This window comes from Somniosus microcephalus, chromosome 14 (assembly GCF_052327205.1).
Source record: "Somniosus microcephalus isolate GS21.2 chromosome 14, FLI_Smic_1.0, whole genome shotgun sequence".
NCBI lineage: Eukaryota > Metazoa > Chordata > Chondrichthyes > Squaliformes > Somniosidae > Somniosus > Somniosus microcephalus.
Genome location: NC_141000.1, coordinates 86,698,748 through 86,961,736, shown reverse-complemented (window position 1 = coordinate 86,961,736; position 262,989 = coordinate 86,698,748). Strand labels below are relative to the sequence as shown.

Here is a 262,989-nt window from a genome sequence, read left to right as displayed (position 1 = left end):
AACAGAGAGTAATTCAAGACTGAAATACAGAAGCCTGCTATGGCTTTATATACAGGGGTGGTCACTGCTGGTACTGCAGTATAGAATCAGTTCTTCTCTTAAAAGTACATACACAACAATTCCTCCCCTTTTAGATAAACAGTACATAACATTCATTTAACTAAATAATAACTAATTACAATTACAATTTTCTCTGTACTATATACATCAACTGAAATAATCATTTATAAGTTCAGTCTTTGAGGAGGCTTCCTGATCCTGACTGGATAACGCCTTTCTCGAGTATCCCATTCTCGTCGCCAGTGTAGTGTCCGAGGATCAATAATACTCAGACTGCAGGAGAACAATAAAACAGGTATTTACTGAACAGAGAGTAATTCAAGACTGAAGTACAGAAGCCTGCTATGGCTTTATATACAGGGGTGGTCACTGCCGGTACTGCAGTATAGAATCAGTTCTTCTCTTAAAGGTACATACACAACACTTCCCACTGATTTAGGTTGGGAAGTTGGCAAGTGGCATGCTAATGAGGCCAATCATTAAAATCTGCCGAGCCTACCTGCTATCACTCCCAGACGAGCATGCCAGTCGCTTTGCTACGTTCCCGCCCGGAAGTTAAAATCGATAAATGCTCTTTCTTTTCAGGTCCCCGCAGGATATGTGTGTGCAAGTGGAGCCCTCTTTTGGGCACAGCTGTAGGCTTGAGATGCCTGCTACTGTGCTCAAATTTTCTCCCCCTTCTGCCGGCACTATGTCCTGCTAGGGCGACAGGCCTGAACCCCGGGGTACCCCGGGCCACATTAACGATCTAGGATAGGAAATACCAGCGTTCCTAGACCTAGACACAAGCACCATATTTTAGATATGCTGCTCATGCCCAGCATTGGGGCAGAGGAGAGGTCAGGAAAATTTACCCCTGTATTTTCAAAGTGTGTCATCGCTGTAGAAACAGCATGCCATATTCCTTCCAATCCTCCTTACCTCAGTAATTGGTAGGATCTAACAGTACCTCTCAAACAATTGAGAAAGACGTTTCAGACCTTAATGCTGCCAAGCATTGAGCTGCCCTTCCATCGACAGGTAAACCACAATAGATGAATTGACAGCAATTCACATGAGGCAAAGAACAGCTGGCAAACCTCCCTCCAGTCCCACACAAGCACTTTAGTTTACACAGCTGGATGCAAGGGAGCACTGTAAAGAAATGAGATAATAGAAATGAATTACGGCACTTCTGTTCTATCCCTAGCCAAGGAAAGTGTGCTGCAGCATGTGCCCGCTCCATTATGGATTTAGCTGTACAGTAGATTTGGGAACACTGGCCCTTTACCACCCCCGGGAAGTCACATACCTCCCTGTTATTACACATAGAATGAGAATAGAATAAGAACCAGGAGGAGCTGGAAAAGGTAAGGAAACACAGAAGAATGTCATTTTCAGGATGTTGAGTAAAAGAAAAGAAAGAACTTGCATTTATATAGCGCCTTTCACAACCTCAGGACATCCTAAAGCACTTTACAGCCAATGAAGTATTTTTGGTGGAGTCGCTGTTGTAATGTAGGAAACACAGCAGCCAATTTGTGCACAGCTAGCTCTCACAAACAGCAATGTGATAATGACCAGATAATCTGTCTTTTAGTGATGTTGGTTGAGGGATAAATATTGGCCAGGACACCGGGGAGAACTCCCCTGCTCTTCTTTGAAATAGTGCCGTGGTATCTTAAACATACACCTGAGAAGGCAGACGGGGCCGGATATTGAGAAGTAAAGATCATCCATCCAGCTTCCCCATGGACATATAAAATAGGGATCATTTACATAATTTTGCACACTTCAGATTCCCAAATATTTAAAACCAGAACTTATTCCTTCTGTCTTCTTAAACTAATTTGAGAAGGCCTGGAGCAATGATATTAATAAAAATACACTCACCGAGTGACCTATTAAATAAATGATAAGCAGAGGTTGTTACATCTTTCATACATGGTCAAAGCAAGTTCCATGTATAACTTTGCTAAATCTGGATAATTATATCTCCAACTACATTTGGAAGGATGAGAGACCCTATATAAGACCAAAAAGACTGAAACTACCCGATGAATCAAGTGGAGATTAACCTAGTAAGCTTTATAACTGCCGAGCAGCCTCTGGCCTATTGTACATCGCTGGTTGAAGATGAGACACTGATTTTCTTTTTGAGCACAACTTTGGCGGGTAGGGGCAGGACTTCCACCCGCCCCATTCTTGCAACCCTGGCTCTGGCCGATTTCACAGGGTCAGGCTTATCAAAATAATTTCAGCGAGCTCCGGGTGGGATTCCTGCTTAGATTGGGGAGGCCACCTTGGGGGTGGAGCTGGTTGCTGCTGGGGTAAATCCACGATCAATTCAACTCCCTTTGGTGCATTTAAAATGTAATTCCCCGCTCTGTACACCATAGCCACTATGTACACCTGGAACGTCAGGCATCCCTAGCGTCCAGTGTTGCTATGGAACAGATGATGGGAAATACGTTATAGGACATATTCCCGTTATTTGCATTTCATTTCAATGTGTCGGTCCATATTTGGGTGGACGCATTGAAGGCCTGCTGTCACTTCCAGTGAGAAATCCCAGAAATAGTGGCGGATGGGGGAAACCAGCAGCACACCTCTCAACCCGGTTTTCCGCCCTTGCCTACTGGACTTACACCAGGACGTCTGTATAATTGCAGAGGAAAATCTGCCCTAAAGTGTGAAGAGGCAGGGAGGCTGCATTATTTCCAACCAGGCATCACCCAGGCTACTTAATCAGCAGCATTCTAAAATCAATATGGATGTCAAAACTATCCCAAGCAATTTCAGCCCTCACTTGAATTGAAGGAAACCTGGTTTATCCATTACTTGAGCAGGATCCAGATTTTATTATGTCAGAAATGAAATAAAAATTGCCAATATTATAAACCTTTAATTAAGCAGAAAATGCTCAAAATACACTGCAGGTCCCTCAGCATCGAAAAGACAAAAAATAGGTTAGCATTTTGGGTGTAGATCCTCCAACGGAACCCTGAGAAAAGGTTTACACCCAGAACATGAATCTGTATTTGCTGTTTTTGTAGGTTGACAGATCATAATCATAATAATCATAATCATAATCAACTTTATTGTCATTGTTAGTGCACAAGTGCAGTACAACGAAATGTAGGCTTGCGGCTCCCGAGAGTGTACATTTAGATTAAGACATTTAAACATTCAACATTCATTTGGCTTGTAATACATTAACATAAACATAACCTTAATAAAGTGCATTGGCAGATGTGCAGGCTTTAGAGTTTATTTGTGGAGTTCAGTAGGATGACAGCCCTGGGAAAGAAGCTGTTCCTAAATCTGGTCGTTCGGGTTCGAATGCATCTGTAGCGTCTCCCAGATGGCAGGAGGGCGAACAGACTGTGGCTGGGGTGGGTAGGGTCTTTGTTGATGGTCCGTGACCTCCGTAAACAGCGTTTCTGGTATATGTGCTCTATGGTCGGTAGCCGGGTGCCGGTAATGCGTTGGGCAGTTTTGACTACCCACTGCAGGGCTTTCCGGTCATAGTAGCTACAGCTGCCATACCATACTGTGATACAGTTCGTCAGGATGCTCTCTATTGTGCAGCGGTAAAAGTTAGAGAGGATCAGGGGTGACAGGTTACATCCCTTCAGCCTCCTTAGGAAATATAGGCGCTGCTGGGCCTTCTTCACCAGAGAGGAGGTATTGAGGGACCAGGAGAGGTCTTCCGTGATGTGGACTCCGAGGAACTTAAAGCTGTCCACCCTTTCCACCACAGCCCCATGGATGTGGATGGGGGTGTGACTTCCGCCTTTAGGCTTCCTGAAGTCCACAATGATTTCTTTGGTTTTCTTGATGTTAAGGGCCAGGTTGTGATCGGCGCACCACTTCACAAGATCATGCGGATCATGGATGAAATGTTCTTCCAATTTAAATTCAGAGCAAAATTTGGATCAACCCTATCGGAGATGATGGCTGGGAGACCCAGAGCTCAGAAACATTCTTAATGTACAGTGATTAGAAAGAAATACCATAAAACCTCACAATGGGGGTAATTCTGACTTTGGGTGACAGTGTAAAATGGGCGATATTGATTCAGAAGCCCGTTATACATTTCTTCCAATGTGAAAATCGGAACAGGTGTATAACGGACAGCTGAATTGATATCTCCCATTTTACACTATCACCCAAAGTCAGATTTACCCCCAATGAGTCTACAGACATTCCCAATAATATTTTCCCTCTGTTCCCTGTGCATGCGGCTCAGAATATGGAAATCAGGATTCCCTTTTGCAGCAAGTACTTTGACTTGTCATTCTTTAAGAAGTTCACACAGTAACTTAAGTACAAGTGTAAATGATCACCGCCCATTGTTTGCTGGAATGATTCCATAATCTCTCCATAGCAACAGCCTAATCACAGTTTATAATATGTTTACTTGTCTGGGCATGCAGGTGTGTTGTGGCAAAATTGAAAGTCCCTGAGTCTCAGCCTAAGAGACAATGGGATGAATTTTAACCCTCAAAAATGGCTGGGTTTGGGTCAGGTGAGATGTGAGAATTTTTAAAATCTCAAACCCGACTCCAACCTGCCCACTTCCAGTTTTAACTGAGGCGGGACAGGGAACAGGCAACAAACCCGCTCCCAGGAAGCGGGTTGATCATTTAAATATTATAATGAGGGTGCGTGCCTCAGATTTTATCTGTCTTCCAGGTTTAACCCTGGCCAGCCGGGCTCCCCGGGCCTCGGGAAACCTGGCAGCTAAAGTGAGGCGAGGACTGTGTGATGAAATATTCCATTCATCACTCATTGGTATTCTCTGCCTGTGACTGTGGTTGGTTTCAGTTTCATTTCCCTTACCTCAGTTCCGTTTCCTCACCATTGTATTGTACTGTGTGTAGGGCTCCGCCCATACCTGGCCCCTATGTAAGCTGGCCCAGCCTGCATCACATCCAGTACGGCAGACCTCTGGATGGAAGATACCTCTCCTCTGTGTGTTACCTTCTAAGTCAATAAAAGCCTTGTTTTGTTTCGCTAACATCGAGTCTCGGATTTATTGAGGCACATCAGACTGCTTTGTGGAAAAGGTAAGTGCCTTTACAGCACTGCTTGTGAGCCAGGAGGAGCAGAAGTGCTTTCCCCCCGGCCCCCCAAAGCTTACCTTCTTTCCTGCCCGCAATCGCATCATGCCCCCGCAGATCGGAGATCGAACCCCCCACCCCAGGATCAGACCCCCACCTCCTGCAATGGGTGACCACACCCCACCCAAGATCCAGATCCCGCCCCCAAACGCTACCACTAACCCAGCTGCAGGCTTCCTTCCTGCTCCTGGCCTGCGGCATCCTCCGGAGCGTTCCCTTCCCGACAGGGAAGAATGAGACAATCAGGCGACTTCCAAGTGGGGAACCTGCAGGCCCAACCAAAATTCCTCCTCCTCTACCACCAGCCCCCTGCCACCCCCCTACCCCCCGCTCACAAAACCCGTCCCAATAATATTGGGTCTAATTGCTCCACAGTGTCTGGAAAATGTGAGGGTGATTTTAACGCTACCCGCCGGGTGCGAAATGGGTGGGCAGGTAGTTATAATCGGCCGGGGGGCTTACCCGCAGACATCCCACATCATTCCCACTGTCTTTTATTTTAGCTTATTCTTCTGAGCAGACGGCAAGGATGCCTGGCTGAAACTGGCAGGGTCCTTCTTTAAATATGCAGATTGGGGTCCGATTATGTCATCAGGCCTGACTGTAATTTTAACTGGTGGTCTAAGCGGACAAGCTGTTGTGGCTTTCCCGCCAGGTTAAGACAGTGGGCAGTGGATTTGGAGCAAGAACAGGTGCAAACAGGTAAGGTTTTGTACTTTTTCTTGCTTTCCTTGTGGGGCCAGGAGGAGCAGGAGTGACCAGCTGACTGGAGGCATGCAGATGAGGCCCAGGAGTTAAGATCATCTCATGCTACCAAGGTCAGGGAGGGTTTGGGTGCATGCCTCACCTCCACCTGCCCGATTCCCACTCCTGGTCAAAATCAGGACTATGATTTATTTTATGACCAAAAAATTGATGAAAAGGGAGAAAATAGAATGAGAGTAAATTAGCAAGAAATATAAAAACAGATTGTAAGAGCTTCCACAAGTATGTAAAAAGGAAGAGAGTAGCAAAAGTAAGTGTTGGTCCCTTAGAGGCTGAGACAGGTGAAATTATAATGGGGAATAAGGAAATGGCAGAGACTTTAAACAAATATTTTGTATCTGTCTTCACAGTAGAAGACACAAAAAGTATACCAAAAATAGTGGGGAACCAAGGGGCTAATAAGAGTGAGGAACATAAAGTAATTAATATCAGTAGAGAAAATGTACTTGAGAAACTAATGGGACTAAAAGCCAACAAATCCCCTGGACCTGATGGCCTACATCCTAGGGTTCTAAAAGAGGTGGCTGAAGAGATAGTGGATGTATTGGTTGTGATCTTTCAAAATTCCCTCGATTCTAGAATGGTCCCAGCAGATTGGAAGGTAGAAAATGTAATCCCACTATTCAAGAAAGGAGGGAGAGAGAACTACTGGCCAGTTAGCCTGACATCAGTCATTGGGAAAATGTTAGAATCCATTATTAAAGAAGTGGTAACAGGGCACTTAGAAAATCATAATATGATTAGGCAGAGTCAACATGGTTTTATGAAAGGGAAATTGTGTTTAACAAATTTATTAGAGTTAATTGAGGATGTAACTAGCACGGTAGATAAAGGGGAACCAGTGGATGTAGTATATTTGGATTTCCAAAAGGCATTCGATAAGGTGCCACATAAAAGCTCGCTACACAAGATAAGGGCTCATGGGATTGGGGGTAACATATTAGCATGGATAGAGGATTGTTTAATGAATAAAAAACAGAGTAGGGATAAACGGGTAATTTTCCGGTTGGCAGGCTGTAACTGGTGGGGTGCCACAAGGAGCAGTGCCTGGGCCTCAGCTACTTACAATCTATATTAATGACTTAGATGAAGGGACAGAGTGCCATGTATCCAATTTTGTTGACGATACCAAGCTAGAAACATAGAAACATAGAAGATAGGAGCAGGAGTAGGCCATTCGGCCCCTCGAGCCTGCTCCACCATTTAATGAGATCATGGCTGATCATCCAAATTCAGTACCCTGTCCCTGCTTTCTCCCCATATCCCTTGATCCCTTTAGCCTTAAGAAATATATATAACTCCTTCTTCTAACTTCTTCACTATCTAACCCTAGGTGGGAAGGTAAGCTGTGAGGAGGACACAAAGTGCCTGCAAAGGGATATAGACAGGTTAAGTGCGTGTAATGTGAGGAAATGTGAGGTTATTCACTTTGGTAGGAAGAAAGAAAATCAGAATATTTTTTAAATGGTGAGAAACTATTAAATGTTGGTGTTCAGAGAGATTTAGGTGTCCTAGTACAGGAAACACAGAAAGTTAGCATGCAGGCACAGCAAGCAATTAGGAAGGCAAATGGCATGTTGGCCTTTATTGCAAGGGGGTTGGAGTACAGGAGTAAGGAAGTCTTACTACAATTGTACAGGGCTTTGGTGAGACCACACCTGGAGTACTGTGCACAGTTTTGGTCTCCTTATCTGAGGAAGGACATACATGCCTTAGAGGCGGTGCGACAAAGGTTCACTAGATTGATCCCTGGGATGAGAGGGTTGTCCTATGAGGAGAGATTGAGTAGATTGGGCCTAGATTCCCAGGAGTTTAGAAGAATGAGAGGTGATCTCATTGAAACATACAAAATTCTTACAGGGTTTGACAGGGTAGATGCGGGGAGGATGTTTCCCCTGGCTGGGGAGTCTGGAACTAGGGGGCATAGTCTCAGGATAAGGAGCTGGCCATTTAAGATTGAGATGAGGAGAAATTTCTTCACTCAGAGGGTGGTGAATCTTTGGAATTCAGTGGATGCTGAGTCGTTAAGTATTTTCAAGGCTGAGGTAGATAGATATTTGGACTCTAGGGGAATCAAGGGATATGGGAATCAGGTGGGAAAGTGGAGTTGAGGTCGAAGATCAGCCACAATCTTATTGAATGATGGAGCAGGCTCAAAGGGCCGTATGGCCTACTCCTGCTCCTATTTCTTATGTTCTTAAAATATGAGGGTTGATAGTCTACTTCTCTTAATTCAACATCCCTTAATTCAAATTATCAGATAATTCAATTGTTTTAGCACTGAATTCCCAGTTTGCTGTTATTTACATTACTTAATTCAAATTATTAGCTAATTCAATTTTTTTAGAGCCAAACACAACTATCAGAATGGACTGTAGTTGCATACACAAAGACAAATGATAACCATGTGAATGCAGATTTCCCCCTCCCTCAATAATTTAGATGTTAATTTGCTGGTCCCCCCAATGTCTCAGATTTAAATCCCTTCATGGCCTTACTATCTCTCTAATCTCCTCCAGCCTTATAACACATGCCTCCCCCCCACCCCCCAAGCTCTCTGTTCCTCTGATGCTGACCCTTTGTGCAGCCCCATTCCCTTCACTCACCATTGATAGTCGTACCTTTAGTCGTCTATATCCCATGCTCTGGAATTCCCTCTGTAAACCTCTCCATCTCCCTCTCCCTATTTAAGACTCTCCTTAAAACCGTGCTTTTGGTCACTCCTCCCAATATCTCCTTCTTTGGCTCAGTGTCCATTTTTTGGTCATGCCTCTGTGAAACGCCTTGGGGTTTCCTTCCTTATAACGCAGCCCTCTAACATTAGGGATTATCCTCTTGGCTCTGCACTCCCTCAGTGCTTGCATGTCTCGCTTGTGTCTTGGTGACCAGAACTGGGCACAGTCCTCAAGGTGTGGTCTGACCAGAGCACTGTACAGTTTGATCATGACTTCCTCTGATTGCATTAGTTGGACATGTTGGGGTAGGTCTTGACTTTGTGTAAAACGTTTGATAGCGAGTCGGTAGCCTGTTTTACCATCTTTCCCGGTTTTTATTTTCATTGACTTCATCCCTCCATGCCCTTGCTCTACTCTTTCTGACCTATTTTAGCCATTTAATGTCACAGCCTGCACCCTCTGTCCTTCTGATTTCCGTTTAGTGCTTATTTATAGCTATGTCCGCTCCACAATCAAAGGCTGATCTTTCAATCACTACCTCCCCTGCTCTCTGGAACTCCCCCCTCCAAAAACACTTTGCTTTGTTGCTTGTCTCTGCCTTCAAAAGTCTCCTAAAAGCTCATCTCTTTGACCATTTCCTTGGTCTCCCCCATCCTCCCAATTTCGCCCTTTGCTGCTCAGTGTCCATCTCGCCCCTCATGAAGCTGTCTGAGACGTTTCTTTTACATGTGGAGTCCTCTACAAGTGCAAGTTGTTGTTGTTCCCTTTGTGACTCCTTCATGAAGAAAAAAGCTCTGCCGTTCTCTATGTGTGCTGTGGTGTGCTGTATTCTGCTTCCATGTCTATTACCTATACTTAATATCAATCACAATTTGCATTTGAAATTGAAATGGAAAATCACAAAGTGATTCCTCAGCCCCTTCTCTTCCCCACGCCCCAATGATGCATTAATTAGACAATGAAGTACATTATGTTAGCCCAACAGCAAATAAATATATGAAAAATTGAGAGCATACATGAGCACAAACCCTTCTTAGCCCTTTCAATTACAAATTGCACCAAGTAAAATGAGATTTTTCTCAAAACCAAACATATATTCATTGCTGCATTACGTCAATCTAGCAAACTCAGAATTATTCCTTTTTTTTACACACTCAGTCTAATGATTTAAAATCTTTGATTACCATGTATGATCATGGCAAAGACATCAATCTGAACGGCTGTGAGTCTGGAAATTCCTGTTGCCGTGCAAATAAGGGGTTAACTGTACATTTATGAGCTATTTTTGAGATTAGGTTTGGTTGTTCCTTGGTCCACAAATTGCAAACCAGGTATATTTTGTATGAGCTCCCACTCAAACAGTAGGATGCCAATGGAGCAGTCAGATCACTTAGCAGTTGAGCACATAGTTAAATTGCTTGAGCAACCATTTAAACTATAAATATATAAATGTAAAAATTTAAATGTAAAATTGGTACCCAATGGAGACTTCTGGCCCACACAGCACCCGATTTAATGCTGCAGTGCTGGAGGTAATAATTAGGAAGCAAAGGAGGAGCATCATTGGTACAGAGAGTCTGGCAGAAGATGGTAATCAGGGCAAATACTGTCTGCATGACTCAGAGATCCTGATCCAAGTAGAAAATAACAGAGCAGATCTGAAGAAAGCGGTCAAGGTTAGACTGTAGAACAGCATTCATGTCATAGTGTTTCCTTATAACCTTTCACCTATGCACTGTTGGTCCACCTAAAGCATTCATACAACCTTATCTTGTGCAGTCCTGTCAGGAGATTATCAGCCCATTAAATGCTTAGCATGCATGACCATAATGCAACACATCAAAAATACAAGCTGCTACTTAGAACTGAAACTGGTATCACACTGAAATCATTTAACATAGCAGCATGATGCATGAGTAATTACTGACACACAGAATGGATAGATGTTTGGTAATGCAAGTGCTATTTAACCTTGTAACATTTCAAGACTACTTCTCTCCGTGCAGGGTTGCACATTGTAAAAGGTAACAGACCCAAGCTAGGGGAGGGCTAAGAAGGTATAAACACTTGATTCTCTTTAAGGAGGTCATCCTCGCCATCATTAGGTATGAAAGCATTGAGGGAGTAGGGGAGAGTTAAACTGGAGGCATTCCTCATGCTTAGAGCTGGTACCATTCGGCTCCTGTCGAGCTTTGTCTCTCTACTCATCCACTGACACACAGGCATGCACTCAACCACAAAAACATCACGTTCAGTATCTTGTAGTGCAAATATTGTTTGCTGGTCTTTGATGGCAGAGGAGGAGCAGTTTGGTTCCTTTCCTCAGCTCCAGTGCCTAACAATTCTAATCTCACAGGGCCTGCATATAAAATGAGATTGCTGTCTGAGCAGGAAATTTCAGAAGTGACAATGGGTGGCAAGGAGCTGGCAGAATGACACCATGCCTGACTTTCATCTCCCGCCCATCCGAATCAGCCAAAATCAGATGGAAAGGGTGAGGAATATCTAATCCTATGAATGTACCAAGATTGATCAGCTGGCTGGGCTGAATGACTTGCCTTATCTGCACTTATTTTTATGATATTTACAGAGGTTCCTAGCTCAGTGTGGACTGATGTAAATTCAAAGCTTTCAGCATCTTTATGCACCAATTTGTTTGCCCCCTTTTTCATTATCTCAAGTTCATTGGAACATAAAAAGCAACAAAGAATAAAATGGCAGTCAGGTCACCCTACTGTCCAGGTTCTCATTGGGATCTGTACAAATCATTGTCATCTTTCTTGACTGCAGGAATTTGTTCCTTTCTTCTTCCAAAGTAACAGTGAAGCCAGCATGTGCAATACTAGCCTTTTGCACATAAGATTCAGTGCTGGAGAATACTTTTCTACTTTAAGAACCCAGTCTATCTCACAAGTTATCAATTCTAAACATGATAAGTTATTCTTTACATTATAGATCTTTTTCATATTGTCGTAAAAGATTCTTCCGTTTATATAGCACCTTATCACATTGTAAAAACATCTCAGGTGCTTCACACAATCAATTATGTTTAGAGTGCCACAACCGTTATATAGATAAATAAACACAGCAGCCATTCTGCAGCAGTGACATCTTACAATCAGTAATAAAATGAAGAGCCAATTAATCTACCAATTCCCTTCACTGTTTTAAAAACATCCATCAGTCTTTTTTGCCGATGAAAACAGATAGCATTTGCTTGGCCTCCCTTCACACTTCAATGGTGTAGAATTATCTCTGGTGGTGTCCCATTTGAATCCTCTGCACTGCCTCCCTGTCTTTTAGTAAGTGCTATGGAGACAATTTAATAACAACATTTCATACATTGCCTTACCAGTGATTTTTGGTGCATTACCTTGCATTCATATTCTATGGATCTGCTTATATACTTTTACATTCATAGGTAATCTTTGCAATAAGTTGGAAAGAGGTGAAAGTGAGCAGCTGCTGCTGTCACTGGTATGGTTCGCTGCTGACAGAGGCCCAGATAATGTACTCCAACTGTATCTCAATCTCCACCAACAAGACTGAATTTGAACATTGATACTGGCATTAGACAGAGAGTAAAACAGGCTAGGCTGTGGTTCTTTGATGACACACCTACTGTAGGTATCAAATGCAAAGCTTGTTGACATTGTCCAGTACGTGCCAGAATGCGAGAGCTCTGGAATTTGCAGCAGTGGCCAGCTTCCTTCTTATCCAAGGCATAATAGGCTGTACTCGTGTAGCTATCAGGGCACCAGAACAGGAGCCAGCAGCTTATGTCAACAGGGAGGGCTTCCATTTCATCAATGTTCAACTGGTGTGTGATCACCACAGAAGATTAATGCACCAGTTTTGCTGGCAGCTGCCATGGCGCCTTCATTCTGCGACACTCAGCCATTCTGCCCATTTTTCTACTCATCCAGAATGTCAGAGGATGGCTGCTAGGGGACAAGGGATAACCCCTCCGTACATGGTTGATGACAACTCTCCGCAGCCACACCACCTCTGAGCAACACCGGTACTGTGAGAGCACTGCAGCTAGAGAGTCCCCAGAGCGGTTGATAGAGCAGCGCTTTCGGTGACCTCCTCGATGCCCTTACTTGAAAAGTCACAAAAAGCCCTTCAGCATTAACAGTCCTTGTTACCCATTCATCACTCCCCCGATTCTGCACTGACGATCATTGAAACCATTCAGTCAATCTCATTGTTAATGACTTTCTAACGATGCAGTCTAAGAAGCTATAATGAGAAGAAACTATAGACCAAATTTGCAATTGTAATAAGGGTTTTGATTTTAATTCCAAACACAATACTGTAGTGAATTATTTTGCCAGTCAAGTGATCCATAGAGCTTGTCTTAAAAGAGGGTTTACTAATTCTACTACTTCTATCATGTGCTCCCCCAGTGGCTTCAGCAGAGCTAGTACAACAGTGCTATTGCTCTTATGGGAACCCTTGTGGTGCTTGTGGGCAGCGACGTCTGGGAGCTTGAGCCTGAAAGAGCCTCCTGCAGACTGCAGCACTTCAGGTGGCACCATGGTTGGTACGAGTTATGGGGAATATCAATGTCCCGAGAGAGGGCATCAAGTGCAACACCTGCTGCATCACTGCCACTCCCATGGAGCTCAGCACTTCCACTGATCTGCAGGAGAGAAGTCTGCAGATGAGTGATGCCTCGAAAGCTCCTATCCATTTGCTCCATCAATCTGTCCACAGTGGATGTCCGCCTCTCCAAGGTGGAGCACAGGTATGAGCCCAGAGTCTGCATGAGCTTCTACTAAAGCTGCAAAGACTGTGAACATTGATTTCTGTTGTGAGGGCCCGGCTGCAGTGTCCCTGGGCATGGCCACACGCTCCAAGATAGACTGCAGAGTGCTGTTGCCATGAGAGATGACACCACAAAGACTGGAAGCGGACTCCTCCTCACTTTCAGCCATAGTAATTAAACTTCTTAGCAAGCCTTCGAATACCTGATATAACTGCTTGTGTGAAGAAAGCAGTTTACTTCTCGTTGATGGGCCCCTGAAGTTCACATCTCTGTCCTCCTCAGCAGAGCTGGTAGAGGACCTCGCCCTCTGGCGAGCTGTCTTCTGGGCTGCCCCTGCCACAAGTACCTGCTGTTGCTCACTAGTGCTCGGTGTTCCATCACGTGCAGACCCATCTAACTCACTGTCCCTTCACATCACCCAATCTCTTTGTTGGTACTTGGGCGTGATGGAGAGCATGATGATGCTTCCTCAGAAGGATTCACCTCCTCTGAGGTGTCTTCTTTGGGGAGCTCTAGCTGCTGAGAAAGACCTAGAGGAAAGGAGCAAAAGTTAGGATGGCACTGCGAGGCTGGACAGTAGCAGATGTCGGGCATCACAATGCAACTTGATGTAGTAAAGCTGTGTGTTTGTACATTTCTCAGAGGTCCATGAAGGAGTGAAAGCAATAGTCAGATACCCAGTTCAAGAAGCTCTCAGCCTCAAAATATCATATTTTGACAGCTCTGGAGGAGCCACTGGATCTCCTGTGCTTGCTGCTCCAGCTTCGCCAGTACCCTGAGGTCCTCCAGTCTTACTCCTCTCCCTTGTGTTGTGCGCTGTCTTGTCCTGTAGAGAGAATGAGAGTTAGTGTCTCCTAGAAAGGAGAATGCCGACATGTGGGGCTTCTGCTTGTTGTGCTGATGGTGAGAGCGAGAAGAAGCTCATAGATTCAGGATGGGGAGGTGTTGATTGGAAAGCACGTGTGTGGAGTATGAAATGAGGAAGGAGCCGTGAAAGAGGTTAGTGACTGTACAAAGGATAGCAAGTGAGAAGAGAATGCTGCTAGCAGATGCTGTGAAGGGAGCAAGGAAGAGGCGAGTGTGTGTTTTGTTGTGAGAATGAGGAGTGGTATAGTGTGGCCTTGTGCTGGGTGGTGAAAGATATGATGGAAGGGAAGCCATTGTTGAGAGTGGTGGGGATGGCGTGAAAACTCCTAAATTAAATTACCATCCAAATGTAGGAACTTTAGAGCCCAAACCTATGAACGACTGAATGCTCGTCCTGAGCTAGAATTCATGAGAGGTGATACACTTGTGTTCTCACACAGTCAAAAAAAAATACCTTCAACATAAGTGGTGGCAGTGCATTGCTTCAGATATCCTTTTACTTATGGGAAATACTGTCATACATCACTTCCATCTACTGTACTAGTGATTTCACACTATAGTCACCCTAATGAAGCCCAGGAGTTAAAGTACCTCAGGCCTGTTTTTGGCTGCAGTGGGTGAGTTTTGAACTGACACTGAAACCCACCCGTTGAAAACTAGTAAGCTTTCCACAACTTGTTTGATAGGACCTAGCAACCAAGTGGGGGATTGACTTATACTGCTATCTGGAGCTAACCGGGAAGAATTCAGTCCACTGTTCACTGAGCCTATCTACATGTCAAAAAAAACAGAACATACAAGGAATTCCATTACAAAAATTCTTTTGAATATTATCTGGAAAACTTAAATTTTATTTTATCAAAGAAGACAAGCTAAGGCTGCCTTTAATTTAATTCCATTCAAGTTATACATTTTTGGGTCATATGACATGAATTAACTATTATTCTTTTTGAAGATTAAATTCTGAGACTATACACTAAATGACTACTGGTTTATTGTGTTTGATGCTGAGTGTCATAACTCTCTCTATTCTTATCCAAATATCCTTTCTAGGCATATTTTCTATCCTAGAAGAAATTATGAAAATGTTTACTTTCCGACAAGGGAGCGTGAAAACTCCTAAATTAAATTACCATCCAAATGTAGGAACTTTAGAGCCCAAACCTATGAATGACTGAATGCTCGTCCTGAGCTAGAATTCATGAGAGGTGATACACTTGTGTTCTCACACAGTCAAAAAAAAATACCTTCAACATAAGTGGTGGCAGTGCATTGCTTCAGATATCCTTTTACTTATGGGAAATACCGTCATACATCACTTCCATCTACTGTACTAGTGATTTCACACTATAGTCACCCTAATCTTTACAGTATTTCATTCGCATCTTTAAATTAATTATGTTGTTTTCTTCATAACTTACTACGGATTCTTTAAATATCCATTTTAATAGTATATATTCATGCAGATCAAACAGACAGCAAATGTTTTTACAGCAATATTGACATGCGTTTCATTATAATCCCACATCTGAGCCTATCACATTAAGTCTGTGATTTATGCATCAGTCAGAAACACTGACTAAAATAACACTGATGCCACCAACTGTACACTGAGCAGCTCCCATATAAGCATTGTTAAGATAAAAGGAAGCAATATGCTTCAGTGTTCATTATGTATTACTGTAATAAAGTTACACTACAATCAAAATAAAGGACAAAACAAAGAAGTATAAAGGTTATTTTTTTGCTGGCTGTAAGTCTTGCTCTGTGACTTGTCTGTCAGGCACCAGTTTATCTCCACATTCCAGACGAGGACCCTGTGTGAGGATCTCTCCGTGTCACTTTGGAACTGGGGAAGTTTTTGGTGACAGCTTATTTGAGGAGACAAGTTTCAGTATCCAGGTACGGTCCACGTTCAAACGTTTTCTGGCACTATTGTATCACCGACGGGTGATGAAAGGACCTGGAATTTGATTTTTTTTTATAAGCAATTGTTATTAAGTTAATACTAAGTTTTTGTTAAAGTTTGAAACGGCCTGAGTCACTGAGTGGTGTCGCCTGTCACTCCCATCAAAGGGCACATTCCATTGGCCTGAGGGAGCCGCTTTCTGCAGCTGTCAAAAGCTCAAAATAACCGCAGGCTCAGTTTAGGCCGGCGCCTCTTCACTGAACAAAATCACAACGTTATACAAAACGGCAATCCTGTTTCGATTTAAAAAGCAGTATTTTATTGTTTCTGCTTTCGGTTCGGTTTTAATCGTTTTGATGTTACGCCGCTAATATGTGAATGTTTTCACCAGTGGAAAATTAAAATCAGGAATATCTCGGCGTAGAGTTACAAAACAATGGTTTTTAAATATTATTTTTCTCTCCGTTTTATTTCATTGAACTTGTCTTAACAAGTAACTGAGAGTCATTAAGTAAAATAACCAGAGGAAACATTACAGGTTGTTGAATTAATGGAGCATTGGGCATAAAGTTAAATATGGGGAAACGTTTAGAGTAACATTATTCATATTTAAAAAGGATCGAAAGTCAATTATATTTTCGAAATGTGTGGCGACCTGGTTGATTTTGCATCTGTTCTGTTTACACTAATTGAAATGTTTCTAGACCAGTGTTACCAGTACTACAGCCACTATCCACATGCGGCTAATTGAGAATTCAGATGCAACTAATTGCCTTTCTGATTAGTAAATTAATAGACACTGGCGCTGGGCAGGTGATCTCAATATTCACATCCGCTCACCTGTACATGTGTGCATTAACCTGTTGGAGGTTAGTAAAATCGCAATGACAAAAAGCAGAATGTGCGAGTTATTTTTGATTGTTTTACAATGGTGGTAGATGCTAAGTAAATATACATGCGAACTGCATTTACCTGTGAGTTTATCGAAGATGTTTTTACTAAAATTAATGCTCGGGGCTAAAACGGTGTCGCCGTGCACACACCTGTGGCTATCAGTGATGGCTATTCAGCTTTCTCCGGGGAGCCCAATCTAAAGCTTTTGGAAATTCACAAAGATTTGCAAAAAAAATTTAAGATAAAAGTTTATACCTTTTAAAAGAAAATACATTTTTGTTGGCAGGAACAATGCACATTAGATAGGTTTTCAGCGGAGTGATAAAATTACATGTATAATACAGCAGAGCTGGAAGGATCTGATTTACATAAGTTGTTTGCTGAGGTTTGTGCTCTCCTTAACCTCAACACTTGGAAGTTTTGAGTATTGGATTTGGGGAGAGGTAGTAAACCTCAGGAAGTATAATAGGATGTAAAATGAAGCTGATCCTATACCATCATCGAGTAATACTAAGTAACTGGCACTTTGAAAATTTTACATAGATTTTTCAAGACAAAATTCAATTTATATTTTTTATGCAACACAATCAGAGTCCCTAAGAGTATGGTAGCCTAGTGATTATGGTATTGGACTAGCAACCTGGGAGGCTATGAGTTCAAATGCCACCGTGACAAATTATGAAAAGAATTCAATACCGCTGGTAATTTGTGGACTAGCATGAGAAAGGGACTATGGATTGTTGTGGAAATCTAATTGAATCAGGTCCTTTCAGGAAGGGAGCCTGCCATTCCTACCTGGTCTGGCCTACATGTGACTCAGTCCCACACTAATGTCCTGAGGGGAATAAGGGATGGGCAATAAATACTGGCTTGCTAGTGTCGTTCAGATACCAAGAACAAATTTTTATAAAATGAAATTTGATTAGAGGTGTTTAAATGAAAGGTTTAGATCAAGTAAATAAAGAGAAACTGTTTCCAATGGCTGAAGGGTCGATAACCAGAGAGCACAGATTTAAGGGGATTGGTAAAAGAACCAGAGGGAACATGAGGAAAAACATTTTTACACAACCAGTGGTTAGGATTTGGAATGCTGACGACACACAGCTCTACCTCACTACCACTTCTCTCAACCTCTCCACAGTCTCTAAATTGTCAGACTGCTTGTCCGACATCCAGTTCTGGATGAGCAGAAATTTTCTCCAATTAAATATTGGGAAGACCGAAGCCATTGTTTTCAGTCCCTGCCACAAACTCCGTTCCCTAGCCACTGACTCCATCCCTCTCCCTAACATCTGTCTGAGGCTGAACCACACTGTTTGCAACCTTGGTGTCAGGTTTGACCCTCAAATGAACTTCTGACTAAGTATACGCAGCATAACAAACACTGCCTATTTCCACCACCGTAACATCGCCCGTCTCCACCATTGCCTCAGCTCATCCACTGCTGAAACCCTCATCCATGCATTTGTTACCTCTAGACTTGACTATTCCAACGCACTCCTGGCTGGCCTCCCACATTCCACCCTACATGAACTTGAGGTCATCCAAAACTCGACTGCCCGTGTCCTAACTCGCACCAAGTCCTGTTTACCCATCCACCCCTGTTCTCACTGACATACATTGACTCTCGATTAAGCAACACCTCAATTTCAAAATTCTCACCCTTGTTTTGAAATCCCTCCATAGCCTCGCCCCTCCCTATCTCTGTAATCTCCTTCAGCCCCACAACCTCCCCCGAGATATCTGCGCTCTTCTAATTCTACCCTCTTGAGGATCCCTGATTATAATTGTTCAACCATTGGTGGCTGTGCCTTCTGTTGCTTAGGCCCTAAGCTCTGGAATTCCCTGCCTAAATCTCTCCGCCTCACTACCTCTCTTTCCTCCTTTAAGACACTCCTTAAAACCAACCTCTTTGACCAAGCTTTTGATCACCTGCCCTAATTTCTCCTTGTGTGGCTCGATGTCATTTTTTGTCCTTTATTACTCCTGTGAAGCACCTTGGGACGTTTTACTCCATTAAAGGCGCTATATAAATACAAGTTGTTGTTGTTGTTGATGGGGTGGTGGATACAGATTCATTAGTAGCCTTCAAAAGGGAATTGGATAAATACTTGAAGGAGAAAAAATTGCAGGGATATGGGGAAAGAGCGAGTGAGTGGGACTAACTGGATTGTACTTTGAAAGAGCTGGCGCAGACTCGATGGGTCGAATGGTCTCTTTCTTTGTGCTGTACTATTCAATGATTCTATGAACCCCAGGTTCCCATCCTAAACAGTGGAACCTAGTTATTTGCAAATATGTTTTTGCGTCATTTACTAAAATGTGTTGATTTGTGAGTTGCCATTGATCGCCTGCAAACAGAATGGGGTTGATTTTCCCGAAGCTGTTGGGAAGAAGGCGGGACTACAACTTTCGGGTTTTACACCTGCCTACTTCGATGTCCGGCCAATCCGCGCGATTTTTACTTGATTGACCTTGTTAAGCCCGCCCAGCGGGCTCAGCAGGCCAATTAAGGGCCACCCGGCAACAGGTGACGTCACAGACTGAAATTTCATCTGTCAAGAGTTCTTGACAGATGAAATATCAGCGTTTCACAGCTGTTTGAAGCTGTGAAACACTGACAGTCTGAGTTCTAAGCTGAGTCCTTCTGCACAGACTCAGTTAGAACTCTCACCGACACTCAAAGCTGAAGGCTGTCACTTTTCACAGATCGCAGCCGTTCAGCTTTAACTGCCGGCTGAGTGATGGGATCCCGACGGCTACAGGAAGAAAGGCTGTTAAGGTAAGTACAGGTAAGTAAAAGTTCTTTACACACTTTAGACACACCAAACACACTTACCTTTGCACTCATGCACCCATCACTCACCCGAGCACCGACATCGCGACCCCTCCAACTCCTTCAACCCGACGGCCCGCCTGCTCTAACCTGGCGTGGTTTGGAGCCGTCGGGAATCCCACACGAAACCCCTCAAAATAGGGATTAGGCTAAAAACTGCCTGTTAACAGGCAGTTAATTGGCACTAATCCCTTCCCGCCTGGTTTCGGTGGGTCCCAGTGCGGGGCGGGTACCCGCCGCCCCTGAAACTTACATGGGGTGGGGTTTTGGGCGGGATGGTGTCGGGACCCCCGAATTCGGGATTTCCCCCCCCCCCCCCCCCCCCACACGGCTGAAACCCTGCCTGACGGCTCCAGGAAAATCGACCCCACTATGTTCCAGTTATCAATTGGTGTTGGAGCCCACACAAGAAGCAATATTGAGACTGGGTAATAATTTGCATATATGATGTCATTGCTAGGAATTTGCTTGTTAAAATTGTTACGTGAGATTCAAATAAATATTAATGACATTTAAGGAAATATGTATTGCTACAATCAGTTATAAAATGCAGAAAATTGTTGATAATTTTGCTTAATATTTGAGGTCCCAAATTTCTTAGGAAGTCCAGTGAAACTTACCAGAATTTCCCAGTCGGCCTTGTAATAGGCAGAACCTCCACTCACTCTTTACAAAGCCACTCATGTCAGGAGGTGGCCCCAGGGTGGATCTGGTGGTGGAGATTCCCTACGCTGGGAGCTCCCACTTATCTAGTTCAACAGGGACTCGGAGTATTGCAGCAGGTTGGCACTGTTGAGTGAGGTGAGGCGTGTTGGCCTCCAAATGGGCACAAGTAGGTCCCACCAAGGGTGGGACTAGACAAGGCGAAGTAATTAAAAATAAAAAAATAAAAAAAATAAAAAATTGTATTGGCCTCTTACATAGGGGCCGAGGTGGGGTATATGGGGAGGTGGCCTGGGAAACGCTTCCACAATAGAAGACAAGCATGGGATTTTCAACCTGCACAGTGCAGGCGGGTGTCGGAGATGCACCCACAGTGGCACAGGTGCCCACTGGCACCATGTAAATTAGGAACCCTCCCACAGAATCTGACCAGGTCAGTATTTTGCGGCCCAGAATGTTCATAGCAAGGACATTCAATCTCAGGCAAAATCATTGGGGTTTTATCCATCTACATTTCCTGCTGACAGGAGATATACTTTACTGTCATGAAATTCTGTAGAGATTTTCCAGTGGCTCGGGCCTCAGTAAAATTTATTACTCTTTCTTTGACATTCTCAGTAAGAACTACGTCCAAATAGGAAATTGCTTTCCTGACATCCATGGATCCAGGATGTTAGTAAAATTTATGAAATGTCAGTAAACCTTAATGCAAGAGACCATCTTCAGATCCTTGCCTTCTTTCTTTTTGGAAACCTAAGCAAATCTGTGACTAGGGCATACAGCAGTACCTGATCAGAGAAGAATCCTTCTGCATAAAGAATCATGCATGAAGACCAGTAGAACTGTATATGAACCAGTGGAGGTGGCCTACATACTCAGTGTAACAATGTGTTGACAAGTATTTTAACTTGAAAGGTGCTGCCACTTTTGTGTTTTGTTGTTGGAATAAATAGTTTTTGTCGAAATGAGCTTCAGAAAAAAATTGCAACTTAAAGCCATTTTGTTTCTGAACTGTTAAAATGAAAGATTTTGCTGAATTGAATTGAAAGCAATTTTTTTTTTATTTATGTGCTCTTCACACTCCAAACTAGCAATCATGACATCATTGAAATCCACATCAGGAGATCTAAAATGCCTTTTTTTAAGGAGTGCTTGCAACATATTTTGGATTTCTATTGCGATCTCAGCGGGCGAGACTAGGCGGGTTTTGAGGAACATCCGTTTCTGAAAAAATAAAGATAAATCAAAAATGAAATAAAAACAGAAAATGCTGGAGATGCACAGCTGGTCAATTAGCATCTGAGAGAGGAGGAAAGGTTAACGCTTCAGGGATGACCTTTCATCAGAGCACAATATTTAAAAAATGCATAGGGGCCATTTTGGGGTATATTTAAATGACAGTTTTACTTAGTAACATTTTTTACAACATGTATTCATTATTTAAACACAAAGATACCTCATGCAGCTTTATTAATACTGTAAGTACATTTTTTTTGATATTATTAATAAATAAATACATACAATGTGTCTTTTGCAGCTTGCCACTCCTAAGTAGCACCCTCTAATGTTCTATTATTTTTACATTGAGGAACCTGGTTAATGGACCAATTTTTAATCTTGAGTAGATGAGTGCAAGCTGTATCAATTAAAGCTATTGTCTAGGCTAAGAACAACTGGGGGCCAAATTATATTGGCCAGTGGCTCAGAATGCAGTGAATGAGAACTCCATGAAGGAACAATAAGGGGTACATATCTGTAGTTAAATTTGGAAGATCAATGTAGAAAAGCAGATTTATGACTGCCATCAAACTAAAATAGGCTAATTGCCTACTTCAGTAGTTGCTCAGGATGATTCAGATGGGCAGGGGAAGTGTAGTCCGGAACACACAATTCAGTGTCTTCGTAAGACATTCCCTGGTATGCTATTTTGACTGAGGGGGTTAAAATGTTTAAAATAATGCAGAAACATTTTTACACTAATATCATAAACAGTCATTTCTAGCCTCTAGGAAAATAGGACCATTGCGGTCCATCCGGCCAGTCCCAAAGTTTGAAAAATACCATACACTACTCTATCTCTCATAATCTTCAATTGTTTACTTTTCCAATATCTATCTAGTTCCCTCTTCAATTTATTGATGCTATCCACAGCCTCCCCAGGCAGTCTGTTTCATATATTTGCCTCCTTCTGTGTGAAAGTTAAATCCAAATTCCCTGTTCACCTTCCTTCCTCTGAGCCCGAGTTAATATCTCCTTGTTGTAGATTTGCGATTGTTAAACATATTGGAGGAGATTTTCAACTGCCGCTCGCCTGTTTTTTGCCTGAAAAATGGGTGACTTTCAGAGGATAATCCAGTGGGCACCTTGGACATCCAAGGTCCTCCTGATTCAATTTTCAGGCAGGCCCTTAAATGGACAACCAGCCGCCCACCCAAAAGAGGCAGAAGGCAGTTTAAATATGCAGATCGGGGTCCTATGGTTGTAGGCAACGTTCCCCCTAAGCGGCTGCACATCGATCGGGAGGTCCCACGCAGGCCGCTCACCAGCTGTTGCCACTGGAAAAGATGCCGCACATGTGTGGCTGCACAGCGGCTGCGCGGCAAATTGAGAGGGACCGTGCACGGGAAAAAAATTTGAAGGGCACATTTGTTGTTGGACTCCTATTGCCATTTTCATCTACAAATGGGCAGCGTGTACACTGTGAACGCTAGACCCAGTTGTACCAGGCATTGAACAGCCTAACCAGTGGTCCTAAAAGGGACTACTGGAGGCTACTCCAAAAATAACCTGGGAAATTTTTGGAGGGGAATTTGTGGGGTCTGAACTACAGTGGCCTGTTGCAACTCTATTCTTGCTTCCCCCGCCAAAGCAATTCCCCTTCCCAACAGTGCAGAAACCGGGCCTTCTGATGGTCTCAGCGGGTGTCGTGGATGCACCGCCGAGTTTATGCCTGTTTTCGGCCGGTCACAAATTACTCTTATTTTATTGGGGCTCAATAAAATCTAAGAACTCCTCATAGCCTCTTTTTTTCCCAATGTAAATTTTTCCATATTTTGTAGCATTTTCCTCATAGCTTAGGTGTTTAATCTGAGAAATCAATGTAGTTGTCCTTTGCTGTGCCCTTTCAAAAGCCAGGATGTGTGTCCATTGTTGTATGTTGACCAGAATTATACTTCAAGTGAGGCCAGGCTGCTGTATTGTACAGGCTCAGTTTTACTCCCTGGGATGTGTGCTCTATCCCTCTGAAGATCTTGTTTCCTTTCTTTATTGCTGCCAATCATTAATGACTTCCGTGAACTATGTACAACTACCCTTAGATCCATCTCCTGTCTTGAGTCTGTGGAACAATTTTGTTTCGCTCATATTCCTCCTGCTTATTCGCAGTCCCTAGTCTTGTCACTTTTTCATTATCTACATTAAATAATATCTGGTGCTTGGGCAGCACATCTGAGACCTAATTTTCTGATTTCAACAAAATTGGGGTTGCCTGCACTGCCAGCAAGAGGGGAGATCTTCCCAAATTTTTGAGGCTACGTGAGGTATGCTTGAGGAAAGTTCTTTTTGTCTCCTGCATTATTTCCCTTGTTGCCATACAGAGATCCCCTTCTTCCACTCCTGCATGTCTTTCTCAGTGTGATTTGATTACTTTTGTATTTTTAGTAATGTGCGTCTGAGCGTATTCCAATTATTCCCTACATTCCTCCATTTCAACAATATGCTAGTGCTTGTGGGGGTAATTTTAACCTAATCTGCCGGTTGGGAAATTGATGGGATGGGCCTGTTTTACGCCGCATCTCATTCTGCATTCCATTGGAAAGTACAATCGTGTGTGGTATAAAACAGACCGGCTGCCAAATTTGCTGATTGTTTTTGATGTGGAACTCGGGTCTGCTGAAGGTCAGATGATATTTTCTCAAGTTCATTTCACGCCGAGCCTTTAACAATCAAAGAAAGTAGATCTCTGGTTCCTCTGCCTGGGCAGCATTTGAGCACAGGCCACAGAGGTGAAAGGATAATTCTCCCAATTTTTATTGGCAATCTCACTCAGACAGTATAAGAATAGAGGAATGGGAAATATAAAGGTCAGACTATTGCAGTGCAGCTGGAATTGAGGAATATTGTCAGAATAATGAAACGGTACAAATTGTTTTTGTTTCATTTAAAGTGTTTACACAGAGTAGCTCAATTTAGGTGAAATATCTAGCTTATGACTCAAGTGAGCATGAAATGATAATATTTATAGATATTTACTTGTTCCCTATTTCTATATCTGGCTTACTATACTTCAAGGCATTGATTCTCTTCGTTTTTATGCAGAACTGGAAGACAGCCATGGCAACATCTCAGAATACCAACAGTGAACAAGTTGTTCCAGGAGAAAATGATCAAGACGATGTCCTATCCGTGCAGGCCCGCTACCTCCGTAGTCCATCTCCTAGCAGGTGTGATGTGTGCAATGATTAATTCCCTGACATAAGCAGATTTAACCATAGATTTGTGTCAGTTGTGGCTCAGTGGGTAGCACTCTCACCTCTGAGTCAAAAGATTGTGGGTTCAAGTCCCACTCCATGATGCTCCAGTGTAGTACTGAGGGAGTGCTGCACTGTCGGAGGTGCCGTCTTTAGGATGTGTCGTCTGCTCTCTCAGGTGGACGTAAAAGATTCCACGGCACTATTTCGAAGAAGAGCAGGGGAGTTCTCCCCGGTATCCTGGCCAATATTTATTCCTCAACCAACATCACTAAAACAGATTATCTGGTCATTATCACATTGCTGTTTATGGGATCTTGCTGTGTGCAAATTGGCTGCCGCGTTTCCTACATTACAGCAGTGACTCCACTTCAAAAAGTACTTCATTGGCTGTAAAGCACTTTGCGACATCCTGAGGTCATGAAATTCTCTATATAAATGCAAGTTTTTTTGTAGATTCATATAAAGCCTTCCTGAGCCTAGACAATGGCTGTTGTTACTGTGTTTAAACTCTGAAAAGATTTGCTCATGGTTATGTCACGAAATGTTGATAAGATAGATAATCCTTTCGGGGTACAATAACCACACTAAAGCACATTAGTTGGAACTTTCAACTTTGCCAGGGGCGTAAAACAGGTGGTACTGGGCGGTGTGTATAATGGATGGCCAAATCGCCACTTCCCTTTAAGGCCCATAACAAGTCTATTCTACCACATTGAAATGGCTAACCTTCTGCCCCATTCCCCTCTATTTCTACCCCAAACCCATCCCAAATAATTACTGCTACTACCCAGTGGTGGTAAGGCAAGCTGCAAGGCATCTCTGAGGTGGACACCACATTGAAGAGGCCGCTTTGTATCCTGCTGCTGAAGGTGAGTGTTTCTTTGCCTGCATAGCGATTTTTATTAGTACTTTTGAGTCAGGAATTTTGCTGCTACTTTTACTCAGCTCTGCACAAACTACTGCTTTGCAGTCTAAACATGGGTTTTTCTGACCACTTTTATTTTGATGTTGTGAAGAGGAGGAGGATGAAGACATGGAAGAGGCTACGTTGGCAGCTCTTGGAGCCAGGCATCACCGAAGGTAGCTCTTCCCTAAATGTAGACACTCCCTCACCAGGCCCTACAGACTAAGAAGGTCTTACGTGGGCATCTCCACAGCAGGAGGAGAGAGCAAAAAAGCAGAGAAAGTAGAACAGGAGAGCAAGCTGCCAGAGCAAGAAGAGCACAATTGAGAGCCCAGAACCTGCAAGAAATAAAGATTGATTCACTAAATAAAATCATTTTATACCTCCTTGATCTCTTCCTCCTCCCCATTTTCCAAGACTTCTACCAAGGTCCTTTATAAGACAGAAATCAACATGTTCCCTGCCAGTATCCAACTCCCAAAAGTTGAACGCAGACAAAAGAATGAACTCACAATTCTGTGATCGAGCTATCTTTACTTAAAACAACAATATTCACCAGAATGTGCCAACAAAATATATTCTCCCTTTCTGCAACTACTTCTTAGCACTGTGAATACCCTTGGGAAAACTCCCCTGCTCTTCTTCGAACAGTGCCATGGGATATTTAATGTATACCTGAGGGCAAATGGGCCTTAGTTTAATGTCTCTTCCAAAAGACAACACCCCCGACAGGGCAGCACTCTTTCAGTACTGCACTGAAGTATCCATCTAGATAATGTACTTAAGTCTCAGAACATACTGAGCCATAAAGTTTGGTAAAAATTGAAGAGTAAGAACTCCTCTAAGGTAAAAATGGAGCTGCTGATGGTAGCAATATCAATAATAAATGCTATGGGATAATCTGCTAAATATTTTAATAAACAATGAGTTGTTGGGGATAAGAGGCAAAGGAACAACATTGAAATGCATAATTGCCGTTTAAACAACTTGTACTTTTTTCTCATTGACAGATTTTCCATTATATCAAATACAGACACAGAGAGCATCTTCATGGAGCCCATCCATCTCTCATCTGCAATTGCTGCAACTAAGATTATTAATGAAGGTGAGATTCTTATGTTCCCAGACCAGAAATATATGAAATTGTAACAGCTTCCCTGGCCCTGATTTTAACTCCAGACGGGTTTTGTGTGGGTGGGTGGTGGGGCGAGTTTAAAATTCACCCACTTCCCCAGACAACAGGCCTAGGGTATTTTAACTTCCGACATCATTGTTACAAGACAAATGTAGAAGTAATTCTTGCAGTAAATTTGATCCTGACAAGTTACGAACTGATGAGCGGATAAGATGCTGCATTTCAGTTGCTTTGTGGTATGAGTATGTCTTCAGATTCCTGATCATTCCAGTGAAGCAAAATGCATCTGTTTCAAAAGTCGTCGTCATATGTGTCTTCATACTGTTCCCTTTGGAGAACTGTATGAAGTGGTGGAAGGATTTCTGGCCGCGATTAACGCTCCTTCCGTGACCGTAGCCATCTTTGTACCAGCCATTAGGGTGGTTAGTCCTATGGCGGGAGGGTTTTACGGGCTCCCACAACCCATACGAGGGGGGGGGGCCACCCACACCCACGGACGCAAGTATCCCGCTGGATGTCAACCCAGAATTTAGAGCCGGAGCTCCGACTCCACTTGCCGGGACTGTCTGGAGCAGGGTTCGAAACCCTACGCCTTCTGGCCCAGCGGCGGGGATGCTACCACTACGCCAAAGGCCCACTCCATTTCAAAAGTAACTTGGTACAATATTTTAACCATTTAAAAGATCTTGGTTGAGAATCTCAGTTTTTCAGGGAGAAACACACATCACAATATACACAGAGAGATGGATATTTTGTTGGTTTGTCACTTTATGTTTGAACACTGATTTTGAAAGAAAGTAAAGGAGAAGTTTTAAAAATTGGTGTTAACTGTACCTAGATGGAGTGGCTGGATTTATTTTTGTTTTTTCTATTTTGCCTGTGTAAGATGGTACTGCAAATAGTGGGTTGCTTCAAATCCGTCGGAGTGTCTAATAAGGCATTTATATCCAATTCTTGGGAAATCTTCGAGCAGTAAATGCATCTTTACTACTGGTCTTTTGGTGGAGGATGTTTCTACATTCTATACCATCCAGGAGATTCACTTCGTATTTTTTACTTTGGATTTCATATCATCCATATTTAGATAAGAACATAAGAAATAGGAGCAGGAATAGGCCACTTGGCCCCTCGAGCCTGCTCCGCCATTCAATAAGATCATGGCTGATCTTGGGCTCAAAGCTACTTCCCTGCCCGCTCCCCATAACCCTTCACTCCCTTATCTTGCAAAAATCTGTCTATCTCCACCTTAATGTATTTAATGACCCAGCCTCCACAGCTCTCTGCAGCAGAGAATTCCACAGATTTACGACCCTCTGAGAGAAGAAATTCCTCCTCATCTCAGTTCTAAAAGGGCGACCCTTTATTCTAAAACTATGCCCCCGAGTTCTAGATTTCCCCATGAGGGGAAACATCCTCTCTGCATCTACCTTGTTGAGCCCCCTCAGTATCTTATATGTTTCAATAAGATCACCTCTCATTCTTCTAAATTCCAATGAGTATAGGCCCAACCTGCTCAATCTTTCTTCATAAGTCAACCCCCTCATCTCTGGAATTAACCTAGTGAATCGTCTCTGAACTGCCTCTAATGAAAGTATATCCTTCCTTAAATAAGGAGACCAAAACTGTACACAGTACTCAAGGTGTGGTCTCACCAATACCCTGTACAGTTGTAGCAGGACTTCCCTGCTTTTATACTCCCATGTTCCCAGGTTGAATCTGAACTTTAAGTGTTTCAAAAGATTCTTTCGTACACATGGTTACTTTTTTGTCTTTTGTAACTGAAGAGTTGAAACCCAAAGTAATAAAAGTTGAGCCAACGTCACCAAAAATGATGGAGTCAGCTGAGCAGCTGCTGGTGGAAGACCTTTATAACCGGGTGAAAGTGAAGATTGACGACACCAGCAGATTCAACACACCCTGTATCATGGACATCCAGCGTGCACTGATGCAAAAGATGGAGGCGCCCATGGAGCTAATGGATGAGGTGTGGCCAAATGTCTTCATAGCTGAAAAGTAAGTTTAGAAAAGTAATGTTGCAGTGAAGATGTGATACTTATATTATTATGGTCTCTAGGTGGGCCCATCACGGCTGCCTTATTAGCTTATTGTTCTTCCAAATCATTGTATCTAATCAATATATTGTATATTTTAAACATGTTTTACCTTGTGCTTATGAACACTTTGGAGAGACCCGAGAGTAGAAGAAGAGGAAATGTGGCAGTCTAGTCTGAGGGCTTGAATCCTTGGTCCCTTATGCTGATGACACAAATGCAAGTGCGGCACATGCGGCCAAAAATCTGGATTTTGATCCCAGTGCTGATTTTTGCGCTGGGTCTGTGCCGGGGTTGGGTGTGTGTGTGGTGGTGGGGGCGGGGCGGGGCGGCACAGGGGGAAGAGGCTTATGCTTCTCCATGGTATTTGAGCATTCCGAGGGCATGTCTGGGATGTCCTGGAAATTGCAATACTTTGCATCATTGGTGTAATGTCATTCAGGTGTGCCAAAAAATAGCTGGAGCAGAGGGCGGACCTGCTGGTGCAGCAGTCACCAAAACCTCTTAAAGGTACTCATTGCCTTTGTGTCCAACTTTGTTGAGTTTGTTGCTTTTTTTGTATCCCATTTGGAGATGTTTATTTGGGAACTTGACTTCTCCACCCCAAAACATCCAGAAACCTTGTCTGGCTTAGACAACTTGACCCACACCATGGGCATTTGTTTTGTGATTCTGCTAGCTGTATTTGAGATGGTGGTTGAGGATGGAATGGACCAGCAGTAGTAGAGGAAGGGGCCACAGATGAGCCTAAACATAACATGTGGACTTGCCACCACGCTTTGAGCAACAACATGCTTGTAATTTAAGATAATGACTGAGCCAAACTCACATCACTTTAAAGATCATTGTTCTGTGGAATCATTCCTGCATCAGGCTCTCCCTGCCAGATGCACCAATCCCCTCTCCCATATTGTGAACCCCCACTATTAATTAACCATCATCACCTGCCCAGCCAGGCAAGTACTGTAGCAAAAAGGGTCGTGCCCACCAAATATCCATTTTCTTGTGTGATGTGGTGTATTTTTTTCTTTCCCTGATGCTTCTTTTGGTGGCATTAGGTATTGAGTGTCTCTTGCTACCTAATGGAGTGCTGCTTCCAAGTGGTACCCTGGTGAGAAGAGAATGAAATGGCTGGCTGAAGGATGTCCTCTTGGAGCTCCTGGGATGGGGGTGGCTGCTTACCTGTTACAGCAGGATCACTAGCAATGTCCAGGGCTAGCTCCTGAAGGCATGTCAGCATCTGGAGAGTTGGGGACCCCCCGCCCAGTTTTCAGCCCCTCTCTTCTGCTGTGCGCCCTCTTGGCCTGCAATGAGAAAATAGCAATGAATGACTGAGGCCGATCAGAGCTACACAATTGGGCATTGTGCTTCCTTGGGCAGGAATATAAAAGTAGACTGCATGCAAAAGTGGGCTTACCCACCATAAATGAAAGGTTCCAAGATAAGAAAGCATTCCATCTGAGTATACAGCTGATTAAGGTGAAAGTGGTATATGTGTGAATATAGGCATGTCATTGCGTACCACTACAAATATGAGCATATGTTGTCCTCTGAACTTCACAGACTGCCTTCACCTGCTCTGCCACCTCTTCGCATGCAGTCCTCACTGCATTTTGTTGAGAAGGGTGCCACTTCATACCCAAAAGTGGCACATCTCCTTGTCTGCACCTCCCTCAACGTGACTTCCAGGATTCTTACATTAAAGGGCGCAGTCCTGCCTGCAACCGAAGAATCTCCTGATTTCATATTTTCCAACAGTTGCTGCGATGCTGTTCTCCAAAACACCCTTTTCAGTTGAGCACAAAGTGCCGGTACATTTCAAGGTGCTGCACTGCCCCTTTTAGGCCTCTGCACAGGAAAACCCATCCTATCCCGACCTGTGCGTCACACAAAGTGTGCTGAGAGTGAACAGCAATATGCTAACGAGGAGACCTTGCAAAATCTGGAGTGTTCTTTCAGAGCACTTGATGCAAAGGTTGCTGTGAAAAGTGCCCCTGCACTGGGAATGTGTCAGAGCACAATTTTATGCCCCAAGTTGTTGTTTTGTCATGCTCATGCCCTCGGAAAATAGGAACCGGTTTTAATTTTGTTTTTCCAGGAATGCAACTGTGAATAAGGGTCGGTTGAAACGACTGGGGATCACTCACATCCTTAATGCTGCCCATGGGACGGGTGTTTACACCACGATAGACTTTTACGCAGGAATGGAAATTCAGTACCTTGGAATCGAAGCTGATGACTTCCCTGACTTTGACCTGTCCAAATACTTTCGTAAGGCTGCAGAGTTTATGGATGAAGCACTTTTGACATACAGAGGTAAGCAGTGATTCAGATTCTCAAACCAGGGCATTGTAAACATGGTACAACCCCTAACGAGATCGTATGAGCCTTGGTCTGCCATAGATGATGTCTTGGGTTCAATAGCCTCCATAAGTGGATCTCGTCCTTGATATTCTGGAGTTGACCTACATGGCCCAATATATACTTATATGATAGCGTCATGCTGGGGATGTAACAATGCATCCCACTTGACATATGAACTAAATATTATGTATTTTGAATGTGCCCTTATGTATGCTTCTCCTATCTTGCAGTAGGCAAATTGTTTTCATGTTAGTCAGATGAGGCCAGAATGAAATATTCAGCCATTTTATATCTAAAACAGTTAGTGAATATACAAAGTAAGAGTTATGACCGGACCCAGTTAATGCAATCTGTGCAATTTGTCTTTACATAATAATACCAAATAATGAACATGCTATGCTTGCCTATATTAGTAAGTCATCTTGTTTGACTGAAACAAAATGGCTTCTAACAACACTCCCTCATCGCAATTGAACTCAAAGGGAATCAAGGGATATGGGAATCAGGCAGGAAAGTGGAATTGAGGTCGATGATCAGCCATAATCTTATTGAATGGCGGAGCAGGCTCGAGAGGCCGTATGGCCTACTCCTGCTCCTATTTCTTATGTTCTTATGTAATATTCTGAGTTTGGGTGAAAGACAACCCTGGCAGCTTTCTGTTTAAAAACCTATGTCCCCTAGTCCTAGACTCCCCAAACAGCAGAAATAGTTTCTCTCTATCTACCCTATCAGTTCCACTTAATATCTTGAAAACTTTGGTCAAATCACCCCTTAACCGTCTAAATTCCAGGGAATACAACCCTAATTTGTGTAAAATCTCCTTGTAATTTAACCCTTGGAGTCCGAGTATCATTCTGGTAAACCTACGCTGCACTCCCTCCAAGGCTAATATATCCTTCCTAAGGTGTGTTGCCCAGAACTGCTCACAGTACAGGTAGACTATCCTTTATCCGAAAACCTTGGGACCAGCCATGTTTCGGTTTTCGGAAAATTTCAGATTTCAGAAGGTATTTTATAAGACTGGGAAATTTGTCGGGGGTGGGGGTCGGCGGGGGGGTCGGTGTCGGCGGGGGGATCGGCGGGGGGTCGGGGTCGGTGGGGGGGGCGGGGGTCGGCGTCGTGCGCACGACTTACGCTGAACGAAAAAACTTTCGGTTTTTAGAGGTTTTCGGTTTTCGGAAGTTCGGATAAAGGATAGTTTACCTGTACTCCAGGTGTGGTCTAACCAGGGTTTTGGTCAGCTGCAGCATAACCTCTACCCCCTTGTATTCTAGTCCTCTAGATATATTCCATTAGTCTTTTTGATTATTTTCTGTACCTGTCCATGACATTTTAATGATCTGTGTACATGGACCCCTAAGTTTCTTTGGACTTCCACTGTTTCTCACTTTTCACCATTTAAAAAGTACTCTGATCTAGCTGTCCAAAGTGGATAACCTCGCATTTTCTTACATTGAAATCCATTTGCCATAGTTTTGCCCGTTCACGTAATCTATAAATATCTCTTTGAAATTTTATGCTTCCATCTATACTGCTTACAATGCTACCTATCCTTATGTCATTTGGCAAACTTGGATACGTGGCTCTCTATCCCATCATCTAAGTCATTAATAAATATGGTGAATAGTTGAAGCCCCAACACAGATCCCTGTGGGATGCCACTAGTCACATCCTGCCAATCAGAGTGCCTTCCCATTACCTCTACTCTCTGTCTCCTGTCACTCAGCCAATTTCCTAACCATGTCAATAATTTGCCTTCAATTCCATGACTTTCGACTTTAGCTAACAGTCTCTTATGAGGGACTTTATCAAATGCCTTCTGGAAGTCTGTATAAATAACATCCATAGACATTTGCCTGTCCACTATTTTAGTCACCTCTTCAAAAAATTCAGTCAGGTTCGTCAGGCATGACCTACCCTCTACAAATTCATGCTGGGTCCTCTAATCAGCTCAAAATTTTCAAGGTGTTCAGTCACTCTATCCTTAATTATAACCGACAACAGATGTTAGGCTAACTGGTCTATAATTCCCTGGTTTCCCCCTCTCACCTTTCTTAACTAGTGGAGTGACATGTGCAATTTTCCAATCTAAAGGAACCGTTCCTGAATCGAGAGAACTTTGGAAGATTATAATTAGGGCATCTGCAATGTTCTCACCTACTTCCTTTAAAAGATTGTGGCAGAGCCTCCACAATTTCCACCCTTAATTCCCTCAGTAACCTAGGATGCATCCCATCCAGACCGGGTGACATTTCTACTTTAAGGAGTGCCAACCTTAAGAGAAAAAATTGCAAGGGTATGGGGAAAGAGTGGGACTAACTGGATTGCTCTTCGAAAGAGCCGGTGCAGACTCAATGGGCCGAATGGCCTCCTTCTGTGCTGTACTATTCTATGATTTAAGGGGATTGGCAAAAGAACTAGAGGCGACATGAGGAAACATATCTTTACACAGTGAGCTGTTGTGATCTGGAATGCACTGACTGAAAGGGTGGTGGAAGCAGATTCAATAGTAGCTTTCAAAAAGGAATTGGATAAATACTTAAAGGGAAAAAAAGTACAGGGGGAAAAGAGTAGGGGAGTGGGATTAATTGGGTATTGCTACCAAAGAGCCGGCACAGGCATTTGGGCCGAATGGCCTCATTCTGTGTTGTATCATTCTATGATTCTAAATTTGCTCCTCTATCTCTTTTCCACTATTTGGTGGCATAATAACCCCTCTATTGTTCCTTAATTCTAATCAAATAGATTCTGTATTTGGCCCCTGAACTACACCATCCATTTCCAGTGCTGGAATAGTTTCTTTGATCAATACTGCCACTCCCCCTCCTTTTTTTCCTTCCCAATCTTTCCTGAATACCTTGTAGCCAGGAATATTAAGTTCCCAATCCTACACTTCTTTGAGTCAGGTCTCTGTTATTGCCACTATATCACAGTCCCATGTTGTGACTTGTGCCTGCAGCTCACCAACCTTATTTGCCACGCTCCATGCATTTATGTGCATGCACTCCAAACCCATCTTAGACTGCTTTGCATTTGCCCCCTGTTTGATCCCTCCTATTTATGAACTATTCTTTACCCTAGTGCTAGTTGCCTCTCCCAGTCCTCTGTGCATCTTGTTTCTCCTCTCTAATGTTTCATCCCGGTGCCCATCCCTTTGCCAAATTAGTTTAAACCCTCCCCCACAGTAAGAGTTAACCTTCCCGCGAGGACATTGGTCCCAGCTCTGTTGAGGTCTAACCCATCCACTTTGAACTGGTCCCTCCTGCCCCAGAACTGGTCCCAATGCACCAGAAATCTGCATCTTTTCTTCAGCCATGCATTAGCCTGTTTTATCCTACTATTCCTATACTCACTAGCATGTGGCACTGGGAGTAATCCAGAGATTACTACCTTTTGAGGTCCTGCTTTTTAACTTCCTCCCTAGCTGCTGAAATTCTGACTGCAGGACCTCAACCCTTTTCTTTCCTATGTCATTGGTTCCCACATGGAAATGTATTTTATCCATGCATATGTAGAAATTCTAACAACAGAAGTAGAATCAAATTGAAAGATACTCACTTTTTTTTCCTTTCCATAGGTAAAGTTATGGTTTGCAGTGTCATGGGAACCAGTCGACCAGCAGCACTTGTGGCTGCCTACCTTATGATCTTCCACCACCTGACCATCATGGAGGCATTAATGACTCTACGCAAAAAACGGCCAATCTATCCAAATGAGGGCTTCTTGAAGCAGCTTAGAGAACTAAATGAAAATCTTTTGGCTGAACGTGGCCAATATGATGATGATGATGATGATGATGAGACTCTAAGCCAATGTTCTGTCATAGAAGCAAACGCCCATTCTATCTCTGTGGCTGAAGAGGAGACACGGAGCATCATGGGAGCTAAGGCACATTCCATCATGGTGGAAGAGGAAGACACAACCAGCTTAATTTCTAGCAGTTTAATGAGCTCTGCGACAAAAACAAGTGTCACTTCCAAAAAACCAACATTAATTGATGAAGATGAAGAGGAAAGGATCTACGAAGAGTGGAGAGCAAAACAAGGTTTGTCACCAATAGAACGAACCAACAAACCAAGAGAGGAGAGACCCAAACTTCCTGAAGATCTTGACGAAGAGAATAATGTTGATTGGCTAATTAGGGAATGGCAAAATAAAAATGAAAAGTTTCAATTGGATCCATGTCGGCAGCCTGAACTCCTGAGCAGCAGTGAAGCAGATGGAGGATCCATTATTGCAAGAAGCAGACAATATGTTGCCAGTGAACAAGATGACACCGAGAGTGTAAATAGTCTTGACAGTGAGCTTCTTCAACAACATTTGGAAGAGTATTTAAACAAGCCACGCAGAGCTCGAAATGACTCCTTATCCACTGAGGCAAGCACTTGGGACATGTGGGATGAACGATTACTTGAGATCAGCAAGAAAGCTGCAAGAGGTGACGACATGAGTAGCATGTCTTCTGTTAGCTGCGTTGAAAAAGGGAGAGACCCAGATGAAGAGAGTTCTATATTCTCCGAAACCAGTTCTATGTTCAACTTCTGCAAGAAGAACAAAGACAACCTGACCCCTCTGGAAAGGTGGCGTATCAAACGGATACAATTTGGATGGAATAAAAAAGATTCCAAAACAGATGATGAGAATAAAACTGAAGAATTTGAGGAGGGGGAGGGAGGAGAAGTAAAATCACTTGCCGATGTCAACCTGACAGCCTATCAGAGCTGGAAGTTGAAACATCAGAAAAAGCTGGGCAATGAAAACAAAAATGAGGTAATTAATTTGACCAAAGGTGAAGATATTGCATCCAAGAGAACTAAACAAAGGCGTGCTGAGGTCTTGGAACGCTCCAAACGAACATTGGAAGAGAGTAAATCCTTATCTGAGTGCGAGATGGAAAGTTCCATGAGCAGAAGCATTCCACTGTCTACTTTCTGGTCCACAATGTCTGACAAAAGTGATGATGCTGCTTCTATGTTAAGTATGCAGAGTAGTGGCTCTTCAATGAACAGACCCAGAACTGCCTCAACTACTTCAGTGCCTATGCCACCTTTGCAAGTAAATCCTGATGCTACTGTTTCACTTTCTAGCATTCAGGATTGGATTGCTTCTGTGGTTAGTGAACAAATTGCAATAAAGCAAAATGCGATCATAGGTACTGCCTCGCTATTGGACAAAAACATCCAGCAAGGGTCCACTGGTAGATACACAGAAGATGACAAAATTTCACTTCTCAGCATGCAAAGTGGAGGTGCCTATGCAGGTTCCCTGCTGGGGCCTAAAGCAGCGTACAGCACAGACACTCAGTCTGCCTTGTCATGCAGCAGTCTGTCTAGCTTCAAGTCTGAAGGCTTGCATTCAAAAGAGAAGATTACAAAAACAAGCAAACCACTATATAGCTTGTTTGCAGATGAAATTAATCTTAAAAAGTTAGACTGCAAGAACAAGGAGATTAAAAGTGAGATGAAAGATAAAATAGATGCATACAAAAAAGAAAAGGTGGCTTCAGATAATAAACGCAGCACATTGTTTAAAAAGAAGAAGAAAGATGAAAGTGAAGACGAAGATTTGGTTGAAACAAATTCCGGATGCTTTTCCTCTTCGAGAACAGATAAATTTGACACAATATCTAATATTTCAGGTAATCTTTTATGCACTGGCACCAGTACACCAGATTCAGCTATCAATGTACATAAATGGCTTAGTGATGTTAAGGGAGTATCTGTTGACAACAAAACCTTAAAATATGACCAGATTATGAAAAAAGAAACAAAGTTCAATAGTGCTTCTTACCTCCATGAACCTGACAGTGGGCCATCATCAAAACCCCAATTGGATGCAACAAAAGGTTCAGCTTCATTATATCTTACAAGAGGTGTTGATTTGAAAACACCATTGACAGGCTCAGGAGAATATACGTCGAGAAGATTTACTTCTTCCTATGGATCAAAAGATTATGACAATAAAACTAAGCTGAAATATTCTACTCCATCACCTGATTTGGAATACTATAGTTTCCGAAGACCACTGGCTGATGAAGCTGGTACTTCCACAGAATCGTACTCTGAAAGGTCCTCCATTGAAATGCAGCCTTCATGTCCAGATGGGGATTTGCAGCCATCTGACCAATCAACAGCTCGTCCTTTCCCCAGGAGATCTCGGTTGCACAGCTCAGAGACAGAACTAAATGCCTACGATCATGATGATACCCTAGAGACACATGCAAAGAGAACATTTAAGCAGAGTTTTGCAACTGTAGAGGAACAGAGCAGTGGAAAAGGTAATGACAGTGACCTTGAGAATCCTACAGCAAAGAAAGGTTTGAAATCTGTATCAAGAAACAGCAGTGGTGAAGATGATGATGAAATTATAGCTGCTTGGAGGAGTCGTCAGGAAATCAGAATCAAGGATAAAAAAAGGCGTCAAAAAGAATAAACACAATAATCACTGGTACAATAGAACAATGAATGAGAAGCTGTGTATGTGAAATTGAATTGTTGTGCACAATAGAAATATAAGAGCCGATTTTAACCTCCCCCACCAGCCTGGCGAGAGTGGTGCGGGCTAGGGCATAAGATGATGCGGGGGGGGGTTCGCGCTGCATACTTAACGTGTTTCCCCCCACCCCCCACATGTTTTACTTACCTGACTTCAGGCACGGCAAGGCCACCTGCCCCAGAGGAACAAGGGCCTAACATAAATGGCAGCGTTGCTTCCCAATGACGTCATCAAGACACACCTGCCATTTTAACCATGGCTCAACTCCCACCCGCCCACACAGTCTCCAGCTCGCCAGCAAAAGTCCTACAATCACACAGCAGAATTCCATTTTAATCATTTCCGAATGGAATCCCAAAATCTGATCTAATGACAATTTACAGAATTGGAATTTTATTAGTAATTACCTTCATTCCACCAACCTCACTAAAAATTCAATTCTTTGATAATTCTAGACATCATTAAAACTGTAATCCGGGCCAATGTTGGCATAAACTCATTTGATACAGTGCATGTGCAAAATGTACGATATGAAAATGTTTAATTAATGACTGAGGTATCCCCTTACGCTGGAGCAAACAGGCCCCTGCGCATCTTTGCATCAACGATAACATTTCCGTGCGCATTTGCTGGCGTCGGTGGGCAAATAGCCTAACTCTGCGCCAGCGATTGCTTTCTTGTGACCCGCGTGGATAGCCTGTCAGTGCAAACGTTGACAGGCCGCAAGTTCCAGATTTCGTACATGCACAAGCACTTGCATAAATACTGAACTTGCAGTGGGTTTCAAAGGAGGTATGGCAGCGTATTCTGAGTACGCCGCCATACCGACTGCAAAATCTGGGCCATGGTTGATACGAGACAACTATGTATTGAAATTAAGTATGTTGCAACGTGAGTTTGACCACTTTTGGGTTACATGCTGTGCATTGGACAAGTTTCAATTTTAGTCGACTTGTAATGTTTGCTAGAAATATATTTTGCAACCCTTTAGTGACAATAAAATCCACGTTAAACCATACTTTTTGTTTAAATGGGTACCTCTTAGTTTATTTTTGCCTCAGAATGTCATTAACACCCCACACATTTATAAAGAAGTCGGCGGCAGTGCACCAGGGATGCAGTTCAAATGGAGCGGTTCCATTTCCTGCTCCGTTCCCGCCAATCTGCACTTTTAACACCGCTGGTTTTGGGGGCAGATGAGGCTCCCGCCAGACTCTGAGGCCCGCTAAGGTTAGTTTTAAAAATAAAACTTTCCTTCGTGGAGCCCGGTAGAGCAGGCATGCCGGGACTCTGGCTCACATTCCCGACTCACACTCCTGCGCAGGATTGCCAACCACCGCAGCTGACTTGCCATCGGGAGTTGAAATCGACCCTTGTGCTTCTCCTTCAAGATGTCAGAAGTGATTTGTTATTTCACACCCCTTAGCTAATCACAATTTGCATTTTATTTATGTCTAACTATGTAGCTGAAGTTAGTGTGTCAAAATCCGAATGCATCGGAGATCAGCTGAGGGTAGCTTGGCACAATAGTATGTCATAATATTTTTGATTTCATCCTGCAATGATTTAGCTTATTTTCAGTCTGGTCAAGGGACATTGTCTTTATGAAAAGGTGGTTGGCATTTTTTTTTGTTGGGGGGGGACAAGAGTTATTCATCATTTTTGTTATAAGACCACATACAGAGATGTAATAATAACAAAAGGAAGACTTGGTTTATCATGTCTTTCAGAAATGTCTCAAAGTGCTTCATATAAAATTAATGATTTTGAAGTGTAATTACTATTGCTCTAAGTGAGTGTCGCAGGCAATGTGTGCCCAGCAAGATCCCACAAGCCACAATGCAATGAATGAACAATCTGTTTTGATTAGTGTTAGTTGAAGAAGGAATGTTGACCGGGATATGCTGAGAGGCTGTTTCCCCTGGCTGTAGAGTCTAGAACTGGTGGTCATAGCCTTAGGATAAGGGCTCAGCCATTTAGGACTGAGATGAGGAGAAATTTCTTCACTGAGAGGGTTGTGAATCTTCGGAATTCTCTACCCCAGAGGGCTGTGGATGCTCAGTTGTTGATTATATTCAAGACTGAGATCAATAGATTTTTGGCCATTAAGTAAATCAAGGGAAATGGGGATAAGGCTGGAAACTGGAGTTGAGGTAGAAGATCAGCCATGATGCTATGGAATGGTGGAGCAGGCTCGAGGGGGCCCATATGGCCTACTCCTGCTCCTATTTCTTATGTTCTTATACAGGTAGAATTCTCTACTCCCTTTCCTCGTTCCTCATTTAATTTCATTATGTGTTTATAAACTAATGGAATCAATTCGTCAAACACTTTTTCGTGAAGATAATGCCCCTTTAAGACAGCATACATGTACATCCATAATGTCTAAATTAGTAAAATGTTTAGTTATAATCATGTCTTGCAAACCAGTGAAACTTTGTAGAGGAAGTACAATATTTTGTGACAATCTGACTTTCATAACAACAACAATTTATATAGCACCTTTAAAGAAAATTAGAAAATATCGCAAGGCACTTCACAGAACCATAATCAGACAGAAATTAATATTACTAGGTATGGTAATAAAATTGTAGATGTAAACTACCTTCCCATTAATTGTTGAAAGTCTGAAGTTGTATGGCCTGCTTATTTGAATATATGTTGCATGCAATGATTTGTGTTTTTCCTCCTTTTTATTTGGCTATTTTATCAGAAAGTCTCTCGATCAGCCAATATCCATCAAAACCAATCAAAAAGATTCTGTTATAAAATAAAGGCAAGTAAAAATGTGTACATTGAGTAAATACATTGTACTGTTTTCTTGTATCTTCATTACGAAGATTGAACCAAATACATATATTTTTTATTTTAAGCAAACAAAAATAGGTATTTTAACCTTTAACGACTACAGGTAAGTCCAGGGAATTGAAAATCTCCCTGGGCCTTAGACAATCAGTTGGTTCAGGGAACTTTAATCTTCCTGGGCCATGTTTTCAGCTGATACTCCATGATGCTAAAACAAACTCTAATGTTATAAGTCAGGAATTGCTTTATTTATGTAATATTTGCTTGTATAACTAAATACATGCAAGATATAGTTTTAAGTAAAACTAAGTACATTTTGAATACTTCTGCTACCTGGTCTTCTTCCCCACTCTCTCTCTTTTCTCCAATTCTCTTGATCCTACTTTTATCATTTTGAGTTGAATTGAATTTTTTTAATTTTCTAATCCATTTCTCTAAAAGGCCAGTCATACTACAAAGTTTGTATTGAGATGAAGCTAAAATAAACTCTCTAGTGTAACTCAGGTGTGAAGTCACCCCCATTGAATTTAGGCAAACTGAGACCACCTTAAAAGGAAGTCTCCCACCTCATCGCCTTTACCCAGACTGCAGTATAATTGCAAAATTTAAAAGTTCCAAGGTGCTTTTAATAGTTTTAAATTGATTTTTTAAATCCTTTTACTATTAGCAGAAAGCTAATTGTCCTCTGCTATCATGAGAACTTAATTACCATCCAAATTCCAGTGAGCAGATCTCCACTTGCTTTGGCCACTCAGTATTGTGGAATTGGCTGTATAACTTTGGTCTGCTGACCCTACATCAATTAAGTGCATATGGGCCACAAACTGATATTTCTGTGCTTAATTGGCCCCATTTATATCTTCAAACAATAGAAAATAAAGCTGGAAAATTAATAAGATCGCTTTTAAAACCTACATCTTGCATTTGTGACACTTGTTCAGCAATCGGAACTAATTGGGGTTTTTTTCTTTAGAAATGAGACTTAGAGGAAACCTGATAGAGGTCTTTAAAATTGTGAATGGATTGGACAAGGTAGATGTGGAGAGAATGTTTCCACTTGTGGAAGAATCCAAAGGTACCATAAATATAAGTTAATTACTAATAAATCCAATAGGGAAATAAAGGAAAAATGTCTACTCAGAGAATGGTTAAAATATGGAACTCACTACCACAGGAAGTGGTTGAGGCAAATAGCTTGGATGCTTTCAAAAGGAAACTAGATGAGCACATGAGAGAAAAGGGAATAGAAAGATGTGCTGAAAGGCTGAGATGAGGTAGAATGGAGTGATTGGCTAATTCAAATGAGATACCCCCTTAATAATTTGCTTAATTGATATTTTTAGGTTATTTTGATAAATTGAAGTTTTGGAATAGTATTGGCAAAGGGCCCTCACCACTGAATTGTGATTTATTGCTTGGTGGTAAGCAACCTACAACTTTACCCTACAGAGAGAGAGAAAGAAAGAATCGCCCCAGGTTGCTCTTAAGAACCTCTTCCAGTCTAATGGTAAAGCAGCACTTGCAGAGGTCCAGGACCAGATCACCTGGTTGGCAGGAAGAGGTGAGTAGGGCTGGAGAAGCAATGGGGTTAAAATAAAGGGCATTTGACAAATAACATTTTGTAAAATCAAGCGTTTATTTTCCTATTAAAAGTTATTTTTTTTATTGTTTGATGATATTCCTCAGAATTACATAGAATATACAACACAGAAATATGACATTTGGCCCAGCTAGTCTGTGCCGGTGTTTATACTCCACACGAGTCTCCTTCCATTCTACCTCATCTCAGCCTTTCAGCACATCTTTCTATTCCCTTTTCTCTCATGTGCTCATCTAGTTTCCTTTTGAAAGCATCCAAGCCATTTGCCTCAACCACTTCCTGTGGTAGTGAGTTCCATATTTTAACCATTCTCTGAGTAAAGACATTTTTCCTTTATTTCCCTATTGGATTTATTAGTAATTAACTTATATTTATGGTACCTTTGGATTCTTCCACAAGTGGAAACATTCTCTCCACATCTACCTTGTCCAATCCATTCACAATTTTAAAGACCTCTATCAGGTCTCCTCTAAGTCTCTTTTCTAAAGAAAAAAACCCAACCTGTTCAATCTTTGCTGATAGCTGTAATCTCTCAGTTCTGGTACCATCCTTGTAAATCTCTTTTACACTTACTCCTGCCACTTATCAGCCCAAGCCTGAATGTCGTCCCGGTCTTGCTGCATGCAGGCATGGACTGCTTCATTATCTAAGGAGTTGCGAATGGCACTGTGCAGTCATCAGCGAATGTCCCCACTTCTGACCTTATGATGGAGGGAAGGTCATTGATGAAGCAGCTGAAGATGGTTGGGCCGAGGACACTGCCCTGAGGAACTCCTGCGGCGATGTCCTGGGGCTGAGATGATTGACCTCCAACCACAGCCATCCTCCTTTGTGCTAGGTATGACTCCAGCTAGTGGAGAGTTTTCCCCCTGATTCCCATTAACTTCAGTTCTACTAGGGCTCCTTGATGCCACACTCAGTCAAATGTTGCCTTGATGTCAAGGACAGTCACTCTCAACTCACCTCTGGAATTCAGCTCTTTTGTTCATGTTTGGACTAAGGCTGTAATGAGGTCTGGAGCAGAGTGGTCTTGGCAGAACCCAAACTGTGCATCAGTGAGCAGGCTATTGGTGAGTAAGTGCCGCTTGATAGCACTGTTTAAACACTTTCACTTTGCTGATGATTGAGAGTAGACTGATGGGGCAGTAATTGGCCAGGTTGGATTTGTCCTGCTTTTTGTGGACAGGACATACCTGGGCAGTTATCCACATTGTCAGATAGTTGCCAGTGTTATACCTGTACTGGAATAGCTTGGCTAGAGGCAGCTAGTTCTGGAGCACAAGTCTTCAACACGACAGCCAGGATGTTGTTGGGGCCCACAGCCTTTGCTGTATCCAGTGTGCTCAGCGGTACCTTGATATCACGTGGAGTGAATCGAATTGGCTGAAGACTGGCTTCTGTGGTGGTGGGGACCTCAGGAGGAGGCCGATGTGGATCATCTACTCGGCACTTCTGGCTGAAGATGGTTGCAAACGCTTCAGCTTTGTCTTTTGCACTCACGTGCTGGGCTCCACCATCATTGAGAATTGGGATATTCATGGAGCCTCCTCCTCCCGTTAGTTGTTTACTGGTGCACCACCATTCATGACTGGATGTGGCAGGACTGCAGAGCTTTGATCTGATCCATTGATTGTGGGATCACTTAGCACTGTCTATAACATGCATGTAGTCCTGTGTTGCAGCTTCCCCAGGTTGGCACCGCATTTTTAGGTACGCCTGGTGCTGCCCCTGGCATGCTCTTCTACACTCCTTATTGAACCAGAGTTGGTCCCCTGGCTTGATGGTAATGGTAGAGTGAGTAATATGCCGGGCCATGAGGTTACAGATTGTGGTGGAATACAATCCTGCTGCTGCTGATGGCCCACAGCGCCTCATGGACGTCTAGTTTCAAGCTGCTAGATCTGTTCTGAATCTATCCCATTTAGTACGGTGGTGGTGCCACACAACACGATGGAGTGTGTCCTCAGTGTGAAGATGGGACTTCATCTCCACAATGACTGTGTGATGGTCACTGCTACCAATGCTGTCATAGACAGATGCATCTGCGACAGGTAGAATGCGGACGTGGTCAAATAGCTTTTTCCCTCGTGTTGGATCTCTCACCACCTGTTGCAGACCCAGACTGGCAGCTATGTCCTTCAGGACTCAGCCAGCTCGGTCAGTAGTGGTGCTACTGAGCCACTGTTGATGATAGACATTGAGATCCCCCACCCGGAGTACATTCTGTGCCCTTGCTACTCTCAGTGCTTCTTCCAAGTGGTGTTCAACATGGAGGAGTACTGATTCATCAGCTGAGGGAGGGCAGTAGGTGGTAATCAGCAGGAGGTTTCCTTGCCCATGCTTGACCTGAAGCCATGAGACTTCATGGGGTCCGTAGTCAATGTTGAGGACTCCCAGGGCCACTCCTGGTGGGTCTGTCCTGCCTCCACGACATACCCAGGGATGGTGATGGAGGAGTTTGGGACATTGGCTGAAAGTCATACTCACAGAATCATATCTATGTCAGGCTGTTGCTTGACTAATCTGTGGGACAGCTCTCCCAATTTTGGTACAAGTCCCCAGATGTTAGTTTGCAGGGTTGACTGGGCTGGATGTGCTGTTGTTGTGTCCGTAGCCGGTTTTATTAATATTGTTTTTCATAGCGGTTTGTTACAACTGAGTGGCTTGCTAGGCCATTTCAGAGGGCAGTTAAGAGTCAACATTGCTGTGGGTCTGGAGTCACATAGGCCAGAACAAGTAAGGATGGCAGATTTCCTTCCCTAAAAGACATTAGTGAACCAGATGGGTTTTTACAACAATCCGATAGTTTCATGGTTACCATTACTGATGCTAGCTTTTTATTCCAGATTTATTTAATTAACTGAATTTAAATTTCCCAGCTGCCGTGGTGGAATTTGAACTCGCGTCTCTGGATCAATTGTCCAGGCCTCTGGATTACTAGTCCAGTAACTTAACCACTATGCTACCATTCCCGTAATGTCCAGGTATGTCCTGTCCATAAGAAGCAAGACAAATCCAATTCGGACAATTACTGCCCCATCAGTCTACTCTCAATCATCAGCAAAGTGATGGAAGGTGTCGTCGATAGTGCCATCAAGCGACGCAACACTCACCAATAACCTGCTCACCAATGCTCAGTTTGGGTTCTGCCAGGACCACTCGGCTCAAGAGCTCATTACAGCCTTGGTCCAAACATGGACAAAAGAGCTGAATTCCAGAGGTGAGATGAGAGTGACTGCTCTTGACATCAAGGCAGCATTTGACTGAGTGTGGCATCAAGGAGCCCTAGTAAAATTGAAGTCAATGGGAACGAGGGGGAAAACTCTTCACTGGCTGGAGTCATACCTAGCACAAAGGAAGTTGGTTGTGATTGTTGGAGGCCATTTAACTCATCCCCAGGACATTGCTGCAGCAGTTCCTCAAGGCAGTGTCCTAGGCCCAACCATCTTCAGCTGCTTCATCAATGACCTTCCCTCTATCATAAGGTCCGAAGTGGGGATGTTCACTGATGACTGCACAGTGTTCAGTTCCATTCACAACTCCTCAGATGATGCTGCATTCGGGCGTGGATTGATTCAAGACCTGGACGACATTCAGGCTTGGCTTGGGCTGATAAGTGCCAAGTAACATTCGCGCCACACAAGTGCCAGGCAATGACTATCTCCACACAAACGAACGTCTAACCACCACCCCTTGACATTCAATGGCATTACCATCGCTGAAACCCCCACCATCAATATCCTGGGGGGTCATCATTGACCAGAAACTTAACTGGACCAGCCACATAAATACTGTGGCAACAAGAGCATGTTAGAAGCTGGGTATTCTGCAGCGAGTGTCTCACCTCCTGACTCCCCAAAGCCTTTCCACCATCTACAAGGCACAAGTCAGGAATGTGACGCAATACTCTCCACTTGCCTGGATGAGTGCAGCTCCAACAACACTCAAGAAACTTGACACCAGCCAAGAAAAAGCAGCCTGCTTGATTGGCACCCCATCCACCACCTTAAACATTCACTCCCTCCACCACCAGCGTACCGTGGCTGCAGTGTGTACCATTTACAAGATACACTGCAACAACTTGCCAAGGCTTCTTCGGCAGCACCTCCCAAACCCTCGACCTCTTTCACCTAGAAGAACAAGGGCAGCAGGCGTATGGGAACACCACCACCTGCAAGTTCCCCTCCAAGTCACACACCATCCTGACTTGGAAGTATATCGCCGTTCCTTCATCGTCATTGGATCAAAATCCTGGAACTCCCTCCCTCACAGCACTGTGGGAGTACCTTCACCACACGGACTGCAGCGTTTCAAGAAGGCGACTCACCACCAACTTCTTAACGGCAACTAGGGATGGGCAATAAATGCTGGCCTTGCCAGCGACGTCCACATCCCATGAACGAATATATAAAAAAAGTTTTCCACATTGTCGGGTAGATGCCAATGTTGTAGCTGTACTGGAACAGCTTGGCTAGCGGCGCGGCTAGTTCTGGAGCACAAGTGTGATAAATCCATGTAGTGAGACAAGGACTCGAAGAGGCGAGGTATTAGGATTAATAAGAGTACTTTATTAAACGACTGCGAAACAACCAGGCAGGCTTGCATCCAGGCATTGCACCTTTGCTGACCTTGGCAGGAAGCAAACCTCTGACCTTAGCAGCAGCATTGGCTACAGCACCATCTGGTGGATAACCTTAATCATAACATCCCAGATTACTATAACAAGTCTTCAGCACGACAGCCAGGATGTTGTCGGGGCCCATAGCCTTTGTTGTATCTAGTGCGCTCAGCCGTTTTTGATATCACATGGAGTGAATCGAATTGGCTGAAGACTGGCTTCTGTGGTGGTGGGGAGCTCAGGAGGAGGACGAGGTGGATCATCTACTCGGCACTTCTGGCTGAAGATGGTTGCAAATGCTTCAGCCTTGTCTTTTGCACTTGCGTGCTGGGCTCCACCATCATTGAGGATGGGGATATTCATGGAGCCTCCTCCTCCTGTTAGTTGTTTAATAGTCCACCACAATTCACGACTAGATGTGGCAGGACTGCAGAGCTTTGATCTGATCCGTTGGTTGTGGGATCACTTAGCTCTGTCTATAGTATGCTGCTTCCGCTGTTTAGCATGTAGTCCTGTTTTGCAGCTTCCCCAGGTTGGCCACTCATTTTTAGATACGCCTGGTGCTGCTCCTGGCATGCTCTTCTGCACTCCTCACTGAACCAGGGTTGGTCCCCTGGCTTGATGGTAATGGTAGAGTGAGGGATATGCCGGGTTACAGATTATGGTGTAATAGAATGCTGCTGCTGCTGATGGTCCACAGCGCCTCATGGATGCCGAGTTTGGAGCTGCTAGATCTGTTCTGAATCTATCCCATTTAGCATGGTGGTAGTGCCACACAACACGATGGAGGGTGTCCTCGGTGTGAAGACGGGACTTTGCTATTTCAGAGGGCAGTTAAGAGTCAACACATTGCTTTGGGTCTGGAGTCACATATAGGCCAGACCAGGTAAAGATGGCAGATTTCCTTCCCTAAAGGACATTAGTGAACCAGATGGGTTTTTACGACAATCTGGTAGTTTCATGGTCACCATTACTGATACTAGCTTTTTATTCCAGATTTATTTAATTAACTGAATTAAAATTCCTCAGCTGCTGTGGTGGGATTATGAACTCACGTCTCCGGATCATTAGCTCAGGCCTCTGGGTTACTAGTCCAGTGACATAACCACTATGCTGTGCTTTGCTGACCTGCGATACTGCTTTTAATGATTTGTTCACCTGGATCCCTAGATCCCTTTGCTCTTTTACCCCATTCAGTTTTTTTTATTTTCTAAGGTGCAGGTGATGTTTCTGGTTTTCCTACCAAAGTGCATCACCTCACATTTATCTATGTTAAATTTCATTTGCCACTTAACTGCTCAAGCGGCAAGTTTTCTAATGTCTTCTTGTGATGTCATATTATGTTGCATTCTTCCTCAGTATTCGCTACCTCCCCCCACCCCCAAGTTTGGTATCATCTGCAAATTTTGATACTGAGTTACTTATTCCAAATCACGAATGTAAATTATGAATAACAGCGGTCCCAGCACTGATCCTTGTGGAGCACCGCTTTCTACCTTCATCCAATCTGAATTAATACCCTTTACCAATATTCTGTTTTCTATATTTTAGTCAATTTGCGATCCATTCAGCTATTTGTCCCTTGACTCCACATGCCCTAACCTTTGTCATGAGCCTACCATGTGGTACCTTATCAAAGGCCTTTTGAAAATCCAAGTTTATGACATCTACTATATTCCCCTTGTCTACTCTTTCCGTTACCTCTTCAAAGAATTCTATCAGGTTAGTTATGACTTAACCTTTTGGGATCCATGCTGACTATTTTCTATTATATTTTCTGTCCCTAGATGCTCTTCTATCACTTTTGCTTTAGATTCCAGTAACTTTCCTATCACGGATGTTAAGCTGACTAGTCTATAGTTGCCAGGTTTTGTTCTATCTCACTTTTTGTATATAGGAACAACATTAGCTGTGCGCCAGTCCTCTGGCACTACCCCCTCTTCTATGGAGCTTTTGTGTATATATAAACTAGTGCCTCTGCTATTTCCTTCTTCGTTTCCTTGAGAATGTGTGGGTGCAAACCATCCGGACCTGGGGTTTTATCCTCTTTTATAGTTTTGCTAGTTTGACAATTATTTTTCCTTTTCTATCCCATCTGTATTAATGTTCTTTTTAAGCTCATCCTCTAGTGAAGTGTTTATTTTGTTTTTCTTTAGTAAAAACTGAGGTGAAGTAGTTATTCAATACTTCTGCCATTTCTCTCTCATTGCCTGTGAGTTTATCTTGCTTATCCTTTAGTGGCCATACCCCTACTTTAATTTTCCTTTTGTTATTTATATGTCTATAGGACATTTTATTATTTCTTTTTATATTCCTTGATAATTTGATTTCATAATTTCTCTTTGCCTTCCTGATTTTTTTATCTTCTCTCCTAAGTTCTTTGTATTCCCTTTTGTCCTTCTCTCCTTTAGTATCTAAGTACTTCTTATATGTATTTTTCTTTAGATTCAATTTTCTCTTGTTCTTTATGCATCCACAGTGACCCATAATTAGCTTGCTTGTTTTTGGCTTTTAGTGGAATACATTTCTTCTTGCATTCTATTGATTACCCTTTTAAAGCTTTCCCACTGTTTTTTCTGTCGTTTTGTTTTTCAAGGTTTTTCCCAGTTTACCTTCTTTAATTCCACCCTCATTTCCTCCTCATTTGCTTTTAGCCAATCTATTACCTTAGTCTTTCTCCTACTTGTCACTCTTGATCCTAATCTTGAACCTTAGTATGTTGTGACCACCACTACTAAGATGCTCTCCTACTCTTACTTCTATCTGTTCTAGTTCATTGCCCACAAGATCCAGCAGTAATTCTTTTCTTGTTGGACTTCTTACGTACTGAGTGAGAACGGAATTCGTTATACACTGTAAAAGCTCAATTCCCTTTTCTCCTTTCGCTACTTCTTCCTGCCAGTTTTTGGGGGTAGTTGAAATCTCCCATGATTATTATTCTATGCCTGCTGCTCACCTCGTAGATTTGCCTACATATTTTTTCCTCCAATTCCTATTTGGTGGTCTATAGTGTACCACTATTTGGATGATGGATCCCTTCTCATCATTTAACTCAATCCATATGAATTCTGTATCTATCTTATTGCTAGTTACATCCTTTTTTCTAGCGCCATTATGTTATCTTTAACTAGTACAGCTCTGTGCCCTTGCTACTCTTACATAGTTTAAACCCATGTTCCCTGGTCCTCCCCAATCTGTTAAACTGGAATAATCTATCAATAGGGACATTATCCAGCTCTTTAATTATTTTGATAGACCTTTTATCGGGTCACCTCGAAGTCTACGCTGCTCCTTGAGCATTTCTGAGTAGCTGAGGTTCTTTAAGCTAAGAATCATTCTCGTAGATATCCTATGGACCATTTCCAAGGCTACTTTATCACCCATCATGGGGGGGACCAAAACTGAGCACAATATTCTAGATGCAGTCTGATCAGTGACATGTACAGTGTCAAAATAGTGTCCTTTGATTTATACTGAATGGTTCTATTAATACAACCCAATACCCTGTTAGCTTTAGCTACAGTTTATCTACATTGGTCATGAACCTTCAGTGATTTGTGCACAATAACACCAAGATCTTTTTCTCTTTCGACTCCTTTCGGTATGGTTCCCTGCAAATGATATGTGTATTCTGTGTTGACCCGACCAACATGCACGACACTACATTTATCTAAATTAAATGCCATTTTCCAATGTGTAGCCCACTCCCCTAGCAATCTTTTTGGATTTGATTGCACTCCTCTACCGTCTTAATCCTTGCACAGATTTTGGTTCATCTGCAAACTCACTTACCATACTCCCAACACCGCTGTTCAGGTCATTAATAAAGACCATGAAGAGTAGCGGGGCCTAGGAGCTAGGACCGATCCCGGGGGGCACCACTAGTAACATGTCTCCTATCAGATGTTGCACTCAATGTTAACTATGTATCCGGTAACTACCACATTTTGGCTGTGGGACTGGAACCAATTCCTAATCCAGCATTTAACATTTTTACTGATACCACAAGATTCCATCTTGTGAAATAACCTAGTGTGAGATACCGTATCAAATGCTTTCTGAAAGTCCAGGTAGACAATGTCTACCGGATTTCCCTCATTAACTACCCTAGTGATTTCCTCAAAAAACTCATACGACATCAAATATCGCAAATCAGAACTTCCTTTCCTTCCAATAAAGCACTTCATGTTTGAATCTCTGAGTTCTGAGTCCTAAATTGTGTCTAGGTAGAAAGGTACCGACACAACAAGCCTGACATCCATTATTGGGAAGATGCTAGATGGGATCATTAGAGATGTTCTTTATGATCACTGGGAAAGGGAAGGGGCCATTCACAACATGGCTTCTGCAAAAAAAGGGTCATGCCTCAACCCCTGACTTTACCCTGGGGTTTATTCTGCCCCAGTCTTGTGGGTAAGTCACTAAGCCTACAGATCCAAGCGTCTTGGAGGCCGCCGCTCCCTGACAGGATACCGGCAGTCATCGCTGGCTTCCACAGCAGTAGGCATTGACACAGGCCTGGATGGAGAAGGTGCCTGTGTCAGTTGAAAGTCAGGAGTTTGCACAGGTGGAACAGTCTCTTTGACTTCCTGTGTTGGAGAAGAGCACTGTGGCAAAGGATGCTGGTTTGCGGTATCATCCGGAAACAGTTCAGGCCAACCAGCCGTTGGAGCCTCTGTGGCTGTCTCTGCTCCTAGCAACAGTTGATCTGTGTGTCTTCTCCAGACGACGTCCTCAGCAGTCTCAACCGTGTAAGACACAGGGCCTGTCTGCGTGATCACCGTAGCAGGAACCCATTTCGGTCCAGTGTTGTAGTTTCGAGCTAGGACGTGCTCTCCAGGGTGAAACCGTCTCTCCTTGGCTCTTTTCTCTCTCTTTTCAACTTGAGCTTGTTGTTGACAATGGATAACCTGTTCTGCCCTTGGAGGTTTGAGTAAGTCAAAACTTGTCCGCAACTGCCTCTTCATCATGAGCGAAGCGGGGGAAGTTTTGATTGTGGCATGCGGCTCGTTCCTGTAGGACAACAGGAAGCTGTTCAGACGTTGGTGGATTGAGCCCTGACCTTGCGATGCCTTCAAGGCGTGCTTCAAAGTTTGCACAAACCTTTCTGCCTGGCCGTTAGTAGAGGGATGATAGGGCGCAGACCTGATGTGTTGGACACCATTCACATGCAGGAAGGTTGCAAACTCCTGTGATACAAATTGTGGACCGTTGTCACTTACGAGTTGCTCCGGTGAGCCATAACGGCTGAACATCTCACCAAGTTTCTCAATTGTTTTCTCTGCCGTGGTAGACCTCATCACAGCGACCTCCGGCCACTTGCTATGAGCATCCACAACCACCATAAACATCTTCTCTTCGAAAGGACCGGCGAAGTCCACATGTACTCGCTGCCACACTTCTGCAGGCCAATCCCAGGGGTGTAGGGTTGCCAGCTGTGGAACATTCCGGACCCTTTGACATGGGGAACATGTTTTGGCTTTCTCCTCAATATTCCCATCGAGACCTGGCCACCAGAAGTAGCTTCTTGCCATTTCCTTCATCCGAACCATCCCACTGTGGCCTGTATGAAGTTGTTGCAGTATAGGTTCCCTCAGAGGTGGCGGAATGATGACACGGCGTCCTCAAAGAAGACAACCTGCCTGGACGGAGAGCTCGTTTCTTTTTGAAACGTACGGTTTCAAACTAGGAGGCTCTCCCTCGAATGACATCGTCCATTACCTCAGACAGGACTGGATCGTTGTGGGTGTACCGTCGCACTTGAACTGCAGTGACAGGTGCTCCCTCCACTTGTCTAAAGTAGAAGATGTCTATCTGATGAGGCTCTGGGGGAGTAACAGGCAAGGGTAGCCTCGAGAGACCGTCTGCGTTGCCGTGCAAGTCTGATTTGCAATATTTTATGTCGTATGGGTGTCCTGACAATAGTAAAGCCCACCTTTGCATCCTGCTTACAGTGAGAGACGGAATTCCGGTGTGGGGCCCGAAGATTGAAGTCAATGGACGGTGGTCCGTCAGGAGTGTGAACCTTCTCCCAAACAGGTACCGATAATTTTTGAATTCCAAAAACGATTCCCAAGGCCTCGCGCTCGATCTGCGCATAGTTACTCTCAGCCTTGTTCAAGGTGTGTGATGCGAAGGCGATAGGTTTCTCTTCACCCGAAGGCATGATGTGGGATATGACTGCTCCCACTCCATATGGTGATGCATCACATGCTAGCTGAATGGGTAGCTTTGGGTCGAAGTGTGTCAGGACCTCCGATTTCAGCAATGCTTTCTTTGCTTGGGCGAAAGCTTTGTTGCAGAGTTCAGTCCATTTCCATGTTTTGCCTTGACATAGCAACTGATGTAATGGCTTCAGCAATGTTGCCAAGTCTGGAATAAACTTCCCATAGTGGTTAAGTAGCCCCAGAAATGAATGTAACTGGCTCACATTCTGGGGTGCTGGGGCCTCCATGATCGCCTTGACCTTTGACGGCGCCTTATGCAGGCCAGTAGCATCAATCACATGCCCCAGGTACTCAACTAAAGACTGAAAGAATTCACAATTGTCTTTACGAACTCTGAGTCCGTACTCTTTCAGTCGTTGCAGTGTCGCATCCAAGTTCAGAAGATGATCCTCATTTGTCCCAGTGACAAGGATGTCGTCCAGGTAGCACTGGACTCCTGGCAGTCCACTCAAAATCTGATCCATTGCCCTTTGGAATAGAGCAGGGGCTGACGTAATTCCAAATGGAAGGTGGCATTACCTGTATAGCCCCTTGTGTGTCACAATTGTCAGCAGCTCCTTTGATTTGTCATCGACATGCATTTGTAGATAAGCCTGGCATAAGTCTATTTTGCTGAACTTTTGCCCTCCGGCCAGGTCCGTAAAAAGATCATCAATGAGGGGAAGAGGGTACTGTTCCACAGACAGCACCGGGATAATAGTCACTTTAAAATCCCTGCAGATTCGAACAGATCCATCCTTTTTCAGGACAGGAACAATGGGTGTGACCCATTTGCTCATGTTCACAGGCTCCAGGACTCCATTCTCGACTAAGGCCTCCAAGTTAGCCTCAACTTTTGGCCTAATTGCATAGGGTACAGGTCGGGCTTTGTGAAACTTCAGCTTGCTGTCAGGTTTAATGTCCAGTCTCATGCTGATCTTTTTCATGCTCCCAAGTTCCCCATTGAAGAGTTCTGCATGTTTGTTTAACACTGCAGTCAGACCTGACTCCCCTTTTGACATCATGCGGACTGCAGGCCAGTCCAGCGTGATTTTCTCTAGCCACGCACGTCCCAGTAGCGATGGGTAATTTTCCTTTACCACATATAGTGGCAGTTTTGCAGTCTGTCCGTTCAATTTAACTGTCACCTCAATGACGCCTCTCATGGCCACAGGTTCGCCGGTATACGTCTTTAGCACAATGTTTGTTGGCTGAAGGGCAAGATGCTTTAGCATTTTGTTGTAGACAGTGTCTGAAACAAGGGACACAGCCATGCCTGTGTCCACCTCCATCCGCACTGATTGTCCCTCCACCAGTGGTGACACCCAGTAGCCATTTGAATCACCTGCAACCGTCAGTATGTGCACCTCTTCCTCCTCGGAGGTGTCGCTCCCCTCTGTTTTGCTTGTTCCATCATACTGCACTGAATGAACACTCTTTTTCCTCTCTTGTCCAAATACAGACATTTTGCTTCCATGCTTCCCAGCTCTGTCTGTTCTTTTTTTACCTCTACAGGCACGTTCAATGTGACCCTTTTTGCCACAATTTCGGCATTCCAGCTCCGTACACCAGCAGTCATTAGCGTGATGGCCCGTTTTCCCACAACGGTAACATGTGCCATTCCGCGCACCTTTAGGCTCAGACGACACCTTGTGAACTCTCCCTGTTGAACTCAACTGGTGAGCCTCCTTTTCCGCCATCTCCATGGAGACACTAACTTCAATGGCCTTTTCAAGAGTAAGGTTGTCCTCAGTAAGAAGGCGCTTCTGTGTGGCTGCATTTTGCAGACCACACACAAGTCTGTCTCTAATGGTGTCATTCAGCACCTCCTTGAACTGGCAGTGTTCCGACAACCTTTTTAAAGCAGCAATAAACATCGTCACTGATTCCCCCTCCTCTTGATTCCGTTTGGTTATTGCTGAGAGATTTAGATTTCACAGAGGTTTTGGTGAAAAATGTGCTCCAAGAATTTCCACTAGTTGCTTATATGTTTTAGTTCCTGGCTTATCTGGCTGCACGAGGCTGCGAAGTAAATTGAATGTCTTCGGCCCGATTACACTCAAAAAGGTAGGCACGACCTTTTCATTTGCCACCGCATTCGCCAATACAAAATAGTCAAAACGTTCCGTATATGCGCTCCATTGCTCCACATTTTCATCAAAATCACCGATGTTTCCTAATATAGTAGCCATCTCACGTTTCAAATTAAATTTTCTGTTTACTCACTGCACCCATAACGTACACAGATTCATCCGCTCCTCGTTGCCACTTGTGTCGGTACCTTTCTACCTAGACACAATTTAGGACTCAGAACTCAGAGATTCAAACATGAAGTGCTTTATTGGAAGGAAAGGAAGTTCTGGAAAGTTCCGAACAAAGAGAGCTAAACTTAACAGAGAACACCCAACCATTTATCTCCTGTGACAGCGCCACCACAGGTGGGAGGAGAACACACAATAGAACACACAATACATAACAAGGCTGATGGGCCTCGAGTCCCCTTTTTTGGAAATAGGAACTGCATGAGCTAGCTTCCAGTCAAAGGGAACTGACCAGCAGTACCACCAGTTAATGTAGGCAAGACCCCCTGTGCCTCTTAACACAAATGGACCTCGTGGACCAAGACCAAACCGCTGGTTAGGCCACTCAATGCCAGTACAAATGGGTGCAGCATATGTCATAGGACCCCAACTTGCATATTACAACTGGTCTCCCACCTGAAACAGGCAGGTACTTCAGTCACCCAACTGAGGATCTTACCAAGATGGTGGCGGCCGCAACACCAGCATAAGTGGAGCGGTAAGTGATCCAACGCCATTTTCATGCCACTACCATCCTGTTTACAGCAGGTAGGAGCACTTAAATTCTGCCCCCTTGTTAGCAAACTAACCCGTTTTGAACCAATGCATGAATTTAATGTTTTTCTGTGGTGAAATCTTTGCAGTATCTAAAGCATTTATTTTAAAGACAAAAGCTATCATAGAATCCTAGAAATTTACAGCACAGAAGGAGGCCTATATAGATAAGAGTTGAATATCTCATTAGGGAAATCCTAACTGTGAAGAAAAATGACTTTACCTTATTCTTACCTTGACAAAAAAAAATTGAGTCTGAATCATTTTAAAATTATACTTTCAAAAGTTTGCAAGGAACACTTTGTGAACTCATTGCAGATTTCTGATGTACAATGTTTACAGGACAAAACATTGGTACATTGGGTTTCTTGTCATGGCTGTGCAACATCTGATAAATGGTCGAGGCAATTTGTTTGGTCTTGGTCTCTGAGGTCCATTTGGGCTAAGAGGCACAGGATGAGGTCTTGCCTGCATTAACTAGTGGTATTGCTTGTTGGGCGGAGGGGTGTCACTGCCCTTTCCTTGACTTCAGGCAGGGCACTACTACTGTTGACTTATTTTGCTCTTGGGACTATGAGTTATTAATAGCTGACTTGCGGTACTGCCTGCAGTCATTTTAAGATTACCTTAGATCATATAATGCATTACACCTACAAGAATAATACCACTTTAGAAATAAAAATCACTCATTTATTCTGTTTTATTACTTTTTTTTCTAGTATTGCAATTTTACAGAAAGAAAATAAATGTAGTCCCTTTATAAGGATCTAATTTGACAGCAAAAATATAAATGTACTTAAAAAAATGAAGGCGAAACGTGTGTGTTTCAGATTCAGTGGCATATACAAGTAGTATAACAAGAATTTTACCCAATGGAAATGAATGGAGGGAAATCCGCATATATCTAACTTGTTGACTTGTTCTTGAGTAAGTTAGTCTGTATATAGAACCAATGATAATTAGCCCCACTTACATATATGTCATAAGCTTGATGAACACGATAGACCTACAGTAAAGTTACAGTAAATTATTTTGACTTACTAAGAATGCATTTTCAAGGAAAATGGCAAAATAGTATTTTGCTATGTTGTGAAACACAGCTTTTGTGAGGCTTTACAGGATAAATGCTCAGGGCATGCCAATTTCCTAAAACAAGCATCAAGTCCCTCATTCGCATATGGAAGGAGCCTAACCCCTGTTTTAGGAGGGAAGAATGCATAACCATTTTTGATGACAGAATTGAAAGTGCTCATGCGTGAAGTGAGGGAAAGGAGGCTGTCCTGCATGGTACAGTAGGCCACTCATCTGAAAAGTGCCCTTTCGATAGTTAGATTCTATCCAAGGTAACATTCAAATCTAGCCCATCCAACATCCCTGTGCAAGTGACCACAGCAATCTTAAAATCTGAAGAGCTTCAGTAATGGAAGCAACAATATACAGCAAGTAAACAGTCAAATTACTGGGTCATGCAGACCGAACAATATAGCTTTCCCTTTAAGAAAGAAAATGGCTGAACGGTCCTACCATTTTATACAGGTACTGCGCTTGCATTATGGGGCCATCAGATAATTTATATAAATTGCAGGCTTCAAATAGTGTCACAGTTTTGGATTTGATGTCCTCTTGAGTTCAGCATCACCACTCACTCTTCTAAGGTGACATCAAATCCCCTATGACCCAGAGGGCGACTTTTACTGCCCAATCTAGTTAAATAATAGCATGAAACAGGGATCATTACAGAGAACCCTTGTGCCATATACCGGCTACTGTACGTGCTGCTACATGCAAATTCCTCTCTTTACAGAAGGCGGAATGAAAAGCACTCAACCGAGACGGGCACAGCTTCAAACCAATAACTATTTATTTTGGAAGAAATACATGAATGAACTGTTTTCACAGTGAGAACAGTAATTTTTCTGGTTACGGAAAATAATAAAGATGCAACTTACTGGGGGAGGGGTTAATTTTGGTTTCTGGGTAGCAAGCGAAACGCTGGTGGTTGTGTATCGGCCTCCCGTTAGACAGCCTGCACAATTTTCTGTTCAATTGACTCCCAAGTGAAACTACTAACTCCATAAACATAGGTTACTTTTCTAACTAAGCTATTCAAAGATAGGTGGTCTAGACTTCCTGTGTCAGAGAGAGATTATTCGCATGTACAACAGCCCTAATACCTGTGCACCCCAGTACACTTCCAGCTGATAATGAATGTGTGCTTTCTGCTTGCCATATTGGGGGCTTAGGAGGCCGTGTAGCACCCAAAAAAGGGGTGCTGTGCGGCCGAATTTCTAGGCCATCATCTTCTGCTGTGGTCCCAGAACTGGAGCACATTCCAAGGGACCCTTCCAGACCAGATTTGTTCTTGCTTGTTATCAGCGGCCTTTTCCTCTAAGTAGATAAAAGCCAACAAATGTTGAAATTGGAAGAGCTGAGACATTGGTATGCAAGTTCTCAGCTTGCATAACATCTTGTGTAAGTCTGAGGCATGCAAGTAGGTTGTGTTAAGAACATAAGAAATAGGAGCAGGAGCCGGCCACATGGCCCCTCAGGCCCGCTTCGCCATTCAACAAGATCATGGCTGATCCCCTATCTCCATATCCTTTGATTCCCTTAGTATGCAAAAATCTATCGCTCTCTGTCTTAAATATACTCAACGACTGAGCATCCACAGCTCTCTGGGGTAGAGAATTCCACAGCTCTCTGGGGTAGAGAATTCCACAGCTCTCTGGGGTAGAGAATTCCACAGCTCTCTGGGGTAGAGAATTCCACAGCTCTCTGGGGTAGAGAATTCCACAGCTCTCTGGGATAGAGAATTCCACAGCTCTGGGGTAGAGAATTCCACAGCTCTCTGGGGTAGAGAATTCCACAGCTCTCTGGGGTAGAGAATTCCACAGCTCTCTGGGGTAGAGAATTCCACAGCTCTCTGGGGTAGAGAATTCCACAGCTCTCTGGGGTAGAGAATTCCACAGCTCTCTGGGGTAGAGAATTCCACAGCTCTCTGGGGTAGAGAATTCCACAGCTCTCTGGGGTAGAGAATTCCACAGCTCTCTGGGGTAGAGAATTCCACAGCTCTCTGGGGTAGAGAATTCCACAGCTCTCTGGGGTAGAGAATTCCACAGCTCTCTGGGGTAGAGAATTCCACAGCTCTCTGGGGTAGAGAATTCCACAGCTCTCTGGGGTAGAGAATTCCACAGCTCTCTGGGGTAGAGAATTCCACAGCTCTCTGGGGTAGAGAATTCCACAGCTCTCTGGGGTAGAGAATTCCACAGCTCTCTGGGGTAGAGAATTCCACAGCTCTCTGGGGTAGAGAATTCCACAGCTCTCTGGGGTAGAGAATTCCACAGCTCTCTGGGGTAGAGAATTCCACAGCTCTCTGGGGTAGAGAATTCCACAGCTCTCTGGGGTAGAGAATTCCACAGCTCTCTGGGGTAGAGAATTCCACAGCTCTCTGGGATAGAGAATTCCACAGCTCTCTGGGATAGAGAATTCCACAGCTCTGGGGTAGAGAATTCCACAGCTCTCTGGGGTAGAGAATTCCACAGCTCTCTGGGGTAGAGAATTCCACAGCTCTCTGGGGTAGAGAATTCCACAGCTCTCTGGGGTAGAGAATTCCACAGCTCTCTGGGGTAGAGAATTCCACAGCTCTCTGGGGTAGAGAATTCCACAGCTCTCTGGGGTAGAGAATTCCACAGCTCTCTGGGGTAGAGAATTCCACAGCTCTCTGGGGTAGAGAATTCCACAGCTCTCTGGGGTAGAGAATTCCACAGCTCTGGGGTAGAGAATTCCACAGCTCTCTGGGGTAGAGAATTCCACAGCTCTCTGGGGTAGAGAATTCCACAGCTCTCTGGGATAGAGAATTCCACAGCTCTGGGGTAGAGAATTCCACAGCTCTCTGGGGTAGAGAATTCCACAGCTCTCTGGGGTAGAGAATTCCACAGCTCTCTGGGGTAGAGAATTCCACAGCTCTCTGGGGTAGAGAATTCCACAGCTCTCTGGGGTAGAGAATTCCACAGCTCTCTGGGGTAGAGAATTCCACAGCTCTCTGGGGTAGAGAATTCCACAGCTCTCTGGGGTAGAGAATTCCACAGCTCTCTGGGGTAGAGAATTCCACAGCTCTCTGGGATAGAGAATTCCACAGCTCTCTGGGGTAGAGAATTCCACAGCTCTCTGGGATAGAGAATTCCAAAGATTCACAACCCTTTGTGTGAAGAAATTTCTCCTCATCTAGCGGTGTCCCGCAAGGATTTGTGTTGAGGCCTCAACTATTCACTGTATTTATTAACGACTTAGAGGAAGGGATAGAAAGCCACATATCCAAATTTACCGATGACAAAGATGGCTGGCATTGTAAGCAGTGTAGATGGAAGCATAAAATTAAAAAGAGATATTGATAGATTGAGAGAATGGGCAAAACTGTGGCAAATGGATTTCAATATAGGCAAATGTGAGGTCATCCAATTGTGGACTTTAAAAGGATCTTTTCTAAATGGGGAAAAGCTAAAAACAACGGAGGTCCAAAGAGACGTGGTGGTCCAGGTGCATAGATCATTAAAATGTCATGAACAGGTACAGAAAGTAATCAAAAGGCAAATGGAATTCTGGCCTTTATATCTGGAGGAATAGAATACAAGAGTGTAAAAGTTCTGCTTCAGCTAGACAAAGCCCTGGTTATATCACACCTGGAGTACTGTGAGCAGTTCTGGGCACCACACCTTAGGAAGGATATATTGGCCTTTGAGGGAGTGCAGCATAGGTTTACCAGAACTCCAAGGGTTAAATTACGAGGAGAGATTACACAAACTAGGGTTGTATTCCCTGGAATTTAGATGGTTAAGGGGTGATTTGATTGAAGTTTTCAAGATATTAAGGGGAACAGATAGGGTAGGGAGAGAGAAACTATTTCCGCTGGCTGGGGATTCTAGGACTAGGGGGCATAGCCTAAAAATTAGAGCCAGACCTTTCAGGAGTGAAATTAGGGAACACTTCTACACACAAAGGGTGGTAGAAGTTTTGAACTCTCTTCCACAAACAGCAATTGATGCTGGGTCAATTGTTAATTTTAAATCTGAGATTGATAGATTGTTGTTAACCAAAGGTATTAAGGGATATGGAGCAAAGGCGGATATATGGAGTTATGTCATAGATCAGCCATGATCTCATTGAATGGCGGAATAGGCTCGAGGGGCTAAATGGTCCACTCCTGTTCTTATGTGCATTTCAGTCCTAAATGGCCAACCCCTTATTCTGAGACTGTGACCCCCGAGTTCTAGACTCCTCAGCCAGGGGAAACATCCTCCCAGCATCTACCCTGGAAAGCCCTTTAGGAATTTTATAAGTTTCAATGAGATCACCTCTCATTCTTCTAAACTTTAGAGAATATAGGCCTAGTCTCCTCAATCTCTCCTCATAGGGTTCCTGGGATGAGGGGATTGTCCTAAGGCAAGCATGTCTTTCCTTACACAAGGAAACCAAAACTGTACACTGTACTCCAAGTGTGGCCTCACCAAGGCCCTATATAATTGCAGCAAGACTTCTTTACTCTTATATTCTAATTCCTTTGTAATAAATGCTAATATACCATTTGCTTTCCAATTGCTTGCTGCATGTTAACTTTCTGTGATTCGTGTACAAGGTCACCCAGATCCCTCTGAACAATTCCTAGTCTCTCGCACTTTAAAAAATATTTTGCTTTTCTATTATTCCTACCAAAGTGGGTGACTTCACACTTCTCCACATTATATTCAATCTGCCACGTTCTTGCCCACTCACTTAACCTGTCTAAATCAGCCTCCTTGTGTCCTCCTCACAGCTTACTGTCCCATCTAAGTTTGTATTGTCAGTAAACTTGGAATCATTGCACTCAGTCCCCTCATCAAAGTCATTGATATAGATTGTGAATAGCTGAGGCCCAAGCACTGATCCTTGCGGTACCCCACCAGTTACAGCTGCCAACCTGAAAATGGCCCATTTAGTCATACTCTGTTTTCTGTCCGTTAACCAATCCTCAATCCATGCTAGTATATTACCCCCAATTCCGTGAGCCCTAATTTTGTGTAATAACCTCTTGTGTGGTACCTTATCAAATGCCTTCTGAAAATCCAAATACACCACATCCACTGGTTCCCCCTTATCCACCCTATTAGTTACAACCTCAAAAACTCTAACAGATTTGTCAAACATGATTTCCCTTTCATAAATCCACTTTGACTCTACTCAATCATATGATTTTCTAAGTGCCCTGTTATCACGTCCCTAGCATCTTCTAACAGCTTCCCTACTACTGATGTCAGGCTAATGAGCCTATAGTTCCCTGTTTTCTCTCTCCTTTTGTGAACAGTGGGGTTACGATGGCTACCTTCCATTTCACAGGGACTGTTCTAGAATCTATGAAATTCTGAAAGATCAAAACCAATGCATTCACTATCTCTATAGCCACCTTTTTTTTAAACCTTTTACATACCTATAGATGCTTTTACAATCTGTTTTTATGTCCTGCTAGTTCATTCTCATGTTCTATTTGTTCTAAAATAGTCTGTTCCCTAGTTGGTTTCTAATATACTGATCTAGAAAACTATCTTGAATGCACTCCAGGAACTCATCCTCCACACTATTACTGCAAATTTGGTTTGCCCAGTCTATATGAAGATTAAAGTCTCCCATGATTATTGTATTACCCTTGTCACATGAACCTCTAATTTCCTGATTTATACACTGCCCTACATTACAACTATTGTTTGGGGGCCTATAAACAACTCCCACCAATGTTTTCTGCCCCTTGCTGTTTCTTGGCTCCACCCAAACTGATTCTACTTCTTGATTTTCAGAGCTAAGATCCTTTCTCTCTACTATCTTTATTCCCTCCTTTATTATCAGGGCCATCCCTCCTCCTTTTCCATTTTGCCTATCTCTTCTAAAAGTCAAGTATCCTGGAATATTTAGTTCCCAACCGTGGTCAATTTGCAACCACGTCTCCGTAATGGCTATTAGATCAAACATACTGATTTCTATCTGCGCTATTAATTCATCTATTTTGTTGCAAATACTTCACGCATTCAGATAAAGTATCTTTAGCTTTAACTTTTTTCTAGATTTCTCTAATGTCACCTTAGTTACTAATTCCCTATTACTTTTGTTAAGCACCCTGTTCCTTGCTGACCCACTCTGCTTATCTTTACCCAGATCACTACTCTGTTCTACAGCTGACATTTCTCTTACTGCTTTTGAATTTACCCTTTCCTAAATCCTCCCAACCACCAACCACCACCCCCCCCCCTTCAATAGTTGAAAACCCTATCTACTGCCCTAATTAGGTTATTCGCTAGGACACTGGTCCCAGCCCAGTTTAAGTGGAGCCTGTCCCAAGGGAACAACTCCCTCTTTCCCCAGTACTGGTGCCAGTGGCCCATGATGCGAAACCCCTGCCTCCCACACCACTCTTTCGGCCACGCATTTAACCTTCTGTTTGTCCGTATGCCAATTTGTGCATGGCTCACTCAGGTAACAATCCAGAAATTGTTACCTGTGGAGGTTCTGTGTTTTAATTTCGACTCTGGCTCCTCAAACTCTCTCAACAGAACCTTATTCCTAGTTCTACCTATGTTGTTGGTTCCTCCCCCTCCCATTCCAAGTTCTTCTCTAACTGCGAGGAGATGTCCTTGACCCTGGTACTGGGCAGGCAACACAACCTTTGGAACTCCCAGTCGTGGCTGCAGAAAACAGCATTTATCCCTCTGACTATACTGTCCCCTACCACTATCACATTCCTTTTCACCTCCCCCCCCCCCACCCACCACTTGAATGGCCTTCTATATCACAGTGCCGTGGTCAGTTTGCTCATCCACCCTGCAGACTTTGTCCTCATCCACACAGACAACAAGAACCTCATACCTGTTGGATAAGGGCAAAGACCCAAGCTCCTGCAGCACTGCAGCTGGGGTCCCCTTGCCTGCCTGAGTTGCAGTCACACCCTCCTGTCCCTGACCACTAACCAGACCTGTCCCTGACCACTAACCAGACCTGTCCCACTACCTAACCTAAGGGGTGTGACTGCCTGGATCAAAGTGTCCAGGTAACTCTCCCCCTCGCTGATGCCCCGTAGTGTCTGCATCTTGGACTCTAGCTCAACAACTCTGAGCTGAAGTTCCTCAAGATGCAGACACTTGCTACAAATGTGGTTGTCCAGGTTTGTGATGCTCTCCACAAACTTCTACATGCTGCAGTTGTGGTACACCACTTGCACTGCCATTCCTATATAACCTTGTTTTATTTGTTTAATTAATTAAAGTTTATGGATTTAATCAAATTAGCTTATATTTTTTAGTATTATTAACTAATTACTTGATCTAGTTTAAGTTATACTTAGGTTAAATTGATATTTACCTGTAACTTACCCTGCCTCCTCTGTGATTACTGTGATGCCACTTTCTCAAATTCCCTCACTGTTTGTTTTTTGCGCTCTACCAATTCTGCGGCCGCCACTCTGTTTAACTCTCCTTGGGCCTCTCCCGTGGTGCTCTGCGCTCTTAGAAGCATATTTACCTGGCAGAAACAAAGTGTGCCATTCAGGAATTTGGGCATGCGAGTGCATGTCAAAGAGCTTAAAGGTTGCCTGTGCAGTAGCACAAAGGAGAAAGTGAACGCTTGTTGGCAATCATCAGGACTGCAGATGCTAAAAGTGGGCAAAGTGTGGGTACCCTTACCTCGACAATCCTCCTGAGTACAAAAATGTGTTTTTGCTTGTGTTGCCATGAACTATTGATGTGGAAGACCGCAGTTAGTTGCTTAGCCAACTCTACCCAAACCTTTCCAATACTACATACACACCAACCATCAGCATTTTCATGCTGATATCAGCTTCTTGGGGTCTAGTCCTCATGTCAGCGTTTGCTAACAAAAATCAGCATGTACTGAGCCCCCCTTCCCAAACACTACACCAACCAAGTCCTGCTCTAAAGTGATTTCTGCGTTCTGTACTATGGTTGGAAATTCTTGCCTACAGTAAGCGCCAGCATATAACGGGGAGAGGGAAGGGAACAGAAACACTGACTCTTTGGGATTGGAGAGTGTAGTGTATGTGCCTTTAAGTCAGAACTACTTTTTACAGCTCCTGTATACTGTAGTACCGGCAGTGACCACACCGGTATATAAGCTGTGCGCATGCCTCTGTACCCCAGTCTAGAGATTACCCTCCTCCAGTAAAGACCTGTTATTTGTTAATGTACAGCATCCGTGTGATTATTTATTCACTGAACCACGGATCTAACAGTGGCGACGAGTGTCGATTCGAATCTACCTGCAACATAAAAAAATTTAAAAAATAGTCCAGTCCAGGAACACGGGCGTCGACCGCGAGCAACCGCCCAGCAATCAGGCAGAGATCCAACGTCGCTGGGGAGGCTGTGGAGAGCCGGGCTTGGTTCCCCAGCCACAACGAGCAGTAAGAGACCAACGACAGGTCCAGAGCAGACCCTTCCCGAGCAGCGGCGGCTGGAGCCGACCGACGGCAGAGAGAGAGCCGAGCAGCGTCGACGGGGTAAGAAAGAGGGTGAAGAGAGCAGGGCGCAGCCGGGGGTTGATCACCGAGCGGCGTCGAGGAAAAATACTGCAAACCGGAGAGAGCGTAAGAAACAGCCGGGTTCTAGACAGAGCGGCGTCGACAAATATCAAGAGAAGAACGCGCAGAGCACAGCCAGGGATCACGGGCTGATCAGGGTCCACGGGGCGAAGCAAGGGGAGACGCCATTGAGCCGCGGAGAAGCAGGGAGAGCACGGGAGGCACCATTGAGCCGCTGAGAAGAGGGAAGAGCGTGGGAGACGCCATTTTGCGAAGCCACAGCGGAGAAGGGCGAGCACGGGAAGGAAGGAAAGCGCGGGAGATGCCATTTTGTGCCAGCGGAGAAGAAGGGGAAGCGCGGGAGGCACCATTGGTGATAGTTAACGCACAACCAAGGATGCCGAAGAGTGGCAGTATCTCTACGTTTGACAATGAAGTCGAAGATTGGGCGACATATGTGGAACGTATTGAGGTGTACTGCAGGGCGAATGAAGTGCCAGTTAAATTCCATGGGTGCAAAAACTTGTGGGTTACTGCGAAATCTAATAACCCCAGAGAAGTCGGTAAACAAGAATTTTGAAAGCATAGTAGAAATCCTACAGGACCACTTAAACCCCACACCGCTGCTGATAGCAGAACGATTTAAGTTCCATAAAAGGAACCAACACAAAGACGAAAGCAATGCTGAGTACCTAACGGAACTGCGCAAGCTATCGAAACACTGCCAGTTTGGAGCGGGACTAGCAGACACGTTAAGGGACAAGTTTGTGTGTGGGCTACAAAGTGAAGGAACCCAGAAACGGCTTCTATCAGAAAAGGACCTTACGCTGGACAAAGCTTTCAGTATGGCAGTATCACATGAAGCAGCCGCAAGGGGCGCTGCAGAGATACAACGGAGACCGCAAGAATATGGCACCAACGAAATGACCTATGGAACAGGGAAGTGCTATCGCTGCGGCAGAACAACACATGACCAGAAAGATTGTTGGTTCAAGGACCAAGTGTGCAGACAGTGTGGGAAAGCAGGACACATAGCAAGAGTCTGCAGGTCTGGGAAGAAAACCAACAGTAAGAAACCTCCACAGGAGAAGTACAAAAAGGTACACCAGGTGATGGACAGTGGTTCAGACGAACAGAAAAGTGACACAGACTCCGGAAGCAAGGAGCTGGGTTGTCTGAAACTACATAATGTAACCGAAATGGAGGATCACCAGACTATCTGGGTTACACTCAAGATAGACGGAGTCCAAGTGGAAATGGAATTGGATACAGGGTCAGCTCTAACAGTCATAAATCAAAGAGACTACAAGCGGCTATTTTCACACATACCCTTGAAAGCTACAGAGATTGTCTTGAAGACGTATACGGGGCAAAAAGTCTACCCCAAAGGGAAAATAAGGGTGAAAGTGACATATAAAGGTCAGGAAATACCTAAAATGGATATATATGTATTGCCAAATGGAGGACCACCACTGCTAGGACGTGAATGGATCCAGAAGATACATTTAGATTGGCATTCCATACAGGCACTGAAGGTTGAGGCCAAAAAGGATGACGACGTCACACCTGGACGACTGTCAAAAATGCGAACTGACGCAAAACAAGTGTTCCAGGAGGGACTAGGAACACTAAAAGGAATAACAGCAACAATTAAAATAGAGGAAAATGCAAGCCCTAAGTTTCTGAAGGCCAGACCAGTGCCTTATGCGATCAGACCAGTGGTTGAAGCAGAGCTGGAAGGGTTGGAATGTTCAGGAGTACTGTCCAAAGTGGACTGGAGCGAGTGGGCTACACCCATCGTTCCTGTAATGAAGAGGTCGTTGAGTAATATGCCTGGGGAACCAAAGAAGGTCCGCATCTGTGAGGATTTTAAGGTGACAGTGAACCCAGTCCTTCACACGGTGCAATATCCGCTTCCACGAATTGAGGATATTTTCGCCTCGCTATCTGGTGGTAAACGCTTCACCAAAATTGATCTAGCCCAGGCGTACTTGCAAATGGAGGTAGAAGAAGCTTCGAAACATTACCTTACGATCAACACCCATAAAGGTCTCTATCAATACAACCGGCTGGTGTTTGGAGTAGCCTCGGCTCCGGCTATCTGGCAAAGGGCGATGGATCAGGTCCTGCAAGGGATTCCAGGGACCCAGTGTTATTTGGACGACATCTTGGTCACGGGCGAAAATGACGGTGATCACATCGCTAACTTGGAGAAGGTGCTCGCCAGATTAAAAGGAATATGGGCTACGAGCTAATCGCCACGTGTGAGTTTTTCCAGAAACAGATCTCGTATTGCGGCCACGTCATCGATGAAGAGGGGTTACATAAGTCCCCTGACAAGATTGAGGCAGTAGTCAAGGCTCCAGCACCGGAAAATGTGTCACAACTGAGGTCGTTCCTCGGGCTGGTAAACTATTACCACAAGTTCTTACCAAATTTGTCTACGGTATTACACCCGCTGAACACCCTACTGCAAACAGGGGTACCATGGAAGTGGGATGACGAACGTAGACCAGCTTTCCAGAAGTGTAAAGAATTGATCACATCAAAAGAGGTGTTGGCCCATTTCAACCCAGCACTACCAATTCGTTTGGCATGTGATGCATCACCCTACGGCATTGGAGCGGTGCTGTCGCACAAATTCCCAGACGGGTTGGAGAGGCCAGTAGCCTTTGCGTCTCGGTCACTAACCTCAGCCGAGCGCAACTACGCCCAGATTGACAGGGAGGCCCTCAGCCTAGTATGGGGAGTAAAAAAAATTCAACCACTATCTGCATGGGCAGAAGTTCACCTTGCTGACTGACCACCTTGCTGACTGACCACCAACCACTTGTCTCCATCTTTAATCCTAAGAAGGGCGTGCCAGTAATGACTGCACAGCGGTTACAAAGATGGTCCCTGTTTCTAGGGGCGAATCAATATGAAATAGAATATAAAGGCACGAAACAGCATGGGAACGCTGATGGGCTATCGCGCATACCACTGCCTATGGTGGAGGAAGCACCAGCAGTGGACCCTATCGAGATATTTTATTCGTCGATAATTGAACAATTGCCAGTAACAAACGCGAATATAGAGAAGGAGACCCGCAATGATCCGACGCTGTCACGGGTATATGAATTGATGGTGAGGGGATGGCCAACACATGGCGACTCACTGTTGCCAGCATTCTCATCCAGAAGAGAACAGCTGTCAGTATGCCAGGGGACAGTGATGTGTGGATCCAGAGTGGTGATTCCACCCAAGTTAAGGGAGAGAGTGCTAAATGAGCTACATGAAGGTCATCTGGTGGGAGTGAAAATGAAAAGCCTTGCTAGGGCTTATGTGTGGTGGCTGGGAATCGATCAACAAATCAAAGACCTAACTAAGAGCTGCTTAGGATGCCAGAAGGTCCAAAATGCACCACCACATGCCCCTCTACACCCATGGGAGTGGCCCTCCTCTCCATGGCAACGGGTGCACATTGAGTCCATGAATGGACCAGCGAAATCAATGTTGTTAATAGCAGTGGATGCTCATTCAAAGTGGCCCGAGGTGATAAAGATGTCTTCAACCACTACAGAGAAAACGATTGCAGTCCTATGGACCATATTTGCCAGAAACGGTTTGCCAGAGCAGATCTGCTCTGATAATGGACCACAGTTTGTGTCCGACGAGTTCCAAAAATTCATGAAAAGGAATGGGGTAAGGCATTACACATCCGTCCCGTATCATCCAGCCACCAATGGATTGGCTGAGACGTTCGTACAAACCTTTAAGAAGGCGATAAAGGCCATGTGCGACGAGGAAATTCCACTACAGCATAAGCTGGACAATTTCTTATTAGTCTACCGAAACGCGACACATGCAGTTACCAACCAGACCCCGGCCATGATGTTCTTTAACCGAAGGTTGAGATTTCGTCTGGACTTGCTCAGACCAAATGTGCGAAGAAATGTTGAGGACAAACAATTCCAGCACATCAACGAGAAGCCGACAAGAAGCTTCAATGTAGGGCAACCAGTCTTGGCCCGGGACTATCGAACAGAGAAGTGGCAACCTGGAACGATATGTACAAGGCAGGGGCCATTAATGTACACAGTGGATGTCGGGGAGAACATTGTGAGACGCCACGCCGATCAGATCTTAGCATCACAGGAATGCGTCAACCCCATGTCTCGAGTACCTGGGGATGTACCCGACATACCGGTAGCATCTACTTCAGACCCAGTAGCAGTGGAACCCGATGAACTACCCGATGAAAAGGGGTCAGAATCGCCTCTGCACCAAGAACAAGAACCTCTGGAAAGGCGCTACCCCGAAAGGTCAGGAAGCTGCCCCAAAGACTGAATCTATAAATGGACTTTTGTTGTTGAATGTACATGTAAAAATGTAATTGTTATTTGAATATTAAGGGGGTATTATTAATCTAAAAAAGGAGGAATTGTAGTGTATGTGCCTTTAAGTCAGAACTACTTTTTACAGCTCCTGCATACTGTAGTACCGGCAGTGACCACACCGGTATATAAGCTGTGCGCATGCCTCTGTACCCCAGTCTAGAGATTACCCTCATAAAGACCTGTTGTTATTTGTTAATGTACAGCATCCGTGTGATTATTTATCCACTGAACCACGGATCTAACAGAGAGAAAGGAGGATGCCAACATTAACTGGGTGGGGAGGAGGGGAGTGCAAGTATGAACAGGGGGAGATGGAAGAGCAGTGCCAGTTTGAATAGGTATGAGTACCAGCTTGAACTGTGTTGGAGAAACAGGAGTGCCAGGTTGAACGGAGTGGGAGAAAAGGGCCAATAAAAACCAGAGGGTTGGAAGAGTGGAGTAAAAAGCAGCGATGACCTGGAGGAGGACAGCGACTCTATGGAGGGCACCGGGGACGATTTGGAGTCCATCGGCAGTGAGGCGGTGGACAACCTCGTGCCCCCCATCAGGTCTCCCCTCATCCCCTTTGAGGAACTCCAGGAATTCCTGGTTAATTGTCTGAGTCGCCGCGATAAGGTTCAGCTGGCCCTCGACTGATGGTCGGAACTGGAGCTGCTCATCAGGTCTGTCTGCGCCGCTATTAAGACCTTGAGCATGGGTAAGGACATGAGCTAGCTCAAGCTGCGCCGACTCAAGACATTCCTCAGCGGGCTGCTGAGGGAGTGGAGGATAACGACGACTCTGCTCTCTCCCCACAGTAGGTTAAATAGAGATTGCACTATGCTCTTGTCATTAAGATAACTATAGCCAGTCTCAACATTAACGGTAGCAGAGAGGCACGCTGCAGATTTAACAATTTCCCTGTCCTTAAGGACAGGAAGAAGACGGTGTACTTCCTGCAGGAATCCCACACCATTCTGGAAGACGAGGCTACGAGGCTCCTAGAATGGCAAGAGTGGGTCTGCATGAGGCACCTCGCCACCACTTTTATGGGTGGCTATCATGCTGGCCCCGCATTTTCGGCCAGAGATCTTGAGGGTCAAGGAGCCTGTGCCGGCCACTTGCTCCATCTCACCGTCAGCGGCGCTATGCCTGGTGAACGTATACACCCCCCAGACTTCTTTGGAGAAGCGTCCACTTTTCTTGGCTCCATTGACGCTGGCGAGTGCATCCCCCCCCTTGGGGGGGGGGGGGGGGGGAGATTTTAATTGCATCCTCGAGGCAAGTGAATCGCTCCGGCCCCTCACACAGCGCGACGGCGATGGCGAAGTTCAGGAATCGCTCCGGCCCCTCGCACAGCCCGGCGGTGATGGGGAAGTTCAGGAACCACTCCGGCCCCTCGCACAGCGCGACGGCGATGGCGAAGTTCAGGAATCGCTCCGGCCCCTCGCACAGCCCGGCAGCAATGGGGAAGTTCAGGAATCATACCGGCCCCTCGCACAGCCCGGCGGCGATGATGGGGAAGTTCAGGAATCGCTCCGGCCCCTCGCACAGCCCGGCGGTGATGGGGGAAGTTCAGGAACCACTCCGGCCCCTCGCACAGCGCGACGGCGATGGCGAAGTTCAGGAATCGCTCCAGCCCCTCGCACAGCCCGGCGGCGATGGGGAAGTTCAGGGAACCGCTCCGGCCCCTCGCACAGCCCGGCAGTGATGGGGAAGTTCAGGAACTGCTCCGGCCCCTCGCACAGCCCGGCGACGATGGGGAAGTTCAGGGAACCGCTCCGGCCCCTCGCACAGCCCGGCGGCGATGGGGAAGTTCAGGGATACGCTCCGGCCCCTCGCACAGCCCGGTGGCGATGGGGAAGTTGAGGAATCGCTCCAGCCCCTCGCACAGCCTGGCGGTGATGGGGAAGTTCAGGGATTCACTCTGGCCCCTCGTACAGCCCGGCGGCGATGGGGAAGTTGAGGAATCGCTCCAGCCCCTCGCACAGCCTGGCAGTGATGGGGAAGTTCAGGGATACGCTCCGGCCCCTCTCACAGCCCAGCGGTGATGGGAAAGTTCAGGAACCACTCCAGCCCCTCGGTGATGGGGAAGTTCAGCAATCGCTCCAGCCCCTCGCACAGCCCGGCGGTGATAGGGAAGTTGAGGGACCTGGTCGGGTCCTTCGACTTGGTGGATGTTTGGCAAAATCTCAATCCCAACCCCAGCGCCTTCACTAGCGTGAGGTCTGGAGGGGGAAGATCCAGAATTGACCGCCTTTACCTTTCCCAGTCGTACTTCTCCCATATGGCCGGTGCTGGGACCACCACCTGGTGTGGGCGGAGCTCGCTCTGCTCTGCGCACGGCGGGGGGGAGATCCGCGTACTGGCAGTTGAACAACTGCTGGAGCACAAGTGGTTCCAGGACTTGATCCGTCGATTCTGGGCTGACTGGAGAAGGAAGCGGGGGGCTTCCCCTCCTTGAGGCTATCGTGGGACGTGGACAAGGCTCACGTCCAACTCTTCTGTCAGGAGTATGCGAGGGGGTCAACCAGGAGGTAGTAGGCCTAGGTCGGGCGGTTGGAGAAGGAGGTGCTCGATCTGGAGTCCTGTTTCGGTCAAGTTGTCGAAGACCCAGCCCTGCGGAAGCTGTACTGAGAGGAAGGGCGCGCTGAAGGACCAGCAGTTCGCGGTTCCTCCAGGACCTGGATCGCGGCTCCCCCTTCTTCTACTTGCTGGAAAAAAGGCAGGGGGTCCATTAGCGGCTCCTGGCCGATGACGGATCCCTGGTCGCAGATCCGGTGGGAATCAATGTCAAGGCCAGGGCCTATTACGGAGCTCTGTTTTCTCTGGATCCGACCAGCGAGGACGTTTGCAGTATTTTGTGGGAGGACCTACTGAAGGTCGGCCTGGAGGGCACCAAACAGCTTGATGCTCCGCTAAGCCTGGCGGAGCTGACCTGTGCTCTCGGAGCAAGTCCCTGAGGCTGGACAGGCTGACCGTGGAGTTCCATAGGGCATTCTGGGAGGTCCTGGGGGAAGTCTGCCGACCGGGGAGATACTCCCCTCAGCACAGGACAGTCGTTGTCCTACTGCCAAAAAAGGGCGATCTCCGCCTGCTTAGGAACTGCCTCCCTCCTCAGCATGGGCTACAAGATCATTGTCAGGGCGATGTCTGCTCGCCTTGGCATCATGCTGGCCCATATGATCCACCCTGACCAGTCCTACACAGTCCAGGGCCAGACCATCCACGACAACATCCACCTGGTCCACCATTCAGAGGGGGCTGGTCAGTTGGGCACCTTCATTTCCCTGGATCAGAAGAAGTCATTCAAAAGGATGGATCATGAATACCTCTTCGGGACTCTCTACGCATTCGGGTTCAGGACGCATTTTGTCCAAGAAATGGAGATGGAGAGGGGCAGCAATAGTGAGGAGGGGAGAGGCAGTGACCAGGAGAGGAAGGGGCATAGGGAGTGGGAGGAGGGAAGGGGCAATCACGAGGGGGCGATGAGTGATCTCCAGCGGTCCGCGGTTTTAATTTGGAGCCAGGAGGAGCACTCCTGCTTCTCCCTGCTTCACATTGCGGTAAGTATTCTTTTTAAACTTACCTGTTTAGTGGCGGCCTGCAGCAGCCCCTTTATGGACTGTTGGTTAGGCTGCAGGTAGCTCTGGCTTTCCTGAACGCAGCAGGTCTGACACCGGCTGAATTCAGGGCAGCTCAATTTTACAATTAGTATCTCAAACAGCCGTTAGGACCCATATTTGCATATGCTAAGGTCTTAACGCCGGTTTCAGACGTGAGCTCTGGACGCATCTTTTGATGCCTATACCAATATGGCGGATGATACACTTCCAGCTCAGAGGGCGCACGCCACCTGCCATATTGGATGCTTTTGTACCCATGTTACACCTGTTATATAGGTGCAGCATCGTTGAATTTCTAGGCCGTTGGGTCGAATGCATTTTACCTGTTTCTAAAAGTTTTTGTTCTCATGATTCAAAAGCTTCGTAGAGGTTTTTGTTTGAGTTAAAATTGAAAGTGGCAATTGTGTTTTTAAATAGTTTACTGACTCCTTTTAAGCATACTTTCTGTCTACTCCCTTGAATGTATTGTATCTAAAAAGATTTATAGTGTGATACAAACATTGGAGCTATGATAAGCTGTAATGAGTCCTTGTGCAGTAGTCAAAGTATTTTTATCTACAGAAACTTAACTTTTCTTCATAGTTGCTTTGAAATGCATTCTTTCTTTATAAAATAACTATAAAAAATAATTTAGTGAAGGACATCGTCAGATTGACCGTTAACCACCCTTATTTATCAAGATTGAATAATTTCCACAATGTTCAGAATCTATTACAAAAAAACTTAATTCTTTGAAAGAAAGCAAAATGTGGTATAGTACAGTATTCAGATTGACAATGCCTGATTTCTCTGCTTTCAAAGTTCAATTACAAATCTGATGTTATAGAAATAAGCACTGTAACATACATTGTTGACAACCAAGGCTGTGATTTTTGAGTGTAACAAAAGCTAGCTACCTTGACATTTTAATTATTCTCTTTAAGTCATCATCATAGTGTGGTATATAACAGGAAGCACGTCAAAGGAAATAACTGGTGGAAACAGAGTTTACTAAATTCTATATCAAATAAATGTTAGAATTATAATTACCTTACTGTTTCTAAAAAGCTTGCCAATGTTTTAATAAAGTTATAAAAAGGCTAGAAGTAAGAAATCACCATTGGACCTTTTTCCTTTAGTGAGCCTCTTGCTCCAATTTGTACTTTTGCTGATATGAGATTGTACGATGATTAATTCCCAAACCTCCTGGATAGCTGTCAGTGGACTCCTCAATCTCACCGCATATCAAGCCTGTGACATTCCAGTCCTTCCTGAATCATGCCTCTTTTCCAATGACCTTTTTGAATGATTCAACTGATTCTGCATTTACTCTGTTTAATGATGCAAACAGACAGTAGTGGCAATTAAGCCACATTTATCTTGCAGCTACCACGTTGGAAATGTTAACTCCCGGGTGGGAAAGCTGCCTAAATTGATAGATTGCTTGTCCGACATCCAGTGCTGGTTGAGCAGAAATTTCCTCCAACTAAATATTGGGAAGACCGCAGCCATTGTCTTTGGTCCCCGCCACAAACTCCATTCCCTAGCCATCGATTCCATGCCTCTCCCTGGCAACTGTATGAGGCTGAAGCAGACTGTTCGCACCCTTGGTGTCATATTTGACCCCGAGATAAGCTTCTGACCAAATATCTGCGCCATCACGAAGACCACCTATTTCCACCTCTGTAACATTGTCCGACTCCACCCCTGCCTCTGCTGCTGAAACCCTCATCCATGCCTTTGCTCTAGACTTGACCATTCCAACGCACTCCTGGCCGGCCTCCCACGTTCTACCCTCCGTAAACTTGAGGTGATCCAAAACTCTGCTGCCCGTGTCCTAACTCGCAACAAGTCCCGTTCACCCATCACCCCTGGGTTCGCTGACCTACATTGGCTCCCGGTTAAGCAATGCCTCGATTTTAAAATTCTCATCCTTGTTTTCAAAGCCCTCCATGGCCTCGCCCCTCCCTATCTCTATAATCTCCACCAGCCCTACAACCCTCCGAGATATCTGGGCTCCTCCAATTCTGGCCTCTTGAGCATCCCTGATTTTAATCACGACCGTGTCTTCAGCTGCCTAGGCCCTAAGCTCTGGAATTATCTCCCTAAACCTCTCCGCCTCTCTACCTCTCTTTCCTCCTTTAAAACACTCCTTAAAACCTACCTCTTTGACCAAGCTTTTGGTCGTCTGCCCTAATATCTCATGTGACTGATGTCAAATTTTGTTTGATAACGCTCCTGTGCAGCGCCTTTGGATGTTTTACTACGTTAAAGGCGCTATATAAATACAAGTTGTTGTTGTAGCGAGTGCCTGGCCCGTCCAGGAGCAGCAGCTGATCCTAACAGCTTAGCTTCATTAACATGCCGCTAGTCGACTTCCCAACCAAAACATCCAGGAATGCAGCGGAATGTCAGGCTGCCAGGAGGGCACTGGCCCAGCCCAAGTTAAATCCGGGGTCGAGGATAGAACCTGGAATTCTGGGGCGTGGAGGAGACTGAGCATGTGGGGCCTGAAGGATCACTCCTGAATCTCCTGGCCCCACAAAGGAATGTCTTAATCTTACCTTAGAGAGCCTCTCTGGTGTCTGACCAGGCCCTTGCTGCTAGGGCAGTTGCTGGCAGTGTACCACTTCCTAGTTAAAATGGACGCGGGGTCCTATTGATGCAATAGTACTCTGACTTGCGTAAATGTATGAGGCTCCCACTTCGTCTGTCTGAAAAATGAGGCATTTTTTAAATCGCAACAGATTGGTGGTGGAGCGGGTACCCGCTCCATTTTAACTGCCCCGCCCGTGAGTTGAAATCCCCCGCCACACACCCCATCATAAAATTGCATCTTCTGTTTAGGGTTACATGAAAAGAAATCAGTAGTTTCCTCCTTATCTACTCCTTTTCTAATTTTCCGTACTTCTTTACCCTGTATTTTTGGTAATGGGCATAAACTGAGCTTTCTCCATGTAGCTCGGTGATTTCATTTGAACATAGCAAAATCTGCTCCACTTTAAAATTGGCTCATTTGTCAACTTCTATCAACTTCATGAATGAGTGTATACTTGCTTAGGATAAACTGCCCTTCAGGTAACTATCAAAAGAATAATATTGGGATTAATTCATTAAATTTCATTATTAGTTATTGTACAGATAAAAAAAATGTGAAGACGTTCTAATACGCTGGGGTAAATATTTTTCACTCATTGTGTGGCCAAGTATAATGCTGTGGAGAAAAAAAACCATAACTTTGGAACAGTAAAGTACATTGATAATACATTAAAATGTCTTAAGGGAAACAAATAACAGAAAGTATTGCGCTGCGCTGTTAACCTCCTGCCCTCAAAGGGGCAGGGATGCTATAGTGATCGATTTTGTTCATTTTGTCCTGGCACACATTTCAGGTTTCTTACTCTGCCGAGGAGAAGTCTGACAGGACATATCGATTTCTCTGCGAGTAAAGAGGAACTGATTACATTTCCACTTCAAAGAACATTGCTTTTTTTTAGATGTTTCAGTTGTAGTTGAAAATCCTGGTTTTGTTTTGTTATAACATACATGCACAAACACAACTACTGAACACTGGGAATTGTAGTTCATGGTCACAAAGTAATTATGCAAGCATGAAGATGCTATACGGTTAGTGAAATAACGTATTTTACCTCCTTGCTTAAAATTATGTACGTGTGGTTAATAAGTGTGGAGTACGATGAGTGCAATGGCAGGAGCCTAATAGCTATCCAGCAGGTTTGTCCTGCAACATAATAACAGCAACAGATCATATAGTATTTGGTAAAATCACAGACACTTGTAAATAATCTGATATCAACTGGCAGTTGGGTAGTTATTTTTATTCATTCCAATGTTGCAGCAGGTAAATCTATATGTTTATGGTAGTAAATATAATAAAAGTGCGCTTAACTGTGCAGAGTGAAGCCTGGATCTCGAAGGTAAGTGGCAGACTTGCTCTTGTTTTTTTTTGTTATTATGAAACCAATTCCCTTTGGAAAAATTTTTAAAAATTCAACTATTTCATTTTTTTTTTTTTTAAAAAGCCTTGTGCAAACTGTCTCATCACGAGTCAGGACGCAAAATAAAGGGCCAGCAATTTCTCAGAGGCTGAACTGCAGTTGCTCATAGAAGGAAATAGAGAGAGAGGCAGGAACGTCTGCTGAGATCAACTGCAGCTAAGCCGGCCCGGGCAGTAAGCAAAGAGGCATGGAAAGAGGTGGATATGGCACTGAATGCCAACTCAGTGAGAACGGCGGAGCGGTGCCGGAAAAAATTGAACAACCTGACCAGAAGTGGAAAGGTAAGACAGTCCGCACCCTTCGGATGACAGACACTGCGAACGGTGATCTTGAGACTGACCCCAAAAGCCTCATGTTTCCTCCCTGCTTGGCGGGGAATACACGGTGTGTGGAAGGAGTAGGATGACTGTCTGTGGAATGAGTCTACCTCCTCCTGTTCCTCTGTATTCCATGCCATATACAGCAGCTGCATCAATTGCTGTATTTGTTTTTAATATTTTTTTTGTCAAGAAGTGAAATTGAAATGAATTGTACAGACTTCTAAGTGTGCAAAACAGAAACAAATTAAATTTTTTCTTTAAAGTAAAACCAAAAAATATTGTAAATAATTGAAAGTTTTGAGAACAGCAAAACTGTCCTCCTGATTTGAGGTTGTTGTCTCTTCTAATTTTTCAAGAAAATTGTCTTTCCTGTTGATATTTGTGGTCAGCGACTGTGTTCTTTCACAGTGTCAAAGCGAATGGCCCAGATGACAGGTTGAGTCTTCAAAGGCGATCAATGGCTGAAGGCCTGTGCCAGTCGCTGCTGTCTGACAGCTGTACCTGCTTGCCGTGCCGACTCTTCTGAGCGCTCATGACCTCCTCATTCTGGCACCTGAAGCTCCGGATCCTCCGGCCCCAGGAAAGTCAGGGTCATCCCTTCCCTTGCCGCAAAGTTGTGTAGGGTGCAGCAGGCCACCACAATCTTGGCCAACCTCTCTGGAGCATACTGCAGAATACCGCCAGACCTATCAATACACCGGAAGCGACCCCAAGGGTCCTCCCCACCACCTGCCTTGCAACTGTGGGCTGCTCTTCCGCCACAGTCTGCATAAGCTGCAGAGGTGTCATCAACCAGGTGCACCTTGCCGCCCATTATCCACTGCGCTCCCCTGCCTGAATAAGTGTGGAACAGTCGGTGGAGGACAAAAGAATCGTGGCAACCACCGACGCTGGCCGTTCATGTGGAGGTGTTGTATTTTGGAGTCATACTATTTGGATGTTTAAGGAGTGAAAGCTGTTCCTGTTGATGAAGGTCACGGGGTTGTTAATTGGGTCCTTGAGAGCCACGTGGATACCGTCGATGGCCACCTGGACCATCAAGAAGTCAGTAGAAATGATCGCTCGCCATTTCTGTTCTTCCGGGGGCATGCCGTACACAAACTCAGGAGGTATACTGTATTCGCTGCTCACGAAGCGGTCTCCTCTACATTGGGGAGACCAAATGCAGATTGGGTGACCACTTTGCGGAACACCTCCGTTCAGTCTGTAAGGGTGACCCTGAGCTTCCGGTCACCTGTCACTTTAATTCACCGCTTCACTCCCACTCTGATCTCTCTGTCCTCGGCTTATTACATTGTTCCAATGTAGCTCAATGTAAGCTCAAGGAACAGCACCTCATCTTTCGGTTAGGCACTTTCAAGCCTTCTGGCCTCAACATTTGAGTTCAACAATTTCAAACTATAACCCCTGCCCCCATTTTTCATGCTGTATGATTTTGCCATTCCCATTTGCAACATTTTATCTTTCCTGCCTCTTACAAAAGCACAGTATGTTCCTTCAATTCCTTCCTCCCCTCCTGTCTCTCACCTGCTTATTATCTGTTATATATCCAGCTTTTTCCAGTTCTGATGAAGGGTCCCAGACCTGAAACATTAACTCTGTTTCTCTCTCCATGGATGCTGCCTGGCCTGCTGAGTTTTTCCAGCGTTTTCTGTTGTTATTTCAGATTTCCAGCATCCGCAATATTTTGCTATTATATTAAACTCAGGAGCCTTGCGGCCTAGGGCAGGTGGATGCAGCACCTCATCTCTCCTTGACTCTGTTGACCAGGTCCCCTTTCGACGCATGTAACGAACTTGATTCATAGAAATTCAGCACCGTGCTGACCTACATTTCCACGGTCAGTGCTCTGCAGCTTTAGAAAGCAGCTGCAGGTCCTCCCACAGGTTATCACAGAGATGGCCCAATGTTTCCCTGCTGAACCTTCTCTGCAGGCACAATTCGTCCAACTTTTCCTAGAATGTCATCCGTTGCCTGCACACTCTGCAGGTGGAGTATTGTCGGGTAGGCTGGTGTCTGCGAGCATGGTGCTACACTCTGACGGCTTCCTTCTTCTACTCCTCCTCTTCTGCAATGACCAGGAATAGCGGTATTCCCAGTGTAAACAACATTTCTGTGGTTGCTCTTTCTGTGTATGGTAGGGAGTCTGTTGTCCTTAAAATTGTGATGAAATATTCCATTCATCACTGCCTGTGACTGTGGTCAGTTCAGTGTCATTTCCCTTCCCCCAGTCCTCATTGTATTGTTTATTGGAATGTGCTGTGTGTGTAGGGCTCCGCCCATACCTGGCCCCTTTTGTAAGCTAGCTCAGTCTGGCCTCAGTCTCCAGAAGGAAGATACCTCTCTCTCTTACGTGTTACTTTCTAAGTTAATAAAAGCCTTGTTTTGTTTCGCTAACATCGAGTCTCGGAATTATTGAGGCACATCAATTTTATTAACTTATTTTTCAACACTATGGATCAACTCCTGAAACCCGAACGTTTGGATTTGGATCAACATGCTCCGGACGCATCAGCACGCTTCGGACACTGGTTTGAGTGTATGGAATTCTTCCTGGACAATTCCGCAGTCGTCAAAGATGCTACGGACGCTGCGAGGATGAGACTCGGAATTCTGCGGAATTGGGTAAGCCACCGGGTTTACCCCCTCATCCAAGACGCCGATACGTACCTGGCTGCCTGCGACATCTTAAAGGTGCATTACCAGCAGCCTATGAATGAGGTGTATGCTAGGCATCTGCTCGCTATTCGCGCAAAGCGACCTGGGGAATCGGTGGAGGAGTTCCTAAGCACCCTGAAAATGCTTGGCAAAGACTGCAAGTGCCGAGATGTAAAAGCCGCAGTGTACACTGACGAGCTTGTTCGCGATGCCTTTATCACAGGCCTCAGCTCCACTTACATCCGGCAAAGACTGCTGGAAAAAACGGGGTTGGACCTGAAACAGGCTGCGGACACCGCGCGATCCCTGGATATGGCCCAGAGAAACTCGGACGCCTACTCTTCAGCCCACGCCGCCACGTGTGCACCGCCATCTTGGAAGGCATCTTCCCCGCCCGGCAGCCCGACACCGGCGGGGCCCCGCTCTCCCCCCAGAAGCCCTATGACAGCCGCGACGCGTCAGGGACCCAACTGCTACTTCTGCGGGCAGCCAAAACACACCAGAAACCTGTGCCCGGCGAAAGGCACCACCTGCTTTAAGTGCGGTAAGAAGGGGCACTTCGGGAAGGTGTGCAGAGGGAACCCCGCTGGAAAACCAACCGCCGGAAAACCCGCCACCGCCGCGTGTGCGCCGTGGGAGCGGCCATCTTGGACGCCATCTTGCCCGACCTCGTGGGGTCCGCCATCTTATGAGCAGACAGCGTGGACGCCATCTTGTATCGATCAGGGCCCTACAGTGGCATCGGTCACAGTGGACCAGACCAGGCCGCACCCGCTATCCAAATCAATGGTGGACATCGAGGTAAACGGGTGCCGGGTTAAATGTTTAATTGACAGTGGAAGCACGGAGAGTTTTATCCACCCTGAACTGGCACAGCAACTCTCCCTAAAGGTGGTCCCTGCTCAGGGTACCATCTCTATGGCTGATAAAACCCAGACATCGACCATTCTGGGTTACTGCACGGTACAATTGGGCGTTAACGGAACTGTATATACGATAATTTTAAAGTATTAATCATGAAGAACCTATGTGCGAGCGTGATCTTGGGCCTGGATTTCCAGTGCAACCACCAAAGCATCACGCTCAAGTACGGTGGGTCCCAGCCGCCCCTCAGTGTGCGGTCTGGCTACCCTGAAGGTAAAGCCGCCTTCGCTATTCGCGAACCTTACCCCTAACTGCCGGCCAATAGCGACCAAAAGCAGGAGGTACAGCTGGGAGGACAGGCGGTTTATCGCGACCGAGGTAGACAGGCTCCTGAAAGAGCGCATTATTGAACGCAGCAACAGCCCGTGGCGCGCCCAAGTGGTAGTGGTAAGGGGTAGCGAGAAGAAACGGATGGTGATCGACTATAGTCAAACGATCAACAGGTACACCCAACGAGACGCCTACCCGCTACCCCGCATATCAGAAATGGTGAACCAAATCGCCCAATACCGGGTGTTCTCCACCATCGACCTCAAGTCAGCGTACCACCAGCTCCCTATCAGACCAGAGGACCGCCCGTACACCGCCTTCGAGGCGAACGGACGCCTCTACCAATTCCTCAGAGTCCCCTTTGGGGTGACGAATGGGGTCTCGGTTTTTCAGAGGGAGATGGACCGCATGGTCGATGACCACCACTTGCAGGCAACCTTCCCCTACCTCGACAACGTCACCATCTGCGGCCACAATCAGCAGGATCACGACTCGAACCTCGAGAGGTTCCTGGAAACCGCACAAAAACTCAACCTCACCTACAACGAGGACAAGTGCGTTTTCAACACCACGCGCCTCTGCATACTAGGCAGCGTGGTGGAGAATGGGGAAATCGGACCAGACCCCGACCGATTGCGCCCCCTACGGGAGCTGCCCCTGCCCAACACTCCCAAAGCCCTGAAAAGGTGCCTGGGGTTATTTTCTTCTTATTCCCAACGGGTCCCCAACTACTCCGGCAAAGCCCGCCCCCTCTTGAAAGCATCCTCTTTTCCGCTCTCTGCTGAGGCCCACGCCGCCTTCAAAAGCATTAAGCGGGATATTGAGCGGGCCACGCTACAGGCAGTGGACGAGAACACTCCATTTCAAGTGGAAAGTGATGCGTCTGACTTCGCCTTGGCGGCCACCCTCAACCAGGCGGGGCGGCCCGTAGCTTTCTTCTCGAGGACCCTCCAAGGGCCCGAGATCAGACACTCCTCCGTGGAAAAGGAGGCCCAAGCCATCATGGAGGCAGTGCGCCACTGGCGCCACTACCTAGCCGGCAAACGCTTCACCCTACTTACCGACCAGCGGTCGGTAGCGTTTATGTTCAATAATAAACAGAGGGGGAAGATTAAAAATGATAAGATTCTTAGGTGGCGGATCGAGCTCTCCACCTTCGAGTACGACATCATTTACCGGCCAGGGGCCCTTAACGAATCCCCTGACGCCCTCTCACGAGGGATGTGTGCCAGCGCCACCGGGGATCGGCTGCAGACCCTCCACAACGACCTCTGCCACCCAGGGGTCACGCGGCTGTTCCACTTCATAAAGTCCCGTAACTTACCCTACTCGATTGAGGAAGTTCGGTCTCTGACCAGGAACTGCCGCACTTGCGCTGAGTGCAAGCCTCGGTTCTACCGCCCAGATAGAGCCCACTTAATCAAAGCTACACGGCCCTTTGAGCGGCTCAGCTTAGATTTCAAGGGCCCCCTCCCATCCGTCGACCGCAATGTTTACTTCCTGAACATTGTGGACGAATACTCCCGGTTCCCATTCGCCTTCCCCTGCCCAGACATGACCAGCGCCACGGTCATTAAATGCCTCAACAGCCTGTTCTGCCTGTTCGGTATGCCGAGCTACATCCATACGGATAGGGGGGCGTCCTTCATGAGTGAAGAGCTACGCCAGTACATGCTGTCCAAGGGGATCGCCACGAGCCGTACCACCAGCTACAACCCCCGGGGTAACGGCCAAGTGGAGCGAGAGAACGGGACAGTATGGAAAGCAGTCACTCTAGCTCTAAGGACCAAGGGCCTCCCTATCTCCCGCTGGCAGGAAGTCCTCTCGGATGTGCTCCATTCGATACGGTCGCTATTGTGTACGGCCACTAATGCCACGCCTCATGAACGAATGTTTGTCTTTCCCCGGAAATCCACCTCCGGCGTATCCATGCCGTCATGGCTCTCCACCCCAGGTCCGGTACTCGTGCGAAGGCATGTGAGGGGCCACAAGACGGACCCTCTCGTGGAGCCAGTGTACCTACTCCACGCCAACCCCCAATACGCATATGTCCGGCACGCCGACGGAAGGGAGGACACCGTGTCCATAAAAGACGTCGCCCCAGCCGGCATCGACAACAACCATGGCAATAGCAGCAACAACGATCACAGCAACTCTTACCCACCCACTACTCTTTCATCACCCCCGGAAGAACATCGACCAACGGCACCCCCACCAACTACCCCTTCAACAACCCTGGCGGCACCCCCGGCAGAGACCCAGGAGACTACCGGGGACACCCAGCCGACACCCGCGGCACCACAACAGCCACGTCGGTCGCAGAGGACTATCAAACCCCCGAACAGACTAAATCTATAGAAGGGGTGAATGTGATGAAATATTCCATTCATCACTGCCTGTGACTGTGGTCGGTTCAGTGTCATTTCCCTTCCCCCAGTCCTCATTGTATTGTTTATTGGAATGTGCTGTGTGTGTAGGGCTCCGCCCATACCTGGCCCCTTTTGTAAGCTAGCTCAGTCTGGCCTCAGTCTCCAGAAGGAAGATACCTCTCTCTCTTACGTGTTACTTTCTAAGTTAATAAAAGCCTTGTTTTGTTTCGCTAACATCGAGTCTCGGAATTATTGAGGCACATCAAAAATGTTGACCTCAGAGAGCACCAGCACTCTGGTCAAGTTATCAGTAGTTCTGTGATTGAGAATGGCCAAGAAAATTGCACAGAGATTGACTTCAGACTTCAGCCAAGACACCTGGAGAGTTCTGGGTCCTTTCCTGGGGTGAAGCTGCTCATTTCACGCCCAGATCAAATGACCAAGGTTCCTGCTACGTCTAAAATTGTGTGTGTGTATTTACGCCTTTTCAAAGCAATCGTAGATGCAGGAAACTGGCATACTCTGGTTTTCTCAATGACGGGCAGAGCTGTGTTCATGAGCGGAAGAGGGTTTCAGCGGAGACAGCGCTGAATTGGCGCAAGACATTGAGGAACTTTGGGTACATCGTGAAAACACGCGTAAATCTTTTACACTGAAAACTGACGTAGCTTCGTACATGCAGGCATGTCTCAAGAAAATCCTTCCAGGTCTTGGGCTGCACTATCGCCACATCACTCAGTATGGTTACTGATAACCTTGCCCAAGGGAGCTGTGAGATGGGAATGGGCTTCCATTATGTCATTGAAGCCATCAGGTCTCTGCAGCTGCAGATTAGACGGCATGGTGACATGGAGGCTCCAAAAAAATCCATAATCAGGGCAAGGTTGCAACTGGCAGCTAGTTGCTTAAGAGTGGAAATTAGCAAGTAAGTCCTCCACTGCCACTATTCTGTATTTTCTCGTGACTGGATAAACAAGGGCATTCCACATCAACATGGAACAATTCTCATGACCATAGCCACACATTGTGCACTATGAAAGTAAAATGAAGAGGGAGACAAAAATAACCTAAATGTGACCAAAGAAGACTTGAATGCCATGCAGAGCATTACTGATTCAGTTTCATAATATACTTAGAAATCTTCCCCATTATACATCTGTGTTTCTCTGAAAGAGTAGCTGTGGATATTATTGCATTTCTTTATTTAGAACTGTCTCAATTATCTCACTGAATTTATCAGTTCAATTCACTCTGCTATGTAGGGAAATTCAAAAATAAAAAGCTGTCAGGTGTTGTCTAGGCTGAGTAGGACTCTAAAGGGTCAATTTATTTTTCCTTGATTAGTGAATATGATGAGAACCTCCTGAAATAACACAGTGTTAGGCAGCAGGACAGACAAAGATGCGGCTGCAGATGACAACTGTCACAACATGAACAAAATATGTGAACTGCTATAACAAGACGATGCATGCAGCAAGCACTTGAAAAACAGAGGATCAGGCAGTTACCTGAACACTATCCTTGTCACTCATCGTTCGCAAGAAATTTCAGATTCAGTGGCAGTAAATTCAACTTGGGTTCATTTTAGCTTCCATTTGGTTGATGATAAAATAAACGTTAAAGTAAACAGTTAAATGAGAAGGCTCTGGCTATGGGAATTAAAGTTAAAAATGAGAGAAATGGAACAAGAAAAAAAATAACTATAGTAAATAACAACATTGGAAATGAATGAAGGGGCGGGGGGGGGGGGAGTAAAAGAAAGGCTAGACCCCAGTCCTCTTCACCTAGGGCTGCCAGGTCTCTGCTCCCCAAGTCCTACCACGCTCCAGACTTTCTGTTCGGCTCCCAAGCCCTGTCTCAAGCACTAGGATACCCACCTCTTCCAAATTGCCTTCATCTTACTTATTGTTCTCAGGCCCTAGTCCTCCCACTCCTTCCTAGCCTCAAACCCCAATCCAAATGCCAGAGTTTCTTTCTTAGCAACTCCTACGCAGCTTGTTCCCACAAAATTCTGGTACCCAATCATGACTTCCTATAGGTTGACTGCCATCTTGCTGAGCTTTAACAAAGGTAAGACATAGAATCTGAATACATCAGGAAAGGATCATTTATGTGAGCCACATAGAACATTGGGAGACATACTTGAGAGAACAGAGGCTTACAGAAAGAACTGCAACACACAAACAGAAATATACAGAAAGGGACACAGAAACAATTAGAGTGGGAAAGAAGCAATTACAGGAAGATGCAGTTCTTTTTTGTCCGTACTAAATATGGCCTGTTCCCTTGTCGGTTGAAAATATATCGTTCTTGAAAACTGTCCCAAATACATTCCAGAAATTCATTGCCTTTACTACTTGGGCTGTTCTGCTTCTCTCGGTCTGTGTGAAAATTAAAGTCTCCCATTATAACCATATTGTTTTTGCTACATGGTTCTGTGAATTCTGAATTTAGACATCTGCCCACTTCATCATTACTGTCAGGAGGTCCGTAGATAACTCCTACCAGAATCTTAAATCCTTTAATGTTCCTTAACTCTACCCACAGTGTTTCCACTGCCCGATCACCTTTACTGAAATCCCTTCTTTCTACTGTGGTAATTGTGTCTTTTATCAACAGTGCTACTCCCCCCTCCTTTCCCAATTTCCCTGTCAGTGTAATGGTGGTTGGTTTAAATTCCAGTGAATACCACTATGTGTTTTATGGTGCAAATTTGCTCATCTTGATGATGGATGGCAATATTGAGAATGGAATTTTTCTTTCTACCTTGTATCTAAGAAATTGTATTTAGCATTCTTGTTCAGGAAGATACAAGCAAAGTAAAGCTGTTCCAAACTGGGTTAGTGCAGAGTTACCTGACATTATTACAAAATACCCAAGAACTGCACTCTTAATTTAATTTTCTACTCTCTTTTTATGATTCTCTCAGTGGCATCATCATTAATCCCAACTGGTAGCTAATTAAGACAATTTTTGTGCTATGAACTTGTATCTCCAGAAAGCTGTGCTGTGACTGATCAAATTTATTTGCTGCCTTGATTATTGTTAAAGACCGACCATTACGAGTTTGATTTGAATCCAATCATCAGAATTAAAAGACATATTATACCCACGCAACATCCTATCTGTTAAATTCACATATCCAGGCAAAGCATTCTAACTTAAGTAATGTGACTTTTTTTCAAAATTGAATATTGTCATTCCATTTCTCTTACTTTTTTTTAATGCTTTCACTGATGTGAACCAATTTATTCCTAGGTCAATGTGATAGTTTTACCGCACAGTAGAGTGATAGCTTCCATGTTTAAAAGGTACAAATTATAATATGCACAAAGAATTTGTTAGTTAATAGTTGGCAGGCATATGCAGCACGTTTACATTATATGCATTTTGTACACAGTAAGAACAAATACTGTATGATAATCAAACTCCTCTACAGAAGGCAGCCTGAAATTCAATCTTTACTAATACCATCTTCTAGGCTCCATTAAGATACATATCTTTAATCAAGTTTCCTTAATTAAAAATGTAACTGGTAGATCCAACACAGAATTGATTCTAAATACCTCCATACTGGGCAAAATATTATAAAAAATAAAGAAACAGCAGCAGGCCTGTTAACAGTGTAAGACAATGGTCAAGTAAGGGTCAAGTGCTCAGTTAGATGATACATATTATAAAAGCACATCTTAAAAAGTAAAAGACAGTCAGGAATGTTTTAAAGAAACTAACAAAAGTGCCAAAGTACTACCAAGATTTTTATTTCTGCTCTTTATAATTGATTTCTGTATGAATTACAGAATGTAATCAGTGTCAGCCATGGCTCAGTTGGTGCACCCTCACCTCTGAGTCAGAAGGTTGTGGGTTCAAGTCCCACTCCAGAGACTTGAGCATAAAAATCTAGGCTGACACTCCAGTGCAGTACTGAGGGAGCGCTGCACTGTCGGAGGTGCCGGCTTTTGGATGAGACATTAAACCGAGGCCCCGTCTGCTCTCAGGTGGGCGCAAAAGATCCTACGGAGTTATTTTGAAAAAGAGCAGGGAAGTTATCCCCAGTGCCCTAGCCGATATTCAATCAACACCACTAACAAAAACATAACTGGTCATTATCGCATTGCTGTTTGTGGGAGCTTGCTGTACGCAAATTGGCTGCTGCATTTCCTACATTACAACAGTGACTACACTTCAAAAAGTACTTCATTGGCTGTAAAATGCTTTGGGATGTCTGATGATCGTGAAAGGCGCTATATAAATGCAAGTCTTTCTTTACTTATTCTGATGCAGGTTTTTCTGCCATTTAAAGTTCTAAAGAAGTATTTTATTCACATCTGAGAAGCTTTTCTATTTGTGCTAACATAGTATTGGGGGTCTTGTTTTTAATATGTTATAACATTTATATACCTAAAGCTTGGTTAGTTAGTAATGTGCATTTATTGTTTGAATATAAGCAAACGCATTTTATTGCATACATAAACTCTAAATACTTATTTTTCTGTTGCATCTATACACAATTTTTACCCATTTTTATCCCTCCTCTCCTGAAGATGCTGATTCACACTGGAACAAGGTTTCATGGTTGCTTGGCAGCCTTCCAGCATCTCTCAAATTTGTATCCTTCTAGCCCAGGGGTCTGAGGCCAATTTTGGCACCTTCAGGCTAAATGTAGCTACCTCAGCCAGACTGGGGATTGAAACTGAGATTTTCTTAGCTTCCATAGCTCAATTCCGCACTAGATTCTGCATTGAATTGCACTGGGGATAATATAGGACACTAGACAAATACATTAATTAGGAATAACTGCCCACTTTAGGCTAAATTGTAAATCTAAATATTGCCTTGTAAATTCAAATATTTTATATACGTACAAGGTAGACTGTGGTGTACCTCTCCATTGAAAATAGCAGAGCTTATTTTTGTTTTAGTGAATAAAGGCAAGAGAGAGAGAGGAAGAAGATGATGTAGTACCTTTTGCAGTTGAATCAACTCTGGTTATTGTGTTCTGGGCTGAACAAGCAAAATCTACAGAAATGTTTGTTTGTCAAAAAAATTGAATTTGGCTTCTGTCAAGACTTGAGAGCTGAAATGCATATTCTGCAGTGAGCTAAACCTTGACAGTAGCACTGAAGGTAACAGCTGTTCTCACCTTCTGTGCTATTAGTATCTTTGAGGTCTCTGCAGGTCACTTCTTTGGCTTCTCATTGTGCGCCATATTTGACTGTGCAGCTGCTTTTCTTATTAGTAACAGAAAACTCAGGAATTTCCATGCCATCGCTAGGAATGACTGACTGCATTCATGTTGAAATACAAGTAACTCTCCAAAAAGCAATCCCATGCTAGACTCAGAAATGGTCTTCTTATGTGAATGTGCAGGCAGTATGGGAGACATACAAGTTCATCACTAGCAGGTTTGTTAATTTCCAGGATCTTGTCATAAACATGGTTATTCTATCCCCATTGTCTCTATTCCAACTCGTCATACTAGAAGGGGAAACATAGGAATTCAAGAACCACTCGCTTGTTTTCTCCCCTTGTCCCAGTTTTCCTAGGCCAGACAATAACTGGCAAACAGAGCTGGCAATCAACCTGCTCACTGGTTGCTTTTGTGGTCTGGCCACTGGAAGGTTAGGGTAAATGTCAATCATCAGTAAATCCACTTACTTGTATGAAGCATTCTTTTTTCTGTCCCTTTTCCTACCTTTTTCTACTATTTTTGTCTTGAAAAATTAGTTTTCTGTCATGTACATTTATATTTCAAACTTAGTTTCATTGATGTATTATTATAACACTTTTCGCCTAGAATTTACAATCTTAGTGTCTGAACCCTTAACATGACATTCCTTTTCTATTTCAATGGAAGCATTAACACCTTCATTAAAATAGCAAACGGAGGGATCTCATATGAGCCCATTAAGTATTTGTACAGTAATATTGCACGATAATTTCTAGGCTTCAGTCTTTTGGGATTGGTGTTCATTAAATTGTGCACATCTAAATATCACATTTTTGCTAACTTACAAATGTGTACAATTATACATGACCACCTATAATTAATATTTGCACACAGGAGGGGTAAAATGGAATAATAATTTAAAATATTTAAATGCTAGTGCTATTAAATCAGATTTAAACATTCACCAGAGATTTTTATTGTCTTCAGACATGAATTAAAATATAGAAAAAGCAGACATACATGTTCATTAAGTGCAATTGTCTATCTCAAAAATATATCATTTGCATCTAACTGACATTAATATTAAATCATTACAATTCTTTTTTGCCAATGTGCAACAACCATCATTGTCCCTGATTTATACACTATTTACCAACAAACCTGTCACAAAATGGCTGCCTGGTGACATGCGACAGTCTTCTATTTATCCACAGAAAAATTCACTCTTGTGCATCTCGCACAATTTCAGTGAGTATAAATGGAGCACTGTATCAGCTTCACACTACTGTCATTTTTTTTGCAATCAGTAAATCTTGATATTTGTATAACATTCTATTATTTACAAGACGTATGAAGTGATTACAATTTAATACTTTATAGTCATTTTAAAAAGTTTAGTTACTGCACACCATTTTTCACACAAGTTTCTTGTCTGTAGTTAGCCATATTTGCAAATCATATTTGAATGCAGTGCAAATATCATAATTCACTACAAATAGTGGAGCTTATTTTCACAATTTAACTGATCGCTTACAATAATAGCAAAAATATGCTACAACTAAAACAAAGGTAAATGTTAAATCACTCAGAAATGAGCCAAAATATCAGCCATAACAACTAAGGGTTTGCCAGTAAACACAAAGCTTGGATGAAACAAATGTTTTGTCAGCCGTCCTTTCCCGGTTTCAGCTTTTCTTCAACAGTTTCATGTGCATTAGATACAATCAGATCTCTCCCTGTATCACAGTACGTTCATTTTCCCTGAGAATCGGTGGCAGCAGCTGCTCATTAAACAGGAGATAATCACAACCAACTGGACAAGAAAAACAAGAGGAGTACTATGAAAGGAAAAAAAAGTGTGTGCAGAGAGATAACATGAAGAAAAAGCACAGAAAATAGGAAGGAACAAAAAACAAGGTGATGGAAATTCAAAAGCTGTAATGAAGAGACTAAGGTAGGAAAAAAGTATAAAAAAGAAAAATACAAAACTAAAAAGATAAGCAAAGAAACAACAGAAGAGAAAATCTGAATGAAACAATAAGAAACCAATGAAAAGAGAAAAAATTATGAAAATAAATTATACACTTTAACCAGAGAAAAATGTAACAAAAAAGTAAATATGAGTTAATCCTCTGCATATTAAGTATGGCTGACTCGATAGCTGTAATTTCATTCATTGGAGAATGTGATTTGGCGGCAGAAATTGGGCCAGGTTGGGGCTGCCAGCAGGAGTCACATCCGATCAGGATAGAGAGCAAGAGTTGGGTTCAGATATTACAGCTTAGAAATTGGGCTCCATGCTCTGTGCTAAGCCTTGTGCCAAGTTGGAGATGGACTCCTCCCTGCTCCGCGACATTATGCACAAGCTCTCCGGCAGGCTGCCCAGAGTACCAAGCAGGTCCTGCTGTAAGCCCATTAGCCTCCTTCGGTAGCCTAGCCCATTGAAGTCTGCATTTCACTTCTCTGCAGCAGAACTAGTATGTGACCTCACCCTCTGGTGAGCTGGCACCTGTAGTGTTCAATCCCCTTGCCCTAGCTCCTGCATACTTGTGTCCAGTGAGTCACCACGTGTAGATCCCTCATCTAACCTAACCTCCAAGGTCCGTATGGTGTCAATATCTGAGCTGCAAGAGTTAGATCAAGTGACGGTGCATCTTCATGATCACTCTGCTCCTTTTCCTGCACTAGCTGAGGGGCTTCCACATTCTGAGGAGCTGAAATGAAAAAGGGACAAGGGTTATGTTGTGGTGTGAGGGAGAGCAGAGAGAAAGAAGTGTGTGCTAGAAGCTTGACATGCAGAGTGTGTGGAGTGTGGGAGAAATCAGAAGAGACAAGGAGGATTAGGTATAAAGAAACCCTGCTTTGCGCATCCTCCGGCATCGCTAGTGGCCACGGCCTTCACTCTGCCCCTTTCCATGACTGCCCGTGCGGTCTCTTTAATGGGGGAAAGGGTGTATTGACATGCTGGACCCCCACCGGTGGCAGCCTGCAACACCTTCACCGAAGCGTAGGAGAGCATAGGCCTTACACTAGACATCCGTAAAACAAAGGTCCTCTACCAACCTGCACCCGCCACACAGTACTGCCCCCCGATTATCAAAATCCACGACAAGGTCTTGGACAACGTGGACCACTTTCCATACCTCGGGAGCTTACGGTCAACGAGGGCAGACATCGACGACGAAGTCCAACACCGCCTTCAGTGTGCCAGTGCAGCCTTCGGTCGCCTGAGGAAGCGAGTGTTTGAAGACCAGGTCCTCAAACCCGGCACCAAGCTCATGGTCTACAGAGCAGTAGTAATACCCGATCTGCTGTATGCCTCGGAGACATGGACCACGTACAGCAGGCACCTCCAAGCACTGGAGAGATACCACCAACGCTGCCTCCGCAAGATCCTGCAAATCCATTGGCAGGATAGGTGCACCAACGTCAGTGTTCTTGCTCAGGCCAACATCCCCAGCATCGAAGCTTTGACCACGCTCGATCAGCTCTGGTGGACGGGTCACATTGTCCGCATGCCCGATACGAGACTCCCAAAACAAGCGCTCTACTCGGAACTCCGACTCGGCAAGAGAGCCCCCAGGTGGGCAGAGGAAACACTTCAAGGACACCCTCAAAGCCTCCTTGAAAAAGTGTAACATCCCCACCAACACCTGGAAATCCCTGGCCCAAGACCACACAAAGTGGAGGAGAAGCATCCGGGAAGGCGCCGAACACCTCGAGTCTCTTCGCCAGGAGCAAGCTGAAGCCAAGCGCAAACAGCAGAAGGAGCACACGTCAACCCAAGCACCCCACCCACCCGCCCCTTCAATCACCGTCTGCCCCACCTGTGACAGAGACTGTAAGTCCCACATTGGACTCATCAGTCACCTGAGAACTCATTTTTAATGTGGAAGCAAGTCATCCTCGGTTCCGAGGGACTGCCTAAGAAGAAGTTATGCATCACCTCCTTCCAGAAAGAGGGAAGTGTGTTAGTGAGAGTCTTAGGAAATGAATGGGGAATGTTGTTATCATGGTTGAATAGCTGCCAGTGTGTGTGTGAGAGATGTGAGTTGCAGGTGTGAGGGTTGTAATAGTGCTGAGTGTGTGTGGATGAGGTAAAGAATATTAAGTGAAGTGTGCTGTACTGATTGCAGCAGGGTGCTGGGGAGGGGATTAGTGCGAGTGCTGCAATTAATGAGGTTGTGCAGTTGTGATGTGAAGGCATTTGAACAGTGCCCTTAACTTGACAGCTCCAGTCAAATCATTAAACTTTTTCCTACATTGCATCAATGCTCCTGCATTGACCTTGTTGGCAAACTCCTCCCACTGCCTCCTCACCAGCAGCCTGGACAGCTTCCTGCACAGCTTTCTGCCTCCTGGGAGATAAAGGATATCTTTCCTTCTCTCCACATTCTGCACCAAGGCCACCAGTGCAGCATCAGAGAACCTTGGTACCTGCTCTCTCCTAGCTTCAGCCATTTCACGGATAGTTATCACACTTGCAGCCAGAATCAACCTCCCCTGTGTGAGGTGCTGGTTCCCTTTATGTGGCGTGGACTCCTCCCAATATCATCCCCACCCGAAAGGTGTGCAGCTGCTGTGATGAAGATGCTTTTACAATGCTGGCCTTGCCAGCGACTCCCACATTTCAAAATTAATATTTAAAAAACAATCCTCTGCAGGGGAGCCCCAAAGGAAGGCGGAACCGAGCACAGCATAGTAATCCCCAACTGAGTTCATTACAGGAGTCTATCACTGCCACAGTGACATGATTTTACTGACTGAGTGAAAGTCTGGAATGAGCAGAGATGGTGAGCTACAGCCATTGGAGACACGCTGCAGCCTGCTGTAATGAATATTGCAGCCCACTTCACTGGGAGTCCCAACCCTTAGGGCATTGGAAGAGTCGCACGAGGCAGCATCCTCTTGAGGAGACTGCACACGATCCCTCTCCAGCCAGGGCCCACAAAGGATTAAAGAGTCCTCAGAAAACAGCCAGGTGCTACAAGCCACAGCATCAGAGCACGTGAAAAGAAAGACTTGCATTTATATAGCGCCTTTCACGGCCATTGGACATCTCAAAGCGTTTTACAGCCAATGAAGTACTTTTGGAGTGTAGTCACTGTTGTAATGTAGGAAACGCGGCAGCCAATTTGCGCCCAGCAATGTGATGATGACCAGATAATCTCTTTTTGTTATGTTGCTTGAGGGATAAATATTAGCCAGGACATCGGGGATAATTCCCCTGCTCCTCTTCAATATAGTGTATTGGGATCTTTTATGCCCACCTGTGAGAGCTGACACTGGCTCCAGTTGTTGCAGTGATATCACATGACCTTGTACCCAGAGTATCTACACCATGACCAGACCAACAGGACCACAATCCCTTTTGCCAGCCTGCCATTCCGCCTCAGACTTCAGCAAAGTTAAAGAGTAGGTCCAACATGCCATATAAGGACACCAAGGGGAAGCACATGTAGCAGAGCAGAGTAAATCCTATCATTTTGCTTGCTAGTTGCACGTGTTGTGCTTTTTGGGATGGGGGTTGTAACAAATGAGGTGGGCGTAGGACCTCAGCAATTCAGTTGCACTGGATGGAATGTATGCTATTGTCTTGGGGTCAGAATGTGTTAGCTTTGATTGGTGAAGTAGAGCTGCACAATGCCAGAAACCACCCTTCACTGGAAGTAGTTGTGGGTGTTTCACTCCACTGGTCCTGCCAGTCTCTTCCTCCTCTTCATCCTGGAAAGCTTCCTTCTTCATCCTCCACCACCTGCATATTGACACCTCTTAGGATAGCATAATTTTCCTTGCCTTGGTTGGAATGAACAGAAGCAACCTTCCTGACTAGTCCCAACAGTGAAACCATTGTTTCAGCATGCCAATGGCATACTTCACATTAGTTTTAGTGCTGGCATGGGTGATATTGTTTTGCTGGTATTGGTGTTCCACTGTTGTTGGGGGGTTGGAGGAGAGGGGGTGGTGTTGCCAGTCAGTGTCATGATCCGTGGCTGCAAAGGGTACTCATGGTTTCCTAAAAGCCAACTATTCAATCTGTGGCACCCCACAAAGAGTTAGGGAATAGTGGGCTGCTGCAGAATAAATGAGTCACGGCAGCTCCCTGGGAAATGGGCATAGATATGCAAAATTACTTTGATGTAACAATGTGTACATTTTTTTTTTTTAAGAGTGAAAGACATTCCTGTTCATGAAAACATTAGGGTACCCGTATAGAGCCTTGATGGTCACATGGAGTCCATCTAAGACTGTGCAGTTGTGGAAACCCTATCATTGGGAATGAGTTCTGAGCCCTCTCCAGCTGATGAATTCTTTCCCTTTAGAAACAGATGAAATGCTACTCCTGGCAAGCGTGATGCATCTGTGAACAGATAACTGGCTGATTTGACTGATGATCCCTCCAACCACAACAAGGGACATGTGGAATAAAAAAATAAAGGCTATTGTCATTTTCACAGTCCAGGGTAGAGCTATTGAATTCCTGGAGGTGATTTGCAGATCGCATAGCTCTGTCACTGCTTCTCTGGTGTCGCAGAGACAATGAAAACAAGTCTCCTCAGATCCCCCAGGTACAACTGTTGGGGTATATGTACTCAGTGTTCCCTTCAGCCAAAATGGAGCCTTCTCAAATGAGCAAAATGCCCAATGCAGGTACTGCAAAATGGTCTGCCAGATAAATGACAATGAAATCACTGCCGTGCAAACTGCAGAAAGCTAGCTTTAAATGAATCTTTAAAGCATGTCACAGCAGTGAAATGAATTTGCCGGTTTTATATGGCTGAGCAGTTTGTGGTGGGGTTGGAGCCTTGCCCAAAGTTTGAGTATTTAGTGTGGGCCTCAATTTGCATAATTTGTATTTGTAAAGAAGGATTGTGCATGTACAAGCAAGTCCCACTCACTTTTACCCCAGCAAAAATGGTCATTGGAAAATCAGGTGCAGAAAGAACAGAATATGCGAGGTCAAAGCCCTGATTTTCTGTCCAGCATATGCTGTGATTGAGGATCTGCAAAACATCTACACCATTATAAAATTCACCATAGTATTTATATCATGCCTCATCATATCCTCAGGAGGTCCCAAAGCATTTCACATCCAATGAATTACTGTTGTAGTGTAATTGCTGTTATGTAGGCAAGAGTCAACAATCTAGGGCTGCTGAAAGCAATGGGGACATTTGTTGGGGTCAGTTACACAGGAAATGTAATTAGCAAAAAAAAAAGTGTCAAAATTCCACAAAGGCAGGAAGATTTTACATTCCATTGAATGCTTTCTTCCAGTTATGATTTTTGACTGATTGTATTTGTATGGAATAGTACCAGGAAGGGAGTGGCCTCAGGAAAAATACAAGCAGCAATGGAAAGAAAGTATGATGGACTGTCAGATGATACTACAATCTTATCATCTTGGACTCTACCACACCACAGAAATTACAAGACTTTTGTGACAATCAGGGGAAATTTCTTCTGTACGTTATAAGTAACAAATCGTGAATTCCTTCTTTAGAAATAGGTTTGTGATGTTGTTAAAAATAATGCACAGAAAAGCGTATCTCCCCGTATACCAGCATAATTTTGATTGAACACAGTTGAAACCACTTACGTGGGATGCGAATAAGCAGGCCGTGCACCTTGTAGGGTAACATGCTAGAAACCGACTTCCTTCAGTGAGGTGCTACGGCGTGACACTTTGGTTTAGCAGATCAGCCAAATCCCAACCATCCGGTTAGAAGGAACGGCTGATGGTCGGTCAGCTGTGAGACTTAAGGGCCCATTTTAACCCCGGTGGGTTTCGGGCGGGCAGAGGAAGAGTGAGTACAAAATTAACTCACTGCCTAAGTTTGAGGCCTGGAGTATTTTAACTCATCATCCGAAATGGGGCAGCTGTCCAGTAGTTTGGACGGCCAGACGCCGCCAGTCAGCACCAGAGGAAGACTAACTGCCCAGCAGGTAAGTTGCGGGGAGGGGTTTTGGGAGGGTCTTGTAGAAGGGAAGTGAGGGTGGTAATCCAGGGCAGGGGAGTCCTTGACTTTCCTTTGTGGGGCCTGGAAGAGCACTCTTGCTCCTCCAGGCCCCACAAAGCTAATTTTTTTCACTTACCTTGCAGAGCCTCTTTCGTCTGTAGACCAGCTATTTTTACCTATTTCAGCCTGGTGGGAAAGCTGCAGCAGAATCCCTGCTCAGGCCCCAGTTAAGATGCAATCGGGAGCCTTTAGGACATCGATTTGCATACATTCACGAAGCCCCCGCCTGCTTTAGGTAGACACCTCCCTCTTTTTGTAAAACCCAAAAACAGTCATTAAACAAATAAACTGTAACAAAAAGCCCAATAAACCCCTAAACAAAACTTAACCAATCAAATTAAAATTTGATTATTTAACCCGACTACGCACTCCAGTCCCCGCGGTAGGCGGACACCTCATTCGCTCGCAGATTTAAATTGGCAACATCGGGAAAGGGTTGAGATATGATCAGATAAGTAACCTAACTGTTTTTAACTGGCCATCCACCTAGTTTTGGCTCGTTAGCTTTGTTTGTCCACTGAGTATCTGAGTCTTAACAGCTGACTGAAATACTGTTTTCCAAAACCAACATTCTTGTGAGCCCGTATTCAGTTAGCTGGGAGGCTTAGTTGTTTTATTGAAATGCAAACAGAGCTGGGTCTCACAGCTGGCTATCATGCTGGTGGATTGGGAGATTGCAAACAGCACAGTCAGCTGTGACTTCGGTTAAGCGGGGGTGATCAGTTAATCGGGACAATTCAGTTTGTACCCAGATATCCCACTGAGAAGGTTTCTACAGCAGTACATTTTTGGCAGTTTCAATCAGCAAAATCCTCAAGGTGTGGAAAGTAGAAAATTCACACCAGAGGATGCTCTCCTGCAGTTGTATTAAAGCACATTGTTAGTACAAAGTAGTGGGAGCTTTTCACTGCAGCTGGCCGTGCAATACATTACTGAATACTGACACTGGGTGCCCAAAGTGGAAATATGTTCTATTGCCCAGTACTGACATCACTCATCTTGATGAACATGAGAAAGAATTTAATACATTTTTTACTATTGATTACAGGGAGGTGGGTACAGTGCATATTACCAAACTATACCTGATAGTGATAGCCAAAATTGGAAAAAATAGTCTTCTCCAGCAATGATGAGCACAAAGTGTCAAGTTATTTTTTAAACAGTTGAATTAGGCAACAGACAGAGAAAGGAAGCATTCCATGTCAATGCCAAAACATTGGTTTGGCTGCAACACCACCTCATTCAGTCAATTTCCTAAAGTTGCACTAGGTGTTCCTCCTATTGAGGAAGGCCAGGTGTGGCATAATTTCTGCTTTTTTGGAGAAGCCCAACCTTCTCTATCCTTTTATTGTGTAATTTCTGTGAGGCAAAACCTATTTAATCAACATCCATTGAAGATTTTTGGCAGAATAAACAGATAGTAAAATTGTGGTCTCCATGCATTTGTTGTGAAGCACTTCTCAAATTCAAGTTTAGTTATTGCTATATTGGATACATTTTTGCAATCTTCAAAGTGAAGGGTGTCAATTCTTTACTTTTGGCAGCCAGTGTTAATGCACGAAGTACTCGGGTCATATACAGCTGTTGCCAACAGCCAATATTTGAAGTCTTTAATAATGACGCTTACTTTGGCAATAGGAGAAAGCATTACGTGGTCCGTTGGATGGAAGTGGGTGACCATCCATCAGGGTAGGAAGCTGGATGGGTTTCATCTGAACAGGCTGGGACCAATACTATAAGTAATTGGGCTTTGGAGGAGGGATTAAAATAACATGGCAGGAAGAGGCAAAAAGCAAGATGAGGAAGCAGAAAGTAAATCAAAAAAGCAAGGGGTACAGGCAAGGAGGAAGAAAAACACAGAAAAGTAATAAAGAATAGACCAGAAGGAGGAGGAAGTAAAATTAAATGATTTGAGATTGCCAAAAAATTGAGCCAGGATAGAGTGGTATGTATGTGAATACACAAGACATAATTAAAAAGTTAGAACTATTGCTAACTATGGAGAGGTATGATATAGTAGCTAAAAGTGGACGACTGTGAGCTTACTATTTCTGGTTATAACAGGGCTGATTTTAACCCTGCCCGTCCAGGGTGTTAAAGGCCAAGCTTTAAGGGCTCTTTGCATAATCTTAGGAAGCTCCGTGTGGGAAACACCATGATTGTGAACTTTCCTATTACTGGGCAGGAAATTGTGTGCTGTTGCAGGATTTAAAAGACTATAGAGCTTAAAGAGGCAGGCATTCTGCTTTGAAAGGCTGTACCCTTCTTTTCGTAAACATGTCTGCAAACAATTCAGCAGGGCACCAAATTTTAAGTTTCTCTGATGGAGTCCTTGAAATTCTGATGGAGGAAGTAAAGCAGAGGAGGGGGACATCCAGACAGGCTACCCAACAAGAAAGTGAATACCATGAACATTATACAGGGTATCGGGTGGCAGTGTAGAAATTATTTTACAATAACAACTTGGATTTATGTAGCACCTTTTAAAAACAGAAATGTTCAACGATGCTTCACAAAATCGTTATCAGACAAAAGTTGATGCCAAGCCAAAGAAGGAAATAGCAGGAGAGGTAACCAAAAGCTTGCTAAAGAGGTAGGTTTTAAAGAGGGTCTTAAAGGAGGACAGGAAGGTGGACAGGTTTAAAAAGGGAATTTTAGAGCGTAGGACCTAGATGGCTGAAGCATAGCCATCAATAGTGGGATGAAGGGAGTGGCGGATGCACAAGAGGCCAGAGATGGAGGAACGCAGAGTTATTGGAGGGCTGGAGAATTTTAGATATGGAGGGGGCAAGGCCATGAAAGGATTTAAACATGATGAGAATTTTAAATTTGAGGCATTAAGGGAATTGGGAGCTAATGTAGGTGAGCACAGGGGTGTTGGGTGAGTGAGACTTGATGCGGGATAGGAACTCGAGGAACAGCACCTCATCTTCTGATTAGGCACTCTGCAGCCTTCCGGACTCAATATTGAGTTCAACAATTTCAGATCATAACCTCGGCCCCTATTTAAGAACATAAGAAATAGGAGCAGGAGTAGGCCAATCAGCCCCTCGAGCCTGCTCCGCCATTCAATAAGGTCATGGCTGATCTGATCCTAACTGCCAATCCACTATCACAGAACCATCTCCTGCATCTAACAGAATTAGACACATGAAATAGGAGCAGGATCAGGCTACACGGCCCCTGGGCCCGCTCCGCTACCCACAGGGCCATGACCGATCCGAACCTAGACTCATGTCCAAATTCCTGCCCGCTCCCCGTAACCCTTAATTCCCTTTACTTCTAGGAAACTGTCTATTTCTGTTTTAAATTTATGTAATGATGTAGCTTCTACAGTTTTTTGGGGCAGCATATTCCATGGACCTACCACCTTCTGAGTGAAGTAGTTCCTCCTCATCTCAGTTTTGAAAGAGCAGCCCCTTATTCTAAGACTATGCCCCCTAGTTCTAGTTTCACCCATCATCGGGAACATCTTCCCTGCATCCACCCGATCCAACCCCTTCACAATCTTATATGTTTCAATAAGATCGCCTCTCATTCTTCTGAACTCCAATGAGTAGAGTCCCAATCTACTCAACCTCTCCTCATATGTCCATCCCCTCATCCCCGGGATTAACCGAGTGAACCTTCTTTGTACTGACTCGAGAGCAAGTATGTCCTTTCTTAAGTATGGACACCAAAACTGTACGCAGTATTCCAGGTGCGGTCTCACCAATACCTTGTACAACTGAAGCAATACCTCCCTATTTTTATATTCTATCCCCATAGCAATGAAAGCCAACATTCCATTGGCCTTCTTAATCACTTGCTGCACCTGCATACTAACCTTTTGAGTTTCGTGCACCAGGACCCCCAGATCCCTTTGTACTTCAGTACTTTCCAGTTTCTTGCCATTAAGATAATAACTTGCTCTACGATTTTTCCTGCCAAAGTGCATAACCTCACACTTTCCAGTATTGTATTCCATCTGCCAAATCTCTGCCCACTTACTTAGCCTGTCTATGTCCCCTTGAAGGTTTTTTATGTCCTCCTCACTCACTACTTTCCCCCCCATCTTAGTATCATCTGCAAACCTTGATATGTTACACTCGGTCCCCTCCTCCAAATTGTTAATATAGATTGTAAAGAGTTGGGGACCCAGCACTGACCCCTGCGGAACACCACTAGTTACTGATTGCCAGTCTGAGAATGAACCATTTATCCCAACTCTCTGCCTTCTGTTAGATAGCCAATCCTCTATCCATGCCAGAATATTACCCCCAATCCCGTGATTTTTTATCTTAAGCAATAATCTTTTGTGTGGCACCTTGTCAAATGCCTTTTGGAAGTCTAAATACACTACGTCCACTGGTTCCCCTTTATCCACCCTATATGTTACTTCCTCAAAGAACTCCAGCAAATTTGTCAAACGTGACTTCCCCTTCATAAAACCATGCTGACTTTGTCCTATTAAATTATGATTATCCAAATGTCCTGTTACTGTCTCCTTAATAATGGACTCCAAAATGTTACCTACCACAGATGTTAGGCTAACCGGTCTATAGTTTCCAGCCTTCTGTCTACTGCCCTTTTTAAATAATGGTGTTACATTAGCAGTTTTCCAGTCTGCCGGGACCATTGCCGAGTCCAGGGAGTTTTGGAAAATTATTACCAATGCATCCACAATCCCTACCGCCACTTCCCTCAAGACCCTAGGATGTAAGCCATCAGGTCCAGGTGATTTATCCGCCTTGAGTCCCATTATTTTACCAAGTACCACTTCCTTCGTGATTTTGATCGTGTTTAGCTCCTCCCCCCCCTTTAGCCCCCTGTTTGTCCAGTGTTGGGATATTCTTAGTGTCTTCTACTGTAAAGACTGATGTAAAATATTCATTCAGTGTTTTTGCCATTTCATTTTTTCTTGTAATTTTTCCACTCCTTTCCTTTCCCCCCCTTTCCTTTTGTTTCACTCTCACACCTGGCAGCTATCCCTTGCCCTGCCAGTACACTTTACACCCAATCTCAGCCTATTACCATCTCGTCTAGCTTCTAACACCTTTTATTGTCTCTTTTTTACTTCTTTTGTCCGATCGCAGTCCTGCCTCCGATCTATCTTTTCTTTCCCGTTTTGAAGAAGGGTTCGACCCGAAACGTCAACTCAAATTTCTGTCCACGGATGTTGCCTGACCTGCTGAGTTTTTCCAGCATTTTCTGTTGTTATTTCGGATATAGGCAGAGTTTGGATGAGCTGAAGCTTATGGAATGTGGAGGATGGGAGGCAGTCCAGGAGAGCATTGAAAAAGTTGAGTCTGGAGGTGACGAAGCCATGCATGAGGGTTTCAGCAGCAGATGGGCTGAGGCAGGGGTGGAATGAGCAATATAACAGAGGTAATATGGGGTCAGAGTCAAATAGTCTGGTTAAACCTCAGACAGTGGCAAGGGAAGGATGGAATCGATTGTAAGGGTATGGAAATTGTGGCGGCGGGGGGTCAAGACGATGGTTTTGTTCTTCCCAATGTTTAACTGGAGGAAATTGCTGCTCAACTAGGATTGGATGTCCGACAAGGAGTCTAACAACAAAGATGCAGTGGAGGGGTTGAGAGCGGTGCAGGAGAGGTAGAGCTGAGTGTCATCAGTGTAAATGTGGCAGTAGACTCCATTTCTTCAGATGACGTCACCAAGGGGCAGCATGTAGATTATGAAGAGGAGGGGGGGCTAAGGAAGATACTTGGGGGGTGCCAAAGGTAACAGTGCATGTGGGAAGAGAAACCATTGCTGGAGATACTCTGACTAGGATTGGATAGGTAAGAGAGGGACCCAACAAGGGCAGTCTCACTTAGCTGGACAACGGAGGAGAGGCATTCTAGGAGGATGGTGTGGTTGACCATGTCAAAGGTCGCAGAGGAAGGAAAAAAGATGTCCCAAAGTCCTTTGCAGCCAATTAAGTACTTTTGAAGTGTAATCACTGTTGTAATGTAGGGAAATGTAGCAGCCAATTTGCACACAGACAGCATTGTGATAATGACTGCATAATTTATTTTAATGATGTTAGTTGAGGAATAAATATTGACCAGGAGAACTCCCCTGGTCTTCCTATAATAGTGAAAAAGACTTGCATTTATATAGGGCATTTCACGACCACTGGACGTCTCAAAGTGCTTTACAGCCAATTAAGTACTTTTGCAGTGGAGTCACTGTTGTAATGTAGGAAATGAAGGTGTATTTGAAAAAGGCATGGGAAAGATGTAAACAGGACTGTTGATGCTAGGGAAACATTTCCAAAGTAAATGGATGGGTTAATCAAAAAGAGTGGTATCCCACTGACTGGAACACTGGAAACTGGGTAAAGGACTTTAATATCTCATTAGAGCCTCATTTACAAATAGAAACTGTCAAAACTGGCAGGCATCACCAGCACCATAAGAAAATGCTAGCGTAAACTTGCAATGGGCGAACTGGGATAACAATTCTTGACCCTAATTTTGATTGGAATATCTGGGCGCCTAAGTCCCAAATACCCAGCTTTTCTATTATCCAAAATATAAAGCAGATGGAAGTTTCTGTTTTTTCAGCATTTAACTACATTAGAGGTGTGTGTTTTTTCTTTTGAGTTATTTACCGTCACAAAAGAAAGAATCCCTGCTCTCACATGAACAGTGAAAACCCCTTTTTAAAAAAAGACTGCAAACCCCAAAGGTCTACTGGAGCCGTAGTTCCCAAAGGCACTTCTGTCCCGATAATAATATAGAAACAGCCGACCAAAAAAAGTTGCCCTTTCCACTCGTGAATTTCCGTCCATTTCCGCCTCCATACGCGCCAAGAAGAAAAGCGATTACGAAGAATTTTAATAAAAACAGCGGAATACAATGCAAGCAAATGAGTAGTTAATAAGCAGCCAGCGGTTGCATCTGAGACATCTGCGGCCGAGTACCATTCGGCAATTTCCGGAAACTACCAAAAGACGCGCATTAAAAAAAAATCGATCATTTTAATACTAGATTGTCTCTAAATTGACGTAAAAATCAAGTTTTATGAATTAAAATTTTGTAACGTAACAAAATGCACCATTTAAATCCGGTCGTTAATTTCCGTTCATTTCCGCCGAAGGGGCCGAAGCGGCGACAAAGACGCGCCTTAAAAAATAAAAGCAAATCGTTTTTTAATGCGATTGGACGTCACATTTTTAAAACCAGGGAAATGAATTCAGTTGTTTAGTAGTGGGTTATAAAAAGTTTTGGAAGCATTTGCGATATTTTTACTTAAGCGCGGGGGCCCCCAAACGCGAGGGATTCCGGGTAAAGTGAATTGATATTCAAAATGGCGGATGGAGCGTCCAAAGATGAAAAGCCAGGTAATGGCTCTAATTTTACATATTCATATTTCAATTTAGCATAATTTATTTTGCCTTATTACTGTATTTGATTGCGGGGCGAGCAAAAAGAAAACTTTAATGCATTTATTTCTGGTATAGACACAGCCGGATCGGCCGTTTCGACGAAGCGCATTCCGCCAGAAAAAAATTTTAAGGAAAAAAAATAAAACAAATAAGAGAAAGCGAAAGACAGAGAGGGGAGGACAATTTTGACTAAAAAAAATTATGCAAAGTAAGCCGCGGCGTTTTACATTTTTTACTGTCTTTTTATCGATGCAAAAGCGTTCTATGCTAATTTGGGATCAAATATTAACCTCGGTTATATTCAAGGGGATAAAATAATAGAAAATGTTTCGGAGGGTTTTGTTGAGACGGGCAAATGCGGACCGGCGAAACGGCTGAAGAAAGAGAGCATATTAAAAATCCGATTCTTGTTTGAGCGGGTTCAAAATCTGAATGTGTAATATACGCTGAAGAGGGTTTGTTTTTAAATCGTAGGAACGCCCCTCATGTTTAGTTGAATAGATTTAATAACAGACGTGTGCGATTGGCGTGTAATTTTTTTTATTACTGAGTTGGATGATCATTACTTTCCCCAGTGCTGCTGGTGAGCTCAGATGACGGAGAATGCAAGCAGGGACGCTTATTAAAATCTGCCCCGAGGTTTTAATGAGCAATCTAGGCCTCGACTGATTTGTTTCACTTTATTTTTTTATTCGTTCTTGGCATTCAGATTACATAGCGTAACATCCGCATTTACTGAAACAGATTGCTAAACGATTTGCAAATCTGTATTTACAATTTCCTATTTTGATTTAATCCTAGATATTTACATTTTATAAACAAATAAGTGTTCCTACCGAATACTGTAACACGCTAGTTGGTTGCAACGTTTTGTTTACTTAGTAAAAGTATTTGCTTAAAATTAATTTACTGGTATTAATGTAGATTATTGTGGCTGTTATGCACTTCAGTTCTGATTGCAAGGGAGAAAATAATCAACTACACACAAGATGTACAATATTTTGTTTTTAAACATGCCACAAAAATACAGTGACTAATGTTTTATGCACTGCTTTTAGGGATTTAAAAAAATATGAAACACAAATATTCACAGTTACAATAAAGTTAATATTTAATCAGGTTGTGTTTGTGTAAATTTGTATAAACCACTTTTAACTTCACAGGTGATATTACAAATTAAGTGATGTTTTTTCATCTGTGCTGCTGACTGGCCTATGATTTGGTTTTACAAAAATATATAAAAATGTGAAATAGGTATGGCAAAGTGCGATGTGAAATATTATGCTGCTAAATGTGTTTTATAAATTGTGTCTTGGAATCTGGTGCATCTTTCAATAAGCTTATTTCTAGGTGTGATTACAAATTAGCTTAACACAGTGCTCAATTTCTGAAAAGGTTCGTAGGGTTTAAAAGCACATCAAGCATTTTTTTGTAGCAGCATAATTAAAGTTCTTGACATTTTTGTTCTGAAAGAAAATAGCTTGCAGTAACTTTTTTTTCCTAAATCCTAATTTTCTCCTTCCAAGGGTATTGCTGGGCCACTGTTGAGCTGTGTCAGGATGTGTTGGAAGGGCACATGATTCAAATAGGGTGAATAGTTTTCTAGTTATTTCCCTGTCTTTAAAAAAAATCCACGGTATTAATGTGTGGCTGTTGCCTTTTTAAATAGAGAAGCCTAGATGGAAGGCCAAAGCTAATAGTACAAGATAGCACCAAGATTGAAAAGGGTAGTAGGGAAATGAAGTAAATCAGGAATTTTAAAAAATGTTCTTGGTGTGTGGCTTATACTGGCAGGTCATATTTATTGCCCATTCTTATTTACAACAACAACATTTTTATTATCCTCAGAATAAGGAGCCACTTCAAAGGTTTGGAGAGTCAACCATGTAGTTTGGACTGTAGCCACATGTAGCCCAAACTTGGTAATAGTAGTAGGATTTCTTTTCCAAAGGGCATGTACAGGAAACTTTCTGGTATCTGGCATTGACGGGACCGAGCTGGTGCCGTACCATCAAAACTGCCGTAGAAACCAGCGCTAATGTTAAAACATATACGGAGCTTTTGAGCTCCGTGTGAATCAACAAACCCTGTTGCTTAGCAACAGCTTCAAAACAGTCGGCCGCAGCTTAAAGGCGTCTCTGTAGCTAAGCAACAGCTTCAGCTAGACCTTGCAGAGCTTGACTGGAAAAAAAAGCAAATAGGAAACGGCTCCTGAATTTTGCCATTAGATAGAGCTTTCCGGACATTTAACCTCCGGTTAAACGAAAGTTTCCTGTATTTGGGTTTTTATAATTCAATATATTTCATGGTCACTTTTTTTTTTTTCTGGTTGCTTCTTCTTCTTAGGCAGTCCCTCGGAACCGAGGATGACTTGCTTCCACACTAAAAATGAATTCTCAGGTGACTGATGAGTCCTTTGCGGGACCTATAGTCTCTGTCACAGGTGGGGCAGACGGTGATTGAAGGGGCAGGTGGGTGGGGTTCTTGGGTTGACGTGCGCTCCTTCCGCTTGCTCCTGGCGAAGAGACTCGGTGTTTGGCGCCTTCCCAGATTCTTCTCCTCCACTTTGTGCGGTCTTCGGCCAGGGATTCCCAGGTGTCGGAGGGGACGTTGCACTTTTTCAAGGAGGCTTTGAGAGTGTCCTTGAAGCGTTTCCTCTGCCCACCTGGGGCTCTCTTGTCGGAGCTCCGAGTAGAGTGCTTGTTTTGGTAGTCTCGTATCGGGCATGCGGACGATGTGGCCTGTCCATTGGAGCTGATCGAGCGTGGTCAAAGCTTCGATGCTGGGGATGTTGGTCTGAGCGAGAACACTGACGTTGGTGCACCTATGCTGCCAATGGATTTGCAGGATCTTGCAGAGGGCAGCATTGGTGGTACCTCTCCAGTGCTTTGAGGTGCCTGCTGTACATGGTCCATGTCTCTGAAGCATACAGGAGGGCGGGTATCACTACTGCTCTGTAGACCATGAACTTGGTGCTGGGTTTGAGGTCCTGGTCTTCAAACACTTCCTCAGGCAACCGAAGGCTGCACTGGCACACGACGTCTGCCTTTGTTGACAGTAGGCTCCCGTGGTATGGAAAATGGTCCACGTTGTCCAAGGCCTCGTCATGGATTTTGATAATCGGGGAGTAGTACTGTGTGGCGGGGGCAGGTTGGTAGAGGACCTTTGTCTTACGGATGTTTAATGTAAGGCCCATGCTCTCGTACGCTTTGGTGAAGGTGTTGACGATGGTTTGGAGTTCGACCTCGGAGTGTGCGCAGACGCAAGCGGCGTCTGCATACTGTAATTCAATGACAGAGGATGGGACGACCTTCGATCTGGACTGGAGGCGACGGAGGTTGAACAGTTTCCCGTTTGTTCTGTAGATTTATTTAATTCAATTTCGCAGCTTACCATGGTAAGATTTGAACGTTTGGATGGCTAGTGCAGTACCAGAACCACTACACTAGATGCTGAGTTTGGGTCTTAACACCTGTGGAATGATGTGGAAAGGGATTCCAGTTTTACCATTTTGTTAATGAAACAAAAGGAGGTGGTATAGTGTGCCTTGATTTTGATGAGGGAGGATGAATGCGTAGAATTGTGTATTTGTGGAGTTTAGAAGGATTAAGAACAACTTTGAGAAGAGAATGGAGTATTGATAAAATGTAGCGAAACCAGAAAGTTGATGGAGGGAGAGGTGGCGATAGAGTGGATAATGTGGGTTTCTCATCATGTCGAGGTGTGAGATGGAAGTGATCAAAGGGTGCCCTATTGTAGTGGTCAGATTATCTTGATTATCATAACAGATGGAAAGTTATATGGGGGAGAGAAGAAAGTCTGTGCAAAACAATTCATCAGGTTTAAATTTGATTTCTGGCAGACAACTGCATAACTTGAATCAGTGACTTAATTTCATTCTCTTTTTTATATTCATTCACTGGATGTGGGCGTCGCTGCCAAGGCCAGCATTTATTGCCCATCCCTAATTGCCCTTGTGAAGGTGGTGGTGAGCCACCGCCTTGAACAGCTGCAGTTCGTGTGAAGGTACTCCCACAGTGCTGTTAGGTAGAGAGTTCCAGGATTTCAAACCAGCGACGATGAAGGAATGGTGATCTATTTCGAGGTCAGGATGGTGTGTGACTTGGAGGGCTACTTGCAGGTGGTGGTGTTCCCATGCGCCTGCTGCCCTTGTCCTTCTAGGTAGTAGAGGTCGCAGGTTTGGGAGGTTCTGTCGAAGAAACCTTGACGAGTTGCCATAGTGCATCTTGTAGATGATATACACTGCAGCCACATTATGCTGGTAGTGGAGGGACTGAATGTTTGAGGTGGTGGATGGGGTGCAAATCATAGTGTGCTGAGGAGGTCAGAGAGGTTTCTGCTCCTTGGGCATCTCTTGTATGAGTTAACACTTGCATTTCCTCCTTTTTTGTTTGTAATTTTAATGATGCTTTTGAAGGTAAGAAACAGGATTTGAAGTAAAAGCACCTGATATGAATGTGATAAATCCTATATTAAAAAAAAAAGTATTCTTGTGTTAGTCTCACCAAAAATAAATGATAGGTATGGGTGCATGCGGCTTAATGTTTTGGTTGTGTTTTGAAATTTTTCTGCTTATACTTTCAGTATCAATTGATCCAAAGCAGTTAGGTACTTCATCTTTGTCCTTGTCTTTTTTCCTATCCCTACAAATTTGACTCCTAATAGTGTGGTCCTTCTCGTCAGTGAACTATTTGTTAGTATAAATAGTATCAGTTTTAAGAATGAAGTAAACATAGCCTAGTGCTTTGAGATGTATTTTAAAAATACATATCCAAAATAAATAGTAATACTTGGCTTCCACATTTGATACTGTAGAATCAAAAGTTATAGAGTGTACATACACATATAATAATAATATAATCAACTTTATTGTCATTGTTAGTGCACAAGTGCAGTACAACGAAATGTAGGCTTGCGGCTCCCGAGAGTGTACATTTTGATTAAGACATTTAACATTCAACATTCATTTGGCTTGTAATACATAAACATAAACATAATAAAGTGCATTGGCAGATGTGCAGGCTTTAGAGTTTATTTGTAGAGTTCAGTAGGATGACAGCCCTGGGAAAGAAGCTGTTCCTAAATCTGGTTGTTCGGGTGCGAATGCATCTGTAGCGTCTCCCAGATGGCAGGGGGGCGAACAAACTGTGGCTGGGGTGGGTAGGGTCTTTGATGATGGTCAGTGACCTCCGTAAACAGCATTTCTGGTAGCTGTTCTCTATGGTCGGTAGCCGGGTGCCGGTAATGCGTTGGGCAGTTTTGACTACCCGTTGCAGGGCTTTCCGGTCATAGGAGCTACAGCTGCCATACCACACTGTGATACAGTTCGTCAGGATGCTCTCTATTGTGCAGCGGTAAAAGTTAGAGAGGATCGGGGTGACAGGTTACATCCCTTCAGCCTCCTTAGGAAATATAGGCGCTGCTGGGCCTTCTTCACCAAAGAGGAGGTATTGAGGGACCAGGAGAGGTCTTCCGTGATGTGGACTCCGAGGAACTTATCATTAGGGGACTCTTGTAGGCGTATTTACTTTTTCGTCACACAAAAATTGTTTGCACACTGTACAAAAAACGTTCAAAAATACTCAAAAATCCACTCATTAGCGCTTGACCAATCCTACCTCTCATTAGCATTGAGTGACGTGCTGCTTGACCAATCCTACAGTTCACTCACCTGATGGTTGACCAATCGGTGCGTCACAGGCGGGACCTAATGCTCCAGTCTCCCTAAACTTCACCGCCATTTTTTTCATCCCCACAGGGACACCACCAGCCAAACAAACCCCCACATTCCGGCAGCGGCAGGTGAGTTTCCACGCAGCGGGCGGGTCATCGGCAGCGGCCGACCGTCAACCACGCCACCCGCGGGGGAGCTCCATCCCCACAGCAACCCTCACATTGCGGCTCCCGATCCCGCTCCTGCCCCGCCGTACCGGCAGGTAAGTTGGGCTCACTCGGGCCGTGCCTCGCAACCGCTCGACCCGACACACACAGCGGTCGGTGCAGCGGCCGCCCGTCAGCCGTGTGATCCGCGAGGGAGCTCAGCTCGGGTCCGTTTCCGCCCGACAGCCCGGCCGCGCCTCAAGCGCTAGGCCCCGCACGGCCGCTATCAGAAGGGGGTGTGAGGGGGGGGTGAGGGGAGGAGGGAGGCAGGGAGAGGACAGCACAGGGAGAGGGACAGAGAGGGGGGGCACACAGGGGCACGGAGACCGCACGACCCAAAATTGCCCTGGCAACGCCGGGCTCCCCTGCTAGTACTGTATAATAAAGTAGGTTATTTGTGAAGAATTGACTTCTGAATAGCTCTTATTGTAGTGACTCTGATGTTTGTAGTTTACATCTAACCAGGAATAAAGCTGAGAGTTTTTGTCTGGCAATAACTTTGTCTGACAGCTGCAACAGAAACTTGTTTTTTCAATGGCAGGAAAAATATTATACATCAAAATTTTACATTGATTGGATTGCAGAGAAACTTTGCACTGTTTGGTTTTGTGTAAAGCCTGGTTTGAAGTTTTTATACCACCAGTTCTTATTTGCATTGGCTTCAATTTTAATTTTCCATCCCAATGTATGGAGGCTGCCAATCATTCAAAACTTAGAAGGTGGAAGAAAACCTGAGTTTGTTACAATTCTTACAATTGAATTTACTAGCAGGTGGAGGAAGCAATACAGCTGTATTGTTTGTGAGGGTTTCACTTGACTAGTGAAAGAAATGGAAATAACTTACAAATTTCCAGGTTATTTTTTCCCCTAAACCATTTTTAATTGATTTTTTCTTATCTAAAAATGCAGTTACAAACTTTGTTTCTATTTGAGTGTTTTCTCTGACCTCTTCAGTACATCATGAGGAAAATAAAAAATATTTCTACACCCTATTTTTTTTTTTTTTAAGTACTGTGTAACCAGTAACTAAGGATTCTTTCTGTTGTTTGGATATTCTTGAGGTTCTGTTTTCAACGTCAAAAACTGGAAGAAAATCAGGGGAGGGGAAGTTTAATCCTACAAAAAATATTCAGTGAAACCAGGAATATTGCACAAAGTATTTTTCTTGGATAGCTCTCCATAAGTAGTGCCTCTTTAGGATAGTAGGCATATTTTCCCAAGCTCCAAGGCGATGGCGAATGAAGCTCTACTACTGTGGTGAATATTTGTGATAGATGAGAGACAACTCTGACATACCAACCAGAAGCCACTTATTTTGAAAATCTCTGCTTCAAGCCATCAGTCCCACCAGGTGTTACACTTATACACCAAATGGATTTGAATTGATATTTGTTCTAAATTTTCAAAATGTTTCGCTGAGTTTTTACTAAGAATATATATATAAAAATTTCTATTAGGTCACCCATTTCACATCATGCTGTTTGGCAGCATATTCAAAACTATCAGTGTACTTAAATGCATTGGATACATAAGTCTGTTTGCAATGTAAACAATACTCAATAAAATACCCAGATGGTAAAACCAGTTGATTTCTCCCAATGTGATCTTAAATCTGCTCTTGCTGCTGAACTCACCTCACCGTCTTCAATCTCCCAACTCGGCTGAAAGAATTCTGTGCTGAAAATTAAGTCCCGAAATGCAGATGCACTGCATTGGTGATGCCATTGTATGATATTGTTACTATTATTATAAAGTGTGCACATCTCTGGACCCAAGTTTCAGTGTAATGACCAAGGAGAACTCGTTGCTTTTAAAGTCAGGATTGTCCTGATTTCTGATGATGAAACCTTTTAGCTATCAGTTTTACTGTCTCTTTTTGTTGAAATTATTTTTTTTAAATTGAGAGATACATTTGTAGCATGAATTCATAGTGTTTACAATTAAGTTTTGTTAAAATCTTTATATTCTCATTTAAAAGAAGCTGACTTTTGGGTTTTGAAAATCTTGCATATTATTTACTAAAATAGCACGATTGCAACACATTTAATTTTAGTTGTAAGTTTTCCAATGTATGTAGTAAGTAATTTTTATCAAAATCCCTTTCCTAAATAAAAGTGATGGCTAAAGGATAGTATTAAAATACAACTTAAGATAAGACGTTCCCCTTTTATATTGTAACTGCTTATTAGTTATTTTTAATGTTCTTGCCCTCATTTTTTTGGTGTTTTGTATAGACAACTAGGAACATTTGGGTGCTGTCAAATTTGTAAATCACATCATAAGATCTGTGTGTACTACCTGTCTGCACAACTTTACTTCCTGTTGTCATGTTTTGTCTCACATTTTGTGCCAACTTTTTCCCATTAGAAATTATTCTCTGCACACCTCCAGACCGTTCGCAGTATTTGATGCCGAGATGTTGTTCCGACCACATATCCGCGCCATCACCAAGACCACCTACTTCCACTTCCGTAACATCGACCGCCTCCGCCTCAGCTCGTCAGCTGCTGAAACCCTCATCCAGGCCTTTGTTACCTCTAGACTTGACTATTCCAACACACTCCTGGCTGTCACCCATCTTCCACCCTCCATAAATTTGAACTCATCGATAACTCTGCTGCCGGTACCCTAACTATCACCAAATCCCGTTCACCCATCACCCCTGTGCTTGTTGACCTACATTGGCTCCCAGTCTGGCAATGCCTAAATTTTAAAATTCTCATCCTTGTTTTCAAATCCCTTCATGGCCTCACCCCTCCCTAACTCCGTAACCTCCTCGACCCCTACAACCCTCCCAAGATCTCTGCACGCCTCCTTGAGCATCCCCGATTTTAATCGCTCCACCATTGGCGGCCGTGACTACAGCTGCCTAGGCCTTAAGCTCTGGAATTCCCACCTCTCTACCTCTCTTTCCTTCAAGAAGCTCCTTGACCAAGCATTTGGTCTCCTGCCCAAATATCTCCTCATATATGGCTCGCTGTTAAATTTTGTTTAATAATACTCCTGTGAAGTGCCTTGAGACATTTTACTATGTTAAAGGCACTATATAAATGCAAGTTGTTGTGTCCACATTGATGCTGGGTTTTGCCAATCTGCACACCGAGTATGCACAAATACACAAATGCTTTCTGAAATTCTTTTCATCTGTCATTATTTTGTAGTAACTGAAATTTCTATTGTCCAAAATAAGGGTTTAAACAAAAATGTATCTATTGAATTGTTTTTGACTCCCGACATCTAATACATCCACTCGCACCCCATCACTGGCGTTTGTGCCTTCAGCTGCCTAGATCTGACTCTGGAAATTCCTCCCTAAACCCTTCTATCTCTCCACTTCCCTTTACTCCTTCAAGACATTCTTTATTTCTTAAACCAAGCTTTTGGTCACTCTGCCTAATCTCTCCTCCGGCGCAGTATTAATTTTCCTTGCACGTCTATGAATCTCCTTGGGACATTATTCTCGAGTAAAGCTATATAAATGCAAGTTGTTATAATCAAAACTACCCATGTACACTTGTCATGCTGTAATTCTTTGGCTCGGCATCCATTTTTGTCTGATTACGTCCCTGAAGTCGTCGTCTTTTGTATAGTTGTAGCAAAGCAAATCAAATGTCAGTATCTAAGTCAGATATCCAGGCCAAAGCTTCCAGTGTAGCAGCGTGGCTATCTTGTAGGCTGCCTGCAGATTTCCTCTGAGGGCAGTGCTTCAGGGTCTGATTAGGAGCTCCACAGTCACATGATGGGGATGCTTTAATCTTCCATCTATGGAGAAGGTGGCAGCATCCACCATGACTGGTTCTGAGGTGGTTGATGGTTATTCACTGTTTGCAAGGAAGGTTTGATCCATCAGGTTGTACTTTGGGGTCCTCTATAAGGAATCCATTCTGTATGTCACAGTTCTTCCAAGCATTTTGCCATCGGTCATCAAGGCTGAGGGGAGATTGCTGAAGGGCTTCGGCGACGGTCCAAAATGGCCGCCTAGATTTGAGCCGGGTTGGTGGTCGGTTGTTCAAGTCGGTCTGGATCGGCATGTCTTTGCTGGTGTAGTGGTTGTATTCTCTGGAGAGTGCATATTCGCAGGTGGTGCGATATTTGCAAGCACGGGCAGCCAAGGTGTCAATAAAAGCGTACCGGTGATAATTCTCATAGTAGAATTCAATTGGATATCAATGGATTTGACATGTGGACTTGCTAGCCATGCCGGAGAGCAGTACTCTGCTGTAGAGTACACCAGGCCCAGGACGCGTGCAGCTATACGGAGGTTTTGAGCGTCTGTTCCCCATGTGGATCTGGCGAGTTTCTGGATCAAATTGACCCTACTCTTTAGTTTCTTCCCAAGGTTCTGGAGATGTTGTCTCTATGACGGGGTGCAATCAAGCGTGACTCCTAAAAGGGGGTTTTATGTGCCGCAAAAGGAGACTTTCAAAGCTTGGTTTGCTTGATAGGTGTTGAGGTGGAAAGTCAAGGTGACGGTCTTTTGCAGGTATAACCGAAGTTGCCATCGGCAGAAGTAGGCCTCCATCCTCTAAATCACTGGTCAGGGTCTCCTCGATGATGGACAGATTCATGTTTTGCATGGCCAAGGCAATGTCATCAGCGTATACGAACTTGCAGGACTCTGTTTCGGGCAGGTTACTGGTGTAAACGTTGAATAACATGGGTGCCAGGACAGACCCTGTGGGAGTCCGTTGTTCAATGTCCTATATCTGCTCTTCTGGGTGCCAGTGTACACACTGAAGCGTCCGTTGCTAAGCATGGAGTTGAGAAGATAGATCGTTATTCTGCAGGGTAAAATGGCGGAGAGCTTGAAAAGCAGTCCATGCTTCCATACTGTCATATGCTGCTGATAGGTCCACAAGTGCTACGGCGGTCTTGAGCTGGTGCTGGAAGCCTGCTTCAATGTTTGTTGTTAAAGCTACTACTTGGTCGCAGCAGTTACGGCCGCTCCGGAAGCCCGCTTGCTCCTTAGGGATGGTTGGCTCGATGATGGGGGCTAGTTTGTGGAGGAGGAGCCTCTCCAGCACTTTATAACCAGAGCAAAGTAAGGAGATTGGGTAGTAGCTGGAGGCTTCACAAGCATTCTTCCCCTGCTTCAGGAGGGCAATTATTTTAGTCTCCCTCCAAATAGACGGAATTTTACTGGTTGCCAGTACCTCAGCCACCCCTTCGCTTTTGGGTCCCAGTGCTTTTAAGAATTCTGGGTAAACCATCTGGACCAGCAGCTTTTCCACATTTGGTTGTCGACGGGGCTGCATTTAGTTCGTCCAAGGTGAATGGATCAGACAAAGCTGCTGCTTCACCTGGCATCAAAATTCTTTGTCCACCGGAGCCTTTAATGTTTGTATCAAGTGGGATGCAATGGCGTCCGCTCTGATGGTCGTCCTGTGTTTATAGGCGGGGTTTGCCCCGCCAAGTTGACGGAGCAGGACTCCTGCTTTTCTGCTGGAGTGAGTGAAGTTTGTTTTCTCTACAAGGCTCCTCCACCTTTCATGTCTTGCTGAGTTCAAGGACTCCAGCATTGCTGTGGCTGGGTTCTTGTTCAGTCAATACTCTTGGTAGAGAGCCTCGCTTTCTTCCGTCCAACAGGAATATGTAATTCTTTACCCCCGAGGTATACTGCATTTTGCGGCAGCTTTAATAATTCCTATAAATCTGTTGCAAGCCCCTGAAGTGCTTTGGACTTGCAGTACTACCACTAGCGGGTGGGTGTGATTACAGTGTGACAAGTTGACCTAGGCAGTTGGGAACATTAGAAACCGGATTAGGCCATTCAACCCCTCGCGCCTGCTCCACCATTCAGTTCGATCACGGTTGATTTGCACTTCACTCTATTTACTGGCCTTTGCTCCATATCCCTTGATACCCTTCTCCAACAAAAATCTTGTCTACCTCAATCTTGAAAGCTCCAATTGTTTTAGCATCCATGCCTTTTGAGGGCAGAGAGTTTCAGATTTCTACTACCCTTTGTGTGGAAAAAGTGCTTCCTGATTTCAATCCTGAACAGCCTAACTCTCTCCTTTTTAAGATTATGCCCCCTTGTTCTTGATTCCTCCACCAGAGGTAATAGTTTCTCTGTATCAACCCTATCAAATCTTTTTAACCTTTTGAACACCTTGAACAGATTACCCTTCAATCTTCTATACGTGAGGGAATACAAGCCAAGTTTATGCAACTTGTCCTCATAATTTAACCCTCTAAGCCTTGGCATCATTCTGGTGAATGATACATTCATACTACATTATATATGGGCAGAGGATTTTGTAATGGACTATAAAAGCAAAGATAGAATGTATGACCTTAAAATAGGGATTGAAATATGTATGTGCTGCCTGATCCAATTATTCTCTGCCCTTTAAGCCTGTTTCACCTGATGACTACACTTGGTCTTGCATCCCCATGTGTAACATCGCTGATTATTAACTAATGAGTCAATAGTTACAGAAGCAAACAACGGTGTAGAACAGCAATGGGAAACATTTAAAACGGTGTTCAACAGCGTGCAGGAACAATATATTCTGCTAAACGGAAAGAACAAACTGAACACTAAAGACTCCATGGATGAATAAAGTCATAAGGGAACAATTGAGGGTCAGGAAAGAGGCATACATTAAATACATAGACAGCAGGGGAATGCATGATGAGGGAGAATACAAAGAGATTAGGAGAGAAGTCAAAAAACAATTAGGAAGGCAAAGAGGGACTATTAAATTATCAAGAAACATAAAATAAAATAGTAATATTTTACAGGCACATCAATTAAAAAAAAAGGAAGGTTGGGATGGGAATAGAACAATTAAGGGATAGACAGGATAATACCACAGGTAACGATAGAGAGATGGCAGAAATATTAACTAATTATTTAGCTTTAGTTTTTACCAGGAAGATGGAACAGGTGGACACGACATTGGATGACGAGATTAGTACAGGAAACTTTGTGTTATCCGGAGGCTAAATGTCCGGCAAGCTCGAGCCACCGGCAAAAATCAGGAGCCGTTTTGTTAGGTTTTTTTTCTTCTCGTGGCTTTTTTTTTTCCAACAGTCAGGCTCTGCAAAGTCTCTCTGAAGCTGTTGCTAAGCGACAGAGACACTTCCAAGGTACAGCCGACTGTTTAGAAGCTGTTGCTAAGCAACAGTGTTTGTTGCCAGATACGGAGCTGAGTATGCTTCAACATTAACGCTGGTTTGTCCGGCAGTTTTGAGGGAATGGCAACAGCTCGGTCCCGTCGGTGCCGGATAGCACAAAGTTTCCTGTAATGAGAAATGCATTTAAAATAAAAAGAGGGGATATATTAAATAAACTAATCAAACTCAAAGAGGATAAAACCCCATGTCTGGATGGATTGCATCCACGCATTTTAAAAGAATATAGGGAAGAGGTAGCAGCGGCATTACTACACATATTTAATAGAAAAAGGTGTAGTGCCAGAGGACTGGCGGGTAGCTAACGTAGTACCTATATTTAAGAAGGAGGATAGAACATGTCCAGGGAATTATAGACCAGTCGGCTTAACATTAACATTGGTGGTAGGAAAACTAATTGAATCCCTACTAAAGGAGAAAATAGAAGAACATCTAGAAACCAAAAACATAGTAATGAATAGTCTGCATGGATTCAAAAGGGAAAGTCTTGCTTGACCAACCTCATTGAATTTTTTGAAGAGGTAACAGAGAGAGCAGACAATGGTAATGCAGTAGATGTAATTTATCTAGATTTTCAAAAGGCCTTCGATAAGGGACCCTGTAATAAACTGATGAACAAGGTCAGAGAATGCGGAGTCCGGGGACAAGTAGCAGAATGGCTTCGAGACAGAAAGCAGAGAGTAGGGGGAAAAGTTAGCTATTCACAGTGGCCGAAGGTGGGTAGTGGTGTTCTACAAGGATCGGTGCTGGGACCACTGCTGTTCACAATTTATATTAATGATTTAGACTTTGGAAGCAAAAACAATTTCTAAATTTGCAGATGACACCAAATTTTGGGGGGGGGGGTGGGTGGAGATAGTCAATACTGCGGAGGACTGCAACAAATTACAGGAGGACATTAATACATTTTCAGAATGGGCATATAATTGGCAAATGAAGTTCAACACAGATAAATGTGAGGTATTACATTTTGGTAGGAAGAATAAGGAGGTCACTTATTACTTGGAGGGTGCGAGCCTAGGTGGGGTAGAGGAACAAAGGGATCTCGGGAGTACAAATACACAAATCACTAAAAGTTGTGACATAGGTTAGCAAGGCCATAAAAAAAGCAAACCAAGCACTAGGGTTTATTTCTAGAGGGATAGAATTGAAAAGTAGGGAAGTTATGCTAAACCTGTATCGAACCTTGGTTAGACCACACTGCATACAGTTCTGGTCGCCATATTTTATAAAGGATATAAAAGCACTGGAGAGGGTGCAGAGAAGATTTACAAAGATGATACCAGAAATGTGAGGGTATACATACCAGGAAAGGATGAACAGCAATGTGGTTGACTCTTAACTGCCCTCTGAAATGGCCTAGTAAGCCACTCAGTTGTAACAAACCGCTACGAAACAAAATAATAAGAATGAAACAGGACGGACCACGGCACCGGCACACCCAGCCCAGTCGACCCTGCAAAGTCCTCCTCACCAACATCTGGGGACTTGTGCCAAAATTGGGAGAGCTGTCCCACAGACTAGTCAAGCAACAGCCTGACACAGTCACACTCACAGAATCATACCTTTCAGCCAATGTCCCAAACTCCTCCCTTCACCATCCCTGGGTATGACCTGTCCCACCGGCAGGACAGAGGTGGTGGCACAGTGGTATACAGTCGGGAAGGAGTGGCCCTGGGTGTCCTCAACATTGATTCCGGACCCCATGAAGTCTCATGGCTTCAGGTCCAACATGGGCAAGGAAACCTCCTGTTGATTACCACCTACCACCCTCCCTCAGCTGATGAATCAGTACTCCTCCATGTTGAACACCACCTGGAAGAAGCACTGAGAGTAGCAAGGGGGGGGGGTGGGGGGGAGACTTCAATGTCCATCACCAAGAGCGACTGACTGAGTTGGCCGAGGCCTGAAGGACATAACTGCCGGTCTGGGCCTGCGACAGGTGGTGAGTGAACCAACACGAGAGAAAAACCTACTTGACCTCGTCCTTGCCAATCTTACCTGTCGCAGATGCAACTGTCTATGACTGTGCGGTGGTCACTGCTACCGATACTGTCATTGTGGAGACGAAGTCCCGCCTTCACACTGAGGACACTCTCCATTGTGTTGTGTGGCACTACCACCGTGCTGAATGGGATAGATTCAGAACAGATCTAGCAGCTCGAAACTGGGCATCCATGAGGCGCTGCGGGCCATCAGCAGCAGCAGAATTGTATTCCACCACAATCTGTAACCTCATGGCTCGGCATATCACTCACTCTACCATTACCATCAAGCCAGGGGACCAACTCTGGTTCAATAAGGAGTGTAGAAGAGCATGCCAGGAGCAGCACCAGGCGTACCTAAAGAAAAAAATGCAGTGCCAACCTGGGGAAGCTGCAACACAGGACTACATGCATACTAAAAAGCGGAAGCAGCATGCTATAGACAGAGCTAAGCGATCCCACAATTAACGGATCAGATCAAAGCTCTGCAGTCCTGCCACATCCAGTCATGAATGGTGGTGGACCATTAAACAACTAACAAACTGGACGGTTTGCACCTGGGCAGGACCGGGACTGATGTCCTAGGGGCAGTGTTTGCTAGTGCTGTGGGGGAGGGTTTAAATTAAAATGGCAGGGGGTTGGGAACCTGTGCAGGGAGACAGAAGAAAGGGAAGCAAGGATAGAAGCAAAAGACAGGAAGGAGAAAAGCAAAAGTGGAAGTCAGAGAAATCAAGGGTGTAAATCAAACATGGCTGCAGTAAACAATAATTCTAAAAGGTCTAAGAGAGTTAAAAAAAAAAAAACAAGCCTGAAGGCTTTGTGTCTTAATGCGAGGAGCATTCGTAATAAGGTGGATGAATTAGCTGCGCAAATAGATGTAAAGGGATATGATATAATTGGGATTACAGAGACATGGCTCCAGGGTGACCAAGGCTGGGAATTCAACATCCAGGGGTATTCAATATTCAGGAAGGACAGGCAAAAAGGAAAGGCGGTGGGGTAGCATTGCTGGTTAAAGAGGAGATTAACACAATAGGAAGGATATTAGCTCTGATGATGTGGAATCTGTATGGGTAGAGCTGAGAAATACCAAGGGGCAGAAAACGTTAGTGGGAGTTGTATACAGACCCCCAAACAGTAATGTTGAGGTTGGGGATGGCATTAAACAGGAAATTAGAGATGCGTGCAATAAGGACACCACAGTTATCATGGGTGACTTTAATCTACATATAGATTGGTTTAACCAAATTAGTAACAATACTGTGGAAGAGGAATTCCTAGAGTGTATGCGGGATTGTTTTCTGGACCAATATGTCGAGGAACCAACTAGAGATCAGGCCATCTTAGACTGGGCATTATGTAATGAGAAAGGATTAATTAGCAATCTTGTGCGAGGCCCCTTGGGGAGAAGCGATCATAATATGATAGAATTCTTCATTAAGATGGAGAGTGATGTAGTTGATTCAGAGACTTGGGTACTGAATTTAAATAAAGGAAACTACGATGGTATGAGGCGCGAATTGGCTAGGATGGATTGGGGAATGTTACTTAAAGGGTTGACGGTGAATAGGCAATGGCAAACATTTAAAGATCGCACGGATGAACTACAGAATTTGTTCATCCCTGTTTGGCATAAAAATAAAACAAAAAAGGTGACTCAACATTGGCTAACAAGGGAAATTAGGGATAGCATAAGATCCAAGGAGAGGACATATAAATTGACCAGAAAAAGCAGCAAACCTGAGGATTGGGAGCAGTTTGGGATTCAGCAAAGGAGGACAAAGGGATTAATGAAGAGGGGGAAAATAGAGTATGAGAGTAAGCTTGCGGGGAACATAAAAACTGACTGTAAAAGCTATAGATATGTGAAAAGAAAGATTGGTCAAGTCAAGCGTAGGTCCCTTGCAATCAGAATCAGGGGAATTTTATAATGGGGAACAAAGACATGGCAGATCAATTAAATACATTGGTTCTGTCTTCACAAAGGAGGACACAAATAAGATGCCAGGGAACATAGGGTCTAATGAGAGGGAGGAATTTAATGAAATCATATTTGTAGGGAAATGGTGTTAGGGAAATTGACGGGATTGAAGGCTGATAAATCCCCAGGGCCTGATAATCTACATCCTAGGGTACTTAAGGAAGTGGCCCTAGAAATAGTAGATGCATTGCTAGTCATCTTCCAAAATTCTATAGACTCTGGAACAGTTCCCATGGATTGGAGGGTAGCTAATGTTACCCCACTATTTAAAAAAGTGGTAGAGAAAAAACGGGGAATTATAGACCAGTAAGCCTGATATCGGTAGTGGGGGAAATGCTAGAGTCCATTATAAAAGATGTAATAGCAGAGCACTTGGAAAACAGTGACAGGATCGGACAAAGTCAACAAGGATTTATAAAAGGTAAATCATGCTTGACTAATCTGGAATTTTTTGAGGATGTACCTGGTAGAATACATAAGGGAGAACCAGTGGATGTGGTGTATTTGGACTTTCAGAAGGCTTTCGATAAGATCCCGCATAAGAGACTAACGTGCAAAGTTAAAGCACATGGGATTGGGGGTAAGGTACTGACTTGGATAGAAAAGTGGTCAGCAGACAGGAAGCAAAGAGTTGGAATAAACGGGTCTTTTTCCGAGTGGAAGGCAGTGACTAGTGGGGTACTGCAGGGATTGGTGCTAGGACCCTAGTTGTTCACAATATATATTAATGATCTAGACGAGGGAACTAGATGTAATATCTCCAAGTTTGCGGACGACACAAAGCTGGGTGGGCGTGTGTGCTGTGAGGAGGATGCAGAGAAACTCCAGTATGATTTGGACAGGTTGGGTGATATGGCAGATGCAGTATAATGTGGATAAATGCGAGGTTATCCACTTTGGTGGCAAAAACAGGAAGGCAGATTATTATCTGAACGGCAATAGATTGGGAAAAGGGGCAGTGCAACGAGACCTGGGTGTCCTTGTGCACCTGTCGCTGAAGGTAAGCATGCAGGTGCAGCAGGCGGTTAAGAAGGCAAATGGTATGTTGGGCTTCATAGCGAGAGGATTCGAGTACAGGAGCAAGGATGTCTTGCTGCAGTTGTACAGGGCCTTGGTGAGACCACACCTTGAATATTGTGTGCAGTTTTGGCTGCCTTATCTGAGGAAGGATGTTCTTGCCATGGAGGGAGTGCAGCGAAGATTCACCAGACTGATACCTGGGATGGCAGGAATGATGTATAAAGAGAGAGTGGGTCAATTAGGCTTATATTCGCTAGAGTTTAGAAGAATGAGAAGGGATCTCATTGAAACTTCTAAAATTCGAACAGGACTAGACAGACTAGATGCAGGAAGGCTGTTCCTGAAGGCAGTGGAGTCCAGAACCAGGGGTCACAGTCTAATGATAAGGGGTAAGCCATTTAGGACTGAGATGAGGAATTTCTTCACCCAGAGAGTGGTGAACCTGTGGAATTCTCTACCACAGAAGACAGTTGAGGCCAATTCATTAAATATATTCAAGAAGGAGTTAGCTATATTTCTTAAGGCTATCACTCCATTTGATATCAAGAAATGGCTGAGCACACTGGATACAGCAAAGGCTATGGGCCCTGACAACATCCTGGGTGTCGTGCTGAAGACTTGTGCTCCAGAACTAACCACACCTGTAGCCAAGCTGTTCCAGTATAGCTACAACACTGGCATCTATCCAACAATGTGGAAAACTGCCCAGGTATGTCTTGTCCTGTCCACAAAAAGCAGGACAAATCCAACCCAGCCAATTACCGTCCTATCCGTCTACTCTCAATCATCAGCAAAGTGATGGAAGGTGTAATCGACGGTGCTATCAAGCGGCACTTACTCACCAAAAACCTGCTCACTTATGCCCACTTTGGGTTCTGCCAAGACCACGCGGCTCCCAACCTCAGTACAGTTTTGGTCAAACCAAAGGAGCTGAATTCCAGAGGTGAAGTGAGAGTGACTGCCCTTGACATCAAGGCAGTACTTGACCGAGAGTGGCATCAAGGAGGCCCAGTAAAACTGAAGTCAGTGGGGGGGGGGAATGCCCAACTGGCTGGAGTCATACCTAGCACAAAGGAGGATGGTTGTGGTGGTTGAAGGTCAATCATCACAACCCCAGGACATCGCTGCAGGAGTTCCTCAGGGCAGTGTCCTAGGTCCAACCATGTTCAACTGCTTCATCAATGACCTTCCCTCCAACATATGATCAGAAATGGGGATGTTTGCTGATGACTGCACAGTGTTCAGCGCAATTCACAACTCCTCAGATAATGAAGCAGTGCACACCCACATGCAACAAGACCTGGACGACGTTCAGGCTTGGGCTGATAAGTGGCAGGTAACATTCGCACCACACAAGTGCCAGGCAATGTTTATCTTCAACAAGCGAGAGTCTAACCACCTGCCCGTGACATTCAACGGCATTACCATCGCCGAACCCCCACCATCAACATCCTGGGAGTCACCATTGACCAGAAACTTAACTGGACCAGCCACATAAATACTGTGGCAACAAGAGCAGGTCAGAGGCTAGGTATTCTGCGGCGAGTGTCTCACCTCCTGACTCCCTAAAGCCTTTCCACCATCTACAAGGCACAAGTAAGGAGTGTGATGGAATATTCTCCGTTTGCCTGGATGAGTGCAGCTCCAACAACACTCGAAGCTCGACGCCATCCAGGACAAAGCAGCCCGCTTGATTGGCACCCCATCCACCACCTTAAACATTCACACCTCCACCACCGGCGTACCGTGGCTGCAGTGTGTACCATCTACAAGATGCGCTGCAGCAACTCATCAAGGCTCCTTTGGCATCACCTCCCAAACCTGTGACCTCTTCCACCTAGAAGGACAAGGGCAGCAGGCGCATGGGAACACCACCACCTCCAAATTCCCCTCCAAGTCACACACCATCCTGACTTATCGCCAATCCTTCATCGTCGCTGGGTCAAAATCCCGGAACTCCCTACCTAACGGCACTGTGGGAGTACCTTCACCACACGGACTGCAGTGGTTCAATAGGCGGCTCACCACCACCTTCTCGAGAGCAATTAGGGATGGGCAATAAATGCTGGCCTTGCCAGCGACGCCCACATCCCATAAGAAAAAAAAAAGTTTAATTTTTCAGAGAATGCATTGGTTCCAATAGGTAAAGCGAGCCTGGTGATGAGACTAATGGGCACTTTGCTTCTGCACATTTTTATATATTGTATCATCTGCAGGTTGATTACATATGAAACTTAGTGAATGAGGCATGGTGGTAAATTTTCATCAAGACATATCAACACTGAGATTTGGAATTATCCACCTGGGTTTCAATTGTGTACAGGTCAAGTTATTGTAAGATGGGGCAAATACATTTTAATGCTTAAGTTTACATTTTTATGAGCAAAACTAATTAAAATGACACACTTTTGATCATTAAAGCTTCTAGCAGTGGTAATATTTTAAAACTGAGCGTAGCATGCAAATGAAAAAGAATGATTAGGGTATGCAGAATTGAAAGGAATTCATGGTATGAACACAGAATCATTGGCAGTACATATCTTGAAGGTAGGTTAGGACTCCGGAGTAGGCCAATTCACCCCTTGAGCCAGCCCGCCATTCAATCAGATCATGGCTGATCTGTACCTCAACTCTATTTACCCATTGATCCATACCCCTTGGTACCCTTAATAAAAAATCAATTGATCGAAGTCTTAAAAATTTCAATTGCTCCAGCATTCACAGCCTTTTGGGTGAAAGAGTTCCAGATTTCCACCACTTTGTGTGAAATGTGCCTCCCTATTTCTCTCCTGAATGCCCTAGCTCTAATTTTAAGATTATGCACCTTGCCGGATTCCCCCACCAGAGTTTCTCTCGCCCCCATCAAATCCCTTTATCATTTTAAAATCCTCAACCTTCTAAACTCAAGGGAATACAAGCTAAGCTTCTGCAACTTATCTGGCATGGGGATGGGGCGGGGTGGGGATTGTCGTATGAGGAGAGATTGAGTCGACTAGGCCTATATTCTCTAGAGTTTAGAAGAATGAGAGGTGGTCTCATTGAAACGTATAAAACATTAGGGGCTAAAAATTGAGTGCTTTGCCAGGGCACTAAAATTAGCGTCCCCGCGCCGGAAATTGAGTGGTTGCGCCCCAAGAGGGAAGCGGGGCGCTACTGGAAGCACCTCGCATCCCTCTTGGGGCGCTGTTAGTCAATATTGCGGCGTTCTGTGCCGCAGCGCCACACGCTGCGGCACGTCGCGCGGCGGTATTGCAGGCCTTCCTCCCCTTCTTAAAGGGGAGGGGCCTTGTGCAGCGCGATCTGGGGCCCAGCTGGGCCCCCGGGGATCGGGAGTGCAGGCAAAAGAGCCCAGCACTCAAGAGAAGTGCCGGGCTCTTGGAGCGCAGCCAGCACTCCGCGGGGGGTGGGGGCGTTTCAGGAGGTCTGGGACAGGAGCGCAGGCAGGTGCTGGCAGGCGGCCAGCAACAAAAATGGCCGCTCCGCACCTCGCCTTTAAATTGCGCCTCCCCGGCCGCAGGTACGCCCCCCTGACCCCGTCGGACATAGCGTCCGGTGGTAAGTCAGGGGGCGCTCCCGAAGGTCGGGGCGTGAGCGGGGTGCTGCGCACGCCAATGACGTCATCGCCAGCGCCACCACTAACCTGCTGAATTTTGCGGGAGGCGTGGGCAGTGCCGCGCCCGGGCGCTAGTTGGTCTGCGTCCTGTTAGCGCCCTTTTAAGGCGCTAACAGGAGGCGCAACCAACTGAATTTTTCCCCCTAGACATTTAAGCCTGGGTATCATTCTGGTGAATCTGTGCTGTACCCCTTCCAGAACAATCTGATTCCTGAGGTGTATTGCCCACAATAGAATGCATTACTCTAAATGGGGTCTGACCACAGCTCTGTACAACTGAAGCATAACTTCCTCTGCTTTTGTATTCCAGCCTCCTTGACATAAAGGTCAACATTCCACTAGCCTTTTTCATTACTTTTTGTACCTGTGCATTAGCTTTGTGATTTGTGTACTTGGATACCACATCACTTTGCTCTACAGTTCCTAGTCTCTCTCGCCATTAAGAAAATGTTGCAATTTGTATTTCTTGGATCCAAAGTGCATGCCCTCACACTTCCCCACATTGAATTCCATTTGCCACAGTTTTACCTATTCATTTAATCGATGTCCCTTTTGTAATTTCCTACTCTCATCTATTCAAATCACTGCTTCCTAATTTTGTATTATTTCCAAACTTGAATATACAACTCTTTTTCCTTCATCCTAGTTATATAATATATATCTACCTCTGGGGAAACACCACTCGTCCCATCTCATCAATCAGTACATTCTCATTATCCCTACACTCTGTCTCCTACCTCCCAAACAATTATCAACCTATGTCACCAGCTCCAATTTTGAGGGTTTTATTTTTGCTAATAAAAATATTTGCCAGAAAGTGTGACTTTAAAACTGGAATTGAATTACATCTGTGTGTACCGGTCCAATTCCCTGGCCTCTTAAATAAATCCATTTCACACTTGGTCTTTACTCCCCTAGTACAACACCACGGGAGATTGACTAGTTGCTCAGTGTTTTTTGAAAATTGTTTCCACCATCAACTTGTTTCCTGACTAAACTCATGATCGCAGTACGAGAAATAAGGTTTCTAGCATAAGGAGAAGTACTTAAAAAAATAAAAATAATAATAAATAAATAAATAAATAAAAATTCACAAAATGGTTAAACTTATCCAGAAAGTTGCCTTCTGTGTGTTTATATCTCAAAATTGTTTACATCGGAGGTCTGTCCCTGTCTGTGAAGCCTGGGCTTGCGTTCATAGGGTAGAACTATTACTTTGTCAACTGCATGAAGAAGCTCAGTCAGATGGCAGAATGCACCACATCATACTGCGAAAGCATCATGTGCACTACAACTCCCAGAATACAGCTGAAAGATGCTTCTGACTAATGAGCACCGCCACATTTTGAAATTGGTGGGGGATGTGCATAAGATACCAGTTTAAAAAAGAGTTTGACAATTATTATTACATAGTATATAGGAGTTGTTTGTCAGCTCTGCTGCTACTGCTCCCTGGGGGAGGGGGGGGGAGGGGAGGGGGGGAATTGATTGTTTTTGAATTTAATGCAAAGAAACGTAGTAAGACGAGAACGCTTATCTGCTTGTACAGTCAAAGCTACTTCACTGTAGTTAACTACGTACAAGAACAAAAAACTGGGAGGGGAAACAGAATGGCAAATACACACCAAAGCTATACAGAAAGGAGATTTCTGGGAAAGGTCTACACTTGAAATACTGAGAGATAATATCTAGCTAATTAAAAATAATTGCTTCTGTGCCCACTTCCTATCAGTGTAACTGGACTTCCTGCTTTATGCTTTGCCAGTTTTTTGTATCAGCTTTTTCCTAGTCTAACAGGTTTTGCCTATGGAAGCTCGTCACTGTGCCAGTAGGCCACCGATTTCCCACACTTCACTCAAAACACATTCTGAAATTATTTTCAGCTGACATTTTTTCTGTGTGAAATTTCTAATATTCAAAATAGACAATTAAATAACATAACATTTCAAATTACACATTTCATGACATTAAATGTGTTCATCTTTGAATGCCTTCATTAATTTTTTTCACTTGGAAGCCTCGGCCTCTCCCAGATGACTGAAAGCTGTGACTGAGCTGAATTTGTATTGTGCAGTCTGAGCACGTGCAGTGAAGTTCTGAGGACAACTGAGCAATGTTCAGTCTGTGTGCGGCCTGTGTATGTGTGAGTTTAAAAAAAACTCTGCTGATTAGACTTGTAGCATTTGCTTACTGTGAACTTCTGGAAGTGCATTAGGCTCAGAGTCTTTCCCCATTCTAATTCAAAATTCAGTTTTTTATTTGAAAATAAACTGAAGCAACAGTTTTAATTATCCCACTTGATTATCTTCGGTGTTAACGGACTAGCCTATCACCTTTCAAACCTTCGGTCATCAAAAACCCACCCATAACCACTCTGTCTTTGCAAACTAACGCCCCATCTCCAACCTCCCATTCCTCCCAAATCCATGGCAATCTTTCCTGCAACTCCATGTTTGAACCACTCCATTCAGGTTTCCGCCACTGCCACAGCACTTAAACGGCCCTAATCAAAGTCACAAACGACATCCTATGTGATTGTGACCGCGGTGCACTTTACCTCCTCATCCTTCTTGTCCTGCCTGCAGCTTTTGACATGCTTAACCACACCACCTTCCTCCAAGGCCTCTCCTCCATTGTCCAGGTGGGACTGCCCTCGCATGATTCCATTCCTGTCTGTGCACTCGTTGCCTGCAATGGCTTCTCTTCATGCTCACGCAACCGCATGCACCATTGCCTCTGGAGTTCCCCAAGGATCTATCATTGGTTCCCTCCTATTTCTCATCTACATGCTGCCCCTTGGTAAAATCCTCCGAAAACACGACTTCAGATTCGACATGTATGCTGACGACGCCCAGCTCTACCTCACCGTCACCTCTCTCGACCCCCTCCACTGCCTCTGATTTGTCACGCTGCTTGCCTGACATCCAGTATTGGATGAGCAGAAATTTCCTCCAATTAAATATTGGGAAGACCGAAGCCCTTGTCTTTGGCCCTGTTGCGAACTCCATTACTTAATCACCAGCTTCATCCCTCTCCCTGGCTACTGTTTGAGGCTGAACCAGACTGTTTGCAACCGTGGCATCCTATTTAACGCTGAGCTTCCAACCCCATATCCTCTCCATCACCAAGACTGCCTACTTCCACCTCTGTAATATCGCCAGTTTCCGCCCTTCAGCCCATCGGCTGCTGAAATGCTCATCCATGCCTTTGTTATCTCCAGACTCTACTTTCAATGTTCTCTTGGCTGGCCGCCCACCTTCCAGTCTCCGTAAACTTCAGCTCATCCAAAACTCTGCTGCCCGTACCCTAACTTGTACGAGGCCATGTTCACCCATCACCCCTGTGCTTGCAGACCTACACTGACTCCCGGTCTGGCAATGCCTCGAATTTAAAATGATCATCCTCGTGTTCAAATCCCTCCATGGCCTCGCCAATCCCTATCTCTGTAACTTCCTCCAGCCTTACAACCCTCCGATCTCTGCTCTCCTCCACATCTGTCCTCTTGCGCATCCCTAATTTCCATCACCCCACCCACCATTGGCGACGGTGCCTTTAGAACATAAGAAATCAGAGCAGCAGTAGGTCATTTGGCCCTTTGCGCCTGCTCTGCCATTCAGTAAGATCATAGCTGATCTTCTACCTCATCTCCACTTTCCTGTACTATCCCCATATCCCTTGATTCCCTTAATATTCAAAATATCTATCTCTGTCTTGAATATACTAAACAACTGAGCCTCCACAGCCCTCTGGGGTAGAGAATTCCAAAGATTCACCACCCTCTGAGTGAAGAAGTTTCTCCTCATCTCAGTCCTAAATGGCTGACTCCTTATTCTGAGACTGTAACCCCTGGTTCTGGACTCCCCAGGGGAAACATCACAGAATCCTCACAGTGCAGACAGAGGCCATTTCGGCCCATCGAGCCTGCACCGACACATATCCCACCCTATCCCCGTAACCCCCATGTATTTAATCCCCTAACACTAACCTAACCCGCACATCTTTGGACTGTGGGAGGAAACCGGAGCACCCGGAGGAAACCCACGCAGACACAGGGCGACTGTCTGTGTGGAGTTTGCACAGTCGCCCGAGGCCAGATTTGAACCCGGGTCCCTGGCGCTGTGAGGCAACAGTGCTAACCACTATGCCACCGTGCCCCCCTCCTCCCTGCATCTACCCAGTCGAGAATTTTGCATGTTTTGTATGTTTCAATGAGATCACCTCTCGGTCTTCTAAACTCTAGAGAATATAGGCCAAGTCATAGTCATAATGGCACAGAAGGAGGCCATTCGGCCCATTGAGTCTGTGCCAGCTCTCTGTAGAGCAATCCAGTCAGTCCCATTCCCCCGCTCTATCCCCATAGCCCTGCAAGTTTATTTCTCTCAAGTGCCTATCCAGTCTCCCCTTGAAAACATTGTGTGCCCGCTTCCACCACTTTCGTCAGCAGCGAGTTCCAGGTCCTCACCACTCGCTGCGTAAAAAGTTTTTCCTCACATCCCCCTGTATCTCTTGCCCAAAACCTTAAATCTCTGTCCCCTAGTCCTTGTACCATCTACTAGTGGGAACAGCCTTTCCCGGTCTAGCCTATCCAAACCCCTCATAATCTTGCACACCTCTATCAAATCACCCCTCAACCTCCTTTGCTCTAATGAAAACAAATCCAGCTTCTCCAACCTGTCCTTGTAGCTAAGATTCCCCCATCCCTGGAACCATTCTGGTAAATCTCTTCTGCACCCTCTCAAGGGCCTTCACATCCTTCCTAAAGCGTGGTGACCAGAATTGGACGCAATACTCCAGTTGTGGCCTAACCAGCGCTTTATAAAGGTTCAGCATAACTTCACTACTTTTGTACTCAATACCTCTATTTATGAAGCCCAAGATCCCATATGCTTTGCTAACCACTCTCTCAATATGTCCCGCCACCTTCAGGGACCTATGCACATTAACTCCCAGGTCCCTCTGTCCCTGCACACTCTCTTTAACACTGTGAAAAGTCTACTCAATCTCTCCTCATAGGACAATCCTCCCATCCCAGGAACCAGTCCGGTGAACCTTTGTTGCACTCCCTCTATGGCAAGTATATTCTTCCTTAGGTAAGGAGACCAAAACTCTGCACAATACTCCAGGTGTGATCTCACCAGGGCTCTATATAATTGCAGTAAGACGTCTTTACTCTTATACTCAAATTCTTCTGTAATAAAGGCCAACATACCATTTGCTTTCCTAATTGCTTGTTGTACCTGCATGTTAACTTTGTGATTCGTGTACAAGGACACGCAGGTCCCTCTGAACACCAACATTTCCCAATCTCTCACCATTTAAAAAATACTCTGCTTTTCTATTTTTCCTACCAAGTGGATAACTTCACATTTCTCCACATTATATTCCATTTGCCATGTTCTTGCCCACTCACTTAACCTATCTATATCCCCTTGAAGCCTCCTTGCATCCTCCTCACAACTTACATTCCCAGCTAGCTTTGTATCATTAGCATACTTGGATATATTGGGGGAAAAAATTCAGTATCGCCCCGTTTGGGGCGCCATTATCGGCCATGCGCAAAGTTTAGCACCTGGCGCTAATTATCTCCGACGGCAAACTTGGCTTTTATCGCCCCTGGAGGTGATTGGAGCGCTAGATCAGGAGCTTCACACCTGTGTTAAGGCGCAAAGGCCGAGGAGCGAGGCGCTACCTCAGAGCGCTGACAAAGCAAGGAAGGGCAAATCAAAATGAACCTGCAAAGTGCTGCTCAGTACTCAAAACTCCTTCACAGCGTTGAATCTCTCCAGTAGTCTGTCTCTGTGTCTGTCTGTCTCTCTCTCTCAATGCGTGGTGCAAAATGTCACTGACAAAAAAAGGCAGGAAGCGGTCGCCTTTACATAGCGCTCCCCCAGTCCCTTTCTGACAGCAAAACGCTCCCCTCAACCTGTCGTTGCTAGCGGCAGTGGGGTGCCACTCAATAGCCGGTCCGGGGTGCTAACGGGGCGTTGCGTACTCGACTGATGTCACGATCTGCAGGCGCAGGAGATCGTGGTGGTAGTGTTTAGCGCCGCCGCAAAATGTCTTGTTAATTTCGCGAGCGCCGCAAGCATCGCCGCGCCCGGGCACTAGTTGCTCTGTGCCCCAATTAGCGCCCTCTTAAGGCGCTAACGGGAGGTGCAAACAACTGAATTTTTCCCCCATTATGTTTGGTCCCCTCATCCAAATCATTGAGATAGATTGTGAATAGCTGAGGCCCAAGAATTGACCCTTGCGGTACCCCACTAGTTACAGCCTGCTGACCTGAAAATGACCCGTTTATTTCTCTGTTTTCTGTCCATTAACCAGTCCTCAATCCATGCTAGTATATTACCCCCAATCGCATGAGCCCTAATTTTGTTTAATAACCTCTTTTGTGTGGCACCTTATCGAATACCTTCTGAAAATCCAAATACACCACATCCACTGGTTCCCCCTTATCTATTCTGCTAGTTACAACCTCAAAAAACTCTTACAGATTCGTCAAACACGATTTCCCTTTCATAAATCCGTGTTGACTCTGCCCAATCCTATTATTTTCTAAATGCCCTGTTACCATGTCCTTAATAATAGATTCTAGCATTTTCCCTACTACTGATGTCAGGCTAACTGGTCTGTAGTTCCCCATTTTCTCTCTCCCTCCTTTCTTAAATAGTGACATTTGTTACCTTCCAATTTGCAGGAACCGTTCCAGAATCTGTGGAATTTTGGAAAATGACAACTAATGCATCCACTATCTCTCTAGCCCCCTCTTTCAAAACCCTAGAATATCAGCTATCAGGTCCAGGCGATTTATCGGCTTTCAGTCCCATTAATTTCTCCAGTACTTTTTTTTAACTAATACTAATTTCTTTCAGTTCCTCATTCTCGCTCGACTCGTGGTTCTCCACTATTTCCGGGAGGTTGTTTGCGTCTTCTTCCATGAAGACAGACACAAAGTATTTGCGTCTTCTTCCATGAAGACAGACACAAAGTATTTGTTTAATTTCTCTGCCATTTCCTTATTCCCCATTATAATTTCTCCTTTTTCAGCCTGTAAGGGACCCACATTTACTTTTGCTAATCTTTTCCTTTTTTACATTCCTATAGAAGCTTTTACAGTCTTTTTATGTCTCTCGCTAGTTTATTCTAATTCTATTTTCCCTTTCTTTATCAATTTCTTGGTCCTCCTTTGCTGAATTCTATAATCCTCCCAATGCTCAGGCTTACTATTTTTGGCAACATTATAAGCCTCTTCCTTTGATCTAATACTATCTTTAACTTCTCTTGTTAGCCACGGTTGGACCACTTTTCCTGTGGGGTTTTTGTGCCTTAAAGGAATGTATATTTGTTGTAAATTATGTAAGTCTTCTTTCAATGCGCCTATTGCTTGTCTACCGTCATACCTTTTAATGTAGTTTCCCAATCTACCGTAGCCAACTCGCCCCTCATACCTACGTAGTTTGCTTTGTTTAGATTTAAGACCCTAGTTTTGGATTTAACTAAATCACTTTCTAACTCAATATAAATATAAAATTCTATCATATTATGGTCACTTTTCCCTAAAAGCCCCTTTACTACAAGGTTGTTAATTAACCCTTTCTCATTGCACAATACTAGATCTAAAATAGCCTGTTCCCTAGTTGGTTCCTCAACATACTGATCTAGAAAACTACCTTGTATACATTCCATGAATTTGTCCTCCACACTATTACTGCAAATTTGATTTGCCCAGTCTATATGTAGATCAAAGTCCCCCATGCGCCTCTAATTTCCTGATTTATACACTGCCCTACATTAAAATTACTGTTTGGGGCCTATAAACAACTCTCACCAATGTTTTCTGCCCCTTGCTGTTTCTTGGCTCCACCCAAACTGATTCTACTTCTTGATTTTCGGAGCTAAGATCCTTTCTCTCTACTGTCTTTATCCCGTCCTTTATTATCAGGCTACCCCTCCTCTTCCATTTTGCCTATCTCTTCTAAAAGTTAAGTATCTTGGAATATTTAGTTCCCAACCGTGGCCACTTTGCAACCACGTCTCCGTTATAGCTATTAGATCAAACCTGTTAATTTCTATCTGCACTATTAATTCATCTATTTTGTTGCGAATGCTTCGCGCATTCAGATATAGTGCCTTTAGCTTTGAATTATTTCTATTTTTCCCTGATGTCACCTTAGTCACTGATGTCTTATTACCTTTGTTACTCTCTCTGTCCCTTCTTGACCCACTCTGCTTAATTTTACCCAAAACTGTACTCTGCTCTAGAGCCTTGACATTTCTCTCGCTGCTTTCAAATTTACTCTTTCCTGAATCCTCCCACCTAGGCCTAGCTGCCTAGGCCACAATTTCTGGAATTCCCTCCTGTCCTCTCTTGCCATACAAATTCTCCTACCCATATTCATGATCACCCTCCAGACTTTACCATCTCCTGTGACCTCTCTACTCCTCCTTTGGTCTTCATCACAGGCAAGGCCATCTCTGATCACTTCCCTGGATCCCTCACCACCCCATTCAACTCCACTTCCTTCTGTGTCCGACCCCAGAAAAGACATTTCCCCCCCCCCCCCACCAAGTCCCTTGCAACTGCACTTCAGACTCCCAACTGTCTAGACTTTGGCCCTCTATTTGCCATGATACTTGTGGCACTGTCAATCTGCTCAAAACTCTTCTCACCGCCACATTTTGGTACCCTTGACCCCAGCAAAATCTATACTCTCCAATCCTGGTTGTTCCCCAGGTATGGTCTCCATCTTCTATGCCTCAAGTTCAAGGGGAATCGACAGTGTATCTTGTGCAACCTCCAGACTCGATATTCCAGTGCTGGTCTGGCTGTCCTCCCATTCTTCACTTTCTATAAACCTCAGCTCATCTAAAATTCTGCCTGTATCCTATCTCACACCATGTCCCACTTGCCTATCAACCTGTCCTTGCTAATCTCCACTGGCTCCCGGCCCCCCATCACTTCCAAGTTAAAATTTTCATCCTTGCGTTCAAATATCTTCATGACCGTTCCTCTATCCTGCAGCCTACAACCCCATCTCCCAAACTCTGTTACTGACTTTGGCAATTTACATAGCATAAGAAATAGGAGCAGGAGTGGGCCATACAGCCCCTCAAGCCTGCTCCGCCATTCAATAAGAACGTCACAAACCAGTGCTGACACACATGAAATGCTCCCTCCCCTCCAACCAGTGCTATTGGGCCCATGCCCTGCCTTTCCCCTCACTATTGCTGATACACACCAAAAATCCAGCAGTGAGCCTTGCATTCTACGTTTGCTTGTCGCAAACCCTAGGTTGTCACCCCACAGTGCTGCCAGATCAAAGGCCCCCCCCCGCCCCCTCCATTGCTGCCAAACTTCAGCAGACAGCCCCACTGCAGTACTGTCAACTTCAGAGTCCACACCCCAACTCTGCCAAAGCCCAGGACCATCACCCATTGTTACAAAAGTGCAGGATTGCCCCCAATGCAGTTAAACCCCATTTCCCTACCTCATTATTGCTAAATACTAGATATTTACCTCCAGTGATGCATCTTGCATACCATCTTGCTGTGTGATCTCAGCATTAAAAATGGTGAGATTAAATACATAGGTAAAGATATATGTATCAAATATGAAGGTCACTGATTTGCAGTATTCACAGAATATTGGACAGATTTGTGAAATTCAATCCCTGAAGCACCAGTAAAAATCCCAGAAAACGTTTTAATGTGGAACTTGACTTACTCAGTCACTGTCAGTCAGTGGCCCAGATGTTACTTCCTACATAGCATAACAATAACAATAATTTGCATTTATATAGTCCCATTAAAATAGGAAAACATCACAACGTGCTTCAGAGGAGCGTAATCAGACAAAAATTGACTGAGCAAAAGGAGGAGTTACTAGGACAGGCGACTAAAAGCTTGGACAAAGAGGTAGGTTTTAAGGAGGCTCTTAAAAGGAGGAGAAAGGGACAGAGAGGTTTAGGGAGGGAATTCCAGAGCATAAGACCATGACGGCTGAAGTCACAGCCACCAATGGCTTTTACCGCTGCACAATAGAGAGCATCCTGACAAACTGTATCACAGTATGGTATGGCAGCTGTAGCTACTATGACCGGAAAGCCCTGCAGTGGGTAGTCAAAACTGCCCAACGCATTACCGGCACCCGGTTACCGACCATAGAGCACATATACCAGAAACGCTGTTTACGGAGGTCACGGTCCATCATCAAAGACCCTACCCACCCCAGCCACAGTCTGTTCGCCCTCCTGCCATCTGGGAGACGCTACAGATGCATTCGCACCCGTACGACCTGATTTAGGAACAGCTTCTTTCCCAGGGCTGTCATCCGACTGAACTCCACAAATAAACTCTAAAGCCTGCACATCTGCCAATGCACTTTATTATGGTTATGTTTATGTTAATGTATTACAAGCCAAATGTATGTTGAATGTTTAAATGTCTTAATCTAAATGTACACTCTCGGGAGCTGCAAGCCTATATTTCGTTGTACTGCACTTGTGCACTAACAATGGCAATAAAAGTTGATTTGATTTGATTTTGATTTGAAGAAGCGAGTGGGAGATGCTTAAGAGTCCAGTGTTTGAGGAACGCAGAGTTCTTGGAGGGTTGTAAGGCTAGAGGAGATTGGAGATGGAGAGGGTTGAGGCCCTGGAGGGATTTGAACACACTGATGCTAATTTTAAATTCAAGGCATTGGTGGACTGAGAGTTAATGTTGGTAAGCGAGCACAGGAGTGATGGTTGAGCAGGATTTAGGATACAGGCAAGAGTTTTGGATGAGCTCCAGTTTATTGAGGGTGGAAGATTGGAGGCTGGCCAGGAGAGCGTTGGAATAGGTGAGTCTGGAGGTAACCAAAGCATGGATGAGGGCTTCAGCAGCAGATGAGGTGTGGCAGGGGCGGAGACTGGCAACGTCTAGGGAATGGTCGCATAGTGGTTGTTACTGGACTAGTAACCCAAGGCCTGGACTAATGATCCAGAGACGTGAGATCAAATCCCACTATAGCAGCTGGGGAATTTAACTTCAGTTAATTAAATAAATCTGGAATAAAAAGCAAGTATCAGTATTGATGATCATGAAACTATCGGATTGTCGTAAACACCCATCTGGTTCATTAATGTCCTTTTTGGGAAGGAAATATGCCGTTCCTATATCTGACTCCAGACCCACAGCAATGTGGTTGACTCTTAACTGCCCTCTGAAATGGCCTAGCAAGCCACTCAGTTGTAACAAACCGCTACAGAAAAAAATAATAAAACCGGATGGACTAACCGGCATTGGCCTCGGTACCGACTTTGGACATGACAATGGCACACCCAGCCCAGTTGACCCTGCAAAGTCCTCCTCACTAACATCTGCGGACTTGTGTCAAAATTGGGAGAGCGGTCACAGACTAGTCAAGCAATAGTCTGACATAGTCATACTCACAGAATCATACCTTTCAACCAATGTCCCAGACTTCTGCATCACCATCCCTGGGTAGGTCCTGTCCCACCGGCAGGGCAGACCCACCCGAGGTGGCGATACAGTGGTATACAGCCTGGAGAGAGTGGCCCTGGGAGTCCGCAGCAGTGACTCTGGACCCCGTGAAGTCTAATGGTTTCAGGTCAAGCATAGGCAAGGAAACCTGCTGATTATCACCTACCACCCTCCCTCAGCTGATGAATCAGTACTCGTCCATGTTGAACACCACTTGGAAGAAGCACTGAGGTAGTAAGGGCACAAAATGTACTCTGGGTGGGGGTCTTCAGTGTCCATCACCAAGAGTGGCTCAGTAGCACCACTACTGACTGAACTGGCAGAGTCCTGAAGGACATAGCTGCCAGACTGGGCCTGCGGCAGGTGGTGAGAACCAACACGAGGGGAAAAACCTACTTGACCTCGTCCTTGCCATTCTACCTGTCGCAGATGCATATGTCCATGACTGCATTGAAAGCAGTGACCACCGCATAGTCATTGTGGAGACGAAGACTCATCTTCAAACTGAGGACACCCTCCATCGTGTTGTGTGGCACTACCACCGTGCTAAATGGGATAGATTCAGAATAGATCTAGCAACTCAACTGGGCATCCATGAGGTGCTGTGGGCCATCGGCAGCAGCAGAATTATATTCTACCACAATCTGTAACCTCATGGCCTGGCATATCCCTCACTCTACCATTACCATCAAGCTAGGGGACCAACCCTGGTTCAATGAGAAGTGCAGAAGAGCATGCCAGGAGTAGCACCAGGCGTACCTATAAATGAGATGCCAACCTGGGAACGCTGCAACACAGGACTACATGCATGCTAAGCAAGCAGCATGCTATAGACAGGGCTAAGCGATGCTACAATCAACGGATCAGATCAAAGCTCTGCAGTCCTGCCACATCGTCATGAATGGTGGTGGACAATTAAACAACTAACGGGAGGAAGAGGCTCCATAAATATCCCCATCCTCAATGATGGCGGAGCCCAGCATGCGAGTGCAAAAGTCAAGGCTGAAGCATTTGCAACCATCTTCAACCAGAAGTGCTGAGTGGATGATCCATATCGGCCTTCTCCTGATGTCCCTACCATCGCAGGAGCCAGTCTTCAGCCAATTTGATTCGCTCCATGTGATATCAAGAAACGGCTGAGCGCACTGGATACAGCAAAGGCTATGGGCCCCGACAACATCCCGGCTGTCGTGCTGAAGACTTGTGCTCCAGAACTAACTGCGCCTCTAGCCAAGCTGTTCCAGTACAGCTACAACACTGGCATCTACCTGACAATGTGGAAAACTGCCCAGGTATGTCCTGTCCACAAAAAGCAGGATAAATCCAATCCGGCCAATTACCACCCCATCAGTCTACTCTCAATCATCAGCAAAGTGCTGGAAGGTGTCGTCGACAGTGCTGTCAAGCGGCACTTTCTCACCAATGCTCAGTTTGGGTTCTGCCAGGACCACTCGGCTCCAGACCGCATTATAGCCTTGGTCCAAAATTGGACAAAAGAGCGGAGTTCCAGAGGTGAGGTGAGAGTGACTGCCCTTGACATCAAGGCAGCATTTGACTGGCATCAAGGAGCCCGAGTAAAACTGAAGTCAATATGGGGGGGGGGACTCTCCACTGGCTGGAGTCATACCTAGCACAAAGGAAGATGGAGTTCAATTATCACAGCCCCAGGACATCGCTGCAGGAGTTCCACAGGGCAGTGTCCTAGGCCGATCCATCTTCAGCTGCTTCATCAATGACCTTGCCTCCATCATAAGGTCAGAAGTGGGGATGTTCGCTGATGATTGCACAGTGTTCAGTTCCATTCGCAACTCCTCAGATAATGAAGCAGGTAATGACTATCTCCAACAAGCGAGAGCCTAACCATTGCCCCATGACATTCAACAGCATTACCATCGTCAAATCCCCCACCATCAATATTCTGGGGGGGTGGGGGCACCATTGACCAGAAACTTAACTGGACCAGCCACACAAATATTGTGGCTGCAAGAGCAGTCAGAGGCTGGGTATTCTGCGGCGAGTGTCTCACCTCATGACTCCTTTGCACCATCTACAAGGCACAAATCAGGAGTGTGATGAAATACTCTCCACTTGCCTGGATGAGTGCAGCTCCAACAACACCCAGTGTCTACCGATGGGCCCTGCTGGCGCTGGTTGTTGCTCCTGTTTCTCTTCCTCCAAATGTTCCTCTATCCAAATGAAACTAGCAACAATTGCACCCATTATAAGCAGATAAAGGTTCTTGTGAATGAGGAGGCAAAAAAGTGATGAAGAAGTGATCTGCAAGCTGGAAACAAAGCTGGCAATCCAAATAGCACAGAGATCCTGTGATCCAATTAGTTGTCCCTTATAAATAGTACTTTTATTAGCTCTCTGATACCAACCCCACCAGGTTTTATTGGCGGGTTAGACGCTGGGTAGGATTGTTGCGATTTTGTTTTTTGTTTTTTTTGTTTTGTTAAAATGTTCTCTGGATCCTAATTGCGTTATACAACCCTAATTGTAATAAATTCATGAGGCTCCTGTCTGCCTGTGGCGGGCTCCTAGACCGCCTCTGAAAAGTGCGCAGTAAGAACATAGTGCTAATACTCTACCACTATTTTAACCACCTGCCCGCCCCCTTCCCATTGGGCAGGCTGTTTAAAATTGGGGCTTGTAGCGTTTGAGGTCGGAGAAAATCCTCTGATTTGTAATTAATGTTCGTAGTTCCAGAAGAATTATTTATTTTAGAAGGTTACTAAAGAGAAATTTTGATTTAAATCATTTTATATAATACACAATTTGAAATTTCATGGTGTATTTGCATCAAGATAAACATTTTGAATAAATTTTCACAATAAAAAAAGCTTACAAGGATAAAAATATTTTAGGTTTCTGATGTGTATCCTTCAATTATATTTTTGTACTCATTGTTTGAAGTGTTTAATGTTGCTTAACTAAATCAACTATTGGTCTCTTCTGTTTTACACCTCATGCAATTATGATACGAAGCCAGTTTCAAGTTTGAGTTAAATAAATGTTTTCATCATAAAGTTTAATAATGGTGAGAGGTATAGCCATTTGTTTACTGGTTAAATATGGACACGTTATTTTTATCAGTTAAACATCTGCATACATGGACAAATGTTTTAATTTTTGGGGAAAATCTCCAGTTCTGCATTCTTTACAAGAACTGTTTTGATCAAGAAGACATTAGTTTTCAAAGCAGTTGTGGTACTCGACTTCACTTTAAACAAAAGACCCTAGTTTTGAGGAATATGTGTATTGAACAGTGTTTTTAAAACTTTTAGGTGTGCTGACAGGAAAATTTGATGTAAGTTCCAGAAACAGTTTGGCTTGAAATGTATGAACACCATAGTCAGTATGCACTTTTGAATGTGTTTAGGTAAGATTATCGTTTTCTATTTTAAATGAGGCTTCCCTGATGGCCAAGAGGTAAATGCACTTTATGTTGTGATAAGCGACTGCACAAAAGAGGAAGACCCCTGGTTTGATTCCCAGTCTAAGCTGTTGTCATGTTTTGAAGGTTTTATACTTGATATTTTCTTGGATTAATGTCACTGGCCACACGTGTAAACCGAACTTCACATACCCTACGATTCAGAGCATGCCTTAACCTACCAACCTAAGCAATAGTGAAACCTGGGATTGCAACTAAGAATCCTTACTAGAATGTACCGCATGCTGCCATGTGATTCTCCCCTCTTGAGATTCGGGCTCTAAATCAAAAGACAGTTTTAATTTAAATAAAACAAGTAAATGAATTACAGTATAAAACTGTGATACACTTTTCTATTTGCATAAAATAATAAAGACTCACTTTATCTCTACATAGACTTTAAAACAGAGACTTGCCTCTTATACTGTGGAATATGCTGCAGTTTGAAAACTAGTTTAGCTTCTCTGACTGCTGGTACAGTTGTACACTGAGCTCTTTTGATTGGAAATAACTTCAGTGTTCCAAGGAAATAAGCTTCCCATAGAAATACAGTCGATACTCCCTTGAAGTTATACTGAAATAAAATGCAATAGACCTCTTCATCTCATAATTACATTAAATCAACAGCCATTCACAGGTTATTATTATTTGGAATTTTGACACCTCAAATACAGTTGCTACTTCCAATGAACTATGGGGATGTCGAGTAGCCTAACTTTTATTTAACCGAAATGTCGAATTGAGCAAATTAAATAGAATGGCATCTAAGCAGCAAGATATTATGAAGTGCTTCCTAGTAACAATGCATATGAAATAGCCCCATTTGCATGCCAGACTGTAATATAGATTGCCTCCAACTTGTAGAAAATAGCTAGCTATGATTCTATGTGATCTGTTCTTAATCTCCCATGTGCTGCTTCCAGTAATGATAGAGGTTAAAAATTCAACAGACAAAAATCCACTTTTGTTACCATTGCATTAGCTGATAGTTGAGGCAACAGTGGGGCATTACAGCTATGCTTTTTGAAAGGAAAGATTGATGGGATTAATCCAGGCTGTTTTTACACCACTCCTGATTGCTCACGAAGTGGCATTGGAAGAGGCCTTTAGTACAGTCTGGCTTTCTGCCCTGTCTGAATGATGATTGGCTTGTGGAGACCCTGCATTTTTTTAAAGTGTGGGGTGAAACTTGTATTTGACTGAATTTTTAGTTCTATTTCTTGTGATTCACAAAATTCTTTGTTTATCATCTGGGAAGGTTTGTCTCAATTGTTTAATGGCTGTATGTTTTTAGGCACCTATATTAAGTTACTAAATACAAATACAACCCATCATTGACATTTGTTTTAATCAATATCCTTGAGGCAGAATGAGCCTTTTTCAATAAGCACCTAAAATGAATTGGCTGCAGATTGTGAAACTAGGTAATTGCGAAATGAATGGAAACACTGAAAAATGTAAGAAATAAAACTTTTTGATCTTGCTGTAAATTTCCACATATAGTCTGGACCAAATTATGTACTTGTTTGTAAAATGGCTCAGCTGACATAACACCAAAATTATGACAGGCGAGTTGAGGCGACTTTAAAATATAAGCGAGTTCCTTGCAGTCTTTGAGTCCTGTTGTGTCAACTGCATTATGTACCATGGAGCCTTGGGCCACCTATAAAATTTAAATTAATTTTCATACATCTCAAGTAGTTCATACTAACAAATCTTGGATAAATCTTAAATCAGAATACCATCAGTGAGGCAACAGCACCAAAAATCTTTTCCAAATCTCCAACCCTCAGAATTCAAACCAGATCAATCAGTGCATCAGAAATGGAAGTGCAAATAGGGTGGAGTTGCTTGAGTTTCAAAGGCTAGACTGCTAGGTCTCGGGGCCATGGGTTGCCGTTTGGATATCCCTGCTTTACAACATCTGGAGAGAGACCGCCCTATTTGTCAATTCACTGTCATGTACAAAATCATACTGGAGCAGCAGCAGAAACATTTCTCTGACTTAAATCATGTTTTTTTTCTAGGAAGCATAAAAGCAGCTGCATCTCAATCTTCTATATGGTTATTAAAAACGACTCCACGTACCAGCTGTGAAGCTTCATGCACCACTCCTGCTGTTGGAGTTCTTTCCCAGATTGTGCTGCATGGAGCTCAATGTTGTTAATGTAAAAGTTCAAATGTAGAATTAATCATTGCTGATGCAAGGTGGTTGGAGTGGGCATTAGGCTGTGGGAAATAACTTTGCTTTCCCTCTGGCATCTACAGGTGCCTTCAGCTACATCCTGTTTGATATGAAACATATATTAATAAGTGGTGTTAACTAGGAAACTTCCAAAATTGTAGGCTCAAAACTTGCTGAGGAATTAGTTATTAAACCACAAATTCCCCAAAATAAACCAAAATCTTGAGATTATCAGTTTTGATTTCCTGTGGACTAGTCCTTATCTAAACATTAATTTCTGTGTTCCAATTTATCTAGGAGTCTAAATATACATCTTCCACAGCTGCTCCATTTGGTGACCATAGCTGGTCCATTGCCATTGAAAAGGCTATGGCTTTAGTTCAGAGTGCTACTTTGCTAATATTCCCCCTATCATTAAAAACATGGTTGCTACTTTGCTATTAGCACAGAGTGGCAGAAAAGAAACAAAGATCAGACAATGCATTTTTGAAGGTTAGTTTAAAAAGAATTTGAACAAGGACATAATTATTTGATTACATCCCCCTAGTTAATGCTATGGAAAATGGCAACTGAAGGAAGGCTATATACATTTTTTAACCTAGATAGCCTGATGTTTTGCATTTGACCTCTGCAGTCACAGATTTTTATTTCTCCCCAAGTTTAACTAATTAACATTTCAAAGTGAGATAAAGCAGACTACTGATGTGCATTTGATTAAAATATTGTGAAATTCAAATGCTGCTCCATTTTCACTTAATATGCAATTGATCAGGTGTCCACTGTACAGCATTCTGGAATTAAACTGAAAGTGATTGGGGCGGGGGCTTAAATTATATATTTAACCTTTTGACTTTCTGCAGGGAAGCCATTATTGCCATTGTCTACTGTAGCATCCAATTAGTTTGTGCCAACACGCCAGTACATTTTCCAAGTTAAGAGTTCTGTGTCCTTCCCTTGCCATTGTAGCTTCTAATAGAAAACTAGAGCTTTTTTTGCATTTTTTTCTGATTTAAGAATCTGTTGCTTTTTACATTATATCTGTGCATATGTACTCCAGTGTAATATTTTGTCAATTGAATTATAAATGGGAAAACCAGTACGCCACACTTTGTAGATGACTGAAGTACTGTATCATTTTACTTTTCTATTCTACAGTATTCAATTCTGTTTATTTTGGGGGAAATATAAGGTCGATCCTTCTAGTTGACTGCTTTGGAAGTTAAGGTGACCACAATAGGAGTGATTATATGCTGATCAATAGCTAATCAAATTGGCTGGCTCAATCTACAACTTTGCAAGTCTTTGGTGGATTAGCCATTAGTTGGTGATGGTTTAGGACCTGAGTCTGAGTGTTAATTGTGCCATTGCCCCAGTCTCTGAAAAATATATAGCAAATTAATATTGCAATTCTGATTGGTAAGATAGGTATTAATATTGCAATTCTGATTGGTAAGATAGGTATTAATATTGCAATTCTGATTGGTAAGATAGGTATTAATATTGCAATTCTGATTGGTAAGATAGATGTAAAATTGTAGGAGTTATTTTTTTCAACATGACTGATTTACAGGTAGGAGATTCAATTCAGACTCTTATGTAGATAATCTAATTAGGTTTGTTGCATAATAGTCAAATATTCAACATGATGGCATAGTTTCCAAAAAGTCTATAGATATGTGCCTAAATGGGGCTATTTGATAGTTGTTTGTCTTGGGGGGTATTTTAATAAATTCAATATATTTGGTTCAAAATTATTAACGTTGCCTCCAATCAAAGCATGATCGATCCAAGCATTATTATAGCAAAGGACTTCCTTTGAACTCATTGAATAAAGTGCCTAATTCAAGTATGAAATGTTACCTAATTTTATATTTTTAAATGCTCTACGCTATGATTAGGTAATTATTAGAGTTTATCTAGACAGTATTTTGATAATTCTAGAGGAACAGAAATATTTTAGAAACAGCTGTTGCATAGTCACTAAAGGTTTATAGAGCTACTGATTGAAGTATTAAAATGGATTGTTAAGTTGCATTAATTCACGTTAAGCTATATTTGTAATAGGCATTTGCAAAAGCATTTGACTGTTTTAGTGGTTTCATTATACATATTTACAAAAATAATCACTAGGACAAATCCTTGTTGGTTCCTTGAATCATGGATGAATCTATTATCACCTAGTTTGCACAATATACATTTCTGTAATCTCTTATGTACGCTCTATGACTAATTGAGCCTTTAGATGCTAAATCAGTTTTAATATTGTTGTGAAAAGAGTATTATAGGTTGTGATTACTGTTTATAAAATGTCAATGCTACAATAATGTGCTAAATTCAACAAACATAGAAACATAGAGATAGGAACAGGAGTAGGCCATTCGGCCCTTCGAGCCTGCTCCGCCATTCAATGAGATCATGGCTGATCTTCGTCTGAGATCATAGCTGATCTTACCAGTTCAGTACCCCGTCCCCGCCTTTTCTCCGTAACCCTTAATCCCCTTAGCCTTCAGAAATATATCCAATTCTCTCTTGAAAATATTTATTGAATTAGCCTTCACAGCCCTCTGTGGCAGGGAATTCCACAGGCTCACCACTCTTTGAGTGAAGAAATTCTTCCTCATCTCTGTTTTAAATGATTTGCCCGCTATTTTTAGACTGTGGCCCCTGGTTCTGTGCTCCCCGGCCATTGGAAACATTCTCTCTGAATTCAGCCTGTCCAGGCCTGCCATAATTTTATATGTTTCGATGAGATCCCCTCTCAATCTTCTAAACTCCAGTGAGTACAAGCCCAAACTATTTAATCTCTCTTCGTAGGTCATTCCCGCCATTCCAGGTATCAGCCTGGTGAATCGCCTTTAAATCATACCTTTAAATAGGGATAATGCTTGTGCATCTCATTGGCTGCTTCATCTACATACCTTTTGGAGACCGTGGGAAATAAGCTGGGAGAAACAAAATTTGGGGAATGGGCGTTCAGGAACAAAGGTAGTGAGAAAGAGATCTTTGGAAGGGAAGAAATGCGGGAACAGGCTTCAGGGGAAAATACATGTATCTATTAAGGCTAAAGGGATCAAGGGATATGGGGAGAAAGCAGGGACAGGGTACTGAATTTGGATGATCAGCCATGATCTCATTAAATGGCGGAACAGGCTCGAGGGGCCGAATGGCCTACTCCTGCTTCTTTCTTTTATCTATGAACAGGTGTTCAGCAACAAAGCGATAATGGGGAACATAAAAGCAGTGGGAAAGTAAAGGTAAATAATGAGGAATACACACACAAATAGGTGATAATAGTTGGGCTGGGATTTTTTGAGGGGGGAGGGAAAGGGGGGTTTTAGAGTCAGACTGAGAAGGGAATTAGGGGGGAAAAAGCAAGAGCAACAAAGGTGGGGTTGAAGAGCATTGCTGGGAAGGTGTTTTTTTTAAGTATTATAAGTGCTGATTTTACTTTCTGAACTAAAGTGCCAGTTTACCAGCAAAGATAAAATGAGGCATGAGGGTAGTCTGCAAGCTGGGAGATGAGCACAGAAACCGCAGGAAGCCAGGAGAAGATCAGGAAGTGCCGGGTATGTGAATTGGGAAGGCTGTGTTGGCAAATGGGCAGCAGCCCCTGGCCGGACATGAAAGCACCATGGGTGCCAGGAGGTGAGTGGTGAAGGCAATGGACAAGCTGGTGAGGGTGGCCTGCAACTGCAGCATAGCCGGTAAATATTTACATCAGAAATTCCCATTTATAAATGTCTATGTAGGCAATTGCATTTATAAATATTGATTATAAAAGCATCACAAAAAATTGTGACAACAGGGAATGTGTCCATCTGCAAGACTTCAAACAGTATAGATAATAGATTTACCTTGTGTATATAACTTCACTTTGTCTGAAACCATTTCAAATCTGTTGTTGTTGAACATTTTAAATCCTCCACTGACTGAATAAAGATCTCTTCTGGTAAGTGTGCTGGCGTTGTTGACGCACGCTTAATAGGTTAACGTTTGGGGGAGGGTAATAATGCAACAAAGTAAATCCCCTGAATTTCTAGAACTCTGATGATTTTCAAACTTCTCTATTGGGGCCCTGCTCCCAACATCAATTGTCCTAATTGACAGTTTCAGCTATCCATGATAAAACTGCTTTATTATTGCAGAAAACATCTTTATTTTAAGCATAAAAGGAACACCAAAAATAACTTGCTAGTAAATCCACAAATACATAAGTCTAATGAGATGGACAGAAGTCTAATGACTTCATAGACACTTTGAGATCTCCCTCATGGACCCCTTGGAGCTTGGGTTCCCAGTTTGGAAATCTATACCACAAGGGGAAAAAATGTATGCCCAGCTCTTAAAGAACTTAACGTGCAACATGTTTGGGTAAAACATATGAAATAGTGTTTCTGCAAAGCTGTATTCATTTTGGACTTGTCTAATTGTTACTGACAGCAGCCACAGGGGCAGCAGAGTACAAAATAAGTAAAAGTACTTTAAATAGATACAATAGGGTCCCAGACCTGAAACGTTAACTCTGTTTCTCTCTCCACGGATGCTGCCTGGCCTGCTGAGTATTTCCAGCATTTTCTGTTACTGTACTTTAAATAAATCCTCTCTCCACTTTACTTGCAGTTTATAAACCTGGCAGTACATTGAGCTGAATTATATTTACACATGCTGCAGAGCAGTGGATTATGTTGGATGTAACTAACTTTCAGATGTTCTAAAAGCCTTTTAAATTCTGATTTTTCTTTTGTTTTTCATAGGAAGGAAATAACCTCTGAATTTGCCTTGTGATGCTTTTTTTTTCTAGTGCAAAATTATGTGCTAGACATTTAAATAGCCTAATATTCACTTAGTGTGACAAAATGGTGTTTTTGCTGCAGAATGCTCTTCATCTGTGGGTGCTAATGAACAAATCAACAGATGTTAGGCAATTCCAGCAAGAAGTTTAACTTGCCAGAATGAATAATTGCATAGCTATTTCATGGTTCAATTAAGACAAAACAGTTACTTTTATTCTGATGAATGTTAACCAGCCATCATTTCTGATCGCTTTTCGTGCTAACAGGAAACTGAAGATCAGAGGCATGAGAACAATGTCCACATAGTTTTGAAGTCTGTTGGGGCAGAAGGGGATTTTTTGGTTAGTTTCTTCCGTTAACGAGATGCCATAATTGGTGTTGCTTGCTTTGCGGTCATGTTCTGTAACAAATCAAATGTGAATATGACCTCCTTAGCAAAGACATCTGGCTATATAATTATGGCAACTTGGTGGCTTTGTATAGATTGTTAAACGGGGCTCCACCTGTTTTGTTTAAAGAACAAAAACACGCTTGGGAAAAATTTCTGCTGTAAAGTTGTTTTGCTCGCCAAATACTTTTTTTTAAAAGTACAATAGGATATTCATGTGTTATGGTACAAAGTAGTGCTCTTTCACTTCTGCAGTGGACTATGTTTTCTGCTCCAGGAGGTTCTCCTCTCATTAGGGTATCCGAGTTGCTAAATATACCCATTTTCTTCCATACTGTCTGGAAACATTTATGCTTGCTGCACGTGTACAAGCAACCTTAAACTCTGAGATTTAGTTGAGAATTTTTCAGTAATTATTCGCACTGTTTTAATCTGCTATCAAGCGTATGGCAGACACAAAGTAAATATTGCTAAATTACATTATTTTTATCTATAAGGAAGATATAGATCAAACTTTTTTAAATAAAAGGAAACAAAAAATAAATAAATTGAGTTTTTTAATCTTGCATTTTCTGAAATTTGTCTCTTGACTATTTTAATAGAGGCATTAACTGACTTATGCAGGTTAATGTTGCTTCTAAAATAGCAAAGGGAAGAATTTCAGACTCTGTTCATGCACTAATATCCCACAGCGTAGCTTGACCCTTAAAGAATTAAAGGGGCAAGTTTCCAAGAATTTATCTTATTCCTGATGGTCTAATGACAGCTGGAAACCGTGGTGCAGTATGTATCCGAGTCAGTCATCCACTTTGGATGGCGATTACCAGTTACTGGTATAGGTTTATGATAATACAATACGGTTTGCAGACTTGCTGCAAAAATACCAATTAACTGGGAGATGGCATCAGTTAAGGAGAGGGGGGGTTACTGCAGGCTCTGATCACTTAAAAACCCATCTCGTATATTGTTACAAGTCCAGCTTAGAGCAGGTGCTAATAACAGCAACCTGCATCTATATAGTGCTTTTAACATTGAAAAGTGTCCCAAGGCACTTCAGAGGCATGAGGTAAATTGGATGCTGAGCTAAAGATGATATTGGATAGGTGACCAAAAGCTTGGTCAAACAAATGGGATTTATGGCGGGCCTTAACAACAGCAACAACTTGCATTTATAATAGTGCCTTTAATGTAATAAAACATCCCAAGGCACTTCACAGGAGCGATTAGCAATCTAAATTTGACACCGCCCCACAGAAGGAGATAAGACAGATGACAAAAGGTAAGTTTTAAGGAGCGTTTTAAAGGAGGAGAAAGCGATAGAGAGGCGGAGAGGTTTATTGGATGGAATTCCACAGCTTGGGGCCTGGGCAGCTGAGGCACGGCTGCCAATGGTGGAGTGAAAAAAATCGGGGATGCACAAGATGCCAGAATTGGAGGATAGCTGAGATCTTGGAGAGAGGAGGTTAGAGATGGGAAGGAATGAGGCCATGGTGGAAAAGAGGAGGTTAGAGATGGGAAGGAATGAGGCCATGGTGGGATTGGAAAACAAGGAATGAGAATTTTAAAATCTAGGCATTGCTGGACTGGGAGCCAATGTAGATCAACGAGCACTGGGGTGATGGGTGAATGGGACTTGGTGCAAGTTAGGCTATGTGCAGCAGAGCTTTGGATGAGTAAGTTTACGGCAGGTGCAGTGTGGGAGCTTTAGAATAGTCGTGTCTATAGGTAACAAAGGCATGGATGAGGGTTTCGACAGCAGATCAGCGGAGATGGGCAACGTTACGGAGGTGAAAGTAGGCGGTCTTGGTGATGGAGAGGATATGGGGTCAGATGTGCAGCTTGGGCCCACATAGGATGCCAAGGTTGCAAACCGTTTGATACAGCCTCAGGCAGTGGCCAGGGAGAGGGATGGAGTCTGTGGCTAGGGAACAGAGTTTGTGGCAGGGACCGAAGACATTGGCTTTGGTCTTTCCAATATTTAATTGGAGGAAATTCCTGCTCATCCACTACTGGATGCCGGACAAGCAGCGTGACAAATCGGAGGCAGTGGAGGTTTTGAGAGGTGCCGAGGTAGAGCTGGGTGTCGCCAGCATACATGTGGAAGCTGACGTGTTTTTGGTTAATGTTGCCATGGGGCAGCATGTTGATGAGAAATAGGAAGCGGCCAAGGATAGATCCTTGGGGGACTCCAGAGGTAACGGTGCGGGAGCGGGAAAAGAAACCACTGTACATGATTCGGCTGCGATTGGATAAATGGGAATCGAACCAGGTGAGGGCAGAAAACGAGAAGAGGGAGGTGAAGAAGCAGAGGGGTTTGGTTAAGAAATTCCAGAGGGTGCAAATTAAGTAGCTAAAAGACATGGTTGCTAATGGTGTATGAAGGGTGAAGGGATGCATTAGAGGCTGAAGTCGAAGGAACAGAGTTTGGGGGTTATAGCACTGGAGAAAGTTACAAAGATAGCGCTGGAGAAAGTTACAAGGATAGTGGTGAGATCATAGAGGATTCTAAACACAAGGGTAAAGATATTCAATTTGAGGTATTGGGGGACCAAAAGGCAATTTGGGTTAGTGAGGATGGGGGTGATGAGTAAGCAGGATTGCTGTGGGTTAGTATTTGGATAAGCTGAAGTTTAGAGGGTTGAGGATGGTAGAACTGCAAGGAGAGAATTGTGATAGTCAAGTCTGGAGGTTGTGAACGGGTGGGTGAGGGCTTCAGTGGTAGATGGAGGTAGGGATGGAGACATAATTAAAAAAAAAAAAAATTCTCTGGATATGGGCGTCACCTGCAAGGCCGGCATTCATTGCCCAATCCTAGTTGCTATGAGAAGCTGATGGTGGGCTGCCTTCTGTTTGATACAGCTGGGTGGCTTGCTAGGTCACTTCAGAGGGCGGTTAAGTCAACCACGTTGGTGTGGAACTGGATAGACCAGACTGGGCAAGGACGACAGACAATAGTCTGACAACTTTTTACTGATGCCAGCTTTTCAGTTCTAGAATCTTTTTAAACCGAATCCAAATTCTCAAACTACCATGGTGGGGTTTGAACTAACATTCTCTAGATTATTAGTCCAGGCCTCAGGATTACTAGTCCAGTAACATATCTTCTGTACTACTGCACCTATCTAAGGAGATGGAAGTAGGCAGTCTTTGTGATGGAGAGGATATGGGATTGTAACTTCAACTCTGGGTTGAATAGTATGCTGAGATTGTTAATGGTTTGGTTCCGTTCAGTCTAAGACAGTTGCCTGAGATGAGGTGGCGAGGGTATGGAGTTTCTTCATGAGGCCAAAGATGGTGGCTTCGGTCTTCCCAATGTTTAGTTGGAGGAGAGCGAATACAGAGATCTCAAAAAGGACAGAGTGATAATGCATCATGATCACAGTCACAGAATGTCTTTGGTGACTGGATGTTGGATAAGCAGCCTTGACAAAACGGAGGCAGAGGGAGGTGCTAGGGAGCTAGACCTGGGTCGATGTGCACGTGGGAACTGACCCCATCCCATGTTTGTGATTACTGTTGCCAAGTGGCAGCATGTAGATCAGGAAAAGAAGGGGAGCCAAGCATTGGTCCTTGGAAGACTCCAGGGGTAGGAAGAGAAGTCCTTGCTGGAGATGCTCTGGTTATGTACAAATAGGCAAGAGGGGAACCAAACTAGGGCATTTCCATGGAGCTGCACAATGGAGAAGCGTGGGAGGAGGGTGGTGTGGTTGACTGTGCCAGTGGCTGCAGAGATTAAGGAGGGGATAATACTCTGCAGTTGCAGAGAATATTATTTGTGACTTTGTTTAGGGCCATTTTGGTGCTGTGGGAATGGCAGAAACCTGATTGGAGGAATTCAGACTGAGTTTTGGGAAGATGGGCATGTATCTGGAAGGCAACAAGGAGGTTGGAGTAGCGAATGGTTTTGACAGAGGAGAATGAAGTCTGCTAGACCTTAATGTGGTCCAGCCAGATCTGACAATCAATGGCTAAGCCAATTGAGTGCCAGATATGCTCAAATTTTGTCCCTTGGATTTGAGGGAAGGAGATCCTTGTCACCAGACCCTGTAAGAGGACAATAATATAGCTTTTAGTCTTAACTTTTCACTCAAGAAATAAGACAACTGGAGATTGTGTTTCAGGCCTCTTAAGGAGAATGCCATGTCTAAGGGAATGTGCTGCAGGTCCAGAATGTCATACTTAAGATTAATATAGAAGCAGAATCTGAAAATTAATATAGAAGCAGAATCTGAAGATGTTCAGTATTCACCTCTGTGGAAAGCCTGAAGTTTGTCAAATGGTAGCAGTTGAATTAAGGTTTTTTCTTAATTGATCATCTACTGACTCATTTCAGTTACCTTGGGGGAAGGGAATAAGAGAGATCTTGGTATTTATCTGTAGAATGATGCCCTCTACATTTATAGCTGCTTTTATTTTAGTCTTTAAGTCAGAGTTATGTCAAGGTAGTGCTTCCTGCCAGATTATACCTCCCACTGCAAATGCCTTTTCCACGATAATTGGCTTCTTGGTGTTGGTGAAATAACATTTTCTGGATTTCTCTACTTTCAGAGTAATCCCAGTGATCCTAGCAATCCTAATTAGTCCTGAAGTAAATGAGCCTTGAAGGTATGTTTCATCGTAAAACTGCTTTAGAGGAATTTAAATTTGTATGTGCCTCTATCAACTAATACCATATAAACATGCTGGTTCTGATACCACATGTATGCACAATTGCCACTTCTGTGTGTACAGTCAAATTTGCCTAGCTGATGGCTAGGGTACACACGTTTTCTAGTGCAGAGCATCGTAACTCAGATATAGACAATATATCTCTCTGCATGAGAAACTCACAAGCTCTGAAGGTGTTGGCTGGAGTATTTTTACAAAAGGCAAAATTAACTAGGCTTTTCTATTGTTTCCCTTATTGTACACATTAGGGTGTTAACCTGATATTCTGGGCTTGTTGAAAAGTTATGCTACTGCATAAGTGCTAGATTATTTTTAAAGTATGTTAATTGGGGAAAATGAAAATTTGAAATATAGTGTGGCTCTTGGCTCGTATGTCATATTTAAATTTAATTCAACTGTCACAGAGCTGAGTTTTTGCACGAAGCAATTAATATGCAAATGTACTGATAAATATTTATGTGGACGTCCTAATTATGCAGTAAACTTAAATGTGTTCTAAAATGAGTTTTGCTCAGACATCAAAGGCATTGCCAGCTTGTTAATAGAGCAGAGATTTGCATACGGCACTAATCGGGCGTATGCTGATTAAATTTCATTATGGAAACTGCCAGCTGCAATCTTTGTTTCCATTTCATGACAAAAAAGGGGGAACTTTAACGGTTCAGTTGCCTTGACAGTGAGAAACCAGTCAAGCCAGGAAGCACCAAGGCACTCTGCAACAACTGAAGCTTCTTGTTTTTTTTGCTGTCGTTAAGATAGTTTAAATCTTGGCAAAGGTTGGAAAGAGATTTTTTCCACCTGTTTCACCCCCCACTGTGGACAAATTGAAGTTGCCATGTTGGAGGGCAGTGTATTTGCTGTAGGTGGGTACTTAACTGTTTAGTCAAATAAAATATGGAAATTGGATGAATATGTGCATACTGGGGATTGAAATCTCATTGGATAATTCTTCCCAGTACATTAGTAGTTAGAGTTTTTGCAATAATCCATTTGTTGTGATTATTAGACCAAGAAAACAAATTCATTGTTAGCCATGTGCATGTTTATTGTAACTCCGATTAACTATGTTTTGTATCATATAACCACCTATATTCCTTTTAGAGATTGAGGAAACCTGCTGGGATCTATTTGTCCCTGGAGCAAACAGCTGTGGTTTGTGTTGGCAAATTAAACATTAAAAAAGCCTATTCAGTTCTCTATAGTTGTAACACATTTTGTGATGATGCATCGAAAATATTCTTGTGCCCCATCCTATCACAGGCTGCTTTTACACCCAAGTATTTTCAAAAATGCACTCCTCTCCTTGTGGTAGGATATAGTATGTTTACATTATCAAAGGAAACTTTCTGCCTCTAATATCAGTGTAAAGTTTATACTGGCTATTTCTAAAAAGAAAGTCCGCTTTTAGTTGTGTTGGATTACAAGTGACAAAGATTTAAAAACTTACAGTTCATCTTGGAAAAATGGGCTTTTTTAATTGTGTTGTGCATGTTACTTGCAAGTGATTTTTAACAAGTTACTGTTTAACAAGGTGCTACCAGAAAAAATGTGGTGTGATTTTTATTTTCTAAAACAAGATCTTTGGAAATTTTGAGGTTGTATTAGTGTTGATTCTGATAACTGCTGTATTATGTAGCTACTGTAGTGAAGGAGCGCTCTGTTGAAACTGGAATAGCTAATGGCCTGTACTTTGCGTTAGGAAATTGGTATATTGTTGAAATTCCATGTGTAAACTAAAGAATTTGGTTTTCAGTTGGTTTGGAGAGGCAGTCCAGGTGACTTGTGTTTATAATTGCTGTTCACTCCTTTCCTAATTTTGTAAAACGACTCGTACAGATCTGAGATCTTATTCTCCCTTATTACCATGTACATTTTCTGGAATGGTTGTCACTGAGTGGAATTATCAGAAGGACCTCAGTGTTTGTTTGGACTTCAGGATAGCCTAATGGCAGGCGTACAAATTTCTACACTGCGCACGGGAGGGTTTTTTATATCAGGATTTCGGTAAAGTAGATTGGTGTGAAGTTTTCATCCGTCCATTTGTGTCTGGAGAAAACATTTTGAGCTGTACAACACTGAGTGAAGTTACTAGGTTTTTCCTAATGACAGTACATGACCCATTCCTTTTTAAACATGCATAGGCTTCATGCAAATATGCATCGGCTGGTCTCTTCCTACACTCCATTTAAACCAATTTTGTGGGTCATCCTCAGCTCTTTTTTTGTTTTATCAATTCAACTGTGGGTTCCTACATCTGTATGCATTCATTGTAAGGTTAATCTCTTTGAGGCTTTAGCTTAACCTACGACAGTGACTACACTTCAAAAGTACTTCATCAGCTGTAAAACGCCTTGGGATATCCTGAAGTAATGAAAGGCACTATATAAATTCAAGTCTTTCATTTTTTTTAACCATTCTTGGTCTTGACTAGCTGCATAAATTCTGGGTAGGCAGTAAGGCTGCATTGTCTACCAGGATTTGTAGTGTGTATCTCAAATGGCCAAACATCTTGGTTGCTCAACCCTGAGATTAGATAAAAGCTTTATAAAACTTTGAGTTACATCATTTAGTGTGCCTGCACATTTTAACTAAACTACTCATGTTTAATCTTGACCAGAATAGACCAGAGGCACAAGAACAAGCTCAGGAAATTCTACTCAAATGAGTCTTTTGGATGGGATGTGTGTGTGTGACGTACAGACCAGGAAGGTCCTTGTGATGGCTCATTTCACCCATGAAGCAGTTATGCTTCTTCAACAACAACAACAACAACAACGTGTATTTATATAAACACCTTTTAACATACTAACATGTTCCAAGGCGCTTCACAGGAGTAATCACACAAAACTTCATAGAGCCAAAGGAGACGATATTCGAGCTGGTCACTAAAAGCTTGGTCAAAGAGGTAGTTTTTAATGAGTGTCTTAACGGATGATGGAGAGGCGGAGAAGTTTATGGAGAGAATTCCAAAACTTGGGGCCTAGATTGTTGAAGGCATCGCCTCCACAGGTGGGTGAAGAAAGTGGTGGAGGCACAGAAGGCTAGAGATACAGGAACGCAGAGTTCTTGGAAAATTGTAGGGCTGGAGGAGGTTACAGAGATTAGGAGGGGTGGGACCGTTTGGTGAGACTAATCATGAATGACCAGTCAGGACCCAGTGCTTTAAAGAAAAATTGCTGCTGTTTACTTGGTAACTGAAATTTTTAATATCCAAAGTAAAGGTTTAAACAAAATAAAATCCTCAAGTTACGTGTTTCACAATTACATTATTTGAATTTACCCACCGAATTGTTCTTTGTGTTGTATAATACCTTTCATAGAGTTTTTACTTGAAGATCTCAGCCTCTCAAAGTCTCGGCTTGGACTTCACATTTTGCCCATAGCTGTTAGCTGAAGGCAGATCCTGCAGTCTAAGCACGTGTGCACAAATGCCCAGGATGCATCGGAACATTCATTTATCTCCACTGATGCAATGCTTTGCTTCAGTCTAATGACACATGGATGTTTCTCAATTATTTGAAGACAAGTTGGAGGAAAGATTTTAAAAGCTTTATTTAGGTAAAGCTTATATTGAGTTGTTTTGTTTGAGGCTGTCTGCCTGTGTGTGAGGAAAGAATGCATTTCAAGTATGACTACTGATTACATACCTGTTGCAGCTTTTGTTTGTGTTCCAATTTTATATGTTCTATAAACTTGAAGCACATCAAGAGACAGACAAAAACAAATGATTTGAATCTGAAAGCTCCTCAGCTACATAGGCACTGATTATCAGCTGTGTTTGTTAATTAATTAGAAATGGTTAACATTCTAATTAGTGGCGGGTGTGTGTGTGTTCACACGTCACCTCCATCATTCTGCCAACTCTCCAGTCCTCCCTCACAGTTCCACCAAACCTGAAGATGCCCCTTCAAAGTGTTGGAAGAACAAAGGACCCCTTCATGCTGCCAAACTCCAAGACCCTTCTGTAGTGGCACCAGAGCCCATAACCACATCCAAGTGCAGCTAGACCCCACATACTCCTTCTCAGTACTGCTAAATACCAGATACCTATGTCCAACTGGTTCAATTTGCATGCCATATTGCTGTGTATGCTGTACTTTAAAGATGGTCAATGTTACATTTAAATACATGTGTAATGGAGTATATAAAATAAAAGTCACTTCTTTGCACATTTCACAAAATAATGAACAGTCATGGAATCTGATCCCCCAATGCACCAGTTAAAAATTCCAGAATACCATGCAACAAAACCTCGGCCCCCATTACATTTTTACTTATATTTTTTTCCACCCCTTTGTTTTGGGTCTTCCCACCCCCCCCCCCTTTCCTTTTTTTTCTCTCCTCTCTCCCACATGGCAGCTGTCTCTTATCCTGCCAGTACACTTCACACCTAATCTGAGCTGTCTTTTGCCTCCACTGTCCTATTAGCATCTCGTCTGGTTTTGAATACCTCTTAATGTCTCTTTTTTACTTCTTTTGTTCTATCGCAGCCCTGACTTCGATCTATTTTATTTCCTTTCCAGTTTTGAAAAAGGGTTTCGACCCGAAACGTCAACTCTAATTTCTCTCCACGGATGTTGCCTGGCCTGCTGAGTTTTTCCAGCATTTTCTGGTGTTAAAAGCTGAATTTAACTTACTCAGTCACTGTAAATTAGTATCCCTGTATTTTGACTCGCTATGAGCAACACTATGGGAGATCTGCTAGTTTTATATTGCATTGCCAATATTCCAGATGGCACACCGAGAAGGTCGAGTCTGGCTGCGCTAGTTTTTATGTTTCTAAGTTACACTTTTTTACTAAAGCAAAAACAATCTTATGCTGCTGTATTCTTCTCGGCTGCAAACTGAAACTGACTAGCACATTGTCGTTCCCTAACTAAATACCAATTAAACCGAGTGATCTTTGAGTCTGTATAAACATTGTAAATTAAGACCCAAGCATTAATTTCAAGATTGCAGAGCAATTTCGATCTGTAGCCTTAGAGCAGTGTTGACCAATAGATATTGCTGACTAGCCACAGGTGTGGCTTTGGCAGCACTGTTTTAGCCACATGCACTAATTTTAGTAGAAAAAGCCTTGCATATATTCATAATACAGGTAAATGCACTTCACGTGTGTGTATATATACTTAACATCTACCACCATTCAGTAACCAAGTAAATAAAAGTCAACAATTAAAAACATTTGCACACTTACATGCGTACACCATGTGAATGAGAATTGAGATCACATGCCCAAGGTGTCTTCATTTTTTTGTTAACTGCTCAGAACTGCTATTAGCCTCATCTGGATTTCCAATTAGCCACATGTGGCTATCTTTTTAAATCAATCTTGCTCTCCATTTTCTGCCTTTCACCACTGTCAGTGTACAAAGTCACATTCAGTAGAATAGGTCAAGTACTTCCTTTTCCATTTGCAGCAGTAAATTTGAATGTTTTCAACTAATAACTGACTGGGTGTTTTTAGTTGGCAGTAAGTTGAGATGTGTGTTGGTTGGAGTGTAGGTGTGTACACTTACTCGACATGATGCCCAACATTGTGAATGTAGCAGCCCATTGTTACATTGTTTGTAAATGTTGCAGTCTTTATTTTTTGTTGGGCAGGGGTTGGAAGAAGTGATCTCTGTAGGTCTGTGTCTATAATTCATACTTGTTCCACAATGCAAACTGGTTCCTTGTTTAGTCATAGCTGCTGTATATAAATGCTACCTGAAACTTTTAGAAGGAGGAACTGAAGAAAGCTTCCTGGGCTCTTTTATGCTTCTGGTTCTTAAAGTGATGCAGTATGGTATAAATAACCTCATTCTCTTGTCAATTATAAACCTAGTTTGTTATAAATAAATCATACACATCACTGCCATTTAAACAGCATTCTTTCCATTGACAAAATCCTATGATGCCATTGTTTTTTGTTTGGATTCAGAGCTTTTGATGACCAGAAATGTCCAAAGGTTAGAAATTGCTAATGTGTAAAGTCTAATCAGAAAGTTTCAGGAATCCACACTGTTGACTAAAGTAAAATTTTGCAGTTCTGCATTGAAAGTTTAATTCATGCAGTATTAAAATAATTATGTCTGATCTTTACAACGCTGGGTTTGTAGATTAATTTCATTTTTATAATGGGTTCAATTAGAAGATTTGTTGTTGTACATTGTAATACTTTGGGTGATGTGGAGGTTTACCTACTTAAGTTTTGAATTTTGGGACCCTGTTCTCTGCTGCTGATATGCCTTTTCATGAAATCATTTGGGGTGGTGAATCTAGTTTAAATTCTGTGCTAAACTGGAAGCCTCACACTGAGAAGTCACAAGAATGGGTGGCGCAAACAGTGGAAAAATTCACATTGGTGCAGTAAGTGGGGAGTTTTTACAAATTGGTGTTAAGTCTGTTATTGGGCCAGAGTAGAACAGTTTTACTCTGATCTAGTTAATGTTGTATCTGACCTTGGAGTTTGTGATACTGAGACTAGATACTGAATGTTGTCACTGCTTATTTAGCATATTGATACCAATACATAGAAACATTGCACTGGAACTAGTGTACTTTAGTGTTGTGGGCATTCTAAATTTCTGCTGTGGTACTCTTAATTCCTCACCTCAAATTGGTTCCACCACCACTGACCGAACCTGTAACCACCAGTATTGCACCCTAGTATTATACAACTCAAAATAATCTATCTAGACACAATTCAAGTTTAGAAAAACAAAATCTATAGTTATACAGGAAACTTCGCGATATCCGGCACCGACGGGACCGAGCTGCTGCCGATCTATCAAAACTTCCAGATAGACCAGTGCTAATGTTGAAGGATACGGAGGTTTTCATCTCCGTATCTGACAACAAACACTGTTGCTTAGCAACAGCTTGTAATCACTCGGCCCGTACCTTGGATGCGTCTCTGAAGCTGTTGCTAAGCTACAGAGACGCTTTCCAGAGCCTGACTTATAAAAAAAAATTAAAAAATGCTAGGAGAAGAAAAAAAACCTAACCAAAACAGCTGCTGATTTCTGCCGTTAGATCGAGGTTTCCGGACATACAACCTCCGGATAAACCAAAGTTTCCTGTACTGGGTGTTGGTTACAGTTCAGTTAGATATACAATATGAAAATTTCACATGCTCACCATTGCTGCTCCCAAATCCTAGTGTCCAAACTATGCATGTTCTATTTCCCAGCACTGATATTCCTCACTCTGAGGAAACAGAAATAAAATTGGTAAACAAATGAAAGGCATGTTGCAACAGAAGCTTGACGAAAAATACTTTTGGTAATGTGTTAGGCTAATATGCATTTTACATTGAAATAAACTAGTTTGCACTAATTATAACGTACAAAAGTCTTAATCCCTGATAAATGTATTGCGACAGCTTTCTTTGCTCTGAGGTCATGAGATGGCATTTCCTCTGACTTCATTGCACTCATTTTGTCATACAGTTTACTTTTTCATTTTCTCATTGTTGGGTGCCTGATTAAGTGCCTATATTCCAGGGTATATCAGCCTTTTCTCCCATTGATGAGGATGCTTTGACAATCAATTAGCCATACAGCAAAAGAGCCTTTTTAGGTTAGACCTTTTCAGACATCGGAAAAAGATCGTGGCCTTCATTAAATCTCTGCACATTCATGGTTGGAGAAATCCTACTTTTAACTTGACATCCTGAAGTGCACTACCACAATTGCACCCTTGTTCTCGGTACAGGCTTTTCTCCTTTTGGAAGAAGTTACTGTGTCTTCTCTGTCTCTGCTTATTTTCTTGTTTGTTGGGAAATTAGGAAGAAGTGGAGTAGGATCATGCTGATGGCTACAGAGTGACCTAATAAACATTGTTTTTGATATCTTCTGGCTTATCTATAAATGTAGCCTTTTGTTTCTCTTGAACAAGGATGGCCTCCTCTTCCGGACTAATGGATGATTTCTTCATGCAGCTTTGTCCACTTTGAAATTGATAATCTACTTACTGAGCAGGAGAGACTGGCTTTATCTTGTAAACCAGCCACTGAGGCGTAGGAGCATTTTATGGAATTGATTTGCCCTTTAGCAATGGAAAATTGTACTGAATAAGACCTCCTGTAAAAGTTTTGACTGTTCCCCTCCTACCTTTGTGATTACGTCATGAGAATATCATATTTGGAATATCACATTCCTAGGCAAATTGTAATACTGCTTGGATTGGGGAAAATGGAATTCCTCCATTTCGGAGTGAGTTTCACTATTGTGCTGTGTGGATTTTTATAGTTGTATATGTGCTTAAGCTGATATTTGGACAGTTTAAAAAAAAAAATGAAGTTAGTTGTACTATTTTTAAAGCATGAAATTCTCGTTCATGGTTTACTTGTGATCGAATTGTTGTATCTGGTTGAAAAAAAGACTGACCCAAGAGTACTGTCTTTTATAAAAGACCACAAGAATGGAAAATCATGTGGTGCAAGACAGAGCTCAAGGGAGAGGCATTTTTTTGATTTCCCTTGTTAGAATGTCTGTTTTGTCCATGAGTAGATGAAATTTTAATCAAAAATCAATACAGATATACTTGGTTGTGCTTTTAACAACTATGTATGTGTGGGAAGAACGGTGGGAGAGAATCACTTATGAAACTAACTTGCCATACTGAAGACACTTTTTACATTTAGTACTTTGGTAGTTCAGCTCACAAAAGAGTGATGGGTGTGCGATAGCTTCAGTGCTTACAATGCTAAAACTGGCTTTATCCCAGTGGCAGAATACTAGACCCACTCTGTGGTACTGCCTTTGGACTATTTGAGCCGGTTTAAGCAATGTACAGTTGGTAGACGTGTGTTGCTATTTTGTAATCCAAATTACAGAAGCGCTAAATGTGAAGGTTCTTCAGGTTTGCTACCATAACGTTTACAGCTTAAAATGTTTATAACCTACCCAGCCTGTTACTGTTTCTACTACTTTAATTCTAAGTCGTAATGGAAAAGCTCATATATTTGGTGCTCAGTAGAACGGTTTCTTTGTTGGCATTTAATCAATACTACATAAATATGTTGTTAAGCCAATTAGATGTCTCCTTCCTGAATAATATAGGTAGCTGGGGAAGAAGAAAAGTTATATTGTGAATAACTGATATGAATTGTTTTTTTTCTTTTTTTTTTCTTCCTCCTTTCTGTTTTGCACAGAATCGAGAATGAGCAATCCGTCTGAGTCTATCAAGCCTTCCTTGGATGGCAATGAAGGGAGCACAGGTTGGAACTCTGTTCTTTTAACCCTTTCGGTGCTGAATGATTTTTACAGCGCTCTTGGAAAATAATGCTTGTTTCCTGTCATGTAAAATTCACCTTTTTGATATCCGGCTGAAGTTTGCATTGTTGACTATGTTGACCGTTGAATGTGAAGCTCCAATTTAATACAAAAAAATTAGCACACTAAACTTTTTGTATCTGTCTACAAATACCTGAAACATTGAAGGTTCTCCAGATCAGGGTTTCATTTACATTGTGACTATATGTTGGTATGAAATCTAGGCTGAGGTTCACAGTATAGAGTTTGCTTCACAGGTGAAATCTGTATAAAATTTGCTGAACTTGATGGGGTAAAATATACTGGGAAGTTCTTGTGGTGCATATTTTGTTACTAATGACTTGAATTGTAAATTTCAACTTCATTAATCTACAGTTGATGTGTGCTAGATCTTAATCAGATAGCTATATTCTTCTAATCTGGATTTCTTTTGGGTAACCTGATACACAACAGTAAAATAAAAAAGATGTCCAGTCGGCCCTTGAGTTAGCATTGTTGACCAACACAATATAATCCCCAGCACCATCTGTCATGTAGTTCTTTCCTTCCAGCGCAGTGCCCATGAATTTCAAGTGCACATTTTTCTGCTTTCTAAGATCATGCTCCTTCAAAATTTCAGGCTTTTTTTTACACTTTCTTACTAACTTGTTTATTTTGTCTGAGTTGTGCTTACAAACAAAAGGATTTTGGGATTAAAAGAATATAATTAGAAGACATCAAACATGAAAAAGTAAACTTATTTAATCTTGGATGTACAGTATTACATTTGCAACACTAGTATTGATCTTCGCCAAAAAGATTTTGGACAAAGTCATGCTGTATTTTAAAAAATATATTTATTCTGAGGATATGTGTATTGATAGCAAGGCCAGCATTAATTGCTCATCTCTAGTTGTCCTTCAGAAGGTGGTGGTGGTGAGCCTTCTTGAACCGCTGCAGTCCATGTGGTGAAGGTACCCCCACAATGCTGTTGGGTATTTTGACCCAGCGACGATGAAGGAACTGCGTACGTCCAAGTCGAGATGGTGTGTGACTTGGGGGTGATGGTGTTCCCGTGCACTTACTGCCCATGTCCTTCTAGGTGGTGGTGGAGGGTTTGGGTTATGCTGTCGAAGAGAAGCTTTGGCGAGTTGCAGCAGTGCATCCTCTGGATAGTAGCACAGCAACCGTGATATGGGAGTGGATGTTTAAGCTGGTGGATGGGATGGCAATCAAGCGGATTGCTTTAACCTGGATATTGTCGAGCTCCTTGAGTGGTAATGTCCAGGCAAGTGGAGAGTATTCCATCACACGCCTGTCGTGCCTTGTAGGTGGATGAGAGGCTTTGGGGAGTTGGGAGGTGAGTCAGCTGTTGCAGAATGCCAAGCCTCTGACCTGCTCAAGTATGCATGGCATTTATGTGACTGGTCCAGTTGAGTTTCTAATCAATGGTGACCCCCTCCCCTCTCCCCCAGGATGTTGATTGTGGGGGGGGGGGGGGCGTTGATGATAAGGCCATTGCGTGTCATGGTGAGGAGGTTAGACTCTCGTGTTGGAGATGGTCATTGCTTGGCACTTAAGGGGTACAATTAAAGCCACACATCAGCCCAAACCTGGATATTGTCCAGGTCTTGCTGCATGTGGGCATGGACTGCTTCATTATCTGAGGAATTGTGAATGGAGCTGAACACTGCAATCATCAGTGAACTTTTGACCTGACCTTATGATGGAGGTAAGATCATTGATGAAGCAGCTGAAAATAGTTGAGCCTAGGATTCTGTCCTGAGGAACTCCTGCAGTGATGACCTGGGCTGAGATGATTGGCCTCCAACAACCACAACCATCTTCTGTGTGCTAGGTATGACTACATTGATTTCAGATTTACTAGGACTTCTTCGTACTGGTGGGATAGGACCTACCCAGGGATTGTCATGGAGGCTTCTGGGACATTAGCTGATTGGTATGATTCTGTGAGTATGATTGGTATGATTCTGTGAGTATGACTGTCAGATTATTGCTTGACTCGTCTGTGGGACAGCTCTCCCAACTTTGGCATCAGTCCCCAGATGTCTGTGAGGAGGACTTTGCAGGTCGACTGGGCTGGGTGTGCTTTCATTATGTCCAAATTCGATGCCTAGATCCCAGCCGAGTAGTCTGTACGGTTTTATTATTCTTTGTAGCAGCTTGATACAACTGAATGGCTTGCTAGGCCATTTCAGAGGGAAGTTAAGAGTCAACCACGTTGGTGTGGGACTGGAGTCACGTATAGATCAGGCCGGGTAGGGATGGCAGACTTCTTTCCCTAAAGGACATTAGTGAACCAGTTGGGTTTTTACAACAATCCGACCGCTTCATGGTCACTTCTACTGATCCCAGCTTTTTAATTCAAACTCACAAACTGCCATGGTGTGATTTGAACTTGTGTTCTCTGGATTATTAGTCTAGGCCTCTGGATTACTGGTCCAGTAAAAATCCAAAGATATTGGTGTACAGTATCATGTATATTATTGCCGTTTGCATTCAGCATGCATTTGGCTCACTGGCACAGCCAACTATTTCAGCTTGCAGACTCTGCATTGATTTTAAAGTGACTGACATCAGCAAAGCAGAGGCTGCTGGGATTGTTTCAGTGACTGATCATGGTTGGAATTGGGATTGCATTTTTGCCCACCTTTCTTGGGTCCATGACGGTTCCAGCATTGGATTAATGAGGTATGCTTTCCAGATCACCTGTTCAGTGCAAACTGATTGGGCTGGCAGGTGCAGAGTAACAAGGGGAACTATTGCTGTTGTGGATTGAAGGAAGCAGGTGAGAGAGGCAGTACATTCACAACAGCAAACAGCAGTGTAATTTGGGGACTCAACTTCCATTATTCACCAGGAATGCCTTTCATTATGACAGATAAGCAGTTTAATTCTTCAGGCACGTAGTATAGTTGTAATACCCTCCGTTTTAGACAATGTTGAAGTGCAGTAGGTTTCAAAGAATTGAGGAAAGGAAATTTGTATATGGTAATTTGAGGGGCTCTCGTTCTCAAATTATTTCATTGTTTTATGCAAACCAAAGGTGAAGGACAACCATGAAAAGCAGCGACTTTAAATTGCTGGATGTTGAAGCTGAAATATATTATATATTTTAATTCTAAGATGTATTCATTCTTCAGAGAGATGGAGAAATTTTTGGAAAGTTTGTAGCGATTATAATTAAAGGAAACAGTCCAGTAGCATTGTTTTCCAAAAGTAATAATGCTGATTCATTTGTAATCCTATACATCTCGTGGCATTGTTCAATTCATCAAATCTCAAGTGGATTTTTTTCAGTTGAGCATTTGACACTGAGCATCATGTTGCATAACTTTCCCTTGTCAAATGTCCATAAACCTGATTTTCTGATCGGTAAATCTAAGTTAGAATCCTAACTTCGTGCCTTTACTCCTTTGATTAAGAAATCTCTAACTGTACCATGCTAAAATATCATTTTAATTTGTTCTGATTTTTTCTGTTTCATAACCTGCAAGATTTTAAGATCTGTGTAACCTTGAGGAATGTCTTTTCAGTCATCAATCATAATTCAGTACATTTCCAGTCATAACTATGGAACTTTTTCAATAAGCATCCATTGAAGATTAAAGAGAAATCCTAGTAAACTAGAGAAAATGAACATGATTGAAACAATATTGGCAGGGCAGCTGTTTCTATCTGTGGATCAACAACTTACTTTATCTGAACTGATGTACAAGACTTGCACTTGGAAGGATAAACATAAAGACTGGACCAAGTTTTTAAAAATTATTTTTGAGTGAATGCCCCACATTCTGTACAAGTAGGTTAGGCAGCGAGAGCGTGTGAACATCCCACTCTTCCGGCACTGTGCCTAGGCGTACTCACTTCATTGTGGTTCACATACTCACACCTTTCACTTGTGTGTATTCCTTTGTGCCAGTACTCTCTTCCCTCTTTCCCTATGCTCTGGCTCTTGCTTTTGCCCTCTCTCTCTTGCTCACATTTTGAATACTCTTGCTCTCTGTCGCTCAATCTCTCACCCTCACTCTCTCTGTAGCTCACTCTGCATGTGTGCTCTCTTTCCTCCTTGATTTGCTCCTACTCAAGTTGTCTTTCCAAGTGTGCTGTCTGATGCTTGCTTTTTCTCCCTCACACTTTCTCTAGTGCTTTTCCTATCTCATTCTTCCTGTTTGTTCACTCTTTCCCTATTTTTTTCTTGGCTTTTCACTTTTGCTCTTTCACTTTCCTTTTCTGTCCCTCCCACACTCATTGTGCTCTTATGTATGCACACGTGTGCCTTTCCTACATTACAAGTTATTGCACTTTTTAAAAAGTACTTTGTTGGCTATAAAGTGCTTTGGGATGTCCTGAGATAATGAAAGGCGCTATATAAATGCAAGTTCCTTCCTTTTTTGTTATTCTCTTTCGTGCTCTCTTCCGTGACACTATTTTTGGTTTCTCGTGCACAAGCTCTTTTTCCTTCCTTTGCTCTTGTGCTCGAGTACTCTTTTTCTCTAGCTCTCGCTACTTCTCGCTCACTTCTTTCTCCCTCTTGGTTTTTGGTACATGTTCTCATTCTCCATCTCTAGTGCTTGTGTGTTTGGTAGCTTGCTTGTGCCCTCTGGTTCTTGTGCACTTGCTCCCTGTTTCATCTGCTCTCTTGTGCTCACTTATTGTCTTTTTTGCATGTTTTTTCACTTCGTTTGTATTCCCATGCTCTTGTGTACTCTTTCATGCTCTCTGTTTTTCTCTGTCTTTCACATGCTCTGATGTGTGCTCTCTCCCATTTGCTTTTGTGCAGCTCTCATCCTCGCGCGCACATTCTGAATGTGTCTGTGCCCATTGGTGGCCATGCCTTCAACTGCCAAGGCCCTAAGCTCTGGAATTCCCTCCCCAAACCTCTCCGCCTCTCTTTCCTCCTTTTAAGACGCTTGTTAAAACCTACCTTGTTGACCAATCTGCCCTAATATCTCCTTATGTGACTCGGTGTCAAATTTTGCTTGGTAATGCTCCTGTGAAGCTGAAGTGCTTTGGGACCAATGTTCCCTCGAAGTTGTGTGCATGCACGTAGCCGCGCAGTAATCTGCAAGGTCCTGCGCAGGCCGCTCACCAGCCTTTACATTGTAAATACCGCGCGTGCGCAGAAAAGAAACAAGTCACGCAGAACAGAGCTCAGCTTACAGGGAACGTTGCTTGGGACGTTTTACTATGTTAAAGATGCTGTATAAATACAAGTTGTTGTCTTCATCTCGCTATCGGTCTGTATGCTGTCTCGGCTCATCGTGAAGTATTAACCATTTACTGATGACGTTCTGGTAAACACTGGTCCAGTTTCATTTGTCCAAGGTAAAGGACTTGGTTGTTTTTTTAGGGTATGGCCAGCAGAAAATTCTGCTGGTGAGCCTGTTTACTGAATGTACTGACTGAAATTTTGATTTATAGAAAAAATAATCTATTCAGATTTAAATTTTATTTGTAGCCAAGATCAACTAGCGAAGGGAAAAAGAAGGCAGAAGAAACTAGGAGGTTAGAGGGGGAAAATCCTGTCTCTCCCCCTCATACAAGGAAGTTGGGGAAATACGGAGGAAAGCAAAAATATGAATAATCCAGGTGGCTATGAGAAATGTGTGTTTTTGTTGTAATTACAATATTGGGTCCAATACTCTTCTGTGTATACAGATCTTGGATTGGTAACGCATTAAAAAATATTTTGAGTGCCCTGTACTGATGTACATTTTGACTGCTTGTCTTTATAGTTGAAGGTTCATTGCTGCACAAGTACACAAATGGCAAAGTAGTGGAAAGTACTCCAATATGCCATGCTGTGGAGTGATAGGATAGGGATTTGTCCCAGCAGCATCCCACATGGGAAGTTTCTAGTCTGCCATATATTAAAATGTTTATTGATAGATGCTTATGTGTAGTTTGCCCGCCTACCCTCTTGATCTGGGATTGGTGCATGAAATGTGGAAATAAGAGAGAAAATGAACAGAATGCATAAACTACTGAATCACTATGAAGGACAGTGGGGTAGAAAAAAATATATAAAGGAAATTTTTGCTTAACTGGTCAATAAAATTTGAGGTAATTGTTTCTAACAGTTTCTGTTTATTTGCCCATGATCACCCACATTTTTGTTATTTGTAAAGCCTGTCATCTGAGTATACCTTTAGTTGGGTGAGGGTCCATATATAATTATTACCATTTTCAAAAAGGTGCAAAGAGTAATTGGATGAGGGGATGTTAATAACTGTACCATGTATGTTTGGTTAATACAATAGTTTTGGAGGGAGCTAAAGCAAGAGTGCTGTATTTTTATGGCAAAGACAATGGATGGTCCCTAACTATAAAGAAAATATGACACCTGTGTTGGGTAATGGCTAACAGTTACTTAGGCTTGGCAACCACTTGTTCAGCCCCTTTCTGTTAATATTTTTTCTCTTTGTGTTTGTGTTTTGGTCTCCCTTTTCCAGGTGCGCAAACAAATGGACTGGATTTCCAGCGGCAGCCCATCCCAACAGGAGGCCCAATCACAACAGCACAGGCCCAGGCCTTACTGGGACAGCTGCACCAGGTATAACGTGCTACAACTAGAAAAAATCATTTATGTTGCAATTCATATTTCCTTTCCTCATTTAAGAAAACTGGATTGCAATGAGACCACAGAGCACAAGGGCCTGGAGTTTCTGCATTATTTTCACCCAGATAACCGTTTAATCTGGATGGAATCAAATCAAATAGTGCAAAAGATTGCAGAACTTTACGCCCAGATATTCACAATATTTTACAGTAATTCCACATTCACTTCGCCCGAACCAGTCCCCGTCGACAAAACTGGCCATTCCCCCAGGTCGGAAAGTTGACTTTCTGCCGATTGTGCTCAATCAGGGTAGGGGATGGAGGTTCATCACATTACGCCCAGATTCCCAGGCGCACAGGCACCTGTGATCAGATGAATCCGGTGTTAATCACCTGACCAGCAGTCAATTAATGCCACAGGTCTGCCCTGCTGCTGCAGAAATCATCAATTAGTTAAAAAAATTTGAAGAATGCCTCATTTCCTGGCAATCCCACCCAAGCACCTTGAGGCCCCATTGCCCCTGTTCCACTCTCAAATCGATTATGTTTAATTACGGTGCTGAACTGCACTGATTCATGGGAGATTTTATGTTCAAGCTTATGCTAATGAGTTTATGTGGAATCTTGGGCGTAACTTCACCATGGCAAAACCAATGCAGTGTGTGTCTGGAGCATGGCAAAACCAATGCAGTGTGTGTCTGGAGCATTCTGGGCGCAGTTCGTCGATTTTTGTCCCTAGTGGAAACTCCAGGCCGAGATATTTTACCGAAATGATTAATTGGTCATTGTGTCATAGTTCAGTTGGGATTATACAGTTTTTTAAAAAGCCCCACAAATCTAGGATATAGTACACCGGATCTAGTGCAAGTTAGTATTTGAACTTCTGATCACTTACAAAATTAGTTAGTTGAGTATAACAAGGTGTGTCTAATCTAATGTGTCACAGGATTCAAGTGGCACTGAAGGATTGATCAGTGTTCTCTGAACTCTGCTATATGTATGACACTTATAATGTACATAATTTGTTATAGTTGCCTGATTAAAAGAAATACAGAGGCAAAATATGCAACAAGCACTAAGTTTGGTTTTTGCATTGGAGCACCCTTAAGATTGTGTCTTGATGCAAAATGAAGTGGCATGAAATTTTGGCTATTTTATATGGGGAAGTGATTTGCTGTGTGTGTATATATTTTCAGTATTATGGTGTTAAATTACATTGTGCAATGTACTTGGCATAAATGTCTCCTGCACTATGGCATGCATGTTTTTGATCAACGTTGCATCGTTTATCCAAAGTGGACCACTTCTGTGGTACATTCCACTACCTTTATAAAAGATTTGAAATGTTACTTTTGATATTTGGCATATAAATTGTACTTCTAATTCAAATAAAGGACTGTTTTAACTTGGTAGAAAGTTCTATATTGTGACCTGAAAAATGTGGAGGTGTGGCGTTTATTTTGGGTAGCAGTTTTCAGATATTCCTGCTTGTCTGTTGGATTTTGAGGTTGTCCATTGATCAGATTTAGTATTAGACTTTAGTGACCTCCAATGATCTTTGACACAAACAATCCTAGCGCACTGGGGTAAAATCTTTTGCCATTTTAGCATCAAAAAATTCTCATTACCCCACTGATTGTGGAAATTGCAGTCTCAGCAGAGAATTGAGAGCGCTATCAGTTTATATATGTAAAAGTGAAGGACTTTTTACATGGGACGATTTTTATTCCACTGCAACATGTGGAAGCTGCACGGCTTGCGTCAATGAAAACATCCCTTGTAACTTGCTTGAATGGCATTCTCACTTCGCTTGTTTGTCTCTTCCCTATTGCTTGTTTTGTTTTATTTCAATTTTTCAAAGGCCCATTTATTTTTGTCACTTTTTTTGTCAGTTCCTTCCAGTTGTCATCTTAGCAAAATGTTTTTTCATGTACATATATACTGTATTGTCATTTTCTTGTCACTTTAGGTTAACTACATGTCAGATGTGACGAACAGATGCTTATATGTGAGTTTTCACACCTATAATATTTATTGAGGTTATTGTTGGGGCTATGTGCACTATTGCTTGTTCAGACCTGCAAGGCTTGTGAGGCATCTCAATTTACGTAACAATTTTTTCCTGCTAGAAATTTATATAAAAAAAGAAACTCTTAATATAAAAATGATCAGCTTCAAATGTTTGTAGTGCTTAACTGCCTAATATATACTGGCAACTAAAAGAACTATTTCAGAACAAATGGTACATCCAGTGTGTGGCTACTTTGAACCCAGTAGTGAATTGGTAGTGAAGATTGTCATATGGAAGTTTCAGTGGGACCCTTTTCAAAATTACCCTGTCACAAAATTGATTTTTGGGAGTTCTTTCCAGGCAGGAGGGGGAGGAAACACTCCTGTTTTAAGGTTGTATAACACATTTATTATAGTAATAAACTTAAACTTGATTTTGTCAAAAAAATTCTTGTATAAACTGGTTTTTAGGTTTCAAATTGGCAGCTAGATTCATGGCCTGACTGTAATCCCCTCGTACTATTTGTTGCTAGATTTTTTTTAAACATAGTTGGAACTACCAATAGCCTTGATTGCAGGCTTAGACAGGGGCTGTTTGTCTCTACTTTTGTGCAATTCAAGAGAATTTGATTTGATGGAGTATGTTGCCATCTGGTTAGATCCAGTGTTTTTAAGTTAAATATTCTCTCAGTTTCAGGTGCTCAAGATGCACATACCACAGCTCATGACTATACCAATGTACTATGACATGCCAAGTTCTGAATGTTTTCTCTGGTACTAGTCAGACAAAAACTGTCTTGTCTATTTTACACCAAATCAAAAGGTCTAGTGGATGACTTGAATTAGTGACTGGTCACCATAATAGTTGCAAGTGGAAAATATTCTACTATATTCCACTTCAGTCATTGTGCTATTTAATGTTGCAAGTTTCATTTAATTGTAGGCTATAGCAGTTGGTGTCTTGTTTATGTCCTCCTCCCATTCCTTTTTTGACTCCAATCCAGCAAATAGGCTGTTCCCAGGTCTCTTCAAATGCCGTTGAGCCAAGTAGATGAGTTACCTTTTGTTTTTCTCCAGGAAAAAATGTTTTATTACTACTCGGTGCTTTTCCTAAAAGGCAAACTCACATGTATAACTTGTTTCTTCATTTTGTGATGATTGCTATGACCATGAAATGCCATTTCACAGCTTGGCTGAAAACTGCTGGTGCTGTCTCCTTTAGGAAACAATACATCAAATATTTTGTATAAAATGTGGTGGGTTTTATTTTCAAACAATGTATAGAAATCTACAGTTTGAATTGATGCAAAGTCTAGAGATGAGCAAACTCCCTAGATTTAAATGAAAGAAGAGAATGGTATGATTGTAATACAGATGATAAAATGTACTATACAGTGAGGCAGAATACTATAGTCCATCGGATTAATCAGGAGTATGCAGCTGGAAAAGAAACAGTCTTCACAGGATAGTGAAGCCACCTTGTTACTTAAAGGGTTGATGGTGGATAGGCAATGGCAAACATTTAAAGATCGCATGGATGAACTACAGAATTTGTTCATCCCTGTTTACATAAGAACATAAGAAACAGGAGCAGGAGTAGGCCAATCGGCCCCTCGAGCCTGCTCCACCATTCAATAAGATCATGGCTGATCTGATCCTAACCTCAAATCTTCTATCACTCTCCATCCACCTGAACCCATATGATCTCCCGGGAGAGGCGAAAAACCAGATAAAGACCCAATGGCCAATTTGGGAGAAAAAAATCTGGGAAATTCCTCTCCGACCCATCTAGGCGATCGAAATTCTTCCAGGATATAACATAAAATAAAACAAAAAAGGTGACTCGACCGTTTTTAACGAGGGAAATTAGGGATAGCATAAGATCCAAGGAGGGGACATATAAATTGGCCAGAAAAAGCAGCAAACCTGAGGATTGGGAGCAGTTTAGGATTCAGCAAAGGAGGACAAAGGGATTGATTTAAGAGGGAGAAAATAGAATATGAGAGTAAGCTTGCAGGGAACATAAAAACTGACTAAAAGCTTCTATAGATATGTGAAGAGAAAAAGATTGGTGAAGTCAAGCGTAGGTCCCTTGCAGTCAGATTCAGGGGAATGTATAATGGGGAACAAAGAAATGGCAGACCAATTAAATACATACTTTGGTTCTGTCTTCACAAAGGAGGACACAAATAACCTTCCAGAGATGTCGGGGAACATAGGGTCTAATGAGAGGGAGGAATTGAATGAAATCAGTATTTGTAGGGAAATGGTGTTAGGGAAATTGACGGCATTGAAGGCCGATAAATCCCCAGGGTCTGATAATCTACATCCTAGGGTACTTAAGGAAGTGGCCCTAGAAATAGTAGATGCATTGCTGGTCATCTTCCAAAATTCTATAGACTCTGGGACAGTTCCCATGGATTGGAGGGTAGCTAATGTAACCCCACTATTTAAAAAACATGGTAGAGAGAAAATGGGGAATTATAGACCGGTAAGCCTGACATCGGTAGTGGGGAAAATGCTAGAGTCCATTATAAAAGATGTAATAGCAGAGCACTTGGAAAACAGTGACAGGATCGGACAAAGTCAACATGGATTTACAAAAGGTAAATCATGCTTGACTAATCTACTGGAATTTTTTCCGGATGTAACTGGTAGAATAGATAAGGGAGAACCAGTGGATGTGGTGTATTTGGACTTTCAGAAGGCTTTCGATAAGGTCCCGCATAAGAGATTGGCATGCAAAGTTAAAGCACATGGGATTGGGGGTAAGTTACTGACTTGGATAGAGAACTGGCTGGCAGACAGGAAGCAAAGAGTTGGAATAAACGGGTCTTTTTCCGAGTGGCAGGCAGTGACTAGTGGGGTACCGCCAGGATAGGTGCTAGGACCCCAGCTATTCACGATATATATTAATGATCTAGATGAGGGAACTAGATGTAATATCTCCAAGTTTACAGACGACACAAAGCTGGGTAGGCGTGTGTGCTGTGAGGAGGATGCCGAGAAACTCCAGCATGATTTGGACAGTTTGGGTGATTGGGCAGATGCATGGCAGATGCAGTATAATGTGGATAAATGCGAGGTTATCCACTTTGGTGGCAAAAACAGGAAGACAGATTATTATCTGAACAGCAATAGATTGGGAAAAGGGGAAGTGCAACGAGACCTGGGTGTCCTTGTGCACCAGTCGCTGAAGGTAAGCATGCAGGTGCAGCAGGCGGTTAAGAAGGCAAATCGTATGTTGGCCTTCATAGCAAGAGGATTCGAGTACAGGAGCAAGGATGTCTTGCTGCAGTTGTACAGGGCCTTGTTGAGACCACACCTTGCGTATTGTGTGCAGTTTTGGTCGCCTTATCTGAGGAAGGATGTTCTTGCCATGGAGGGAGTGCAGCGAAGATTCACCAGACTGATACCTGGGATGGCAGGAATGACGTATGAAGAGAGATTGGGTCGATTAGGCTTATATTCGCTGGAGCTTAGAAGAATGAGAGGGGATCTCATTGAAACGTATAAAATTCTAACAGGACTAGACAGACTAGATGCAGGAAGGATGTTCCCGATGGCGGGGGAGTCCAGAACCAGGGGTCATAGTCTAAGGATAAGGGGTAAGCCATTTAGGACTGAGATGAGGAGGAATTTCTTCACCCAGAGAGTGGTGAACCTGTGGAATTCTCTACTACAGAAGGCAGTTGAGGCCAACTTATTAAATATATTCAAGAAGGAGTTAGATATATTCCTTAAGGCTATTGGGGATCAAGGGATATGGAGAGAAAGCAGGGACAGGGTACTGAATTTGGATGATCAGCTATGATCTCATTAAATGGCGGAGCAGGCTCGAGGGACCGAATGGCCTACTCCTGCTCCTATCTTCTATGTTTCTATGTTCAGCAGTTCCATGAAGCAGCCACCGATTCCATCTCCCTCTCTGGCCATTGACTCGGGCTGATTCAGATTGTTCACAACCTCGGCGTCCTATTTGACCGTGAGCTAAGCTTCCGACCCCATATCCCCACCACGGAGACCACCTACTTCCACCTCCAGAACATCGACTGTCTCTGTCCCTGCTTCAGCACATCTGCTGCTAACATCTCCAGACTCAACTATTCCAATGCTCTCCTGGCCGGCCTCCCATTTTACAGCCTCCGTAAACTTGAGCTCATGCAAAACTCTGCTCCCCAAATCCCAACCCACACTCCTGTGCCCACTGACCTAGAGTGGCTCCTGGTCCACCAATGTCTCAGTTTTAAAATCCTCACAATGTTCAGATCCCTCCATGACACGCCCCTCCCTATCTCTGTAACCTCCTACAACCTCAGAGAACTCTGCGTTCCTTCAGCTCTGGACTCCTGTGCACCCCTCACTCCCTTTGCCCCCACCATCGGTGACTGTCTTCAGCCGTCTAGACCCTAAGCTGTGAAATTCCTTCCATTAACCTCTCTGTCTCTGCACCTCTCTCTTCTCCCTAAAACTTATCTCCTTTGACCAAGCTTTTGATCTGGTCAACTCCATATCCATAAAGCCCCAACAGGACATGGTTTCTTTCTTGCAAGAAGAGCAAAGCACTGCCACTCCCACCACCACGTCCAACGCGTGAAGGACTTTCTTAAAGACTGCTTTAGTACTATATCCTCAACCATTCAAAGCCTGTTCTTGCATGTAATCTACTTTATTAAGATGGTTTCTGCCCCTCTCACAGTGACACCAGCACCAATCTAACCATGAGTGACCAATCAGATTTCTACATCAGTAGTAGAGATGATTAGATGAATAAATGTTTTTGATTAATTCTGTGAAGCCTTTGTGGTTAACATTCTTGAGTTTAAATTGATGGGGTAGAATCTACGATAGAGGAGGTTAAACTGGAGGAATTATTAAAGTGTGCTTTGGGCTCAAACTCTGAACTCTCGTTGAGGTTAGATATTTAATTTTTTAAGGACCCAAATGTATACTGATTGGAGGCGTTCAGCTGAAAAATCCCAATGTTCCAGTGCCCACAATCAATGTACGAAATATGCCAGAATTTATCTTGAATTTCTATGGTTTAATGTATGATGTCAAATTTAGCTCATTGAATGATGCTGTATTCGCTGAGATAAATAATAAAGTATTCTTCCAGTCCACTAATGATGCAGCATTGGTTAGAAAACCATTTGATTCTAGGATTATCAGATTTAAGAAACAAGTGGCAACACCAAATCATATCTATTACTATATCTTGCTAACTTTATGCAAAGACAGCATGGTTATTGGAATAAACATTACAAATAACACAGAACCTGGCTTCATAAAAACAACACACTGCAGGAAACTTTCTGGTATCCGGCACGGACGGGACCGAGCTGGTGCCGGTCTATCAACAATGCCGGAGAATCGAGCGCTATAGTTAAAACACACGGAGCTTCTGAGCTCCGTGTCTAGCAACAAACCCTGTTGCTTAGCAACAGCTTCAAAACAATCAGCACAGCTTGCAAGCGTCTCTGTAGCTTAGCAACAGCTTCAGTTAGACGCTTGCACAGCCAGAAATGAGTTTTAAAAAAAAAGTAACTAAAAGTTAAAAAAAAAGTTATCTGAACCGACTCCTGAATTTTGCCAGTTAACCGACATTTACGGTTATTTAGTGGCCGGTTAATCGAAAGTTTCCTGTCGTAGCTGGGTTAAATTTAGTATATCAGAACAACATAGAGCTCAATTTCAGAATTGCAGTCTCTAAGATTACTACAACAACAACAACTTGCATTTATATTGCGCCTTTAACGTAGTAAAACATTACAAGGCGCTTTATGAGAGCATTTTTAAACAAGATTTGCTTTGTATAGCCTCATAGTTGCATAATCAAGCAACTGCTCGAAGATCTCTATGTATATGATTTCAGTAAAAAGGCAAATGACGTCCTTATTTCAGAACTGGTTACACCATTGGGTCAAAGTTCAATTCTCTCCTTGCATGGGATATGCCATGGCATCTAGGTTATGCCTCTCTTGAATCTATCCCATACATATTGGCTCTCTATGGGGGGAGATTTTAAACCCCCACCCCCATGACGGGTAGGAGATGGTCCGGGTTGGGGGTGGGGGGAGGGCGGTTAAATCAGCAAATTTGCAAAACCCGACCCCAACCCACTGCGGACACGCCTGCTTCTATTTTAACTGCGCTGCGTTTGGTGCTGTGTGTATAGCGTGCTCTCGATAGACGGGTCCCTGATTATAATAAGTGTTTCCTGGTTGTTGCAGACTATCCTCAACGGTCCCCTGCTGCAACCTTCTATCACTGGCTTTCCCACTCAGCCAGCCTGTCAATCTAGCTGGCTGCCAGGTGGGAAATGGAGTAAAAAAAATGATAGAGGTCTGCATTCCCGGCATTTCCGGGTTCTCTCTTTCCCTCCCACCCCCACCCCGGGCAAACACGTGGCTCCCCGTAAATATTGGGCCTATTTTTTCTTGTATCAAGAATTTAAATTGAGATCAACCTGACATGCTGTACCCACGTATGTGTACATGCGTGGTCTTCATTCTTCTTCCTTTCCTCCATCCATCCATCCTTTCCTCCTCTTCGTGTGTGTGTTTTTGTAAATATTTGACTGTTCCTTGGTTGGATTCCTTTGTCTTAACACACCAAGGTGAAGAAAATTATTTTTCTCTCAACTAATGGCGTCAGGTATGGTCATCTCGTCTTTTTTATATCTGACATCAAAAGCTAGCAGAAGGGATATTTATATAATTTCCCATTTCAGAATTTGGACATTGCTTTAAAAAAGCACTTCAGGTATTTGACACATTCGTTGATGAGACTAGTGGTGCTGATCCAGTATCTAGACATGGTCAAATAATTACAGCTTACAAAACGTCAGCCTAAGCTGTTTTACAAGAAATGTTTCCTTAAAGGGATGATTAGCTACTGACCCAGTAGAAGGTCATCATTTGCTTTCTGGAGGATCATTTTTTTTTAATAGCCCTAAACAAAGGAAAAGGAATCTGTTTTTAATTATCCTGCCTTGCAGTTTTCAAATCACTGAATGCTACATCTTTTAAGAATTGCTGAATATCATTACAAAATGAAGTTTTAGCATTATCTAATTTTTTTGTTTTTGCACCTATTTTTCTTACAGTATGTAGACTACAGAGAGGATTTTTGAATGGTTGAATGCTATTTTCTTCTGTGTTTTTCCCCTCAATTTTCTCCCTTTCTGAAGATGCTGACTTGCTGCAGTGTAGTTCCCTTTGTCCTCTAAGCTCTCCAGTACCTTGCACAAGTGGCCATTCTATGTCTGAGCCTAGACAGTAAGTGTTGATCCTATCTGACCCATTAGGACAAATTCTGTCTTGACCTGATATCCATGCATGCTCACTTTGTGGTTGTTTGATGGCTCATGCTTACTCCATAGTGAATCTTTGGAATTCTTTGCCTAACAGGCTGTGGAGGCTCAGACGATGAGTATATTCAAGACCGAGATCGATAGATTTTTGGACACTAAGGGAATCAAGGGATATGGGAATAGGGTGGGAAAGTGGAGTTCAGGTAGAAGTTCAGCCATGAATGGTGGAGCAGACTTGAGGGGCCGTATGGCCTACTCCTGCTCCTATTTCTTATGATCTATACATATTCTTGGCGCTGCTAACTTCTATGACCTCAAATGGAATTCCCAAATCTCTACTATTGGTAAAACTGTCTCAAGAAGCAGTTTCTTTTCTCATGTCAAACACATTTTCCCCCTCAAACGGTTATTAAATCCTTATTAATCCACGGTTGATTGAAGCCAAGTAAGACTTGAGTATTGTTCCTATGTCTGCAGGGTTCCTTCTCGTACCTTTTGTCACACCACTGGATCGAGTTTTTTTTTAAGTTTGACTGATTGGAGGCTAGAGGTGTGAGAAGGATTGCCAACTTGTTTCCTCATAACCATTGTAGAATTGATAAAATAAAAAAGGTTAATACTTCTGAACTTTCCCTTCTTTGGCCCTTCTAAACACTAAATATGAGGCCCTGCACAGACTTCTTTGCTGTATCCCACCATGTTGATGATTGAGTCATTGTACGTTATGGGGAGCGGGCGGGAAAGTGGCATTGAGGCCAAGATCAGATCAGCCATGATCTTATTGAATAGCGGGGCAGGCTCGAGGGGCCGAATGGCCTATTCCTGCTCCTATTTCTTATGTTCTTACCATAGAATCTTCCAGCACAGGAGGAGGACATTCAGCCCATCGTGTCGGTGCCATTTCTTTGAAAGAGCTATCCAATTAGTCTCACTCCCCTACATCGCTCCCCATAGCCCTGTAATTTTCTCCTCTTTAGGTATTTATCCCATTGCCTTTTGAAAGTTACTATTGAATCTGCTTCCACCACCCTTTCAGGCAGTGCATGCCACAAAGGAGCCCACTGAACTGAGTTTTTAAAAGAAAAATACACTGGAGGTACGCTATAGGTAAATACTTGTCAGTAATGGTATTGGTCATCGCTTCTAATTTGCTCTCAACTGCATACCAACCAAGCCAGTAAATCTTGTGGGAGAAGTTTTCAAGACTAGGTGGCTTTTATGAATGTTGCATGAGTTCTTATGTACTATATAGTATTTCCTCATGCAGTCACTTATTTTTCCCAATTGGTATTTAGTCACTTTGTGCTGTCCCTGTGAATAGGAAGACTGCTACAAATGGTACTGCACCTCCTTTTTGCCTAAAGGAGGGGGGTAGACAATTCAACAAATTGCACGTTGTCAATGTGCTTAAGCAATATTGTATTTACCAGTATTAGAGGTGTAAGTTTTGTGTGTAAAATTTTGATCTTGCACTCATTATTCATAAAAATAAAACCCTCCAAAATATTTGCGCTCCTTCAATTCTGACCTCATGCGCATCCCTGATTATAATCGCTCCACCATTGGCAGTCGTGCCTTCAGCTGCTTCAGCCCTAAGCTCTGGAATTCCCTCCCTAAACCTCTCTGCCTCTCTACCTCTCTTTCTTCCTTTAAGACACTCCTTAAAACCTACCTCTTTGGCTAAGCTTTTGCTCATATGCCCCAATATCTTTTATGTGGCTCAGTGTCAAATTTTCTTTGGTAACGCTCCTGTGTCGAGCAGCTTGGGACATTTTACTACATTATCACAGAAATCACAGAAACCCCACAGTGCAGATAGAGGCCATTTCGGCCCATCGAGCCTGCACCGACACATATCCCACCCGATCCCCGTAACCCCACGTATTTAATCCCCCTAACACTAAGGGTCAATTTTTTTTCATAGCCAAATCAACCTAACCCGCACATCTTTGGACTGTGGGAGGAAACCGGAGCACCCGGAGGAAACCCACGCAAACACGGGGAGAATGTGCAAACTCCACACAGACAGTCACCCGAGGCTGGATTCGAACCTGGGTCCCTGGCGCTGTGAGGCAACAGTGCTAACCACTATGCCACCGTGCTGCTATATAAAGGCGCTATATAAATGCAAGTTGTTGTAAAAATGTGCATAGCTTTGGCGAGCCCTTTAAGAAGACACAAGTGATGCTTTCTAGTCCATTACAATTTGAAATTGTAATACAGTAATGCTGCCAAACACATTAAGAGGCGGGGGCAGGGGGTGGGGTTGATGGAGGCGGGAACTTGAGAGGATTGAGGATATTGACAGCTGTAATCCAGTTAGCTATTCCCTGTAAAGCAGGCCTCACAACTTCCTGGAAGGGAAAATTGGCCAGACCTCAGACTTTGAAGTGTTCTGGTGAAATTTGCCTCAAGATTCAGTTTTCATTAGATGAGCACATGTGTGTGTGATATATATATATCCCAAATCTCTTCAGATTAGAATAACATAATAATGTGTACAGGAAACCTTGCGCAAGCTCTCCTTGTTCCTGTAATGTAGGCTGCCCTGTTCCTTGTTTAAAAAAAAAAAAATCTAATCCTGAGAGATTTAGGAATCCTCAAACATTACCGTGTGAATTTGGGGCAGTGTAATGTCCCTTCACATACGTAGAAGATCTTTTGAAAGACATGCAACGTTCAATAAAATATGATCTGGCCTACTTTTTGTTGGTGCATTTCTGTTTGTAGTTGGTATTTTTTTATCATGTAATGAAGCATAAAAACTACCTGGATATTTAGTCCCTTTGAAGTTCCAAAATGACAGGATTATATGGAAGAAATGGAAACAGCTTTTTGTTTGGTGGTGGCAAGTGCTGTCCCTTGGGTTGGCTACAAGATCCCTAAAAAGCCTATACAGAGCTGTTTAATATTGAGGGAAGGACTTGTTTGGATTTATGAGCCATTGTGCAGAGATGGCAACAATGCTTTAGATGATTGAACTAATCACTCATGGTACGTTGACCACTTCAATGGATATTCACTCAGATGATGCCTCAGGCCATTTACTGAGTCTCATGTCAGGGTGGTTTGTCAGAAGTGGATGTTTATTATACTCCCAAGCCATAGATAAAAGTACCTCCGGTCATGAAAAATTAGGCCTGCATTTTTTATTTTTGCTTACCGTTTTTAATCCATCATGGCCATAAAATGAAAAGTAGTAGCCTGTGTGTTCAAGCATTAACTTTATAGGCACCAGGTTCAACTTGTCCAACAGATGTTCATTTCACAGAAATACTAAATTTAAAATTTATTCAGTTCCTTCAATGCTGTGTGTATGAGAACTTCAACCCTGTTGGGCTGTTTTTGAAGCCTTTTCCACTAAATCTGTTACAAATTCCAAAACCTGTACGTCTCAAATGGTTGAGTGAACATGACATCTACTCAAACCTGGCAGTGGTAAATACTAGTCTCGTGTTTCACCACAGTGAAATTAATTATTTTTTTAACATGGCAGTAAAAATGTCCTACAATTAGTTAACAACCTTTTTTGCATCTGTAACATACAATAAAAACTTCTCGGCTGGATCTGAGCCATTCTGGTCTGAATGGCCTGGATCTGAGCTGACCGGTTTGGTAAACTGTTTTGCGTTAAATGTGCACCATCTATATCTGATCAGAACTGTACCCTGTCTCAGTAACAGTGGAATGAAGAGCTAATACTTGGAGATTGCAAGGTTGGTCTTGCGAGTGAGAAAATTTCCTTTATAGCTTCAGTAATGACATCATAAAACATATTTTAGTTAGTCTGATACATGATGCACAGTTAATAGCTAGAAGGGAGAAGACCTCCTGCTACAATGAAAAAAGGTCGCTCCAGTGTTTCAGGAAACTTCTTGAGCCTGTTCAAGAAAGTAGCCCTCAATGATCCATGTATTCCTGCTGCTGAAATACCAATGATTTTTTTTTACCAAAGTTACTAAATTTGGTAACTTTATGAAATATACAATTTGCCATCTTTATCATGTAAGTTGATCTTCAATATTCTTCCAAGGATATGCTAGTCAATAGCAGCTCCACTGAAATACAGATATACGTGTATGGAGGAAAACAAGAGTGTTATTTACTTTGGTAAGGTTATCCTCTGCATACTAGTTCACATCCCATCTAGTAGTGTTTCAATGTTTTTGTGGGAAAATGATCACTTTCTTGACACCTTGGCTGAAAACTATAGAAGCAACTCAAAGCTGGAGCTGAGAAAGAGGATCATATCTCAAATTAATTAAAGGACTGGAACCCCTATAGTTTTCTCAATTGATGAACAGGGATATTTAGTTGGTAATGGAGGATGATATGTTAAGAATGAAGGAAACTTGGTTTTTTTGCACATTGAGTTGATGCAGTAGGTTTTGTAGTAGCTTCAAGATGACTGTGGAGCCTATAAGCCAAGATAAATTATATACTGCCTTTACAGTGTTTTATTTAAGAATTCAGTGAAAATGGATAGTGTTGAAGCAGCAAGTGAATAAATGACTTTTCCCCATAGGTGAAATAACATTCCTCCAGTTAATGTGATGGAATTAGTTGAAACTCATGGTAAATTCTAGTGGAACATAATAGAAAATGCAAAGATCAATATTATTTTCCACATTCAGGCACAGTTTAGGGGAATTACATTACTGCCTCAATCATACAAATCACTAAAAGAAGCGTCACTGGTTAGCAAGGCCATTAGAAAAGCAAACAAAGCACTGGGGTTCATTTCTAGAGGGATAGAATTGAAAAGCTGAGAAGTCATGTTAAACTTGTATAGAATCTTGGTTAGACCACCCTAAGAGTGGTTAGAATGTGGAATTTGCTACCACATGGACTAGTTGAGGCGAAGAGCATAGATGCAATTAAGGGAAAGCTGCATAAACACACGAGGCAGAAAGACATGGGTTATGCAGATAGGGTTAGATGAAGAAGGGAGTGAGGAGGCTTGTGTGGAGCATAACACCTGCTTGCACCAATTGGGCTGAATGGCCTGTTTCTGTGCTGTAATTCTTGTACAGATGTCATCCAATGGGGGGTGAACACGTTTGGTGTCACGAGACTTTCTTTCACACACCCCCCCCCCAAATAGACACGCACATATACACACAGGACGTTCTGCGATCAGTGGGTCCATTCTTTTTCTTTACTGCCGTCTGCAACAATTTAATTATTAGAACACTGGGCAATTTAATGCACTTTTACATTTCTTGCACTGTTTAGTCATGTATGTTTTGTAGCCTTTTGTCTTGCAAATATTTTAATAAAACTTGATCCATTAACATAGTAGCGATAATTAACCTTGGGTTTACCAGACTTGTCCCTCTACCTACATTACCCTTAATGCAATGATAAGTTGTCCACTGAGGATCCATCCTTTTTGAAGTTTTCATAAGCTTCGACTCTCAGCTCCTCAGCTTCGCATGTAGCAATTATTGTACATCTATTGAAGCTGCAACTTTGGAGATTGCACTGGTACTTGATTGGGGTGGAAGGAAGGGAAGGTCTGTGATAGGAAGGGAAGGTCTGTGATAGGGTGGGGGGAAGGAGTGATTAAATGACAAAGGGGACGATGGTGCGAGGCAAAAGGGGGTGGTAATAGGACAAGTAAAGAAGCAAAAGCTGTAAATGGCAACAGCAGAATCATTCCCAGAACTTGTTGTCCGAAAAAATGGGAGCAGTGGTTATGATCTGAAATGGTTGAACTCAATGTTGAGTCCGGAAAGTTGTAAAATGTCTAATCGAAAGATGAGATGCTGTTCCTCGAGCTTCGTTGGAACAGTGTAGGAGGTCGAGTACAGAGGTCAGAGTGGGATGGCAAAATAAAATGGAAAACAATCAGAAGCTTGGTCACACTTGCGGACTGAACGGAGGTGTTCAGCAAAGCAATCACCCAAATTGCATTTGGTCTCTGGAAAAAGAGGTGAGGGAGGGGACCTGAGCAGGACTGGAACAAAGAATGTTCTACATATCCCACGAAAAGGCAAGCATAGCTAGGACCAATGTTCCTAGTGGCACCTTTTTATTTGGAGGAAGTGAGTGGAGTCAAAGGAGAAGTTGTTCAATGTAAGAACAAATTCAGCCAGGCAGAGAAATAAAGAAAGACTTATATATTTATATAGCGCCTTTCATGACCTCAGGATGTCCCAAAGTGCTTTGCAGCCAGTGAAGTACTTTTGACATGTAGTCACTGTTGTAATGTAGGAAACGTGGCAACTAATTGCGCTCCGTATGCTTCCACAAACAGAAATGTGATAATGACCAGATAATTGTCTTTTTAGTGATGTTGATTGAGGAGAGTGGTGCTGGATGGGGACTGGTTGGGCCTCTACTTAAGGAAAGTAAACATGGGTCCCTTACAGGCTGAAACAGGAGAAATGATAATGGGGAATAAGGAAATAGCAGAGAAATTAAACAAATATTTGTCTGTCTTCACGGAAGAAGATGCAAAAAACCTCCCAGAAATAGTGGCGAACCAAGGGTCTTGCGAGAATGAGGAAATTAATTGGCTATGGTAGATTGGGAAACTACATTCAAAGGTATGACAATGGATGAGCAATGGGCTAGCATTTAAAGAATTGATGCATAATTTACAACAAATATACATTCCTTTAACGCACAAAAACCCCACAGGAAAAGTGGTCCAACCATGGCTAACAAGAGAAGTTAAAGATAGTATTAGATCAAAGGAAGAGGCTTATAATGCTGCCAAAAAGAGTAATAAGCCTGAGGATTGGGAGGATTTTAGAATTCAGCAAAGGGGAATTGGTAAAGAAAGGGAAAATAGAATGTGAGAGTAAACTAGCGAGAGACATAAGAGACTGTAAAAGCTTCTGTAGGTATGTAAAAAGGAAAAGATTAGCGAAAGTAAACGTGGGTCCCTGCGGATTGGAAGGTAGCGAATGTAACCCCACTATTTTAAGAAAGGTGGGAGAGAGAAAATGGAAAAATACAGACCAGTTAGCCTGACATCAGTAGTAGGGAAAATGCTAGAATCTGTTATTAAGGACGTGGTAACAGGGCACTTAGAAAATAATAATAATATGATTGGGCAGAGTCAACACAGATTTATGAAAGGGAAATCGTGTTTGATGAATCTGTTAGAGTTTTTTGAGGTTGTAACTAGCAGAGTAGATAAGGGGGAAGCAGTGGATGTGCTGTATTTGGATTTTCAGAAGGCATTCGATAAGGTGCCACACAAGGGGTTATCAAACAAAATTAGGGCTCATGGGATTGGGGGTAATATACTAGCATGGATTGAGGATTGGTTAATGGACAGAAAACAGAGTAGGAATAAACGGGTCATTTTTGGGTTGGCAGGCTGTAACTAGTGGGATACTGCAAGGATCAGTGCTTGGGCCTCAGCTATTCACAATCTACATCAATGACAAGGGGACCAAATGTAATATATCCAAGTTTGCTGATGATACAAAGCTGGGTGGGAATGTAAGTTGTGAGGAGGATGCAAAGAAGCTTCAAGGGGATATAGACAGGCTAAGTGAGTGGGCAAGAGCATGGCAAATGGAATATAATGTGGAGAAATGTGAAGTTATCCACTTTGGTAGGAAAAATAGAAAAGCAGAGTATTTTTTAAATGGTGAGAGATTGGGAAATGTTGGTGTTCAGAGGGACCTGGGTGTCCTTGTACACGAACCATTGAAAGTTAACATGCAGGTACAGCAACCAATTAGGAAAGCAAATGGTATGTTGGCCTTTATTACAAGAGGATTTGAGTACAAGAGTAAAGACGTCTTACTGCAATTATATAGGGCACTGGTGAGACCACACCTGGAGTATTGTGTACAGATTTGGTCTCCTTACCTAAGGAAGGATATACTTGCCATACAGGGAGTGCAACAAAGGTTCACCGGACTGATTCCTGGGATGGGGGAATTGTCCTAAGAGGACAGATTGAGTAGACTAGGCCTATATTCTCTGGAGTTTAGAAGAATGAGAGGTGAGCTCATTGAAACATACAAAATTCTTACAGAACTTGACAGGGTAGATGCAGGGAGGATGTTTCCCCTGGCTGGGGAGTCTAGAACCAGGGCTCACAGTCTCAGAATAAGGGGTTGGCCATTTAGGACTGAGCTGAGGAGAAATTTCTTCACTGAGGGTGGTGAATCTTTGGAATTCTCTACCCCAGTGGACTGTGGAGGCTCAGCTGTTGAGTATATTCAAGACAGAGATTGATAGATTTTTGAATATTAAGGGAATCGGGGATATGGGGATAGTTCAGGCAAGTGGAGTTGAGATAGAAGATCAGCCATGATCTTATTTAATGGCGGAGTAGGCCCGAGGGGCCAAATGGCCTACTTCTGCTCCTATTTCTTATGTTATGTTCTTAAGCAAAGGGCCCTGGTAGGGGTTGGGGGTATAGAGGGACTGGACGTCCATGGTGAATAGGAGCTGGTTAGGGCTAGGAACCTCGAAACTGTTAAAATGGCGTTGCAAGAGTCGCAGATGTAGGTCGGAAGAGACTGGACAAGGGGAGAAAAAAATAGCCGAGATAGAAAGAAATAAGTTATGTGGGGCAAGAACAAGCTGCAACGATGGGTCTACCAGGGCAGTCCTGTTTGTGGATCTTGGGAAGGAGGTAGAAGCGGGCTGTGTGGGTTTGGGGAACTCCTGGTTTGGGGACCTTGGGGTGGTGGGAGGGGTGATATCTGGAGGAAATTAGGTCAGTGATGGTCTGGGAAACGGTGGCTTGATGTGCGGTGGTGGGGTTATGGTCCAAGGGGAGGTAGAAGGAGGTGTCGGGAGAGTTGCCGTTCAGCCTCCATAAGGCAGAGGTCTGTTCACCAAATAACAGTTGGACCTGAGAGAAGGAGTGCTGCAGGTTCGGAGGAAGGTAGGTTAGAGTGATTGAGAGGAGTCGAGAAATGGAGAAGGCCGATGTCACACTGACAGTTCCCAATGAAAAGATCAAGAGGGGGTCAGAGGGAGGGGTCTATGTGGAACAAGAATTCTGGAGACGGGAGAAATTCTGTGGGGGTGAGGGGGTGGGGGGGAAAGACTCCTGACCAAAGAAGTGGGCGGGGAGGAAAAGGTGACAGAAGAAATGCTCAGCATCATGCTGAGCTCAAAATTCATTGAGGTGGGGCTTAAGGGGATGAAACTGAGGCCTTTGCTGAGGACTGATCGCCTGGGGTCAAAAGGGATAATGAAAACTAATTTATACTAAACAAAAACTAAAGCTTACTAATGTGTTGTTTTAAAGAAACTTACTAACACATGACAGATATGAGAATAGGACATTTGAAATCCTAATGGCTCATGATAAATTGGTCCACAGAAGAGACATTAATTATATCTATTGAATTTTTTTTTTTACTGTTTCTATTGCAGGTACAGCTTGCTGGAACAACTTTGCAGCCAACTGCTTCACAAACATTAAATTTACAGGTAATCTACTTTGTTACCATAGAAAATTAGAGGAACCATTTTTTTGTTCTAAAATGTTTTCATTACTGTGTAGAGAGATGATAGGTAAGAATGGGGTAGAATTAGCTGCCTTATTTGATGAAAGGGGAATGTCTTGCTTTCCTATCAGGGGAAAAAATAAGCTATTTGCTGCCAAGGAAATGACCTTTTGTCACCTTTTTTGCTTTCTCAAAAGAAACTGTTCAGGGTTGCCATGGCAAATTTCAATCCCGAAGACTAGCAATGGCAAATAAATTTATCTCCAGAAACAGGCTGTTTGCAACTCTGCACTGTAATTATCTTGGGTGTAATAGATAGAATTCATCATTGGTTTATTCTAAGCATTGGTATTACAACTGAAAATGCTATGTCTAAGTAGTTAATTGTCATAAACCTTTGCATTCCTGGCTGTCTACTGTATTTCATATAATATAAAATAAAAACAGAAAATGCTAGAAATATTCAGGTCAGGCAGCATCTGTGGGGAGAGAAACAGAGTTGACGTTTCAGGTCGATGACCTGTATTTCATAGTTTTTTTTGTGCTATTTGCATGTTTGCATAATTTGAAAGAAAATCTTTCGATTAGTGATTCCAAAAATGTTAATTTACTGTTGTAAACATTCTTCTGCTAGTGCCGATAGGGAAAGAACTGGTAGGATTAGTTTCACATAGCCATTTTGAGTGTGATGTTTCATACAAAGCATTCCAGTACCACATGCATGTCAATCAACAGCTTCAAAAATGTTGACGAGGCCCAAAAAGCTGACAACACTAATGTTGTTATAATCCTAAAACCTGTTAAAGCAATAGTTACACCGGCTTTGTAACTTGAGATTTAGGTGTACCCAATATTCTTTTGGAGGGAAAAAAACACACGAAAGGCTGAAGGGGCAAATCTTATCAAAGCACAAAATTGATGGTTCATTTCTAGGGGATCTGGAAAATTTAGAATTTTAAAATAAATTGTTTATACTTCTTAGTTGATGGATTTTTAATCTTGTTTTAAAAGGAAATACTATTTCCCCAGTAGCCACACCCATGCCCCATCTCCGTTCAGATGCACTCTGCCCCCTCCAAATCTAGTTCAATTTTGCGATGCATTCTCTCCGTCTATACCAGCACTGTGCTCTCTCTCTTCCTCTCTCCAGAATTCAACCTGGCTTTCATCTCTTTCTTCCCCCCTGCCCCCCCCCCACCCGCAATTCAGTTAATGCTGGCACTGCTATGAAGCAAGAGCAAATCCATGCAGAGTTCCTGGAAAAAAATTAAATCTGCAATTATTTCACTTTGACAGTAGATAGCTGCAGCTATATAAATAGAGCTCTTAAATAGCAGAAAAAGATATACAGTATGTAGATTTGCAATCAGAACCAGCAAATTACCAGACTAAACATATGCTTGTAAATGGAAGTTTTTTCTTCTAGAAGAAACATAAATCTCCTTTTAATACAAACTCTTTGTTGATCCCAAGCTTTAAGTGTACAAATATCAAGCCATTGAAGATGTGAATGCTTGTGGGGGTGGCGGGGGAAGGGGAAGAGTAGGGTGAACCATTTTGTAGCCAATAAAATTAGCCTTCTGGAAAGCGTTTACTAAATTTAAACTGCATTTCCCTGCTCCTTTGCCTATTTTTAGACCTGTAATTTAAAATAGAGAATTTCATATTTGAGAAATAAACTGTGTGCACCTTTTTATTCCTTTTCTCGGCATCTAGCTTAGTTCTGTCTTGTTTTGCTCTGTAAATTTTTGGTGAAATGAGCATAGGTGCACACAAAGCTGAATTGAATATTATAATGGAATATCCTGGTACCAGGTTTGTCCAACTTTTGTCAGTGGTTAAACTCATTCATAATCTAACTGATTAAAGATAAGCCATCTACTCACCTCGTTCAGGGGCTTTATTGGAGCAGTAATTTGCAGATTTTTGGAGTATTGCAAGGTGAGATTTTTATTTCACATCTAAGATGAGCATTGTTGACATTTTTTGAGAGCGGGTAGAGGGTGAGCGATTCTTCATTCCTTAGGGTGTGGGTTGATGATACATTTTCCCACATTTTATTTTTGTATTGCCCACTCCTTACTGAGTTTAAGTTGAGTACCACATATATGGAATTGTGTGACATTTCCATTTCCCCATGCAGCCATTTATGTATGTCCGTTAGATTGAAGGTTTGGTGCTGAATTATGGGAATTTCTGTGTTAGCTTATGTCCGCTTGCAATTCTTACAGCTGTGGTCTATCAAACCGGCCAGGATTTGAATCCAGGTTTCAGAAGTGAAGGAATATTGTCCTAAACCACTTTGCCATCTTGCATCTCTTCAATGCATTTCTGTGGGAGTCTGCTTTTTAAAAAGTATGTAGAGGATATATCTCCAAGAACATGGGTAGCTTATACATAAGTTAAGAACTCATTTCATTTAAAAAACTGATCTGCTTTTCTCTGAATTGTTTGTATAAAACCTGAAATTGGTATATATTTTCTTACAAAACTTCAGGTACTTTGGAAGTTTTCTAATGAGGGAGAAAGCTCTTGAGATTTTGTTTGTCTTATTGTGTGCAGGATCTATTTTCATTTGAGGAGAGGTCTGAGGTGTACAGTGTGTTTCTGAAATAGGAAATTTTCTCAATTACTGTACATTATAGACAAGGAGCAGGAAAATATCATTTAGTCTAGTAATGGCTCCTGAAATGACTGAAAAACAAATACATTTTAGTGGAAATCTAAGAGTTTTTAGTCACTGAATTCTGGGTTAACAAAAATATTGAGATTGCTAGCTGCACATCACTTAAATAGTGTTAGTATACATTTTTGAATAATAAGTAATTTAGAAAAACATGAAAATTCAAGTAAAACTTGAACAAAGAAAGCAATTTTTGTTCGAAGTAACTACACTGGAATGGCTCAGTATGAGTGAGCATAAATTACAGCTTTGATTTTATGTTAACAAGTATATTTGTCTTAGACTATAGAGTTGATTGGATTTCAAATGGAGTAAATAGTAGTAAATGCAGTTTTTGTAACTAAAATTGCATATTTTTAACGTTAGAGTGTGGACTATGTTCACAAATTTATAAACTTTCAGTACCAAAATGTACTTGGTGGTGGTGCTGTTGAGCTTGTATAAGTCTATGTTTGCAGCAATGTAGGTCCACTTAATATGCAACAGTACAGCAGAGTATTGCCACTTTTCACCAAATAAAGTAATTGTAAATGCATTCTTTATACAAAAATGTACAACTTTTCATAAACAGTAAACACCAGAAATCCCACCGAACTACACCTCTCCCCAGGCTCTCCCTGCACTGAACCAGCATGTCTCGCTATCCCCCATCTCTGCCCCCCCAAGGACCATTTCCAAGCTCATTTTCCCCATTAAATCTATCTCTTTTCTCCTGACCCCATTCTAACTAAAATGCTGACCATCCAACTTCCCTTCCTGGCCAACATGCTAGCTGGCATTATAAGTGGTTCCTTCTTGGGTACTCTTCCCTCTATTTTTCAAAGCTGCCTTTATCACCCTCTCTCAAAAATCCACCTTTGACCCCTCTGTCCTTGCAAGCTACTGCCCAATCTCCAAGCTCCCTTTCCTTTCCAAATTTCTTGAACATATATAGTTACCTCTCAAATCCATGCCCATCTCTCCCACAACTTCCTCTTTGAATCTCTCTCTAATTAGGCTTCTGCCCCTACTATAGCACCAAAACTGCCCTGATCAAAGTTACAAATGACATTTTTTGTGACCGTAACCATGGTGCACAATCCCTTCTTGACCTTTCAGCAGCCTTTCACACAACCACACCATCCTCCGATTTCCAGCTTGATGGGACTGCCCTCATTTGGTCCCACTCTCACTTGTCCAATAATAGCTAGAGCATCTCCAGCAATAATTTCTCTTTACACCCTGCAATTTTACCTCTGGAGTCTCCCAAGAGTCTATCCATGGCCCCCTCCTCTTTCTCATCTACCTCTCCACCACCTCCCTCAACCCCTCCACTGCCTCTGTGTTGTCAGGTGTCTTGTCTAACATCCAATCTTGGATGATCTGCAGTTTTCTCCAGCCAATCCTTGGGAAGACCAAAGCCATCATCTTTGGCCCTTGCCACAAGCTCCATACCTTTGACACCTGTTCCGTTCCCTCTGCCTAGCCACTGTCCCTAACCTCAGTGTCCTTTTCAACCCTGAATTGAGCTTCTGATCCCATATTTCCTCCGTCACAAAGACCACCTCTTTGGCATTTCCAGTCCTCAGCCTACCTACCGCTGAAACCATCATTGATGCTGCTGTCCCCTCCAGACTTGACTATCACAAATGTTGTTTTGGCCGGCCTCCCATTTTCCACCCATTTTTGACTTCTGCTCATCCATCACTCTTTTGTCCATATCCTATCCTGCACCAAGCCCGCTTGCCTATCACTCCGATTCTCACATTCCCTCCTTCAATCTCCACCTCCCTCACCTCTTAAGACCCTTCCAGAAACAACTACTTTGACGAGGCTTTTGGTTACCCCATCTAATATTTCATTCCTTGGCTCAGCATCGCTTTTTTGATTACATGTCCGTTGAATGCTTTGGGACATTTTCTATGTTAAAAATGCAATATAAATGCAAGTTATTATTGTCTTGCTCAATGATTACTTTCCAGTTTCAGCGAGCTTTAAAGGAAATATGCAGCCATCTTTTGGAAGTAATAGTAATTTTCATGTTCCCTAGATCACTCTAGTGTTTTAGTATTTTTTCTATGCATGTGTACATATTCTTATCCTTTCTAGATGATCTTTTCTATGTATCCTATTGCACTTGTTTCCATCATACAGTTCTAACTTCCAATCAATACCAAAAGTACATATCATTCATTTTGCATTTCGTCTAGGTAAAGTTCATAATAATAAAAGTATAAATTCAAAAAACTATAAACTGCTTTAGTACCACCAAATGGCAAATCATTTAGAAACATTTAACCACTACAGTGCCAGCTCTTCTGATCAGAAGAGGATCTCTGGTGTTGAGGGATTTTGAGAAGGAAAAATTGATTTGAAACTGTTTCAAGTTTATGCTGTGAACACACAGCTTAGCAATATTAATTGGCCAACGCTGCATTTAAAAATAGCGGTGCTCAGTTTTCAATTACAATAAGCTGGAGGTTTAGTGTACTGATTCAGTCTATGTACTAACCTATTCAGGTTTTTGTTTTTAAAAGGTGCATCAGTTTAAAAAAAAAAAAAAAAAGTAACATCAGTTCTGTTTGGTGTTCTTAAGGTAAAAAGTGAGGAATCGGGGAATTCTTCGTCCCAGCAGACGACAGCCCAGCCTTCACTGCAGCCATCTTTACAGACCACTCTTCCACAGACGCAGCTTATGCTCGCTGGAGGGCAGATCACTGGGGTACGTGGAAGTTATTCTCAGCTCAAATTGAATCTTGGGTCCATAGAAAAATCAGGTTACCTAGTTCTAATCTATAACCAGGCTTATTGCAGCATTACTGATGTCCTAATCAATTAGATTTTCATCAACTAAGGATTTTCCAGAGTTTGAGGGAATAAAATTAATTAATCTTTCTGTCAAACCCGGAGAAGATTTTTGTCATTTAAGGAACATCTTTTTAGATAAATGTCAGCATTGCCATTTAACTTGCCCACCAGCTCATTTTATCTGAAGTTAAAGGAAAAAGCTGAATTATAGAAATTACAGTACAGGAGGTCATTTGGCCCATTATGCCTGTGTGCCAACTAACAACTGTAATCCCATATCCCTGCCCTTTACTCTTCAAATACATTTCAATTTCCTTTTAATTGGTGTTAAGGTGCTACCTCAATTGTGGTAAAGCATTACATGTTCTGTTTACCCTAAAATTATTCTAACATTGTCATTCTTGCAGTAACAATGTTAAGTTTATGTCTCTTACCAATTGGCCAACCAATGGAAACAGTCTTACACTTACCGGGGGAGAAATTCGGTGCCTTAACGCCTGGAGGAGACGCTAACGAGTCATTGAGGCAGTAGCGGCCAGGCGAATCCAGCGCCGCACAGCAAATTCGGCCCCCCTGTAGCACTGCTGCTATGAGTTAGCACTGGGGACTTCAGTGCCAGGCAGATCGTGACTTCAGCGAGCATGTAACGCTCACTTGGGTGCCTGATCTGCAAAATTGATTATCACCCCCCTGCCTTAGCGCATCGACAGGGTGAGGAGTCGTGAAGTAGCCGGCTCCAGGGGCGCTACTTAAAGGGGATCATGAGCAATGAGTCACAGCTCTCGGGTTAGTGCTGTTTCACTGCTTCCTTGTCAGTTTGACATTGTGCAACAGTTTAACTCAGTAATTTAAAGGTTGTTTAGCATCAGGAGCGTTGTAGCTACTAAAAATTAGTTACATTTATTCTCGCAACATATCAAAGTGCTACACCTCGTTACATTAATGGGGGCTGTACTGGCAGTTGACCTGGCCCTCCAGGATCTATGGCAGAGGGAGCGGAGGCTGCGAGAAAGATTGGAACATGTGGCCAGAGTGAGGAGGAGGGCCATGAGGGCTCTCAACCGGAGGCCTTACCCTCCGAGGGTATTCCAACAGCACTTCCTCTACCTTCAGTTAAGCGAGGAGCAGTGTATTAGAAGGCTCCTCTTCACCATGGAGGTGGTCACAGACAGAACTTTGCCACCTCCTGCAACCAGACCTCCAGCCTCGGATCAGGGCGACCATGGCGCGCTCAGTGGCAGTCAAGGTCACCGTCGCCCTCAATTTCTTCGCCAGTGGATCCTTCCAGTCTGCAACAGGAGATACAGCTAACATTTCGCAGTTTGCCGTCCATCGCTGCATCCGGGAGGTCTACAGTAGGAGAAGGGACTCCATTTTCTTCCCCCATCTCCAGAGAGAAGCAGGATGAGCGTGCATGTGGCTTTGCCAGGATAGCGGGATTCCCCATGGTGCAGGGCGCCATTGACTACACCCACGTGGCTTTACGGGCACAACAATCCTGACATCTTCCATAACGGCAAAGGCTACCACTCACCTAATGTGCAGTTGGTGTGTGACCACACACCGAATTCTGAATGTGAATGCCCACTATCCTGGCAGCAGCCACGATGCCTTCATCCTGCACCAGACCGGTGTGCCAGCACTCTTCCAGCCACCACATAAAGCTCGCAGCTGGCTGATCGAAGACAAGGGCTATCTGCTCTCCACCTGGCTCATGACTCCACTCTGCAACCCCAACACTCCTGCCCAGCACTCATACAATGAGAGCCATGCCACCACCAGGAACATCATCGAGCAGATCATCGGGGTTCTCAAGCAACTCATTTCCCACATTACAACAGTGACTAAACTTTAAAAGTACTACTTTGGCTGTAAAATGCTTTGAGACGTCCGGTGGTCGTGAACGGCGCTATATAAATGCAAGTCTTTTCTTTCTAACTCTTTCGCTGCCTTGTCTGCTTGGGAGGAGCCCTCCTGTATTCGGCTGAGCGGCTGTCCCATTTCGTCATCTGCAGCATGCTTCACAATTTGGCCATCATGAGGGCCCAGTCCTTGCCACCAGGAACCACCTCAGAAAGAGGAAGAACAGGAGCGAGGGAGGAAGAACAGGAGCGAGGGAGGAGGCAGCCACTCGATCGGCCTTCCGAAAGGGCGGTCCATGACAATCTCCTCAGACTGCGGTTCCAATAAATTAAACCCCAGATCCCCATCATTTCATCCCTGTCACAGGCCTTTTCACAGTGCAAAGCTGAAATGAGACACCATAAAATAATCCAAACTGAATTAATAAATTTATCCATAATCAGTTAACATATATTTACAACAACAATATTAACTATTCACCCATGTCCAATCCCTTCGTGCCTCTCGTTACTGTGCCTTTGCCTACTCTAGTGCTCCTACAAAGTGTTGGCCCAGTGGCTGCAGCACACTGGTGGAAGGCTGCTGAGTGTCCGTGCAGGAGACTTCAGATGGTCTTGCAGGATGCCCTCGACCAACTCTGGGCCTGGGAAACCCGGCTGTAGACTGCATGGGCGGCAGCAGTCTGGGATGGCTGGATGGCAGGCAGCGACAAACGCCAGCGGTGGGAGCAGGAATGCTGTCATCCTGAGAGGACAGCAGGTTCCTGCTCCACTGACCTACTGCCACTCCCTCGGGGCAGCACCTCGGCATCCCTAGCAATTTGTTGGAGCACAGCTTGCTGGCCTGCTACAAGACCGTAAAAGCCCTGGTCGACGGTGGTAGACCCAGCCACGATAGCAGCAGTCAAGAGCTTGCGTGACATCAAGCTGAGACTGCATGAGAGCAGTCTGAGATTGAATGGCACCAACCATAGACTGCATTACAGCACTAGGACGTTGCATCGCTTCTGCCTGTGCTGCATTGGAAGCTGCCAGATCGCCCATCACACGCGACATGAGGTCTGGGTCACCATGGTCTCTCTGGGAGTCGACCATCCTTTCCAGACTGGAAATGATGGGCTCCATGGTGTGCGTAGAGCTTATATGCAATGTTGGAGGCGGACTCCTTATCATTGCCAAGAGGCTCTCTGGCACCCTTGCCATTGCACCTATCACCTCCGTGTGTATGCCCATCACCCTTCTTCTAAAGGCCTCCCCATCGAGGTCTTCATCCGAGTCCTGTGCAGCAGAACTCTCCCTCCAGGGAGCTGGCTCCCGAGCTACCCTTTCCCCCGGCCTCGCTGCAGCCCGCTCGTTCTAAAGAACACGTAGTGCCAGTATCTGAGCTGGTGCCTGCGGGTGAGACATGCAGTGACACAATGTGTTCTTCCTCCTCCTCTTCTCCCGCATCGCTCTCAACGGTGCCCTCCGGGACAGGCTGCTCAGGTGCTTGCTCATTATCTGAAAGCATAAAGGCACAAGAGTTGGGTTAAGGTGAGGGGAGGGGGGCAGGAAGGGAGAAATGCATGCATACAGCATGATCAGCTGGAAAGTGCGAAAGACTTGTGGGGGAAGTGGGATGTGAGAAGGAGGAGTAGGGATGAACATACAATTGTTGGCCCCAAGGGGGTCAACGTCGTCGGTGGCCACGGCGCCCACCACCTGGTGCCCAATAATCTCCAGCACTCTATTTTCCAGCACAGACAGTGGTTGGGTGTCGGCTTGTCCCCCGCCTGTGTGCTCCTGCTCCCTCCTGTTGTGAGCCACCTTGGTTGGCCTGCAAGAGAAAGGAAAGTGTGCGAGTGTGGAGCAATGTGTTTGGATGATGTGCCTGCCACAGTTGAATAGCTGTCATTGTGTGCAAGGTGTGAGATGTGGGTGTGAGTGTTGGTAGGTAGAGCTTGTTGGTGGGTGAGCGCTGGGGGTGTGGTGCTTTGGCCAGTGTGTGCAGACTATGCTTCAGATAATGGTATGCAGCATTTGTTGAAGCATTGACTCAGCTGACCATCCCAGTGAGGTTGTTGAATTTCTTCCTGCACTGTGTGGGGGTCCTGGGCACCACAGTGCTGCCCGAGACATGCTGGGCAACCTCCCTCCACATGGCATGGAAGACTTGCGGCGAGGGCCTCCTGCCACTTGCCGGGTAGAGCACCGCCGTCTGTCTCTCCACAGCGGACATCAACTCCACCAATGCTTGGTCCGAAAATCTGCAGGCTCTCTCCCTGGGGCGTGGATCTGCCATCATGACAGCTGGTTGAGTCGAGGTGTGCAGAACTGCATGCAGCGCTCCAGCTCTGGCCAAAGCAATTCTTGTACACATGCAATATCGCCTCTTTGCTTAGCCAAATACAATGCTAATAGATGTCCTGTGATTTTACTCATGATGATTTGGAGAATATATTGTTTTAATAATATTATGGGGTGTTCTCAACAAAGCGTGGCGAGAAAGTGTTACAAAAAGTGACACTTAATTGCAGAAAGTGTGAGCTATACAGCATGCTTTGTTTATATAAATGGATGTTCTCTTAGGCTTGTGGGAAGTGTCAGGATATGTTCTCTTACCTGTTCCTGATGACTGTCACTGGTACTGTCTCTGTGTCATTTGATATTTTTATATTTATTTTTGGTTCACCTCGTCACTATTGCACCACCTTTGCCTACCTTGCACCTTGCCCCTCCTCTCCCTATACCTGCAGCTTTGTAAGCTGCCCCCGATCAACTCCTCTCTCTTTTTTCACTTCCACTTATCAATGCTTGATGTTGTTGTGCTCCCTATCACTCATCTTCCCTTTGTGTCTCCCTACAGTTATCCTTGCCACCACCAAACCTCTCCGTCACAGTCTCTCTACTTTTCTGATTCCCCATCCCTTGTTGTCTTAACTGCTCCCTTTTTTGGCTATTTCCTTCTTCACCTGTTGGCCTTTAGCTCTTTCCAAAAAGAACTTGTGTACTTCCTCATTCACACACCTTTCCACTGTCACTTCCTCAGTCTTCCCCTGTCAGGACCTCATTCTTGGCTGACCTTTGTTGTCTTCTTGATCTTCCCTCATCCATCTTCCCCTCTAACTTCTTCACTGTTGTCTCAACCCTTCACTCTTACGCATTTGCTTTCCTGACTTCCCTTTACTCTGATGTCCCTTGGCATCCAAATCATTTTGTTGGGTCGCCCTCTGCATGGTTTGTCGTCATTGTTTTACTAACTTTAGTGTTGAAAACATCCCTAGAACTTGTGTAGTTACCAATTGTAAGTTGGCAAATACATTTATGACCACTTGAAAATTTAAATACAGGTTTCCCAGCTTGCTCAGCAACAGGCGAACATGATGAAATTGGTATGGGGTTGAAAGTAGAGGGAGATAAGGCTCTGGATGGCCATTACACTAGAAGGGGTTGTGGGAATTTGGAAGCCAGAATTCCAATGCTTGCGATGCTGGGAGCAGGGAGGGCTGTGCTCCAAAGTCGGGGGTGGGCCTGCAGGCTAGATGGCTGCGATGTCAGCAGTGGGAGGGATAGCCTCCCCTGATTGAAGAGGGTTCGACAGCATTGTGAACTTAGCAAGTTGTGCTATGGAAAAGGGGAGGCCATGTGAAATAAAATAAAGCAAGTGGCACAGCTTCTGAAGGGCAGAAAGGTAAACTATATAAGTGTAATCTACAAAGAGTTTATAGGTGTTGTGTCATTACCCAAGCGTGACAATATTGTAAGACTCAGCCGAGACAAAACTGATGCAGGAGGTAAGTGTATCAAACAGGAAGTGCAAATTAGATGCAAGACTTTTAATATAATGGACTGTGGCGGATCGCCACCTAAACGGGCGCAATCCACTTTTCCGTCCTTGGACAATAAATCGGGCACCTTGCCTTTAAGAAGCATGCTGCCTTTAAGGCATGACAAAGGAGCGGGCGTCGCCCTCAGTGTGTACTCAAAAGCGCGGGCGTCGCCCTCATTCGGTTTTCGGGTTTAGCAGAGAGAGGCGCTGAGGCAGCCATCTCTCAAGAGAATGTAATAAAAGCCATGTGTTCCTCAGGTCGGTTCGGCCTCCATTCGTGTTCCGCGGCAGCCTCAACATTGGTGACCCCGACGCTCAGAACGTATTCCGAGCACTGCAATGGCGGACACGAACGCAGTTTCCGTGAAACTGCCGGAGTTTTGGGAAAACCAGCCCGAAGCCTGGTTCCTCCAAGCTGAGTCCCGATTCCAGCTGCGACACATCACCACAGATGGGACGAAGTATGACTACCTCGTCGCATCACTCGGTAGCTCCACAGTCACGAAGGTCTGGATAGCGCTGCAGAACTCGCCAGAGGAGGGCAAGTATGCACATCTTAAGGCCGCGCTCCTTAAAAAATTTACGACCTCGACATACCAGCGAAACTGCCGCCTCCTCGACCTTCCAGGCCTCGGTGACGCCTCACCGTCAGACCTCCTCTCCCACATGCTCTCACTCACCGACGAGAGCCCACCCGGGTCCCTCTTCCGCACGCTGTTCATCCGCCAGCTACCTCCCAGCATCCGCCCAGCGATCGTGGCGTCCGGCCTCACAGACCTAAAAGCCGAGGCCGACAAGCTGCTGTCCGCTCACTCCAGCCGCGACGTCGCTCCGGACCTGGCAGCCACAGCCTGGGCGCGCCCCTCACCGGCCACCACGCGGCCACAAGGCCCAGCCACGGGGCCTTCGCGCCCCACAAACCCGGGCTACTGTTACTACCACGCACGGTTCGGCGCCAGGGCACAACGGTGCACACCTCCCTGCTCCTTCAAGTCCGCCCCCGTACCAGCCCCCGCGATGGCCGTGGGCCACGCGGGCTCCCTGCTGTACGTCACGGATGACAAAACCGGCCACCGGTTCCTGTGCGACACTGGAGCTCAGCACAGCATCATCCCGGCCTCCGCCCTCGACATCCAAAAGGGCGAACGAGGACAGGCTCTGGCTGCCGCTAACGGCTCGGACATCCGGACGTACGGCACCCGCACAGTCACCCTCGACCTCGCTGGTCGCCGCTACCGATGGGAGTTCATCACTGCCAAGGTACTCTCTCCTCTCATCGGCGCAGACTTCCTGTGCGCCCACGGCCTACTGGTAGACATCCCTCGACACCGCCTCGTGGACATGAACACCATGTCCCCCATCCATGGCCCCCCGTCAACCCGCCGACATGGCGTCACAGTGCCACGCCCGGGCCACAGATGACTACTCGGCACTCCTGGCCGAATTCCCGGCCCTCACCAACCCGACCTTCTCCGCGGAGGTCGCCAAACACGGGCTGGAACACTTCATCCCCACCACAGGCCCCCCAGTGTACGCCCACGCCCGCAGGCTGGACCCGGCCAAACTGGAGATCGCGCGGACCGAGTTTGCCACTATGGAACAGCTCGGCATCATCCGCCGCTTCAACAGTCCCTGGGCCTCCCCACTCCACATCGCCCCCAAACCAGGCGGGGGTTGGCGCCCCTGCGGGGATTACCGCCGCCTCAACGACGCCACCACCCCTGATCGGTACCCTGTGCCGCACATTCAGGACTTCTCGGCTAGACTGGCCGGCCGCTCAGTCTTTTCCAAAGTCGACCTGGTGCGCGGCTACCACCAAGTCCCCGTCCACCCCGCGGACGTCCCCAAGACGGCCGTAATCACCCCCTTCGGGCTTTTCGAGTTCCTGCGGATGCCCTTCGGCCTCAAAAATGCGGCCCAGGCATTCCAACGGCTCATGGACTCGGTCCTTCGGGACCTGAAGTTCCTGTTCGTCTACCTGGACGACATCCTGGTAGCCAGTTCCTCCAAGCAGGAACACCTCGAACACCTTTGCATCCTGTTCGGGCGCCTCAGCGACCACGGGCTCATCCTCAGCCCAGCCAAGTGCCAGTTCGGCCTGGACAAGATCGACTTCCTCGGCCACCACATCACCCATGCTGGGGCCATTCCCCTGCCCACCAAGGTGCAGGCCGTCCAGCAATTTCCCCGCCCCACCACCATCAAAGGACTCCAGGAGTTCCTCGGAATGGTGAATTTCTACAACCGCTTCATCCTCAAAGCGGCGTCCCTCATGAGGCCCCTGTATGAAGCCCTCCGGGGCAGGAGCGGCAAGATGGCGGTCGAATGGACGGCAGACGTATCAGCCGCCTTCAACTCCACCAAGACCGCGCTCGCCGACGCCACCCTGCTCGCGCACCCACGGCCCAATGCCAGAGTAGCGCTCACCACGGACGCCTCCCGACCACGCGGTCGGCGCCGTGTACGAGCAGTGGGTCGACGGCACCTGGCAACCACTTGCCTCCTTCAGCCGCCAACTACGCCCCCCGGAGGTCAAGTACAGCACCTTCGACCGCGAGCTCCTCGCGCTGTACCTGGCGGTCCGCCATTTTCGGTTTTTGCTGGAGGGCCACCCCTTCACTGCGTTTGTTGACCACAAACCCCTGACATTCGCAATGGCAAAAACAACCGACCCCTGGTCCGCCAGGCAGCAGCGCCAGCTCGCGGCAGTGTCCGAGTTCACCACGGACATCCAACACGTCTCCGGCCGAGACAACGTGGTAGCCGACTGCCTCTCCCGCCCCGCCATCCACGCCGCACACCTGGCAGTCGACTACGCTCAACTCGCAGCAGACCAGCTCACGGACCCTGATCTGCTCTCCGCACCTACCAACCTACCAGGGCTACGCCTGGCCGACGTCGCCTGCGGCCCGACCGCAGTCACGGTCAAGTGCGACATATGTCCCTATCTCAACCTCGGCCCGTCGTCCCAGCGTCCTGGCGCCGCCGGGTATTCGAGATTCTCCACAACCTCTCCCACCCCGGCGCCCGCGCATCCATCAAATTGGTAGCCAACCGCTTTGTCTGGCGCGGCCTTCGCAAGGATGTGCGTACTTGGGCCAACTCCTGCCTAGCCTGCCAACGGGCCAAGGTGCAGCAACACACGAAAGCACCCCTCGAGGAGTTCACCGTCCCTTCACGTAGATTCGACCACATCCACGTGGACATCGTCGGGCCCCTGCCGCCGTCGCAAGGCCACACGCACTTGCTGACGATTGTCGACCGCACCACGCGCTGGCCCGAAGCAATTCCACTGACCTCTACCACCACCGCCGACATCGCCAGAGCCTTCGTCAGCACCTGGGTCGCACGGTTCGGCGTCCCCTCCGACATGACGTCGGACAGAGGTCCGCAATTTACCTCTGAACTCTGGACCGCCATCACACGCAATCTCGGGGTGACCATTCACCGCACCACAGCGTATCACCCCCAAGCCAACGGACTGTGTGAGCGGTTCCACAGATCCTTGAAGGCATCTCTTCGAGCCAGCCTCCAGGACGGCGCCTGGACCGACCGACTCCCGTGGGTCCTCCTTGGCCTGCGCTCCGCGGTTAAAGAAGACCTCCACGCATCGGCAGCAGAGCTCGTGTACGGCCAGCCGCTGCGCGTACCCGGCGAGTTCCTGCCCACCGCCACGACACCCTGGTCAGCCGACCAGCAACGCCACGACTTTGCCTCACTGGCGTTACAGTTCGCCCCGGTGCCCATTGCCCGGCACGGCGAATCCACCTCACACGTCCCGCTAAGCCTGCACCAGGCACGGTTCGTTTTCATCCGGCACGATGCCCACCGCGGACCCCTTCAACCCCCGTACGACGGGCCCTACAAAGTGCTACAGGCTGGGGACAAATTTTTCGACCTACAAGTGGGCAACAGGACTGAAAAAGTGTCGGTTGACCGACTCAAGCCAGCACACTCGGAGCCCGGTGAGCAGGTCCCAGTAGTTCGTCCACCGCCACGCAGCCGACCTGCCCTCAAGCCAGTACACCCGGCTGCTCCACGCCCGGCCGTTCCACGTCCACCGGCGTCCTACAAGAGCCGCTCCGGCCGGCCCATCAGACCGCCGCACCGTCTCGTCCACACCTCCTAAGCGGATTCTGGCGGGAGCTGTGTGGTGGATCGCCACCTAAACGGGCGCAATCCACTTTTCCCTCCGTGGACAATAAATCGGGCACCTTGCCTTTAAGAAGCATGCTGCCTTTAAGGCATGACAAAGGAGCGGTCTTCGCCTTCAGTGTGTACGCAAAAGCGCGGGCGTCGCCCTCATTCGGTTTTCGGGTTTAGCAGAGAGAGGAGCTGAGGCAGCCATCTCAAGAGAATGTAATAAAAGCCATGTGTTCCTCAGATCGGTTCGGCCTCCATTCGTGTTCCGCGGCAGCCTCAACAGGACCATAATTTACTGCCAACATAACGGTGAGGCTAACGGTACTCGCCATTGTTTAATCTCAAATGGTACAGCAACCTCAGACAAGGGGCAGGTGCATGGTTTAAACTCATACATCCAAAAGTTGTTGGCTGAGTTCCACCGCTACGCCATTAGCTTCACGAAAATGGCATCTCACTGCCTGCCTCACCATTGACATGCATTGAATGGCGTGAAGTTGCTGTATTTGCGCAGTAGATGCAAACTAAACTCGCCACAGAAAGTTAAGTCTTTTCAGTCTAAGCACCATTTTAACAATGTGCTAAGTGATCATTTTTTTGTGTGGCAAGTTGCTGGAAAAACCTAAACATGCAAGGGCAAGTCTAACTAATGGCAGACGCAGTTAGATGCCCTACCACAGCAAATTATGACCCAATATATTCATGTCTTGAGGCATTGCACATGGAGAGTCTTCAGATGAAGTTGAGTTGGGGGCTGGGGGGGATATTTGGATTAGAGCATGCAGATGTAACTCCATCACCATTTAGAAGTCATATGTTCTGTCTCTTTAAATTGCCATTATAAATTCCTGTGTCTGCATTTAAAATGAAAATTGTCTATGTAAATTTGGATGCTATAATTACACTCTCCCCACCAGCGGTGATGCTAGGGCATGAACTTAGGAACTTCTAATATAAAAAGTTGATAAGTACATGTAGATGTAAGGTTTTTTTTCTATATCCACACCTACCAAATTAAAATAGTTTGCTGTGTTTTTAAATAACTTCAAGAAACTTTGCACTCAACAGTTTTTAGAACAGATGTGAAAGATTACCATTTCTGTTTCTGCTTGTGTGATACTTAAAACATTTAAAAAAATAAGTTCATCATACTACCTTACCTAGCAGTAGATATGATCTCTCAATGAGTTTCACGGTTGTTCTCAAACTCATTTTAAAAACATCAATCTATTAAAAATATCAATCTATTTTACTTTTGTCAATGTTGCACTGCTTTAGTAGTTTCTGTTTTTAATTTGTATCTTTTTCTATGGTTAACATTCACTGCTAAAATCACTGTCATTTTAAGTTTACAATGATATTAAGAACTTGCATATATATGGCATCTTTCACAACCTCAATGTCCCAAAGCACATCACAGCCTATGAAGTATTTTTGAAGCGTAGTTGCTGTTGCATTGTTGGGAAATGCAGCAGCCAATTTCCGAGTAGCATGGTCCCACAAATGACCAGATAATCTGCTTTAGTGATAATTAATGGATAAATATTGGCGAGGACACCAGGAGAATCCCCATGCTCTTCTGCGAATAGTGCCACTTGGAAGGGCAGACAGGGCCTCAATTCACGTCTCATCCAAAAGATGGCACTTTCAACAGTGCAGCACTCTCTCAGTACTGAAGTCTGCTCAAGTCTTGGAGTGGTGCTTGAATCCATGACCTTGTGACTCAGGCGAGAGTACTACTGCTGAGCCAAGGCTTGTATCTAACAGTTTAAAATGAAGATTATGCATTTTACCCATTGCAAACTTCTATACATGTGGTAATAGAACCACTTCAATGAATGAGTGGGCAGAATCATAATTAGAATATAATATGTTAAACAGTGTTTCTTTTTCTCTCACGCTCCTCCTTCCCATTCCCACCAATAATTTAAGAAATTACATACACTGTGAATATGTTCAAATTGAGATTTTAGTGTTATGATTTTAATCATAAAGCTGAATTTTTAAACTGAACAGGTTGTTTTAGTCGAATAATATTTTTAGAATTGTTGCTGTTTTCAATTAGCAATTTTGTTTTCTGCTTTTGAAATTTTTATGATTGTGTTTAAAGAAAATGTGTATAATTTAGGATTTGTCATCAATAAGATTGTTTAAGTTTTGTGGGTGAATGGTTGAACAGCATCTGGTCCTTTTTATTTTAGTAATTATTGCAATTGAGAGAACTTCTACAATATTGTGCAGCATAGTATGTTAATGAGCAATCAGAGGACTTGTATTACACCTCTATGAATTAAGTTATGAACATGAAAATAATTACTGTAGAAAAAATACACTACATTTATCTGACCTGAATTGTGACTGTTTTCTGTTCTGCTTTTGTTTCTACAGCTAACGTTGACAACAGCGCAGCAGCAGTTGTTACTCCAGCAAGCACAAGCTCAGCTGCTGGCTGCTGCAGTTCAACACTCAGCAAATCAGCAGCATAATGCCACAGGAGCCACCATCTCTGCCACAGCAGCAACTCCTATGACGCAAATACCCATCACTCAACCAATCCAAATACAAGTAAGAATTTATATGCTTTATTTCACTTTGCTATTGATTTTATTGAAACATATATGATACTGAGGGGGCTCGACAAGGTAGATGCAGAGAGTATGTTTCCCCTCGTGGGGAAATCTAGAACTCTGGGGGCATAGTTTCAGAATAAAGGGTCGCCCTTTTAGAACTGAGATGAGGAGGAATTTCTTCTGAGGGTCGTAAATCTGTGGAATTCTCTGTCCCAGAGAGCCGTGGAGGCTGGGTCATTAAATACATTTATGGTGGGGATATACAGATTTTTGCAAGATAAGGGAATGTAGGGTTATGGGGAGCGGGCAGGGAAGTGGCTTTGAGCCCAAGATCAGCCATGATCTTATTGCATGGCGGAGCAGGCTCAAAGGGCCAAGTGGCCTATTCCTGCTCCTATTTCTTATGTTATGATAGTTCCTGAGCTTCCCTTTCTCTGTCTGATAGGTCCTGATCTTCCCTTACTCTCTCTGATTGTTCCTCCGCTTCCCTTTTTCTCTGAAAGATCCTGAGCCTCCCTTACAATCTTGAATATATTTAACGTGGGGATAGACAGATTTTTGAAAGATAAGGGAGTCAATGATTATGGGGAGCGGGCAGGGAAGTGGAGTTGAGGCCAAGATCAGATCAACCATGATCTTATTGAATGGCGGAGCAGGCTCGAGGGGCCAAATGACCTACTCCTGCTCCTATGTCTTATGTTCTTATTTATAGGCCGGAAAGCTTTCCTTTGGAAGGGATAGATTTGGGACTAGCAGCAATCAAGTTAGCGGTTTCACCTTGGTTATGTTACTGTTCTGGTGATTAAAACTTTCAAGACCAAACCGCTTTACATAGCCAAAATTACGGTTATTGTATTTGTTGGGGTGATAGCGTCAAATAATTAGTTTACTTCTAACTATTGCAAATTTAACCAAAAAATTAATAAAGCTTAAATGGACAGATATTGTACGCATGACCAATCCAAAATGACTTGCGTGCATTTGAAGTACACAGGAACTAAATCATCCATATTTTCCCCATATCCTTACTAAATGCCTGGCCGATGGCAGTTATTTTACCTGTTAAAGGGTCATCGGAGGCAAGAGATTGATTTTTAAAAATACAAATAGGCAGCCAATATTTAACTTTACTATGCATGTGTCTTTCCATCTCTTACTTTTAACTCCCTAACTGTCCTAGCTCTACTTTTAAGATTTTGTTCTGGATCACCCCACCAGAGGAAACAGTTTATCTGTATCTACCCTATCAAATCCCTTTATTATTTTCAACACCTAGGTAAAGAGTGAACCCGTTTGTTGTTTGTACGCACAGTATGAGGTACCACTATATATTCCTGATCTCTTCATGTGGACAAAGAACACTGATGGGCCATATATCTTGGGCTAAAAATTATGATGCAAGTTTATTAAGATTAACAGAAGTAAGAAAATGGAAACAGATTGGCTAGCTGACAGACACCAAGTAAAGTGAAGTACTATCATTCAAAGCAATAAACATCTCAAACTATAACAGTTCTCTGTAGTACTACTTTTCGTTTAGACCAAGTGTCCATGATTGGTTTTTAAGTTTAACGTGAAACTTTTTGTTAACCTCCACCCTATAGTCATATAGCGAGAAGGGAACTGAAACATATCTGAATTATATCTTATTTCATCAACAACAACTTGTATTTATATAGCGCCTTTTAATGTAGTAAAACGTCCCAACGCGCTTCACAGGAGCATTATAAAACAAAATTTGACACCGAGCCACATAAGGACATATTAGGGCAGATGTCCAAAAGCTTGCTCAAAGAGGCAGGTTTTAAGCAGCGTCTTAAAAGAGGAAAGAGAGGTTTAGGGAGGGAATCCCAGAGCTTGGGGCCTTGGCAGCTGAAGGCACGGCCACCAATAGTTGAGCGATTAAAATCGGGGATGCTCAAAGAGGCCAGAATTAGAGGAGTGCAGATATCTTGGAGGGTTGTGGGACTGAAGGAGATTACAGAGATAGGGAGGGGCGAGGCCATGGAGGGATTGGAAAACCAGGATGAGAATTTTAAAATCGAGGCGTTCCTTAACCGGGAGCCAATGTAGGTCAGCGAGCACAGGGTGATGGTTGAACAGGACTTGGGTGCGAGTTAGGACACAGGCAGCAGAGTTTTGGATGACCTCAAGTTCACAGTGGGTAGAACATGGGAGACCGGCCAGGAGTGCGTTGGAATAGTCAAGTCTAGAGGTAACAAAGGCATAGATGAGGGTTTCAGCAGCAGATGAGTTGAGGCAAGGGCGGAGACGGGTGATGTTCCAGAGGTGGAAATAGACGGTCTTACTGATGGCGCAGATGTGTGGTCGGAAGCTCATTTCGGGGTCAAATACGACACCAAGGTTGCGAACAGTCTGGTTCAACCTCCGACAGTTGCCAGGGAGAAGGATGGAATCAGTGGCTAGGGGGCGGAGTTTGTGGCGTGGACTGAAGATAATGGCTTCAGTCTTTCCAATATTTAATTGGAGGAAATTTCTGCTCATCCAGTCTGACCATTTAGAGACCATGGAGGGGTCGAGAGAGGTGGTGGTGAGGTGGAGCTGGTATCGTCGGCGCACAAGTGACGCTGTGTTTTTGGATGATGTCGCCGAGGGGCAGCATGTAGATGAGAAATAGGAGGGGGCCATGGATAGATCCTTGGGGGACACCTGAGGTAACGGTGTAGGTGCGGGAACAGAAACTATTGCAGGCAATTCTCTGGCTACAATTAGATAAGAATGGAACCAGCCGAGTGCAGTCCCACCCAGCTGGACGACGGTGGAGAGGCGTTGAAGGAGGATGGTGTGGTCAAAGGAAGATGGCTATTGTTCACAATTAATTAAAGCTGCCCCACTAAATAAAAACATTTCTTGCAGTGACAGTGACAATCAACTTAGATTTTATAGTATCTGAGCAGTTTCCAAGAAAGCGGATTGTTTGAGGTCAGACAGTTGCCTATGACTTGGTATTTTAGCAAGCATTTGGAAGCACGGTGGCATAGTGGTTAGCACTGTTGCCTCACAGCGCCAGGGACCCGGGTTCGAATCCGGCCTCGGGTGACTGTCTGTGTGGAGTTTGCACATTCTCCCCGTGTTTGCGTGGGTTTCCTCCGGGTGCTCCGGTTTCCTCCCACAGTCCAAAGATGTGCGGGTTAGGTTGATTGGCTATGATAAATTGACCCTTAGTGTTAGGGGGATTAAATACGTGGGGTTACGGGGATCGGGTGGGATATGTGTCGGTGCAGGCTCGATGGGCCGAAATGGCCTCTATCTGCACTGTGGGGTTTCTAAAAAAAAAAATTAAAAAAAATAAATTTAAAAAAAAAATTGCTTCACATCTGGCTAGTACATAGATGTCTCTTTTCAGAAGTAGCCTGCTTTCAGCCCGCTACTACAAATCACCATTTTAGAAAACTAACCAGGCATTGGACCATGTTAAAAATGAATAGAATTCTATAACCTAGAGATACTTAATTTGGTCCTTCTGTACAAATTGACTGTCCAGAACAAGATTTTATTTTTTGTTGGTTTGTAATCACAAATCAAAAAGCATATTTCCATTTTTTTATAATTTTTGAAGTAACTGTTTTAGTGTAATAATTATGTTTTACAAGATGCTACAAGTCAATTAGTTAGATAATTCATTTTTAAACTTGATTAATGTGCTAAATTTCTCCATATGGTCTACTGATTATCCTATCATTTGGCAGGATCTGCAACAGTTACAACAGTTACAGCAACAGAACTTGAATCTGCAGCAGTTTGTTCTGGTGCAGCCAGGTCACCCAATCACCACCAACCTGCAGCCGACGCAGTTCATCATCTCACAAACGCCACAGGGGCAACAAGGTGAGAGGCAGTTTTAACCCAGAATTTAAAAAAAATCTCTGGAAACTGCAGTGTTTCGAATATTGACACTAGTAGGAATTGGGAGCACAGTACCAGAAGAGAGCTCCGAGCTATCAGATGCGAGAGATAGGATTCCCATATGTACCAAGGCCAAGTCTTAGTACATATGGGAGTAGCTACAAATTTTTATTTGTAAGCTAATACCCTTGTTATGTCAGTTGATTCTTTACATCCCTGAAAATTTTGCCACAAACAAAGATTCTTTCCTGAACTCATTTTTAGGTTTTTTTCTCCCATCTCTGTGGCACTATGATGATTTCACATAATTTAATTTGCCTTGATATCAACCAAGGCTGACAAACTTTAGAGTTCCCTTGCCTACCAGGGATACTCCTTTTGACTTGACCTGTTGTGAATGTTCTATGTTCAGACTAATTATGGTAAATATAACAAAAAATCTGTAACTTTGGAACAAGTATTCAAGAGATTGAGCAACTGAAATACAACTCTCCAAATAAGGCTGCCACATTTTCAGATGTTTTTGATCATACTTTCCACAGAGGGAATTGGGGGGAAATAAAGTGTTGCTTTTAAATACTTTTTAAAAGCATAGTGTGCTCCCATAAATTGGGGGGGGGGGGGAAAGGCCCTGACGATAGGTAGTTAAGATACTAATTTGATAGCTTTAATGTTGTTTTCCCACAGATTGTAAATAATAAGCAATTTGCTAGTTTGTTAGCAATTAAAACACCTCATGCCCATTATGTTGGTAAGCCTTTGCCCCTTATTGCCTGTGAACAGAGGGCGATAAAACACTGACAGGCCTGTCACTCCGGTTTTAGAGAGAAAACTCAGGGTTTTAGCCAAGACTAGGAGGTTAAAAATTCTAGAGGGTGGTTAGAAGTTGTTTAAGTCAAGTAAGCAACCCACTGATGTACAGGAATGTGGCATGTTCTTTATTTTGTATTATTATGCAAAAATAAGTAGTACTGACTGAATATGCCTCGTCTTGCCAAATGCTTGCTGGGTCTGTCTTTTGGAAAGGCTTGAGACATTGAGAGCACATGGGAAAGACAAGAGTATCTGGTTAAATCACAAAGCGTTACTATCAACACCCCAATTATGCTATTGTACAAGTAGATATAGGGCAGTGTAAGTCAACTCACAAAAGTTAGCGGTCTGACCATCGTACAGAAGAAACTAACACCACTGAACCCAAGAAGGTATCTACAGTAGGCCTGAATTTGTAATAGAGGCCCTTTGTCCATCGTTCCTGTTAAGTTCACTCTATCTACAAACTGACGATGCAGATTAGTGCTTCTGCAAATCAAGCTTCTTGGTCACTTCCCAAGCTGATACTTATGGTGATATTCGGAATATTTAGTTCTTGCCAAATTCACAATTGATGCCCTTGATGTGTTGTGCCAGGCCGTCTTGTATTTGTTTCATTTTCACTGACATTGGCACCACTGCAATTTTGGTTTTACAGAAGCATCTTGTAAATTTTGTTGTTTAAATATTTGGCTTTAAATGGAACTGGTTCTGCAGTTGGTTAGAAAACTGTCCTCTCATTTCCCAGGATCTTGTTTTAAATTCAGAGCAGTTCAGAGAAGATTCACTAGGTTGATTCCTGGGATGGAAGGGTTGTCTTATAAGGAAAGGTTGAGCAGGTTGGGCCTATACACATTGGAGTTTAGAAGAATGAGAGGTGATCATATTGAAACATATAGGCCTAGAAATTCAGTAAGGCGCTGCAAGCTTTGCGCCCAGTTACCGCCTAAAGAGGGCTTCTGCGCCAGTAGAGGAGGTTGCGCTGATATTGAGCTCGGCGGTAATGGCGGCGGTAGCCGGGAGCGCTGCGCCGGCACCGATGACGTCATCGGTGTGCGCAGTGCCCCGTTTCCGCCCCGATGCCGGCCCGACGCCCATATTCAGTTGCCGCCGCCTCCTCCGTGGCGGCCGCTACTAACATCCGGAGACCAGGACCTTACTGCAGCCTTAGCGGGGCGCATAAAGGTGGAGGTGCGGCCGGCCGCTTTTTTGGCGGCCGCCTGCCCGCACCTCCTTCCCCGGCCTCCTCCACCACCACCACCCCCCCCCCCCCCCGCGGCATTGCCGGCTGGTTTCCGCGAGCCCGGCACTTCTCCGTGGTGCCGGGCTCATTTGCCGGCACAATCCAGCGGCGATCTCCCCGTTGCAGGCATCTCCACCTTAAGAGAAGGAGGAGGCCTGCAGTACCGCAGCCTGCCGCACCGCATCGGGTGGCGCAGCGGCACCTAGAGCGCTGATATTCAGTTTCAGCGCCCCAAGCGGGGGCGGGCACACCCTGGAATAGCGCCCGGTTCCGACTTGGGGCGCAAAAACTGAATATCTGACGGTCGCAACTGGCTCCGCGCCCAGCGCTAACTTTTGGGCGCTAGCCAGCTGGCGGGGCCATAGTGAATTTCTAGGCCATAAGGTTCTGAGGGGGTTGGACGGGGTAGATGCTGAGAGGATGTTTCCCCTAGTCAGGGAATCTAGAACGAGGGGGCGTAGTCTCCGAATAAGGGGTCACTCATTTAAGATGGAGATGAGGAGGAATTTCTTCTCTCAGAGGGTCGTGAATCTTTGGAATTCTTTACCCCAGAGAGCTGTGGAAGCTGAGTTATTGAATATATTCAAGGCTGAGATAGAGTTTTGAGCAATAGGGGAGTCAAGGGTTATGGTGTTGGAAAGTGGAGCTGAGGCCAAAATCGGATCAGCCATGACCTCGTTAAATGGCGGAGCAGGCACGATGGGCCGAATCTCCTGCTCCTATTTCTTACATGTTCTTAAATTAATTTCAGATTGATGGTTGGCAAAGGATATTTTCATTCCATAAGAATTCTGTGTGGAAGAGTTTGGTTAGTCTCAGCTAGTGGATTTTAGGACATATAGGTGCTAAATTGGCATTCTTGCTCACCAAGGCCAATGTGGGAAGTGGAAAAATGCAGTGGTACCATGAAAGATGTTAATCTATGATTGAAGAAGAGCAAATGCAACTTTACTCTGGTTCTAGCTGACTATACCTGATATTTGAATCCTTGACACAGTGGCAAAAATAGAAAGAGATATCGCATACTTTAAGAATGATATCCCTCATGTTAATGGACAGAAAATAAATCACCAAAAATATCCATTTTTAAAACGCCATAATGTAGAGCTATATCTGAAACATTAACTTATCTTTCTCCTTCAGATGTTGACCAACCTTGTGTAAGTTTCCAGCATTTGCTATTTTATTTCAGATTTTCTGTATTCACGATTGTTTACTCTTATAACTGATGCAAGATACCCATTTGTTCTTAGGGAATATTTATTGTCTCAATGTTTGTTTCAATTGAAAACTTAGTAAATTTTTTAAAAAGTGAGATGGGTATTTATTTTTTTTAATATATTTTTGTATTTATTCATGTTAGGTCTCGTACAAGCCCAGAACCTTCTACAACAACTACCTCAGCAAAGCCAAGCCAACCTCCTGCAGTCTCAGCCAAGCATCACCTTCAGCACGCAGGTCAGTTTAATGGGAACAAAACTATGCACTAAAATTTACTTGCATATCTTCAGCTTCATAAAACTTTCCTGTCTTCAACTTTGCTAGAGTTGGTGTAACACTTGAAAATGCCGTATATTTATAATGTTCAAAACTGCTAGGTATTTATATTAAGATCCTTCTTCAGTTACAATTTGTCCATCTTAGTTGACATTCCCCTTTTAGTTGGTAAACCAGTGTTTTCTAAGTTAATGTTTAGTTGAGACTAGTTGGTATTGGTGTGAACAGCAAAAAAGGTCTTCTGGTGTATATCCCTGATCTTGTTTTATCTTCTAAAAAAAATTGTAGATGGCTTTGAGGATGTTTTGAGACCTTGGACTTAGTGGGACCTCATGATGTTGAGAAGGGATGACTTTGCGGGGGGTGGGGGAGGTGGATTTAATTGGGTTGAATTCGGGTTAAAGGGGGCAAGAGAGTTTAGGTTTAAGTTGAACTTGCTGAGGATGAAGATTCACTCAGTGCAAAGGCTAAGTGAAGAGATTTTGATGCTGAGGTGACCGATGGACTTGAAATGGGCAAATTACTTTGAAGGATAGACGGGAAGGGTTGTGGACGATTGGGGGGAAGGACTGAGAGGGACCTGAAGATGACTGCCAAGCTACAGCCATGGTAGTTTGGGTGGGGACTGTAGTGACCATTTGGGTCAGCTTTGATGAAAAGGAAGCTCAGGATTTTGATGGACTCCTCCAAGATGAGGTTGTGGGAGTAGACATTTGCAGAGTGACATGAGAGCTGCAGAAGAGCTAAGGAAAGTGAAAAGGGGAACAGGAAAGTGGATGGAGAAGAATAACAAGGGGCAGAAAACACTGGTAGGAGTAGTATATAGGCCCCTTAACAGCAGCTATACTGTTGGACAGAATATTAATCAAGAAATAGTAGGAGCTTGCAACAAAGGTAATGCAATAATCTTGGGGGACTTTAATCTTCATATAGACTGGACAAATCAAATTGGCAAAGGTAGTCTGGAGGACGAGTTCATGGAATGCATTCGGGACAATTTCCTAGAACAAGATAAGTCATGGAACTAACCAGGGAACAGGCTATTTTAGATTTTGTATTGTGTAATGAGACAGGGTTCATTAGCAATCTCATGGTAAAGGATCCTCTGGGGCAGAGTGATCATAATATGATAGAATTTCATGTTAATTTTGAGAGTGACTTGCCTAAGTCCGAAACTAGAGTCTTAAACTTAAATAAAGCCAATTACATAGGTATGAGGGGCGAGTTGGCTAAGGTAAATTGGAAAAATAGATTAAAAGGTATGGCGGTAGATAAGCAGTGGCTAGCATTTAAAGAAATATTTCATAATTCTCAACAAAAATACATTCCATTGAGAAACAAAAACTCCACGGGAAAAGTGATCCAACCGTGGCTAACTAAAGAAAGTTAAGGATAGCATTAGATTGAAAGAAGAAGCTTATAATGTTGCAAAGAATAATAGTAAGCCTGAGGATTGGGAGAGTTTTAGAAACCAGCAATGGTTGACCAAAAAATTGATGATGAGAGAAAACTAGCAAGAAATATGAAAGCAGATTGTAAGAGTTTCTACAAGTATGTGAAAAGGAAAAGAGTAGCAAAAGTAAACATTGGTCCCTTAGAGGCTGAGACAGGAGAAATTATTATGGGGAATAAGGAAATGGCAGAAATGTTAAAGAAATATTTTGTATCTGTCTTCACAGTAGAAGACACAAAAAGCATACCAAAAATTGTGGGGAACCAAGGGTCTAATGAGGGTGAGGAACTTAACGTAATTAATATAAGTAGAGAGAAAGTACTAGGGAAACTAATGGGACTAAAAGCCAACAAATCCCCTGGACCTGATGGCCGATATCCTAGGGTTCTGAAAGAGGTGGCTGAAGAGATAGTGGATGCATTGGTTTTGATCTTCCAAAATTCCCTAGATTCTGGAATGGTCCCAGCAGATTAGAAGGTAGCAAATGTAACACCGCTATTCCAGAAAGGAGGGAGAGAAAAAACAGGGAACTACAGGCCAGTTAGCCTGACTTCAGTCGTCGGGGAAAATGCTGGAATCCATTGTTAAGGAAGTTGTATCAAGTCACTTAGAAAATCATAATATGATTAGGCAGAGTCACATGGTTTTATGAAAGGGAAATCGTGTTTGACAAATTTATTAGAGTTCTTTGAGGATGTAACTAGCAGGGTAGATAAAGGGGAACCAGTGGATGTAGTATATTTGGATTTCAAAAAGGCATTCGATCAGGTGCCACATAAAAGGTTATTGCACAAGATTGGGGCTCATGCAGTTGGGGTAATATAGTAGACCCGTTGGAGGCAAGGATGGCCCATTTCTTCAATATAATATTTATGAAGCATGTTGAAGAAATTTCTGGCAACCTTAGGTACTAATACTGAGTTTAAATTAACCCCTCTTCGCCCAACGCCCTGCCCCCTTTTCCCAAAATCTTACAACTACATAAATGGACAAGGCAGGTTACCTTACTCCCCATTTCCCTCAGAAGTTATTTGAACTGGACGAGGAGTTCAGGAATGAAATTTAAGCTGTAGTGATCCATGTAACCTATGATTGTTTATAATCTTTCTTATTGTGTGGGGGTGGGGTGGTGCAGAGGAATTGTATTGCAAACCTCTTCATGACCTTGGGCTGACGTTTGCATCATAAATTTTTAAAACTCACTTATTAAAGTTTAAGATATGATTTCTTTCAGCCAGCAACACCGACACGCACAACGATAGCAACAACTCCTATCCAGTCGGTTCAGCAGAGCCAGTCAACACCAAAGCGCGTAGATACTCCTAACATAGAGGAGCCTAGTGACCTTGAGGAACTTGAACAGTTTGCCAAGACGTTTAAACAGAGACGTATCAAACTAGGGTTCACTCAGGTGGGGAAACATTTTCATTTTTTATAAGTGAACTACTGTAACAGTTTGCAAAATAGACTTAATCTTATTGTTAAATTGCTGACTGTTACAAAATATAGTTAATGCAATGGAAACTTGCATAAATAATGTTCCAGTAAGATGCTGGTTGTTTTACTTTGGCATTTCACGTGCGAGACATGTTAAGTTGTTACTTCGTGCACAATATACTAAAGTTGCAGTGCTATACATGCTGTCTGTAAAAAGACAGAAAATCTGTGTAAAAACAGAAAAACTGTGGAGATCCAAAAAACTATGAATGGGAGCTTTAGCCTATATTTTTTGACCCTGCAAAAACAATTTACAGTACACTGATTTTTCTACAATGTTATACCTTAAAACACAGGTTGTGGATTTAGAAGGAATACGTATATGAGATGCGCTGCAAAATCAAATCAATTAAAATATTTTGGCACATTATTGGGACTGTTTAGATAATGTGTTCCAGTACAGAATGACATTTCTGATGGCTAGAAAATTGTACGGATCCAGCATACTAAGATTCTGAGGTCTATAACTATTTCAAATTATGATAACATCACTCTGGAATCTATTGATGAGTTCTTTTAAACATAATAGGCCAAAATTTGCGATCGGAGGCTTCCCACGGGCGGACGCCTCCGACCTGCAAAATTTCTACGCAAGTACCTGGTGGCCCAGGAAGAATGTTGGCTTGCGATCCTGGGCCTCTCCGGGTCTGCGCGGGCAGAGGCCCACGTATCCCGGGGTGCATGCGGTTCGTAGGCGCTCCTGGGATCATGTGGGCCGGCCCAACCAATAAAAGAAGAGAATCCCCATTCATACTTTTGACAGGTCCGTACGTACAGAACTGTTAGAAGTTTGAATGGGGATCACTTAAAAAAATAGACCAACACACTGAAATAATTTTTTTTTAAACTTTACATATTTGAAATTAATTAAAATGCCATTTAATTAAATATTTTAAACAAATTTAATTTTTTGAAGAAATTTTTTTCTTCTGGGGCTAAAAATAAACTTAGCTTTTTGAAGAATATTTTTTAATTTATAAATGAGTGATAACAGTTTATTTTTCTATTTTTTAAAACTCTTATGCTGGTAAAAGCAGGCCCTACGCCTGCTTTTACCAGGCGTAAGAATTTGACAGGCTTTCAGCGGGTGGAAGTTGTGCAAAAAGCGCAACTCTCCACCCGCAGAGGTACTTTTCTTGGGCATGCGGAGGATCTGTCAAGAGAATTCTTGACCGATCGCAAGTGCCGGGTTTCAGCGCATGCGCTTCGCATGCCTAAACCCAGAACTTGCGTGGCCCCTACGGACGCGTACACACCCGTAGAAGTCGCAAAATATGGCCCAATGCATTGATGGGAATTCCCTCCTGTTTTCTCCTTTTACTTTCTTCTTGAAGGTGGTAACTGTGAGGTTTTACTCCATAACCAGCAGCAGCCATCTTGGTGACTTGCTCAAGAGGCCATTCTCCATATTAGACTAGATTGTCCATATCTGTTCCAGGCCACCACAGCTGTTCCTTTTGTCATCCAACTAAAATAAGAAATGTGAACAAACTACTTTTTTTTAAAATAAGGATTAACTTACATTTTAAAGTTACAAAACACTTGTAGGCATGTTTGTATTATACATAATTACAGCAAATCTAGAAATGTAATTGAAAGTAATAGTTATTTTATGCTCTAGGCTTCCATAAATAAATTGACTTTCAAATTGTACCCTTAAATTAGGATTACACTTGAATAGGCATTGGAAAGTGGAATAGACTGTATTAGCTGTGTTAGATTAATCCACTAGAGTATGACAGCATTTTGTGGATGACAAATTGTTATATATACATTATCTCAAACTTACCATTCAGTTGCTGCTGTTCAATAGCATTGTAATTTTGATAGTCAGAGCAACTGGTTAGACTTTTCTAGCAATGGGCTTACATTTATATTTCTTTGTTTAGTTAAATGGGCAAGATGGAGGGAAAGACATGGCAGCAGAAACATGAACATAAAATTACCTTTTTTAAGGATTTGTTCTTTTAAAAGGGTGGATGTGATCAACTTGTTTAAAGTAGACTTCCTATTATCTGATTGTAGAGATATTTGGTACGAGTTTTGAAGTTCGTGACTCAAATTCTCCTATCCTCCAACTTAAGGAGAGAAGTATATTGGTGGCTGCTGTAGTGAGGGAGAGCAGCAGAGTAATCACTTCATCTGATGTATGTTGATGTCTAGATATTTGTTCCTATTTTTGAAATTTGGCAACACAATTGATTTCTTTTAAACTGTTTCTGATCTTGGCCATGCTAACAGGAGTGTGGGATAACCATGAACTTCTTCAGAGCTACATTTGCCTATCCTGCTCATTGTTCAGCTGTTGATGAACGACAATGCCATCATTTTGCTCATTCTAGGGAAATATAATTCAGTTATGTGTTGTTACCAACCCTGTGGTCTTCAAGAACTGACTAAATAATGTACATCTGGTTGGATTTTTGTATTGGTTATCCCTGGGATTCAATATGGAGTTGTAATGTTTACATTGTACATGAAATACAGTATAACAAAGTATTAAAGAACTTGCATTTCTTTCTCCATATCTCTTGTTAGGGTGATGTAGGTCTTGCCATGGGAAAACTCTATGGAAATGATTTCAGCCAAACTACAATCTCTCGTTTTGAAGCCTTGAACCTCAGCTTTAAGAACATGTGCAAGCTCAAACCATTGCTCGAAAAGTGGCTGAATGATGCAGGTTTGAGAGTTCTCCTTCCAATTTTTCTTTCGCCCTTCACTCCTATGCTGAGGATCAGTAAATTGAACAATTTTCTTCCGTTATCATTCAGTTTTGCACTTATTTCACATTCTTCATAAAGATGTAGTGAACTGAAATAGACGTTTACAGCTTCAGGGAAGAAATTTGTACTTCATTCCACACACTCTAGGAGTATAATCTAGTTTGATAGGTTCAAGGGGAACCATGTGCTAATCACACACATGAAAATGTCTTCGCAACTTTGCACGTGTGGCTGGGTTGAGGTAATGCAGTGCATCTTTCCACATTGACCCGTGCAATACATTGCTTCCATCAAAACAAAGCAAGTGTCTTTGTATTGGGTCAGCATGGGTCATCTAAACATAATGGCCCAGAAATTCGGGTCTGCACGGGTGAGTACGCACAGGGTACTCACCCGTAAGCCCAATGGAAGTGCTGGTTTCCTGCATGTGCGGGAAACCTGCACTTCCGTTCCCCTGAAAGAAGGGGTTCAGAGTTCGAACGCGTGCACAGGAGAGGCTGCGCGTGCGCATCGAACTTTGTTTATTTTGCATGTTTTCCCGGGAGGGTAAGTCTCCAGAATTTACACATTTAAAAAGCAGTTGCAAGGCCTGCTTTTTACAAGGTAAGTGGTGAATTAATTAAAATTAAAACTTTTTTCCACAGGTTTATTATTTTTAAATACTTTAAAGAAAGGTAAGTTTATTTTTAGCCCCGTTAGAAAATAAAATTATTTTTTCAAAAATTTAAATTATTGTTTAAAATAGTTACTTAATGTAATTTATAGTTTATTTTAAAAATGTGATGGTTTTTAAAAATTTATTTGAAGATTTAGTGATGTTTTGGGGCTCGTAGTATTTCTAAGTTTGACAGCACTTCCTGTCAAACTTATGAATGAAGCATTCCCTGCTCCGATTGGCTCCCCATGGCCCACGTGATCCCAGGGGACGCATCGAACTAACTGCGCCCCATGGATATGCAAGCACTGCGTGCCGGCAGTTGGAGCAGGCCCAGGATCAGAATTCCACGGAGGCCCACAGCTCAACGGCTGGCGCGCTAGGTAAGTGCAGGTCGGGGGCTTACACCCGCTGGAAGCCCCCGACCCGAATTTCTGGGCCAATACTGCAACTTGCTAAATTTGCTTACGGTTCATGGAACACACCGATAAGGAGCTGTTGCATCTCGTTCCCAGTGTAATTTAGTATACAATAGAAAAGTACAGCAAGCAAATAATTTCAATCCTGGCTAGTTGACTGCTGCTGGACACTTATTCACACACAATGCCAAGAATTTAACTTGAATGTTAGCACAGATAACAAAAACATTCTGTGTAACTCAAGGGTAGATTATGTATGATCCTTTCAAGGAGGCAACTATATGTCTAGTAACATGGGACTCCAATCAGGCAAGATTGCTTCGAGTCCTGATGCAAGGCCATCGACCTGAAACGTTAACTCTGTTTCTCTTTCCATGGATGCTGCCTGATCTGAGTATTTCCAGCATTTTCTGTTTTTACTTCCGATTTCTAGAATCAGCAGTATTTTGCTTCTGTAAGATTGCTTCAATGATGCTCTCTTAGACAGTGCTGCACTGCCCAGGACAGTGTTACTGCAGCAATTCTGCTACCAGTTGTGATGGGGTACCTTTTATTTTGACTACCTCTGCGGGAGTATAATCTGCAAAGTGTGAATATTCTTGAGGGGTATTGGGTGCCTCCTAAATCATAAGTCAAGCAAGCATGGCTTTGTTCTTCTAGCCCTCTAGTGAAGGGAATGTGTAAAGTAACTATAGCTGCATGGACATAATCTCAGTCTACAATTTTCACTGGACACTCGTCCCTCCGAGGCATGTCCAGATTCTCTCCGGGAAGGAGTATTCTAGCAAACAGGTGAATTTGGCAGCCTTTCCCAGGCAATATAACTGGGTACTACAGAGCACAATTCATAACCAAGTTGACATCATGAAGAAGACCATCACTCACAGTGGAATCAATAAGAACCATAATTCTGTCTATAGTGGGGATGATTAGCTTTCTAACGCTAGTTGAAACCCATAAATCTGATTTAAAACATTCCTGTCTATGTACAGGCAATTGGGAATAAGACTCCCTTGAAAAGTGATTGGAGGAAGATGGTGACAAATTGCCTATAGATGTATTGTTAGACCAAAGCTACAAATATACAGAGGAATTTAACATGAGTCACGTAAACCGTTAATGAGAATTGAAGTTAGTAGCTCAACCTGGAGTGGAACCATTCTTCCAGATTTTGTAGACCACATCAGGCAGCTTTCACAGGGTTTCTTGTGGCCTATGTCAATACGGACTACAGCCACTAAGGTCTGAATGAGTGTACACAAAATATCAGCATCTAATCATGAGTATAGCGGGTCCATCAAGTTTCAGCGGAACCCCTCTTGAGCACACAGTTGGTCGTACTTTAGGCCTTCTTTAAGCATGGGAATTCGACAATGCAGGAGAGAAATCCTGAGGTTCCCTTCATGTGGCTAAAAAATTTACTGACAAAAGAGCTAATTGAGCTACACCGCTCTTGATCAGATCATTTTCAGAGACAGTTGCTGTGCCTGATCAAGGACCAAATGTACCCTGTTGTGCATGACCTGGACTTGGCAAAGTATTGCTTTGTATATTGGCATGGGCCAACTTTGCATTGAAATTTAATTTAAAATTTTGACCAAAACTTTTTGTCATAATTACATCTTGGTCTAAGATGAATTCATAAACACTGTCTGGAATCCAAGCTCCATGGTGCTGTTAGACCTTATAGTTCACAATACAATCTAATTCAAACTTAAAACAAGCAAGTTTCATACAGATATCCGAGAGTCACAACTGGCTGACACTATTTCTAATACTGAGTTATCCAAGCTATTTCAAACTATATAAACCAAGACGTACAAAACCTTTGTCACACTGAAACCTAGCCACAAGAAAAGTACTGCAATTATAGGTTAACAACATGTTTGTGTAGGAAAAATCTCTAGCTAAACAGAAGTTACTGTAAGAGGTAACAAGTTTATTTTCTTCGCCCCATAGGGACTACTGCTGTAGTGCCCACGTTTGGGTGGCTTTGTCTGTAACTAAAGCTAATAACTGCAATAGTCTCTTTTCAACATAGATGACATTTAAAATCGCTATCAAATTTATTATCAAAAAAAAATTGTGTTGCTGTGACTCCAGAATTGTAAGTGTAACATATTGTTTCAATGCACTGTACCACAAAATGATGGGCTATCTGGTTACATACACTATTCCCCACAGTCAGTTCATGATATTAACTTGACCCAAAGCAAGAAGTCATGATGCAGCCCCAGTTGCCAATCCTGCCCAAAGTGGGTGTTCGTGCATTAGGCCAAGACCGACTAGCGTTTTTTTGTTGTCTTGTAAGGATGCTGTAGCAATCTTGAAGTATTTGAGGGTTCCAGCATAATTTGAGCATAACTCTGTATTGGTGGTTTGATCAGTCTAGGACTGAAGTCTATGATGAATTCTGTAAATCTAAATAATTTAAGCATTAGATTTCCTGCAGTATTACACATCAGAAGTTTTAATAAATTGATCCAGTAAGTTGAAATTATTATTCTTAATTTTTTTTTCAATTTTGTTTTTGCTTTAAACAGAAAATTTGTCAGTAGACTCTGCACTGTCAAATCCCAGCTCCCTGGCTTCTCCAGGTCTGGGAATCGAAGGGCTGAGCCGCAGGAGAAAGAAACGCACCAGCATAGAGACCAATGTTCGAGTGGCCTTAGAAAAGAGTTTCCTGGAGGTCAGTCACCAGCAATGAGATGCATAGTGGTGCAGAACCAACATTTTGTGATATAGTTAATTCCTGATTTGGGGCTAATTTGACTTGTGTTGACCACGATGCAGGTGTCTGTCATCTTAACTTCAAGTTGGTATATAAATAAGACTGCTTCCCTAATTTGACAGCAAGGTCGCCTGGTTTAAAGTCAGGATGATGTGTGCAATCTTGCGTAATCCCATTATTGATCCATGATTAATGTTATGGTTATGCCCTTTTTTAATATGCCACTCCTTGCTTATTTTACTAATCTTGATATAGAGAAAAATGGACTATTGGGCTCACCTTTGTGAACCAGTGAAACACAGCCAATAGCAGTCAGCATCCAGGCATTTTTATGACCAATATGAGTAACTCAATATGAACCAGGCTATAAGAACAGCTCCATCTCCTTGTAGCTTTGAGTCATTGGCATATACCTCCTCTCCTGTTGTGGGAAGAAGTAATGTCATTTCCTTTATTCGCTTTCTTCAGGCTTCCTTATTGGAGATAACAGATGACCTAATTTTGCAAATATTTACAAAACTAAGAAAACTGGAGGTTTCTGTTCCATGGAACTGACCTCACTCATCTTCATGGACACAAAAATTCACCCAAAAAAAGGCAGTACCAATGATGTGTGAATACCGATGAGAGCAGAGTTAATGGCATTTATTTATTCATTAACATTTACTTGTTCTGTTGTTTGTTATGTTGATTAAATACTCTCTTTTCAATAAGGTGTCTGGTATGCACAGAAACCCAAAGCCACACTTGTTAGAGTTTACAAAACCAAACTACTGTACTGAAAAATTCATACAAGTAGAATTTCTGTTCACCTGATGCAGCATGGATGCTCTCCCTGTAGGAGCATACTCTACTTACCTAAGCCCAGAGAACTTGGGTGCGGGTTGACCAGAGTCAAGACTTTGGGGTCCTTCAAGTGTGTATTGGGTACACAAGGCTGATACCACATAGAAGACTCTTGCATACGGATTTGTACCACATTTCCAGGTCTGAGAAATTCCAATCACCTGTAAGGATCAAAAGACAGTCAGGGAATTGTGCCTACAGTTTTTAAGGTGTTGGCTGTTATGATGCCCAGCTGTATGCTCTTAGCACCTGCACTCATGCCTAATGGCCTTAAGCACATTGAACACACAAGCTTTCATTTTCTCTCCAACCCTGATTTAAGTGAGCTTATTCAAGTTCAAACAATAGATAATGGCAGTAAATAATGGAATTCATGCTTGGGCCTCGATTTGAACATGTCAAATTACTATCCACCCAGTCTTCTGCCAAAATCTTTCCTTGTCCAGAAATGATGGCTCTCAGCAGCACGCATGTCTGAAGGATTTCTGTTACTTACAAGATAATGCAACCACTGATGGTCCAAACCCTACCCAGCAGCTAACCCATTTGTCCAAAGATGCATTGTTAGGTCATCTTCTGACTAGAATAGAGCTGGTCTTTAGGTACCATGCCATTTTAGTAAACATGACAAAACAGACTATATGCCATCAGGCCATATAGAAATAAAAATGCAATTAAACAATACTGTTACAAGGAGGAATGCATGAACCAAATAAATAATGCATTTTATTGGTTTACCGCTGATCTATGGAGAAATCTTGGGGAGATCACCGGGGGGAAAATATTGAAGTCAACAGGCATTTAGGCTTCAGCACCATGGGGAAAATTTCCTCTGTACACTCTTCATAATGAAATTTTAAATCCATTTATGTAGGATGATTTCCACAAAGTAACTTATCCCTTAAGTTACTTAATGATCAGTCTCCTTTCTCATATCACTGGCACAGTGGTGCAAAACTTTACACAAAGTTAGTACAGATTGCATGAAAAAGCTAATGACTGCTGCATTAATATTTTCTATCTGATTACACAGAATTCTGAAGTTTTTTTCAGGCGGCAAGGACAATGTAAAAATTAAATTCCAACGTAATGCACAATGGCTAAGCCTAAGCAAGGCATCTTCCACCTGAAACATAGAAAGCATATCAGCATTTTCTGATCTTTCAGAAATTAATATACTAAAATATTTAAGACCCCCTCTACTCATCTTAAAAAGGATGTAGGAAGTGTGCACAACCCAACGGAGGTATGCCTATACATGAGTTTAGGCAGACTGTAAATCAGTAATAATTGGATTAAGACCTCAAGTATACTTCTGTGGAATCAGGTATATAGCAAGGTCAATGTTTGTGCCCCTGAGAGTGGGAGAAAGGAAAAAGAGGAACTGAAAGTTACGGCGATCTCCCTAAGATTTCTCCATAGATCAGCAGTAATCCAATAAATTGTATTATTTGGTTCTTGCATTCCTCCTGACATTTTTATTTCTATATGGCCTGATAGTATATAATCTGTTTTGTCATGTTATAAATTTATATTTTTTAAATTTAGTGCAGATACATCACACACCAGACATCACACTTTGTTACAGATGTGAAATAATCCTTTTTTAATATTTAAAAAATAAGCAAATACAGACGGGCATTGAGCTGGAACCTGAAATTTAGAACCCTTTTTGCTTACTTCTTATTGACATGAACAATTTACAAGCAGCTACAATGACTTGGATTTGCACAGAGTGCTGGAGTAGTGGTCGTAAAGGGACAAGCCACATTAGCAGCTAAACATAACAACTGTGCTCAAGGTGAGAATATATGAATGAACAATGCCATAGGATATCTATTAATATATTTTGTTTGTTATAATAATTGTAAAAACATAGTCACAATCAAATGTTGACCGTCTTTATGTGCTAGATATGGTAAAGAGACCTTTATTCAACTTCTGTAAAAAAAAAAAAAGAAAATTGTTTCATTCTTGCAGAACCAAAAGCCTACCTCGGAGGAGATCATGATGATTGCCGATCAGCTGCAGATGGAGAAGGAGGTGATCCGAGTCTGGTTCTGTAACAGACGCCAGAAAGAGAAGCGGATTAATCCACCCAGCAGTAACAGCGGCACTACTACTTCTACCAAAACAATTTTTCATAACCCCACCTCCATGGTAGGAGAACATATGTACAATCTAATGTAAATAAATTCTAAGTGAAGTACCAATTTTATTTATACTCCTGTTCACAAAACCTAATTGGCAAAAGTGTTTTCTGCAGCTTAGCTGTAAGTCATTTGTACAAATACACTGTGATGTGCAGAAAATTGAATTTTGTCGCAATAACACAAACTTTGTAAATAGAGATACTTGTTCAGTAAATGGAGATACTCATTCCAGCTGATATGGTGTAATCTAGTTTAGTTTGATGCATGTAGGGGACCAAAACAATGTATAAGATACAGAACCAGACTTGCATACAGAGATTTGAGCTATTCACATAGATTATACAAAATACTTTAATGCGGACAGATTGTGGATAGAGTTCTGTTTAGATAGTTTGGTGCCAAAGATGGCTTTAGGTCAGTGTTGTCCAGTATGTTGGCCACCAGCTGCATTTGGCTAATTGGGAATCCAGATGTGGATAATTGCATTTCCGATTAGTAAATAGAGTTAATGCAGACAGCATTATTGGGCGTGCGATTTCAATACTTTATAATATATGCATGTGTACTTTTGTGTATTTGTTGAAAAATGGTAAGACAGAAAGCAGAGTGCGCAAGTCTTTTTTGATCATGGTGAGTGCTTTACTTCCTGGGTTACTGAATGGTGATGGATGTTAAGTAAATATACACGTGTGAAGTAGATTTACCTTTTTACATATTTATTCTTGGGATCTGTCAAGTATTCCTCATGGTGTCCAACTGTGGTTCTCGGATCCACTCTCCCTCAGAGGAATGGATATTTAACGTTGCAATTTTCAGATGAGATGCAAGGTTTTATTTTTACCCAATCCTATTTAGTCTTTGTGACATGACTGTTGGGAAGATCAAACTAAAACCTAAACTTGCCATTTGAGGGTAATGGAAGCCTTCCCAAAGTTCTTTGCAGGTACAACTAAATGAGTTTTGCCCTCCTTATCTGCAGATTTTTGTGGATAAAATTAGTTTGGTTTACTTGGGCGAGGGTAGAATCTTTTTCCTATTTTTGTTTCTTGCTTTTCACAGATCAGAAATAGATGGCGAAGCCGCAATGCATGCAGAGTACTGTGCTTTTATCTGTAAGGGACTAAATCCGTCAAAGTTCAAGCAGTTAGTTTCTTGCAGGGACTGAACTAAATGGCGCCTCTATAGCTAAGGTGTTCAGGTTAAAAGGAAAGTTCACGTGCTGTCATTACTTTGTAAGGAAATCAGATGAAGTCCTAATTTCTATATCTTATTAACGTCTAGTTATCGATTGCTTTGTGTTGAGGTTAAAATCAGCTTGTCCGTTCGTTGATTGCCCTAGAGTAATGCCCAAATTGCTCTAGCCCTTCCAGCTGAACGAAGGCTGTGCATTCTAAGTTGCAATGGGGATGTAAACAGATTTATTCTCATCTTAACGATATTGAAATTCTCTAGGGGGTGTTTTGATTTGCAACCTTGAGTTTCTCCTAGGTTTCAAATATAAATGTTGCCTATTCTGAGCATTTTTCTACACATTTATAGAGTCATGGGGGGGGGGTTTTAACTCCAAAAATAGGTGGGTTGGGGTCGAGTGGGAGGTTAGAGTTTAAAAAAAAAACTAATCCCGACCCCAACCCACCCACTTCCAGTATTAATGGAGACAAGGCGGAGGGCGGGCAGCCAACCTGCTCCCAGGAGGCGGGTTGCCTATTTAAATATTATAATGAGGCTGGCACCCACCATTTCAAATTTAACTGGGGGCAAGTGGATTTCCCTGGCCTCGGGGAACCCAACAGCTTAAAGGGAGGCGAGGACTGCTAGATCCAGGATGTAAGTGCCGTTCCACTTACCTACTGGACCAAGCGTCCCTGCCTCACCCACCCCCAGCGATTGGATCGACCCATTCCGAACTCTCCACAAGGCCTCCAATCTCCCCCCACCTCCGACCTCCCCTCTCCGGCCCCCGATTAACTTTCCAGCCTCGATCCCTTCCTCGCTCACTCCCTCTCTGCAGCCTAGTGCCGCAGGCCTGCCCACCCGACAGCCGGACAGCCTCTCCATCTGGCTGGCTGCGGGCGGGAAACAGAGCTTTGAAATGTAAATCAGGCATTGCCGTTAAATTCGGCTGGGCCTGCAGGGAAACCCGTTCTCCTGGGTTTCCCGACCGCTTTCTTGTTTCCCCTGCTCCCCTACCGGCCTCCAGATTAAAATTCTGCCATAGACTTTTATAGCACAGTGGTGTTTTTATCGATACACTGTCATTTCCTCAAAATTTCAATTAAATTAGTTAAGCGTGATCTGTTTTTAAATCCATGCTCACTATGCCTAATTAGCCCATGTCTAATTGTTCACTAATTTAATTTAATTCTGTATACTATGGACTTTAGGGACTTGTTTTCCTCTGCTTTGCCTCCCAAATGTACCTTTTCTCGGGGAGCAAAGCAGGAAGAACGAGCTAAGGCTAGTTATGTTGGGTCTCCGCACCAATTGTGCTGCTGGCATTATTTCCTGTCGTGGGCCTGGCAAGAGCCACTTCAATGTACCTCTGAAGCTTTAGTATTTAAATTTTATTTTAAAAGGAGTCAAATAATCTCACATTGATCTGTAGCTAGCTTTCCTTTTATTTCTACTGTTGTAAGTCTAGTGTTGGCTTCCCCCATATAAATGGGGTGGTGAGCGCCATAATGCTGAGAAATTTCAAGAGATCAGCTGCATGTTGTAAACAAGTGAAATAATCCTTTTTAGGCCATCTGTTTGGAAAAACAATCTGATGTTTACTGCTATACTAGGGGTGCAGTTTGGCTAGCTTTTTTTTGGCTTGCTGGAGAGTTGCTAGAGGTCACGTTCCCCTTTAACAGACCGGGGGTCCTATTTGCCCTACCCTTGTACATGCTTATGTGGAGGAAGAGGAGGATAAATAGGAAGCACTCCTGGATGCCAGAGAAGTGAGACATCATCATTGGAGGAGAGCACCTACCTGAAGAATCTTATTGGCTCCACAGGCAGTACTTTTCTGGACCCAACAGTAGAGCAGTGCCTTCCTAGGCAGGAATGTAGTTGGAGAGCTCTACAACCTTATGTAGGAAGCCCTGTAGCCACACACGCCAGGGTTGGTACAGAACTGCCAGTGATCATCACCATCAGCTTGAATGAGTTTGCCTCATGATGTTTCCAGGGGGCTCTGGCTTTAATTCACAATACTTTCTCATGAATATATTAACTCTCAGCAAACACTATTTGCCCCATCGCCTGCAATAAATAAGAATCAATGCCATTTGCAAACCCATCCTACTTATCTACCAGCTACATAGTTCCTCTTCTCTAAATATTTCTTATTCCTGCCTCACAAATGAAACTTAATAAATGCAGCAACTACAGTGTCATATTTATTTCCTAAAATGTAATGTTTCCGTACCTAGTGCCTACTTACCACAGTGCTTCCCCTTCCTAGTAGATGTGTGTTCTTTACTACCTATTCTAGTGCATTTTTTCAATAGTATCCCCTTGGGTGCCAGCTGACTGCCTGAACGAGGCTCCTAGTATCGAGGAGGCTCTCAACCTCTTGTGAGCATGACATTCGGAATGGGCCAGCTTACGGTTGCTTCAATTCTGGTGTGCGCGCAGCTTGGCCCTGCCTACTTCTGGCTCCTATGAAGTCATCGGAGGGGAGAAAAAGGGTTGGACTGGTGTGGGGGTGTTTCCATCAGCACTTATTATTAACCCTTGGTATTCTGTGGATCATCCAAGGCACAGTAATGAAGTAATACACCATAGACAAAAATGTTTAGTTTTTGTTGCACTCCTTAACTGACCTACATATTACTGTAGTATTGTGAAATTCAGGATTGCCCCAGTATAATCAACTCATCATCTCCTATCAAAAAAAATTGTAGTTTGGCAATTAAATTGTTTTAAAAGATTTGCCTGATTATTCATAAATTATTAATAATTTAGAATTTGATGTTTGTTTCTGCCTTACAGGTTAATATTATAAAATGGTGCTGAATGACTGGATTACATGTTTTTTTAATAGGTGGCCAGCACTAGTAACCTCGTGACAAGTAGTACACCGACTACTCTGGCTGTAAATGCAATGCAGATGCCTGTATCCAGTGCTGGTGTGACCAGCTTCAGCATTTCGGGTAAGAAGTTGCTGCTAATTAAACAACTGTATACAGGGATTATGTGGTGCAGTTTGCTCAACATTATATAATTATCTTTGATTTTAAATCCATTTGAGACAGAGGGAATGAAGATCTTTGCCTTCTTGATACCAAGTGGCACAGTGTGTTAGAATACTGTTCTTTTGAAACTAGCAGATCCATCAGCATTGACTTCCGTGCAAGGTGCTTGGTGAGTAGTGTCATGGCCAACATGGTTAGGTTATAGTCCAACTTCTCTGGGTGGTTCATCCATTTGTGATATTCGCTGAACATTTCAGGATTACCTATCTATCATTGGACATGTTTCATATGTCATTGGACATCAGCAATTCTCCTTCTGTTCGAGGGCAATAATTGAGAGGCTGGAGTCATACAAAGGAATAAAAACAGAAAATGTTGGAAATACTCAGCAGGTCAGGCAGCATATGCAGAGAGAGAAACAGAGTTAACGTTTCAGGTCGATGATCCTTTGTCAGAACTGGAAAAAGTTGGGGATGTAACAGCTTTTTAAGCAAGTGTAGGGGCAAGGAAAGGGAGGAGGGGAGGAAAGAACAGAAGGGAAGGTCTGTGATAGGATGGAAGGCAGGAGAGATTAAAAGACAAAAGGGATGATGGTGCAAGGCAAAAGGAGAGGTAATGGGACAAGTTAAGAAACAAAAGATGACTCTAGATGAGGTGTAAAGGGCAATGGCAGAATCATCAACAGCTGCCTTGGTTTTTTTTTTCTTTTTTTCTCACATGGCAGCTGTTGATGATTCTGCCATTGCCCTTTACACCTCATCTAGAGTCATCTTTTGTTTCTTAACTTGTCCTATTACTATCTCCTTTTGTCTTGCACCATCATCCCTTTTGTCTTTTAATCTCTCCTGCCTTCTATCCTATTACACCTTCCCTTTTGTTCTTTCCTCCCCTCCTCCCTTTCCTTGCCCCTACACTTGCTTTAAAAAGCTGTTACATCCCTAACTTTTTCCAGTTCCAACGAAGGGTCATCGACCTGAAACGTTAACTCTGTTTCTCTCTGACCTGCTGAGTATTTCCAGCATTTTCTGTTTTGATTTCCAGTATCCGCAGTATTTTGCTTTTGTACTAGCACAAAGGAAGATGGTTGTGGTTGTTGGAGACCAATCACCTCAGCCCCAGGACATTGCTGCAGAAATTCCTCAGGGCAGTGTCCTAGGCCCAACAATCTTCAACTGCTTCATCAATGACCTCTCCATCATAGGGTCAGAAGTGGGGATGTTCGCTGATGATTGCAGTGTTCAGTTCACTCGCAACCCCTCAGATAATGAAGTGGTCCATGCCCGCCTGCTGAAAGACCTGGACGACATTTAGGCTTGGAGTGATAAGTTGCAAGTAACATTCGCACCACACAAGCGACAGGCAATGACCATCTCCAACAAGAGAGAGTCTAACTACCGCCCCATGACATTCAACGGCATTACCATCGCCGAATCCCCCACCATCAACATCCTGGGGGTCACCATTTACTAGACCAGCCACATAAATACTATGGCTACAAGAGCAGGTCAGAGGTTGGGTATTCTGCAGCGAGTGTCTCAAAGCCTTTCCACCATCTACAAGGCACAAGTCAGGAGTATGATGGAATACTCCCCACTTGCCTGGATGAGTGCAGCTCCAACAACACTCAAGAAGCTCAACACCATCCAGGACAAAACAGCCTGCATGATTGGAACCCCATCCACCACCTTAAACATTCACTCCCTCCATCAACAACACACCGTGGCTGCAGTGCGTACCATCTACAAGATGCACTGCAGCAACTCGCCAAGCCGCCTTCGACAGCACCTCCCAAACCTGTGACCTCTACCATCTAGAAGGCCAAGGGCAGCAGGCGCATGGGAACACCACCACATGCAAGTTCCCCTCCAAGTCACACACCATCCTGACTTGGCAATATATTGCTGTTCCTTCATTGTCGCTGGAACTCCCTCCCTAACAGCACTGTGGGAGTACCTTCACCACAGGGACTGCAGCGATTCAAGAAGTCGGCTCACCACCACCTTCTCCAGGGCAATTAAGGATGGGCAATAAATGTTGCCTTGCCATCAACGCCCACATCCTGTGAACGAATAACTTTAAAAAAGCATCCCTTTTCTGGCAGTGAATGTTTCTGTATACCTGTTGTATGAATTTCCTCATTCTCTCATAAATTCCTCAGATGATTCAAAAATTCTTGGTAGCCCACTCAGCATCAGAAGTCATAGTTGTCCAATATCCTAGAATTGAGCAATGCTTGTCCAACCTTATTATATTATAGCAGGGCCCTCCTTTATCAACTCTCTGATCAGAACCTTCATTCGGACCCTGCTGAGTTTCTATTTGACAGCTTGGCTTTTCAACGCCAATGATTCTTGGGCCATGGGCTCCTCTCTGCAGTAGCAGATACACTATGTTTCTGAGAAACTCTCCATGATTAGGATGTTCTACTGAACAGCTTCATCTGTTGTCTTGCAACATCTCAATTATTTTGTAAGACCTTCTTTACTTGGTATCCCTAAAACTAAAACAGGTTTCATATTATATTGGCTGTGGTATTCCTTAACCCCTTTCCATTTAGCTCCCTTGGGGATCACATTCTTGTCTCACTTTTTGTAAAGGCTGTGTGGAAATTTAAGCCTGTCTGAGTCCCACTGGTCCTTCTCTGAATCTATGTGTGATTCTCAAGCTATAGGCTCAAGAGATGTTTAATAGATCACATTTTATGTGAGCCTTATTGGTGGCTTTGGTTACCAAATTTCAGGTTCTGATTAACCTAATGTGATGGCATACTGATTAACAGTACCTTAGACTTCACTCTAATTTACTACAAAAGGTAGTCTCTCGTTGCTATCTTGAAGAGAAGATTGTCAGTTCATCCTTTTAATTACAACCTCATCATTGTAGGTTCCAGTGAGCTTAGAGCTCTGGAGTTCCATGTGGAATGTGCTAAGTTTTTAACGAGCTGTTTGAGGCCTATGAACTTTTCATTGAAAAAGCTGGCTCAAAGCCAATTAGCTAAAAATGCATGCTTTACAGAAAGAATAGAGACATACAGGTGATGTCAGCATATCAGAAAATGTCATTCCTCCCCAGATGATGTGAATCACTGTGCCTACTCCTTGTGTGTGGAAAATGCATCATTTCTAACAACAAAAAAGATGCTAGTGGGTAACCTTTCTGACAGGGTAGTCCTCCAGTGCATATGGAAAGCTGCAAGGCACTGGGCAAATTAACCAGATCGACTCAGCTGCTGCACACATTCTTCTCATAATTAGGAATCTACTGAGACAAATATTGCAGCATGCTGTCCTGGTCATGAGGGCTAGAAAGTTTGCCATGGGCAATTATCCGTTGCCATTTATGGCAGAAAAAACTAATGCCACTACTTTTACAGGATTGTTAGGTGAAATGTGGATGCCAGAATGGATAGCTTCAGTAAAAGCATTGGCAAAGCTTATAATCATTCCTTGCTTTAACCCCTAAGTGTCCAGCTGAATAAGCATAGCACCCAGAGGAAAGCTACTTTACCTAAGTAGGTTTGCCTTAGGGACAAAGTATCACAAGGGTGGCTAATAAAGTGTAAAAACTATAGAAGGTTTCTACCCAGTTAATCCAGTGATTCCAATTCTTTGCATTTCTCTATGGTAGAAGAGACTTCTACAAGAAAATTACATTTTCCAGGGAATGGCAGCTACTACTTTTGGATACATGGGTAAGGTGACCGCCCAATGAGGTAGCACTTTACATGGTCTTCTGTGAAATTCAGGGGAGTGATTTTCTCAGCATAGTTTGAGGAATCTTCTAAACTGCAAGGTGCAGAAATTGCTTCTGCTGTGCTATGGAAAAGGTTCTTTTGGCCTGGAAAACTCAACTTTTATCCCAGTTACTTTGCAGTACCCAAATACATTGGGGGGGAGGGGGAGTTCTGAGCAATCCAGAGCTTTAAACCTTGATGTCTTCCATGCTGAAAGACAAGTTCAAGGTGGGAACTCTAGTGTAGATTTTTCACACCAGGGAGCTGGTTTCTGTGTTCAATCAAAAAGACACATTTCTATACAGGACGGATGGGATCTTGCAGGATGTGTCTGAGATTCAAAATTGATAGTTGCATCAGTACAGAATGGTCAAGTTTAGCCTGATTTCACCACCTAGTTTGGTTGTCATATTTCTCTTTGTGATAGTAGTCTGCAAGTGTGGTGATACTTGGATAGCTGGTTGATGAAATACTTACTAGTAGGTCAATTAAGGCGGCCATCCAGCAAGTAATAAGACTGCTGGAGTAGTTTGGATTAATGTTCTATTGGGAAAAATTCTAATTATACTCAACATGTCCAGTCTAGAAGCAGGCTCCAATGAAGCATATGTCTTCTGTTATTTCGGTTCCATAGGATAGATCCACAAAAAATTTAAAAATTCAGGTGGAATCCAGCATATGTGTAGTCCATGATTCAAATATCATCAGCCTACATGCAGCAGTCATCTTTGTGGGATTTTTTACGCAATGCAGTATAAGATTTCACAACTTGGTTGCCTATGCAGAATCTGTCCTGAGAAGTTGCTGTAGATCAAGGAGCCTTCACTCTACACTGGTAGTTATAACCTACACTTTCTTTCCTAGTTATCTACAGCTTCCGTCGCTATGGCTAACATTAGTATCCGCTTCCTTGCTTGCAGAGGGTGTTTTCATCCCCGTGCAATACTGGTACATCAATAACCTTCAGTTTTGAGCAGTTTAGTTGGATTCAAGATGACTCCTGGGCTGTCGGTTCTCTAGGGAGCTCCTTACTGTGCACTTCTATCCTGGGCCATCCTTTGCCCTTTCTCCGCCAATCTCCTCTCTTCCACTGTTTAAGTTTCCCCGGCTATAATAGTGGGCACATTTTAGCCCCAACGACAAGCTAGCTGCTAGTTTAAACTGCCACTACCCATCTCCCGACCATGCCTGCTCTTTGCTTTCCTCAGTGACCATTGGATTTTTTCTTAATTTTGGCTTCCAAATTCCTGGACTTCTCTGGACATCAAGACTACACTTCTGCACTGGATTACACCGTAAGACTCAGCTGCTGTGTCTCTGATCTGCTGCTCAGATGCTTCAATTTTAAAGTAGCTTTTATCAGCTTACAGCCCTTCCCCACCATTGCTGTTACCTGCTGAGCCTATGACTGGCCTACTGGTTTTTCAGCTACAGTCTGGTGTAAAAACAGAAAATGTTAGAAATACTCAGCAGGTCAGGCAGCATCTGTGGAGAGAGAGAGAAACAGAGTTAACGTTTCAGGTCGATGACCTTTCGTCAGAAAAGTCTGGTTCCTGGCTAGAGTTTCACGCTCCTGGGCTGAAGTGCATTTCTCTGCCGCTTCTGGATCTTATGGTGACCTTCAACTTCGCCACTCTTTTTCCTGCCTCGCGATGATTTTGCACACCACCTGGATCTTCATTCCCATGGAAATATCGCTGTCAGTGCATCCTCCGATACTCTACCCTTCAAACAGCTTCTGGACTTCACTTGCCCGCCACACTTGTCTCCGAAGTTGGTCAACAGTTCGTCGAGGCTCCATGCCAACTCCACCCTAATTACGTCAACTTTATCCCACCACGGGACCTCTGACTTCAACTCTGGACTCCCTCCTATTGTTTCCCCTCTGTTTCCCGTTTACTACCAGGATATATGTATCCTAATAATTGCTACATAACCAGGCCTGTGTAACTTGAGTTTTCTCTGTGTCCGTTCGTGTGCATGTTTTGGCTGCTGCTCCAGACCCGAGCCCATCACTACTATTTCCAATTTTAATTTTTTTAACTTAATTTCTCTTTACCCCTCCTAGGCCCCTCTCTTCTGTCATCATGCTTCCTTTCATTTCTCCCCCCTCGGGTACTCTGCCCTCCCAAATCCCTACCCCAACCCTTCATCACTGCTCCACCTTCCTGCTTTCCCATGCTTGACTCCCTCGTAGATAAGCCTCCAGCTTCCCTCTGTGCCTCTCTTGGCATCCTCCGATGGGCCCAACGAGGCACTCATGAGAACATATGAAATAGGAGCAGGAGTAGGCCATACGGCTCCTCGAGCCTGCTCTGCCATTCAATAAGATCATGGCTGATTATCGACCTCAACTCCACTTTCCTGCACGATCTCCATATCCCTTGGTTCCCCTAGAGTCCAAAAATCCATCTATCTCAGCCTTGAATATACTCAGAGACTCAGAAATTACAGCCCTCTGGGGCAGAGAATTCCAAAGATTCACAGCCCTCTGAGTGAAGAAATTCCTCCTCATCTCGGTCTTAAATGGCCTGTCCCCTTATCCTGAGACTATGCCCCCTAGTTGTAGACACTCCAGCCAGGGGAAACAACCTCTCAGCGTCTACCCTGTCAATCCCCTTCAGAATCTTGTAAGTGTCAATGAGATTACCTCTCATTAGAATAGAGTCTCTCTTCTAAACTCCAGAGAGTATAGGGCCATTCTACACAATCTCTCAACATCAGACAGCCCTCTCATCCCAGGAATCAATCCAGTGAACCTTCGCTGCACCACCTCCGAGGCAAGTCTATCCTTCCTTTGATAAGGAGACTAAAACTGCCCAGCACTCCAGGTGTGGTCTCACCAAGGCCCTGTACAATTGTAGCAAGACTTCCTTACTCTTATACTCCAACCCCCTTGCAATAAAGGCCAACTTGCCATTTGTCTGTCTTATTGTTTGCTGTACCTGCATGCTAGCATTCTGTGTTTCTTGCATGAGGACACCCAAATCTCTGAACACCAACATTTAATAGTTTTGCACCAGTTAAAAAATATTCTGATTTTCTATTCTTCCTACCAAAGTGAATAACCTCACATTTCCCCACATTATACTGCATCTGCCACCTTCTTGCCCACTCACTTAATCTGTCTATATCCCTTTGCAGGCACTTTGTGTCCTCCTCACAGCTTACTTTCCCACCTAGCTTTGTATCGTCAGCAAACTTGGATACATTGCTGAAAATGCTAGAAATACTCAGCAGGTTAGGCAGCATCTGTGGAGAGAGAAACAGAGTTAACGTTTCAGGTTGATGACCTTTCATCAGAACTTTTTTCCAGTGCTCCGAATTCCCACTCTCTCCAAATTCCCGACTTTAACACTGTTTAGAAGCTCATGGACTTCTTTGTCACTAAGATTTAAACCATCTGTTCAGCTGCCTCAGCCGCTTACCTCCCTTCCCCATGCCCACCGGTGTGTCAGCTGTGGCTCAGTGGATAGCACTCTTGCCTCTGAGTCAGAAGGTTGTGGGTTCTCGCACCAGAGACTTGAGCACAAAAATCCAGGCTAACACTCCAGTGCAGTACTGAAGGAGCGCTGCACTGTCAGAGGTGCCGTCTTTCGGATGAGACAGTAAACCGAGGCCCCCGTCTGCTCTCTCAGGTGGATGTAAAAGATCCCATGGCACTATTTCGAAGAAGAGTAGGGCAGTTTTCCCTGGTGTCATGGCCAATATTTATCCCTCAATCAACATCACTAAAAAAAAAAAACCCAGATTTTCATGTCATTATTACATTGTTGTTTGTGGGAGCTAGCTGTGCGCAAATTGGCTGCCGTGTTTCCTACATTACAACAGTGACTGCACTTCAAAAAATACTTCATTGACTAAAGCGCATTGGGACGTCATGAGGTCTTTCTTTCCTTCCCTCCCTCCCATGTTAGCTGATATTGTTAATGGTTCTCTCTCCTCCCCTTCAAATCTGCCATCATCACCCCTCTTCTCAAAAAAAACAAACCTTGACCCCTTGCAAACTACCGCCCCATCTCCAACCTCTCTTTTTCCTCTCAAGTCCCTGAACGTGCTGTCGCCTCCCAAATCCATGCCCATCTTTCCTGGAACTCCATGTTTGAATCCCTCCAATCAGGTTTCCGCCCCCACCACAGTACTGAAACTGCTTTTATCAAAGTCACAAATGACATCCTATGTGACTATGATAAAGGTAAACTATCCCTTCTCGATCTGTCTGCAGCCTTTGACACGGTTAACGACACCATTCTCCTCAACGCCTCTTCTCCATTGTCTAGCTGGATGGGACTGTACTCGCCTAGTTCCATTCTTAGCTATCCAGTCGTAGCCAGAGATTCATCTGCAATAGCTTCTCTTCTCACTCTCACACCGTTACCTGTGATGTCCCCCAAGTATCTATCCTTGGTCTCCTCCTATTTCTCATCTACATGCTGCCCCTCGGCGGCGACATCCGAAAACAGTGTCAGTTTCCACATGTACGCTGACGACACCCAGCAATACTTCACCTGCACCTCTCTCGACCCCGCAACTGTCTCTAAATTGTCAGACTGAATGAGCAGAAATTTCCTCCAACTAAATAGTGGGAAGACTGAAGCCATTGTCTTCGGTCCCTGCCACAAACTCCGTTCCCTAGCCACCGACTCCAACCCTCTCCCCGGCAACTGTCTTGAGGCTGAACCAGACTTGGGGTCATATTTGATCCCGAGTTGAGCTTCTGATCACACATCCACGTCATCACTAAGACCGCCTATTTCCACCTCCGTAACATTGCCCGACTCCACCCTTGCCTCAGCTCATCTGCTGCTGAAACCCTCATCCATGCCTTTATTACCTCTAGACTTGACTGTTTCAACACACTTCTGGCTAGCCTCCCACTTTCGACCCTTCGTAAACTTCAGGTCATCCAAAACTCTGCTGCCCGTGTCCTAACTCGCACCAAGTCCTGTTTGCCCACCACCCCTGTGTTCGCCGACCTACATTGGCTCCTGGTTAAGCAACACCACGATTTTAAAATTCTCATCCTTGTTTTCAAATCCCTCTATGGCCTCTCCCCTCCCTATCTCTCTAATCTCCTCCAGCCCTACAAACCCTCTGCGATAGCATCTGCACTCCTCCAATTCTGGCCTCTTGCGCATCCCCGATTTTAATCGCTCCACCATTGGCAGCCGTACCTTCAGCTACCAATGTCCTAATCTCTGGAATTCCTTCCCTAAACCTCTCCGCCACTCTGGAATTCCCTCCCTAAACCCCTCTACCTCTCTGGGATTCCCTCCTTAAATCTCTCCGCCTCTCTACCTCTTTTTCCTCTTTAAGACGCTCCTTAAAACCTACCTCTTTTCTGCCCTAATATATCCTTATGTGGCTTGGTGTCAAATTTTGTTTGATAACATTCCTATGAAGCGCCTTGGGATGTTTTACTACGTTGAAGGTGCTATATAAATACAGGAAGTTGTTGTTGTAGACCTTGAATGATTTCAGTGAATATGTTTTTCATCAGAGGGGTGAGGGTATGGACCAGTATAGTATAATCAAGCAGTGTACTCTGTCATCAATGCGCTGCTTTGATGTTATGCAGATGTAAATTTGATGGATTTATTGGTTCTTTTGGCTCAGCACTTCATAGAGAGCATAATGATGCACTGTTTATTCAAGCCCCAATGCGATCCGTATTATTTGTTTTAAACAAATAATCTTCTGATGACGCTTCTGATCAACAAGATCACACAAAACTTGGACTTGTGTAGTGCCTTATCCCATTGAAATATCTCACTGCTTCACATGAAGGCAGTGGCTATTACGTGGACAAACCTAATGAATAATGGCTCTTGAGAGGGTTGGCTAAGAACAACGGAAGTTCCAGAAGGTGGTGGTTGTGTATTATTAGTGTCAAAGAAAGCTACTTTTAATGGTCTATAACACCAAGAGGAAGTGTTCTATTCACTGCGTTTAAAGGACCACCTCTTCAGTGTGTTGAAACAACTTGAATTTACATAGCGCCTTTAATGTAAAAAAAAAGGTCCCACGGTCTTTCACAGCAGTGTAATCAGACACAAATTAGCACTGAGCCAAAGGAGATATTAGGAGATAAAAAGAAAATACTGCAGATGCTGGAAATCTGAAATAAAAACAGAAAATGCTGGAGATATTCAGCAGGTCAGGCAGCATCTGTGAAGAGAGAAACAGAGTTAACGTTTCAGGTCGATGACCTTTCATCAGATATTAGGAGGGTTGACTAAAAGCTTTGTCAGATGTGGGTTTTAAGGAGGGTCTTAAAAGAAGCGGGAGAGGTTTAGCGAGAGAATTGCTGGGGGTAGGGCCTAGACAACTTAAGGCACAGTCACCAGTGGTGGGGCAAAGAGTGGGGAATGTACAAGAGGCCAGAGTTCGAGGAACGTAGAGTTTGAGGAAGGATTGCAGCTTCAGTTTGCTACAGTGTGATAATGGTTTTTAAAAGTTTTCTGAGAACGCATATTGGATTTTTATGGCTTTGGTAGGAACAGGAATGAAAATCCTGAGCCTCCATTTTCTCCCAGCTGCCTGTTGTACCAGTGCTAAATGGGAGGAAGCCCAGCCACTGAGAATCTGGTCTACTTCAGCTTCCCCCTCATTTTACGATGTCGATTGTATCAGCCAGGGAAACTACATGCCCATATTTGGATATTGCTGTTGGAACTGAGATGGTAATGATGTGCTGACATTATACATCCAATTTTCTATCATTTCCACTTTTACACCCAATCATGTTACTGCCCATATAAAACAGGCACCTCAAGAAATTGACTCTTCACTGCGGTATGGTTCCACAGCTGCTCGGGGCCTTCCAGGATCTCAAACAAGCAGCCATTCTTCATGTGAGCCTAGACAACAACTGTAAGCAGGCTGTTCAACAATGAGTAGTATGACAGCTCAAATCACCCATGGTCTGCATATGTGCGTTTCCAGGGGTTGCTGGAGTGCAGTCAAAAGTGGGAACCCTGGGTGATTTCTCCCTAACACTGGAGCATTGAGATAGTTGTGGCCTATCACTGTCTAAAATGAAATCAGTTAATTTGGCACAATCCAGGAATCAAATCTGGAACTTTCCTTGTCTGGGCAGGACATACAATGGCTAACATTCAAGGAAATAATGCATAATTTGCAACAAACATATATTCCTCTAGGGCATAAAAATCCAAAAGGATAAGTGATCCAACTATGGCTAACAAAAGAAATTAAAGCTAGTATTAAGTCAAAGGAGGAAGCTTATAAAGTTGCCAGAAAAAGCAGTCAGCCTGAGGATTGGGATCTTTTTAGAAATCAGCAAAGGGGGACCAAGAAATTGATAAAGAAAGGGAAAATGGAATATGAGCACAAACTAGCGAAAAATATAAAAACGGATTGTAAAAGCTTCTATAGGTATGTGAAAAGGAAAAGACTGGCGAAGGTAAATGTAGGTCCTTTACAGTCAGAGACGGGAGAATTTATAATGGGGAATGAGGAACTGGCAGAGAAATTAAATAAATACTTTGTTTCTGTCTTCACGGAGGAAGACACAAAATCTCCCAAAAATACGAGAAAACCAAGGGTGTGGCGAGAATGAGGAACTTAAACAAATTACTATTAGTAAAAAAAACAGTACAGTACTAGCAAAATTAATGGGACTAAAAGTCGATAAATTCCAAGGACCGGATGACCTACATCCTAGGGTTTTGAAAGAGGTGGCCATTGGAATAGTGGACACATTGGTTGTCATCTTCCAAAATTCTATAGATTCTGGAACAGTTCCTGCAGATTGGAGGATAGCAAATGTAACCCCGCTGTTTAAGAAAGGAGGGAGAGAGAAAATGGGGAACTACAGACCTGTTAGCCTCACATCAGTAGTTGGGAAAATGCTGGAATCTATTGTAAAGGATGCAATAACCAGGCACTTAGAAACTAATAGCAAGATTGGGCAGAGTCAACATGGATTTATGAAAGGGAAATCCTGTTTGACAAACCTATTGGAGTTCTTTGAGGATGTAACTAGTGAAGTAGACAAAGGGGAACTGGTAGATGTGGTGTATCTGGATTTTCAGAAGGCCTTCGATAAGGTCCCACACAAGAGGTTGGTGAACAAAATTAGGGCACATGGAATTGGGGGAAATATACTAGCATGGATTGAGAATTGGTTAACAGACAGAAAACAAAGAGTAGGGATAAACAGGTCTTTTTCAGGATGGCAGGCTGTGACTAGTAGGGTACCGCAAGGATCAGTGCTTGGGCCCCAGCTATTCACAATCTATATCAATGATTTGGATGAGAGGACTAAATGTAACATTTCCAAATTTGCTGATGATACAAAGCTAGGTGGCAGTGTCAATTGCGAAGAGGATGTGAAGAGACTTCAAGGGGATCTCGACAGGCTCAGTGAGTAGGCGAGAATATGGCAGATGGAAAATGTGAAGTTATCCACTTTGGTAGAAAAAACAGAAAGGCAGAGTATTTCCTAAATGGTGAAAGATTGGGGAATGCAGATTCTCAAAGGGACCTGGGTGTCCTTGTACATGAGTCACTGAAAGTGAATGTGCAGGTGCAGCAAGCCATTAGGAAGGTAAATGGTATGTTGGTAATTGCAATGGCAATGGTATTACAAGAGGATTTGAGTACAGGAGTAAAGAAGTCTAACTCCAATTATATAGGGCCTTGGTGAGACCACACCTGGGGTACTGTGTACAATTTTGGTCTCCTTACCTAAGGAAGGATATACTTGCCATAGAGGGAGTGCAACAAAGGTTCACGAGATTGATTCCTGGGGTGGCGGGACTGTCGTATGAGAAGAGATTGAGTAAACTAGGCCTGTATTCTCTTTAATTCAGAAGAATGAGAGGGGATCTGATTGAAACATACAAAATTATTACAGGGCTTGATAGGGTCAATGCTGGGAGAATGTTTCCCTTGGCTGGGGAATCTAGAACCAGGGGCCACAGCCTCAGGATAAAGGGTAGGCCATTCAGGACTGAGATGAGAAGAAATTTCTTCACACAGAGGGTGGTGAATCTTTGGAATTCTGTACCCCAGAGGGCTGTGGAGGCTCAGTCATTGGGTATATTCAAAACAGAAGTCAATAGATTTCTGACTAGTAAGGGCATCAAGGGATATGGCGATAGGGCGGTGAATTAAGTTGAGGCAGAAGATCAGCCATGATCTCATTGAATGGCGGAGCAGGCTCGAGGGGCCGAATGGCCTGCTCCTGCTCCTATTTCTTATGTCTGTGTGTCTCAGTTAGTCGATGCCTAACCAATTAAGCTATCTGGGAGCTATTCTAGCCGTATCTTAGCTCAGTTTGTGGAAGGTTCTTCCCTTGATTATCATGAGGCAGCTGGCTGGAGCCATTTGCCTGCTTTCACTAAACTTTGGTGCCAGAACCGAACAGCTAAGAGTGATGAGAACTTTCATCACCTGACTGCAGTTAGCACCACTTTGATATATTTATTTTTTATTTGGAGGTTCGACAAATGTGGGACACTAGGTAGATTAGCATTTTTAACACTCAGGATCTCCTCTGATAGTTACATTGAGTACAGCAAAGAAACAGGCCATTCGGCCCAACTGGTCTATGCCGGCGATTATGCTCCACACGACCCTCCTCTCCCCCTACTTTATCTAACCCTATCAGCATACCCTTCTATTCCTTTCTCCTTCATGTGCTTATCTAGCTTCCACTTAAATACATCTGTGCTATTTGCCTCAACTGCTCTTTGTGGTAGCGCATTCCATATTCTTACCACTCTTTGGGTAAAGGAAGTTTCTCCAGAATTCCCTATCGGATTTATTAGTGACTATCTTATATTTATGGCCCCTAGTTTTGGTCACCCCCACAAGTGGAAACATCTTCTCTACATCTACCCTATCTAACTCTTTCATAAACTTAAAGACCTCTTATCACATCACCCCTCAGCCTTCTCTTTTCTAGAGAAAAGAACCCCATCCTGTACAGCCTTTGCTGATTCGTATATCCTCTCAGTTCTGGTATCATCCTTGTGAATCTTTTTTGCACCTCCTCCAGTTGCCTTTTATATCCTTTTTATTATAATATGGAGACCAGAACTGTGCACAGTACTCCCAAGTGTGGTCTAACCTAGGTTCGATACACGATTAACCTAACTTCTGTCCCTCTAGAAATGAATCCCAGTGCTTGGTTCCGCTAAAATCAAGAATTTACAAAATATGGAATTATGATCAATAACTTCTGTTATGCTGAAGCGTGGAAAATTAGACATTATACTCTTGTCATTCAGAGAAAGAAGGGCGCAGTTGTTTCCTTATCCATGGAAACTTAGTCGCAACTTTGGCCTAGAAATTCAGTGGCCTGCGCCACCAGTTTGCGCCCAAAGAGGGCACTCAGTGGCTTTAGCGCCACTGGCCACACCTATCGCGATATTTAGCGGGGCGCTAATGGCGGCGTTAGCCTGTAGCGCTGCGCCGCCACCGATGACTTCATCGGTGTGCGCAGCGCCCCGCTATCGCCCCGATGGCCATATTTGGTCGCGCCTGCCTCCTCCGTGCCGGCTGCAAATAGCGACCGGTACACAGGGGCCTACCTGTGGCGCTAGTTAAGGTGGAGGTGCGGCCGGCCGCTTTTTCGGCGCCTGCCTGCCCGCACCTCCGTCCCCGGCCTCCTACACCCCCCCCCCCCCCCCCCGGCATTGCCGGCTGTTTCCCGAGAGCCCGGCACTTCTCCTTGGTGCCGGGCTCATTTGCCGGCACTCGCGAGCGGGGATCGCGCTGTTGCAGGCACCTCCCCCTTAACAGTGGGAGGAAGGCCTGCAGTACCGCAGCGTGCCATGCCGCAGCGTGTGGCACTGCGGCCCTTAGCGCGCCGATATTCAGTTTCAGCGCCCCAAGCGGGGCGCGGGAAGCCTCGTTTAGCGGCCCGCTTCCATTTGGGGCACAGAAACTGAATATCCGGATGGCGCAAGTGGCTCCGCACGCAGCGGTAATTCCGGCGCCCAGGCGAGCTTGGCGCCCCAAACTGAATTTTTAGCCCTTTGTGTTCATAATTGTCAATTTGATCCCTGTAGCATTCAGATATGTGTTTCTTTAATTGTGTTCTGCACCAAAATTAGTGTAAAATTGAACACAATAATCAACAATATTCCACGATTATCCTCAAAAGGAGAGTGTTCATTTCCTCATGCCTATATTTTATTCTGTGAATCATTTTAGAAGTATTTTGATGAAACGTAAAATAGGAAGCAAAATTCATATCTCTCATTATTCCTCCCAGGTACAACTGCATCAGGGACAGCTCCTACAAACGTGGCATCTGTAATCACCGGCCTATCATCTGCAGTTTCCACGTCGACAGTCACTTCGCCGTCTCTGACCCCTTCACCATCAGCATCCATTTCAGTGACTGAGTCGTCCAGCAGCAGTGATACAAATACCACACAGACAACCTCAACTGGCTTAGTAAACCCTCTGTGCACAAGCCAAATCATGGTGTCAGCGTCTGGACTGCAGACGGCGGCCACTGCGCTACAAGCAGCAGCTGCACAGGTACCCACTAGTGCTGGGCATGCCACCAATCCAGGCCTAGCTGCCATGGCTGCTGCTGCAGGACTAGCCAATCCTGGCCTCATGTCAGCCCCTCAGTTTGCAGCTGGGTAAGTCTTCACTGCATTCCATCACTGATGAATTACATCTTTAATTTATCTGTGAATATGTGTATTTTTAATATGTAATATTCCATAGTAAGCCATTGAATAAAGTTTTCATCCTGCACATTGCTGGGAATTGAATTACTCATAATTTTATTTGAGGAAAAAAACTCAACATTTTGATAAATAAGGTGTTATATTTATATTACAAATAGCCTCCATGTACAAATTGGTGGTTTGCATCATCCTACTTGGGGGATAATCACCTAGGGCACTGTCCTGTCAAGAAGTTTGACCGTGGACAGTCAACTGACATTCTCCACTTTGAAAGGCATAATCACAGATTTGCAGGGAACATCAGGAGTACTAGTTGGATTTGGAATGAGGTGGAGAAGGAGACACAACCTATGTCAAAAAAAATTTCAGGGGCAGGGAGCAAGAAGCTGTACACACTCGTGTATATAATCGGGTCTCATTCTTTTTCTTGTGCTATCAACAGCAAATGTCTGTTATTTCCCACGCCACAAAAAGCTTGCATTTGTCATTTCTTAGCCCGTTGTCTTTTTTTCCAATGTGGTTGCAGATTTCTCCTATAGTTTCAGTACTTGAGAATATCCTTCACCTTTTTAACCAAGTTTCTCATTTTATTTATGGTTTCTTTGCAATATTCCATTTACCACTGTTCTTTTGAGTAAAAATAAAAATAATCAGAGAAACTGTGGTCAACCCTGCCTCGGTCACTGGCCAAGTTGCATCCCGCCACAAGTACTTCCCAGTGATTGATGCAAATGAGGCACTTTAAAATGTGGAAGCCTGCTCAAAACACGATGCACAGGCTCAATGCAGTGGATTCGTTCTCTGGAAGGATGTTCTGAGTACAATGTCAAAATTCAGTTCCTCACTGCACACTGTATGTCAAGGTCTAGTTCAGTAGAAAGGTACTTTTCCATTTCCAGGTCAGTTACAGAATTGACTGGGCAAAGAATATTCCCCCAAAAAAGGATCTTTTGAGCTGGGGCGAAGACTTTGGAAGTAAGGAGAGTCTGGTGGAGGGTTAGAGCAGCAAAGCACTCGAGCCCTCCCTTTGATGCAGTAGAGGTGTACTAATTGTGGATGGTGGCCCTGTTTGCTACGCCTGGACATCCTCTGCATTGGACGTCATTGCAAGATGCCTGGAAGGAGGCAGAGGATGAGTATTTTAGGGTGTATTTGAGTGATACCATCATTGGTAGTGCCTTCCTAACAGTGCATGTTCACTACATATATCCTGCAACAGATGGCACATCTCTGCATTTGGCTACCTAATGATTGCCAGGTATGTGTGTGTCTGGCTACAGATGCAGGTGTGTAAATGTTGGGGAATTGCATTGATGTCCATATAATAGAATTGAGCCTTAATTTTAATCTAACTCAACAGATCTTTGCTCGTTCATCGGGCATAACCAATTGAATAATCCACTCTACTGTGTACAATATGCACTGCCATGAAAAAACAATAAATAAAAAAACACAAGTAAAACATCCAAGATAAAGTCTGAAATTTCCCCTGCCCATAAAGATAACTTTGGAGCATCATTCTAACATTACAATATATACTATTCAAACCTAATTGCTGTAATTCCACAAATGATATCTCCATGGTGCAGCAGCACGCAATCTGTAGACTCAGTATTTGATCATCTATATCTAGATGTATTCTAGCCTTTGATCCCATTCTGAATTGAATATTCATCGATGTTTTTTTAAGTCGATATGGTGTTAACTGCTTTTGATAGGAATCCATTGCACATATCTGCAATTCTATACTGGGGGGGCGGAAATTTGGTTGCTTTGCGCCTCCAGTAGCGCTCCTCTTCCCTCTTGGGGCGCTACCATTCAATTTTGGCCACAGGGGCACTAAACTCGGCGAAGCTAGCGCGCAACTCAATTTTTCCCCCTTTCTCTCATCTGAGGATTATTTAGTTCTGTGCCCAGCTAAGTATGATGCTAATGTCTATCCTCTGAGTTTTTTTTTGTTTTGTGTTTTTAAATTTCTTGAGGATGAATGTTTTATTTACCAGGTAATTTTTTTTCAAGTATTACAAGAATTTCAGCAAAATCTTTTTCCTCTGGTTTTATTTTGGTTCTATATATTTATCTTGTATGATTTGGAGAGGAGAAGGAAGAATCTAGCGTAGTGTGTGGCACTACGACTACAGCAGGAAGGGGTGTGTAAAATTGAATCTGATGTCTCTCCAAATTGGCAAATTTTTTAAGATTTGGAGTGGCAAGTTTAAGTTTTAGGGTTAAAACCATATTTGACCAACTTTAACTATCCATGCTTTTCAGCATTTTAAAAACTTGGATCATGCTCCTCTTTGTCATCTCTCCAAAAATAAGTTTTATTAGTCCCTCTGCATAATTTAGAACTCGAAGTCCCAGAATCAGTCCTTTCACTTTGTTCTGAATTCAATTTGGGGAAAAAAGCATCTCCATCTTCTGCAACTTGCAAACCTCATCCAACTGATGCCTTAGATCTTTACCAACTCCCTACATTACAATAGTGACCCAACTTCAAAAGTACTACAAAAGGCTATGAAATGCTTTGGGATGTCCTGAGGCAATATGAGTTTGTTCTTTCTTTCTTGCAATGAAATAGCAGCAGGACCTCGGGTACAGGTGTTTGTATTAGAAATTGATCTTCCACTAAAGAAGCCTCCACCAATACTTAATCCGAAGCAAGATCATGCTGTTAATGTTTATGGGCAGTGATCAGATTCTACAGCATTAACTACAAGCCGTTGACTAAAAACTTAGGTCTGGTTTGCATGGCTCTAGACATTAAGGTTGTCCTCAGATTTTACCCCCATTGCAGTCAGAGAAGGGAGATGCTTCTGTTTTCACCAGTGAGCTACAGCAATAGGCCCCAAGCATCCTCTGAATGTGAGCTTCACTAGCCATTTTACTTTTTCTGTGAAGTGAGAAGAAATTAATTTATATGCCAAGAATGGTGGCCAAGTAACTTAATTAAAAATAATTAACACCTGTATGGATTATTACAACACAGTTCAAAAAGTAGCAGCTTTCTTACTAATTTTTAAAGCTTTTAAATGTCCATTAAATCAATAAAGTTTTAGAAGTTTATTTAAGGCACACTGCGCCTTTTAAAATAAATAAATATTGAAAGTCTCAAGTTTTATCTTGGTTATTAGTCAAATATATGCTCTAAGTAAACACAAAATCAACTTGTTTTTCATTTTTACAGAGGTGCCTTACTAAGTCTGAATCCAGGGAGTCTTGGTGGTGCTCTCGGTCCAGCATTAATGAGTAATAGCACACTGGCAACTATTCAAGGTCAGTAACCTGGGTATCCGCCATACCCTGTATCAGACTAGAATATCTTTTTGTAGAATGTGGGCTACCCTATTGTAAAATCAGTGCTTTTCAAGTTGAAGAATGACATACTCAATGGACGCAAAATTTGGATCCGTAGTACCCAATATTTGGGTGCTACGAGTTCCCTTAATGGTCCGAAATGGCATCTGCAGTGCACACGCACACTTGTGGGGTGAATTGCGCCAGAAGCCATATTGGTGAGGGTATTGGCACGTGCACAGTGAAAGTCCACCAGAAGTGTGCAGAGCAGGCAGATCATGACGTTGCACGCTGATTTAACGCCACGCCAGCGCAGCCATTTTGGAGCTCAGTGCTCCAGCTAACTCTTAACCACGCACAACTGAACATACATTTAGCAGCAGGAAGGACCCCCCCACCAGTGGTATTTAAAGGGATCATCAACCACCTACAGGCAATGTTCCCTGTAAGCTGCGCAGTGCTCCAGGGAACCCGCACAGCCAGCTTGCTGGCATTTCAATACAAAAACCGCGCATGCGTGGTATTTTGAGTGACCCACGCAGCCCCTTAAATTTAGAGGGAACATTGCTTACAGGTTAGTTTCTGGTTGATTTCTTCTGGCTGTTGCTACAATTCTACAAGTGTTTGGTGCTTTCCATAGTTGTTTGAAGTTTCAACAGTCTACAGGGAGTCGTGTGGCAGGTGGTGAAGGACTTTTTTCCTGAGATCAAGGCTGCCCTAGTAGGATTTCCCATTGGAATACAACGTGACTTGGAGAATGAGCATAGGGCACGCAGAGCAGGACAAGATGCTGGAAGAGGGAGGAGTGGGAGAAGGGCTCTCAGCAGGAGGCCATATCTGCCCAGGGTGTTCAGGGAGCAATTCTCCTACCTGTTGTATTGTGATGTGCATTTTGTAACCTGCCAACCTATGATGCTGCATAATAGTGTTTGAACATTCTATTGAACCACACCACCTGAAATTGTATGTTCAGCTTTTCTTTAGCCTCCACACACACAAGCATGTAAGCCATCTTCCCATAGGAAGAATTACTTGAGGCATTGCCCTTAAAAGAAAATCATTCATGAGTAGTCTAATGATCTTCTCTTGTTTGTCCGTGTAAGAGGCTCTTCTCTGTTAGAAAAAGATCTTTTTGGGGTTTGCCATGTCAAATAAGGCTTTAGTTGTCTTTTTTTATATATAAAACAAAGATTATGCTGTAAACATCTGCAGTTCTCATATAGAAACATTGGATATAAACAAATCATCTGTTGGAAGGAGATTCAGGATACCAGAACATTAAAGTAACATGTATTGATTTGTAAAATTAAGCAGCATGAGGCACATCAAACTGTAAACAATAAGAGCGTACAAAAGTTAAACATGTTCATATGAAATTCCTTTGCCTGCTATTTTAACCTGGGTTAAGCCTCGGCTAAAATAGCAGACAAAAGAAATTGGTACACGCGTAGAACGTGTTATCGCACAGCGTAGGTACAGAGTTACTTTTTTTTAAGCAGAAGCTTGCAGCACTTGTTACCACAAATGGATTTTTTAAAACCTATATTGCTTTCATTAAAGTACTTGTAACTGTTTCAGTAATGGATTGGTACTGGTCAAGAATTGCACATAAAAGTGATAGCCCCACATTAAACAGTCAATTAAACCAACTTTGAATATGAGAAATTAATATGTACCTGAGTGAATATCTCCTTTTAAGCATAAAATTAACTGACATATACTAAAATTGCATTGATAGTACCAGTATTTTATGATTCTGGAATTTACTCTTTTTTCTTTGTGCTCGATGAAGTTGGAAAAATTTGGATGAATAGAACTTAAAATTCGTAAAGTTTTATGTTCATTTCATCACATTCGCATAACACATACAACAATCTAATAATGCATTTTTATGTTGCTTATACAATTTTAGCAATATTCTTGATGTGTATGTCTGCTAAGCACTAGGAGTACCTGTACTATTTTCCATTCTATTTCCCTTTTCGATATACAAATGATATTAATAACTCTGCGAGGCAATTTTTTGTTCTAATCTGGGTTCTTTTCTCTCTAATTCTCAGCGCTTGCATCTGGTGGAACACTTCCTATAACCTCCCTTGATGCCAGTGGAAATCTATTGTTTGCCAATGCAGCGAACCCAGGGGGTACTCCAAACATCGTTACAGCCCCTCTTTTTTTGAACCCACAAAACCTCTCCTTACTCACCAGCAACCCAGCCGTAAGCCTGATATCCGCTGCCGGGGCAACTGGACATGCCGCCAGTCTCCAGATGGCCTCTATGTCAGCTGATTCCAGCCAGAACTCTTCGTTCACTGTGACCTCAGCAGGCGGGGCCACCAACACCACCAAGGCCCAATGAGACGTAATCCCTAGAGTGGATCATTTAATCCAGTAATGGGATGTGTAGGTGGCTGCTTCCAGCAAAAGCAAAACTGATGTTTGCCTAATTTTTTTAACGTGCTTGTTTTTCAGGATTGTGTCACAAATGACAAAAAAAAGACTTTTACCAAAAAGGAAACACGTGAATATTTATCGTTTCAGACGGTCGTAACAATATAGGAGTCATTAACAATGCATAGGCAAGGGTTCTGTCTCCTCTTAGTATCTATTTTATTAGTTCTTTTTAATTGTGTGTTTATTTTAATTAGGTCTGTTGTACAGGCCTTTTTGTTTCATAAAGGTGTTTATATCATGTATAAATAGCATGGGTTTCTTTAACTGGTACAGTTTAGGCAGGCCTGTACTTGGGATGCTTGTGCATCTTTTTTTTCCTTGTGTATACCGTTAAGATTACATTGGGTTTTTATTTTTTTCTTCTTGCTAATGTCTCTTGAAATGGTTTCCTTTCTTTAAAGGTTGTTTCTTGTCGGGTACACTGTAGATTTATGCACCATTTGTATAAAGTGGTTTACTGTTGGTTATTTTTGTAGGAAAGATTCAAAGATAGATGCATTGAGACAAAAGTTCACAAACTGGTGGTTTTAAAATGGCTTAGTATGTCTGTCCTACCTAAATGTAATGGTTGGGTATGTTAGCAAATGTCATACCATCAGAGATATTGATCCACTTGGCTGAACAACTGGAAATGGAGGAGACGTTATAGTCAGTGGATCATGGGTATCTTGTGAAGCTTTTGTCTTTGCTCAGATACTGGAGCCAGTTGGAACCATCATGGAATATGGTAGAGATGAGCAAACTACAATCCAAACCAAGCTAACCATGAAAAGTGGTCTCCAATGGGGAAAAGTCATTACCTAGTTTCCAGAAACGGATTTATTTATAGAAACTAGATAATGTATGTTTCCTGTAGAGCTTGGTAACATATTTAATGTTGGCTCAGTTTGGAGTTTGTTTATCTAATGGAAAATAGGGTTGTTGTGAGACAAGAGGCTTACAGTATGCACAGTATGGCTTGAACCATTGCTGTAAGCGTATTAAAACCAAAAATTAAAAGGACTGGAGTAGAGCATTGCAGTTCACATGGAGTAAAAATGGTGCCTGTCATTTTCTGTCAGTGTGCTTGTGGAAGTGAGGGGCAGGGATTGCATTGCAAGCTAGATGATTACTGTGGCCACGCTGCCCATTGTGTCCAATTGGTTAATGAACAACAGCACATTTGGTTACCCGTTACATATGGACTTTGTGCCGAGTTGCCCACTGGAAATGAATGTGGGGTATAATTTTCTTCAGTCTAGAAGCACATAATTTTTCCTGATAAACATATAACTGATTCTTCAATAAATAATATGCTTGAATCAAGTGAGTGTTCATCTGGACATCCCTGTGCTCTGTTGCTGACTATGTTGTTCACCCATAATGCTGCACTGAGATAGTGTGTACATTTACTTAAACCAATTAGGTACTTCAACTAATTTTGTCATTGGAATTTACGTGGTTAGTGCTGTTTTTGTGCTGGTAACAATAACTGGATGCAGCTAAACCAGTTTCTTAATCTTTAAAAAAAAATGACAGCCACCATTTTTAACCCTGTTAGTAACAATATTTATCTCCTTTTCAAGACATAAAAATTGCAGTATTGGTAGGGTTACACTACCATACTGCAAACAATGAATATGGCTGCCTACCAAATATGGACAGCTATTAAAGCTTGAACCAAAGTCAGTTTTACCTAGCTGCTGTACCAATGACATTGTTTGCATGAGTGCAGTTAATAGGCATCAGTAATTTAGTTGCTACTGTTCATAAAAGGTAAACAGTTACTATTTTCTACTTTTTAATGTCGTTTTTCAGGTAAAGGAATCTTCAAACATGGACTTTACATTGTTGCAGAGTAGTAACCATTTTGTCAAGAGTCTGGTGCAACCAGTTTTCATTGGGCAATTCAAATTTACTGGATGGCTAAATGTAGACTGGTGTTCGTGATATTACGGAGGTTGAAAACATTATTTCAAGGTATACAAGTCCTAAGAGTGTCTAAATGTACAGAATAGATCCTGTGACAAATTGTACTGGTGTTTTCAGGATTGTATTGCTGCAGTACTTGGATCCTTCTAGTTGATGTACTCTTGTACTATTTTCACTGGATAGTCAATCAAATTTTAAAGGAATATTGTTACTGTCCTAATAGTAGATTCTGGGCTTTGGACCAGTGGGAAATGTTTGGACCCCATGTACAACTGTAAACTGAAATCCTTTAGCCCTCCTGGAGCAGATTTATAATTTCTCCAAATCTTTCTGTGATTCCATCACCCACCCAAGTCAGATTCATGAAACACCTTCCCTCATTACAGTTGTCTCTCATTGCACTATGTTGTAATGACACCCAAAATACAAGAAGGTGCATAGTATCTTGTGCATGGAAAGAATTAATGGTGTATCAAAAGTACAAACTATGCAATGAAAGCTATCTAAAGACCAGCTGTCTACAGTCACATCAGTTTCAGTAATAAATTGAATCTGAGCTTAATGCTAAATTGTGTTGCTTCACAAATTCAATGTGCCATGCAGTGGAAAGATTTCCCCATGAGTACCTAATGCTAGCTGGGTGTTCGAATAATGGTGAGGTGCTTTCCTAGAGTTGACCAGTGCTTACTCGCACATTTCAGACCTGCCAGGTAGTATGGCTCAAGACAGATTGCCCAACTAGCTGTTCATTTAGGGAATGGTGTATATGACATATAGAAAATAAATTGACCAGGTGAATTTCAATATTCAGCCCATGTTGGTACAACTGAAGTCAGCCCAGTGTATTTTGGGGACAGCTTTCATTGTATGTTGTTTATGTTAAGTAGATTTGAATTGAAGGACAGAACTGGTTCATTAGTTTATCGTTAACCCTTTGGAGGACTGAAGGCTTTACAGTTTCTGAGAAACCTTTGTTGCACCTGATTTTTCCACTTAAGTAATTTGCTCCATAAATAGCAAATACTCTAAAAAGCAGCAAGAAGAAAAATAAACTTAGAAGTGTATCTAAGATCGCTATTTTGGTTTTAAGTGCAAAACAAAATTGAATGCTAGTTGTTGCCAGAGGTAGTGAAACAAAAGTTGAGGAAATTCTCCATACACATTTTTTCAATCACACTTTGCAGCTGACCTCAGACCTCCGTTTGTATTTAAGTTTTGAACCTAACTGGGCTAGTTTTAAATCTTCGTTGTGTCTCTGAATAAGACAACTGGAAATAAGGTGGAGAAAACTCTAATTTTGTACTCCTTAATGGGTTAATATTTTGCTATCTGTTGCAAAGAGAATCCTGCTTAATTTGTGGAATGTGGTAGTTTGAGGATGAAGCAATCAAAACGATGATTTTCATTCGGGATTATGTTTGCTCTTGTACAAGTTGGAGCTGAGCAGTACCATTTGCACCAACATTCCAGACTGATGGCTTATGTGACATTGAGGTGTGTCTATAGGATGGGTTGTTAGCAAGTTTTTGAAATTGAATGGTATATAGGGAATATAGAGTTTAACAGTTAAAATGAGTAATTTTAATTGGGAGCAGAAAGTAATTCAGAGCTGTTGTGATTACAATTCATGCTCTTAATTGATTAAAATTACCATTTGTGCTATTGTCCCATTTTGCCATCTTTCCATGGCTTAAAATCAATCCACATGAATAGAATTTGACTTTTTTCAGTTTAATGTAAAGCTTGTAAAGTGGAAGTTGCTAATTAAGATGGGATAATATTGACGTTAAATCATAAATTCATTTTTGAAATGTTGAAATCTGGAAGTGCACTTACTGATAATTAACCATCAATTTTCTCCATGAAGAATACTTTACCCATGTTTCTAAACTCTCCTAATCTCTTATGTTTTAAAGAAATTTCCAAAATGTTGGCTTAATCTTAGTATTTTAAGTCATCATACAATTTTTTTGCAGCAAAAGCTTTTTTAGATCTTTTTAAAAAAGTTTTGAATGTTAGAGGATTAAATTTCAAATCTAAATATGTAAAATCCCTTAACAAGGTAGCAAAATGTTCTAATGGAGGCATTTCAATAGCATTACCAAATTCAAATGTTGTTGCCTTTTGAGACATGGGCTCAAATATTCCTCCTCCTCAGACTGTTGTGGGTTGTAAAGCCTATAGGCAGTTTTAATACAGTTCTTGACTTCAGTCTAAAACTTGGCCCTCTGTTGGCGCAATATGTATATTTTCATTGACTATGCATAAAAAAGTTGGTTTCTAAAATAAACCAGGCTAAATGTGACTCTTCATATTTATCTGATCTATTTTCCCATATCCCTGGACTATATGATTTTATTTCTGGTCATGCTTTATATGTTGCATAAATGCTTGAATCTCAGAATTTTAATTGCAAAAAATTTAATGCAATATGTGCATACATTTAGCATATTTGTAATGCATGTCTATGCTGTTCCTAACCTTTAAGTAACAAGCTTTTGACTTTGGCCTTCAAAGGCTTGACTTGAAAACTAAATTTTAAGGTGTGTGTATATGTACACTGGATTAAGCCAAATAATTTAGATGTACATTAAGCATACATGGGTATACCTCATCTCAGTTTAAGCATTAGATTGAGTCCTACTTCCATGGTGAACATTTTTTGCCCAGTTCTAATACAAGAGCACGATCACATTTTTAACAGCTTGATCAGCTAATCGCTAATCATTTTCTAAAAGACTCCCAACATTTATTTTAGTTTAATATTGATGTGCCCTTGTTCTGACGTATCTTTAGAATGAAATCAGCATTTTTGCATTGTTTGACAACTGAAGTGCACACTTTTATTTTATGTTTTGCTCCCTATGTATATACTCTTACTTGGGTATATGACCAATGTGTGTCAGAGACGGAGTTAAAGTTTTTAGTACAGAATTTGCCACAAGCAATCAGGACAGGCACCATCAACCAGGTCAAAGCTGTTATAGTGGTCCTCCAGGAGATATACCTTATCCAGTTTTTAAAAATTGACTTCATTGAAGTGGAGAATGTATAACCCTGCAGGCACCTATATTGTAGTTACAGTTTATTTCATGGTTCATTAACTCTTAATAATCAAAATGAGAACTTAATTGATACAGATTTATAATATCTATCTGTACAGTGTATAATCTCCATTTTTCTCCTCTCTTCTCCCCCCCCCCCCCCCCCCCCGAAACAAAACATCAAATTTAAATTGATTGTAAAACTGACAGCGCAACTCTTTGTTGAGGATTCAATTCACTACTTGTGGCAATATCTTGCTTCTTCAAATATGACAGCACTATTGAACCAGTTGATTAAAGCTTTGAATAAGATCCGTCCCTTGCTACAGACATAACTTGTTTTATTATAAAAATCAGTTGATTGATCAGGTTGTCTACCGAGCACAAAATGTAGAAATTGTCCTTCTACAATTCTCCATGGAATTCATAGCCTCTTTCTGTGCTGTAAGATTCTATTTGGCCCATCGTGCCTGTGCCGGCTCTTTGAAAGAGCTGTCCAGTTGGTCCCACTACCCTGTTATTTCCCCATAGCCCTGCAAATTTTTCCATATATATCAAATTCCCTTCTAAAAGTTACTATTGAATCTGTTTCCACCACCTTTTCAGGCATTGCATTCCAGATCGTAAATCGCTGTGTAAAAAAATTCTCTTCATCTCTCCTCTGCTTCTTTCGTCAGTTATCTTCAATCTGTGTCCTCTAGCAGCAGTAATGTATTTACATGGTGTGTAGTCCTGCTGCTGGAGTAATAAGTTGCTGATTGTCATTGATATGATTATCATGGTAGGATAGGGTAAGCACCATTTCAGGGTACTCCATTTTTGGGCTGAAAGGAGGAAACTGATATTCTACTTGCCCCATTACAATTGTGCTTTCTTTAGAGGTTTATGGAGCTGTCATGAGCTTACACCTCGTCATCGTCCTTTCTGAAAGCTGTATGGCATGGAGTGGTTCCTGTGTAAGTAATAGGGAGACCAAGAAATAAAATCACATAATGATGCATTTGCCCCATTTTAGGTGAACTAAATTGGGGGGTGGGGGAAATCCCATTATAACACTTTACTAATATTACCCACTATATTATGACCTTAACTTCTTTAAATTAAAAAAAAAAGATGGCTTTAAGCTATTTGTGCAAACATTTTCATTGGGAAATGAGACATCTCGCACCCTATAAGTAAAACATGAGCAAAGTTTTCCATCATTGCAATCTTTCCATGAAAAAAGAAATACCTCAGCATCGCTTAGCAATTACAGGCTTGCTTTGCAAACGCAAAAACTATTCCTGGTGGATATGATTGTAGATTTAGAATGTAGATATTGATTTTTGGGTGATAGGCTGTACTTTTTAAAAAAAAAATGTTTTTGGATTTAGTTTCTCTTTAAAAGGTGATCTTGATAACTAAAGAAAGAAATCAATTACTTTGTGATTCTATTTGCCAAAGCAAACGCCTTCTTTTGCAACTCAATTAATATGTGGCCTAAGTTTTAGCATGCCTCATCTCACTGTTTTTAAACTAGTTAAAGTTTGTATTCTACATTTTTAAGCAGTACCATACCGTTCATTTTCCACTGGGCTTTTGTTAGAAAGGGGTTAGTTCAACAATGTCAGGGGCTGGGAGAGGGTTCCACTATAGAAAACGTGTTTTCTAAAAAAAAAAGGAAAAAGTGAACATGTTTTATCTGTGTTGTAAATTGAATGTAGTATCTGTCACACTAATAGTTGAGTAAGTTTTTAACTTTGTATTATTATTGTTATTGTTGATGATAGCAATGCTAAACAATTCAGTCTAGACCAAAAATATATCCTGCTCCTTGCACCTGCTTGACTGATCAAAGAACAGTTGTGTTGATAAGTGGCTACAGTTGTCTCCGGGCATTTGGTTTGTGCTTTAGAGTAACAGATGCTTAACACTTTGACTATCCTAGCTCTCATTTGTGCATCCAGTTGGTGGAATGAGAATTTGCAGCAATTTGGTAGTAATTTCAAGGTATCAAACTAGATTGTGTCATACAGATGGATCAGGAGTAATTTTAAATCTGATATTTGGATTCAAAGGTTGCTATGGAATCATCAGTGGCATGATTTGACTTTTCTAAGATAAAGTTCTAGCAAATATTAGGGGTGTGCAATAATGTTCTTTATGTGTCATGAGGATGAGTTGGAGAAAGTCCATATAACTGACTATTATCAAGTGACTTAGGTGGCAACTTTGTCCATCTAACCTCTTGTATGTACATTTTGGGCTATGATTACTATCATTATATGTTTTTAGCTACATGATTTATGTGTTAAATTAACTATTGTCAATTGTGTATTTTCCTGCCTTTGTCAGTTTCCTTTTAAGTTTCATGCAATATAACTCATCTAGCTGTGAAAAATGTCTAATTGATTACATTTTGAAATGGCTGACTTTTGAATCTGGTTTGCTTTTTAAAAAAATACTATTTAAATTTTATATAACTATTTATATTTTAAGTATTGTAGTTTACATTTTAGCAGCCTGAAAACAATATTAATAAATGCATTATATTGCACACCCTTAAATATTATCACGAATTCAGCTAAAGTGCTACCCTCCAAAAATAGATGGCTACCAAGGTTTGCCTGCCTGTTTGGCATATTTTCCTTAGTGTAGGTTTAATATCAATAATATCCAAAGTTATTGCAAAACTGGACATTACTGTGGGCAATTAAAATTCTAAGAGAGGGTTGCAGTGGTGTCGCTGAAGAACTACACTTGTGAGCCTTGTATATCTAATGCCATTCTAGTGCCATTACATAGAGCAATAGTCTAGTATTGATGCTAGTCTATGTGCATTTGTATTAGAAATTTAAGGTGGTACCAAGGTTGGGTATTACAATACTCCAGACTAAAATTGCTGTGTCAAGATATTTGGTAATTTAACTTGCCCCACCAAACAAGGTAACTGAATGAGTTTTGTTTCCTAAAATAGCCAGTTATCTTTGCCATGATTTTAGCCTGTCCATGTTAAAGTAATACTTATCAAATCGCTTAGCCATAACATTCTGTAATATGGGGATGAACAAAAAGTTTGGAGTTCACAAACCCTGTCTGGGAATGTTTATTGTCAACAGGCAGCTTTTTGTCCTCTAGTTTTTTCACCAGTAAAAATATTTCCACTTTCAAGTAAAGCGTTACTATTTTTCCTATATTTAGTTAATCTCTCTTTTTATTCTCCCTTTTATTCATCCTTAATTTGGGGATTGAGGGATACAAACTTTTTTTGTTGGGCTGGATTAGTCTTGCCAGTGTTTTACACTGCTGACGAGCACTCTGCTCTGGTAGTCTGGTTACTGTTGGCATCCGAGTGCTGGGTCAAATTATTTTTTTGGGGGGAATTAAATCAAAAACTACCATTGCTGCTGGTTTACATTCTGTAGTTGCAAGAAAAGATCACATGGTGTCTGGATGATTATTTCAGTATTCCTGTGTTTCCCAAATGCTTCACCTGTTTTCTATTTATTTAGCCATTCATTATTACTACAAATTAATTTTTAATTTTGTAAAAGCATACTTTTTATCCCTTCCACCTAACTGAATCTGTGCATTAGTGATATTTTCTGCTTGTGACATTTGTGTGTTTGAATATCACTTTGAGATAAGGATTCAGAAATTACCCCTTTGGGAGTTCAGTATTCACCTGCTATAGCTCCCAGACAATCTGTACAGCAATTTTCCTTTTTCTGGCTTTCACCCCCCACCCCCTTTCAAAAAGAAATTTGAAATGTTCCAAAACTTTTGCTCATCCCTGGTGCAGTATTAAAAATGTTGCCTGGCTCTCGATACTGTATTCGTACGAAGTGCCCAATGAAAGCGTTGCAGCCGACTCGGATATAAGGAAGCAAGTGATGTCTGACTATTTTAGCTTTATTATGCTTTCTTTGATATGCCCCTGTATTTACTTATAAACTATAAGTACAGAGAAGCATGGTGAAATTGTGGTTTAAAAATGCTTGACTCTTGAGGCCTGAAACGCTACAATAATTCTGTAATTACAGTTTTCCTATTACTGTGGGTTAACCAGTTACTCATTTTCTGTGTTTCCTTGTGCAGTAAGATCTGATCCATGTCACTATTTCATGCCTATATTTAAGCCCTCCCCTCAATTATATAGGGTAGCAGTTTATAATTAATCAACTTTTCAACTGTTGATATGCATAATAATACGCATATAAACTAGTGATTTATATATAGGCGAGAGTTATACACCTGATTCTGTGGTGAATGCAGTCAGAAGTGGTGCCTTTAAACCTGTTGTTACTCTTCTTCCCCTCCTGTTTTCACCTAGAAAGTCTCAAAGAAAGCAAAATAAATTTGTTAGCTTTTAATTGGTAGATACACACAGCTTCATTAATGGTATTAAAGTCCTCGCTTTGAATTGATAAGGAAAGGCAGGAAAACCAATTTGGTGGATACTGAAAGTACAGAAGGTTGGTTACCTTGAGATTCATGTAGACAAAAAATGAAAATTTTACTAACAGACGAGCCCTAGTGGGTTATGAAGGTAGAATTGATTCTCATTTTAGTGGCTAGTTTTGTAAAGAACTACATAGTCTTGGAGAATGATATAAAAAAGAAAGTCTTGATGCATCCATTTCAGTTATACAAGAAGAGCACTTGGAACAAAAGTGTGGATCAGGTTGTATAGTATAAATTAATAAATGAAGGAATTCTGAGGAAGAAAATGAAATTCTATGTCAGATTTATTCCCATGATTGCTATGAATACCAGACAGGTTTATATAGTTAACTTTGTGTGATCTTTATAGCAACCTTATTCAAATACCTGATATAAAAGCCTCCATATAAGTTGTAAAAGCATCACATCTACCATAGGACAATCATACAGTTAGTTACTTTTGTGTAAGTTCTGGTGCATTTGGGATATTGTCACAGTCTTGATCTGCAGCAGAAATTACTAGTTAATGAGTAGGTTTTGTTTTATTGTGGGCTTAATTATAAACCATTCTAATTGTGATAGAGTAGTAATTTAGGTGTAGTAGAGATTAATTACCTGAGGAAAGAAATCTGATACACTCAGCGAATTGGTATTCCTCCATATTTTGATTATCGATACATTGGGATACCTTTAAAAATGATCATACTGTCTGATCAGCAGCTATTAATATCCCAAATAGAAGTTTAGGGACTTGCAAGTATCTGTGACTGCACTAACTACCCTAGGGATTGTTATGTCCTGTGCAATGGTGGGTTTTGAAATTACATCATATTCAGTGGAGTCATCAGTGCAGCAAGACTTTATATGATTGTTTTTGCTACTGGAATTACGAGGCGGGGGTGGGGGGGGAATATACCTTGTCTGGTGACCTATTTACTTGAGCATCTTACAAATTTTAAATGGAAATGCCTGTAAGTTACACTTGTCTACTCGCCTGGTATGATTATTTCATTTTCTTCCTCAATTGCTTAAATGGTGGTTTCACCATTTGTCCTAGGTACAGGAGCTGTTGTATACCTCATTTCTAACTCATGATTGAGTAACTCGCTTTAATCTCCCCCCCTCAGAGTGGCTGAACCTGCCACTGACTGTATACTTTTTAAAAGAAAATCTGGCATGCATCAGCACTAGCACGGCAGGAGAATAACAGCAGTCAGAATTGACAACTAAAGTTTAAGTAAACATTGGGCATATTGCAATTCCTTAACTTCTTCATTGTGTTTATCTTACTTGGCCATTAATGCCCTCCACACCTCTCCCCCCCCCCCCCCCCACTGAAATTTTAGCCAAACTGTTGAACCACCACCTTCTTCTCACCCGTGCTTAACGGCACATGAGGCAACCCATTGCTTCCCCTGCTTTATATCCAATAGATCGTGTTCTTGGCTGCTCCCATGACATAACCCAGGCAAGTTGTTGGCCTGACTCACAACTTTCTACTGGGAGAACTGGCTAGATATGCTGGCGGGTCACCACTTCACTCCCACGAGACACGAGTATCCCGCTAGATGTAAACCCAGTATTCGGCGACCGAAACTCTTTTGTATCTGGTCGTCAAGACAGGCTATTAAACCTAGCTGAGTGAAAATGTAGGCTGATTTAACTTGCTGAATTTTTACTATTACGTATGTAAATCAGATGGATAAATACATTCTTGAACATTCAGCCCAAATTATTGACAATTATTGATGCGTTCACGTATATTGGGAGCTTCATTGTCAATCTCTTAAGGCCACACACTTAAACACAAAAATGGCAGTTTATGTGCTTGTATACCACAAGCCTAATCCCTGACACGGTGCATTTTTGTCCACTGGAAACTACAATACATCTTCATACCTTGTCGTGTACAGTTGTCACTGTGCAGTAATTCTTTTCCTTGGCTCTATCCCTCAGCTATACCCAAGTCCAAACAGACGATTGCACAGTAGTGCTAGTAGCCAAATATTGGTTGAATAACAAATGGCTGTTCAATTTTGACAATCTTGTATCAGATCAGGTAAGGGTGTTGTGTCCATCATTAAAAATACCCTGAGAATAGCACTCACTTTCTGAATGTAAATGTTAGTGATGGTCTTTCCTGTCATGCTTAGTGCTTTTGTTACATGCCAGCAACTTTACATTGTGCTGATAAAACCAAAGACTTATTAATGATTGTATGAACTAAATTTTTTTTTAAATGTCTTCAGTCCTACACTAATCTTATTCCAAAAGTGTGAATTGCTTACAGTGATATAAAGTAAAAGAAATCTGCTTCATTCTGTCTACCGAAGCAGTAGAGGGACTGCTAAAAGTGGAGCGCCATGTGTTATTTGATTGGTTAAAAGACTGGAGACTCCTGTGGTAGGATTGGCTCTTCTGAGGGGCATTTATCCCTTTGGGCTGGGTGATCTGGATTAATACACACTGAGGTGCTCTTCAGAACTGACTGTAACAGGCTGGACGCTGCCGTTTCATTTTGTGAAAGAAAAATGAAGACTAAAAAAGATGTAGCTTGCTTACAAAGGTTTCATCTCCTTTTCATAATACCACTGTGCAACTATGCATTGTATTCCTCAACCTTGTGCTAGATAGAGACTCAGTACTTTTTTGT

At 43.2% G+C, this 262,989-nt stretch overlaps 2 protein-coding genes across 9 annotated transcripts; both read left to right on the top strand.

Moving 5' to 3' along the window:
• Positions 1–16,063: 16,063 nt before the first annotated feature.
• styxl2 (serine/threonine/tyrosine interacting like 2) lies at positions 16,064–40,757 on the top strand. 3 transcript variants are annotated; one of them, XM_086006876.1, is made up of 6 exons: positions 16,064–16,145; positions 24,863–24,987; positions 26,932–27,026; positions 28,841–29,069; positions 31,206–31,423; positions 35,049–40,757. In XM_086006876.1, exons 2-6 carry the CDS (start codon positions 24,878–24,880, stop codon positions 37,901–37,903), a joined length of 3,507 nt encoding a protein of 1,168 aa, XP_085863002.1. In that variant the 5' UTR covers positions 16,064–16,145; positions 24,863–24,877; the 3' UTR covers positions 37,904–40,757. The 3 variants fall into 3 exon arrangements, with proteins under 3 accessions (XP_085863002.1, XP_085863000.1, XP_085863003.1); XM_086006874.1 differs by lacking the exon at positions 16,064–16,145 and adding an exon at positions 16,266–16,591; XM_086006877.1 differs by lacking the exon at positions 16,064–16,145 and adding an exon at positions 16,892–17,021.
• A 62,284-nt stretch (positions 40,758–103,041) lies between these two features.
• Positions 103,042–251,939, top strand: LOC147107654 (POU domain, class 2, transcription factor 1-like). 6 transcript variants are annotated; one of them, XM_086006866.1, is made up of 18 exons: positions 103,042–104,647; positions 104,768–104,900; positions 168,008–168,153; positions 169,002–169,102; positions 171,077–171,115; positions 187,793–187,849; positions 193,125–193,250; positions 205,538–205,714; positions 209,430–209,568; positions 213,006–213,100; positions 215,827–216,003; positions 218,628–218,769; positions 222,430–222,575; positions 225,444–225,623; positions 229,647–229,755; positions 244,779–245,157; positions 248,396–248,484; positions 250,566–251,939. In XM_086006866.1, the coding sequence occupies exons 3-18, from the start codon at positions 168,126–168,128 to the stop codon at positions 250,862–250,864; spliced, it is 2,283 nt and encodes a 760-aa protein (XP_085862992.1). In that variant the 5' UTR covers positions 103,042–104,647; positions 104,768–104,900; positions 168,008–168,125; the 3' UTR covers positions 250,865–251,939. The 6 variants fall into 6 exon arrangements, with proteins under 6 accessions (XP_085862992.1, XP_085862993.1, XP_085862996.1 ...); XM_086006868.1 differs by having other exon boundaries at positions 103,044–104,647; positions 168,008–168,138; XM_086006867.1 differs by lacking the exon at positions 104,768–104,900.
• The last annotated feature ends 11,050 nt before the right edge of the window (positions 251,940–262,989 follow it).

Excerpts from the sequence above, each read along its gene's own strand:
- LOC147107654 (XM_086006870.1), top strand. The coding sequence starts at position 104,614 with ATGGCGGATGGAGCGTCCAAAGATGAAAAGCCAG. Across the intron at positions 222,576-225,443 it reads TAGAAAAGAGTTTCCTGGAG|AACCAAAAGCCTACCTCGGA; the intron begins GTCAGTCACCAG and ends TCATTCTTGCAG. Across the intron at positions 229,756-244,778 it reads GACCAGCTTCAGCATTTCGG|GTACAACTGCATCAGGGACA; the intron begins GTAAGAAGTTGC and ends TATTCCTCCCAG.
- styxl2 (XM_086006874.1), top strand. Across the intron at positions 24,988-26,931 it reads CGTAGTCCATCTCCTAGCAG|ATTTTCCATTATATCAAATA; the intron begins GTGTGATGTGTG and ends TCTCATTGACAG. Across the intron at positions 27,027-28,840 it reads AACTAAGATTATTAATGAAG|AGTTGAAACCCAAAGTAATA; the intron begins GTGAGATTCTTA and ends TTGTAACTGAAG.